Source organism: Schistocerca cancellata, chromosome 2 (assembly GCF_023864275.1).
Source record: "Schistocerca cancellata isolate TAMUIC-IGC-003103 chromosome 2, iqSchCanc2.1, whole genome shotgun sequence".
In the NCBI taxonomy this organism is placed as follows: Eukaryota; Metazoa; Arthropoda; class Insecta; order Orthoptera; family Acrididae; genus Schistocerca; species Schistocerca cancellata.
Window position 1 is genome coordinate 1,092,701,630 of NC_064627.1, and position 288,358 is coordinate 1,092,989,987.

General features: G+C 44.1%; 1 protein-coding gene across 1 annotated transcript; it reads left to right on the top strand.

The window, feature by feature from the left end:
• Positions 1 to 2,467: 2,467 nt before the first annotated feature.
• Positions 2,468 to 216,332, top strand: LOC126149825 (carcinine transporter-like). The gene is made up of 9 exons (XM_049915836.1): positions 2,468 to 2,590; positions 133,654 to 133,984; positions 145,203 to 145,472; positions 154,501 to 154,658; positions 159,417 to 159,585; positions 165,206 to 165,427; positions 179,751 to 179,965; positions 197,418 to 197,605; positions 216,106 to 216,332. The coding sequence occupies exons 2-9, from the start codon at positions 133,683 to 133,685 to the stop codon at positions 216,301 to 216,303; spliced, it is 1,722 nt and encodes a 573-aa protein (XP_049771793.1). The 5' UTR covers positions 2,468 to 2,590; positions 133,654 to 133,682; the 3' UTR covers positions 216,304 to 216,332.
• Positions 216,333 to 288,358: the final 72,026 nt, after the last annotated feature.

Below are 288,358 nucleotides of genomic sequence, written 5' to 3' on the forward strand. Positions count from 1 at the left end.
AGTACCACCTTACGTGTGTCAACCGTTAGCGAAAGCCAATCTCCATAGCACCAGTACTGTAACAATGTGGTCATGTAACATTAGAAAGACAGAAAAGACAAGGTGGACAATTAGTGTGCAAGATCCACAATATTAATTGTGGGGAAACCTTGAATTGTGTTACCTGTACAGGAAAGGAACTTCAAACAGGTCCATGACTCAAATACACTGAAGAGCGAAAGACACTGGTACACCTGCCTAATATCGTGTAGAGCCCCCGCGAGCATGCAGAAGTGCCACAACACGACGTGGCGTGGACTCGACTAATGTCTGAAGTAGTGCTGGCGAGAACTGACACCATGAATCCTGCAGGGCTGTCCATAAATCCGTAAGTGTACGATGGGATGGAGATCTCCTCTAAACAGCACGTAGCAAGGCATCCCAGATATGCTCAATAATGTTCATGTCTGGGGAGTTTGGTGGCCAGCGGAAGTGTTTAAACTCATAAAAGTGTTTAAGGGGACACTCTTTAGCAATTTTGGACGTGTAGGATGCCGCATTGTCCTGCTGGAATTACCCAAGTCCGTCGGAATGCACAGTGCACATGAATGGATGCAGATGATGAAGACAGGACGCTTACGTACGTGTCACCTGTCAGAATAGTATCTAGGCCTATCAGGGGTCCCACATTACTCCATCTGCGCACGCCCTACACCATTACAGAGCCTCCACCAGCTTGAACAGTCCTCTGCTGACATGCAGGGTCAACGGATTCATGAGGTTGTCTCCAAACCCGTACACGTCCATCGGCTCGATACAGTTTGAAACGAGACTCGTCCGACCAGGCAACATTTTTCCAGTCATCAACAGTCCGATGTCGGTGTTGACGGGCCCAGGCGAGACGCAGTGGGCCTTTGGCTCCGAAAGCCAATATCGATCATGTTTCGTTGAATGGTTCGCACAATGATACTTGTTGATGCCTCGGCATTGAAATCTGCAGCAATTTTCGGAAGGGCTGTATTTCTGTCACGTTGAAAGATTCTCTTCAGTCGCTGTTGGTCCCGTTCTTGCAGTATCTTTTTTCCGAATGCAGCGATGTCGGAGACTTGATGTTTTACCGGATTCCTGAAATTCACGGTACACGCTTGGTACATCTACAGCTACATTTATACTCCGGAAGCCACCCAACGGTGTGTGGCGGAGGGCACTTTACGTGCCACTGTCATCACCTCCCTTTTCTGTTCCAGTCGCGTATGGTTCGCGGGAAGAACGACTGTCTGAAAGCCTCCGTGCGCGCTCTAATCTCTCTAATTTTACATTCGTGATCTCCTCGGGAGGTATAAGTAGGGGGAAGCAATATATTCGATACCTCATCCAGAAACGCACCCTCTCGAAACCTGGTGAGCAAGCTACACCGCGATGCAGAGCGCCTCTCTTGCAGAGTCTGCCACTTGAGTTTGTTAAACATCTCCGTAACGCAGTCACGGTTACCAAACAACCCTGTGACGAAACGCGCCGCTCTTCTTTGGATCTTCTCTATCTCCTCCGTCAACCCGATCTGGTACGGATCCCACACTGATGCGCAATACTCAAGTATAGGTCGAACGAGTGTTTTGTAAGCCACCTCCTTTGTTGATGGTCTACATTTTCTAAGGACTCTCCCAATGAATCTCAACCTGGTACCCGCCTTACCAACAATTAATTTTATATGATCATTCCACTTCAAATCGTTCCGCACGCATACTCCCAAATATTTTACAGAAGTAACTGCTACCAGTGTTTGTTCTGCTATCATATAATCATACAATAAAGGATCCTTCTTTCTATGCATTCGCAATACATTACATTTGTCTATGTTAAGGGTCAGTTGCCACTCCCTGCACCAAGTGCCTATCACTTCATCGCTACCTTGGAGATGCTGTGTCCCATAACACCACTTTCAAACTCACTTAAATCTTGATAACCTGCCATTGTCGCAGCATTAACAACTGCGCCAGACACTTGTTGTCTTATATAGACGTTGTCGACCGCAGCGCCGTATCCTGCCTGTTTACATATCTCTATATTTGAATAAGCATGGCTATACCAATTTCTTCGGCGCTTCAGTGTATAACGAAAGGGACTGCAGTAGAGCAACAATGGCGTATTCACGTTTGCAGATTCGTTGTGATCAGGAGTGAATTTGCAACGCAATGCCGGAGACACGAGGTGTGGAACCGTTTATAAAGGCAGATCGGCTGCTAAGGGACACCGAATGCAGGTTGGCGGTAGAGCAGGATGCCCCACGGGAGCGCGTTGGAGGGTGCCTTCCCGGCAGGCGTGACTTGCTGTTTGTCCTGCCCTGTCCCTCCTTCGCTGCCCTACTCCCCTCACGTGACGGCCCCACGCCTTGTTGCGTTGTGCCGGCGTTCAAGTGGCCGCCGGCTGCGGAACGACTGCCCGTAGTTCGCTCAAGTGTTTAATGTGCAGCCCGGACCGTGCGAAGGTCGCGCGTGTCCTGCAAAGTGGCGGCAGTTATCCAATGAGGCTCCGCGCTGCGGCGGTCGCTGGACGCTCCAGTCCACTCCAGTCCAGCGCTCTGGGGGTTCGGCTGGCTACCTGCGCCGAGGCGGTGAGTTCCAGCTCAGACCACATAGGGCCCACATCACTGGTCGTCAAATTTCCGCTCGCCTCAAGTGTTCGTGCGGCCCGCGATTCTCAGCCACATTTTATGATAATACTAGCTGAACAAACTCGGCGTCACGGGGATATTCCGTTCGACAATTTTCTGTTAAAAACGAAAACAAAAAATGAGCTCTGTTTGTAACATAATGTCGAAAAAATTTCTTTTACATGCCTTCGTCAAAACACCTGTGAAATTATGAAACAGTTGCACAAATGTATAATAAAATAAAAGACGGTAACGCAGTATAATGCTGCTATAATTGTTACTTACTAAACGTTTTACATCAGCAATAGTCCTATTTCGGCCTTGTTGCGATCTTCAAGCTATCTGCAACCAAATACGCTTTGTTAAAAGTTATAACATTATAACTGACAACAATTTTGTTTTACTGTGTGCTAGTACTTACTTCCATATAGATCGTGGCGCTGTCGCTGTCTTATTATCTTGCTGTTGTATAGGTCGTTTTGTGGGGCGGCGGTTTAATAATAATAATATTCAAAAGTGGTTCAAATGGTTCTGAGCACTATGGGACTTAACATCGGAGGTCATCAGTCCCCTAGAACTTAGAACTACTTAAACCTAACTAACCTAAGGACATCACACACATCCATGCCCGAGGCAGGATTTGAACCTGCGACCGTAGCAGTCGCGCGGTTCCGGACTAGAGCGCCTAGAACCGCATGGCCACCGCGGCCGGCTATAATAATAATAATAATATAAATATATTATCATTCATAAGTAATAGCAGAAAATATTTGAAATATTGGAAGATTGTTGAATGGCTGAGTGCGAAGTAAAGACTAGACTTGCCTCTCGGGCTGTATTTACTCGTATATATACGGCGCAGCCGACGGCCAAGGGAACACCTTCTGCCGTCCGCCCTATACCGACGGTAGCAGCCTCCAAACAGCCGCTTTCTCGGACACAAAATATTCTGTAACACTGTTGTGTATTAATTTAGTATCTTCGTAATTTTTGTATGCATGTAGTTGAATTGGTTAAAATCACAGAAAAAGTATAAGCTCGCCTGCGTTTAAACTTTGCCGTCTAGAATTTTCAGAACGGATGTGACAGTAGAACCTGACCTCTGAACTACAACTTTAAGAGACATTGTATTTGATATTATTTACATCCAGGCCTTGAAACCTGTTATAGCTCTGTTATTTAATAGGTTTCATCACCTGCTGTAACCAAGACTTTCTAGCATTAGTATAACAGATACTTAACCTACTACAAATAAGGACGTTTTAGATCCAAATTTAATTTTCTGCAAATTACTCGAAAACTATTAGAGGTAGCTCAATGGGGTTACATAATTAATGTTTTTATGTTTAACTTAAGCTTCATACAAATTTTCATATTTCTACGCCTAATATTTACCGCTTTCAATATTTCTTATAAACGCTGATTCTGACCAAAATATTTGTTTAATCACGTTGAGACTTGTACCAGTAAATTTTGACATACGTCTGCGCATTATGAGCAATTTTTGGTTTTCTAGCTTTATTATTTAGCGCCACTTGTTTTTTTTCTTAAACGATGTATTTAGGGAAAAATATTGACCTGATAATTCTGAAATTTGACAGTTTACAAATTAATATACTAAAGGACATGCCGACAAAGTTTGGAAAAGCAACTACAACTTTTCATTTCATTCCTAAATTATGGCACAATATTTGTGTGCTACGCATAGACGCGTTGTGATGACGTGGCGCCACTAGCAATGAAAGCCCCGCCACACTCCCTCGCCTCTGTATCTCTCCAATGATACAGCGCTTGTTTCGCCACAGTTTCCAACTGCAGACAAGTTCTAAAATATTCCTCTTAATCTCTATTAATTGCCGTTGTTCGCAGATGTAAGCTAGGTCTTTTATCGCTTGTACATACTGTTGTGTGTTTGACAGCTACGATTGACAGCTAATCCAGCGATGCTATATGGTTACAATTTGTTTATTCATTTGTATGTGTATCGTAATTATGAATGTAGTGTGTAAGTACATTATACAAATTAAGGAGCAGTGTATGTCTATACGCTGGGCGCAGGTGCTTCGCATGTCTACAACGCAATTTTGTAAACGTCTCTATAGCAACGCCTCTTGATAGCTCTACAGATATCTATTCTCTTCGCCTACAGAAGTTTGCACAACGCAGTTGAAAGCTATCAAAAGCGCTGCCAGGTGTTAGGGGTTTCGTTAAGTTGAGGCGACTATAGGAGCATCTTAATGGTAAAGATAAATACACTACTGGCCATTAAAATTCTTACACCAATAAGAAATGCAGATGCTAAACGGGTATTCATTGGACAAATATATTATACTAGAACTGACATGTGATTACATTTTCACGCAGTTTGGATGCGTAGATCCTGAGAAATCAGTACCCAGAACAACCACCTCTGGCTGTAATAACGGCCTTGATACGCCTGGGCATTGAGTCAAACAGAGCTTGGAATGCGTGTACAGGTACAGCTGCCCATGCAGTTTCAAGACGATACCACAGTTCATCAAAAGTAGTGACTGGCGTATTGTGACGAGCCAGTTGCTCGGCCACCATTGACCAGGCGTTTTCAATTGGTGAGGGATCTAGAGAATGTGCTGGCCAGGGCATCAGTCGAACATTTTCTGTATCCAGAAATGCCCGTACAGGACCTGCAACATACGGTCGTGCATTATTCTGCTGAAATGTAGGGTTTCGCAGGGATCGAATGAAGGGTAGAGCCACGGGTCGTAAGACATCTGAAATCTAATGTTCACTGTTCAAAGTGTCGTCAATGCGAAGAAGAGGTGACCGAGACGTGTAACCAATGGCACCCCATGCCATCACGCCAGGCGATACGCCACTATGGCGATGACGAATACACGCTTCCAATGTGCGTTGACCGCGATGTCGCCAAACACGGATGCGACCATCATGATGCTGTAAACAGAACCTGGATTCATCCGAAAAAATGACGTTTTGCCAGTCGTGCACCCAGGTTCGTCGTTGAGTACACCATCGCAGGCGCTCCTGTCTGTGATGCAGCGTCAAGGGTAACCGCAGCCATGTCTCCAAGCTGATAGTCCATGCTGCTGCACACGTCGAACTGTTCGTGCAGATGGTTGTTGTCTTGCAAACGTCCCCATCTGTTGACTCAGGGATCGAGACGTGGCTGCACGATCCGTTACAGCCGTGCGGATGAGATGCTTGTCATCTCGACTGCTAGTGATACGAGGCCGTTGGGATCCAGCACGGCGTTCCATATTACCCTCCTGAACCCACCGATTCCATATTCTGCTAACAGTCATTGGATCTCGACCAACGCGAGCAGCAATGCCGCGATACGATAAACCGCAATCGTGATAGGCTACAATCCGACCTTTATCAAATTCGGAAACGGTACACATTTCTCCTCCTTACACGAGGCATCAAACAACGTTTCACCAGGCAACGCCGGGCAACTGCTGTTTAGTGTATGAGAAATCGGTTGTAAACTTTCCTCATGTCAGCACGTTGTAGGTGTCGTCACCGGCGCCAACCTTGTGTGAATGCTCTGAAAAGGTAATCATTTGCATATCACAGCATCTTCTTCCTGTCGGTTAAATTTCGCGTCTGTAGCACGTCATCTTCGTGGTGTAGCAATTTTAATGGCCAGTAGTGTATATCGGAACTTCATGCATGACACGGCACTTTTTCATGCCTCTCTGTATTTATGATGTCATATCTCTTAAAATGTGTCTCGTACATTGTCATATTTGTGTAGGTACTTCCAGCGGTATATGTGCGTACTGTCTGAGAAATATGTTGTGAATAGAGTCAGTAGCAAATATGTAATAACTTTAAATGTCTTGAATGATGCGACATTTTTTCACATATCTCAGATTTATGACGTCATATCTCCTCATATATGCTATGTGTGATATAAGGATATAATTTTGTAGGTACATTCAGCGGCGTAATTGAATATTGTCTGCAAAACGTGTTGCGAATAGAGTTACTAACACAAAAGTAATAAATTAAAAGGTCGTGCAGAATGAGACAGTATTTCAGTGTTAATGACGACGAAATCTGCTGAACTACCTCTGGTACCATGATATAATTTTGGAGGTGCGTTTAGTGACATATGTGGGTACTGTCTGCGAAATTTATTGCGAATAGAGTTACTAGCATAGAAGCAATAAATTTAAACGCCATGCACGACGCGGATGTTTTTTACGCATCGCATTCTTTATGACGTCATATTTCTTGAATTACGATAGGTTAGTGGTTCTTACCCCCGCAGAATCCGCCCCCGGTAGCTGATTGGTCACCGCGATAGAATGTCAATCCGAAGGGCTCGGGTTCGATTCTCGGCTGGGTCGGAGATTTTCTCCGCTCAGGGACTGGGTGTTGTGCTGTCCTAATCATCATCATTTCATCCCCACCGACCCCGAAGTGGCGTCAGATCGAAAGACTTGAACCCGCCGAACGGGAGGCCCGACGGGAGGCCCTAGTCACGCGACCTTCACAGAGATTGTTGCCTGACAGTAAGTGATATGTGTACCAAGTTCGGTTGCAATCGGTCCATTTATTTTGGAGGAGATGTCTAAATTACGCACACACATCCATATAGTCAGTTCCACAAGAAAGTGTACGCCGTTATCTGTATGAATTAAAAAAACACTACTATAAATATATGTTTACATGGAAATACATGTTATTACTAATTTCATAATTACATAATACTTAATCCAATCGACGCCATTATCGGTTATAACTTGGCGCCTTTTTGCCAAGCTTTTCACGAGATTTTCTGCATATTCTCTCATTAACGATCTCCATATCGTCCTGATTTTATATGACAGCTGCTTCAAAGTATATATTGTCTTTCCTTTAAACTTCATCTCAATTTACGACCAAAAATTCGATCGGATTTGCTTTCGGAGACATTGCAAGCCAATCGATCGTGGACACCCCATTGTCTTGTTTCCACGCTGTACAGAGACGGCTGCGGTGTTTCGGATCATTATCCTCGTGAAGCACCCAGTTTGCCTCGTTTGAACCAAATAGCTTCCTAACGCACCTCAGAAGGCACTTTTGATAAACATTACAGATTTTTTAGCGTTTAAACTGGCTGCAAATAAGTGAAAACAGCCAAAACTGCAACCGACAAAACAAAACATTTAACTCTCACGCTGTTTATGTGTACACTGTGCAAAAAGTGCATTGGTTACATATTCTAGACCAGTATCAGAGATGGCGCTGCGGACGTTACATTTGACATTATAGCGAACACTTTCTTGTGGAAGTGACTATACATACATTTTTATAATATTCATGGATGCATCTATCAACTAATAGTCGATTTCTGAAACATCAATAAATGTTAAGAGCTTCTTAAGAGTGTTGCCTCCCTCCTCAGTAACAAACGAAAATAATTACAGAGACAATAATATTTCAAATGTATGTGAATTCCTAAGGGACAAAACTGCTGAGGTGATCGGTCCCTAGACTTACACACTATTTAAACTAACTTAACGCTAAAGACAACTCTCACAGCCGGCCGAGGTGACCGAGCGGTTCTAGGCGCTACAGTCTGGAACCGCGCGACCGCTACGGTCGCAGGTTCGAATCCTGCCTCGGGCATGGATGTGTGTGATGTCCTTAGGTTAGTTACGTTTAAGTAGTTCTAAGTTCTAGGGGACTGATGACCTCAGCAGTTAAGGGGCTCCGGAACGCCCTATACTTGCAATGTTAAAATAACGCTTATAAATTACATCTTTCCTCACAAAGTATTTGAGGTAGGAAGTTGAACTTTTTACAGATTATTTATTGGAATATGGGCTACAACTTAACACAGGGATTTTACAAAATTTTAGTTTAGTTATTAAACATGATTTTTTTTCAATTGTAATGAAAATTCACAACGTTTTTTTGCAATTCTTTATTTATATATTCAAAAATATACAGTTTTTTGGAAAAAAGGCTGTGTTAAATTATGCAGAAGGTACTGTGTAACATTTACTGAAAGTTTGAAACAAATATGTTTAGAAGATCCTTAGAAAACATGTAATTAGTATGAGAAAATAAAAGTTTTGGGAATCGAGCGACAAAGATTGGATTAACTTTTTAGTGCATTCCAGGTCCATAGGATGGATTATCTTCATCCTCTGCAAACTCCTCCTCCAGCTTCCTCTTGTTCCTCCTCCTGTTTACTCTTGCTTGTATTTCTAGACTCTTTACAGCCCTGTCTGCAGTCCGAAGGCGTTCCTTGTCTAAAGCAAGCATCGCTCGTACCATGTTAGAACCTATCTTCATTCCCATATTTCTAAACACCTTGCACCTTACAATGTTGCCATCATTGAAAGTCGCAACAGCATCATACACACCAAAGTGAAGTGTTTCTATTCCAACAAATACAGTCTTGGGGATTCTCGACCATATAACACTATTTACACTTTCATTGGGGTTTTGAGTGAATACACTTTTTCAACATTCCGGTGCTGCTAAGTCTCTGAAAATAGGTTAGCCACAACACATACTTTATCTCACATCACTAAAATGTACCTGATGAACACGGACGTTAATAATAACTCCATTTGACAGCAGTTTAACAGCGCCACAGTGGGTCACGCCCATGTAGAACACATTTCAAAAAAAATTTAAAAATAGTTGTAGTCTTCGGAATTGAATAAATTATATATCTATTAAAAGGTAATAGCTGCAGATTCAGAAAACGCAAAAAAGTAAAAATTGAACTTTTCATGATTTTGAGCCTTTCCGGAGCCCCTTAAGTCCCATAGTGCTCAGAGCCATTGAAGCATTTTTGAACAACCCTCACACCCATGCCCGAGGAAGGACTCGAACCTCCGGCGTGAGGGGCCGCACGATTAGCGACGTGGCACCTCTAACCGCGCGGCCACTGAGCGCGGCAATAATATTTCAATATTGTTCCTGTTAGTGGAGTCGGCTATGATCTAAGTAACATTTGCCGCTTACGTCAGCGGCGGAGGAGTTAAATAGCACGGACACTGCGGGGGTAAAGGATGTGAGAGGCGGAATGTTTGTTTGTCGTCCAATGATGACAACTCACGAGCGAGAGAGACTAGCACGGATCAGCTGCTGTGGTATAAATTCTGACAAGGAAGTAACATGAATTCGCCGATGCGCATTGTAGAGACGGTCATCTTCAAATGACGTACATATTTCTAGCAAGGGATATGAAATTAAATTAAGACTGATGTAATACGACGCAATAGGTACAAGGTAAAAGACATTCAAAATATAAAGTTTTAACATTCGCAATCGTGTCTCATATTGCATAATTCATTTACATATAAGTTGACGGAAAATTGAATGTAGTCGAATTAAATCAAGTGCTGAGGGAAGTAGATTAGGAAACGAGACACTTAATGTAGTAGGTGAGCTTTGCTATTTGGGCAGCCATATAACTGATGATGGCCGAAGTGGAGAGGAAATAAAATTAAGACTGGCACTGGCAAGAAAAGCGTTTCTGAAGAAGAGAAGTTTATTAACATCGAATATAGATTTAAGTGTCAGGAAGCCTTTCCTGAAAATATTTGTCTGGAGTGTAGCCATATATGGAATGAAACATAGACGGTAGAGAACAGAAAATTTTGGAATGACGTGCCACAGAAGAATGCTGAAAATTAGGTAGGTAGATCACGTAACTAACGAGGAGCTACAGAAGAGAACTTGCGAGGAAAGAAATTTGTTGCACAGCCTGACTAGAAGAAGGGATAAATTGATAGGACATATTCTGAAACATCAAGCCATCATCAATTTAGTACTGCAGGGTAGTGAGGGGGGGGGAGGGGGTAAAAGTCGCAGAGGAAGACGAAGAGATGAATACAGCAAGAAGATTCAGAAGGATGTTCGTTGCGGTAGGTATTCGCATGGACTGAAGATTACAACAACAATAACATAGCCTAAATTACTGTTATTGATCACTTAATCATCCACTAACCGAATCAACACAACAACAGTTCGTCAGGCAACTACAGTGTCACAACTTTGAAGTCACTAAGGTTGGCAGCAATCTGAAACAGAGAACAGACGATATGAAGTTTTGCGAATGGTGCCGACTTTTAACGATGAGGGGAATGGGGGGACGGCCAACTAATCGTCCGCTTCCCTCTCGGTTACCAATTAAAAATAAGATCGGTACATAAGCAATTCCCCACAGCTAATTCGCTGCAAATAATAACCTGTAGTTGTGATCCTGCGTCAAATATCTATGCATTTGCTGGAACTGCGAGTTAATAAAATGCATTGAAATACAAAATGAAAATTAAGTGAATAATTGCATGACAAGGGTTTTATTCTGTCGTCTGTAATTGATGTAAGTAGTAGGGACATGGAGATACGGGTGCAATTTTGACATCAAATTGACATGCAAATTAATTAAACTCATCAATGAATCATCCCCACCCCTACCACACCCACCCCCACACCCCAGGATGATGTCATGTGATTTTCTAAGCCCACACGTGTACCCCAGCCCCCTGTCCTCTTCCCCCTCTCCAACCTCCACCTCCCCCAACATACCCTATTTGCGGGAATTTCGAATTTTGGCGGGAATTTGTTTGTCCCAGGGCTGAGCCGACATCTCACCCCACACCCCACCCAGAAATTGGCAGGAAATTAAAGTTGGCGATGACCTTTCTGGGACTTGAACCTTGGTCCTCCTGGACAGAAAAGCCAAGTGTACCCCCTTAACACAATTATACCACCAGACGCGCTTCCCATTGATGGGAAATTAAAATTGTTGGTACCCTTTCTAGGACTCGCACCCTGATTCTATGGGACGGAAAGCCCAAGTGCACACCCCCCCCCCCCCCCCCAACACATGGAAACTGTCCAGAGGAGCCTGTAACTGACGGGAAATTAAAAATGGTGGAGCCCTTTCCAGGAGTCGAATCCCGATTCTACTGGATGAAAAGACCAAGTGCATACCCCAACACATGGAAACTGTCCATATGCAGGAGAGGAAGGTTAAGTTAGTGTACTTTATTTATTTTGGTCGGGAAACAGACGCAAGGATGGCTCCATTATGTAATTAATCATAAAGACTGGGCCTAATTACACAACCATGTGCATAGTGCTACATAAGGACGGCATAAATTCGCAATACAAGTCAAAAACTGATGATGCCACACAACGGATTTATCCTGTTGGGAAAAAATTTCGCAATACCATCCAAAACTAATGACAGACACACTTAAGCTCTACTCTTCCCTGGCGGGAAAAATGCGGGGGTGTAAGCTACTATCTTCATTCTTTTTGGAGGGGAATTAGTTCAATTGATGAGATGCTGATGTTCGACGGAGAGGTGTTTAATAAGTGTATTACCTGTAAGCATACAGTATCTATCGTTGTTTGACGTCAGAGTTCGCTACAGCCGCCTACTCAAAAGCCACCCTGCAGCCCAGATAATCGAAGACAATACATACTATCACAACTGATGAAAAAAATGGTTCCCAGTTCTAATTACACTTCGAAAATGCTGTGAAAAAAAGAAAACCAGAACTCATAATGAATGGGTCTTAACGCCACACATGTACTGGGGAAAATTGTCGTCGTAAAAGACCGCAGAGGGGGCGGTAGTTGGACGTGCGTTCTCCTTGATGTAAAATCACAAACTGCCAAAAACCAGGGCCCTCTCACCTCCCCCCACGCCTCCCCCTCCACCTCAACCTTGCCTCCCTCCATCCACCTTCAGGGAGGACACATGCATCTTGAAACGGCCAGATGCTCCGCAGAACGTCTCGTTCACGCACTGCCCGCCCTCTGCTGTTTTTCTGCAGCTCAACTGCCGACCCATCTATGGCCACAGGCCCCACCAGGCACTCCGCGGTCACTCGCGATACGCGGCATGCCTTGAGGCGGCGGTCCTAGACGACACAAATGGAAAATTTACCAGCATAACCCCACCCATTCGGAGAATGTTCCAGATGGTCCGCAGCACTTGGCATTCCACCGTCTGGCCGCCACCTAAAGGCGACACACCTATGCCAACACAATAGCGTGCATAGTCAACAAAACAATAGGAGATAGAAGGACGGCTACCTCAAGTTCAGCTTGTTCTTCTAAAGTATAGTGACACAGCCGCTCCTAATGGTTAGGGAGTGCTCATGTGTCAGCGACCTGACGTAGACTAGGCAGGCCCCCAACGCCTCCAATAGGCCTCTCGTTCTGTGATGGAAAACACTTTTATTTGACGTCAATGCATGTATAATCAAGTGTGTATTAAAAAAAGAAAAACATAATCCCTACGATAATAATTGTCATCTTTCCATAAAAATAGGCAAAGTCCGTTTTCTTTTAATTTTATGAGCTAAATCGGTATAGTTTTTACGGTCGACTGCAGAATACAATTTGCATCTCATTATTTTGTGATGTCCAAGGAAGTGCACCGCCACCGATCATAAATGATCAGCAGAGACATCTCCACTGTGTGTAAAATCAGGAAAAAAACAAACTCTGACTATTTTTCTGCGAAAATTACCGATCACCACAGAATGTTTTCGTTATCTCGAAACCGTCATCAGAGTAAAGATAAAGCGAGAATATACACTCCAAAGGAAAAGAATCTATATTAAGCAATTTCTTTCAGCTTGTTGAACCAGCCGGCCGCAGAGGTCGTGCGGTTCTAGGCGCTACAGTCTGGAACCGAGCGACCGCTACGGTCGCAGGTTCGAATCCTGCCTCGGGCATGGATGTGTGTGATGTCCTTAGGTTAGTTAGGTTTAATTAGTTCTAAGTTCTGGCGGTTGATGACCTCCAAAGTTAAGTCGCATAGTGCTCAGAGCCATTTGAACCATTTTAACCTTGTTGAACAAATTACACGACCTGAGAGTGTCTCTCACGTTCTCACTCTCTTTCCAAGCATCAGTCCCGACTTGCAGGATCTGCTGTTATGGTTAAATGGGCGTGGCATGTTAATTTTAAGTGGTGGATGGATGCCCTTCCTGTCGCCACCCCGTACCCTCTGGGACAGAATCAGTGTACCCTAGCAGTCTGCGTCTAGTGTTAGCCATGGAATAGTGCAAACGTGTTTCAAATGTCTGTGAGTCGTGTCACTGAGACGGAACGTGGGGTCCAGCCCAGTATGCACCTATTGAGATGTGGAAAACCGCCTAAAAACCATATCCAGTCTGTCTGACACACCGGCCCTTGTCGTGAGCGACTGAAGCGAGCAACAGCACATGAATTCGGGATATGCGACACTCCAGCGACAAGCAGTAGCATCGGGCGAAAAGCTTGGGTGTCCTGCGTGCGAGAGACCATGTCGCGCTACAAGATGGCTGCTTAGAGGCAACCGGCTGTTTCTATAAAAGGGCGTCCCTAACTTGTACAGTACTGTAGCTGGAGAGTAAGGCTACAGAATTAGGTTTACTTAAGAAAATAAAGCGAAAAGGAATGCTGTCCATGAAATTTACAAAGGGAGGAATCTCCATGGAGAATTTCAAAAATATCATCAACTACGAAATCACCAGACAAATTCTTCGAATACACGTGAATGAGCAGAGGAGCATTCGACTAGCTCATCAATAAATTAAATACGGATGTTTTTTACATGATCAACAACTTTTAACAGCCAATAAATGCGGAGGAATGACTACCACATGACTAACTATGCTAAACACAAACACAAGTATACAGATTGGTACCAGTCAACAAAAGCTAGCTGTGGTGAAGGGGTAGCGTACGCTAATCATGATTATCTGATGAGAAAAGGTCGTGGGTTCGATTGCGGGCTGTTCTTGTATTTTTATTGACTCAGTTACAATCTGCATACTAAGTTTGATGTGTACTGTTGACACTGCATCGCTAAGTATATTTTGAAGGTCTTGCCAAAGAACTTGATCTTCACATCTATCCCAATATATCACACACGTTTAATTCCTAATAAATTACAACGAAAAGGGAAATTTTACGCATATTTGATGTTGCAAACGTAATTCATCAGCATTCAATGTTAAGGCCAAGCGTTTCAATTACTCTAAATAGTCTGTAAAACTCAAAAAAATTTTGAAAAGGAAGTCAAACGTTTTGTGTAATGATTTGTCTAAAAGTATGAAATAAAAAATATTAGGGAAACGTTTGGTGCACCTCATTTTCTGTTCATGATTTCGAGCGTCATTCAAAGGCACGTAGAACATTTCTCTGATTTTCATTTCGTAAAATATTAGACTGATTTCTTTCATTTTTTTAATTTCAAGTTTTATTCAGAAAGCATGATCTTACTGAGTTCTCGTTTGCCTTCCTAACGTACTTGATTCGAAGGAAGCCTTTTTGACATTTAAATACCCCCCAAATGTATATTTTTATGTGCAAAATGAGCAGATGAAATTTTTGACACTTAATTTACAGCAGCTTTTCGTGAAATACTTCAATTTTTCCTCAGCTTATTAATTAAGTTTTCGTTAATTACCCTGATTAGTTTCAAGCAGTTAAACATTTTCATGCCAAACTAGATCTCATGCTGGTCACTTTGATACCCCTTTTACCTGTTTCTCTCCCTTTGTTTGGCTATGAAAATTTGGACAAAATCTCATGGTGTAAGTTGTAGGGAGTCTTGTTTTCGCTCTGCTCACGCGTTTACAAAACTGTATTGAGTGTTAATCATATGATAAAATAGTCCATTCTGTGTACTGTCATTTCAAAAATTCGTCGTTTAGATATCTTGAACATTTTATGAGATACGACGATTTTTACGAACACTAGAATCCCGAAGTGCAGGAAAGGTTCGGACGCGCCGCGAGAGACCCGTCCGCGGACATAACAACCAATATCTCAAGAATGAAAAGAGATATCATTCTGGTCTCAACTTTAAATACAATTTAGATATGTTGGTTACATTTCATACGCAATAATTTATGGCCTTAAATGAACTATACGAAATTTACCTCTGCAATTTCTTAAAAATTTCGTGCAGCCATGTACTAAATTTCGTGCAGCACAGTAACTATGACGAATAACGAAAATAAATTCAGACCTTCATCGTTTAAAGATATCAAGCTATAGGTTGCGGAAGAATCAATTTTTTTCACTGAATAGTTTTATTAAAATCGGATGTTAAGTAATTCATAGCTGCCGGCGCGTCCGCTCCACTGCTTTGCCGAAAAGACACGAGGCTGTCGCTCTCTGACGCGCGTGCTGCAGCGACAAGATTCAAACACGTTTGAATTCAAACGCCGCCAGTTGCAGCGGGAGACAGGCAGCGACACAGATGTCGCTCATGTAGGGCAGTTCCGTAACTACACCTGCGGTTGTGTTTTGTCGCCTGAAGCAAGACCACCTACAATAAATCAGACCACAACACAGAAACCAAGATGGCGGCCGTCTTAGGCCAAGTATTTCAGCGCTACCCTAATACGAATAATTTACAGACTTCATAAATGGAAAGTAGATTCTAAATTGCGTAAGAAATGTATTGTTATGTATTTTTCTATCTTCAAACTTAAATAAAAAGTTGTCACTAAAGCCACAAATTACGTAATAAGAACTATGACGAAGTAAAATTATGAGATGCAACCCAAAATAAAATCCAAAAAACTACTACAAAACACATGTAAATGGCATATTTGGACACTAATAATAATTTGCACAATAGAAGCTACATAGCAATAATAAATGAAGTGTGTAACTAAAGCACAAAATTGTATTAAACAATATGCAGTTATTTATAGTCACTGTCATTACGTAATATGTTAGAAGCGTTTGATTTTGAGTACCTGTTGGACTTATTTGCTGCTCAGCTTGGCCACTTTGCGTTTTGTTATTTTTGCTGCAATGTCTTCATGAGTTCCTCTTTTTTGTTTGACTAGTGTTCGAGCAATTTCCTTTGAAGCACACTTTTCATTCAACAGTTTTGTGTAATTATTAATAAAAATATTTGAAAGCACTTTAATACTTTTCTTGATTATTGTCTTTAAAGGAATGCCACATTTGCACACATCACTGAGGTTACTAACGGCATTTTCACACAATTCAGTTCCTAAGGCAAGTACTACATCTCTCTGATTTTCAAGTTTTAGGAATTCTGGTTCATATGTGCTGCTAATCAGAACTTGAAAAAGTTTATATATATTACAACACAAGGAAATCATTATAGAAGGACACTTCAATCCCCCACGATTCAGTTGGTTGAAATAGGAAAGGAGTTCTTTGGTTTCACACTGCAACAAAATTTCATCCTGTGTCTGCAACATTTCTTCACAGCCTGAACATTTTCCACCTTTTTGCAGCTTCTCAAGCACTGTTTTGCTGGTGTAGCTAGCAATACAGACCAAGACTTTTAAGTCTTCATCCATCATGGGAATGTTTGCTAGTTCCTCTAGAGCAGGTTCTAATTTATCCAAATTTTCATACTTTTGGTTTTTTATGCTGTAATTTACTTTTGCTGCAAAATCATTTAATGTAAATTCACCATGTTTAGTAGATCTGAGCTTTAGTAGACTTATTACTTTCAGTTTCCTCTCAGATTCCAAGATTTGCTCAACTGAAACATTATATGTGCAGCCACTTAGCCTTCTATAAGCTCCAAATCTTGCTTCCAAAGCATCAGTTTGTAATTTTGCTGTAAGAATATAGGACCAGTTGTAAGTGTTAAAAATGTATCTGCATAACTGAACTGTTGCTGCAAGTGTGTGAGAGAAAGCAGTATATGTTTCATTGGTTAATTTTCCATGAGTAGGCAATGCATGCCAGATATCAAGAAATGTTTTCAAATTTTCAAGAAACACAAGTTTGGAGTCAGTAGGTCCAGTGATTGGGCTAGAATTATCATCTGATGTGTATTTGCCTTTCATGGGATGCTGTACATTAGAAACTGTCCACCATTTAATGATTAATTTCAAAAACTGAATAGTGCCATCAGAAATCTCAATCCCCTGACTTTTCAAAATTTCTAGTGCTGCCACATTTTTAGAATCAAAAACACTGAGAGCAAGAGTAACATTCTGTCTCTCAATAGAAGTTGGATACACTGCCTTTCTCACTAGCTTTGGGGCAAGTTTCAACAGTTTATTTTTCTCAGAATGAAACAGGTTCCTCAAATCTGAAAACAATGCTTCACTGACAGTATATTCACATACAGCATTCCCTTCATCACTGTGAAGAAAGGTATTGATGAAAGCAAATGTATCCTCAATATTTGGCATTATGAAGGATTCATTTTTTGCATTCAACCAGTTATTTCTGATACACTTAAGCAAGTGCACATTGTCAAACAGAAGAAAGAGAAATTTGCATGGAGCGACTGGATTTGTAATACACGGCTGTAAAGTGCCACCACACATAAGCTGATACATTTTTCTATTAGTGCTATGGTTATCTGTTACCAGGCATATAACATCACACTGCAGCTCATGCATTAACTTTAATACACCAATTGTCATTTTCAGTAGAGTATCAGAATTAACATTTTTTACAGGAAAGAGAGCTATCACTTCTTTATAATCAGAATGTAAAGATGATGCCGTGAAAACCTGCATTGTACCTGCTGTTGTAGTATCTGAAGTATTCTCAGCAACACCAAGTATCTTTCCTGCCTTATAAGAAAATTTTGAATTAACATAAACTTCATCTAGCATCACTGAAATTACCTTGTCACTTCCCTGAAGAAATTTATTTTTTTCCCTCAAAAAAGCAACCTGTGATGGACCAATACACGATTTATTTGGACCCATTTTGCATAGAAACTGCCTTAAATAGACAGGATGAGGTAATGTTAATACATTTGTTTTCCTCAAGTGATGGTAGGCACCAGGAAATGAAAAGCAAATGGTTGCTGCCCATATCAAAAGCTCAGGAGAATATCTGCTTTGCTTTGTTATTGCGAGTTGTAATTGCTCCAAAACAAATTCTATTTTAGGTGCTATTTCAGCGTCAAAATCACTAACAACTTTTAGTGCTTGTTTGAGACCATTGACTAAAATTATAATCTTGTCAATGGTGCCAGTAGAGTTATCTGTGAAACCATTTAGGTGACTCACCAGATTATCAAATTTCGTCCACTTGTCACATTTCAAGTTCTCTTCCTCCCCAGACTGTAGTATCCATTTCAAGGTTTCCGTAGGCAAACACACATTTTTGTGAAACACTTTTACTTCCAAGGAACTTGATATCTTGAAGCACACTGAAACTAATGGCACATCACTGACTGAATCATCCTTTAATTTAATGAAAGATATGTAGTCATCCTTTACTAAAATTGTAAATGGACAAACATTCCTTTTCTGCATTTCGCTTTTAAAATGCTGAAAGTCAGGTATATTGTCATTTTCGCACCACTTACTGAAACTGCATTCATCACGTTCCAGTAGCTGTTGAACACGATCTTCAGGATTCCTCCTTTGCTTAGGAACTGGTACTGTGTGATAAGAAGGTTGATTAGGAAAGATGGTTGGAATTGCATCATTTGTTAGTTTTGGTATTTTTCGTGGCACACGTATTGGTTCACTATTTTCCACAGGAAAAATGTCTTCCCTAACCACAAACTTAGGTTCAAAATGCTTAATGCACACCACAGCTTTATCGTTAACTTCAAAATTATCTCTCTGAATTAGTTTAATCCATTTGTTCCTCAATGCTGTTTCCTTGGGAAACTTAAATGTTGAGGTATCGTATGTTTTGCCGTAATTGGATTTACATCCTGGTACACAACAACTACGACCCATCGCAAGAACAGTTTACACTTTAAATTATGCCGAACTTACTACAGAATATAGAAAATAAATACTAGCGTAGCAGTTTTGACGACATTCACAGCATATAGCATAAATAACAGCTAGTAATAAATGCTTTCGCTTCTCTTGAACGTCACGTATACACACAAGCGTTATGGAAACACAAGCACGCTGGTTTGTTTCCCCCACGATTGCCGCCATATTGTCAACTATCGATGTCTGCCTTAAGGTCTGATTTATTGTAGGTGGTCTTGCCTGAAGCTGCCGCGCGCTGTCGCTCGCTTATGTCGCTCACGTAGGACAGGGCCTTAGTCCGCCGGGCGGATTCGATCCAGGGCCGGCGCGCCTACCCGAGTCCAGGAAGCAGCGCGTTAGCGCCCTCGGCTACCCTAGCGGGTCTGTCTCTCACGTTCAGTGTCTGTAAATAAACTCTCATGTACATGTGTATTACAAACATTTCAGACAATCTTTCACGCCATTGGTTCACATATCAGAAAAAAAACACATTCATTTTACATTTGAGAACAAGAAGCTATAATTCAAGACAACGTAGCTATTTTGTACACTATGACTTCCCTTTTACCAGTGCAATGCTATATCATACTAGCGTTTACGAAACAAATCGTGATAGCGTGTCTCGCCGTGTGTAGGTGGAAGATTTGAATTTAGCTAGAAGATATCGCCGCAACAAATGTAAATAGATGACTGTGCGGTACGTTCATTCATTGTTAATTCTCGCTCATACACACCAGAGTATAGCAGACAGCGACGTACATACCTCTAGCACTTCGATCACAGTGCATAATTTATTATCTTTCTCTGTGTGGATGGGAGTCACAGGGCATTCTCGCATTCTTAGGATAAAGTTAGAGAACGAAAGATCTCCTCACATTGTCTTTGACCAACGCTCCCTGCAGCAATGGTACAGATTTAATCTGCAGCTGACCAGAAGTAGACCACTACATTCCACGTTTCGTGAAGGAACAGTGCGAATAGAGGCTGTAACTGCTGTCCCACATCAATCCAAGAGCACAATATTTCTCCAGATGCGCGAGTGTCTACGAGGTTAGCACTCTTTATCAAAGTATAGTAGATATGAATCTGATGATATAACAGATGGTTAAGAACAAGAAACGGGTGGTTTTTATGCATGATGGAGCTCAAGACGGACGGAGTTCTACGTTTTATGTAAATCAACTGCGCTATCAATTCTGAAGTGTTGTTCTAGTGTCTGCTGTCATTACCAAGAAGGCATTGGTAGGAGAGAACATAAACACATGCACTCCTAAGGCTACAAGGTTCTGCACTTAAAACACACTGTAATGTTACATTGTTGCGGTTTCCGACCTGTTAGTAGTATGGAATGCAATGCTGTTACTATCCCAATGTAAAAAATATATTTCCAGGGCATCGTATACATTCTCCTTGCAGGTTTCTCTACGATAAACTATGGTGATAAACTGTAAAATGAAAAACTTTTTCCTTAAAACATCGATTCCTTGTGATACATGTACATATAGCTTTCCACAGGTTGAATTGCCCTCTCTGTTTATTGATTGGATAGGCACTGAATTGCTATTTATTTATTTAATGAGATAATAATAATTATTAAAAGGTGAGAATTTTATTTAAGCACTGTTTTTACTCTTTCGATTGTTGCGAGTCAGCGATAGTGCAATGCCGCTCGCTTTGGAGAATACACATTTTATAAGAATTATTTGGTCCAGGAAACACTTTTGCGATCACGGTTGCGATTTAGACGGTATTCGCGTAATTGTACTGATTAAAAGTTATCGTTTCCGAAAGACGCAGGTTCGATTAAAGCTGTGTGCACTTTTGCGCGTATAATGAAAATATTCATAACACGTCGCGTAACAAAAAGAAACATGCGAATCACAACCGTGATCAAACGAAGAAAATATATGATAACATAAATGTTCTTCGCTGTTATTCAGGACAGGCTCAGATTAGACCTTGCAATTTTTAGTTATAGGAAATCACAAGACGTTACACTTTAGAGATATTTGTTTTGAATAACTTGTTTTCACCTTTTCTCTCTCTCCTTTTTACAGCTTTTATACCTTCACCTCGATTAAGGAACTTTTCCTTCTCTACCGACCAGTACGAGAGCAAAATTCAGACTCAACAAAATGTCTTACATCGAATTATTACATGCTTAACCCTTAACAATCATATATAGTATCATAGTAGAAACAATGCTAATTTATTCCGTGCACAAGAAAGTCTTTGATACACTGAGCACAAAAATGAAAATAATAAAATTATAATTGCATTTTTAATATCATGAATACTTCTTTAAATCATGAAAATAAGGTTTGACATCGTCGTAATATTAATTTTCATCGTTGTAGCACTACAAGCTGTATAGCTCACACTGTTCATATCTGATCACGCTTCAGAAATTATACTATGCTCATATCAGTCCTAAATAAAATGATCGCTAGTAACGGGGAATGCCTCTTACAAAGAAAGACACAAACGCAAAGAAGTGGTGTTTGACGTGTGAAATTACACGTCATGTCGCCACTAATTCCATATAAACAGGACATCTGTCAAGCAGATATATATACACGGGGATTGTAGTACCTCACAAACACCTTTCGCTGACTTAGAATCACCGCAGTTATGAAGCTGAAGACTCGATTTTATGCCCAAGATGCGGCATGGGGATGAAGAATGTCGCATAAATCTTCATTCGTCTAGAGGAATGTGTCGACACAGGATGGAAGTCCTGTGGTGATCGAGAGGTTTGCTCTTAACGATCGCAAGTAGAGCTCCAAGTCACACACAGAATACGGAGTTGTATGCAAGTCGAACGCGGGTTATGTCACACAATTGACGCATCTCGACAGAACAAGGGAAAAAAATGAAAAATGCCCAACATGCGACACGTACCTCTCTCTCTCGAGTGCATCGTCAGTCTAGCATTAAATCCTACCTCATTACAACTCCATCTCAACCGATCTCTCCAACCACTCTCTGTCATCCTTTAAGGGGGGACGTTGATGAAATTAACCAAAAATGTAAATTTTCGATTTATTTTTTATTTGTTAGTACAACTCATGGACAATAAGTTTGCAAAGTTTCAATGTTGGAATCGCATCCGAAGTGCCTGAAAATTAATTAATGTGTGGCGCAGCCTTCGTGCCATGCCAAGCTCAGAGGGATAACAACCCCTACATTCGCAAGGAGAGGCTTCCAAATTGTATCCTGGTTCTTTGGCAAGCCCACTTACAGGTTTCTAGCCGATCCTGCACTTCTCAAAAAGTGTGTTCATGACAATATCCAAAATCCAAATGTGTCTCTAAATTCACCCATATGGAAACGATGCCCCTAAAAACACATGTGCATCTGATACAGTGGTCAGAATTGCAACTTATGGTACAGTTATTGTATTTAATGATGGGAACGTCGGGAGGATGAAGATATTAGAAAGATTGGGCTTCAAGATAGGAAATTTTACTCAAGACATCCTGAGAAAAATAGATTTACAGCGCGTCTCTGCAGCTGAAAAGTCAGTTGAAGACCGGATAAAGGAAAGAAGACAGACAACAAGAAACCAGAAGAGAAGCCTTGAAAGGAAAGACGACCCAGAGTACAAATGTGGTGCCTTCTGAAGAAGTGACATAAGGAAAAAAGTTAGGTTGAACTATAAACTGTGTTTCCTGAAAAGTTTGTTTTTTAAAGTTTATGTACCTTTTCCTGAGATTCTATGAATGCTAGAATCATGAAATTTTGTACACATATTTCTGTGTCCATGAACCATGGACCTTGCCGCTGGTGGGGAGGCTTGCGTGCCTCAGCGATACAGATGGCCGTACCGTAGGTGCAACCACAACGGAGGGGTATCTGTTGAGAGGCCAGACAAACATGTGGTTCCTGAAGAGGGGCAGCAGCCTTTTCAGTAGTTGCAGGGGCAACAGTCTGGATGATTGACTGATCTGGCCTTGTAACATTAACCAAAACGGCCTTGCTGTGCTGGTACTGCGAACGGCTGAAAGCAAGGGGAAACTACAGCCGTAATTTTTCCCGAGGACATGCAGCTCTACTGTATGATTAAATGATGATGGCGTCCTCTTGGGTAAAATATTCCGGAGGTAAAATAGTCCCCCATTCGGATCTCCGGGCGGGGACTACTCAGGAGGACATCGTTATCAGGAGAAAGAAAACTGGCGTTCTACGGATCGGAGCGTGGAATGTCAGATCCCTTAATCGGACAGGTAGGTTAGAAAATTTAAAAAGGGAAATGGATAGGTTAAAGTTAGATATAGTGGGAATTAGTGAAGTTCGGTGGCAGGAGGAACAAGACTTTTGGTCGGGTGATTACAGGGTTATAAATACAAAATCAAATAGGGGTAATGCAGGAGTAGGTTTAATAATGAATAAAAAAATAGGAGTGCGGGTTAGCTACTACAAACAGCATAGTGAACGCATTATTGTGGCCAAGATAGACACAAAGCCCATGCCTACTACAGTAGTACAAGTTTATATGCCAACTACCTCTGCAGATGATGAAGAAATAGATGAAATGTATGACGAGATAAAAGAAATTATTCAGGTAGTGAAAGGAGACGAAAATTTAATAGTCATGGGTGACTGGAATTCGTCAGTAGGAAAAGGGAGAGAAGGAAACATAGTAGGTGAATATGGATTGGGGGGAAGGAATGAAAGAGGAAGCCGCCTTGTAGAATTTTGCACAGAGCATAACTTAATCATAGCCAACACTTGGTTCAAGAATCATAATAGAAGGTTGTATACATGGAAGAATCCTGGAGATACTAGTAGGTATCAGATAGATTATATAATGGTAAGACAGAGATTTAGGAACCAGGTTTTAAATTGTAAGACATTTCCTGGGGCAGATGTGGATTCTGACCACAATCTATTGGTTGTGAACTGCAGACTGAAACTGAAGAAACTGCAAAAAGGTGGGAATTTAAGGAGATGGGACCTGGATAAACTGAAAGAGCCAGAGGTTGTAGAGAGTTTCAGGGAGAGCATAAGGGAACAATTGACAGGAATGGGGGAAAGAAATACAGTAGAAGAAGAATGGGTAGCTCTGAGGGATGAAGTAGTGAAGGCAGCAGAGGATCAAGTAGGTAAAAAGACGAGGGCTAATAGAAATCCTTGGGTAACAGAAGAAATATTGAATTTAATTGATGAAAGGAGAAAATACAAAAATGCAGTAAATGAAGCAGGCAAAAAGGAATACAGACGTCTCAAAAATGATATCGACAGGAAGTGCAAAATGGCTAAGCAGGGATGGCTAGAGGACAAATGTAAGGATGTAGAGGCTTGTCTCACTAGGGGTAAGATAGATACTGCCTACAGGAAAATTAAAGAGACCTTTGGAGAGAAGAGAACCACTTGTATGAATATCAAGAGCTCAGATGGCAACCCAGTTCTAAGCAAAGAAGGGAAGGCAGAAAGGTGGAAGGAGTATATAGAGGGTTTATACAAGGGCGATGTACTTGAGGACAATATTATGGAAATGGAAGAGGATGTAGATGAAGACGAAATGGGAGATAAGATACTGCGTGAAGAGTTTGACGGAGCACTGAAAGACCTGAGTCGAAACAAGGCCCCGGGAGTAGACAACATTCCATTTGAACTACTGATGGCCTCGGGAGAGCCAGTCATGACAAAACTCTACCATCTGGTGAGCACGATGTATGAGACAGGCGAAATACCCTCAGACTTCAAGAAGAATATAATAATTCCAATCCCAAAGAAAGCAGGTGTTGACAGATGTGGAAATTACCGTACTATCAGTTTAATAAGTCACAGCTGCAAAATACTAACGCGAATTCTTTACAGACGAATGGAAAAACTGGTAGAAGCCGACCTTGGGGAAGATCAGTTTGGATTCCGTAGAAATGTTGGAACACGTGAGGCAATACTGACCTTACGACTTATCTTAGAAGAAAGATTAAGAAAAGGCAAACCTACGTTTCTAGCATTTGTAGACTTAGAGAAAGCTTTTGACAATGTTAACTGGAATACTCTCTTTCAAATTCTGAAGGTGGCAGTTGTAAAATACAGGGAACGAAAGGCTATTTACAGTTTGTACAGAAACCAGATGGCAGTTATAAGAGTCGAGGGGCATGAAAGGGGAGCAGTGGTTGGGAAGGGAGTGAGACAGGGTTGTGCCTCTCCCCGATGCTATTCAATCTGTATATTGAGCAAGCAGTAAAGGAAACAAAAGAAAAATTCGGAGTAGGTATTAAAATTCATGGAGAAGAAGTAAAAACTTTGAGGTTCGCCGATGACATTGTAATTCTGTCAGAGACAGCAAAGGACTTGGAAGAGCAGTTGAACGGAATGGACAGTGTCTTGAAAGGAGGATATAAGATGAACATCAACAAAAGCAAAACGAGGATAATGGAATGTAGTCAAATTAAGTCGGGTGATGCTGAGGGAATTAGATTAGGAAATGAGACACTTAAAGTAGTAAAGGAGTTTTGCTATTTAGGGAGTAAAATAACCGATGATGGTCGAAGTAGAGAGGATATAAAATGTAGACTGGCAATGGCAAGGAAAGCGTTTCTCAAGAATAGGAATATGTTAACATCGAGTACAGATTTAAGTGTCAGGACGTCGTTTCTGAAAGTATTTGTATGGAGTGTAGCCATGTATGGAAGTGAAACATGGACGATAACTAGTTTGGACAAGAAGAGAATAGAAGCTTTCGAAATGTGGTGCTACAGAAGAATGCTGAAGATAAGGTGGGTAGATCACGTAACTAATGAGGAGGTATTGAATAGGATTGGGGAGAAGAGAAGTTTGTGGCAGAACTTGACTAGAAGAAGGGATCGGTTGGTAGGACATGTTTTGAGGCATCAAGGGATCACAAATTTAGCATTGGAGGGCAGTGTGGAGGGTAAAAATCGTAGAGGGAGACCAAGAGATGAATACACTAAGCAGATTCAGAAGGATGTAGGTTGCAGTAGATACTGGGAGATGAAGAAGCTTGCACAGGATAGAGTAGCATGGAGAGCTGCATCAAACCAGTCTCAGGACTGAAGACCACAACAACATTTCTGTAAACCTGATAAACTTTGTCCCAAGAGCAAATTTTGAAATTCTGGTTGCAAGCTGAGCTATGGGGCAAAGTGCTTGGAATTTTGATGAGTTTAAAATTGTACTTGTGGAATTATAATTAAAAAATTATGAATATTCTCATATTTGACCTATTCCAAAAACCTCATGAGAGAAGCTTACAACATATAAAGAGATGAAACAGTGAAATTTTTGTAAAAATCTCTTGAATACTTTCTGAGAAAAAGGAACATACATTATTTTTTGAAAATAAAACTTCAAATTTCATTCAAAAAAGTTGAATATATATAATCAAAGGATTTTATATGTAAATGTGTTACATTCACGTAAGGCGTGGTAAAAAATTTCATTGCCATGTCTCCAAAACTGTGGATTTGGTGCATTTTTGAAATAGTGTGTGTTTTTCATCAACGTCCCCCCTTAATACATATACAAATAAGTTTAGAGGCAGATGGTTCTCATTTTCCAGGAAAGCATCAAGACAGCAGTCAGCTCGTGTGTGTCACAATTACCTCAATAGACATACAGTAGAATGCTACCTCGACGGAAAATAAAAGATTGTTTCTCTGGTTCACGGTGCTTCCATCTCAACGTTTTTCCGTATTCCTCTTGCTGTCGTTCCCATGTACAAGAATTGTTCCGCATACATCAGAAGACATGCAAGTACTCCCTCAATTTCCCCGCACTTCGGTGTATTTTCCCTCGATTTATATGTATTTTTCTCATTTTATCGATTTATGTCACCCCCATCCATGCGATCACGACATCACTTCTCGTTCCCTGTTCTAAAACAGCTTGTAAATGTAGTACAGCTGTCAACACCTAGCGCAAATGGACTATTTTTCTGGTCGGGCGGCACTGTACTCGAATGCAGCCAGTCACCTCCAACCGCATATTCTACAGTTGCAGCACGTTTGCTCTGTTTTATGTGTGTGTGTCTGTGCATGTCTAGAGTTCCATCACGCATTAAAACTACCCGTTTCTTATTCTTAGTCGTCTGTTATATCATCACAACAGATTCATATCTACTATAAGTTGCGCTGGCCGTTGTGGCCAAGCGGTTCTAGGCGCTTCAGTCCGGAACCGCGCGACTGCTACGCTCGCAAGTTCGAATCCTGACTCGGGCATGAATGTGTGTGATGTCCTTAGGTTAGTTAAGTTTAAGTAGTTCTAAGTTCTAGGGGACTGATGACCTCAGATGTTAAGTCCCATAGTGCTCAGAGCCATTTGAACCATTTTTACTATAAGTTGATAAAGGGTGCTAACCTCGTCGACACTCTTGTCTCTTGGATTCATGTGGGACGGCAGTTACAGCCTCGATTCGCACTGTTCCTTAACGAAACGCGGAATGTAGAGGTCTACTTTGATCAGCTGCAGATTAAATCTGTGCCAATGCTGCAGGGAGCGTTGGTCAAATACAATGCGAGGAGATCTTTCTGTCTCTAACTTTATCCTAAGAATGCGAGAATGCCCTGTGACTCCCATCCACATAGAGAAAGATCATAAATTATGCTCTATGATCAAAGTGATAGAGGTATGTAGGTCGCTGTCTGGTATAATTTGGTGTGTATGTGCGAGAATTAACAATGAATGAACGTACTCCACAGTCATCTATTTACATTCGCGATGTTACTCGCAAAGTAGTGGAGGGGCTGTTTAGCGATGGTACAGAAACGGGCACACATGCTGCCGCGTCATTGTTCTGTGTTGAAATTACGATAAAATTGCTAAAACTGATCGCACTATCAACTAAGATGCTTATTATTACTGTACATCGACGGTGTCCTTTCCATCCCAACAGTCCACTGGTATGCTGTTGATTGCCACATAATGATTGACTGACATCCCTTGTTTGAGATGGAGAAAGAGTCTTGGTGGAGGAGGACACCTTCCGGGGATGGTTAACACCAACAGTGATCACATGCATGGCAGCAATTTGAGAAATTAATCAAATGGAACACAGCGCCATCAGTTATCCTGTCACTATCAATGTTGAGTTTAAATGTAGAGGTCGTCAATCACCTACGGATAGCACTTTGCAAATGCTCCAAAATGCCTCAAAATGGGTCCACTTTCCTTACGTTGTGACTGTCATTTATTTTAATCACCCAGTGAGGGTGTTTTGTGGGATCAGCAGGACCAACATGATTTACATTCATGTGATGTCTAGTTTTCTGGGGGAGCCAATGGACCAAAACATGTTAATATCAGTTAAGAATCTGACAAAGACGTCGAAGTGGAGAAAAAAAAACTAAATGTATGGCAGTGTACAAAGCGTGTTACAGGAGAAAAAGCGGTGTATCAAACAACGAAATAGGGACGCTCGCCTGCGACTGATAACCTGTAGGAGATGGTTCTCGTACAGTACAGGCAACGAAACTTTACACCGGTCTGTGCAAGCGACGTCGATCACTGGTCACCTGCCTGTATACTTAACAGGATCGCAACATATTCTCAATGCCAGCACGTAGACGGTATTCGTTTTCGAAATATCGGAAGAGAGAGATGCGGTAAAAGTCTATCGGATGAAGTTAGTGAAGCTTTAATAATTTTGTAATTTTTCTCTGTTGGATGGTACAGAATAACGACAATAGAATATTTGGGTGATAGACGTGAATGGATCCTCAGGGACACGGATCTGCTTCGGACTGCAACACCTGTATGATGTTGAGTCTTCCTAATTTACGCAATTGGAAACACCACCATAACTGTTCATACTGTCTTTTATACTATGTCGTGTTGCAGGAGCAGGCTTCGTTTGGCACTGACCGTACACATCGTGCACGGGTGGCGGAGCTACAGCAAGTTCACATTTCCACTGAGTGCTCAAAACACTGTCCTATAGCATCAACTCAGCTCACTCAGTTACTACATGGGTTCCAGAATGTGGCAGATATAGCTCTCTCCACTATCAACTGCGGTGTGTGTTACAGTACAACATTCCACGTCAACAATGACACCTGGTACTTAGGGAAAGGCAGGATTCGGCGTGGACGGGGCCGTAATCAGTTACTGCTGATTGCTCAGTGTTTTTTAAAATCACATACACTTTATGTGGAAACAAATGCAAATAAAGTTGACAATAAGGAACAATTATCAAATTTGACTGTTAAGACACAATGCCTAATAAAAACAATTCTTAAGCAAGTTGCACTCGTGGCTGAAGGGCTTATTGATCAGAAATTAAAATTATTTGTTGGCTGAAGGCCCCATTAGTAATAACTCAAAAACAATTTGACGGCTGAAGGTCTGGATAGCAAATTCTTAAGAACCAGTTAAACTTCTCCAAGAGATGCAAAAATATTTTTAAAAAAGACAATCATCAAAATTTCACTATTAACAGACAATATCTAATTAAAAATTCTTAGTACCAATTTCATTCACGGCTGAAGGCCTTATTGACAATCATCACAATCTGACCAAATCAAGAGAGAAGTGGACCTCAGACAGTGCTCCAAGAATCGACCCGGGAAAGTCGCTCAACTTTGTAAACGATGAGACAGGTAACCAAGAGTTGTATTCACTTAACCGGATGACAACTCAAACTAGTGACAGTTTAAACGCAGACTAACACTTTTGCAAAATCTACCTAATGTCTGACATCCAATAATGTGATGGAATAACCCAGGCAAGGGGGAACCGGCGGACAGCACTGCGTCTTCAGAATCCTGTGTTTAGAACATCCAGAAGCAGAAGGAACCAATACGACCAAAGTAGTCCAAAAGAAACAAAATATCCGAACCACGATCCAGGAGGGTGTCGAAATACCTGCCTTACCAGACGGCAGCGGCAAGGCGAGGAAAGCTACACTGCCACGAAAACATGCTAAGCGCCAGGGCAGGTAACTGGGGCGTTAGAGGCCAGTAGGCAGAAAAATACCACTGGGTTTTGTTCACTCAACTCAAACGTCCTGGGTCCGGTGGACAACGAGGTTGTGGCCCTCGCAACTACAGCCCCTCGATCTGGCAGTGCCGCCAGCGGTCCCAGCATGTCCGTGTGCTGCCAGACCTTATTTCTGCTCCATCCCAACCGAACTCCCCGACACACTCCGACCTGGAAAACACTTGACGTCCCTCCACGTACCACCGTACTAGATATACACTCCTGGAAATGGAAAAAAGAACACATTGACACCGCTGTGTCAGACCCACCATACTTGCTCCGGACACTGCGAGAGGGCTGTACAAGCAATGATCACACGCACGGCACAGCGGACACACCAGGAACCGCGGTGTTGGCCGTCGAATGGCGCTAGCTGCGCAGCATTTGTGCACCGCCGCCGTCAGTGTCAGCCAGTTTGCCGTGGCATACGGAGCTCCATCGCAGTCTTTAACACTGGTAGCATGCCGCGACAGCGTGGACGTGAACCGTATGTGCAGGTGACGGACTTTGAGCGAGGGCGTATAGTGGGCATGCGGGAGGCCGGGTGGACGTACCGCCGAATTGCTCAACACGTGGGTCGTGAGGTCTCCACAGTACATCGATGTTGTCGCCAGTGGTCGGCGGAAGGTGCACGTGCCCGTCGACCTGGGACCGGACCGCAGCAACGCACGGATGCACGCCAAGACCGTAGGATCCTACGCAGTGCCGTAGGGGACCGCACCGCCACTTCCCAGCAAATTAGGGACACTGTTGCTCCTGGGGTATCGGCGAGGACCATTCGCAACCGTCTCCATGAAGCTGGGCTACGGTCCCGCACACCGTTAGGCCGTCTTCCGCTCACGCCCCAACATCGTGCAGCCGCCCGCCTCCAGTGGTGTCGCCACAGGCGTGAATGGAGGGACGAATGGAGACGTGTCGTCTTCAGCGATGAGAGTCGCTTCTGCCTTGGTGCCAATGATGGTCGTATGCGTGTTTGGCGCCGTGCAGGTGAGCGCCACAATCAGGACTGCATACGACCGAGGCACACAGGGCCAACACCCGGCATCATGGTGTGGGGAGCGATCTCCTACACTGGCCATACACCACTGGTGATCGTCGAGGGGACACTGAATAGTGCACGGTACATCCAAACCGTCATCGAACCCATCGTTCTACCATTCCTAGACCGGCAAAGGAACTTGCTGTTCCAACAGGACAATGCACGTCCGCATGTATCCCGTGCCACCCAACGTGCTCTAGAAGGTGTAAGTCAACTACCCTGGCCAGCAAGATCTCCGGATCTGTCCCCCATTGAGCATGTTTGGGACTGGATGAAGCGTCGTCTCACGCGGTCTGCACGTCCAGCACGAACGCTGGTCCAACTGAGGCGCCAGGTGGAAATGGCATGGCAAGCCGTTCCACAGGACTACATCCAGCTTATCTACGATCGTCTCCATGGGAGAATAGCAGCCTGCATTGCTGCGAAAGGTAGATATACACTGTAATTGTGCCGACATTGTGCATGCTTTGTTGCCTGTGTCTATGTGCCTGTAGTTCTGTCAGTGTGATCATGTGATGTATCTGACCCCAGGAATGTGTCAATAAAGTTTCCCCTTCCTGGGACAATGAATTCACGGTGTTCTTATTTCAATTTCCAGGAGTGTAGATAACTGCTGCTGCTGTCACTCACGGACAGACAATGCTAGCAAACGTAGTGGCGCCAGTAAACACAAGAAGAAAACGAGACACCACTATCCCTATTAGATGATGCCAACCTACCAACGGCACCAACGTGAGCTGCAACATGGCTCAACAGTGTCTTTCTCATCCCAACCGTCCACTCTGTATGTTGATTATCACATAATGATTGACTGACACGACTCAGCTGAGATGGAGGGAGCCTTGGCGGAACACCGGATATCTGCTACTTTGTGGAGCATGGGATTACATGTGGAGGTCATCACCTCCACACATTTGTTCGGTAGCGTTCCTCAACGCTACGTACTGGTCATATTTCCATATGCTGTGATGCTCTCCACCTGTTTGTTTTTCACGAATAAGGTGACATTACCTCCTAATTTTTACTACCCCACACTTGTTGCGAACACCACCTTCCGGTGATGGTCAATACGGGAACAGTAATCACGTACACGATTGCAAAGTGAAGGAACAATGCTTTTTGGCATGAAACACTGAGACATCTGCTATCCTGTCGATGTGGAAGACGAAATTAACTGTACAGGTCATCACCTTCGAATAGCTGTTGGAAGTGCTCTACAATACCGCAAACTGTTCCAGTTTCCATATCTTGCAGTGTCTTCCACAATTTTGTCAATTATAAACATCGCCTGTTTGTTTTATTTCTACGTGCCTACCCTACAGTACAGTTGATGAAACTTTACACCGGTCTGTGAAAGTAAGTTCGATCACAACCAAGATGCAGAGAGGCTGTCTCAAAAACAGCGTTGGACGCTTTGCTGTATGGGATACTTAGCAGATAGGTTCGAAAACGATGACCTATTTAGAGATACGAGAGTGGCACAAATATGATTCACTAGTGGCTGTAATCATTAAAATACGTCTCTAAAAAATACAACGCAATTATGTGGTAGAATAGATATACTTTATTCCAAATTGCAGACAGCATTTCTACCCGAAAGCATAACACTATCAGCAACTCGTATGTGTGCCTGTAGACTCAAGACCGCTTTTTATGCAGGGTGACGGTAACATAGTCGCTACGATCGTGTTTTTAATAGCACAGTTCTTATGTGAAATGTATGGTATGGGCTGTAGAATCCCTCTGCGGTCAGCTTCAAATGGCGGTTCTAATAGTGTTCCTTGAAAGGAACATCGTCTTCTCTTTACGGATTCCCATTTGATCTACCTGGTGAGTGTAATCCGAATACTGCAAAAAAAAATAATTACTCGCCATGCAAACTTACTCTGCGACCAATTTAATGACTGAGCCTACCAAGTTGATACCAATGATGTGTGACCTGGTGTGTGAAGTAGATGTCTAGGGTACCACGGAATGATTCTTGACAAGGGTTTCTTTTTTTCGTTGCGGCGATATCTTTTAGCTAAATTTCGATCTCCCGCCTGCAGAGGGCAAGATATGCTCTCACGATTTGTTTCGTAAACGCTAGTATAATATAGTATTGCACTGCTAAAAGGGGACTTGTCATAGTGTACAAAACAGCTATGTTCTCTTGAATTATAGCCTGTTGTTCTCAAATGTAGCATGATTGCGTTATTTTTTTTTCTGACATGTGAACCAATGGCGTGAACGATTGTCCGTAATATTTGTAATACAAATGTGCATGAGAGTTTATTTACAGACTGAACGTGAGAAACACTCTCAGGTCGTGTAATTTGTTCAACAAGCTGAAAGAAATTGCTTAATATAGATTCTTTTCCTTTGGAGTTTATATTCTCACTTTATCTTTACTCTGATGATGATTTCGAGATAACGGAAACATTTTGTGGTGACCGGTAATTATTGCAGAAAAATGGTCAAAGTTTGTTTTTCCTGATTTTGCACATAGTGGACATGTCTCTGCTGATCATTTATGATTGGTGGTGGTGCACTTCCTTGGACATCACAAAATAATGAGATGCAAATTGTATCGTGCTGTCGAAAGTAAAAACTATACCGATTTAGCTCATAAAACTAAAAAAAAATTGGACAATTATTATCGTCGCAATTATGTTTTCCATTTTTTAAGACTCACTTGATTATAGATGCATTGACGTCAAATAAAAGTGTTTTCCATCACAGAACGAGAGGCCTGTTGAAGGTGCTGAGGCCTGCCTAGTCTGTGTCAGGTCGCTGACACATGTGCACTCCCTAACCATTAGGAGCGGCTGTGTCACTATACTTTAGAAGAACAAGTTGCACTTGAGGGGGCAGTCCTTTAATCTCCTATTGTTTTGTTGACTATGCACGCTATTGTGTTCGAGTAGGTGTGTCGCCTTAAGGTGGCGGCCAGACGGTGGATAGCTGAGTGCGGACCATCTGGAACGTTCTCCGGATGGGTGGGGTTATGCCGGTAAATTTCCCTTTTATGTTATCTAGGACCATCGCCTCAAGGCATGCTGTGTATCGCGAGTGATCGTGGAGGAACTGGTGGGGCCTGCGGCCATAGATGGGTCGGCAGTTGAGCTGCAGAAAAACAGCAGAGGGCGGGCAGTGGGTGAACGAGACGTTCTGCGGAGCATCTGGCCGTTTGAAGATGCACGTGTCCTCCCTGTAGGTGGATGGACGGAGGCAAGATTGAGGTGGAGGGGGAGGCGTGGGGGGAGGTGAGAGGGCCCTGGTTTCTGGCAGTTTGTGATTTTACATCGAGGAGAACGCACGTCCAACTACCGCCCCCTCTGCGGTCTTTTACGACGACAATTTTCCCCAGTACATGTGTGGCGTTATGACCCATTCATTATGAGTTCTGGTTTTCTTTTTTTCGCAGCATTTTCGAATTGTAATTAGAACTGTGATGCATTTTTTTCATCAGTTGTGATAGTATGTATTGTCTTCGATTATCTGGGCTGCAGGGTGGCTTTTGAGTAGGTGGCTGAAGTGAACTCTGACGTCAAACAGCGATGGATACTATATGCTTACAGGTAACACACTTATTAAACTCCTCCCCGTCCAACACCAGCATCTTGTCAGCTGAACGTATTTCCCACCAAAAAGAATAAAGACAGTACTGTACACCCCTCCCTTTTTCGCGCCAGCTTGTAGGTGAAGGGTAGAGTTTGAGTTCTCCTGCATTTGGGCAGTTTCCATGTGTTGGTGGTAGGGGGGGGGGGGTTGCGCTTGTGCTTTCCTTCCAGTAGAATCAAGGTTCGAGTCCCAGAGAGGGCACCACCATTTTTAATTTCCCGTTAATTCTAAGCTTCTCTGGACAGTTCCCATGTGTTAGGGGGCGCACGTGGGCTTTCTATCCAGTAGAATCAGGGTTCGAGCCCAAGAAAGTGTACCGCCAATTTTAATTTCCCATCAATGCCAAGTGCCTCTTGTGGCATAATTGTGTTAGGGGGATGAGCTTCGGCTTTCTGTCCTGGAGGACAAAGATTCAAGTCCCAGAAAGGGCAAAGTCAATTTTAATTTCCCGCCAATTCCTGGGTGGAGGGAGGGGTGGGACGTCAGTACAGCCCTGGGACAAAGAAATTCCGACCAAAATTCGAAATTCCCGCCAATTGGGTAGGTTAGGGGAGGGGGAGGGTGGAGAGGGGGAATAGTAGGAGGGACCTGGGGCTCACGTGCAGACTTAGAAAAGCACGTGACGTCAATTGGGGGGCGAGGTTGGGCGTGGTCGGGGGCGGGGGTGGGCGTGGTAGGGGGTGGGGGTGCTTGATTGATCAATTTAATTATTTTGCATATTAATTTGATATCAAAATTGCGCCCGTAACCCCATCACCTTTCTACTGATGTGGATGACAGAGAATTATGTTGAATAATGTTTATTCAAGAAATGACATCTCAGATTAACAGGTAGCTGTCCTACGATATTCAGTGAAAATACAGACAGAAAATACCCTTATCAAATGCAATGAAGCTACATTGAGAGCATTATGAGAATGGTAGCAAAACCTCGAAACTAAATAGTGATCAAAGATATAAAAAAGCTAACCCAATTTCGTAATCACAATACACAAAATATTCACCAGCTCAAAACAGTTCAGAGTTCGATATGATGATTTGCAAATTAACACATGCAACACGATGAGTAGAAACTCACATAATCTCTAACCTAAGCTCCGCAGTACAAGCAGAAAAAGTCAGAGTCTTCTCCAGGAGCACATTCAGACCTCGCGAAATATAAAATTCCTTCAAAAGGTAGAGTGTTGTAGCTGTCGCCCACCAACCAGAATCAATCACCTACACGGTTGAATATTTCTCATTGCCACAGGCAGGCCTACCTACTCCAGGCACAAACGTAAAAGTATCCAGAAACGCTCCCTTGAGCTCTTCAGTGGAAAGGTTCCAGTCTTTAGTTGTCTACCTTAGTGTTCTGCTACTGTCTGCTTTCCCATTGGCTGAAGGCCATCCCCACGAAAAAGCATTGTTCTTAAGTTCTATGGACATAATTTGGCTCGACAACTTCCCAGACTAGGCTAATGTATTGCAACAATATTTAAATAAAGAAATATTATAAATATTCAGTCACGCATAGATCATTCACAATAATTAGAGATAAATGTTTCTTCAGAAATTAATAAGCTAGTAATAATAATGAGCGTATTGGCATTGGTGGCCGGGAGACCCCTCGCGGGGCGGTTCGGCCGCCGCATCACTTCGGCGACTTGCGAGTGAATGAGGATAAAATGATGATGAAAGACACACAACACCCAGTCATCGCGAGGCAGAGAAAACCCCTGACCCCGCCGGGAATCGAACCCGGGACCGCGTGCGTGGGAAGCGAGAACGCTACCGTAAGACCACGAGCCGCGGACGATAAGCTAGTATTATTGCGCTAGTGCACTCATTGTAAATGACAACGAATTGTCGTTAAATATTGTTAAAACAATTATTGATATCTTCTTGACAGAAGCGTCTTTTGGGTCTCTTTTCAGTTGTGTTGTCCGGCAGCACATGCGATTGACCGCTTATAAATTAATAGTTTTTTAATAGCAATTGCAATGAACATTAAAAAAAGTTACTGGCAAAGTAGTAAACTGGTCATTAAATAAAGACACAAATATATCATAATATGAGGTGATTGTGGAGAATACAATGTCCTGACAAACATTTGAGTAATAAGAAAGATATAAATAGATGATAAGTCAGTAAATAAAATATATACAGATGAGTGGCTTTCCGAGATGATAGGTGTTGTTCAGTACTATCATATGAGACATCGTTTTTTGAAATCGCTTTAAGCGTTTAAAAGTTATTAATTTAGAGGTTCATCATGTAAAGTTTTACTCACTGTGAAATATTAACTTCTGTAGTTTTAAAGATATTGAAAATGTTGTGTCAGTGGATGCACCTCTTTTTTCTGAGTCGCAAATGTATTCAGATTTGCTTTAATACTTGACTGTAAATTATTATAGATTCTGTAAGAGCTGTAAGAAGCCAGCTTTCAGCTTGTTCTGACACTCCTCCGTTTTCGCCGCATCTGCTGCACAAACCCCATGAGAGCAACAGCCGTCAAGGTTCCCAGCTTTGGGACTGACCCATTTCCAGCGACGCTGCTCGTCTTTGTGCCTGGACCCACCCGCAAAAATGACGAAGCCGGACCTGTCTTTGCGCGCGTTGCTTCATTTCAGCAGTAAATGACAGAAACGGTAACTGTCAGTTAGTCAGTTAGTCAGTTAGAGTCTTTCGACCAACTTTGTTGTATGGGAGCAAAAGCTGGGTGGATTCAGGTTACCTTATCAACAAGGTTGAGGTTACGGATATGAAAGTAGCTAGGATGATTGCAGGTACTAGTAGATGGGAACAATGGCAGGAGGGTGTCCACAATGAGGAAATAAAAGAAAAACTGGGAATGAACTGTATAGATGTAGCAGTCAGGGCGAACAGGCTTAGATGGTGGGGTCATGTTACACGCATGGGAGAAGCAAGGTTACCCAAGAGACTCATGGATTCAGCAGTAGAGGGTAGGAGGAGTCGGGGCAGACCGAGGAGAAGGTACGTGGATTCGTTTAAGAATGATTTTGAAGTAATAGGTTTAACATCAGCAGAGGCACCAATGTTAGCACTGAATAGGGGATCATGGAGGAACTGTATAAGGGGGGCTATGCTCCAGACTGAACGCTGAAAGGCATAATCAGTCTTAAATGATGATGATGATGATGATGATGATGATGATGATGATGATGGTAACTGTCAATTCCGCTTCGCATAGAGCGTCTGTTTGTCTTCCGCTACATAACTTTGATGATGGTTTCAAACGTTAGCACAGAGGAAATTGAGTCGTGCACTCTCTGTACGTATGTGTGGTCTAACAATCCGAGCCGCCGTGTCTTTTATCTCTATCGCGGCAGCAGTAGCTTCTGGATAATGGCCCTTCCACACGGGAAGCCACGCACTCAGATGCAGAGATATGAAGCGATTTGCTCTACAGCAGTGGTTTCCAACCTTTCTTAGACCGTTACCCCTGAGTGCAGTCAGATATTAGCTAGTACCTCGACCCCTCCATCCACCATTATCAGTACCTAAACAAAATCTGTAATGAAAAAGAATTATTTTTTGAACAATTTCTTTTTTAAAACGATAAAAGGTAGATGATGTTTAGGTTTCATTTGGTGTTTTCTTACAACACGAGCCAATGAGTCAGAGAGACAACTGATGAGGCTTATTTCTCAAAAGACTCCTTTTATAGAAGGATGAAGCAGTTATCAGATTATTACAAGTGTTACGTAAAAACTGCTTCTCGGAAAAGGAAGCTAACTATCCCTAGTGAGGGAAGACACCAATCACAAAACATGTTTCCTCTGCAGCCTAGTGACACTTGGTTCACCCACAGCCTGCTCTGTAATTTAAAATCAACCAAATTAAAATGTGTGCACTACAAAGGATGTCTCACTATGAAAATACGAGTATTAAATCTTTGTAGCGTTTATTACATGCAACTTTAAAATGTAAATAATACATCAAATAATAGCGCAACTCGAACAGCTTTGTTTGTATACTTGTGCGAAGCTCCAAAGCCTGCAGACCACGGTTTACGTGGGAGCTGTGCAAACGAAATGTTGCTGCGTGAGGATGAAGATTATTACTCTAGACATGCTGATCAATATTTCAGAACAACTTCCTACTTCTGAACTGATAGAAACTGGAAGACCTCATTCCACTAACGCTTTGTGTCTGATCACTGCAACTACTGCTACCACTAATTAACATTAATAATAATAATAATAATAATAATAAAGCGGTGGCCCTACAGCAGTGTAGTCGCCATCACACAATTGCTGTTGTGCTGTGAATTAGTTCGTATATTGTAGCGAATTAAATAATGAAGCAATTTCTGTGGAAACTACAGAGGAATTCGGAGAATGATTTTCACGATACATTTTACCATATCTGATGTATGTGCTCAGTTTTACTGTTGCAGATGCATGGTACCAAGTATGTGTGTAGTTGGTGGACTATGTGAGGAAGATCTTCATACAGTCATGTAACAAGTTGTAACCCCAACAACACTTCATGAGTTGATGCTAGTGTTTGAAGAAAAATGTAATTATTTGTAACTTAAGTGCTCAGAAGTACAGTCTTACGGAACAGTGATAATATACTAATGTTTTAAAAATAATTTAGTTTTGTGACCTAAACACAATTGCACCCTTCTGTTTTTGTCCCTCAGTATTATTAAATTTTACCCCTCAGGGGTAATTACCCCCAGCTTGGGAGCCATTGCTCTACACTGAATGCTACGCTTCGTTTCACACGAGAAGCGCAGAGCTAGATCACGGATCCTCGTGCGGCCCTTTCAGGTGAATCGCCGCTACGGCGAGGCACCTTCCACGCGTTCGCGTCGTCTCTGCTTATCGCACTTGCAGCACAGATACGGTGTAAGTTACTTGCTATGTGTTTCTGTACGAAATTCAGCCCAAATTTATCTCACGCTCTATAAAGAGTCGATGTATTACCAAAAACTACGTACCCACAAATTATTATCTAACTTAGACTTGTATGCTAACCCTTGACTAAAGAGAACGTAATTTGAATTGAACTGTAAGTGGTGTGAATAAAGATTCTCTTTATGTTAAATGCGCAACATGATGCATGCATGCATGTCTCGCAAGCACATCAGCAAATAGCAAGCAGGCAGTGCCTAAGCTAGATTCGTATTTTTAAATAAAATTTCGAAACAGTATTCAGCCTGCTACATGCCACATGGTGCAATGTGGTAATATGTAATAATAAAAATTCTTTAAATAGTGGGATGAGGATAGTAACTGATCCTATGAAATGATATTCCAAGGCAACGGTTTTAGAATAAAGTATGTATCCAAAAAGACAAAATAAAATTTTGCGTGAGTTTCACACATAACATTGGTCAGAACAGTACTGTGCTTAAAAAAGTGAACAATGATTTAAAAAGGTTACAGCGTTAACAGAGAATTCTGTACAAACCAAACAGTTTAATCAGTTGATATGTTAATGCATGACTTTAGCTGACAATAATTATTCCGACAAAGTAGCTGCGCAGTGCTGCACTCTTACTCAAACTTTTTCTCTTCAAAAAAATAATATAGTCAAAATTTATTTTCTTTTCGCCTTTCAATATACACATCACATTCATCCTTGCTGTCCTTTACGATAAATCTTTCTGCATCCAACATATACAATCTCAAGTCAACACAGCACTACTGAATACGTCCATCACCTACTACACTTCAACTAAGAATGTTTAAGACTGTCCAGAGGCAAAAACTGTGCCACAACAAGACCAAAGATTATTTAACAGTGACATAACTTGCTATCTCTGTGACTTGCGCGTCGATAACTCACAAAAATCAAAATGACATGCCACCTTACAATGGTACCCACTGTCCAACCGGCATCCCTCTTCTTCCAGTACACTGTCGACCACTCATAACTAGTATACATTGTAGTGAAGAATTATTGTGTGTGACTGGCGACAGAGAAAACGCTGAACGTATTCGACAGAGTCAGTTTTATTGCGGGATACATATTAGGTCAGTACTGCGGAAGTGTTCCACACGTGATCGCTGACACGAATTAAACAAGGGCGAAGGGTGGAATGAAATACGTAGACTACATAGAGTAGGTCACGTAAGACGTTAATACATATTTTATTTCGTGAATAGTTCAAGAGATCGGAACGAGGTTTTAGGCAAATTAGAGCAAGCAGAGGATCGCGTAATTTTGTTTCAAGGTAAATACACTTAACTCTAGTGTCAGTCGAGATACATATATGGATTTCTTTAATGGAACTATATAGTTCAATGGCCTAGGAAAACACTTGAAAAGATGAGTACAGTAATACAACGTTCGTTGATATTGGAATTGAAACTTCTCCAAAATCATTTTCAAGAAATGTACTATAGTTGAAACGTAAATGGAGCTGCCATGTTAGGTTCTGTTGTAGTAAGTCGCTGGAAGATAGGCCTACGGTATGTATGTATGTATTAATCTGCGGACCTAGAAACGGCGGAGATGCTTCGTCCCGGCGTAGCCCTCAGTGGTTCACAACCCCACTACAGGCCACAGCAGTCCACCCACTCCACCGTCGCCCCACACCGAATCCAAGTTTATTGTGCGGTTCGGCCCCCAGTGCCCCCTCCCCCTTTTTACCCCCTGGGAACGTCTCATATCAGACGAGCGTAGAGTGTAACCCCAAATGTTTGCTCGGTAAAGTAATAATGATGTACACGTACGTGGAGACAGTATTTGCGTAGCAATTGCCGACACGGTGTAACTGAGGCGGAATGAGGTGGACCAGCCCGCATTCGCCGAGGCAGTTGGAAAACCGCCTTAAAAAGCATCCACAGGCTGGCCGGATTTTTGCCGGGAACCGGAACGTCTTCCCGGACGGGCAGGCCTATGGTACTAAGATAAAACTTATTTTCTCTTGACCCTGCTTTACACGACACAGATAAAGGGTGTTTCAAAAATGACCGGTATATTTGAAACGGTAATAAAAACTAAACGAGCAGCGATACAAATACACCGTTTGTTGCAATATGCTTGGGACAACAGTACATTTTCAGGCAGACAAACTTTCGAAATTACAGTAGTTACAATTGTCAACAACAGATGGCGCTGTGGTCTGGGAAACTCTATAGTACGATATTTTCCACATATCCACCATGCGTAGCAATAATATGGTGTAGTCTCTGAATGAAATTACCTGAAACCTTTGACAACGTGTCTGGCGGAATGGCTTCACATGCAGATGAGATGTACTGCTTCAGCTGTTCAATTGTTTCTGGATTCTGGCGGTACACCTGGTCTTTCAAGTGTCCCCACAGAAAGAAGTCACAGGGGTTCATGTCTGGCGAATAGGGAGGCCAATCCACGCCGCCTCCTGTATGTTTCGGATAGCCCAAAGCAATCACACGATCATCGAAATATTCATTCAGGAAATTAAAGACGTCGGCCGTGCGATGTGGCCGGGCACCATCTTGCATAAACCACGAGGTGTTCGCAGTGTCGTCTAAGGCAGTTCGTACCGCCACAAATTCACGAAGAATGTCCAGATAGCGTGATGCAGTAATCGTTTCGGATCGGAAAAATGGGCCAATGATTCCTTTGGAAGAAATGGCGGCCCAGACCAGTACTTTTTGACGATGCAGGGACGATGGGACTGCAACATGGGGCTTTTCGGTTCCCCATATGCGCCAGTTCTGTTCATTGACGAAGCCGTCCAGGTAAAAATAAGCTTCGTCAGTAAACCAAATGCTGCCCACATGCATATCGCCGTCATCAATCCTGTGCACTATATCGTTAGCGAATGTCTCTCGTGCAGCAATGGTAGCGGCGCTGAGGGGTTGCCGTGTTTGAATTTTGTATGGATAGAGGTGTAAACTCTGGCGCATGAGACGATACGTGGACGTTGGCGTCATTTGGACCGCAGCTGCAACACGGCGAACGGAAACCCGAGGCTGCTGTTGGATCACCTGCTGCACTAGCTGCGCGTTGCCCTCTGTGGTTGCCGTAGGTCGCCCTACCTTTCCAGCACGTTCATCCGTCATTTTCCCAGTCCGTTGAAATTTTTCAAACAGATCCTTTATTGTATCGCTTTTCGGTCCTTTGGTTACATTAAACCTCCGTTGAAAACTGCATCTTGTTGCAACAACACTGTGTTCTAGGCGGTGGAATTCCAACACCAGAAAAATCCTCTGTTCTAAGGAATAAACCATGTTGTCCACAGCACACTTGCACGTTGTGAACAGCACACGCTTACAGCAGAAAGACGACGTACAGAATGGCGCACCCACAGACTGCGTTGTCTTCTATATCTTTCACATCACTTGCAGCGCCATATGTTGTTGAAAATTGTAACTACTGTAATTTCGAAAGTTTGTCCGCCTGAAAATGTACTGTTGTCCTAAGCATATTGCAACAAACGGTGTATTTGTATCACTGCTCGTTTAGTTTTTATTGCCGTTTCAAATATACCGGTCATTTTTGAAACACCCTGTACATCGTCATTTATGACTGTCCGGAATGGAACTGGATGTTAATTTCAAGCGTATCAGAAGAGGCTCAAGAGAAGTGTGTCGAGTGTGTGTACGTACTCTTGTTTATTAAGTCTACGAGCTTTGTGCAAACAAATAAACAGTGGACAGGTAACGGCGGAGCCAGACACGAGAGCACCACTTGACAGTGTTTACACAGCAATAGCCGATTCCGTCCGCATGGCTTACATCAATACTGCGCAAGCCACCTGACGCTGTGTGATGGAGAGTACTTCTGGTACCGCTAACTGATCCCTCCTTGCCTCTTCCATTCGCGAACGGCGAGTGGGAAGACGAGTAGTCGGCAAGCCTCTGTATTAGCTATAATTTGTCAAATTTTCTCGTTGTCGTCATTTCATGAGGCTTATGTGGTAGGAAGGTATACGTTGTCCGACTCTTCTCGGAAACTACTCTCTCCGAACTTCAATAGAGAACCTCTTCGTGATACACAACGCGTCTCTAACAGCGTTTGCACTGGAGTTTGCACTCGCGCCGGTTAAACGTTGTCGTGACGAAGCGCGTCGCTCTTCCTTGGATCTTCTCTACGTCTTATATCACTCCTACCTGACAAGGGTCCAGGACTGATGAAGAATACTAAATAATCGGCCATACTAATGCTTTGTAAGCAATTCCTTTAGTGGATGATTTACATTTTCTTATGATTCTGTCTATCAATATGTCTGGTATGTGTATTTCCTAGTACTTGCTTGATGTGGCCGTTCCATTTAAGGTTGCTCCGGATAACTATTCCTATTTATTTTACCGTAGATACTGTTTCCAGAGATTTATCATCAATGGTGTCGTTATACAGTAGCGGATTTCTTTTCCTTTTTACGACCAAAATATGTTACATTTATTTACGTTCAGGATCAACTGCCAGAACCTGTACCATTCCTCAACCCGTGTAGGTCATTCTACAAGTCCATACTGTCTTCTGGCGTTGCTACGTTCTTACAGGCAACCCCGTCATCTGCGAACAGTCTTAAAAACCATCCGACGCTTTCTACTAGATCATTTGTATACACTCACGTTCACAAAAAACAGAACACCTTGAACGACTGGAGACAGGACGTTGATATTCAAGGGCTTGTACATTAATGTGTTCTGCAGAAATGATCAGCATTTCAGTCACCTCGGTTCAGCTTGTGTCCTGTTGCTAATAGACACAGAGTCCGCCATAGGCCATGATGGCATCGACGTATATAAGGCACGAATAGCGTCCTGTGGCGCAGCCATCCATGCTGCATTCACCTGGTTCCAAAGTTTATCTGTGGTGATTGGCATTAGGTCACAGTGCTGCACCCATACATACCATACATACCATATCCCATACATTGTCTATTGGCGATAAGTCTGGTGATCTGGTGGGTCAGGGCCAAAGGCTGACATCCTGTGACACCAGAAACGCATGTGTTGGTGCACCAACATGTGGTCGTGCGTTGTCTTGCTGAAAAATGCCATCTGGAGTATTGTGCAGAAAGGGTATGGCTATGGGTCACAGCATGTCATTCACGTAGGTCACAATGGTCACAGTGCCCTGGTCACACAGCGACTACGATATGTGGTTGTACCCAACAGCATCCCACACCATAAGACCTCGAGTTGACGCTTTATGTCGTGAACGCACTCACTGTGATGCCGCTCCCTCTGTCTGTAGCGAACCGAAACGTGGCCATAATTTTCAAACCAACATAACCTGAACTCGCTCGAAAACTATCTGACGCCATTCCTGTCCCCAGTGACGTCGTACTACACACCACTGCCGTCTAGCACGTTTCTGTACATTCGTCAAAGATAGGCGGAGAAGTGGACGACGCGCACGTAATCCGTGCCGTGATAAACGGCGACCGACTGCCACCACTGACAGCGTACGATGTGTGACACTGCTGTGCCAGAGCCGAGGAGGACGCATATTTGTCCTGCCATACCACTGAATGAGGTGTCGATCTTCTCGGGGGGTGGTCTGGGTGGTGCGACCTGACCCATCTCTTCGTCGTGTTCTACGGCCTTCCATTCTGCGCGCACCCGTTGCACTGCCGAAACACTTCATCGCAAACGAGCAGCAGTTTCCCGGATGGATGCATCACATTTTCTCACGTTAGTAATGCGCCCTCTTCGAAACTCACTGATTTGACGGCACAGTATGGGCGTATGTCTGCGAGGCATCCTGCACGTCTGCTCAAGTCACACGGATCCATTATCTTCGGTTTATAGCGAGAACGAGACCAGCAGACACATTTTACCGGTAGGCGCCTTTGTGCCGCGATATCGATATTGTCCTTGAACCCGCAGGCCGACACGGTTCAGATGATGATCATTTCTGCAGAACATAGTAATGTACAGGCTGTTTCAAAAATGACCGGTATATTTGAAACGGCAATAAAAACTAAACGAGCAGCGATAGAAATACACCGTTTGTTGCAATATGCTTGGGACAACAGTACATTTTCAGGCGGACAAACTTTCGAAATTACAGTAGTTACAATTTTCAACAACAGATGGCGCTGCAAGTGATGTGAACGATATAGAAGACAACGCAATCTGTGGGTGCGCCATTCTGTACGTCGTCTTTCTGCTGTAAGCGTGTGCTGTTCACAACGTGCAAGTGTGCTGTAGACAACATGGTTTATTCCTTAGAACAGAGGATTTTTCTGGTGTTGGAATTTCACCGCCTAGAACACAGTGTTGTTGCAACAAGACGAAGTTTTCAACGGAGGTTTAATGTAACCAAAGGACCGAAAAGCGATACAATAAAGGATCTGTTTGAAAAATTTCAACGGACTGGGAACGTGACGGATGAACGTGCTGGAAAGGTAGGGCGACCGCGTACGGCAACCACAGAGCGCAACGCGCAGCTAGTGCAGCAGGTGATCCGACAGCGGCCTCGGGTTTCCGTTCGCCGTGTTGCAGCTGCGGTCCAAATGACGCCAACGTCCACGTATCGTCTCATGCACCAGAGTTTACACCTCTATCCATACAAAATTCAAACGCGGCAACCCCTCAGCGCCGCTACCATTGCTGCACGAGAGACATTCGCTAACGATATAGTGCACAGGATTGATGACGGCGATATGCATATGGGCAGCATTTGGTTTACTGACGAAGCTTATTTTTACCTGGACGGCTTCGTCAATAAACAGAACTGGCGCATATGGGGAACCGAAAAGCCCCATGTTGCAGTCCCATCGTCCCTGCATCCTCAAAAAGTACTGGTCTGGGCCGCCATTTCTTCCAAAGGAATCATTGGTCCATTTTTCAGATCCGAAACGATTACTGCATAACGCTATCTGGACATTCTTCGTGAATTTGTGACGGTACAAACTGCCTTAGACGACACTGCGAACACCTCGTGGTTTATGCTAGATGGTGCCCGGCCACATCGCACAGCCGACGTCTTTAATTTCCTGAATGAATATTTCGATGATCGTGTGATTGCTTTGGGCTATCCGAAACATACAGGAGGCGGCGTGGATTGGCCTCCCTATTCACCAGACATGAACCCCTGTGACTTCTTTCTGTGGGGACACTTGAAAGACCAGGTTTACCGCCAGAATCCAGAAACAATTGAACAGCTGAAGCAGTACATCTCATCTGCATGTGAAGCCATTCCGCCAGACACGTTGTCAAAGGTTTTGGGTGATTTCGTTCAGAGACTACGCCATATTATTGCTACGCATGGTGGATATGTGGAAAATATCGTACTATAGAGTTTCCCAGACAGCAGCGCCATCTGTTGTTGACAATTGTAACTACTGTAATTTCGAAAGTTTGTCTGCCTGAAAATGTACTGTTGTCCCAAGCATATTGCAACAAACAGTGTATTTCTATCGCTGCTCGTTTAGTTTGTATTGCCATTTCAAATATACCGGTCATTTTTGAAACACCCAGTACATATACTGTGTGAGCCGTGAGTGGCTCCTGTTCCCGACATCTTGTATTTTACACCCTGTTTCCAATGTACTTCCACCTCACTACGTTAATTTAAATTACTACTGTCACTGAGTTTCTGCTGTGCCTGACCTTGAGCGGCGCCAGCAGCGCGTATCGATATATACCCTCTCGTAGTATCTTTGCTCGACTGCTATTATTTCCCGGTCGTTGTCTGCCGTAAGGAGGTTGGGTTGCGAGTTCTGGTCTGCCAGTCAGTTGGAACGTGTCTGGAGCGCAGTCCAGACCTTTCAGTCGGGGAGTTGTAATGCGGCACTAGTGCAGTCGGGTTGGAGCAGCAGTGAGGCCTGCGTCGACATGGCTCGCCCGACCATTGCCGCCCCGCATCACTTGAGCCGGGCCACAGTCTACGTGGATCGTCGGTCGGTCGTCTTACCGGACGACGCGTTTTGGCTCACCGATCGTTCACGAGTCGGCTGTGTGTGTGTGTGTGTGTGTGTGTGTGCATCGACTCCCGATTTGTCTTCATGTGTGCTTAGTTACTGTTGGGTATCTTTCAGGTCCTCGTGCAAGTGTTTGTCAGGTTGTGTGTGTAGTTGGTGTTGTTTCCACTAATGACTATTTGAGATGTTGTCGGCATTCTGAGAGGAGTCGGTCGGTTGGTGCGACCAGGGAGGATTTCTCCGTGCGGCGCGGTCGGCTGGGTCCTCCGCCGGTCCCTGTGCAGAGTCGGAGCGTGTGTGGAGCTGACCGATCGCTACGAGCTTTGTGGCTCACCGACCTAGGACGTCAAGGTTGAGCAGTGCTTTCAAGTACCCAAGGTTTTGATAGCTTAATGCATATACATATTTGATTGTGGATAATTGTGTCCGTAACATTTTGGTGTTTCACTTCTCATGTACCAGTCGGTGGCAAGGAAGTCGTTTTGTCGGTCGGTCCATGGCTGTCCCCTGGTTGGGTTCCGACGGATCAAGTGTAGTTGGGCTCACCACTTGTCTCGCCTAAGTGAACGAGGGCAGACTGACCTCCCTGGAGGCTTCTGAATGCCGTTGTCTTTATTGTATTTCCCACCTGTGTTTAATTATCCGCTTTCAGCTATTTAAAATTTAAGGCTTATGGGTTTTTTTTTTTAATTTGGAAAATTAACTGTGGGCTTTCAGCCTTGCAACTGTATTCTTAATATTATCTTTCAAGCTTAAACAGTGCGGCCTTCTGCCTTTAAAAGATTATGGTAATATATTTTAAAATTTTGAAAGTTAATTGTGGCCTTCAACAATTTGTATTGTACCTTGCATATGTATGTTCTATCTACCTTGCCTTGAGGCTTTCTGCCTAGCTGTCATAGATGTTGCTTTTTAATTATTTTATTGCTATTTTAATTAGATTTTATCTTGTTGATTTTTTTTAAGATTTCTTGTTTGGAAGCCTTCAGTCATGAAGGAGTTGCATCTGGTAAAGGTCGGCTATGTGCCGCTTTGGTTGTAAATGTGTTACTAAATTACAATAAATTACAATTAAAAGGTGAAACTGACCCCAACCTTATTTGGCTCTTTCCACAATCCTAATTACCTGTTCTGTCCAACGGGTTTAACGGGCAGTTTCACTGTGAATGTGAACATTCTATCTCTAGTCGTTCAAAGCGTTCTGCTTTTTCTGAACATGGGTATACATTGTAAACAGTAACGGTCTCGTCTTACTTCCTTGGGGTAGTCCTAAACTTACATTTACGTCTGTCGATTTCGTTCCATTAAGAGCGACGTGTTGAGTTCTGTCTGCAAGGAAGTCTTGAATCCAGTCGCAAATCTCCTCCGGTACTCGATAAACTACTATTATTTTTCACTAAACGACTTCCCGAAGTCAAGGAACTCGGCATCAACCGGAACGCCGTTGTCTACAGTGTTATGGATCTCGTGGAGGAACTGAGAGAGCCGAATTTAAACAAGAGTCCTGTTTGCGAAATCCTTGATTATTTTTAAGGAGAAGATTTCCATTTTCCAATACTTCATGATGCATAAAGCATATTCCATATTTTTACAAACAATGACGTCAGCGATATAGCCCTATAATTATCTGCATCTGTCTTTCGATTTTAGCACATTTCCCAAAAAAATTTTAGTAAAAGTTTCAACGCCAACGTTAACAAGCTTTATATCACTCTGCTCGTCTTTTCAGCGGCTTTGGTATGCCATCATTGCTATATAACCTTCAATATAAAATGATGACCGGTTTCGACATTTCAAGCAATCTTATTCATACAGTTCATTAAAATTTGGGTGCATCTAGTAACTTGTCACATGTATTACAGACACGTAGTGTGTCGTTTAAATGCCAGGATGAGTATTAGTGTCACAGGATCACAGGATATCTTTGGACCACACATGACGAGTTACTGACCGTACTGAAATTTGTTATAAACAAGACTGCTTCGGCAGTAATCACTTTATAAATGTGAAAGCTTGACAAACAAATGTCGTACCAAAAATTGAGATGGCATATTCCACAAAGGTGACCATGTCAAGTCTTACAAAAGTATGTCGGTCCATTAAAACCACACCTGCTTAAATATCTATTCTGATAGATCTAAGACGGCGCAACAAAATTATATGTCCCTCTCTGTACTGTCACTTGCAGAGAACCTAGGTTAAGTATCTTGAAACGTTCACGAAACAAAAGCTGCGTCACGCCTTAGACGACTCACTCTGTACGGCAGGAGTTATGATCACAGCGTAGGAAATTCACAGAAGAAGAAAGTCCCTCCTCGCCATTCATCCTGAGGCATGGGGAATACCACACCATGTTCCTCTAAACTACCTCGAGGAACCGAAAACACTTCTGACAATACATCAATTCAAAAACAGAGTCAAGCAAAGCTCTGTGTTCGACCGACCGCCATGTCATCCTCTGCCAATGGCGTCGTTTGGTTGCGATATGGAGGGACGTGTGGTAAGCACACGGCTCTCCTGTCCTTTGTCGGCTGTCTCGATATTGGAGCCGCTACTTCTCTCTCAAATAGCTCCTCAGTTGGCGTCATGGGACTGAGTGCACCAAGTTCCAGTCCTCCCAGCAAGGAAAAATCCGTGTACCGGGAATTGAACCTAGGTACTCCACATGGGAGACATGCCGACCACTGAATTCCAGAGGCGGAGCCTTCAGTTCTGAGCTCTTGAAAGAACTGAATTTGCTACATTGCTAACAGGTGCAACGCCTCTGTAATTATAAGAGCTAGAGGAACTCTCTTGACGTCAGACTTTTATTGATTGATATACTTGTATTTATAACAAATAATTTGTTACAATATTTGTAAAATTTCCCATGATTAACAGGTGCTGCTGTTGTGTGTACTTGCTGTCAGGACTCCAACTATACCGGCAGCGAGGGTTCTTAACAATACACCTGAAGTGGAGTGTGGTGCTGAAACATTAGCTCAGGCAGAAGATTCCCACTTGCCTCGTGTATTATTCTGTGTGGTTTCAGTCATTTAAACCTATAGTGTCAGAGCTCTTTTATCTCCACCTCCAAGTGGATGTACCTCTCTTAAAAAGCATCTCTGGCCATGTGTCCATATGACTTTTGTTCTCTGCAAGTTGTCCCCATGTAGCAAAATCACCCTGTACTTGTGCATCAGTGATCTCCCACTAAACATGGTAGATGTTGCTTTTTATCTACTTGTGGATACACAAGTGCCTTTGTGGAAGATTTACAGCTAGGGTAAGGAAAGTAGTTACCTCATGACCTATAGAAAAACATTTGATGCTTAATTGGAACAAAATGTAGAACAGACACTTTCTGAAATATAGACCCTAAGTCTTGCAGCACAGCAGTTGTGTTGTCACAATCTGATCAGATGACCAGTGAAGTCGAACATCTTTAATTCTTAGAACTAGAGGGTGATGAAAAGCTCTCCTGTAAATATCACATTCAGGATTTTGTACAGAAACTAAATGCTGCTGTCTACTATAAGAACAATGTAGAGCAACTTAGTTTACTTTCCATAGTTTCACTCCGTACCACACTGGAGTATCACATTTTGAAGCAACTAAGAACACTCTTAGAACAGGAAACGGAAGTCAGATAGATCTTCAGAGTAACTTCGTGACCTACATTCAGGCCAAAAGTGGAAATCTAATTTCCCATCCCTCTAGATAAATATTCCCGTGTTATTACGGTATATTGATAATTTTTACTTATGGACCGTCTGACAGCAACTGAATAAAACACAATTTTAGTGCCATACGCGTTTCGCCTTTATTTTCTGGCAACAGAAACCAAAACATTGCATTGAAACAAGCGTTCAGTTCATAGTGCTGTGTAATGTGAAAAAAACCGCAAATTGGCATTCATAAGAAGTAGAACAACACTAAAAATGCAACAGGAGCGTAATATATAAGAAATTGTCCACGCAACCTGCCACTGATGATGCCTTGCAGAAAATAAAGGCGAAACGCGTATGACACTAAAATTGTGTTTTATTCAGTTGCAGTCAGACGGTCCATAAGTAAAAATTATCAATATACCGTAATATTACACGCAACTGAGGAAGACAGGACTACAAAAGTTGAAGATGTCAATTCCCGTGGTATTTTTGATTAATAATATGCGCTCATTGAAACGGAACTGTTACATTAGCCCATGAACACAAAAGAGAGGAATAAGTTACACATGCATAACACTTTTTGAACTATTGTACAGAAATGTGCTCGTATTTCTGCGAGTATCATGCTCAATAGTCTTCCGACAGAAGTGAAAACTTAGAAAGTCAAAACCTTTATTTTCAAATACAAATTGAAGGGCGTCCGCTTGGCATAGTCCTTTTGTACTGTACAGAAGTCCCTCGAAGTTGTTTAGAACCTTGCACCTGTGACTTTACCTATCACTGGATGTCCGGACCTAGCTAAAGCATCAGCTCCCATAAGTTAAATAACGTCAAAGATACAGGTAATGGATAGGATCAGTTATAACGATGAAGTATTTTGACTGCAGACCAATCCAGGAGATTGGTTCCTGGGTTCGCTTGTTCCGAAGGTGGTAGGTTCCGTGTATTAATAAATAAGTAGAAATATTAATTCACAGTAAATGGTTTATTAGTTAACGTAGATCAGAATAATCGCGATTTACAAGATGCACCATGACGAACATCAGCCATATATTTTATTCATACCAATTTAATTTTGTCAGACAGCCACAAGAAACACCCCAATGTCATCTAACCCTGAACTGCCTGCGGCATCCATTAAAAATCTATATACAGACATGCTTCTCCCTACCACTTTAGGCGATATTATACCACAAAAAAAATAAAAGTAAAATATGTACTTGATAGCAGAAGTAAGCCGCCCGTTCGCGAGCAATATTTTAATTTGTATTACTTTCAACACAAAAAACATTGCCACTTGCATATTTAAAAATCAGTCAGAATATATAGAAATGTGGTCGCAACAATTTTTTAGTCATCTAGTCCTTCCACAAATCGTTCTGCCATCTTAGCGAGGTAAAATAAATGTAATTTTTACTAAATTTAAACCGACTCTAAAATGTTATGGGAAGTGTCTTGTCTTAAGCTATTTGCTATGCTGGTTAGATTTTGGGAGACAATCGTATTTCCAAAGTTATGAATAATTTGGTATTGATATCAATATTCTGTTAACATTAATTCATCTGATGCGTTTGGGATCCATTTGTAGGTGTAAAACGTTGTATTTTGACCGCTAACATTAGTTGAATGAATATATACTATGAGTCTATTTGAAAATATCGTTTAATTGGATTTTGATACGGAAGAGCATATCCCTTTATCTATACATGATGCAGTTAGGTAATTAGCCAGCAGAGTAGCTTCTTTTTAAAATGCAGACACCGCAAATACACTTTTACCCACTTCTCTACAAAGGTAGGGATGAGCATCACATGGAAACACAGTAACCATAATATTGACCCTTGTGGAACTCCATTATTGACTTTCCACAAAATCGCAAAACGACTCCCTGTCCGCGGTTAAAGAGTTACGTTGAACAACTTTCTAGAATCTTTGTGATGTGAATCATTTGTTGGTTTTTTGTTAATTGCAGACAACTCCAGTCATTCGAACAAAATCTTGTGATTACACTGTGAAAATTTCTTGAACAAGTAAAATGTCGGAGGTGGAGTTTTGTATTTTTTATTCCTTAATTTTGGGAAACAATTAAAGCAGATTATACTTATCCTGAGGGGCCATTAACTAATGGTTTTGCATTGTGATTTTGTTCAGTAGACTTATCAATAAAGACATTATTAATAGCTGGTTTTGAGCACTTAACTGCCCTAGTTGGCAAGTTTACAGTAATAGTTAAGATGAATGATAATGTTACTGACTGCAATGAATTCGTTCTGCAAGAAATTTTAAGAAAAACTGTATTGGAATCACCAGTAACCTTTGCTTCTTTGCTTTTTTTATTCTATCAAACAGGCCAACAGAGTTTTAAAATGATATACAAACAGATTAAAATCCATTGCTGCCACTTCGTATGCACTTCCTTATTTAAAAGAGTTGCAGTGATATTCTGTACCTTTTGCGGATCGCTTGAGATGATGCTCTAACGAAACTTTATTAATGTCTACGTTCACAACTATATACCAATTGCTGATGAACGTAGCAATTCCTCCTTGCTCATTTTGTGCTCTACAGAAATGTTGATGCTTACCTGAATGCGGTACAGCTAAATCATTGATCATATGATGCTTAGAAAGGCAGCTTACATCAACTAGGTTTGAGGCCTTCAACTCAACGATGCAGATGGGAGGTTCATTAATTTTATGCCGCAGTGCTTGTATAATGCGACAGAATAAGAACAGCCGACATTTTTCACAGACTGAGATACAATAGTGAGGGAAAAATTCTAGTGACTGCAGTTTTCATCAAACAGTCCTTTGTAGAGGTTCAACATTCACAATTTACGCTTTTCTTCTTCAAATTGAATGTTTACTCCAATTATACATATCTTAATACGTGGTTGCTTTCTCTTTCTTCCCGCCCGCTTTCTATCCCCCGAAGGTGCTGCTGTGACATTTTTAATCACTTTACCACTCTTGATAGTGCCTCCCTCCTTCGGTTTTCTGGCATTAGCCCAGCCAGTTTAGCCTCCCTTTTCCTGTTAAAGTGAACCTGTTGAGCTGAAGACCATGTGTAGTATAATTCCATCTACTGACAGAATAAACAGGAACGACAACAATGCGTCTCCCTCCACCCGACATAAGCAGCCATTCCAACCGCAAATTCACTCAACTGGCAAAAGAGTTCATTTGAGGTCAGTCGTGGAGTCTCGGAACACATACAAATTCAACACTGTCACGTCTCGATGTTGATGCTGTCTTTACCAGGTCATGTTCTGTATTGTATCCAGGATCTCCGTCAGTACTGTTGCCTGGCCCATCCCGCTATGACCACGGCGTCTTTGTTTGTTGAATCTTTACACAGCCATTCTAACTCAACTGTCGCCTTTTCTAGAACAGTACTGGGGCTTTTATAAAATTGGTGGCCCAGTAATCGCAATTCATTACAGAAAGATTCTTCCCGATGATTCCATTAAACTTGAGCCTACTCTGAACCATTATGGTATTGAGATGTGAATCTATATCTGCTCCAGGACACGCCTTCCAATCCTATATCTCACTTCAGAATCTTTGTCCACCGTGCTGTAATCCCTAGTGGCCTTTACATAGTATATATTTTCCTGTCGTGACTTTTTCGACTATGCATTCAGATATACATATAAATGAAATGTCTGAAACCGCCTCTTTGGCACCATAGACGAAGAATATCATTGGACAATTTCCTATTTGCATGCATTTTCTGAATATGTCATAATCTTTGTTCATATTATTATGTGAAATGTAATGTGTCCATATGCCACCATCCATACAGCTCCTCTAGCTTAGACTAACACTGTGGACAAAGCTCTTCTGTGCATTACTGATATGGGGACAAGATGCTAGTCATCGCATACTAAGCTCACCCCGAGTGAAGCACCACTTCACCACTTGTAACTGAGTATGATTCTCTTCTGTCCTTTGGTTCCACACATACAAGGGAACTTTTGGGTGAGCCATGCCAGATGCAACGACTGGCAGTTGACCCTCAGCTTGAATTTAATGTGATAGCCGTAAACGTACGAAAGCATCAGATATCGTTTGATTGCATGGTCGACGATCAGTCACCCTAATCAGTCAAGACTCTCAAGTATCTACGTGTTTCTTCAAAGGGTTCAAATGGCTCTGAGCACTATGGGACTCAACTGCTGAGGTCATTAGTCCCCTAGAACTTAGAACTAGTTAAACCTAACTAACCTAAGGACATCACAAACATCCATGCCCGAGGCAGGATTCGAACCTGCGACCGTAGCGTCCTCACGGTTCCAGACTGCAGCGCCTTTAACTGCACGGCCACTTCGGCCGGCCTACGTGTTTCTGTCCAGAGCGATTTAAAGTGGAATGACCACGATTACAGGGGTAGACTGGATAACGAATGAAATAGCACTGAATCGAATTGGCGAAAAAAGAAACTTCTGACATAACTTGGCTAAAAGAGGGGATGGGTTGGTAGTGCATGTGCTAAGGAGTCACGAAATGCTTAATTGGGTTGTGGAGAAAATCGTATGGAGGTAAAAGATGTAGAGGAGTACCAAGGCTTCTCTAGACTAAGTAACTGTAGGCTGCGGTGGATATGCAGAGATAAGCAGGTTTGCACAGAGTGTGTGAAGAGCTGCACCAAACCGATCTTCGGACTTAGGGGCAAGCTATCAAATTACAAAATGGTTCAAATGGCTCTGAGCACTATGGGACTTAAGTTCTGAGGTCATAAGTCCCCTAGAACTTAGAACTACTTAAAGCTAACTAAGCTAAGGACATCACACACATCCATGCCCGAGGCAGGACTCGAACCTGCAACCTTAGCGGTCGTTCGGCTCCAGACTGTAGCGCCTACTCCGGTCGGCATCAAATTACACACAAATATTTCAGACAAGGGAAAGGCAGACAACATGCTCAGATTTATCAGAAGAATAGTCGAGATGTGTAATACACGCAAGGAGATTGATTACAAAACTGTCGTTGTACCAATTTTTAGAGATCTTCGTCGGCGTCCGACCCTTACCAAATTGTGGGGCAGCGGGTTAAAAAATTTTCTTGTGTTTGTTCTCTATTTTATAAGTAGAAATGTTTGGTAGTCTTGTGTGATTTTTGAATGGCATAGATTTTTACAAGAACCATAAAAGTATTTGAGTGAACAGTCCGACAGTGATGGAGAATGTACTATCCACCTAGTCCTCATTCCACAGGTGTACTTCTCAGCTGCCTGAAAATGTATGCATATCGCACAGTAGACGGGAGCACTCTGAGGCGTGCAAAGGGTGTTAGACGGATCGCGTCTCGTGCGCTTACGGTCGAGGACTATTTGCAGTGCCTGTATGGTCGTAGCGTTGAAGGCGCTCGTCCACACATGGTTCAACAAACTAGCATTCGATCACGAGCTCACGAGGTGTACACTGTGCTGCAGTCTAAAGTCGGACTGTCCTCATGACGATAATGTCCGCCGCTCGTGGTCTCGCGGTAGCGTTCTCGCTTCCCGAGCACGGGGTCCCGGGTTCGATTCCCGGTGGGGTCAGGGATTTTCACCTGCCTCGAGATGACTGGGTGTTTGTGTTGTCCTCATCATTTCATCATCATCCAGGAAAGTGGCGAAATTGGACTGAGCAAAGATTGGGTAATTGTACGGGCGCTGAAACCACGCAGTTGAGCGCCCCACAAACCAAACATCATCATCATCATCATCATCATCATGATAAAAGAGTCATTTGTGAGGACAGGGTGGGAACCGTCCCATACTCACACTATTTACTTGAAACGAAAGTAGGGGGGGGGGGGGGGGCTCTGGTTGAGTGATAGAGAGGGAATGAGCGTCTGAATGTTACGAATGTGGGTTATGCGTGGAAATAGTACGGCTCTTATATCATAGTGTAAATAGTGGATGAGAGTGTTTTGTTGTGTGTATCAGTTTGCGTGCTTCCATGTATGTCTGAGTGTGGGAATGAGCGCGAACTTGCGTTAAGTGTGTGTGTATGTAAATATAATCATTATTTTTTCAAAGAAAATGATAATAAATAAAATTAAAAAACTTATTTAAACACTCTTTATATCTACATATTGTTGGCCATTATATATATATATATATATATATATATATATATATATATGTGTGTGTGTGTGTGTGTGTGTGTGTGGTTTATGGTGTGGGTTCCTGTAGTCATGTCCCAGTTCATGAACCACGGGCAACGTATGAGTGGCCAAGTAAGTGGTCCCGACAGTCGGGATACCAGTTACTTTGGAATAAGGCTGGGCATCTCGGACATATTCTGAGTCGTGGTCACTTTTGTGCTCATACGGCAAAGACTACCAAATCCACCGGTTAGTCCCTCAGCCGTTAGGGGTAAAACCCAATGGGACTCGGGGCAAGTAAGGCTAGCAACCTGCTTCCCTGGTACTTTAAATATGATGCCGGCAACAATCAGAGCAAAATGCCTCGGACCTTTGAAGGTGACGGAGTCCCACCTCTAACTGACAAACCAGGGACTCCTAAGATACGACTTGGCAAACAAAGGGTAATGAGATGGGGAGCTATTGATATCAATGGGGGCTACTCGGGGAAGAAGGTAGAGCTGGCAGAGGCTGCAAGTAAGATGGGGCTGGACGTTTTAGCTGTTAGTGACATTCGGGTAAGGTGTGAGAAAGAAGAGGAAGTGGGAGAATACAAGGTCTACCTGTCAGGAGTCAAAGCAGGAATAGCACAATGGGGTGTAGGGCTTTACATCAGGAAAGAAATGGAACCCAGCGTAGCTGCAATAAGGTATGTAAACGAACGACTGTTGTGGATAGATTTGACAGTGTCTAGCAAGAAAATTAGGATTGTGTCAGTATATTCGCATTGTGAAGGGACAGATCAAGATAAGATGGATAGTTTTTATGAGGCACTCAGTGATGTAGTTTTTAGAGTAAAGGACAAGGACAGTGTCCTGCTCATGGGTGATTTTAACGCCAGGAATGGAAATCGAACAGAAGGGTATGAAAAGGTTATGGGTAAATTTGGAGAGGATATGGAGGCCAACAGGAACGGGAAACAACTCTTGGATTTCTGTGCCAGTATGGGCTTAGTAATCACAAACTCCTTTTTTAAACATAAGAACATTCACCGGTATACTTGGGAAGGCAGGGGAACCAGATCTGTCATTGACTATATAATAACAGATCAGGAATTCAGGAAGGCTGTGAGGGACTCACGTGTATTCAGGGGATGCTTTGATGACACTGATCATTATTTAATCTGCAGTGAAATTGGGATTGTGAGGCGGAAGGTGAAGGAGGTCAGGTCCATATGTAGGAGGATAAGAGTGGAGAAACTTCAGGACAAGGAAATCAGGCACAAGTACATAACAGCGATCTCAGAAAGGTACCAGTTAGTTGAATGTAGTCAATTACAGTCATTGGAAAAGGAATGGACAAGGTACAGGGACACAGTACTAGAAGTGGCTAAAGAATGTCTTGGAACAGTAGTGTGTAAAAGTAGGATGAAGCAAACAGCTTGGTGGAATGATACAGTCAAGGCAGCCTGTAAAAGCAAAAAGAAGGCGTATCAAAAATGGCTACATACTAGAACCCTGGTAGACAGAGAAAGTTATGTTGAAGAAAGAAACAAAGCCAAACAGATAATTGCAGCATCCAAGAAGAAATCTTGGGAAGACTTTGGAAACAGGTTGGAGGCTTTGGGTCAAGCTGCTGGAAAACCATTCTGGAGTGTAATTAGCAGTCTTCGAAAGGGAGGTAAGAAGGAAATGACAAGTATTTTGGACAGGTCAGGAAAACTGGTGAATCCTGTGGATGCCTTGGGCAGATGGAGGGAATATTTTGAAGAGTTGCTCAATGTAGGTGAAAATGCGATCAGTAATGTTTCAGATTTCGAGGTAGAATGGGATAGGAATGATGATGGAAATAGGATCACATGTGAGGAAGTGGTAAAAATGGTCAATAGATTGCAGTGCAATAAAGCGGCTGGGGTGGATGAAATTAAGTCCGAACTCATCAAATACAGTGGAATGTCAGGTCTTAAATGGCTACACAGGATAATTGAAATGGCCTGGGAGTCGGGACAGATTCCATCAGACTGGACAAAAGCAGTAATCACACCAATCTTTAAACATGGAAACAGAAAAGATTGTAACAACTACAGAGGTATCTCTTTAATCAGCGTTGTGGGTAAAATCTTCTCAGGTATTGTTGAAAGGAAAGTGCGAGTATTAGTTTAGGACCAATTAGATGAAAATCAGTGTGGGTTTAGGCCTCTTAGAGGTTGTTAGGACCAGATCTTTAGCTTACGACAAATAATGGAGAAGTGTTATGAGCGGAACAGGGAATTGTATCTATGCTTTATAGATCTAGAAAAGGCATATGACCGGGTTCCTAGGAGGAAGTTATTGTCTGTTCTACAAGATTATGGAATAGGAGGCAAACTTTTGCAAGCAATTAAAGGTCTTTACATGGATAGTCAGGCAGTAGTTAGAGTTGACGGTAAATTGAGTTCATTGTTCAGAGTAGTTTCAGGGGTAAGACAAGGCTGCAACCTGTCTCCACTGTTGTTCATATTATTTATGGATCATATGTTGAAAACAATAGACTGTCTGGGTGAGATTAAGATATGTGAACACAAAATAAGCAGTCTTGCATATGCGGATGACTTAGTTGTGATGGCAGATTCGATTGAAAGTTTGCAAAGTAATATTTCAGAGCTAGATCAGAAATGTAAGGACTATGGTATGAAGATTAGCATCTCCAAACCGAAAGTAATGTCAGTGGGAAAGAAATATAAACGGATTGAGTGCCAAATAGGAGGAACAAAGTTAGAACAGGTGGACGGTTTCAAGTACTTAGGATGCATATTCTCACAGGATGGCAACATAGTGAAAGAACTGGAAGCGAGGTGTAGCAAAGCTAATGCAGTGAGCGCTCAGCTACGATCTACTCTCTTCTGCAAGAAGGAAGTCAGTACCAAGACTAAGTTATCTGTGCACCGTTCAATCTTTCGACCAACTTTGTTGTATGGGAGCGAAAGCTGGGTGGAGTCAGGTTATCTTATCAACAAGGTTGAGGTTACGGATATGAAAGTAGCTAGGATGATTGCAGGTACTGATGATGATGATGAGCGTTTGGCGTCATTGGCCGGGAGGCCCCTCGCGGGGCAGGTCCGGCCGCCTTGGCGCAGGTCTTATTACATTCGGCGCCACATTGGGCGACCTGCACGCCGGATGGGGATGAAATGATGATGAACACAACACAACACCCAGTCCCTGAGCGGAGAAAATCTCCGACCCAGCCGGGAATCGAACCCGGGCCCGGAGGACGGCAATCCGTCACGCTGACCACTCAGCTACTGGGGCGGACATTGCAGGTACTAGTAGATGGGAACAATGACAGAAGGGTGTCCACAATGAGGAAATCAAAGAAAAACTGGGAATGAACTCTATAGATGTAGCAGTCAGGGCGAACAGTCTTAGATGGTGGGGTCATGTAACACGCATGGGAGAAGCAAGGTTACCCAAGAGACTCATGGATTCAGCAGTAGAGGGTAGGAGGAGTCGGGGCAGACCGAGGAGAAGGTACCTGGATTCGGTTAAGAATGATTTTTAAGTAATAGGTTTAACATCAGAAGAGGCACCAATATTAGCACTGAATAGGGGATCATGGAGGAACTGTATAAGGGGGGCTATGCTCCAGACTGAACGCTGAAGGGCATAATCAGTCTTAAATGATGATATATATATATATATATATATATATATATATATATATATATGAAAAGGCTATAAATTTTGCCAAATAACTTCTGTATGAACAAAAAAAAATAATAAAAAAATTTTCTAACGTAATATATGCTTCACTTCTAGTCATTATATAGCTTAAATTTTAGTTTGTAAGTTTCACCTACCGCTAGCCATCCAGTCAGAACTAGTTTTAAGTGTATGAGTTCCACTAATTAAATTCTTTCTATATGTTCACTTGCTTGTTCTAGTGGAAAATGTTTGCAGGCAACCACTTCAAAGAAAAGTATATATACGTTCACATTGTTCTTGTAGTTGAAAATCTTTAAATCGACTTACTTGGAAAAAAAATATATTCAATTTTTTGTTCTTTTGGAAAATGTTTAGAGCCATTGACTTGAAACAAATAGGTTTGCCTTTAATTAAAAGTGTTTTCTTTTTCTTTTTCTGGTGGAACTTCACTAGCCATAATATTTACTTTGTAAGATAGAGTAGCACCTCTGCATTAGCTTTAAAATTATATATATATAATTTATCTGAAGAGAATGCTTATATATATATTTCTTAATTATGTAAAATTGTTTTAAAAAAATTATCTAGAAAGATGCGAACGTTCATATTTTTCGTCAAAAACCAATCTTATATCTGTAAACTTGTATTTATATATAATGTGAAAAATGTTAAACTCTGAATTCAATAATAAACTCAGTTATTTCATTCTAAAAAAATGTTATTATTATTTCATGCCCTAATAATGATTATTCTTTTTATTAAAAATATTATAAATTTATTTATGTGTGTATGTAGAATACGTACATACAGCCACATCGCACTGCATAAAGTTATAAGGTTTCCTGCTTTTAATGACAAGTGCCGGACTTGGGCTGGTTGTCAAGAACACACACGCAGCACTCTGCAGCGCTGTCTCTTACAGCCCTACGTCAGCAGCTACTTTCGAGATCGTAATCTGATTCATCGCTTTCCACAGCGGCCGCGAGGCCGGCAACTGGCGCAACCCCCTACCAAGCGTCAGCGGCTGCGAGTGTCTGTCGCTTTCGACGGCGGCCGCGAGATCGGCATCTGACGCATCCGCGCGTAACTATGACAGTAGGTTCATTCCACGTCAAAGGCCGGGGTATGTGTCTCTCTCGGACGGTTCCAGTGGACTCCCCTTCATATACAATACAAAAGAATAAACTTACAATGCTAGGGACGTTGGGTGTCATAGGAAGAAAAAACACTCAATCTTATAAATTATTATTTATTTCTAATAAAAGTGAAAAGTAATTTTACATTATCATATGCAGATACAAAAGCACTTTTTTGGTAAATGTTCTTCAGTCGATGGATGGATGGACATCCGTACCATTGAAGGTCTTGAATAGATGCAAATTTAAATATTCGACGCATCCAGGAGGTTTTGTCCTTTCCCTTCACGTAAACGATGGTGTCCTTGTGATCGAATAATTTAAGTGCGGTCACCACATCTTTATAGGGTATGCCGGGATCATCCCAGTGAATTCCATGATAAAAATTAGTTAACCACAATGCACTGGTCCGTGTTTTACAAGATTTCACTTGCGTGAACGGCCTCAGTGATCGCATATTTGCAGAGAAGGTTTCAATTATTCTTGCGTCTTGTGTGTAGGCTACAAAAGCAACTTCTTTAAATACGAACTGTCTTCGCTCTCCATCATGGAATCCTTGAACATCTGCAATGATCTGCACCGGCTGAGATGCCATCGTCAAATGATCAATGCACAGGACAGCACATATTCATTTATACAGCTCGTTGCACAACACCTGTGAGCGGACAGTAATTGATTATTCTGTCGTGTAGGACTAAGGCATATGCAGCGGTGCGTTCTGGGAAATTTGTCGATGATTCAAATTCAGTTCGAACGTCTATAGGTCCAGACTTAATTATCTCACTCTGTTTAGAGCAGTCTATTACAATGATCGGTGAAAGCTCTTTGAACTTACGAGGACTCAGTAGACACCCCCGTCCCTCTCCTTCAGCAATTTCATAGTAAGAAGGACGAAACCTTGCATACATGTCATACGCGAGGCTGTATACATTTTCATTCCATTGCAGATGTAGATTGTCATATGGGTAGAATTCTGAATTGAGGTAGACTTTGGCGTTAGTTAACTTGCAGTTATCGAACACGGTGGAATCGTTTGCTGTATTTGCTCTTCTATCAGTCTGAAACGCAAGTATAACGAATCTGGGTGTCTCGATATGACTGGAGGGCTTAATAGCCCATGTTTGTCTGCTCGCGGTCGGTAACACTGGATACTTTAAGATCTCCCATGAGCGGAATGTCAGTGACAGAAATGTACCTGAATTCAACACTTTTAAAAGCTTCAAACGTTCCTCGTCGGATACACTGATGTGTGGCATTTTCCATATTAATTTGTTGATTGTGATCCTATTCTCTTCTTGAGCTCCTTGAATGTACGAGTGATTGTCTGTCGCACTCCTCACGAGAATGAGTTCCTGTTTAGCGTTCATAATAATCTGTCTCATATCCTCAAAATATCCCATAAGTATTTTTAGAGGTATGCATGCAGTAAATCGCTTGTACTCCTGGGGTGTTCTATCCTCCGCCTCGTCTATGAACCACCCAGCATTTTCTAAACTGTGCAGATCTGCTGGTGATGCCGAGACGTATGTTTTAAGGGTCGATGTTAGGCCAACATTGCGTGTACGATCAATCTCAGAACCATTCAGTTCATAGCGAATCTCTTGGAAGAGGAATGCCAATGCGTTGCGTGTCAGCTTGGACCCCACTGTATCGGTGCCATCAGTTTTCTTGAATGACCCCTCGAGATATATGAAACTCTTGCACGGAAGAGTGAGTGCGTCCTGGTGCTGTATGACAATCCTGATTTCATCATTCTTGTTAAACGTGGTTGAAGCGTAAGATTTATGAGAGAAGTATTCCTGACGTATAATTCTGTCATCATACTCTACCGGATTGGTTATATTGAGTGATGACGTCATTGCGGGGTTTGAGACCAACTGATTTAAGAAATTCGTAGTTCGCATGTGTTATCAGTTTGCTGTTCAGTAGCGAAGTGGCGCGCTGTGTATTGCGTGCACTTGTTTTATACCGCACGCTCATCTTGTTTTAGATGTAATCGTATAATGATTTCCTCACCGCGAAAGTCGACAAGTTTATTATTCTGATCCACAATACGCAACTTCAAATAGCCCAATGTCTGAGCAGTCACTGGAAGGTATATTGCATTGGCAGGTGTCTCAACAATCTTATACCCCGTTGCAACTGAGGGGAAGAATCCGTAAATAGTGTGAATGAGAGTGTCGTTGAGACACATATTGTGCTGACTGGGAGTATATCCACAGACTGATTCGACTTGTAAAATGTAGTTGGATCTTTCTTCAAAATCTGCCCTTTATGTGAATCCAAGCTGGGGTCCTATTGAATGTTTCTGGTTAAAGTCAATCGTTGCATTTAGAGTTCTTATTTCAGATTTAAGTGTATTGATGTTTGCACGTAGTTCAATACCTTTTCCAGACTGTTTTAAGAGTTCGTTTAAATCGTCAATATCGTATGCACCAGATTCTATTTCAAGAATATCTTTTCCACCATTAATATCGAGATGCAGTTTATTGTTAGTGTTGGTGATATTCGGGATGCTGTTGTACGTCTCTAGTCCAATCAATGCAACACTCCATTGACCTGCACTCAAATCAATTGGTGGGAAGTAATTTGCACGCAATATAGATGACCGTCCTTTCAACGTCAAAGTGTACGACATTGCATCTGAACGTCAACTGATGAATGAATGTTTAAACATACTGCTTATATACGTTAGTTCTTGTTCTTATTCTTCTTCTTTGTGAACGTCAAGAGAAAGATGATGGAAAGATGTCCTGATACCGTTGATAATTGTATAGTACATGTCTTCTGTGAGTGAAATATTGCTGTAATTCTTCGGGTGGCTGCAGGTCACCAAAGGAGTCAAAATAGTAGACTGCCTCAGCGTCTTTCATATCGTACGCCACCCAATGGGTGCCAGGACCTCCGGCAACATCTAAATTCACAATACCGCATTCACCAGTTTTCCACATAGTCTTAGGTAATGTATCCCTCATAAACACGCCACGGAATCTTGGTATCTTGAATTTATGCCTAACAAACTTAAAAAGGTCTGTATTTGTGAGTGGTCGATCTGGTAGGACCACTAATGGTTTTTTTTTATTTATGAATAGCCCAAGACCCTTCCTGTACGGCTTCAAGTATAGGCCTTTTCCAATGGCTGCTGCTTCCATCATGCGGCTATGTCTTCTCGCCTCTTCTAACTGGGTTTGCGAGTTTTGCGCATTCTTGACTGTTCGAGCGATAGCTGCAGCCCCACCGGTGAGCGAACCTACCGCTGAGAGCGCGGATAGGACCGGGATGAGAAAAGGAATAAAACCGCCGGATGTCTTGGGTATTGGTAGTACGCGAGGTGCTTTAACGGATCTTCTTGTTCTTCTCGTTGGTGATTCTTTGTCCTTCATTGCGTTTTTAGCTGCATACATCGCTGTCAGGATACAGTTCTTCAAACAACCCTTCTTGTTCTTCATGTTTAGTGCGCGACGTGCAGCGTTCATAACTCGCTTGAAATTCATCACTCCTAATCCTAACTTGATTTTTCCGCGCATGGTTTTATCAACTGCGAATGCCGCGATGCGTTGACCTATACCAATATCTTTTCTTTTCCGTATCGCCTTAGCCTTATCAGCTAAAATCCTATCTGCAATGTGACGACTTGATAGATCTTTATTTGCTTCGTATGCAATGTCGTGTTCCATGCACGCTTCGTCAAGCAGATTCACTCCCTTATCGCCTCGCGCCAAGCGTTTCTGAAGCTTTGTCCCAGGTCCGCAGTAGTTATATCCCGGGATGTGTAATTCGACAGGTAGTTTGTCCAGAACACCACTGCCTCCTCTAATGTGCCTCCGATCGCGCATGTCAGGCTACTGTGGTGGTTGCGGGCGATGAATGTTCATTATATAGCAAATCCCTGGCAACAATCCAACTGTTTTGTGTAGCAGGAAAACCAAGCCATTTGACTAGGGCCTTATTTCCAAGTCGTCTTATGACTCTCTCGTGGAGAGATCTGGTTGTGAGCTCTTCTGCATCTCCTCAGTGTAGAAGGAGCCTGCAATTTCTTCACCTTTACTGTCTTTCAATAAATAAGTTCTAGGATTCGTTCGCTGCACATTTGAAACTGTAAATATCTCAGTTGACCAGTTCGGTAGGTATGATTTCTCAAATGCGGTCTTGTGTTTTGAGATACGCACCAAATCACCTACATTAAATTTCTGTTTGCGTGGATCCAGTATCTTAATGTGAAAGTATACCGTATCCATGAGTGTTTTATCACGAACATCAATTGGCCGCATTTTTATTGTGCTATGTTTGGTTCTATTATATTGAGCAATTATTTCTGGGAGGATATCTGTCCATTTGTATGAGCCGCGAAGGTTAAACCGCATCCACATTCGGCCTTTTATTGTTCTGTTCAAGCGCTCTACGATACTCGCCTTCAGGTGAGTGAATGTCGAGTAGTGATGTATTCCATACCGCTGCATCACTGTCTTGAAGTACCTATTGTAGAACTCACCACCATGATCGGTTTGGAGATTGTCCGGGCATCGATCGGTTCCTGTCTGTAGCAAGCGTTCAAAAGCATCAGCGACATTTGGACCGGTTTTTGTCTTGACTGGTACTGCCCATGCAAATTTGGAGTATGTATCAATAACAAATAAAATGTATTTGAAGCCGTTATTCTCATGTGAATATTGTAGCATATCTACAAGATCAGCTTGCCTTAAGTCATCCAACCCTTTAATCATGACATGCCTGCGCGGGTATGTTTTGCGTGCTGGTTTGTGTAGTTCTCGAACTACGGTCTCCATACTTATTCGATGATACCTCTCTCTCGAAGCTCAGAGATTATGGAGACAACTTCATTCGAATGAGCTGCATTACCTGCAGCAGCTGATGCCATGAGCAGACGTAGTCGATCTATTAGTTCGTTGGGGTCGTCATAATATATATACTGAGGGATTCGATTGTTCACTGCCTTAAGACCAATGTCAATACCATCTCCGCTGCTGGCACCGTTGTTGCTGTTTTGGTCTTCAAGTATTGGTTTTATAATGGTTTTATACTTCCTGTTGGTTAGGCTTTTGGTGATCTTGTGTACACCAGTCAAGTGTAGTATTTGACGGTACGTGTCCTTATCATTAACTGAATAATTTATAGGTTTTTTGGTTGGTCTTAGGAAGGTTCATTAAGCCTGGTGTTCGGTCAAACTGTCTATGACCTATTTGTATTTTGTCTTCTGTTACAGTTATGGGATGCGCGCCCAACATGTACGGTCTTCCCGGGCTAACGCCGAATGTTCTATCTATCTGACCTGCAGCGTGACTAAGAATGAATTCATCAATGGCAAGACTGTCGTTCTGGTTCGTTTTTGTTTTTGGTGAGAGCTGTCGGAGAGACTCAGTAACGGGCTTAAAGGTCTCTCTTAGTGTTTGTTGACGATCAATATGCCCTAACCTCAGCAGCCGTAATTTCTCTCGGACTGCTTTACGCGCTTGAATGACTTTCTGCTTGGTCGTCGACATCTCAGCTTATACTAATCAGACATCTCTGCGACGTGGGGCTTTATATATGCATTCGTGTTCTTCAGCTTCTTAGTATGATCGTGATCGCCCTTATTGACAACAATCAGGTCTACATCTATTTTTCCCTGAATACCATCGACCTTCTCAGTTAAGTCGGTTACTTTCTTACTGACTTGATTAACTAGCTCATTTAACGCATTCACCATTCTCAGAAGGGTTTGGTAATAGGTCTCTAGTTCCCTGCTCATACTTGCAACTTTATGAGCCATAGCCTGAATTTTCGCATCCAAGTACAAGCGAATGTTCTGTCTGTGTACAACGATCATCTCAGGTTGAGAGGTGGACATACGCGCGAATTTGTCCATGGTATGGCGTAGACTGATGTGCTAACATCTATTACCTTGTTATATATGCAAAAATTCTTGCAAGTTTCGTCTGTATCTACCATCATTCAGTGTTCTTGTTTTATCAATACCGAGAAACCCATACTGCGAATGGTTCCAGCAGTCTGCACATATTTTTAAGAAATCATTGAACGACATATCCGTCCCCACATGTGCTTGGTAAATGTGTCTTAAATTAAGATTGTCTTGCTTGAAGGCTATAATGAGGTTTGCGTTATCCCTAACAAGTTATTTGGGGATTCTGGAATATGTTTGACTTAGATAAAATATGTCAGCACCCATATGGCGACCGAAAGAGAAATATTTTCGAATTTGGTCTTGGTTTTCAACTGCAACATCGTCAAATATGAATACTGTGTTTGGTTTTGCTTCTTCAGGTGGGGGGATATCACAGCTTTCACTGAATGTTGTGTATGTAACACCATCTACACCTCTAAATATCTCATGCAATAGCTGATACCTGGGTTGAAAGAGTGTTTTTGAGAATAGACAGACATGTTCAAATCGGACACCTTGCACATGAGTTAGCAGAGTCATGAGGACATTAGTCTTGCCGCAGTTGGATGGGCCTACAATAATTGCTCTTATATTATCAGGAAGGAGAATTCCGTTTTTCTTGTTCTTCTGCTTCTGCTCTTCACTTGAATCTTCGCATGACCAATCACCGACAACAAAGTCCTTGTGGCGAGGGTGCTTCACCCAGCCAGCCATGATAGTAAATGAGCCATGTACAAACAAGTACTTGACATATGTAGAAAACATAACTGGGAGGATAATAATAATAATATTTGTGTGTAGCCAGTATAGTTCGATCACTTAACCGATTGAGCTATACTGTCTACACGAAGAAAACAAGTATGAAGAGTAAGATGATCATAATTTGATTATAATTTTAAAAAAATATTGGAACAATTTGATTATAATGGGAGTGGTGGTATGAAATAAAAGAGAAACAGGAGATAAGATTAGATATAAATTATTTATTTAAAAATCATACATTGGATGTACTATTTCTGGAGTATCATCATAATCTGTGCGTTTCTTCTTAGAACCTGTACAATATATACCAAATAATTCTTTTTGGTTGGCAATAAATTCTGCACGAATCTCACGCAGTCCAATAGGTGACTCTGAGTACTATGGTTTTTGACACACGCATTTCAATTGGAAGTCTGTAGATTTAATGGCCATATGCGAACGAAGATGCTGCTCAAAATCGTCAATATGTATATTATTAACACGTAGAGAGTTTCGAACATCACTATATGGTGCCTCTATGCTAGGGACCCAACGATTCAGTCTCTCGAGAGCAAACTGTATAGAGAAGTCTAGGTTGAATAATTTCATAACTGCCGGATGTCTTAGATAGACGCTGTCGACACCTGATTTAACGCATAAGGCGCAGTCATCATATACAGTAGTAATAGAAAGTGTAACATCGGCAAGACGAATGTCTGGTGGGGAATGAGTTGGATCATATTCGGTGGTCATTTGTTGATTGATGTAGCGCTCTGCATGGCACATCCCGGCCCAGTCGAACTCGGAAATCGGGACTTTAACACTTTTGGAAATATTTTCAATCTCCATTATAGCTTGGATACTCCAGACATGATGGACGTCTATAGCAATGTTCACACGTTTGGAGCCACTGGGGGTTAAATTATATGTCGTGGTGAATAGCGTAGCCGCACTAGACGTATTCTTTTTATTTACAGTATCTAAATTCGGTGGTTGCACTATCACGGGAGTGTTCGATTGGGATGAGTTATATGTCGGCATCCAGTACTGACCTCCATTTAGTTGATCTTTAACACCACCAGTGGTTGAAGTCGTTGTGTGGTGAGCATATCGAGCGTCTTCATCACACAAGTTGCTGAGTGGGACGGAGAGCAGCAACTCCTTGTCCTGTTCCAACATGTGAGCTAGGTGGGCTACAGGATCCCACGTGGTCGCTACTGGATCAGGTGAGCCGGCTGCCGCTGGTGTAGGTCCGGATGAGATGCTTGACAAAGCTAATGATGATGCAAGTTCTGACGCGTCTGTGGAGCTAAGCATGGTGGCGCTTGACTCTGTTGAGAAAAGAAGAGGAAGGATTAGATATTAGCGAATAAGTGAAAACATTGAATAATAATAAGGATAATGAACGAGATAGAATAATGTGAAATATGATACTTACTTTTCCGTTTGATCCTGTTCTGAGTGACTGCACTGGAGGTCGACTGGCGCTTCATGATTGTTTTTCTTAGTCTCCCGCTGACTGAGTGACCAAGACTGAGGTCCCAGAACTTAACCTATATATCTCCTACAATGATGTCATAGGATAGTTGAATCCTATTGGTAGAAGTCGAACATGTGACTCAATTAAGGGATCGTATTGGTTGCAGCCATTTCCACCACCCCACAACGCCATCAGCTGACGTGATGACAGATCACTCTGGTGGCGGCAATAGGGACTAGACACGCGCCACGTGGTGGATACACTGGGTGCGACCTTGTTGTTGTTGAATAACGGTGCTTTGGAATGGTGGCGGTGTTATGAAAACATTTCATGCCTAGCGCGTATATGTAGGCGGGAGGGTGTGTTTCTGACGTCATGGCCGCCAACATGGATAACGGTACTTTGGAATGGTACCGGCAATGGAATGGGACCAGCCTTGTTCGAATACTCATCTGTGACCACAAAATTATTTACATCGTCGTTATTTTAATACTAACATCGATCCTCATATTTCTGTAAGTACGTCTATTTATGTTTCTCAAAATTCGTAGCCAGGTAAATTTTAAATTGTTAATTACAAAATCTTCCAAACGGAAACAACGGTAGATGGTGGCCTCTGAACTGTCTCTGTTTTCATTTCGTACATTTTTAATATTTACAATATTATCATGAAACTTGGTACAGCTCCATTGTTACGTGAATACAGCGCTGCCATCTTGGTTTTGTAGCTTAATACCAAGGATTAGTTAATTTTACTCGTTTTACAAAATTTAGATAGGTTTTTTCCTTAATAATTCAAAAAGTAGATGAAGCATCTTCATAGAAGCTTCTAACATATTTTTTGTGATAAAATGAATTTTATTCGAAAAGTAGAACTTTCTAGCTTGAATATTAGATGTCTCTTCGCAATTTACAAAGATTGGGTTTCAGAAGTAACTAACTAGTGAACCATGTCAAGATTCACAACATTTAACCTTACATACTCTGACCAAGTTTTGGAACAATATTTAACTTTATAGAAGTATATGGTGCAATCTCTATGTTAGCGACTCACAGCTTATGGCACGTGCTCTGTGAGACCGCGCTTGGCGAAGCGACTGGGAAAAATACCAGTACTTTACTCGCCTCCCTAGACTCGGCTTGCTTCCCCACAAAATGAAAACAAAGATACAAAGAAGAGAAACACGGCTCATCATGGATTTATTTACACAGCGAGAGATAGTCACCTATATGCTCGAAAAACAGTAATGGGTGAGAGATTAGGTGAAAGACGTTGCGCATCACGGAGAGTCTTACAGAATTTCTAAATAACTCCTGAAACACGCTCCTTCATCCAAAATATACCTCGCTTAAGTACCACAATGACAATAGTAAGTAACGTTACAAAAGGGCCCCAATAATCTTTTTTCACGAAAGCCTATCAAACAGAAAAGAGGAAAACGATATTGAGTGTTCACTGAAAGGCTTAAGAAACTGGTACACCTGCCTAATATCGTGTAGGATCCCCGCGAGCACGTAGAAGTGTCGCAACACCACGTGGCGTGGACTCGACTAATGTCTGAAGTAGTGCTGGAAGGAACTGACACCACGAATCCTGCAGGGTTGTCCATAAATCCGTATGGGTACGAGGAGGTGGATATCTCTTCCGAACAGCACCTTGCAAGGTATCCCAGATACACACAATAAAGTTCATGTCGGGGGAGTTTTGTGGCCATCGGAAGCGTTAGAATAATGTTCCTGGAGCCACTCAGTAGGATTTCTGGACTTGTGGGCTGTCGCATTGTCCTGCAGGAACAGCCCAAGTCCGTCGGACATGAATGGACATGAATGGATGCAGGTGATCAGATAGTATGCTTACGTACGTGTCACCTGTCAGAGTCGTATCTAGACGTATCAGGGGTCTCATATCTCTCCAACTGCACGCACCCCACACAATTACAAAGGCTCTACTAGTTTCATCAGTCCCCTACTGCCATGCAGGGTCCATGGATTCACGAGGTTGTCTCCATACCCGTACACGCCCATTAAAAAAAAAATGGCTCTGAGCACTATGGGACTTAACATCTTAGGTCATCAGTCCCCTAGAACTTAGAACTACTTAAACCTAACTACCCTAAGGACATCACACACATCCATGCCCGAGGCAGGATTCGAACCTGCGACCGCAACGGTCGCGCGGTTCCAGACTGTAGCGCTTAGAAGCGCTCGGCCACTGCGGCCGGCCACACGTCCATTCGCTCGATACTATCTGAAACGAGACTCGTCCGAACAGGCTAGATGATTCCAGTCATCAACAGTCCAATGTCGGTGTTGACGGGCCTAGGAGAGGCTTAAAGCTTTGTGTCGTGCAGCCATCAAGGGTACACGAGAGGGCCTTCGCCTACGAAAGCCCATATCGATGAAGTTTCGTTGAATGGTTCGCACGCTGACACTTGTTGATGGCCCAGCACTGAAATCTGCAGCAATTTGAGGTAGGATTTGAGACCTGGTGGTCAGGGGAAGGCAGGATTCGGTTACTATTGTGGACGGGGCCGTAGTCAGTTACTATTGGTTGCCTTTTATAGTTATACACATTCATTTTAAAGCTGTAATTCCAGACTCAACAATAAATAAAAACCACACGTTATTAACGAAGGAATGAACAATAGTGTAAAATAATAGTGTTTTCATTGCGTAAAAATTCAGCAAAACACCATAAAATACGGATACAACAGATAATGATTTAAAAACAAGCCACTGTGATCACGGCTGAAGGCCTTACACGCCAAGAATGGCAATAAATTAAGAATTTTTGAGAACTCGCTGCAATTTACAACTTACAAATATTAAAATATTACAGATAAGTAGCGACAAACACAGCAAAAGGCATCAGGCGCCAGACAGGACCGTAAATAAGGTTTTAAGGCTTACTGCTGAAAATACCAATACCAAATTAGAATTTTAAGGCAAATAACCACAATTACAGCTGAAGGCCTTACACGTCATGAACGGCAATTATATAAAAAATTTAATATCCTGCCGTAAAACAGCAAATACAATAACGAAGGTTAATTTTAAAAGAACAAGCAACCGATCACCAAACGGGTGAAATAAAATGATGGTAAACCTTGTAAGACAACCCTTACACTGCTAGATTTATTCCAGAAGTCGACCAGAACTATTAAGTAAGCATACATAATCTTTAATGTATGCATTGCAAGGTATTATAATAAACAATACAATAATAAAACACAAGGACCAGTCACAGACGTTGCTCCAGGAATCGACCTCTGAGAACAAACACTTTCGCGAGCGATGATGGTTCAAATGGTTCAAATGGCTCAGAGCACTATGGGACTTAACTGCTGAGGTCATCAGTGCCCTAGAACTTAGAACTACTTAAACCTAACTAACCTAAGGACATCACACACATCCATGCCCGACGCAGGATTCGAACCTGCGACCATAGCGGTCGCGCAGTTCCAGACTGTAGCGCCCAGAACCGCTCGGCCACACCGGCCGGCTGCTGCGAGCGATGAGACAGGCAGCCAAGAGTTGTATTCACTTCACAAGATGGTAACTCAGACTAGTGGCAGTCCAACGAATGACTAATGACAACTTGCTGAAGCCGACAAACCAAATGCAATGATGGAACAATACGCCAAAGCCGGAACCGGTGGTCTGCACTACGTCCCCAGAATACAGTGTTTAGAGCGCCCGGAACGAGAAAGGAATCACTACCACCAGAGTAGAAAAAATCAACAACCGGCCTACAATCAAGAAAGCTGTCAAAACTACTCGCCTTACCGGACAGCAGCTGCAAGGCGAGGAAACGTACACAGCCGTTACATACACTAACCCCCAGGGCAGCCAACTGGGGCGTTAGCGGCCACGAGGCATGAAAAACACCGCTGGTTGAACTTAACAAATTGTAACAAGCTGAAAGCAGTAAATAGTAATAAGAAGTCGAGGAAAGCTAATCAGATCCGCCTTCCGCAAGCACTCCACTCGCTGCTCTTCGCCTCGGCGATACTACGAGCAGCAACACGACCCAAGTCACTGGAAAATCGCGAGTATCACAATGGTGGAGGTTTCTCTATTTGAATTCAAGCGCACTCATCTTAAAGCTTGGAGGATTCGGTTTACGACGAGGTCGTGCACCCGCGTGACCACAGCCCTTTGATCCAGCAGTCCATGCGTGCTGCTGGTAGTCCCGGCGTGTTCTCGCACTGCGCGGATCTGACTCCTCCTGAGTCCCCAACCGACTCCACACTCACATGACCCGGAAAAACAACGACGTCGCCCCAAAGATAGGGCAACAGCTACTGCATATCGATAACCACCGCTGCTGCCACTAGCGGACAGTTAACGCTTGCGAAACGCAGTGGCGCCAGTCAACACGGGAAGAAGAGAAACAACCGCAACCATGCCAACTAAACGATACCGTCTGGCCCCCAACACAAGCGGAAACCTACAAAGAGCTCCAACGCGAGCCGCAGCATGGCTCAGTATTGCACTTGTCACGTTGAACGATTCTTTTCAATCTTCGTTGGTTCCGTTCTTGCAGGATCGTTCTACGGGGGCAGCGATATTGGACATTTGATGTTTTAGGGATTCCTGATATTCACGCTACACTCGTGAAATGTTCGTATGGAAAAATCCCCTTTTCATCGCTACCTCAAAGATGCTGTGCCCCATCGCTCGTGTGCCGACAATAACATCAAATTCAAACTCACTTAAATCGTGTAACCTTCCATTGTAGCAGCAGTAAATGTAAATGTCGTGTCACTAGTGCCTCCCGTAGGGTAGACCGTTCGCTAAGTGCAAGTCTTTCGATTCGACGCCACATCGGCGACTTGTGCGTCGATGGGGATGAAATGATGATGATTAGGACAACACAACACCCAGTCCTTGAGCGGAGAAAATCTCTGACCCTGAAACGTCCCCTTAGAACAATTATACACGACTGTGCTTAAACTGACAGACTGTGCTTAACCTGACACACAATATTTTTAGCGCAACGCAATCTGACTTCCAATAATCCCTACAAAAGAATGGCCATGACTAACATTAAGCTATACCTTTCACAGATCACTTACCTCACAAAAATCTTCGTTACTGGAACTACTGCAATACAGCGAGCGCCACTACTGCCAGCTAAATAAAAGATTCAAACTACAGAAGGCACTAACTACTGATAGGGATAGTTAGCAAATGAAAGATATTAATAGAGAACAAACAATGTATTTACCTTAATAGTCATAATATATATATAGCAGTTCATGAGAAATTACAAAACTCCGCCATCTCTCTCCCCACATACACCACTGCTGGCGGCTCACCTCCAACTGCGCAACGCTACGCGCTGTTCACATCCAGCTGCAGCTGCCCAACACTACAATGGCAGACAACAATGCAAACTAGCCACAGACTGCACACAGCACAGCCAGTGATTTTCATATAGAGCGCTACGTAACGTTACCAATAAGAAAACATAAACAGCCTACTTACATAAAGAAAACATAAACAGCCTACTTACATAAAGAAAACATAAACAGCCTACTTACAACCCAGCCGGGAATCGAACCCGGGCCCTTAGTATTGACATTCTATCGCTCTGATCACTCAGCTACCGGGGGCGGATTGTGGCAGCAGTAACCGATCTAAGAACTTCACCAGACCTTTGTTGTGTTACACAGGCGTTGCCGACCTGTGTCGTATTCTGCTTCGTTGCATATCTCTGTATTTGAATACGTGTGCCTATACCGGTTTCTCTGACGCTTCAGTGCACATTCATTTCTGTCACAGCAACTAATCCTAAATAGGTCAGAGCCTCGCAATATGACAAAACCGTTTGCAAAGACCGATCTTCTGCCCCATTTGAATTTTTCACACTAAATATTGTGCCCCCGGGAAATTGCTCCATGTTTTTACTTCATTTGACAGCTGGTAAACTTCTTCGAAAATTAGACTGATACTGGATGTGCTTCCTAGGTGTTACAGTTTTCTCAAAAGTGTATTCAGCAGCAAATTCGACCTTTGTTCAACCGAGATGTGACTTGTTTGAACCCAAGAGACGGATCACGTTTTTATCGACGCTGTTTGGCCGGCAATGAGTGTTAACCATTTAGTTTACTTGCGCTTTTTGAGTGTTTCTTGGATCATACTTGCGGCAATTTCTTATGACATATAATGTGTCAGTAGCTTTGTAAACATTACACGTTGTCTCTGTACAAAGCTGACACATGCTAGCCATTTACATAACTGTATTTTTACTTCTGTCTTAATCTACAGTAATATTTAATAGAAGAAACGCAATCGTTAGGTGCTAACTCAACACGAGCGACCAGAAGAAAGCATTCGACGAGTATAGTTTCGTGACTGGATTTTGCACCAAGTGGAAGATAGCGAGCATTATTAGCTTCATTCAAGAAGGTATTTTTAAGCTTCATAACAGCTGTTATTGACCAGAACACAACCCACATGTCATCCGTGAAGGTGGCTTTCAGGCATGCTTTGGCATAGGGGCGCTGATGACCTCGATGTTGAGCGCCCATAAGCCCCAACACACACACACTTTGGCACAAACCTGTGGTTTGAATAGTGCGAAGACTCCAGAATGAGATTTTCACTCTGCAGCGGAGTGTGCGCTGATATGAAACTTCCTGGCAGATTAAAACTGTTTTAATCTGCCAGGAAGTTTCAAATCAGCGCACACTCCGCTGCAGAGTGAAAATCTCATTCTGGAAACATCCCCCAGGCTGTGGCTAAGCCATGTCTCCGCAGTATCCTTTCTTTCAGGAGTGCTAGTTCTGCAAGGTTCGCAGGAGAGCTTCTGTAAAGTTCACTGGCAGAAGTGAAGCTGTGAGGAAGGGGCGTGAGTCGTGCTTCGGTAGCTCAGATGGTAGAGCACTTGCCCGCGAAAGGCAAAGGTCCCGAGTTCGAGTCTCGGTCGGGCACACAGTTTTAATCTGCCAGGAAGTTTCAGTGGGAAGACTGATTTTGGGCCTTTAACTATGGTCGGAAAAGTTGAATACGCCCCTGTATCGGACTTTTCTTTGCTGTACTTTACCTGACGCATTCGAATACATTCCATTCGGTGTTCAGCGACAGCTACGGTTTCAGCAGGATGGCGCACCGCCACAACTTGAATGAATGTGCGTAACTGTTTAAATGGACCGTTTGAAGGGAAATTTATTCGTCTAGAGGCCCAATGTTCTGGTCCCGGCGTTCCCCAGACCTTAATCCACTAGATTTTTTTTATTTGTGGGACACTTAAAGGAATAAGTTTATGGTTTTCCACCCACGGACCTAATACCTCGCGTGCGTGCCTCTTCTACAGTGGTGGATGCAGATGTGTTGCGTAGGGCTCTACAAAGTACGATCCAGTGAGTGGCGAAGTGTTTGCAAATGCAAGATGGTCGCTCTCAACATCTTCTCTAAAGCGAACGTTGCTCGTGCGTGTACGTTCCGGCTCTGTGAAGATAAGCCTGGACGTCAAACATACGGAATATAATTAGCGTACGTAGCATAATGCGCAATCTACTGTAGCTTACCTGTTGTGTTTTTTGAACGTCACTAGATACAGACGATGTTACTGTATCCACCGCTATTTTCTATTGGGCTTATTTGTGACATGGACGAAACAAAACGGTCGTTAACGTCTGTAACAAGTTCACATTATGTATTAAGGTTTATAGAAAAGTAACAGTAAGAGAAAGAAATACTCAAAATACGACATTGTGCGAGTGTAGATTGAATGTTTCGGTGACTCTAGATCATCTTAAGACCTGAAACAGTTCATCAAGAGTAGTGACTGGCCTATTGTGACGAGCCAGTTGCTCAGCCACCATTGACCAAGACGTATTCAGTTGGTGATAGATCTGGAGAATGTGCTGGCCAGGGAAGCAGTCGAACATTTTCTGTATCCAGAAAGGCTCGTACAGGACCTGCAACATGCGATCGTGCATTATCTTGCTGAAATGTAGGGTTTCGCAGGGATCGAATGAAGGGTAGAGGCACGGGTCGTAACACATCTAAAATGTAACGTCCACTGTTCAAAGTGCCGTCAATGAAAACAAGAGGCGACAGAGACCTGTAACCAATGGTTCCCATACCATCACGCCCGGTGATACACCAGTATGGCGATAACGAACGCACGCTTACAATGTGCGTTCACCGCTATGTCGCCAAACACGGATGCGACCATCGTGATGCTGTAAACAGAATCTGGATTCATCCGAAAAAATGACGTTTTGCCATTCGTGCGCCCAGGTTCGTCGTTGAGTACACCATCGCAGGCGCTCCTGTCTGTGATGCAGCGTCAAGAGTAACCGCAGCCACGGTCTCCGAGCTGATAGTCCATGCTGCTACAAACGTCGTCGAACTGTTCGTGTAGATGGTTGTTGTCTTGCAAAGGTCCCCATCTGTTGACTGATGGATCGAGACGCGGCTGCACGATCCGTTACAGCCATGCGGATAAGATGCCTGTCATCTCGACTGCTAGTGATACGAGGCCGTTGGGATCTAGCACGGCATTCTATATTACCCTCCTGAACTCACCTATTCCATATTCTGCTAACAGTCATTAGATCTCGACCAACGCAATAGGCTACAATCCGACCTATATCAAAGTCGGAAACGTGATGGTACGCATTTCTCCTCCTTAGACGAGGCATCACAACAACGTTTCACCAGGCAACGCTGGTCAACTGCTGTTTGTGTATGAGAAATCGGTTTGAAACTTTCCTCATGTCAGCACGTTGTAGGTGTCGCCACCGGCGCCAACCTTGTGTGAATGCTCTGAAAAGCTAATCATTTGCATATCACAGCATCATTTTCATGTCGCTAAATTTCGCGTCTTTAGCACCTCATCTTCGTGGTGTAGCAATTTTAATGGCCAGTAGTGTATTTAGTTTTACTTTGTATTAGATCTTTACAAAATTCAGAGTGATCGAAACATGTAATGTATTTAAAAATGTGCAACTGAGACGGAACAATAAATAAGAATTATCTGAGAAAGAAGTTTGGCGCGAAGGTGACTCGAACATCAGCGAGTCTGCACACTGGTTTCTGATGGCATTACCTCGGCTGACGGAGCTAAGGGGACAGCTCTGGCACAGGGCAAAAGTTCACGCTGCTTGTTCTTGACCACGCTGCACACAGTTACGGCGTTGCCAGAGCCTTGCGTTTTTGCATTACATTTCTATTAAACCTTGCGGCCGGACTAGGATTAGCTAGATACTCTGGACGAGGAATCGCATGCTGACCAAGTGCATAGCAAAAAGAGGTGTAGTCACAATATTGAACCCTGTCGGACGTCAGTATTAATTTCTTTCCTTGTCAGAGGAAGGTTCTAAATGAAAATTGCATGAGCTATCGAACACGAGCCTTCGATTTCTATCAGGTAAATATGAAGTCAAGAAGTTACGCATTGTTCCTTGCAAACCACAAACTTTTTCTAGAAAGTAAGTTGTGATTTTAGCAGTCGAATGTCTTAGACCGATAGCAAAAATCGCAGTAGATGAACTCTCGTCTTTCAGATATTTTAATACACGGTCGATGATGCGACAGACGGCATGTTTTAATAAGACTGCTGTGAGGGAATATCTACAATCCTGGAAATGGAAAAAAGAACACATTGACACCGGTGTGTCAGACCCACCATACTTGCTCCGGACACTGCGAGAGGGCTGTACAAGCAATGATCACACGCACGGCACAGCGGACACACCAGGAACCGCGGTGTTGGCCGTCGAATGGCGCTAGCTGCGCAGCATTTGTGCACCGCCGCCGTCAGTGTCAGCCAGTTTGCCGTGGCATACGGAGCTCCATCGCAGTCTTTAACACTGGTAGCATGCCGCGACAGCGTGGACGTGAACCGTATGTGCAGTTGACGGACTTTGAGCGAGGGCGTATAGTGGGCATGCGGGAGGCCGGGTGGACGTACCGCCGAATTGCTCAACACGTGGGGCGTGAGGTCTCCACAGTACATCGATGTTGTCGCCAGTGGTCGGCGGAAGGTGCACGTGCCCGTCGACCTGGGACCGGACCGCAGCGACGCACGGATGCACGCCGAGACCGTAGGATCCTACGCAGTGCCGTAGGGGACCGCACCGCCACTTCCCACCAAATTAGGGACACTGTTGCTCCTGGGATATCGGCGAGGACCATTCGCAACCGTCTCCATGAAGCTGGGCTACGGTCCCGCACACCGTTAGGCCGTCTTCCGCTCACGCCCCAACATCGTGCAGCCCGCCTCCAGTGGTGTCGCGACAGGCGTGAATGGAGGGACGAATGGAGACGTGTCGTCTTCAGCGATGAGAGTCGCTTCTGCCTTGGTGCCAATGATGGTCGTATGCGTGTTTGGCGCCGTGCAGGTGAGCGCCACAATCAGGACTGCATACGACCGAGGCACACAGGGCCAACACCCGGCATCATGGTGTGGGGAGCGATCTCCTACACTGGCCGTACACCACTGGTGATCGTCGAGGGGACACTGAATAGTGCACGGTACATCCAAACCGTCATCGAACCCATCGTTCTACCATTCCTAGACCGGCAAGGGAACTTGCTGTTCCAACAGGACAATGCACGTCCGCATGTATCCCGTGCCACCCAACGTGCTCTAGAAGATGTAAGTCAACTACCCCGGCCAGCAAGATCTCCGGATCTGTCCCCCATTGAGCATGTTTGGGACTGGATGAAGCGTCGTCTCACGCGGTCTGCACGTCCAGCACGAACGCTGGTCCAACTGAGGCGCCAGGTGGAAATGGCATGGCAAGCCGTTCCACAGGACTACATCCAGCATCTCTACGATCGTCTCCATGGGAGAATAGCAGCCTGCATTGCTGCGAAAGGTGGATATACACTGTACTAGTGCCGACATTGTGCATGCTCTGTTGCCTGTGTCTTTGTGCCTGTGGTTCTGTCAGTGTGATCATGTGATGTATCTGACCCCAGGAATGTGTCAATAAAGTTTCCCCTTCCTGGACAATGAATTCACGGTGTTCATATTTCAATTTCCAGGAGTGTAGATACGCTGTAGAGGCTTTATTCGTTGCCTTGTCGACTGAAGACACGTGTCACCACAGGAACTTGTGCGCAGTCTCTAGACACGTCGTCGGCGCTGAGACTTTAATCCTCAACCTACACTTCCTTTCAAGCGAAAGTGCACGTGGTCGTCCGTCCGTCGTATGAGGGCATAAAACTGCCACTCTTTGTGCTATTCGAAATCATGATGTCATGAAAAAGCCACTGCGAATACTTATGCTGCTATCTAGTACTATTTCCTTTCTGGAAACTGTGATGTAACGCTATTTGGACACAAAATAACTCCAGAGGCCGAAGGCAGATCTGTGAATTGTATGACACGAGCATTATCTAGTTGCGTAAGGTGTCGAAAGAGATAAACACACCGACAGACCGGGGCTCAAAGCGTTCGCCGTGTTTGTACTCGTCACGACACAATTAGCATTCTAGCGCCGGCGAGATTTCGGGATCCGCTTATCAGTACAAGGCGGCAGAGCGATATTCACCCTTAAAACTGCGAGACTGCACACTACGACCGACATTGTCAGCTGCAGCGTGCTCCGTGAGTGTCCAGGGACAGCCACGGAGAAGCAGGAGCCAGGCAGAGGTCATTCAGGTATGGTAGCATCCGAGAGGAGGAGTCCGTGGGCGCTTGTCGGGGAATAAGGGCGTCATAGGAGTGGACGAACTACGAATGTGTGAACGTAGCGAAACGCGGGAAGGCCTGCAAAAGATCGAGGCTAGGTGCAGGGATTGGCAGTTGACTGTCAACATAAACCAACTTAACGCAATACTCTTAAATAGGCAGCAAGACCCAGTACCGTAGTTTACGGACTATAAGAAGCTAGGGTCAATAAAACGCACCTTAATTTTTAACCAGTTTTTTTAAAAAACCAGACAAAAAATTTTTTTTTTTATAAAACCAAACTTACCTGTAAAATTCCTGAAAATCGTCATCTGAACTTCTTCTATACCCTCTTCCTTTTCCTCTTCCTCTTCGTCGTCATCGCTGTTGTCTTCATATATAAGATGGTCTTCACTGCCGTCTGGAGAGTTACTTACGCCGCTCTTCATGAAAAGATTTAACAATAGTGTCTTCCCTCACTCTAGACCACGATTGTTTTATCCCCTGACTCACTTGTTTCATTGTAGGTCGTTTTAAAGCTCCTTTCTGCATAACTTCATGTTGGGTTTCATTCACTATCCATTTCTTCCATTCCTGTCTGATATACACTCCAAATGCTTTATTTATCGACACATCAAGAGGTTGCAATTGAGAAGTAAGTTCTCCCGGGATAACACAGGCTCTGTAATTTCCTCTCTCAGTTTCTCTCTCACAGAATTTTTAAATAACTACTAAACTGGTCTTGCACAAGAAGAGAACTCTTCTTCAATAATGCACCTTTCCTTTCCTCCTACATTCTGTTAATCCATAATGTCATACTAGCCTCGTCCATCCAACCCGTGTCATGTGCGTGAACAACAGGTTGGTTGGGTGGGGAAGGAGACCAGACAGCGTGGTCATCGGTCTCATCGGATTAGGGAAGGATGGGGAAGGAAGTCGGCCTTGCCCTTTTAGAGGAACCATCCCGAGATCTGCCTGGAACAGTTTAGGGAAATCACGGAAAACGTAAATCAGGATGGCCAGACGTGGGATTGAACCGTCGTCCTCCCGAATGCGAGTCCAGTGTGCTAACCACTGCGCCATCTCGCTCGGTCTCAAATGATGTCCTGAATACATATTGCCGTACCCTACTGAATGTTGCACTAATCTGTTCCGTAACAACCTTCATCTGTACTGCCTGAACTGTTGAAAACATACAGAGCGATGGGGCACAGGGTTGGCTGCAGTTAACACTTCCCACCCTCTGTATTTCCTTTTACTGCCATTGATTTGGTGTCCTGCAGCAACTGTCAGTTGTACCACAGCAAGTGTTAGTTGTTCCTTAGCAATTGTCAAGCAATGTATAATTCCGAGAGCGTACTTTTCTAGAAGAGTCAACCGATACATTGCTCCCTCCCATGTATATCTCGCGAAAAGACTGTGAAGGTACAATTAATGGGATTAGAGTTAGCTCGCAGGGATACGAACAATCGTTATTCCCGTGCACTATATGCACGGACACAAACGTATCCGATAGTGTTAGCAATCTAAAAGTGCCGTTGGAGATCCGAGAGCTTTTGTCGGCTGCAGTCTCATCGTTGGCTGCTTACGTAGCGTTCTTGCACCATGCTAGCAGTGGTAGTGGGAGACGTATTGGCAGGTGCAGAGACAGTTGAAGGGAGTGCAGTCGGTCATGTAAGGCTTTAAAACCTTCTGAGACAGCCAATGAAAAAATTACGTGCACTATAGCTCGCGCACTGGGCCGCTGCGGCAGCCTGCTGACTCAGCGCTGCCACTTGTGGGCAGGCTGCTGTGTCGTGGAGAACGCGTGTGGCTCTCTACAGTCTCTGGAAGCAGGCAGGCCTTGCTTGCATCCTGAAACAAAATCGGCGATGACTTCTGACAGCTTCTGCGACATGGGGGAATTTCCAGTTCTGGAGGAACATACACTCCTGGAAATGGAAAAAAGAACACATTGACACCGGTGTGTCAGACCCACCATACTTGCAGTCCACCCACCCCACCGCCGCCCCACAGCGAACCCAGGTTTACTGCGCGGTTCGTTTGTGTGGTAGAGTAATTATGGTGTACGCGTACGTGGAGGCAGTGTTTCGCAGCAATCGCCGACATAATGTAACTGGGACGGAATTAGGGGAACCAGCCCGCATTCGCCGAGGTAGGTGGAAAACCGCCTTAAAAACCATCCACAGACTGGTCGGCACACCGGACCTCGACACTAATCCGCCGGGCGGATTCAGGCCGGTGATTGCCACGCCTTCCAGCTCGGAAAGCAGTGCGTTAGACAGCGCGGCTAGTCGGGCGGGCCTATCGGATGTAATTGTCATTTAGTTTAATATGAATACATAACTAACTACACTCCTGGAAATGGAAAAAAGAACACATTGACACCGGTGTGTCAGACCCACCATACTTGCTCCGGACACTGCGAGAGGGCTGTACAAGCAATGATCACACCCACGGCACAGCGGACACACCAGGAACCGCGGTGTTGGCCGTCGAATGGCGCTAGCTGCGCAGCATTTGTGCACCGCCGCCGTCAGTGTCAGCCAGTTTGCCGTGGCATACGGAGCTCCATCGCAGTCTTTAACACTGGTAGCATGCCGCGACAGCGTGGACGTGAACCGTATGTGCAGTTGACGGACTTTGAGCGAGGGCGTATAGTGGGCATGCGGGAGGCCGGGTGGACGTACCGCCGAATTGCTCAACACGTGGGGCGTGAGGTCTCCACAGTACATCGATGTTGTCGCCAGTGGTCGGCGGAAGGTGCACGTGCCCGTCGACCTGGGACCGGACCGCAGCGACGCACGGATGCACGCCAAGACCGTAGGATCCTACGCAGTGCCGTAGGGGACCGCACCGCCACTTCCCAGCAAATTAGGGACACTGTTGCTCCTGGGGTATCGGCGAGGACCATTCGCAACCGTCTCCATGAAGCTGGGCTACGGTCCCGCACACCGTTAGGCCGTCTTCCGCTCACGCCCCAACATCGTGCAGCCCGCCTCCAGTGGTGTCGCGACAGGCGTGAATGGAGGGACGAATGGAGACGTGTCGTCTTCAGCGATGAGAGTCGCTTCTGCCTTGGTGCCAATGATGGTCGTATGCGTGTTTGGCGCCGTGCAGGTGAGCGCCACAATCAGGACTGCATACGACCGAGGCACACAGGGCCAACACCCAGAATCATGGTGTGGGGAGCGATCACCTACACTGGCCGTACACCACTGGTGATCGTCGAGGGGACACTGAATAGTGCACGGTACATCCAAACCGTCATCGAACCCATCATTCTACCATTCCTAGACCGGCAAGGGAACTTGCTGTTCCAACAGGACAATGCACGTCCGCATGTATCCCGTGCCACCCAACGTGCTCTAGAAGGTGTAAGTCAACTACCCTGGCCAGCAAGATCTCCGGATCTGTCCCCCATTGAGCATGTTTGGGACTGGATGAAGCGTCGTCTCACGCGGTCTGCACGTCCAGCACGAACGCCGGTCCAACTGAGGCGCCAGGTGGAAATGGCATGGCAAGCCGTTCCACAGGACTACATCCAGCATCTGTACGATCGTCTCCATGGGAGAATAGCAGCCTGCATTGCTGCGAAAGGTGGATATACACTGTACTAGTGCCGACATTGTGCATGCTCTGTTGCCTGTGTCTATGTGCCTGTGGTTCTGTCAGTGTGATCATGTGATGTATCTGACCCCAGGAATGTGTCAATAAAGTTTCCCCTTCCTGGGACAATGAATTCACGGTGTTCTTATTTCAATTTCCAGGAGTGTACAACATGACTTCAATTTTATAGTCAACTCTTTCTGGCACATTATTTTTGTAAAACATAGCATGCATTTACACTCGACCGCCAAAGAAACTGGTATAGACATGCGTATTCAAATACAGAGAAATGCAAACAGGCAGAATACGGCGCTGCGGTCGGCAACGCCTAAATAAGACAACAAGTTCAAATGGTTCAAATGGCTCTGAGCACTATGGGACTTAACATCTGAGATCATCAGCCCCCTAGAACGTAGAACTACCTAAACCTAACTAACCTAAGGACATCACACACATCCATGCCCGAGGCCGGATTCGAACCTGCGACCGTAGCGGTCACGCGGTTCCAGACTGAAGTTTCTAGAACCCCACGGCCACACAGGCCGGCGGTACGTGGTATCCTCAGACACATAATCCTTAGCAGAAATAATATGACCTTGCAAAGCAGCCATGCGACGCGTCGAATACCACGATACGGCTGCCAAAATCATCACAGAACCTCCCGCCATACTGCACTCCTCAGACGCACCCTCGACCAGAAGTTGGAATCAGTGTAAAAAAAGGACGCGTTCGACCAAATGACTTTCTCCTGTTGTTCCACAGTGCAGTTTATATGGTTTCGGCACCGCGTTTTCCTTTTACGGGCATTTGCATAACTGGTGAGTGGTTTTCGAATTCCAGCTCGGCGTGCTATTTCGTGCTGACAGGGATCGTGAGTGCGACATTCAGTTCTGCGATGAGGTTTTCAATTCTCGTGCCCTTATTTTTCGTCACAGTCTTCTTCATCAACCGTTTGTCACAGTCAATCAACACACATTTTCGTTTACGTTGTGACTTACCGTATAATGTTATTCCGCTTTCCCAGTATGGGGTATAAGTCTTCGATACGTTGCCTTTTGACACACAAAACACTTCAGCTCCATTGGTTTCGGAAGCACCCACCATATAAGCACCAACAAATTGGCTCGGTAGAATGCACTTCTCTCCGACGTAATGCGCTCACAACTACACGGAACACTGTTATGACCACGAATGAAACACTTGCAACGTATTGAGGACGTTGCGTAGATGCTGTTCGTGGTCATTTACAATAGTGCAACAATAAACTTGGCTAGCATCTGCATTTATGTTCAAGCGTGTATTTCTAGCGGTGTTTACATAATTTTGTACAACCCCTGTCTAAATAGTTCGTCAGTCAATTTTATAAACTGAAATAAGAACAGCAACAGCAAGCCGAACTGCTGTTTGAGTTCGAAAATCAACTAACGAAATATTTATAGCTTCTGGATATGTCTCCAGCACTGGCAGAGGAAACGTTGGCGACAGAAACATGGCTCAGTCGTCTTATTCCTTTTTTGAGTCATCAGTCTTGTGACTGGTTTGATGTCTTAACTGATGTCCTACCATCCCGTCCCTTTCTCTTGTCGGTGTTTTCTGTGTATTGCTTCCCTCACCGATTCTGCTGAGAACCTCCTCATTCCTTACCTTATCAGTCACCTAATTCTCAGAATTCTTCTGTAGCTCCGCATCTAAGATACTTCGAGTCTCTTCTTTTCTTGTTTTCCCACAGTCCACGTTTCACTAGCAGATAAAGCTGTACTCCAGACGTACATTCTCAGAAATTTCTTCCTCAAATTAAGGTCTATGTCCGATACTAGTAGACTTCTCTTGGCTAGTAACGCGCTGTTCGCCACTGCTAGTCTGCTTTTGATGTCCTCATTGCTCCGTCAGTCATGGGTTATTTTGCTGTCTAGGTAGTTGAATTCCTTAACTTCATGTACTTCATGGTCATCAATCCTAATGTTAAGTTTCTCACTGTTCTCTTTTTTGCTACTTCTCATTACTTTCGTCGTTCTTCGATTTACTCTCAGTCGATATTCTGTACTCTTTAGACTGATCATTCCATTCAGCACATCATTTAATTCTTCTCCACTTTCACTCAGCATAGCAATGTCATCAGCGAGTCGTCCGCCCAGGTAGCTGAGTGGTCAGCGCGACAGAATGTCAATCCTAAGAGCCCAGGTTCGATTCTCGGCTGGGTCGGAGAATTTCTCCGCTTAAGGACCGGGTGTTTTGTTGTCCTAACCATCATCATTTCATCCCCATCGACGCGCAAGTCGCCGAAGTGGCGTCAAACCTAAAGACTTGCACCCGGCTAACCGTCTACCTGACGGGAGGCTCTAGTCACACGACATTTTTTTTTATCAGCGAGTCGTGTCATTGATACACTTTCACCATGAATTTTAATCCCACTGCTGAACCTTTCTTTCATTTGCATCACTGCTTCTTCGATATACAGATTGAACAGTAGGGGCGAAAGACTACATCCCTGTTTTGCAGCCTATTTAATCCGAGCACTTCGTATTAGCTCTTCCACTCTTATTACTCTCTCTTGGTTGTTGTACATATTGTATATTTCCCCTGTTTTCTTATTGCTTACTCCTATTTTTCTCAGAATTTCGAACATCTTGCACCATTTTACATTGTCGAACGCTTTTTCCAAGGTCGACAAATCCTGCATTGATTTTTTTTTAGTTTACGATCATTAAATACTCGAATATCAGGGAATTTGGGCATCTGCATTCGCATATTCCTTTAATCTTATTCTACTATACTACAGTATTGATCTACGTCTGCCGGCCGTGGTGGCCGAGTGGTTCTAGGCGCTTCAGTCCGGAACCGCGCGACTGCTACGGTCGCAGGTTCGAATCCTATCACGGGCTTGGATGTGTGTGATGTCCTTAGGTTAGTTAGCTTTAAGTAGTTCTAAGTTCTAGGGGACTGATGACCTCAGCTGGTAAGTCCCATAGTACTCAGAGCCATTTGAACCATCTACATCTACGGGATTACACTGCTGTTCACAATAAAGTGCCTGGCAGAGGGTTCAATGAACCACTTTCAAGGTGTTCCTCTACCGTTCCACTCTCGTAGTAGAAACATTTTTACAGAAGTAAATAAGGAAACAATTATTTCGTCAATAGCGTGTGGTTTGTCACAGTAAAGTGTTTCACTATTCTCAACTAACGTAACTATCCACACATGAGGCGTACTTTTCGTGTTATAGTTATGCTAATTTTCGTATTAATGGGACCGTTGACTGTGCGAACACACGCGCAACTGATGTTACACCTTAAGAGCAAAAAAATGGTTCATATGGCTCTGAGCACTATGGGACCTAACAGCTATGGTCATCAGTCCCCTAGAACTTAGAACTACTTAAACCTAACTAACCTAAGGACATCGCACAACGCCCAGTCATCACGAGGCAGAGAAAATCCCTGACCCCGCCGGGAATCGAACCCGGGAATCCGGGCGCGGGAAGCGAGAACGCTCCTTAAGAGCACTTTATTTATGCTCGAGTCAGAAACACACAAATACGCACTATCAGTCAAATCGGGAAACAACTTAGTAAACTCGTTAGCGACGCTCAGTGCATATCTTTCACACACTCAATTGGTTTTCTTGGTTTCTACAGCCACTCCACTGGTCGAGAGGTATCGGATTTGTTCGAACACGTACTAGAGAATTTTGTGCGACGTTATCATGCCTGCATGCAGGGTGGGGGCCACCACATTGCACAACTGTTTTGAATGTGTCACCTCGAACTAGTTGTTAGTACAAAGATGCGTTTCCATCAATTTTTATCATTGCCAGATGATCAATAGTAAAACTGAATTTATTTTTCTTCGTTTTCGCTTATAACTTTGAGCTAAATTGCCTCCAGACAACGATTCCTCACCTCAAATTGACACATTTCCCCTTCTCTATCATTCTTGAGATTCTGTAATATGAACACAGAAACACCTTGTTACGAAGCTTGACTATATTTAACATTTCTTTATTCTTCTTCGAAAACTTGCATTGTTGTCCGTCTAAAGCAATTCGTATGTTAGCTACGTTCGGTATATTTTATATCCCCCACACAATTCTAGTTTTCTAAGCTCTTATCAATGTCGTGTGACGAGGGCCTCCCGTCGGGTAGACCGTTCGCCGGCTGCAAGTCTTTCGATTTGACGCCACTTCGGCGACTTGCGCGTCGATGGGGATGAAATGATGATGGTTAGGACAACACAACACCCAGTCCCAGCCGGGAATCGAACCCGGGCCCTTTGGATTGACAGTCTGTCGCGCTGACCACTCAGCTACCGGAGGCGGACAGCTCTTATCAATAATAATGATGTAATACTGGACGTGGCAGTTTATAAAAAGTAACTTAACAGTAATTACATAAATATCCAATTTACTTAGGAAGAGTTTGACATGACAATAACCAAGTAAAAAACAAAAATAAACGTATTAATTTTGCAGCTATCTGCAATTCTTTTGATGTACTTCAAATTGTAGCTACCTTAGTATGTCTTCGGCTTACACCTACACCGAGCTGAAAAATCTTGTGTAATCATATTAGTATTTCCCACAAATGTTATCTCCTAACAGACCATGCGTATTCTAGTATCTCTGGTAAGTGTGTGGCTTGGTAGATGTCCAGCCAGCACAGCTCCGTACGGGTTTCATATACACTGAAGAGCCAAAGAAACTGGTAGGACTGCTTAATATCGTGTAGGGCTCCCGCGAGCACGCAGTAGTGCCGCAACACGACGTGGCATGGACTCAACTAATGTCTGAAGTAGTGCTGGAGGGAACTGACACCACGAATCCTGCAAGGCTGTCCATAAATCCGTAAGAGTACGAGGGGGTTGAGTTCTCTTCTGAACAGCACATTGCAGGGCATCCCAGATATACAAAATAATGTTCATGTTTGGGGAGTTTGGTGGCCAACGGAAGTCTTTAAACTCAGAAGAGTGGTCCTGGAGACACTCTTTAACAATTCTGGACGTATAGGGTGCCGCATTGTCCTGCTGGAATTGCCCAAGTGCATCGGAGTGCACAAAGAACATGAATGGATGCAGGTGATCATACAGTATGCTTACATATGCGTCGTCTGTCAGAGTCGTATCTAGAAGTATCAGGGGTCCCATATCCAACAGCACACGCCCCACACCATTACAGAGCCTCCAGCAGCTTGAACAGTCCCCTGCTGACATACAGGGTCCACGGATTCATGAGGTTGTCTCCATACCCATACACGTCCATCCTCTCAATACAATCTGAAACGAGACTCGTCCGACCAGGCAACATGTTTCCATGCATCAACAGTCCAATGTCGGTGTTGACGGGAGCAGGCGAGGCGTAAAGCTTCGTATCGTGCAGTCATTAAGGGTGTACGAGTAGGCCTTCGGCTCCGAAAGCCCATTACGATGATGTTTCAGTGCGTGGTCCGCACGCTGACACTTGTTTTTGGCCCAAATTTGAAATCTGCAGCAATTTGTGGAAGGGTTGTTCGTCTGTCACGTTGAACGATTCTCTTCAGTCGTCGTTGGTCCCGTTCTTGCAGGATCTTTTTCCGGCCACAGCGATGTCGGAGATTTTACGTTTTATCGGATTTCTGATATGCAGGATCACTCGTGAAATGGTCGTACGGGAGAATCCCCTCTTCGTCGCTACCCCGGAGATGCTGTGTCCCATCGCTCGTGCGTCGACTATAACACCACGTTCAAAGCTGCCAATGTAGCAGCACTAACCGATCTAACAACTTCTAACAACTGCTCCGGACACTTGTCTTAGCCGGCCGGAGTGGCCGAGCGGTTCTAGGCGCTGCAGTCTGGAACCGCGCGACCGCTACGGTTGCAGATTCGAATCCTGCCTCGGCCATGGATGTGTGTGATGTCCTTAGGTTAGTTAGATTTAAGTAGTTCTAAGTTCTAGGGGACTTATGACCTCAGCAGTTGAGTCCCATAGTGCTCAGAGCCATTTGAACCATTTTGAACACTTGTCTTATATAGGCATTGCCTACCGCAGTGCCGTATTCTGCCTGTTTACATATCTCTGTATTTGAATATGCATGCCTATACCAGTTTCTTTGGCGCTTAGGTGTATTAAGTACTTGAGACTACTTACCTAAGTGACATTTAGCGCTGTAATTACACTCCTGGAAATTGAAATAAGAACACCGTGAATTCATTGTCCCAGGAAGGGGAAACTTTATTGACACATTCCTGGGGTCAGATACATCACATGATCACACTGACAGAACCACAGGCACATAGACACAGGCAACAGAGCATGCACAATGTCGGCACTAGTACAGTGTATATCCACCTTTCGCAGCAATGCAGGCTGCTATTCTCCCATGGAGACGATCGTAGAGATGCTGGATGTAGTCCTGTGGAACGGCTTGCCATGCCATTTCCACCTGGCGCCTCAGTTGGACCAGCGTTCGTGCTGGACGTGCAGACCGCGTGAGACTACGCTTCATCCAGTCCCAAACATGCTCAATGGGGGACAGATCCGGAGATCTTGCTGGCCAGGGTAGTTGACTTACACCTTCTAGAGCACGTTGGGTGGCACGGGATACATGCGGACGTGCATTGCCCTGTTGGAACAGCAAGTTCCCTTGCCGGTCTAGGAATGGTAGAACGATGGGTTCGATGACGGTTTGGATGTACCGTGCACTATTCAGTGTCCCCTCGACGATCACCAGTGGTGTACGGCCAGTGTAGGAGATCGCTCCCCACACCATGATGCCGGGTGTTGGCCCTGTGTGCCTCGGTCGTATGCAGTCCTGATTGTGGCGCTCACCTGCACGGCGCCAAACACGCATACGACCATCATTGGCACCAAGGCAGAAGCGACTCTCATCGCTGAAGACGACACGTCTCCACTCGTCCCTCCATTCACGCCTGTCGCGACACCACTGGAGACGGGCTGCACGATGTTGGGGTGTTAGCGGAAGACGGCCTAACGGTGTGCGGGACCGTAGCCCAGCTTCATGGAGACGGTTGCGAATGGTCCTCGCCGATACCCCAGGAGCAACAGTGTCCCTAATTTGCTGGGAAGTGGCGGTGCGGTCCCCTACGGCACTGCGTAGGATCCTACGGTCTTGGCGTGCATCCGTGCGTCGCTGCGGTCCGGTCCCAGGTCGACGGGCACGTGCACCTTCCGCCGACCACTGGCGACAACATCGATGTACTGTGGAGACCTCACGCCCCACGTGTTGAGCAATTCGGCGGTACGTCCACCCGGCCTCCCGCATGCCCACTATACGCCCTCGCTCAAAGTCCGTCAACTGCACATACGGTTCACGTCCACGCTGTCGCGGCATGCTACCAGTGTTAAAGACTGCGATGGAGCTCCGTATGCCACGGCAAACTGGCTGACACTGACGGCGGCGGTGCACAAATGCTGCGCAGCTAGCGCCATTCGACGGCCAACACCGCGCTTCCTGGTGTGTCCGCTGTGCCGTGCGTGTGATCATTGCTTGTACAGCCCTCTCGCAGTGTCCGGAGCAAGTATGGTGGGTCTGACACACCGGTGTCAATGTGTTCTTTTTTCCATTTCCAGGAGTGTAGTTAGTTATGTATTCATATTAAACTAAATGACAGTTACATCCGATAGGCCCGCCCGACTAGCCGCGCTGTCTAACGCACTGCTTTCCGAGCTGGAAGGCGTGGCAATCACCGGCCTGAATCCGCCCGGCGGATTAGTGTCGAGGTCCGGTGTGCCGACCAGTCTGTGGATGGTTTTTAAGGCGGTTTTCCACCGACCTCGGCGAAAGCGGGCTGGTTCCCCTAATTCCGTCCCAGTTACATTATGTCGGTGATTGCTGCGAAACACTGTCTCCACGTACGCGTACACCATAATTACTCTACCACGCAAACGAACCGCGCAGTAAACCTGGGTTCGGTGTGGGGCGGCGGTGGGGTGGGTGGACTGCTGTAACCTGTTGTGGGCTTGTGAAGCACTGAGGGCTGCGGCGGGTCGAAGCCTCTCCGTCGTTTCTAGGTCTCCGGTTTAATACGCACAGCACACAATAAACAAATCACAGTTACGTCCGACAGTATTGTGCACATAGTACATACAGTTGACGCACTTCGGCGTTTCTACTGAAGCATTTATTCGTGGTCATTCTCGCTTGTGCTTCGCGACAGAAACTCACTCACCATCGGCACTGCTGAGATGTGGTCAAGTCTCACACCCTTCATTGACGTGTTCAATGCGATTCTCCCCTTCTCTCCTGTTAAGACCTGCCAGACCCGCAATTCCGTCTCTATTATTAATGCCTATCCTCAGACTTTAAGAAGAATATAATAATTCCAATCCCAAAGAAAGCAGGTGTTGACAGATGTGAAAATTACCGAACTATCAGTTTAATAAGTCACAGCTGCAAAATACTAACGCGAATTCTTTACAGACGAATGGAAAAACTGGTAGAAGCCGACCTCGGGGAAGATCAGTTTGGATTCCGTAGAAATGTTGGAACACGTGAGGCAATACTGACCTTACGACTTATCTTGGAAGAAAGATTAAGAAAAGGCAAACCTACGTTTCTAGCATTTGTAGACTTAGAGAAAGCTTTTGACAATGTTGACTGGAATACTCTCTTTCAAATTCTGAAGGTGGCAGGGGTAATAGGTATTAAAATTCATGGAGAAGAAGTAAAAACTTTGAGGTTCGCCGATGACATTGTAATTCTGTCAGAGACAGCAAAGGACTTGGAAGAGCAGTTGAACGGAATGGACAGTGTCTTGAAAGGAGGATATAAGATGAACATCAACAAAAGCAAAACGAGGGTAATGGAATGTAGTCAAATTAAGTCGGGTGATGCTGAGGGAATTAGATTAGGAAATGAGACACTTAAAGTAGTAAAGGAGATTTGCTATTTAGGGAGTAAAATAACCGATGATGGTCGAAGTAGAGAGGATATAAAATGTAGACTGGCAATGGCAAGGAAAGCGTTTCTCAAGAAGAGAAATTTGTTAACATCGAATATAGATTTAGGTGTCAGGAAGTCGTTTCTGAAAGTATTTGTATGGAGTGTAGCCATGTATGGAAGTGAGACATGGACAATAACTAGTTTGGACAAGAAGAGAATAGAAGCTTTCGAAATGTGGTGCTACAGAAGAATGCTGAAGATAAGGTGGGTAGATCACGTAACTAATGAGGAGGTATTGAATAGGATTGGGGAGAAAAGAAGTTTGTGGCACAACTTGACTAGAAGAAGGGATCGGTTGGTAGGACATGTTCTGAGGCATCGAGGGATCACAAATTTAGCATTGGAGGGCAGCGTGGAGGGTAAAAATCATAGAGGGAGACCAAGAGATCAATACACTAAGCAGATTCAGAAGGATGTAGGTTGCAGTAGGTACTGGGAGATGAAGAAGCTTGCACAGGATAGAGTAGCATGGAGAGCTGCATCAAACCAGTCTCAGGACTGAAGACCACAACAACAACAACATCCTGAACTTATTTAGTTCATTTCTAGGTACGTTGTTTGGTACAAGATTTAGTAACACAGAGATATCGGTGCTTCTAACTAACAGCTTTCCGCCCTAAAGGAGCTTATTCCTCCCAGCTCGCCGTTGGAGGGGGCATACGAAAACAACATCAGGCGATCCTAAACCGCCACATCCACACGACGCTCCGGCCGCTATGGCCAAGCGGTTCTAGGCGCTTCACTCCGGAACCGCGCTGCTGCTGCGGCCGCAGTTTCGAATCCTGCCTCTGGCATGGCTATGTGTGATGTTCTTAGGTTAGTCAGGTTTAAGTAGTTCTAAGTCTAGGGGACTGATGACCTCAGATGTTAAGTCCCATAGTGCTTAGAGCCATTTGAATCATTTCGCACGACGCTGATTGCCTCTTTCCTCCTTTGTCTCTGCATTGGAACTATGGGCCGGATTCTGTCATAAACTGAACTGTACCTCCACTGGGGTAGTCTTTCTCTGTTTCTTGGAACAAGACTGTGTACCTGGCGTGTTGTATACCCACTGTCCCAATCCCGGTGCCATTTGTCAAATGTCCAGTTTCGAACATCTGTCTTTATTGTGGAGTCTGTCCTTTAATGTACTTTATCTGACTTATTTCGCAGTAACCAGTACGTTACGACAATATATCTCCTATCATTCTCAGGAGATACCTCTCCTGCACACCTCTTAGTATGACTGTGACGTAGCAGATGGAGCTGGGGATCCCAAAAGATTGCTGCTTGACTGTAGCCTTCATTGCTCAGATAAATCACGTATCAATCCTGACACGGAGATAGGAAATCGTGTTGCCACAGGTTGCTCATACCTTCTCTCAATCATCAACAGGTTAAAGCTATAACACACTTACAGTATAAATGATTTACCGCAGTACTATTGTTGAAAATATACGACAGTTCATTGACGTAATGTGACAGATAACATTTAAGCCACATGTTCATAACTGCAACACACGAGGCTTTACATATCATACAACGTAATAAACTACTCCGGTATATTGCGATGGGACTGAGATAAGACCTTTTCTTATCGCTTGGTGCCGCTTATCGTGTGTGCTATAGACAGAATGAAAATCGCGTTAGATCCTCCTGAGCCTCAGAATCCTGCGTAAACCGTTAATCGCTGCAATCATAAGAGGTTCATAGTAAACCGTACTATTGCAATGTCACTGTTGGCAAACAACTTACTAACAGCACCAGCCATTCTCATGCTCGAGAAGGAAATTAAATATCTTCGACAGAACTACACGCCTGCAGCGCTCACATCACTTCTGACATACATGTTGCTTCAAGTACGATCAGTTTCCTCGAGCGAATCTTCAGCCCATAAAGGCTTAACATTTGGTATCGATTATTACGTGAAACCAAGAAGATATGACAAGCAAGGGAGGAGAATATTCGATTTACTAAGGAGCTATTTGTCGCAGCGTAATCTCTCTTCGCTGCCGAGATCGCTAAAGCATGTCTGTGCAGTAGCGTCTGACTCGAGGATAAGTCGCTTCGAATTCGAATGGTGGAAGATATTTCCACATGTGTAGACTCCACATATAATTTAATTGGTTTCTTTTAAGCAATGAATATTTTCTGCCTAAGTGAAGAATTACCATAGAATATTATCCCGTAGTACATCAGTGAATGAAAATATTGCAAAAAATATTAAATTGTTGATTTCTATGCCCCTGACGTTGTTAATATCCTTGATACAAAAGTAGCCGAACGTAAACGTTTTAGCAGATCTACTACTTTTTTTGAATGTAGGTTTTCATCGATATGCACACCCTAGAAATTAGAACATTCTACCTGGTTTATTATAACCCTATAACATAAGGCTAAAGTATTAAGAATAACTAACAATAACTGTTATAGGCCTATTTTTTGGAGATCGTCATTTACATTTCACAGAGTGAAGAAAGAAAACCCACTGACTATGGCACAAAGTTAATGAAACCTATTTGGATCGATGTGAAAAAACAGAATTTTGCATAACAGGAACCTAATATCCACTAATTAAAATACCTTAATTCATCCTGTGATTGAAGCTCTCTTTTTGCTATATGGGTCAAATACCCTCTTCTGCGACTGTAATAAATTCATATTAAAACCAATGTCTTAGTATGACTTCATTAATGTTCAAAAGACTGTATTTAACCTGTGTAACTTGTATAACTGTGACTGGGGAAGAAAGACGCCGGAAAACAAAGAAGACAACATGTCTTTTTGTCCTTGTTTGCTTGCTAATATATTATTATGGAAACGTGGTTCTGCCTTGAGCAAACACAATTTTTTCTTGATTAACACCCAAACATGTTTCAGTGACACAATGCGTGCTAGGAAGAACAGTTTACATAACCCGTAGTGGCATGAAAAAAATCTTTAACAGAAAACCACTTCTATCACTTAGAATGGAAAATTTTACAATTTGTGAAGAAACAGACGGCCGGTGTGGCCGAGCGGTTCTAGGCACTACAGTCTGGAACCGCGCGACCGCTACGGTCGCAGGTTGGAATCCTGCCTCGGGCATGGATGTGTGTGATGTCCTTAGGTTAGTCAGGTTTAAGTAGTTCTAAGTTCTAGGGGACTGATGACCTCAGATGTTAAGTCCCATAGTGCTCAGAGCCATTTGAACCTTTTTTTTGTGAAGAAACGTAGAAAAATTACCCTGCTGGAAATACTGGAAATCAGCAAACATAACACACAGAATGTATTAAATGATCAAACGCAATTTCCTTTTTTCCCCTTTTCTAAATTAACTTTTAGTTACAGATAACAGAGTGAAATTGTAAAGTCAAGATTATTTTTCATTAGTTCATAAATGCACCTCCACAGAAAGAACTTCGTTGCCGTTTTTAGTCATGTAATTTTTTCTGCGTGGCAAAAAAACGTAATATTTTCTGTGTAAACACTCTACATGCTATCATTTTTTATCTTTTGTGTAAATAGTATCTGTGTAGGTCGCATGTCGTTGTATCAGTTGTCAGCTGAAGATGGCCTAAGAAGCCGAAAGCCATTTCGTGACCAAATAAATACATGTTGTATCATAATTAATGGCCTAAATCCTTGCAGATGACGGTAGACGTTGCTAGAGACAAAAAAGTCTCAGTAAGCATAGGTCCACAAACGAACCGTATGCGAGATAAATGCGACCTCGTGGTTACTAGTCACCACTGACTTGATTCTGTGTAAACATCACATGCCGGTCCCTGGTGCGGTCTTTATTTACATTTTCGAAACGTGGAGTTGTAAACAGAATCGGCACAACAATACAGCATATGGTCAGAGTGCCACTGATGTCAGTTGTTTGCGGATCGTCAGTAGTGTTGTACGAGTGTTGGTGGTAACGTGGAACATTACGGTAACGAGGAGTGTGAGGATATGCTTTTCATGCACAGTAGTGCTGACGTCACTGTACGGGAGGCTGCACGCTTGTACCAAGAAGCGTACCGTGTCCGAAGACACCCCGGGGGTCGAACGTTTACAAGGGTGCGTCAGTTCCTCCGAGAAACTGGGAGATTTAACAACCTGTGGGACCGAGTAGGCCTGCACGAATTACACCCGTGCACGAAGATGTTGTGCTGGAAACAGTCGAACACTCCCCACGAATCTCGACAAGGGGACGTGCCACACAAATTGACTTCCACAAGGCGTTTGATACAGTTCCCCACAGTCGTTTAGTGAACAAAAAGAGTATATGGACTATCACACCAATTGTGTGATTGGATTGAAGAGTTCCTAGATAACAGAACGCAGCATGTCATTCTCAATGGAGAGAAGTCTTTCGAAGTAAGAGTGATTTCAGGTGTGCCGCAGGGGAGTGTCGTAAGACCGTTGCTATTCACAATATATATAAATGACCTTGAGGATAACATCAGAAGTTCACTGAGGATTTTTGCGGATGATGCTGTAGTATATCGAGAGCTTGTAACAATGGAAAATTGTACTGAAATGCAGGAGGATCTGCAACGAATTGACGCATGGTGCAGGGAATGGCAATTGAATCTCAATGTAGACAAGTATAACGTGCTGCGAATACATAGAAAGAAAGATCCTTTATCATTTAGGTACAATATAGCAGGTCAGCAACTGGAATCAGTTAATTCCATAAATTATCTGGGAGTAGGCATTAGAAGTGATTTAAAATGGAATGATCGTCGGTAAAGCAGATGCCAGACTGATTCAAAATGGTTCAAATGGCTCTGAGCACTATGGGACTTAACTGCTGAGGTCATCAGTCCCCTAGAACTTAGAACTCCTTAAACTTAACTAACCTAAGGCCATCACACACATCATTGCCTGAGGCAGGATTCGAACCTGCGACCGCAGCGGTCGCGCGGTTCCAGACTGTAGCGCCTAGAACCGCTCGGCTACTCCGGCCGGCATGCCAGACTGAGATTCATTGGAAGAATCCTAAGGAAATGCAGTCCGAAAACAAAGGAAGTAGGTCACAGTAAACTTGTTCGCCCACTACTTGAATACTGCTCACCAGTGTGGGATCCGTACCAGATAGGGTTGATAGAAGAGTTAGAGAAGATCCAACGGAGAGCAGGGCGCTTCGTTACAGGATCATTTGGTAATCGCGAAAGCGTTACGGAGATGATAGATAGATTCCAGTGGAAGACTCTACAAGAGAGAAGCTTAGTAGCTCGGTATGGGCTTTTGTTGAAGTTTCGAGAACATACCTTCACCAAGGAGTCAAGCAGTATATTGCTCCCTCCTACGTATATCTCGCAAAGAGACCATGAGAATAAAATCAGAGAGATTAGAGCCCACACAGAGGCATACCGACAATCTTTCTTTCCACGAACAATACGAGACTGGAATAGAAGGGACAACCAATAGACGTACTCAAGGTACCCTCCGCCACGCACCTTCTGGTGGCTTGCGGAGTACAAATGTAGATGTACGTGTAGAATGAGCCACAGTTGTGTTTGCCGAGTAATGTATTACAGTGCAACGTATCTGTCCGCCTCCAACGAGTTCAGTGTCTCAGGCGGTCTTTGGTTCTATACCAACGTCCTGTTGGTGGATGCAACAACAATCTGTAGGCAGCGCTACGTTTGACCAAAAACATTTCTTTTTGTCATGTTTTCCGTTTTCCGTCGTTCTTTGCTGCTTCAAAATTCATGTGTGTGTGCTCCGTCTCTGCGACTAAATGAGTGCCGGCCGGAGTGGCCGTGCGGTCCTAGGCGCTACAGACTGGAACCGCGCGACCGCTACGGTCGCAGGTTCGAATCCTGTCTCGGGCATGGATGTGTGTGATGTTCTTAGGTTAGTTAGGTTTAAGTAGTTCTAAGTTCTAGGCGACTGATGACCTCAGAAGTTAAGTCGCATAGTGCTCAGAGCCATTTGAACCATTTGAACTAAATGAGAAGCAGCATATTTTTTCCCTGCGGGTTTCGCTTCTTTTACTTATGAGGCAACTTCAGTGGCGATTTCCAGTGTCGCTAGTAGACGAGTGTGTGTGGTGATAGAGAAAATACACCTCCAGGACCTATGTTTACTGAGCGTTACTGTTGGTTCTAGCGTTGTATGTTTCCAACCGTATACATTTCCGCCAGCAATTGTTATACACCGTGAACAATTTTGCAGAACATCAAGATGTTTGCAGTTTAATATTAAGAGAAATCACATTTCCGTAATTATAAACTACGAGAGACGTTTAGTAAGTAATGCAATACATTTTTTCTTGGCTAGTTTCATTGGAAAATGTGAAATACACTCCTGGAAATTGAAATAAGAACACCGTGAATTCATTGTCCCAGGAAGGGGAAACTTTATTGACACATTCCTGGGGTCAGATACATCACATGATCACACTGACAGAACCACAGGCACATAAACACAGGCAACAGAGCATGCACAATGTCAGCACTAGTACAGTGTATATCCACCTTTCGCAGCAATGCAGGCTGCTATTCCACCATGGAGACGATCGTAGAGATGCTGGATGTAGTCCTGTGGAACGGCTTGCCATGCCATTTCCACCTGGCGCCTCAGTTGGACCAGCGTTCGTGCTGGACGTGCAGACCGCGTGAGACGACGCTTCATCCAGTCCCAAACATGCTCAATGGGGGACAGATCCGGAGATCTTGCTGGCCAGAGTAGTTGAGTTACACCTTCTAGAGCACATTGGGTGGCACGGGATACATGCGGACGTGCATTGTCCTGTTGGAACAGCAAGTTCCCTCGCCGGTCTAGGGATGGTAGAACGATGGGTTCGATGACGGTTTGGATGTACCGTGCACTATTCAGTGTCCCCTCGACGATCACCAGTGGTGTACAGCCAGTGTAGGAGATCGCTCCCCACACCATGATACCGGGTGTTGGCCCTGTGTGCCTCGGTCGTATGCAGTCCTGATTGTGGCGCACACCTGCACGGCGCCAAACACGCATACGACCATCATTGGCACCAAGGCAGAAGCGACTCTCATCGCTGAAGACGACACGTCTCCATTCGTCCCTCCATTCACGCCTGTCGCGACACCACTGGAGGCGGGCTGCACGATGTTGGGGCGTGAGCGGAAGACGGCCTAACGGTGTGCGGGACCGTAGCCCAGCTTCATGGAGACGGTTGCGAATGGTCCTCGCCGATACCCCAGGAGCAACAGTGTCCCTAATTTGCTGGGAAGTGGCGATGCGGTCCCCTACGGCACTGCGTAGGATCCTACGGTCTTGGCGTGCATCCGTGCGTCGCTGCGGTCCGGTCCCAGGTCGACGGGCACGTGCACCTTCCGCCGACCACTGGCGACAACATCGATGTACTGTGGAGACGTCACGCCCCACGTGTCGAGCAATTCGGCGGTACGTCCACCCGGCCTCCCGCATGCCCACTATACGCCCTCGCTCAAAGTCTGTCAACTGCACATACGGTTCACGTCCACGCTGTCGCGGCATGCTACCAGTGTTAAAGACTGCGATGGAGCTCCGTATGCCACGGCAAACTGGCTGACACTGACGGCGGCGGTGCACAAATGCTGTGCAGCTAGCGCCATTCGACGGCCAACACCGCGGTTCCTGGTGTGTCCGCTGTGCCGTGCGTGTGATCATTGCTTGTACAGCCCTCTCGCAGTGTCCGGAGCAAGTATGGTGGGTCTGACACACCGGTGTCAATGTGTTCTTTTTTCCATTTCCAGGAGTGTATGTTTCGGGACATCGTGGAATATTTCCGCTTGGTAACGGTACTGTACGTTACGTTCAAAAAGTCATCTGTAATGGAGGTGCGTTCCAAGCAGAAAGCTGATACTGACTTTCTTTCGGCCGAAAAACAGAGCACCGCCGATATTCGTAGGCGCTTGGAGAATGTCTACGGGGACCTGGCAGTGAACAAAAGCACGATGACTCGTTGGGCGAGGCGTCTATCATTCTTTTTTTTTTTTTACTTCTTTAAAGTCAGTACCGCCATTAGACTGTTGTATATTTACAGTGCTACATTTACACTTACAGAGTCATAATTTCGGGTTCAAAGAGCCATTATCAAGTGTTTTAAGTGTTATACATTGCCTAAAATGGCATACTGTCGTATTAAAATACACTATTAGACACATAGTATTTTAATACGACAGTATGCCATCCTAGGCAATGTACAACAATTAAAACACTTGATAATGGCACTTTGAAGCCGAAATCATGATTGTGAAAGTGTGAATGTAACACTGTAACTAAACAACAGTCTCATGGCGGTACTGACTTTCAAGAAATATGACTGTGGCCCCGCATCATGAAAAAGGATTTCTGGACTTGTGGGCTGTCGCATTGTCCTGCTGGAACAGCCCAAGTCCGTCGGAATACACAATGGACATGAATGGATGCAGGTGATCAGACAGTATGCTTACGTACGTGTCACCTGTCAGAGTCGTATCTAGACATATCAGGGGTCTCATATCTCTCCAACTGCACGCACCCCACACAATTACAGAGGCTCTACTAGTTTCATCAGTCCCCTACTGCCATGCAGGGTCCATGGATTCACGAGGTTGTCTCCATACCCGTACATGTTCATTAAAAAAAAATGGCTCTGAGCACTATGGGACTTAACATCTTAGGTCATCAGTCCCCTAGAACGTAGAACTACTTAAACCCTAAGGACATCACACACATCCATGCCCGAGACAGGATTCGAACCTGCGACCGCAGCGCTCGCGCGGTTCCAGACTGTAGCGCCTAGAAGCGCTCGGCCACTCCGGCCGGCCACACGTCCATTCGCTCGATACTATCTGAAACGAGACTCGTCCGAACAGGCAAGATGTTTCCAGTCATCAACAGTCCAATGTCGGTGTTGACGGGCTCAGGAGAGGCTTAAAGCTTTGTGTCGTGCAGCCATCAAGGGTACACGATAGTGCCTTCGCCTACGAAAGCCCATATCGATGAGGTTTCGTTGAATGGTTCGCACGCTGACACTTGTTGATGGCCCAGCACTGAAATCTGCAGCAATTTGAGGTAGGATTTGAGACCTGGTGGTCAGGGGAAGGCAGGATTCGTTTACTATTGTGGACGGGGCCGTAGTCAGTTACTATTGGTTGCCTTTTATAGTTATACACATTCATTTTAAAGCTGTAATTCCAGACTCAACAATAAATAAAAACCACACGTTATTAACGAAGGAATGAACAATAGTGTAAAATAATAGTGTTTTCATTGCGTAAAAATTCAGCAAAACACCATAAAATACAGATACAACAGATAATGATTTAAAAACAAGCCCCTGTGATCACGGCTGAAGGCCTTACACGCCAAGAATGGCAATAAATTAAGAATTTTTGAGAACTCGCTGCAATTTACAACTTACAAATATTAAAATATTACAGATAAGTAGCTACAAACACAGCAAAAGACATCAGGCGCCAGACATGGCCGTAAATAAGGTTTTAAGGCATACTGCTGAAAATACCAATACCAAATTAGAATTTTAAGGCAAATAACCACAATTACAGCTGAAGGCCTTACACGTCATGAACGGCAATTATATAAAAAAATTTAACATCCTGCCGTAAAACAGCAAATACAATAACGAAGGTTAATTTTAAAAGAACAAGCAACCGATCACCAAACGGGTGAAATAAAATGATGGTAAACCTTGTAAGACAACCCTTACACTGCTAGATTTATTCCAGAAGTCGACCATAACTATTAAGTAAGCATACATAATCTTTAATGTAGGCATTGCAAGGTATTATAATAAATAATACAACAAGAAAACACAAGGACCAGTCACAGACGTTGCTCCAGGAATCGATCTCTGAGAACAAACACTTTCGCGAGCGATGATGGTTCAAATGGTTCAAATGGCTCTGAGCACTATGGGACTTAGCTGCTGAGGTCATCAGTCCCCTAGAACTTAGAACTACTTAAACCTAACTAACCTAAGGACATCACTTACATCCATGCCCGACACAGGATTCCAACCTGCGACGTAGCGGTCGCGCGGTTCCAGACTGTAGCGCCCAGAACCGCTCGGCCACACCGGCCGGCTGCGAGCGATGAGACAGGCAGCCAAGATGGTAACTCAGACTAGTGGCAGTCCAACGAATGACTAATGACAACTTGCTGAAGCCGACAAACCAAATGCAATGATGGAACAATACGCCAAAGCCGGAACCGGTGGTCTGCACTACGTCCCCAGAATACAGTGTTTAGAGCGCCCGGAACGAGAAAGGAATCACTACCACCAGAGTAGAAAAAATCAACAACCGGCCTACAATCAAGAAAGCTGTCAAAACTACTCGCCTTACCGGACAGCAGCGGCAAGGCGAGGAAATGTACACAGCCGTTACATACACTAACCCCCAGGGCAGCTAACTGGGGCGTTAGCGGCCACGAGGCATGAAAAATGGTTCAAAATGGCTCTGAGCACTATGGGACTCAACATCTTAGGTCATAAGTCCCCTAGAACTTAGAACTACTTAAACCTAACTAACCTAAGGACATCACACACACCCATGCCCGAGGCAGGATTCGAACCTGCGACCGTAGCAGTCCCGCGGTTCCGGACTGCAGCGCCAGAACCGCAAGACCACCGCGGCCGGCTGTCGTGATGAAAGCAGTAAATAGTAATAATAAGTCGAGGAAAGCTAATCAGATCCGCCTTCCGCAAGCACTCCACTCGCTGCTCTTCGCCTCGGCGATACTACGAGCAGCAACACGACCCAAGTCACTGGAAAATCGCGAGTATCACAATGGTGGAGGTTTCTCTATTTGAATTCAAGCGCACTCATCTTAAAGCTTGGAGGATTCGGTTTACGACGAGGTCGTGACCACAGCCCTTCGATCCAGCAGTCCATGAGCGCTGCTGGTAGTCCCGGCGTGTTTTCGCACTGCGCGGATCTGGCTCCTCCTGAGTCCCCAACCGACTCCACACTCACATGACCCGAAAAAACAACGACGTCGCCCCAAAGATAGGGCAACAGCTACTGCATATCGATAACCACCGCTGCTGCCACTAGCGGACAGTTAACGCTTGCGAAACGGAGTGGCGCCAGTCAGCACGGGAAGAAGAGAAACAACCGCAACCATGCCAACTAAACGATACCGTCTGGCTCCCAACAGAAGCGGAAACCTACAAAGCACCAACGCGAGCCTCAGCATGGCTCAGTATTGCACTTCTGTCACGTTGAACGATTCTTTTCAATCTTCGTTGGTTCCGTTCTTGCAGGATCTTTCTACGGGGGCAGCGATGCCGGACATTTGATGTTTTAGGGATTCCTGATATTCACGGTACACTCGTGAAATGTTCGTGTGCGAAAATACCCTTTTCATCGCTACCTCAAAGATGCTGTGCCCCATCGCTCGTGTGCCGACAATAACATCAAATTCAAACTCACGTAAATCGCATAACCTGCCATTGTAGCAGCAGTAAATGTAAATGTCGTGTGACTAGAGCCTCCCGTAGGGTAGACCGTTCGCTAAGCGCAAGTCTTTCGATTCGACGCCACTTCGGCGACTTGTGCGTCGATGGGTATGAAATGATGATGATTAGGACAGGGAAGCAGTGGTTGGGAAGGGAGTAAGACAGGGTTGTAGCCTCTCCCCGATGTTATTCAATCTGTATATTGAGCAAGCAGTAAAGGAAACAAAAGAAAAATTCGGAGTAGGTATTAAAATCCATGGAGAAGAAATAAAAACTTTGAGGTTCGCCGATGACATTGTAATTCTGTCAGAGACACCAAAGGACTTGGAAGAGCAGTTGAACGGAATGGATGGTGTCTTGAAGGGAGGATATAAGATGAACATCAACAAAAGCAAAATGAGGATAATGGAATGTAGTCGAATTAAGTCGGGTGATGTTGAGGGTATTAGATTAGGAAATGAGACACTTAAAGTAGTAAAGGAGTTTTGCTATTTGGGGAGCAAAATAACTGATGATGGTCGAAGTAGAAAGGATATAAAATGTAGACTGGCAATGGCAAGGAAAGCTTTTCTGAAGAAGAGAAATTTGTTAACATCGAGTATAGATTTAAGTGTCAGGAAGTCGTTTCTGAAAGTATTTGTATGGAGTGTAGCCATGTATGGAAGTGAAACATGGACGATAAATAGTTCGGACAAGAAGAGAATAGAAGCTTTCGAAATGTGGTGCTACAGAAGAATGCTGAAGATTAGATGGGTAGATCGCATAACTAATGAGGAGGTACTGAATAGGATTGGGGAGAAGAGGAGTTTGTGGCACAACTTGACCAGAAGAAGGGATCGTTTGGTAGGACATGTTCTGAGGCATCAAGGGATCACCAATTTAGTACTGGAGGGCAGCGTGGATGGTAAAAATCGTAGGGGGAGACCAAGAGATGAATACACTAAGCAGATTCAGAAGGATGTAGGTTGCAGTAGGTACTGGGAGATGAAGAAGCTTGCACAGGATAGAGTAGCATGGAGAGCTGCATCAAACCAGTCTCAGGACTGAAGACCACAACAACAACAACAGGACAACACAACACCCAGTCCTTGAGCGGAGAAAATCTCCGACCCAGCTGGGAATCGAACCCGGGCCCTTAGTATTGACATTCTATCGCTCTGACCACTCAGCTACCGGGGGCGGACTGTGGCAGCAGTAACCGATCTAAGAACTGCACCAGACCTCTGTTGTGTTACACAGGCGTTGCCGACCTCAGTGTCGTATTCTGCTTCGTTGCATATCTCTGTATTTGAATACGTGTGCCTATACTGGTTTCTCTGACGCTTGAGTGCATATTCATTTCTGTCACCGCAACTAATCCTAAATAGGTCTAAGCCTCGCAATATGACAAAACCATTTGCAAAGACCGATCTTCTGCCCCATTTGGATTTTTCATACTAAATATTGTGCCCCCGGGAAATTGCTCCATGTTTTTACTTCATTTGACAGCTGGTAAACTTCTTCGAAAATTAGACTGATACTGGATGTGCTTCCTAGGTGTTACAGTTTTCTCAAAAGTGTATTCAGCAGCAAATTCGACCTTTGTTCAACCGAGATGTGACTTGTTTGAACCCAAGAGACGGATCACGTTTTTATCGACGCTGTTTGGCCGGCAATGAGTGTTAACCATTTAGTTTACTTGCGCTTTTTGAGTGTTTCTTGGATCATACTTGCGGCAATTTCTTATGACATATAATGTGTCAGTAGGTTTATAAACATTACACGTTGTCTCTGTACAAAGCTGACACATGATAGCCATTTACGTAACTGTATTTTTACTTCTGTCTTAATCTACAGTAATATTTAATAGAAGAAACGCAATCGTTAGGTACTAACTCAACACGAGCGACCAGAAGAAAGCATTCGACGAGTATAGTTTTGTGACTGGATTTTGCACCAAGTGGAAGATAGCGAGCATTATAAGTCACGTCATATGTACTGACAAATCTAGCTTCATTCAAGAAGGTATTTTTAACCTTCATAACAGCTGTTATTGACCAGAACACAACCCACATGCCATCCGTGAACGTGGCTTTCAGGCATGCTTTGGCATAGGGGCGCTGATGACCTCGATGTTGACCGCCCATAAGCCCCAACACACACACACTTTGGCATAAACCTGTGGTCTGAATAGTGCGAAGACTCCAGAATGAGATTTTCACTCTGCAGCGGAGTGTGCGCTGATGTGAAACTTCCTGGCAGATTAAAACAGTTTTAATCTGCCAGGAAGTTTCAAATCAGCGCACACTCCGCTGCAGAGTGAAAATCTCATTCTGGAAACATCCCCCAGGCTGTGGCTAAGCCATGTCTCCGCAGTATCCTTTCTTTCAAAAGTGCTAGTTCTGCGAGGTTCGCAGGAGAGCTTCTGTAAAGTTCACTGGCAGAAGTGAAGCTGTGAGGAAGGGGCGTGAGTCGTGCTTCGGTAGCTCAGATGGTAGAGCACTTGCCCGCGAAAGGCAAAGGTCCCGAGTTCGAGTCTCGGTCGGGCACACAGTTTTAATCTGCCAGGAAGTTTCAGTGGGAAGACTGATTTTGGGCCTTTAACTATGGTCGGAAAAGTTGAATACGCCCCTGTATCGGACTTTTCTTTGCTGTACTTTACCTGACGCATTCGAATACATTCCATTCGGTGTTCAGCGACAGCTACGGTTTCAGCAGGATGGCGCACCGCCACAACTTGAATGAATGTGCGTAACTGTTTAAATGGACCGTTTGAAGGGAAATTTATTCGTCTAGAGGCCCAATGTTCTGGTCCCGGCGTTCCCCAGACCTTAATCCACTAGATTTTTTTTATTTGTGGGACACTTAAAGGAATAAGTTTATGGTTTTCCACCCACGGACCTAATACCTCGCGTGCGTGCCTCTTCTACAGTGGTGGATGCAGATGTGTTGCGTAGGGCTCTACAAAGTACGATCCAGTGAGTGGCGAAGTGTTTGCAAATGCAAGATGGTCGCTCTCAACATCTTCTCTAAAGCGAACGTTGCTCGTGCGTGTACGTTCCGGCTCTGTGAAGATAAGCCTGGACGTCAAACATACGGAATATAATTAGCGTACGTAGCATAATGCGCAATCTACTGTAGCTTACCTGTTGTGTTTTTTGAACGTCACTAGATACAGACGATGTTACTGTATCCACCGCTATTTTCTATTGGGCTTATTTGTGACATGGACGAAACAAAACGGTCGTTAACGTCTGTAAGAAGTTCACATTATGTATTAAGGTTTATAGAAAAGTAACAGTAAGAGAAAGAAATACTCAAAATACGACATTGTGCGAGTGTACATTGAATGTTTCGGTGACTCTAGATCATCTTAAGACCTGAAACAGTTCATCAAGAGTAGTGACTGGCCTATTGTGACGAGCCAGTTGCTCAGCCACTATTGACCAAGACGTATTCAGTTGGTGATAGATCTGGAGAATGTGCTGGCCAGGGAAGCAGTCGAACATTTTCTGTATCCAGAAAGGCTCGTACAGGACTTGCAACATGCGATCGTGCATTATCTTGCTGAAATGTAGGGTTTCGCAGGGATCGAATGAAGGGTAGAGGCACGGGTCGTAACACATCTGAAATGTAACGTCCACTGTTCAAAGTGCCGTCAATGAAAACAAGAGGCGACAGAGACGTGTAACCAATGGTTCCCATACCATCACGCCCGGTGATAACACCAGTATGGCGATGACGAACGCACGCTTACAATGTGCGTTCACCGCTATGTCGCCAAACACGGATGCGACCATCGTGATGCTGTAAACAGAATCTGGATTCATCCGAAAAAATGACGTTTTGCCATTCGTGCGCCCAGGTTCGTCGTTGAGTACACCATCGCAGGCGCTCCTGTCTGTGATGCAGCGTCAAGAGTAACCGCAGCCACGGTCTCCGAGCTGATAGTCCATGCTGCTACAAACGTCGTCGAACTGTTCGTGTAGATGGTTGTTGTCTTGCAAAGGTCCCCATCTGTTGACTGATGGATCGAGACGCGGCTGCACGATCCGTTACAGCCGTGCGGATAAGATGCCTGTCATCTCGACTGCTAGTAATACGAAGCCGTTAGGGTCCAGCACGGCGTTCCGTGTTACCCTCCTGAACCCACCGATTCCATATTCTGCTAACAGTCATTGGATCTCGACCAACGCGAGCAGCAATGTCGCGATACGATAAACCGCAATCGCGATAGGCTACAATCCGACCTCTATCGAAGTCGGAAACGTGATGGTACGCATTTCTCCTCCTTACACGAGGCATCACAACAACATTTCACCAGGCAACGCCGGTCAACTGCTGTTTGTGTATGAGAAATCGGTTGGAAACTTTCCTCATGTCAGCACGTTGTAGGTGTCGCCACCGGCGCCAACCTTGTGTGAATGCTCTGAAAAGCTAATCATTTGCATATCACAGCATCTTTTTCATGTCGCTAAATTTCGCGTCTTTAGCACCTCATCTTCGTGGTGTAGCAATTTTAATGGCCAGTAGTGTATTTAGTTTTACTTTGTATTAGATCTTTAGAAAATTCAGAGTGATCGAAACATGTAATGTATTTAAAAATGTGCAACTGAGACGGAACAATAAATAAGAATTATCTGAGAAAGAAGTTTGGCGCGAAGGTGACTCGAACATCAGCGAGTCTGCACACTGGTTTCTGATGGCATTACCTCGGCTGACGGAGCTAAGGGGACAGCTCTGGCACAGGGCAAAAGTTCACGCTGCTTGTTCTTGACCACGCTGCACACATTTACAGCGTTGCCAGAGCCTTGCGTTTTTGCATTACATTTTTATTAAACCTTGCGGCCGGACTAGGATTAGCTAGATACTCTGGACGAGGAATCGCATGACCAAGTGCATAGCAAAAAGAGGTGTAGTCACAATATTGAACCCTGTCGGACGTCAGTATTAATTTCTTTCCTTGTCAGAGGAAGGTTCTAAATGAAAATTGCATGAGCTATCGAACACGAGCCTTCGATTTCTATCAGGTAAATATGAAGTCAAGAAGTTACGCATTGTAACTTGCAAACCACAAACTTTTTCTAGAAAGTAAGTTGTGATTTTAGCTGTCGAATGTCTTAGACCGATAGCAAAAATCGCAGTAGATGAACTCTCGTCTTTCAGATATTTTAATACACGGTCGATGATGCGACAGACGCATGTTTTAATAAGACTGCTGTGAGGGAATATCTACACTCCTGGAAATTGAAATAAGAACACCGTGAATTCATTGTCCCAGGAAGGGGAAACTTTATTGACACATTCCTGGGGTCAGATACATCACATGATCACACTGACAGAACCACAGGCACATAGACGCAGGCAACAGAGCATGCACAATGTCGGCACTAGTACAGTGTATATCCACCGTGCACTATTCAGTGTCCCCTCGACGATCACCAGTGGTGTACGGCCAGTGTAGGAGATCGCTCCCCACACCATGATGCCGGGTGTTGGCCCTGTGTGCCTCGGTCGTATGCAGTCCTGATTGTGGCGCTCACCTGCACGGCGCCAAACACGCATACGACCATCATTGGCACCAAGGCAGAAGCGACTCTCATCGCTGAAGACGACACGTCTCCATTCGTCCCTCCATTCACGCCTGTCGCGACACCACTGGAGGCGGGCTGCACGATGTTGCGGCGTGAGCGGAAGACGGCCTAACGGTGTGCGGGACCGTAGCCCAGCTTCATGGAGACGGTTGCGAATGGTCCTCGCCGATACCCCAGGAGCAACAGTGTCCCTAATTTGCTGGGAAGTGGCGGTGCGGTCCCCTACGGCACTGCGTAGGATCCTACGGTCTTGGCGTGCATCCGTGCGTCGCTGCGGTCCGGTCCCAGGTCGACGGGCACGTGCACCTTCCGCCGACCACTGGCGACAACATCGATGTACTGTGGAGAGCTCACGCCCCACGTCTTGAGCAATTCGGCGGTACGTCGACCCGGCCTCCCGCATGCCCACTATACGCCCTCGCTCAAAGTCCGTCAACTGCACATACGGTTCACGTCCACGCTGTCGCGGCATGCTAACAGTGTTAAAGACTGCGATGGAGCTCCGTATGCCACGGCAAACTGGCTGACACTGACGGCGGCGGTGCACAAATGCTGCACAGCTAGCGCCATTCGACGGCCAACACCGCGGTTCCTGGTGTGTCCGCTGTGCCGTGCGTGTGATCACTGCTTGTACAGCCCTCTCGCAGTGTCCGGAGCAAGTATGGTGGGTCTGACACACCGGTGTCAATGTGTTCTTTTTTCCATTTCCAGGAGTGTAGATACTCTGTAGAGGTTTTATTCGTTGCCTTGTCGACTGAAGACACGTGTCACCACAGGAACTTGTGCGCAGTCTCTAGACACGTCGTCGGCGCTGAGACTTTAATCCTCAACCTACACTTCCTTTCAAGCGAAAGTGCACATGGTCGTCCGTCCGTCGTATGAGGGCATAAAACTGCCACTCTTTGTACTATTCGAAATCATGATGTCATGAAAAAGCCACTGCGAACACTTATGCTGCTATCTAGTACTATTTCCTTTCTGGAAACTGTGATGTAACGCTATTTGGACACAAAATAACTCCAGAGGCCGAAGGCAGATCTGTGAATTGTATGACACGAGCATTATCTAGTTGCGTAAGGTGTCGAAAGAGATAAACACACCGACAGACCGGGGCTCAAAGCGTTCGCCGTGTTTGTACTCGTCACGACACAATTAGCATTCTAGCGCCAGCGAGATTTCGGGATCCGCTTATCAGTACAAGGCGGCAGAGCGATATTCACCCTTAAAACTGCGAGACTGCACACTACGACCGACATTGTCAGCTACAGCGTGCGCCGTGAGTGTCCAGGGACAGCCACGGAGAAGCAGGAGCCAGGCAGAGGTCATTCAGGTATGGTAGCATCCGAGAGGAGGAGTCCGTGGGCGCTTGTCGGGGAATAAGGGCGTCATAGGAGTGGACGAACTACGAATGTGTGAACGTAGCGAAACGCGGGAAGGCCTGCAAAAGATCGAGGCTAGGTGCAGGGATTGGCAGTTGACTGTCAACATAAACCAACTTAACGCAATACTCTTAAATAGGCAGCAAGACCCAGTACCGTAGTTTACGGACTATAAGAAGCTAGGGTCAATAAAACGCACCTTAATTTTTAACCAGTTTTTTTAAAAAACCAGACAAAAAATTTTTTTTTTTATAAAACCAAACTTACCTGTAAAATTCCTGAAAATCGTCATCTGAACTTCTTCTATACCCTCTTCCTTTTCCTCTTCCTCTTCGTCGTCATCGCTGTTGTCTTCATATATAAGATGGTCTTCACTGCCGTCTGGAGAGTTACTTACGCCGCTCTTCATGAAAAGATTTAACAATAGTGTCTTCCCTCACTCTAGACCACGATTGTTTTATCCCCTGACTCACTTGTTTCATTGTAGGTCGTTTTAAAGCTCCTTTCTGCATAACTTCATGTTGGGTTTCATTCACTATCCATTTCTTCCATTCCTGTCTGATATACACTCCAAATGCTTTATTTATCGACACATCAAGAGGTTGCAATTGAGAAGTAAGTTCTCCCGGGATAACACAGGCTCTGTAATTTCCTCTCTCAGTTTCTCTCTCACAGAATTTTTAAATAACTACTAAACTGGTCTTGCACAAGAAGAGAACTCTTCTTCAATAATGCACCTTTCCTTTCCTCCTACATTCTGTTAATCCATAATGTCATACTAGCCTCGTCCATCCAACCCGTGTCATGTGCGTGAACAACAGGTTGGTTGGGTGGGGAAGGAGACCAGACAGCGTGGTCATCGGTCTCATCGGATTAGGGAAGGATGGGGAAGGAAGTCGGCCTTGCCCTTTTAGAGGAACCATCCCGAGATCTGCCTGGAACAGTTTAGGGAAATCACGGAAAACGTAAATCAGGATGGCCAGACGTGGGATTGAACCGTCGTCCTCCCGAATGCGAGTCCAGTGTGCTAACCACTGCGCCATCTCGCTCGGTCTCAAATGATGTCCTGAATACATATTGCCGTACCCTACTGAATGTTGCACTAATCTGTTCCGTAACAACCTTCATCTGTACTGCCTGAACTGTTGAAAACATACAGAGCGATGGGGCACAGGGTTGGCTGCAGTTAACACTTCCCACCCTCTGTATTTCCTTTTACTGCCATTGATTTGGTGTCCTGCAGCAACTGTCAGTTGTACCACAGCAAGTGTTAGTTGTTCCTTAGCAATTGTCAAGCAATGTATAATTCCGAGAGCGTACTTTTCTAGAAGAGTCAACCGATACATTGCTCCCTCCCATGTATATCTCGCGAAAAGACTGTGAAGGTACAATTAATGGGATTAGAGTTAGCTCGCAGGGATACGAACAATCGTTATTCCCGTGCACTATATGCACGGACACAAACGTATCCGATAGTGTTAGCAATCTAAAAGTGCCGTTGGAGATCCGAGAGCTTTTGTCGGCTGCAGTCTCATCGTTGGCTGCTTACGTAGCGTTCTTGCACCATGCTAGCAGTGGTAGTGGGAGACGTATTGGCAGGTGCAGAGACAGTTGAAGGGAGTGCAGTCGGTCATGTAAGGCTTTAAAACCTTCTGAGACAGCCAATGAAAAAATTACGTGCACTATAGCTCGCGCACTGGGCCGCTGCGGCAGCCTGCTGACTCAGCGCTGCCACTTGTGGGCAGGCTGCTGTGTCGTGGAGAACGCGTGTGGCTCTCTACAGTCTCTGGAAGCAGGCAGGCCTTGCTTGCATCCTGAAACAAAATCGGCGATGACTTCTGACAGCTTCTGCGACATGGGGGAATTTCCAGTTCTGGAGGAACATACACTCCTGGAAATGGAAAAAAGAACACATTGACACCGGTGTGTCAGACCCACCATACTTGCAGTCCACCCACCCCACCGCCGCCCCACAGCGAACCCAGGTTTACTGCGCGGTTCGTTTGTGTGGTAGAGTAATTATGGTGTACGCGTACGTGGAGGCAGTGTTTCGCAGCAATCGCCGACATAATGTAACTGGGACGGAATTAGGGGAACCAGCCCGCATTCGCCGAGGTAGGTGGAAAACCGCCTTAAAAACCATCCACAGACTGGTCGGCACACCGGACCTCGACACTAATCCGCCGGGCGGATTCAGGCCGGTGATTGCCACGCCTTCCAGCTCGGAAAGCAGTGCGTTAGACAGCGCGGCTAGTCGGGCGGGCCTATCGGATGTAATTGTCATTTAGTTTAATATGAATACATAACTAACTACACTCCTGGAAATGGAAAAAAGAACACATTGACACCGGTGTGTCAGACCCACCATACTTGCTCCGGACACTGCGAGAGGGCTGTACAAGCAATGATCACACCCACGGCACAGCGGACACACCAGGAACCGCGGTGTTGGCCGTCGAATGGCGCTAGCTGCGCAGCATTTGTGCACCGCCGCCGTCAGTGTCAGCCAGTTTGCCGTGGCATACGGAGCTCCATCGCAGTCTTTAACACTGGTAGCATGCCGCGACAGCGTGGACGTGAACCGTATGTGCAGTTGACGGACTTTGAGCGAGGGCGTATAGTGGGCATGCGGGAGGCCGGGTGGACGTACCGCCGAATTGCTCAACACGTGGGGCGTGAGGTCTCCACAGTACATCGATGTTGTCGCCAGTGGTCGGCGGAAGGTGCACGTGCCCGTCGACCTGGGACCGGACCGCAGCGACGCACGGATGCACGCCAAGACCGTAGGATCCTACGCAGTGCCGTAGGGGACCGCACCGCCACTTGCCAGCAAATTAGGGACACTGTTGCTCCTGGGGTATCGGCGAGGACCATTCGCAACCGTCTCCATGAAGCTGGGCTACGGTCCCGCACACCGTTAGGCCGTCTTCCGCTCACGCCCCAACATCGTGCAGCCCGCCTCCAGTGGTGTCGCGACAGGCGTGAATGGAGGGACGAATGGAGACGTGTCGTCTTCAGCGATGAGAGTCGCTTCTGCCTTGGTGCCAATGATGGTCGTATGCGTGTTTGGCGCCGTGCAGGTGAGCGCCACAATCAGGACTGCATACGACCGAGGCACACAGGGCCAACACCCAGAATCATGGTGTGGGGAGCGATCACCTACACTGGCCGTACACCACTGGTGATCGTCGAGGGGACACTGAATAGTGCACGGTACATCCAAACCGTCATCGAACCCATCATTCTACCATTCCTAGACCGGCAAGGGAACTTGCTGTTCCAACAGGACAATGCACGTCCGCATGTATCCCGTGCCACCCAACGTGCTCTAGAAGGTGTAAGTCAACTACCCTGGCCAGCAAGATCTCCGGATCTGTCCCCCATTGAGCATGTTTGGGACTGGATGAAGCGTCGTCTCACGCGGTCTGCACGTCCAGCACGAACGCCGGTCCAACTGAGGCGCCAGGTGGAAATGGCATGGCAAGCCGTTCCACAGGACTACATCCAGCATCTGTACGATCGTCTCCATGGGAGAATAGCAGCCTGCATTGCTGCGAAAGGTGGATATACACTGTACTAGTGCCGACATTGTGCATGCTCTGTTGCCTGTGTCTATGTGCCTGTGGTTCTGTCAGTGTGATCATGTGATGTATCTGACCCCAGGAATGTGTCAATAAAGTTTCCCCTTCCTGGGACAATGAATTCACGGTGTTCTTATTTCAATTTCCAGGAGTGTACAACATGACTTCAATTTTATAGTCAACTCTTTCTGGCACATTATTTTTGTAAAACATAGCATGCATTTACACTCGACCGCCAAAGAAACTGGTATAGACATGCGTATTCAAATACAGAGAAATGCAAACAGGCAGAATACGGCGCTGCGGTCGGCAACGCCTAAATAAGACAACAAGTTCAAATGGTTCAAATGGCTCTGAGCACTATGGGACTTAACATCTGAGATCATCAGCCCCCTAGAACGTAGAACTACCTAAACCTAACTAACCTAAGGACATCACACACATCCATGCCCGAGGCCGGATTCGAACCTGCGACCGTAGCGGTCACGCGGTTCCAGACTGAAGTTTCTAGAACCCCACGGCCACACAGGCCGGCGGTACGTGGTATCCTCAGACACATAATCCTTAGCAGAAATAATATGACCTTGCAAAGCAGCCATGCGACGCGTCGAATACCACGATACGGCTGCCAAAATCATCACAGAACCTCCCGCCATACTGCACTCCTCAGACGCACCCTCGACCAGAAGTTGGAATCAGTGTAAAAAAAGGACGCGTTCGACCAAATGACTTTCTCCTGTTGTTCCACAGTGCAGTTTATATGGTTTCGGCACCGCGTTTTCCTTTTACGGGCATTTGCATAACTGGTGAGTGGTTTTCGAATTCCAGCTCGGCGTGCTATTTCGTGCTGACAGGGATCGCGAGTGCGACATTCAGTTCTGCGATGAGGTTTTCAATTCTCGTGCCCTTATTTTTCGTCACAGTCTTCTTCATCAACCGTTTGTCACAGTCAATCAACACACATTTTCGTTTACGTTGTGACTTACCGTATAATGTTATTCCGCTTTCCCAGTATGGGGTATAAGTCTTCGATACGTTGCCTTTTGACACACAAAACACTTCAGCTCCATTGGTTTCGGAAGCACCCACCATATAAGCACCAACAAATTGGCTCGGTAGAATGCACTTCTCTCCGACGTAATGCGCTCACAACTACACGGAACACTGTTATGACCACGAATGAAACACTTGCAACGTATTGAGGACGTTGCGTAGATGCTGTTCGTGGTCATTTACAATAGTGCAACAATAAACTTGGCTAGCATCTGCATTTATGTTCAAGCGTGTATTTCTAGCGGTGTTTACATAATTTTGTACAACCCCTGTCTAAATAGTTCGTCAGTCAATTTTATAAACTGAAATAAGAACAGCAACAGCAAGCCGAACTGCTGTTTGAGTTCGAAAATCAACTAACGAAATATTTATAGCTTCTGGATATGTCTCCAGCACTGGCAGAGGAAACGTTGGCGACAGAAACATGGCTCAGTCGTCTTATTCCTTTTTTGAGTCATCAGTCTTGTGACTGGTTTGATGTCTTAACTGATGTCCTACCATCCCGTCCCTTTCTCTTGTCGGTGTTTTCTGTGTATTGCTTCCCTCACCGATTCTGCTGAGAACCTCCTCATTCCTTACCTTATCAGTCACCTAATTCTCAGAATTCTTCTGTAGCTCCGCATCTAAGATACTTCGAGTCTCTTCTTTTCTTGTTTTCCCACAGTCCACGTTTCACTAGCAGATAAAGCTGTACTCCAGACGTACATTCTCAGAAATTTCTTCCTCAAATTAAGGTCTATGTCCGATACTAGTAGACTTCTCTTGGCTAGTAACGCGCTGTTCGCCACTGCTAGTCTGCTTTTGATGTCCTCATTGCTCCGTCAGTCATGGGTTATTTTGCTGTCTAGGTAGTTGAATTCCTTAACTTCATGTACTTCATGGTCATCAATCCTAATGTTAAGTTTCTCACTGTTCTCTTTTTTGCTACTTCTCATTACTTTCGTCGTTCTTCGATTTACTCTCAGTCGATATTCTGTACTCTTTAGACTGATCATTCCATTCAGCACATCATTTAATTCTTCTCCACTTTCACTCAGCATAGCAATGTCATCAGCGAGTCGTCCGCCCAGGTAGCTGAGTGGTCAGCGCGACAGAATGTCAATCCTAAGAGCCCAGGTTCGATTCTCGGCTGGGTCGGAGAATTTCTCCGCTTAAGGACCGGGTGTTTTGTTGTCCTAACCATCATCATTTCATCCCCATCGACGCGCAAGTCGCCGAAGTGGCGTCAAACCTAAAGACTTGCACCCGGCTAACCGTCTACCTGACGGGAGGCTCTAGTCACACGACATTTTTTTTTATCAGCGAGTCGTGTCATTGATACACTTTCACCATGAATTTTAATCCCACTGCTGAACCTTTCTTTCATTTGCATCACTGCTTCTTCGATATACAGATTGAACAGTAGGGGCGAAAGACTACATCCCTGTTTTGCAGCCTATTTAATCCGAGCACTTCGTATTAGCTCTTCCACTCTTATTACTCTCTCTTGGTTGTTGTACATATTGTATATTTCCCCTGTTTTCTTATTGCTTACTCCTATTTTTCTCAGAATTTCGAACATCTTGCACCATTTTACATTGTCGAACGCTTTTTCCAAGGTCGACAAATCCTGCATTGATTTTTTTTTAGTTTACGATCATTAAATACTCGAATATCAGGGAATTTGGGCATCTGCATTCGCATATTCCTTTAATCTTATTCTACTATACTACAGTATTGATCTACGTCTGCCGGCCGTGGTGGCCGAGTGGTTCTAGGCGCTTCAGTCCGGAACCGCGCGACTGCTACGGTCGCAGGTTCGAATCCTATCACGGGCTTGGATGTGTGTGATGTCCTTAGGTTAGTTAGCTTTAAGTAGTTCTAAGTTCTAGGGGACTGATGACCTCAGCTGGTAAGTCCCATAGTACTCAGAGCCATTTGAACCATCTACATCTACGGGATTACACTGCTGTTCACAATAAAGTGCCTGGCAGAGGGTTCAATGAACCACTTTCAAGGTGTTCCTCTACCGTTCCACTCTCGTAGTAGAAACATTTTTACAGAAGTAAATAAGGAAACAATTATTTCGTCAATAGCGTGTGGTTTGTCACAGTAAAGTGTTTCACTATTCTCAACTAACGTAACTATCCACACATGAGGCGTACTTTTCGTGTTATAGTTATGCTAATTTTCGTATTAATGGGACCGTTGACTGTGCGAACACACGCGCAACTGATGTTACACCTTAAGAGCAAAAAAATGGTTCATATGGCTCTGAGCACTATGGGACCTAACAGCTATGGTCATCAGTCCCCTAGAACTTAGAACTACTTAAACCTAACTAACCTAAGGACATCGCACAACGCCCAGTCATCACGAGGCAGAGAAAATCCCTGACCCCGCCGGGAATCGAACCCGGGAATCCGGGCGCGGGAAGCGAGAACGCTCCTTAAGAGCACTTTATTTATGCTCGAGTCAGAAACACACAAATACGCACTATCAGTCAAATCGGGAAACAACTTAGTAAACTCGTTAGCGACGCTCAGTGCATATCTTTCACACACTCAATTGGTTTTCTTGGTTTCTACAGCCACTCCACTGGTCGAGAGGTATCGGAGTTGTTCGAACACGTACTAGAGAATTTTGTGCGACGTTATCATGCCTGCATGCAGGGTGGGGGCCACCACATTGCACAACTGTTTTGAATGTGTCACCTCGAACTAGTTGTTAGTACAAAGATGCGTTTCCATCAATTTTTATCATTGCCAGATGATCAATAGTAAAACTGAATTTATTTTTCTTCGTTTTCGCTTATAACTTTGAGCTAAATTGCCTCCAGACAACGATTCCTCACCTCAAATTGACACATTTCCCCTTCTCTATCATTCTTGAGATTCTGTAATATGAACACAGAAACACCTTGTTACGAAGCTTGACTATATTTAACATTTCTTTATTCTTCTTCGAAAACTTGCATTGTTGTCCGTCTAAAGCAATTCGTATGTTAGCTACGTTCGGTATATTTTATATCCCCCACACAATTCTAGTTTTCTAAGCTCTTATCAATGTCGTGTGACGAGGGCCTCCCGTCGGGTAGACCGTTCGCCGGCTGCAAGTCTTTCGATTTGACGCCACTTCGGCGACTTGCGCGTCGATGGGGATGAAATGATGATGGTTAGGACAACACAACACCCAGTCCCAGCCGGGAATCGAACCCGCGCCCTTTGGATTGACAGTCTGTCGCGTTGACCACTCAGCTACCGGAGGCGGACAGCTCTTATCAATAATAATTATGTAATACTGGACGTGGCAGTTTATAAAAAGTAACTTAACAGTAATTACATAAATATCCAATTTACTTAGGAAGAATTTGACATGACAATAACCAAGTAAAAAACAAAAATAAACGTATTTCTTTTGCAGCTATGTGCAATTCTTTTGATGTACTTAAAATTGTAGCTATCTTAGTATGTCTTCGGTTTACACCTACACCGGGCTGAAAAATCTTGTGTAATCATATTAGTACTTCCCACAAATATTATCTCCTAACTGACCATGTGTATTCTAGTATCTCTGGTAAGTGTGTGGCTTGGTAGATGTCCAGCCAGCACAGCTCCGTACGGGTTTCATATACACTGAAGAGCCAAAGAAACTGGTAGGCCTGCCTAATATCGTGTAGGGCCCCGCGAGCACGCAGTAGTGCCGCAACACGACGTGGCATGGACTCGACTAATGTCTGAAGTAGTGCTGGAGGGAACCGACACCACGAATCCTGCAAGGCTGTCCATAAATCCGTAAGAGTACGAGGGGGTGGAGTTCTCTTCTCAACAGCACATTGCAGGGCATCCCAGATATGCAAAATAATGTTCATGTTTGGGGAGTTTGGTGGCCAGCGGAAGTGTTTAAACTCAGAAGAGTGCTCCTGGAGACACTCTTTAGCAATTCTGGACGTATAGGGTGCCGCATTGTCCCGCTGGAATTGCCCAAGTGCATCGGAGTGCACAAAGGACATGAATGGATGCAGGTGATCATACAGTATGCTTACATATGCGTCGTCTGTCAGAGTCGTATCTAGAAGTATCAGGGGTCCCATATCCAACTGCACACGCCCCACACCATTACAGAGCCTCCAGCAGCTTGAACAGTCCCCTGCTGACATACAGGGTCCACGGATTCATGAGGTTGTCTCCATACCCATACACGTCCATCCTCTCAATACAATCTGAAACGAGACTCGTCCGACCAGGCAACATGTTTCCATGCATCAACAGTCCAATGTCGGTGTTGACGGGTCCAGGCGAGGCGTAAAGCTTCGTATCGTGCAGTCATCAAGGGTGTACGAGTAGGCCTTCGACTCCATTACGATGATGTTTCAGTGCGTGGTCCGCACGCTGACACTTGTTTTTGGCCCAACTTTGAAATCTGCAGCAATTTGTGGAAGGGTTGTTCTTCTGTCACGTTGAACGATTATCTTCAGTCGTCGTTGGTCCCGTTCTTGCAGGATCTTTTTCCGGCCACAGCGATGTCGGAGATTTTACGTTTTATCGGACTTCTGATATGCAGGATCACTCGTGAAATGGTCGTACGGGAGAATCCCCTCTTCGTCGCTACCCCGGAGATGCTGTGTCCCATCGCTCGTGCGTCGACAATAACACCACGTTCAAACCTGCCAATGTAGCAGCAGTAACCGATCTAACAACTTCTAACAACTGCTCTGGACAGTTGTCTTAGCCGGCCGAAGTGGCCGAGCGGTTCTAGGCGCTGCAGTCTGGAACCGCGCGACCGCTACGGTCGCGGGTTCGAATCCTGCCTCGGGCACGGATGTGTGTGATGTCCTTAGGTTAGTTAGGTTTAAGTAGTTCTAAGTTCTAGGGGACTTATGACCTCAGCAGTTGAGTCACATAGTGCTCAGGGCCATTTGAACCATTTTGAACACTTGTATTATATAGGCATTGCCTACCGCAGTGCCGTATTCTGCCTGTTTACATATCTCTGTATTTGAATATGCATGCCTATACCAGTTTCTTTGGCGCTTAGGTGTATTAACTACTTGAGACTACTTACCTAAGTGACATTTAGCGCTGTAATTACACTCCTGGAAATTGAAATAAGAACACCGTGAATTCATTGTCCCAGGAAGGGGAAACTTTATTGACACATTCCTGGGATCAGATACATCACATGATCACACTGACAGAACCACAGGCACATAGACACAGGCAACAGAGCATGCACAATGTCGGCACTAGTACAGTGTATATCCACCTTTCGCAGCAATGCAGGCTGCTATTCTCCCATGGAGACGATCGGAGAGATGCTGGATGTAGTCCTGTGGAACGGCTTGCCATGCCATTTCCACCTGGCGCCTCAGTTGGACCAGCGTTCGTGCTGGACGTGCAGACCGCGTGAGACGACGCTTCATCCAGTCCCAAACATGCTCAATGGGGGACAGATCCGGAGATCTTGCTGGCCAGGGTAGTTGACTTACACCTTCTAGAGCACGTTGGGTGGCACGGGATACATGCGGACGTGCATTGTCCTGTTGGAACAGCAAGTTCCCTTGCCGGTCTAGGAATGGTAGAACGATGGGTTCGATGACGGTTTGGATGTACCGTGCACTATTCAGTGTCCCCTCGACGATCACCAGTGGTGTACAGCCAGTGTAGGAGATCGCTCCCCACACCATGATACCGGGTGTTGGCCCTGTGTGCCTCGGTCGTATGCAGTCCTGATTGTGGCGCTCACCTGCACGGCGCCAAACACGCATACGACCATCTTTGGCACCAAGGCAGAAGCGACTCTCATCGCTGAAGACGACACGTCTCCATTCGTCCCTCCATTCACGCCTGTCGCGACACCACTGTAGGCGGGCTGCACGATGTTGGGGCGTGAGCGGAAGACGGCCTAACGGTGTGCGGGACCGTAGCCCAGCTTCATGGAGACGGTTGCGAATGGTCCTCGCCGATACCCCAGGAGAAACAGTGTCCCTAATTTGCTGGCAAGTGGCGGTGCGGTCCCCTACGGCACTGCGTAGGATCCTACGGTCTTGGCGTGCATCCGTGCGTCGCTGCGGTCCGGTCCCAGGTCGACGGGCACGTGCACCTTCCGCCGACCACTGGCGACAACATCGATGTACTGTGGAGACCTCACGCCCCACGTGTTGAGCAATTCGGCGGTACGTCCACCCGGCCTCCCGCATGCCCACTATACGCCCTCGCTCAAAGTCCGTCAACTGCACATACGGTTCACGTCCACGCTGTCGCGGCATGCTACCAGTGTTAAAGACTGCGATGGAGCTCCGTATGCCACGGCAAACTGGCTGACACTGACGGCGGCAGTGCACAAATGCTGCGCAGCTAGCGCCATTCGACGGCCAACACCGCGGTTCCTGGTGTGTCCGCTGTGCCGTGCGTGTGATCATTGCTTGTACAGCCCTCTCGCAGTGTCCGGAGCAAGTATGGTGGGTCTGACACACCGGTGTCAATGTGTTCTTTTTTCCATTTCCAGGAGTGTATAATTCACTGTTAGTTTATGGTGCGATTCGGTATAATATCGAAACATCACACTACGCTGCAGATAAGCGACCCATTACGTTACTAGTTAGTGATGTATTCATATTAAACTAAATGACAGTTACATCCGATAGGCCCGCCCGACTAGCCGCGCTGTCTAACGCACTGCTTTCCGAGCTGGAAGGCGTGGCAATCACCGGCCCGAATCCGCCCGGCGGATTAGTGTCGAGGTCCGGTGTGCCGACCAGTCTGTGGATGGTTTTTAAGACGATTTTCGACCTACCTCGCCGAATGCGGGCTGGTTCCCCTAATTCCGTCCCAGTTACACTATGTCGGCGATTGCTGCGAAAACACTGTCTCCACGTACGCCTACACCATAATTACTCTACCACACAAACATTTGGGGTACAATCGTCTGGTATGAGACTTTTCCGGGGGGGGGGGGGGGGGGGAGGGGAGGGTCCACTGGTCCACTGGGCGCCGAACCGCGCAGTAAACCTGGGTTCGGTGTGGGGCGGCGGTGGGGTGGGTGGACTGCTGTGGCCTGTTGTGGGCTTGTGAAGCACTGAGGGCCGCGGCGGGTCGAAGCCTCTCCGTCGTTTCTAGGTCTCCGGTTTAATACGCACAATACACAATAAACAAATCACAGTTGCATCCGACAGCATTGTGCACGTAGTACATACAGTTGACGCACTTCAGCGTTCCTACGTCACTTGTTAATTTACACTGAAGCATTTATTCGTGGTCATTCTCACTTGTACATCGCGACAGAAACTCACTCACCATCGGCACTGCTGAGATGTGGTCAAATCTCACACCCTTCATTGACGTGTTCAATGCGATTCTCCCCTTCTCTCCTGTTAAGACCTGCCAGACCCGCAATTCCGTCTCTATTATTAATTCTATCCTGAACTTATTTAGTTCATTTCTAGGTATGTTGTTTGGTACAATATTTAGTAACACAGAGATATCGGTGCTTCTTATTAAGAGCTTTCCGCCCTAAAGGAGCTTATTCCTCCCAGCTCGCCGTTGGAGAGGGCATACGAAAACAACATCAGACGATCGTAAACCGCCACATTCACACGACGCGCCGGCTGCTATGGCCAAGCGGTTCTAGGCGCTTCACTCCGGAACCGCGCTACTGCTGCGGCCGCAGTTTCGAATCATGCCTCTGGCATGGCTATGTGTGATCTTCTTAGGTTAGTTAGGTTTAAGTAGTTCTAAGTCTAGGGGACTGATGACCTCAGATGTTAAGTCCCATAGTGCTTAGAGCCATTTGAACCATTTCACACGACGCTTTCCTCCTTTGTCTCTGCATTGGAACTATGGGCCGGATTCTGTCATAAACTGAACTGTACCTCCACTGGGGTAGTCTTTCTCTGTTTCTTGGAACAAGACTGTGTACCTGGCGTGTTGTATTCCCTATGTCCCAATCCCGGTGTCATTTGTCAAATGTCCAGTTTCGAACATCTGTCTTTATTGTGGAGTCTGTCCTTTAATGTACTTTATCTGACTTATTTCACAGTAACCAGTACGTTCCGACAATATATCTCCTATCATTCTCAGGAGATACCTCTCCTGCACACCTCTTAGTATGACTGTGACGTAGCAGATGGAGCTGGGGATCCCAAAAGATTGCTGCTTGACTGTAGCCTTCATTGCTCAGATAAATCACGTATCAATCCTGACACGGAGATAGGAAATCGTGTTGCCACAGGTTGCTCATACCTTCTCTCAATCATCAACAGGTTAAAGCTATAACACACTTACAGTATAAATGATTTACCGCAGTACTATTGTTGAAAATATACGACAGTTCATTGACGTAATGTGACAGATAACATTTAAGCCACATGTTCATAACTGCAACACAGGAGGCTTTACATATCATATAATGTAATAAACTACTCCGGTATATTGCGATGGGACTGAGATAAGGCCTTTTCTTATCGCTTGGTGCCGCTTATCGTGTGTGCTATAGACAGAATGAAAATCGCGTTAGATCCTCCTGAGCCTCAGAATCCTGCGTAAACCGTTAATCGCTGCAATCACAAGAGGTTCATAGTAAACCGTACTATTGCAATGTCACTGTTGGCAAACAACTTACTAACAGCACCAGCCATTCTCATGCTCGAGAAGGAAATTAAATATCTTCGACAGAACAACACGCCTGCAGCGCTCACATCACTTCTGACATACATGTTGCTTCAAGTACGATCAGTTTCCTCGAGCGAATCTGCAGCCCATAAAGGCTTAACATTTGGTATCGATTATTACGTGAAACCAAGAAGATATGACAAGCAAGGGAGGAGAATATTCGATTTACTAAGGAGCTATTTGTCGCAGCGTAATCTCTCTTCGCTGCCGAGGTCGCTAAAGCATGTCTGTGCAGTAGCGTCTGACTCGAGGATAAGTCGCTTCGAATTCGAATGGTGGAAGATATTTCCACATGTGTAGACTCCACATATAATTTAATTGGTTTCTTTTAAGCAATGAATATTTTCTGCCTAAGTGAAGAATTACCATAGAATATTATCCCGTAGTACACCAGTGAATGAAAATATTGCAAAAAATATTAAATTGTTGATTTCTATGCCCCTGACGTTGTTAATATCCTTGATACAAAAGTAGCCGAACGTAAACGTTTTAGCAGATCTACTACTTTTTTTCAGTGTAGGTTTTCATTGATATGCACACCCTAGAAATTAGAACATTCTACCTGGTTTATTATAACCCTATAACATAAGGCTAAAGTATTAATAATAACTAACAATAACTGTTGTAGGCCTATTTTTTGGAGATCGTCATTTACATTTCACAGAGTGAAGAAAGAAAACCCACTGACTCTGGCACAAAGTTAATGAAACCTATTTGGATCGATGTGAAAAAACAGAATTTTGCATAACAGGAACCTAATACCCCCACTAATTAAAATACCTTAATTCATCCTGTGATTGAAGCTCTCTTTTTGCTATATGGGTCAAATACCCTCTTCTGCGACTGTAATAAATTCATATTAAAACCAATGTCTTAGTATGACTTCATTAATGTTCAAAAGACTGTATTTAACCTGTGTAACTTGTATAACTGTGACTGGGGAAGAAAGACGCCGGAAAACAAAGAAGACAACATGTCTTTTTGTCCTTGTTTGCTTGCTAATATATTATTATGGAAACGTAATTCTGCCTTGAGCAAACACAATTTTTTCTTGATTAACACCCAAACATGTTTCAGTGACACAAAGCGTACTAGGAAGAACAGTTTACATAACCCGTAGTGACATGAAAAAAATCTTTAACAGAAAACCACTTCTATCACTTGTTGTTGTTGTGGTCTTCAGTCCTGAGACTGGTTTGATGCAGCTCTCCATGCTACTCTATCCTGTGCAAGCTTCTTCATCTCCCAGTACCTACTGCAACCTACATCCTTCTGAATCTGCTTAGTGTATTGATCTTTTGGTCTCCCTCTACGATTTTTACCCTCAACGCTGCCCTCCAATGCTAAATTTGTGATCCCTCGATGCCTCAGAACATGTCCTGCCAACCGATCCCTTCTTCTAGTCAAGTTGTGCCACAAACTTCTCTTCTCCCCAATCCTATTCAATACCTCCTTATTAGTTACGTGATCTACCCACCTTATCTTCAGCATTCTTCTGTAGCACCACATTTCGAAAGCTTCTATTCTCTTCTTGTCCAAACTAGTTATCGTCCATGTCTCACTTCCATACATGGCTACACTCCATACAAATATTTTCAGAAACGACTTCCTGACACCTAAATCTATAGTCGATGTTAACAAATTTCTCTTCTTGAGAAACGCTTTCCTTGCCATTGCCAGTCTACATTTTATATCCTCTCTACTTCGACCATCATCGGTTATTTTACTCCCTAAATAGCAAAACTCCTTTACTACTTTAAGTGTCTCATTTCCTAATCTAATTCCCTCAACATCACCCGACTTAATTTGACTACATTCCATTATCCTCGTTTTGCTTTTGTTGATGTTCATCTTATATCCTCCTTTCAAGACACTGTCCATTCCGTTCAACTGCTCTTCCAAGTCCTTTGCTGTCTCTGACAGAATTACAATGTCATCGGCGAACCTCAAAGTTTTTACTTCTTCTCCATGAATTTTAATACCTACTCCGAATTTTTCTTTTGTTTCCTTTACTGCTTGCTCAATATACAGATTGAATAACATCGGGGAGAGGCTACAACCCTGTCTCACTCCTTTCCCAATCACTGCTTCCCTTTCATGCCCCTCGACTCTTATAACTGCCATCTGGTTTCTGTACAAATTGTAAATAGCCTTTCGCTCCCTGTATTTTACCCCTGCCACCTTCAGAATTTGAAAGAGAGTATTCCAGTCAACATTGTCAAAAGCTTTCTCTAAGTCTACAAATGCTAGAAACGTAGGTTTGCCTTTTCTTAATTTTTCTTCCAAGATAAGTCGTAAGGTCAGTATTGCCTCACGTGTTCCAACATTTCTACGGAATCCAAACTGATCTTCCCCGAGGTCGGCTTCTACCAGTTTTTCCATTCGTCTGTAAAGAATTCGCGTTAGTATTTTGCAGCTGTGACTTATTAAACTGATAGTTCGGTAACTTTCACATCTGTCAACACCTGCTTTCTTTGGGATTGGAATTATTATATTCTTCTTAAAGTCTGAGGGTATTTCGCCTGTCTCATACATCGTGCTCACCAGATGGTAGAGTTTTGTAATGACTGGCTCTCCTGAGGCCATCAGTAGTTCTAATGGAATGTTGTCTACTCCCGGGGCCTTGTTTTGACTCAGGTCTTTCAGTGCTCTGTCAAACTCTTCACGCAGTATCTTATCTCCCATTTCATCTTCATCTACATCCTCTTCCATTTCCATAATATTGTCCTCAAGTACATCGCCCTTGTATAAACCCTCTATATACTCCTTCCACCTTTCTGCTTTCCCTTCTTTGCTTAGAACTGGGTTGCCATCTGAGCTCTTGATGTTCATACAAGTGGTTCTCTTCTCTCCAAAGGTCTCTTTAATTTTCCTGTAGGCAGTATCTATCTTACCCCTAGTGAGACAAGCCTCTACTTCCTTACATTTGTCCTCTAGCCATCCCTGCTTAGCCATTTTGCACTTCCTGTCGATTTCATTTTTGAGACGTTTGTATTCCTTTTTGCCTGCTTCATTTACTGCATTTTTATATTTTCTCCTTTCATCAATTAAATTCAATATTTCTTCTGTTACCCAAGGATTTCTATTAGCCCACGTCTTTTTACCTACTTGATCGTCTGCTGCCTTCACCACTTCATCCCTCAGAGCTACCCATTCTTCTTCTACTGTATTTCTTTCCCCCATTCCTGTCAATTGTTCCCTAATGCTCTCCCTGAAACTCTCTACAACCTCTGGTTCTTTCAGTTTATCCAGGTCCCATCTCCTTAAATTCCCACCTTTTTGCAGTTTCTTCAGTTTAAATCTGCAGTTCATAACCAATAGATTGTGGTCAGAATCTACATCTGCCCCTGGAAATGTCTTACAATTTAAAACCTGGTTCTATCACTTAGAATGGAAAATTTTACAATTTGTGAAGAAACAGCCGGCCGGTGTGGCCGAGCGGTTCTAGGCACTACAGTCTGGAACCGCGGGACCGCTACGGTCGCAGGTTGGAATCCTGCCTCGGGCATGGATGTGTGTGATGTCCTTAGGTTAGTTAGGTTTAAGTAGTTCTAAGTTCTAGGGGACTGATGACCTCAGATGTTAAGTCCCATAGACTTCAGAGCCATTTGAACCTTTTTTTTGTGAATAAACGTAGAAAAATGACCCTGCTGGAAATTCTGGAAATCAGCAAACATAACACACAGAATGTATTAAATGATCAAACGCAATTTCCTTTTTTCCCCTTTTCTAAATTAACTTTTAGTTACAGATAAGAGAGTGAAATTGTAAAGTCCAGATTATTTTTCATTTGTTCATAAATGCACCTCCACAAAAAGAACTTCTTTGCTGTTTTTAGTCGTGTAATTTTTTCTGCGTGGCAAAAAAACGTAATATCTTCTGTGTAAACACTCTACATGCTATCATTTTTTATCTTTTGTGTAAATAGTGTCTGTGTAGGTCGCATGTCATTGTATCAGTTGTCAGCTGAAGATGGCCTAAGAAGCTGAAAGCCAGTTCGTGACCAAATAAATACATGTTGTATCATAATTAATGGCCTAAATCCTTGCAGATGACGGTAGACGTTGCTAGAGACAAAAAAGTCTCAGTAAGCATAGGTCCACAAACGAACCGTTTGCGAGATAAATGCGACTTCGTGGTTACTAGTCACCACTCACTTGATTGTGTGTAAACATCACATGCCGGTCCCTGGTGCGGTCTTTATTTACATTTTCGAAACGTGGAGATGTAAACAGAATCGGCACAACAATACAGCATATGGTCAGAGTGCCACTGATGTCAGTTGTTTGCGGATCGTCAGTAGTGTTGTACGAGTGTTAGTGGTAACGTGGAACATTACGGTAACGAGGAGTGTGAGGATATGCTTTTCATGCACGGTAGTGCTGACGTCACTGTACGGGAGGCTGCACGCTTGTACCAAGAAGCGTACCGTGTCCGAAGACACCCCGAGGGTCGAACGTTTACAAGGGTGCGTCAGTTCCTCCGAGAAACTGGGAGATTTAACAAGCTGTGGGACCGAGTAGGCCTGCACGAATTACACCCGTGCACGAAGATGTTGTGCTGTAAACAGTCGAACACTCCCCACGAATCTCGACAAGGGGACGTGCTACACAAATTGACTTCCGCAAGGCGTTTGATACAGTTCCCCACAGTCGTTTAATGAACAAAAAGAGCATATGGACTATCACACCAATTGTGTGATTGGATTGAAGAGTTCCTAGACAACAGAACGCAGCATGTCATTCTCAATGGAGAGAAGTCTTTCGAAGTAAGAGTGATTTCAGGTGTGCCGCAGGGGAGTGTCGTAAGACCGTTGCTATTCACAATATATATAAATGACCTTGAGGATAACATCAGAAGTTCACTGAGGCTTTTTGCGGATGATGCTGTAGTATATCGAGAGGTTGTAACAATGGAAAATTGTACTGAAATGCAGGAGGATCTGCAACGAATTGACGCATGGTGCAGGGAATGGCAATTGAATCTCAATGTAGACAAGTATAACGTGCTGCGAATACATAGAAAGAAAGATCCTTTATCATTTAGCTACAATATAGCAGGTCAGCAACTGGAATCAGTTAATTCCATAAATTATCTGGGAGTAGGCATTAGGAGTGATTTAAAATGGAATGATCATATAAAGTTGATCGTCGGTAAAGCAGATGCCAGACTGATTCAAAATGGCTCAAATGGCTCTGAGCACTATGGGACGTAACTTCTGAGGTCATCAGTCCCCTAGAACTTAGAACTGCTTAAACCTAACTAACCTAAAGACATCACACACATCCATGCCCGAGGCAGGATTCGAACATGCGACCGTAGCGGTCGTGCGGTTCCAGACTGAAGCGCCTAAGAACCGCTCGGCCACTCCGGCCGGCCATCACGTAAATCTGCACATCAGATAGGAGCTCACGAAACTTCATTGTACTGTCCTTCCACATTCATCCTACAGCCTGGATCTCGCACCTTCCAACTTCCAATCATTTGACCGAATGAAGGATGCACTCAGCGGGAAACAACACGTGATTGATGGTAACGTTATTGATGCAGCAAGAATTGGGCTCCGAAGTTGGCCATGTGGACATACCGGCCTTCCCTGTGGGGAGACTATTTTGAAAAATATTATTTTGTTGCGAAAAGATATGGGAATAATATGATGTATTGGAATCCTGAATAAAACCACTCTTCTTTCACAATAAAATGGATTGCTTTACTTACTGAATGCCCCTCTTACACTGAAAATATCATGTCCAAAATTATCTTTAAAAGTGAAAGTATCTAACCCAACATTGCTTCCTTTTTAGTTAGTGGAAGTATCAAAGATAAAATTGTTCCAAAATAATTATTCAACAAAGCTGCATCTGACTGCGTCTGAGAACTTGTTTCGTGCACTCCTCCATTTTGCCAGTAATGAAACATGTATTTGACTCAGCACTCAAGAGCCCGCATCTCGTGTTCGTGCGGTAGCGTTCTCGATTTCCACGCCCGGGTTCCCGGGTTCGATTCCCGGCGGGGTCAGGGATTTTCTCTGCCTCATGATGGCTGGGAGTTGTGTGCTGTCCTTAGGTTACTTAGGTTTAAGTAGTTCTAAGTTCTAGGGGACTGATGACCATAGATGTTAAGTCCCATAGTGCTCAGAGCCATTTGAACCATTTCAGCAATCAAGATTAAGAGAATAGTGACGTTTGTGCAATGGCATTAAGATGGTACTGAAAAATTAACTATTTGGCCCTGATGTTTACTTAATGAAATTATATCTTGACTTGAATAATGCCAGTTGTGCCATGGCATAAAATTTGTTATTTGAAATAACTTTGCTCTGATAACTTTAGTTATCGATTTCAAACTATGAACCGCACATATATATTTCATAAAGGCCTCATTTTCTTTACGTTCTTTCATTTGGTGGGTAACTTCACTTTGCTACTCATTTTGATATTCAATACAAGCAAAGGATGTTGATTATGATTCAGGTTGTTAGATTTAAACACAATGTTGATCTCTCTCTCTCTCTCTCTCTCTCTCTCTCTCTATATATATATATATATATATATATATATATATATATATATATATATATATATTGTTAAAAATTTAAGTCATATACAAAAGCTAACATTTCCAAAGTTTTTGTGGCACGAATCGCTCTTACGAAAACTTTTACAAAATGCTTACTGCGTTAAAACTTGGACATACAAATCCTAACTCTGAACATTATCTAACAAAAGCCATTTTGAAATCATTTTGTAGCTTCTCCCATTAATGTGCTAAAGTTTGCTCAGCGTTCAACCTGAAAACTGCAAAGGGCGAATCCTACCGTAAAGCTGTCACCAAACGTCTGCTTCCTCCGAGCACCTAACTGCGACCACCCAGTTTTTTACTGCGTGCGCCCTGCTCTCTTAACCGTCAAAGAACCTCCTACTCAAAGATATTATACTCATTCCACCTAGCGGTTGGCAACTATCGACTTTCTTTTCTGGATCTACCCTGATTAGATCTTAGCACATACCTTTCAAAATTAATATAAGTGCAGTATTTTTACAAGTACGAAATTGGTTGAGCTGTATTTCTTCAAGAATTGAAGCTAGTTAATTTTTTGAATAATTAGCTAATAACTTTAACGAAAACGTCGTTTACTATTTTCTCTTTGATATTGCTCTGTTTGCTGGACAATAAGGTATGATCTGCAAAAAGGATTAATTTTGGTTCCTTGTCAAATTTTCTCTGCCTCGTGATGGCTGGGTGTTGTGTGCTGTCCTTAGGTTAGTTAGGTTTAAGTAGTTCTAAGTTCTATGGGACTGATGACCATAGATGTTAAGTCCCATAGTGCTCAGAGCCATTTGAACCATTTTTGAACCTTGTCAAATAAGAGCAGTGAGCGACCCACTATCGAACCCTGCGGATGTGTCAGTGTTCCTCCAAGTCGCTGTAGCCTCCACTCTACCGCCTGCAGGTGGGAGCGCAGCGCGCTGAGAGGGCGCCATGGGGCTGAAGGTGCCCGAGCCAGACGTGGGCGCCGGCGACGCGCGGCGTCGGTCCAGCGCGACGCAGCGCCTCCAGGAGGCGGGCGCGCTGCTGGACGGGCTGATCGCCGCCATCGGCTCCAGGGGCCGCTTCCAGACGCGCTTCAACCTCATCTTCAACCTGTGCTTCCTGGTGCTGGCCGCCATGCCGCCGCTCAACTACATGATCGCCATGAGCGTGCCCGACCACTGGTGCCACGTGCCCGGCCGCGAACTCACCAACTACTCGCTCGACGAGTGGAAGGCGCTCACCATACCCAGGTCAGTGGCGCTCTCAGCTCGTCACTACAACCGACTATAGATCCAACTACTCACGTTGTAATATTTCCTCCTATCTACACTCCTGGAAATTGAAATAAGAACACCGTGAATTCATTGTCCCAGGAAGGGGAAACTTTATTGACACATTCCTGGGGTCAGATACATCACATGATCACACTGACAGAACCACAGGCACATAGACACAGGCAACAGAGCATGCACAATGTCGGCACTAGTACAGTGTATATCCACCTTTCGCAGCAATGCAGGCTGCTATTCTCCCATGGAGACGATCGTAGAGATGCTGGATGTAGTCCTGTGGAACGGCTTGCCATGCCATTTCCACCTGGCGCCTCAGTTGGACCAGCGTTCGTGCTGGACGTGCAGACCGCGTGAGACGACGCTTCATCCAGTCCCAAACATGCTCAATGGAGGACAGATCCGGAGATCTTGCTGGCCAGGGTAGTTGACTTACACCTTCTAGAGCACGTTGGGTGGCACGGGATACATGCGGACGTGCATTGTCCTGTTGGAACAGCAAGTTCCCTTGCCGGTCTAGGAATGGTAGAACGATGGGTTCGATGACGGTTTGGATGTACCGTGCACTATTCAGTGTCCCCTCGACGATCACCAGTGGTGTACGGCCAGCGTAGGAGATCGCTCCCCACACCATGATGCCGGGTGTAGGCCCTGTGTGCCTCGCTCGTATGCAGTCCTGATTGTGGCGCTCACCTGCACGGCGCCAAACACGCATACGACCATCATTGGCACCAAGGCAGAAGCGACTCTCATCGCTGAAGACGACACGTCTCCATTCGTCCCTCCATTCACGCCTGTCGCGACACCACTGGAGGCGGGCTGCACGATGTTGGGGCGTGAGCGGAAGACGGCCTAACGGTGTGCGGGACCGTAGCCCAGCTTCATGGAGACGGTTGCGAATGGTCCTCGCCGATACCCCAGGAGCAACAGTGTCCCTAATTTGCTGGGAAGTGGCGGTGCGGTCCCCTACGGCACTGCGTAGGATCCTACGGTCTTGGCGTGCATCCGTGCGTCGCTGCGGTCCGGTCCCAGGTCGACGGGCACGTGCACCTTCCGCCGACCACTGGCGACAACATCGATGTACTGTGGAGACCTCACGCCCCACGTGTTGAGCAATTCGGCGGTACGTCCACCCGGCCTCCCGCATGCGCACTATACGCCCTCGCTCAAAGTCCGTCAACTGCACATACGGTTCACGTCCACGCTGTCGCGGCATGCTACCAGTGTTAAAGACTGCGATGGAGCTCCGTATGCCACGGCAAACTGGCTGACACTGACGGCGGCGGTGCACAAATGCTGCGCAGCTAGCGCCATTCGACGGCCAACACCGCGGTTCCTGGTGTGTCCGCTGTGCCGTGCGTGTGATCATTGCTTGTACAGCCCTCTCGCAGTGTCCGGAGCAAGTATGAGGGGTCTGACACACCGGTGTCAATGTGTTCTTTTTTCCATTTCCAGGAGTGTACGTGATTATGTAGCTCTCAATTCGTTCGAGCAATCAATCATTCATGATAGGAAACACAGTCATAGCTCAGTCACTCAAAATGATTCTGAAATTTTACTTGTTAGAATGAAATCAGGCGATGATTCTTCTTCTCTGCAGGCTCGTGCTTTTCGGCAGTCTGCTAATCTGTACAAATAAAATGCCTCGTAATTTTGGGAGCGTTGTATAATCAGTCGGGAAACCTCAGATCAAGCGGATATTTGGCTTTGATGAAGTTTAACCTTCCGATGAAGTAATGGAGCTCTTGGATTATTAAATGCAGGTTCGTATCCAGTCTTTCGGAAGTCCCTTCTGATTAACAACTACGCAATATATCGATAAATATCATTAATTCCCAAATGTCACATACACACCTTTTTTTTTGAAGGAGCAATATATATATATATATTTCCTTTTTAATCGTACAGTTCGTATCAGTTATCTTCTGTGATAACTCTCAATAATCAGATTACAGTTCTTCCAAACCAAGCTCAGGCTAATCGGCACGAAGACAATCTCGGAAGCTCCCTTTCTTTTTTTTTTTCTAACAACCACCAGAGAGAGTACTACAAAGAATACTTATGTGCTCATGGCATAGCTATTGTATGAACTACTTTTCGCATGGATTCTGCGAGTATGAAGATAGAAAATTAGTAAACGTCATTCAAGTGTAGAATTGTATCAGAATAATTCATCGAATATAAAGAGATATTACAACGTCCTACACTGATCCGTAGAATCACCAGCTACGTGATGTGTCCAGACAATCTGTGGCCGTAACGGCATTGAAACAAAGGACGACACAGAAACAGTCGAAATGGTAGACGTCATTTTCCAAAACTGTTTCACACAGGAAGATCGCGCTGTAGTACGCCCTTTAAAGGGCGCTTCACACATGTCAGTGACGCGACAGTGCCATAGCCGACCCGATATACCGACCCGATATACCGCTGACTTGCTTCGAAGTACTGTTCTAGGAATTTAAAGAGCAGTGTTCACACTCGCCAGGGGCTTGTCCATAACAGTGCAAACCGTGCTTCCGTCGAGGCCGTATTTCTTGCGGCCAATATTTTCTCAGTTCGCGGCCGCGACACGGTCAGTTTGTTAGGTTGTCGTGCAGTTGTTTATCGTCATACTCATCAATGATGCGAAACTTATTGAATTAGTACTCAACTGCCCTGCGTTGCATGATCTGTCCAATCCCAAATACGTGGACACAGAACAGAAGAATACAATCTGCAATAAAATAGGTGCAGGAATAAAAACCATTACTAACAAGGGAACCTCCCCATCGCACCCCCCTCAGATTTAGTAATATGTTGGCACAGTGGATAGGCCTTGAAAAACTGAACACAGATCAATGGAGAAAACAGGAAGAAGTTGTGTGGAACTATGAAAAAAATAAGCAAAATATACAAACTGAGTAGTCCATGCGCAAGATAGGCAACATCAAGGATAGGGTGAGCTCAGGAGCGCCGTGGTATCGTGGTTAGCGTCAGCAGCTCTGGAACAAGAGGTGCTTGGTTCAAGTCTTCCCTCGAGTGAAAAGTTTACTTTCTTTATTTTCGCAAAGTTATGATCTGTCCGTTCGTTCATTGACGTCTCTGTTCACTGTGATAAGTTAAGTGTCTGTGTTTTGCGACGGCACCGCAAAACCGTTCGATTAGTAGACGAAAGGACGTACCTCTCCAATGGGAACCGAAAACATTTGATCGCAAGGTCATAGGTCAACCGATTCCTCCACAGGAAAACACGTCTGATATATTCTATACGACACTGGTGACGGCATGTGCGTCACATGACAGGAATATGTTGTCGACCCACCTAACTTGTACACTTGGCGAATGGGTAAAAAGATCCTTCTACGTTGGGCGATTCAGGTTTTCTCGTGGATGTGATAATCACTTCCAAAAAAGCGATGAAAACATAATAGTTTGTCACATAAACTTGCAACAAATGAATGCAACAGTTTCACAGTCGCACACTTTTCCTTGTACTATGTCAAAACATATGTTTTTAACGTTTTCATATTTTTCCGTTTAGGTGTAGCGTCCCCATACTACGACGCAGTTACCTCGCATCGGACGGACGGACGGACAGATAATAATTGTCTGAAAATAAAAAATTAAACTTTTCACTCGAGGGAAAACTTGAATTAAGGACCTCTCGTTCTGCAGCTGCCCACGCTAACCACGGGACCACGGCGCGCCTCAACTCACCCTTTCCTTGATGTTGCCTATCTTGCGCATGGACTTCTCAGTTTGTATATTTTGCTTATTTTTTTGATAGTTCCACACAACTTCTTCCTGTTTTCTCGATTGATCTGTGTTCAGTTTTTCAAAGCCTATCCACTGTGCCAACTTATAGCTAAATCTGAGGGGGGGTGCGATGGGGAGGTTCCCTTGTAAGTACATACGCGCCCGCCCGGTTAGCCGTACGGTCTAACGCACGGCTTTCCGAAGTGGGAAGGAGTGCCTGGTCCCCGGCACGAATCCTCCCGGCGCACTTGGGTCGATGTCCGGTGAGCCGGCCAGTCTGTGGATGGCTTTTAGGCGGTTTTTCCATCCGCCTCGGCGAATGCGGGCTGGCTCCCCTTATTCCGCCTCAGCTACACTAATGTCGGCGATTGCTGCGCAAACAAGTTCTCCACGTTCGCGTACACCACCATTACTCTACCACGCAAACATAGGGGTTACACTCATCTGGTGTGAGACGTTCCCGGGGGTGGGATCCACCAGGGCCGAATCGCACAATAACCCTGGATCGGTGTGGGGCGGCGGAGGGGTGAAGTGGACTGCGGTAGTCGTCGTGGGATTGTGGACCACTGAGGCGGGGACGGAGCCTCTCCGTCGTTTCTAGTCCCCCGGTTAACATACAAAACAATACAAGTACATACGCGTATATTTCTAATTTTACGTCAATGAATACCACCAGTTAGGTAAAATATTATTGTTTAAGAGTGGTGGCTAAGACTATAACATTTTCTTTCCATGTGCCCCGACATCAATACTAATAGAGCTACACTGAAACTTTACAAGAGGCAACAAAGTTATGGAGAATGTGTATCTGTAAGTAAAGAATAGTGTTCCGTTACTCGATGGAGCCTGAATAGAAACGTGTTTCCCATCCAAAGCTCCTTTAAAGTTAGGAAAAATGCTACATTTCATAAAAACCCTTAGCGATGTTCTTCCACATTCCTTCTGTTGTAGTACGCATCAATGCGTCCATCATATAACCTGCAATTATCTTGCGGGTTTCTGGTACAGTTATCTCAACCATACTATCCCCCATGCGATAACTAAATGAAATAGTTTTAGCGCATCTTCAGTAGCAAAATATCTGAAAAAGGTGGGTAGAGGGATATAACAACAAATGTAGTCTTAGCTGTAAGTAATCAGTATCGCGCGAATCAGAAGAAAACGCACAAGACTATACAACAGAAGGCAATAATGATGAATGTTGATTTCATATACTCAATTAACAATAAATTGTCCAACTGTGTGTTAATTATATTATATACTAACAAACCTCAAGCCAACAGCGAGCTGTTCTCTTGGTGCGAAGGCTTTTTCCCCGTATGTCTACCACTTCTTCAGATGAACTTCCAATTTGTTCACTAGAAAGATGAATAATTTTCGGACATTTGTAAACATTGGTAAAACTTTGCTCTACGTCCATCAATTCACGGTATAGAGTTGCTCATTTTTCCAGGCCTGATGAACCGACTTCCGATTTTCACTCGTTTTTCCTGTTCTGCATCCAAAATCACAGCAAGTAGTATGACACCATCGAGAACTTCACCACTCCAGCCGCTCAATTGGTCTTCCCACTAGGACTGTTGATATTTGTTAAAATATCGGGAATCCGATATATCGATAGTTAAAAAGATATCGTTAACAGCATCCTACACAAAAAGAAATCGATATATCGAAGGGAAAAGTATCGACGTACTGACCTATAAAAATATCAGCTGCACATTGCAAATACAATGCCGGTTTTAGAGCTATATTTTTATGTATTGATTTATTATTAGTTATTCTGTACATCAAGCCTATCCTCCTTCAGCAAGAATTGAAAGGAAAACGATGCACGCTCTCGCTCGGTGACAACCGCTTAACAATGGTAACTGTTTGTAAGTGGCACAATAAAAGGAGTCCCGCGTTCGGTTTCGTCACGTATCGGATTTGTCTTGAACACTTCATATCGACTTCCCCTTTTTTTGCGTTTCTGCAACGCCATCGACTTGGCAGTTGTAGTGGCAAAATTGCATGGTGGAGTTAAACGTTGTAGTTTCTGGGTGCCCCGATTACGTCAGCATTTCCCCTCACACGTCTCCGCCCACCGCCAAGACCAGTCTCGTCATTTAGATTTTTGTTCATCGGTTTCAGAAACTGTTTTTGAAGAACAGACAAGTCGCTTTAAGACAATTTTTAACGCAACTAGTGTGCTGTTTCTTCACATCGGGTGTCTTGTTATTCCGTTCACACCCCAGTGCAGTCAGACTTCTTTGTGCCATCTTTACTTGCTTTACACAGTCCATGAGAAAGACCAACCGTGATGAAAGCTCAAAAAGTAGTAAGATTCCTTGACACAGTGAAAGTAAAATGATGTTCTACTACAATTGCAAAAGGACAGCTTCAAATATTTATAGAAAATTGCGAAAGAATGTAACAAAATAGAAATATCGGCACTTGAAATTACCATTTCGATATCGATAGATCGGTGGGAAAAACATCCCCGATATATATCGATACTTGTTGGAAAACATAAGTATATATTGATATTTTATCAACAGCTCTGTCAAGGCAGTAGCAGTCACGGCAGCAAGGCAGACTCGCAAAGTCAGTTGAAGCAAATCAGCATATTTATTTGCTAAGCAAAATTGTCGTGTTCTGTATTTATATCCGTTATTCAGTAGACGAATTTTCCGGACAGCCGGAAATAGGGAAGTTAGCTAGGGTATTGGCAAACCAGGTCCCCGTTCATGTCGGATCAGCCCGCGTTTGCACAGGGCAAGGCGCAGAACAGGGCAAAGAATAATCCGCGAGTAGAACCAAACAGACATAGCATTTCAGCTCATGCTAGTATGACAAAGAAAACATACACGCAAAAACCAAAACGCAAACACAAGTTAGTTGAAAATGAGGCAACTAGTGAAGAAGCACCAACAAAACAGCCAACTGAAAATATACAGCAAGATCTAACTGTGTTAGATACTGACCAAAATGGAGAGCAACACCCAAATGTTACAGACTCCATTCAAGAGGACTCTCAACACACATATAAAATAGTTATTCAAGGTAGTGAAGAACAGGGCTACACTACCCAAATGAAACTGAAGAAAAAAGCCATTTAACAGACATTGAGCCTGACAACGAAGAGACAATCTCAAAAAATTATAGTGATCGTGAGAATGCAGTTCGCGTTTCAAATCTAGAAAAAGATGAAACAACAAAGACACTTTACACAAAATTAAAAAGGTAAATCTGGCACAATAAAGTCGAAATGGTAGTGTAATTCTCATTAGTAAAAGCATAAATATTAAGGAACTAATTGTCAAAAAACTAAAGGCAAATTGCCGACCAGAAGTGAAAGTTGAAGCAATGAGATCCTATTACAGTCCTAGACAACAACAGCAATGAAATTTCGGGAATTTTGTTCCAAGTTTGAGTGTAGTCGTAACAAAGGCTGACTTTGATGTTACAATTAATGGCGTTGAAGCAGTTCTCAAGAAACTAGACCTCAATTTTGTCAGGGTAGTTAGAATGAAATCCAAAGAAACGGATAAGGAAATTGAAAAAATGCGCGTGATAACGCGTGATCAACATATAGTAGATTATCTTATAAAAATCATTTGAAGATGTTTTGCAAAGTACATATAGTAGAAACTTCAGAGCTTCCTCCTCCACAGCCAGTACAATGTGTAAAATGTTATAGCTTCGAACGTTCTGCTAACAACTGCACAAAGCCACCAAAATGCGGTAAATGTGCAGGTAAACATTTTACAAGTAGCCGCACAGCTAAAAACGTAAAACCAAAATGTCAGACATGCGGAGAAGACCACCTAGCAACCGGTGTTAGATATCCCAAGAGACCAAAAGAGGCCGCATCGATTGACACAAATGCCAAAGTACACTGCATCAATACACCAGTTACAAAGGAAGCTGACATTGACGAAAAACATGTTCAAGTAGATGATCTGCTTAGAGCAATTATTACAGCTCTGATCAGTATACTACCTGATAGGAAGAATAAAATAGAAAAGCCACTGGAAATGTAGAAAAGAAATGTTTCATCAGGAAAATTGCTATTACACAGAGCTTAAACTCCATGCATTTCCACATAAACAATCTTGAGGACCGATTACGTACAATACAAGAACCACTACAGTTGGCACCAAAGCAATGGCCACCTTTAAAAAAGAATAGTTCACAGAGAAATATACAAGTAGAAGAAACACCTCCAAAAGCTGACAGTACTTAAAACAAATACCCTAAAGAATAGAAACCAGCCCTAATTTTGAAGATAGCATGCAAAATTGGATCCTCAAGTAAATAATGTAATTGCTAGAGAAACCATTATTGCCTTTGTCAATGCAAATGCTATACGATTGAAAATTAATTTAATAGAACATCGAATAGAGTCAGAAAACGTCAGTGTGCTTGGTATTGCAGAGACAAAGGCATCTGAGTATCCAATAAACATCAAGATTTTATATGCCATAGATATGATACTAATACCAGTGGAAGGAATGTTAGTGGAGGAGTAGCAATATTACATAGCAAAAACTTTCCAGCATTTAGGATTGATTTGCAAGAAAATTTGCAAAATGTACAACCTGTGGTATTAAAGACACAAACAAGAACTAAGAAATTCATCTTTTTAACAACAAAATATATCCCTCCAAAGGACAGATTACTTATAGAATTTTTTGAATATATGACAAGTCTGGGTCCTTTCATTGTTATGGGTGATCTAAACGCAAGATCTAATACTTTTGGAGATTCTGGAGCGAATACAAGTGGAAGAATACTAGAGTCTATCCTTACAAATTTTAATATTTGATGAGTCGACAACGGAGAGCCTACTTTTATAAACCACAGTGGTACATTAATACCCGACCATATTTTATACAGTAACAATATGCATCGACATTTCACTGCTCACTGGATAAGCAAAAGTATTGTTAGTGATCATCTACCACTATTAGTAAGAACTACAATGTACCATTCTACCAAAAGCCAACAAAGTGCAAAAGTAATATACGATTTAAAATACATGGATCAAGAAAAATATCAAACATTGCTTGATGCAAATATACCAGAAGTGACTGATATAACAACAACTGAAGAATTAAACCAATATAACGATGCCATTGTAGGAGTTATAAAACAAGCGAAATATGAAAGTGCCCCAATAAAAAGAATAAAAGAGAATCTAGAATAGATACCCGAAAATATTTTGGAAACTATAAAACAAAAACGTAGGATAAATCGACAGTTAAAAAGATTTCAATCTGGAGAATTGAGAATAGAATGGAACAGGTTGAATATGCTTGTTAAAAGACAATTAGCAGATTTTTCACTCACATAGATGGGCAAAAACGTGTGTATTATTAGATCACAATCAATGAAACAAGTTCTGGAAGACTTTTAAACGTATTACAAGAGATAAAATAAACATTGATCCTCCACTACAATATAATGGGAATATAATAACAGATAGTCAAGAAAAAGCACAAATTTTTAGAGAAGTTTTAATAGAAACTCATAAAATACCTAAGGATCCACTTTTTAATAATACACACAAAGAAAATGTCGAAGAAGAAATGGCAATCAATTAACATCCCCAGAGGTTTTAAATGAAGAACAGTTAGCACTGATTCAAGAAATTACAGAAGAGGAAATAGATAAAGCAATATATAATGGCAAAAACACCTCACCTGGAATGGATGGAATAAGCAGACTACATCTTAGAGCAGCACCAAGGGAGAAAATAATTAGAACTTTACACTGTCTGTACAACAATGTTTTAAAATTAAAAAAAAAATACCGAAACAATGGAAAACAGCGTTAGTAATTATGATACCAAAACCTGGAAAACCATTAAATATTCCAGCATCCTATCACCCTATAACACTATTATAAACTACTGGAAAATCTTTTGAGTCCATATTAAACAGAAGATTACATAAATTTGCAGAAGACATACAAGACAGAAAGACATACAAGCTGGTTTTAGACAGTAACATTCAACTATAGATCCGATTATTAGAATATATATTAGTATTACCAAGGCCTTAAATATCACAGATTGTGCATCAGCCTTATATCTGGATATAGAAAGAGCTTTTGATAGGGTATGGCGACCAGGATTATATTACAAGCTTATAACGAACGAAAGTGACCTTCTAGCACGTTTTTATGTAGGACTAGTAGTTTACAGGAAGTGAACGAGAGAAAATGAAAATCTCGCACATTGTTTTTGAAGACGTTGTGGGTTGCATAAAACCAATGGGTAGCAGCAAGTGAAACAGCCTGCATATTTTGAACTTTTCATTATACGCGCTCTGAATTGTATATATCCAGTCTATCCTTAAGAATTCCAATTCAAATCAAGATTCAATGTTATAAAAAGCGTGGCCTTGCACAACAGAAAAGTATTACGTCAGTCACCCAGTTGTGCAAGAACAAGACTGACGTTTTACATTTTTCACTTTCATACCTCGTTCAGCAGCAGTGGCTTACAGACTCCCTATGGCGGCTGGTGCACGGTCGCATTTTTCACCACACACGCAGTCCACCCCCACTTCATCTCCACCAGCGCTTCCGCATACTGCGTGGCGTCATTACAAATTCTCTTTCTAAAAAATGTTTTTGAAACATATCAGCACATGACAATAAGCCATACTTGCGGCTTTGTCCGGCCTCTCAGAAATGTCCTTTAACACAATCCCCTATTACTTATAAGAGGGGTAAAATAAACGTACAAATGGCCGTCCTAGATGAACCGTTACAAGTGTAGCCTCGTACAGCAGTGAAACGTGGACGATAAGCAGTTCAGACAAGAAAAAATGGAAGGTTCTGAAATGTGGTACTGCAAAAGAATGCTGAAGATTAAACGGGTAAATCGCGTAACTAGTGAGGAGGCGCTGAATAGAATTTGAGAGAACTAAATTTGTGGCATAACTTGATTAAAAAAAGGGATAGGTTGACAGGATGCATTCTGAGACATCAAGGGATCACCAGTTTAGTACTGGAGGGAAGTGTGGGGTGCAAAACTTGTAGAGGGAGACCAAGAGATGAATACTGTAAGCAGGTTATGAAGGATGCAGGTTGCAGTGGTTATTCGGGGACGAAGGCGAGCTGCAAAAACAGATCTTTGCACTGGAGACCACAACAACAACAGCCCCAGCAAGACACTTTTGCCCCACGCCCGGGTTCCCGGGTTCGATTCCCGGCGGGGTCAGGGATTTTCTCTGCCTCGTGATGGCTGGGTGTTGTGTGCTGTCCTTAGGTTAGTTAGGATTAAGTAGTTCTAAGTTCTAGGGGACTGATGACCATAGATGTTAAGTCCCATAGTGCTCAGAGCCATTTGAACCATTTTTGAAGACGCTTTCGCATTTGTTAGGAACTTGCTGACTGTGCGACCTCTTCCCAGCCTCCTGCCTTACGAAGGTCGCTGTTGCTTGGTTTAAAGGGTGAAGGGCGAGTCGGCGTTCGAGCACTGCCTACAGTACAACGTGAGCTGGGAGTACGTGGACGGCCTCGCGACGCCGGGCACGGGCAACGAGTCGGCGGTGGTGGAGTGCCAGCACGGGGTCCAATTCGACGACACGTGGTACACGCGCACGGTGCCCTCGCAGGAGCGCTGGGTCTGTGGCGAGCGCCTCAAGGTGGCCAACGCCTTCGCCGTCCACCAGGTCGGCCACGTCGTCGGCGGCTTCATGTTCTGCCAGCTGGGTGACTAGTGAGTACATCTTCATGTTCTGCCGGCTGGGCGACTAGTGAGTACATCTCCACGTTCTGCCAGATGGGCGACTAGTAAATACATCTTCATGTTCTGCCAGCTGGGCGACTAGTGAGTACATCTTCATGTTCTGCCGGCTGGGCGACTAGTGAATATATCTTCATGTTCTGCCAGCTGAGCGACTAGTGAGCACATCTTCATGTTCTGCCAGCTGGGCAGCTAATGAGTACATTTAGAACTGCATCTATGCAAGCCAGCATGTAGTTTAGGGTACTGTGTAGAGGAGATCGGGGCTAGTTGCATAAACTGGCATAAATTTTTCTGTTTTTATGCAGTACTTGGAGGCATTCTGGCGAATTTGTTGGATAACTAAACTTTTTGACTGCAAAACGAAGTATGCCCTATTAATTAAATATATATTTAGGTAACCCCAAAAACACCTTTGGTAAAAGCTTGCAACTACGCTAACTGCATGTGGGGGGTTAGTTGAGATGCCCTTAGAAGGAGATGGCAAAAGCTGATATAGATTGAAATACTTGCAGAACACAACAGTTCTGTAGGAAGAAACATTTTATTTTGTCAAGACTTCATGTAACTTCATTTACAAAGAGTAAAATATTCAGAAAATAAATTACTTGGGAAGAACTAATACTCGAATACAAATAATTTATGCTTAGATGTATAAACAGCAGTATTATCTTAAATGACCAATCAGTAAATTTTTTAAGAAAGTAAGTTCTTGTTTATCGTTATAGCTACCAGTACTTATTCAAAAAGAATTAGTACAATGTTTTAAGTTGACCACGAATGTTGGAGTTGGGTGCTCATTTATTTGAACTGAAGGGTTCAATATTCGCACATTTTTACTTTGGTAGTACCAAACTGAATCTACTTCATCTGGCAATCTCTAGTTTTCCTCCTTTTATTCCTGGTGGACACGCAAATTTCGGTTTCTGGAATATTCCCAGCATTCTGATAGGTCTGATATTTCACGAAAATAAAGTCATTTATGTGGTAGCGTGCAGAGATCGAGTTGCCATCTTACCACAGACATTAGCTAGGGCTCGCTCGAATCCGCAATGACGAATGAAAGGCGCTCCTAAAGACCACGCCTTCCCTATCAGTCCTGCAGAGCCTTCACACTGAAGTCAATATAGCGTCGAGACTGCCAGAGCTCGCCCATTTCGAGACATCTACAGCAGTCAATATGGTCGGGTAGGACAGTAACCGTTAAAGTTTCTGGTGAAATGTACTTCGTAAATGTTGCGTTTTGTGCCTCAAAAAAAAAAAAAAAAATGGTTCAAATGGCTCTGAGCACTATGGGACTTAACAGCTGTGGTCATCAGTCCCCTAGAACTTAGAACTACTTAAACCTAACTAACCTAAGGACATCACACACATCCATGCCCGAGGCAGGATTCGAACCTGCGACCGTAGCAGTCGCGCGGTTCCGGACTGTGAGCCTAGAACCGCGAGACCACCGCGGCCGGCTGTGCCTCAAAAGAATAGTTTTTTAATCAGTGCATCGAGTAATGCTTTACTAGTCCATGACAGTTGTAAATTATCAAGTACTCCTTTGGCAAAGAAGTATGTCAGAGTTAAGTAAATCTTCTATTCGTTTAAAAATGAACTAATATTTAATATGTTCTAGTGTGATGAGCTGTCTCCCAGAGTAACGAAAGAATCCACACTTACGGCCAGACAAAACTAGTTTCACCTGGTAGCAACAGTTTAAATATGTTCAGGGTTATCAAAAACCCCTGCAGAATGTGGGGCATTCGTTGTTGATTTTGTTCCATGTGACCTCTTCGTATTTTTTGAGGTTTGCCAGAGTTCTTGGGGACTGTCGAATGAGATACGTCGCCATTATCTTGGCAACAGGTTATAAGTGAAAGGTCTATGCCATAAAGAAGTTCTTCAGCCTCTGAACTATCATTAAGGAAGGCCACGCTGTCCTCACCTTCGACATTGCTTATGTCTTACACACTATCATGGGAATCCTATAAAAAAGTTGAAATTGGCCATCTTACAGGAAGTTTTTTCTTCTTCGATTTGTCAACCTTAGCCATGCCGCCCTTTTTGATTGTACGTGGCTTTTTCTTCTTATTAGGCCCAAGAAGCAGCGATTCTATCTTTGACGGGACCATGTAGAGCGAGTTGTGATACCTATGCCAACTGACCCCGTACCGAACTATGCTTGTTGGCCCAAAAGGGATATCAAAAACACAATGGAAAACACACAATTACATCAGACACAAAATCACACATGCATGCAACCGCAGCTAACCTCTCTGTCGAAAATTTCCATCGTGATCTACAGATTCACCAGATTAAAAAGAACTAAGATTAAAAAATTTACTCACCAGTCAAAAAAAAAAAAACGATGGAACAGGGGTCCTGTTTTAGTGACGTTTCCAGGCATATTGAAGTTACTAAAACAATTAACATATTAATAAGCCTATCTCAAAATAATTTGAGATAAAATAATAATAATATAATGTCAACCACCAAAATTTAATATTCAAGCAGTCGCAATGAAAATAACAACTTCACCAATTCGATTAGACAAAGCAGTCAAGACACGCGCACTAGAAGACTTTACATTTTGATAATAGCTAAACAATGAGAAACCAAACCCAAACCATATCAATAAAATTCTAATCAAATTTGGACTAGTAATTAAAACACTTATTTAAAGAATAAACATGCAACTTTACATATACTCCCCATTAGTGCGATGACAGCGCTCTAGCTCCACGGCGGCAGGAAATAGGTGTGTGCCAACCAGCTCCTTGTGCCAACGAACCTCGGTCTCCCCTACAAATGCTAGTCATTTCCTTTTCTATTTCAGTCCCAAATGAAGCGAGGAAAAAACCACCATCTTTTTGCCTCCCTCCGTCCGAGCCCTAATTTCTCTTATTTTGTCTTCGTTGTCCTTCCGCGAAATGTACGTTGGCGGCAGTAGGATCGTTCCGCAGTCAGCTGTAAACAACGATTCCCTCAACGGTTTCAATAGCGTTTCGGCCGCTCACCTTATCCGCCAGATCATGTATGTACACTCCTGGAAATTGAAATAAGAACACCGTGAATTCATTGTCCCAGGAAGGGGAAACTTTATTGACACATTCCTGGGGTCAGATACATCACATGATCACACTGACAGAACCACAGGCACATAGACACAGGCAACAGAGCATGCACAATGTCGGCACTAGTACAGTGTATATCCACCTTTCGCAGCAATGCAGGCTGCTATTCTCCCATGGAGACGATCGTAGGGATGCTGGATGTAGTCCTGTGGAACGGCTTGCCATGCCATTTCCACCTGGCGCCTCAGTTGGACCAGCGTTCGTGCTGGACGTGCAGACCGCGTGAGACGACGCTTCATCCAGTCCCAAACATGCTCAATGGGGGACAGATCCGGAGATCTTGCTGGCCAGGGTAGTTGACTTACACCTTCTAGAGCACGTTGGGTGGCACGGGATACATGCGGACGTGCATTGTCCTGTTGGAACAGCAAGTTCCCTTGCCGGTCTAGGAATGGTAGAACGATGGGTTCGATGACGGTTTGGATGTACCGTGCACTATTCAGTGTCCCCTCGACGATCACCAGTGGTGTACGGCCAGTGTAGGAGATCGCTCCCCACACGATGATGCCGGGTGTTGGCCCTGTTTGCCTCCGTCGTATGCAGTCCTGATTGTGGCGCTCACCTGCACGGCGCCAAACACGCATACGACTATCATTGGCACCAAGGCAGAAGCGACTCTCATCGCTGAAGACGACACGTCTCCATTCGTCCCTCCATTCACGCCTGTCGCGACACCACTGGAGGCGGGCTGCACGATGTTGGGGCGTGAGCGGAAGACGGCCTAACGGTGTGCGAGACCGTAGCCCAGCTTCATGGAGACGGTTGCGAATGGTCCTCGCCGATACCCCAGGAGCAACAGTGTCCCTAATTTGCTGGGAAGTGGCGGTGCGGTCCCCTACGGCACTGCGTAGGATCCTACGGTCTTGGCGTGCATCCGTGCGTCGCTGCGGTCCGGTCCCAGGTCGACGGGCACGTGCACCTTCCGCCGACCTCTGGCGACAACATCGATGTACTGTGGAGACCTCACGCCCCACGTGTTGAGCAATTCGGCAGTACGTCCACCCGACCTCCCGCATACCCACCATACGCCCTCGCTCAAAGTCCGTCAACTGCACATACGGTTCACGTCCACGCTGTCGCGGCATGCTACCAGTGTTAAAGACTGCGATGGAGCTCTGTATGCCACGGCAAACTGGCTGACACTGACGGCGGCGGTGCACAAATGCTGCGCAGCTAGCGCCATTCGACGGCCAACACCGCGGTTCCTGGTGTGTCCGCTGTGCCGTGCGTGTGATCATTGTTTGTACAGCCCTCTCGCAGTGTCCGGAGCAAGTATGGTGGGTCTGACACACCGGTGTCAATGTGTTCTTTTTTTCCATTTCCAGGAGTGTATAAGCAAAATGCCGGCCGTTGTAGCCGAGCGATTCTAGGCGCTTCAGTCCGGTACCGCGCTGCTGCTACAGTCGCAGGTTCGAATCCTGCATCGGGCATGGATGTGTGTGACATCCTTAGGTTAATTAGGCTTACGTAGTTCTAAGTCTAGGGGAGTGATGATCTCAGATGTTAAGTCCCACAGTGCTTAGAGCCATTTGAACCATTTTATAATCAAAATGCAGAAGCGTAAGTCAGAGCCAACATCACAATACGAACACCCAACCAACAATTTTTGCAACGGCGCACAACTTCTAGGCTTTCCCCATGAGTAATAGTGCAGCGGTCTTGTAATGAGTATGGAACTCACTTTTAATTGCAATAGACACCGTAATCAATAAGGTTCGCAGCAAATTTATTCATTTCCCTTCAGGTTGATGCTTATGTGGACGAAATTTTCCAATGTTGAACCGCAAATTCACTTTTTTTTCAGTGCCTCTCATGTCCACCTACATACGTCGAGTTAATTTAAAGTGATCATCCAGAGCATATGACGAACCACCAGTATTGCATCGACCAATATTAGCCATGTAGAATCTCCATGATTGGTCATTACATGAATTTTGCTAATTCTTCTTCCTTTACTGGCAGTAGACAGTTTCCTATACAAAGATTACACAGTTTTCAAGGGGTGGTTAACAAACTTTGTTATGGTCGATTACCATATTTGACATCCAGTGAATTTGCGGTTCAACGTATGAACTGTAATTCATCATCGTGATCTAGCTCGTGGAAGTGTTCACGACTAACGTCTAGTGCTGTTGGCAAATCTCATACTGATGAAGTTTATTTCTGACTCGGAAGACACCGAACGTGAATAGATGCAAATAATTGCAAATATTACTAATACTGTCACGTTTCTGCAGACTCAGAACATAAGGAACGACGCAGTTAGTTGCGAAAATTATGATCAGCACACCTTAATACCCAAATTGTACCTGCGGAAGAGCTCTGGAGATCATTCACTATGGGAACCAGAACACCGGATTATAGTTCCTAGTCAGCCGACGTGGACATGAAGGAATACTTGAGAATTTTGTAATGACAGGCCTAATCCCATATCGAAGGGCGTGGGTCTTGGGGAAACGTAACTGTGAAATGGATTGTAACGCAGAAGCTTCTTGACAGAGAATGTAGTGCGATGTTTGTGAGACTTCTTTCATATAATGTCGTTTCTAAGCTGCCTTTTGCTCTAACTTGGGACCAGTAATTTTGCATTCGTTTCTGGTAAGTCTCCTTTGCAGTCCATGCGCAGTCTCTTTTCAACTTCGACTCTACTTTTAAGAGCTGACGTGGCTGACGTTTCATTTTGATAACGTCACATTTCCGGATGTTTTCATTTGTTATCTCCACTTCTTGAAGAGCCTATTGAAATACAATGAATCGGGCTCTCCTGAGACTTTTGTCTTGATAATAGGTCCAAACCCCGTTGGTCACTCTTCTGGAACCCTTTGCTTCGTGGTATCTATCACCTTTCCGATAAGCGGATCCAGATTGTTATTATACTATTCACAACACTTTCCATTTCTCTTATTGGGTCTGAGAGCTTCCTCTTGTTGTCCTCTAACTTCTAGTTGAGAGAACATTTCCTGTTCATCGTGAATCATTCTGCTGCATACAGCGCCTCAGGTCCGATGTTTACACAGTAGTGTTTGAGCTGGCGTTAAGCGACCAGGGTCGTTTGTCGCAAAGAACTCAAAAAAATATTTGTGTTCTTATCAGAAATGACACAGGCATTCGTTTATATTCCATGACTTGTACTAATTCAGTACAGATACTAAAACATAATTGAATTAATATGGAGAAAATAATGGAAAAAGTTAATCGCTAAAACCAGATATACGTGCTTCACGAACAGAGAGCTATTTCTTAATTTATCGCTAACACTTCTCTCCCTCCAAAAGTGAATTATTTTTGGTCTTTCCGAGGCCGTTTTTTGCAGAAAGCAAGAAATTCGATGCATATTTGGAGTTAAAGTCGCTGCTGACTTTCTCTTTTTCCTTTGGTTGCTAAATGAGAAGCAAAATTAAAAATAGGTTGTCAGAATGTGACTTACACTACTGGCTATTAAAATTGCTACACCAAGAAGAAATGCAGATGATAAACGGGTATTCATTGGACAAATATATTATACTAGAACTGACATTTGACTACATTTTCACGCAATTTGGGTGCATAGATCCTGATAAATCAGTACCCAGAACAACCACCTCTGGCCGTAATAACGGCCTTGATACGCCTGGGCATTGAGTCAAACAGAGCTTGGATGCCATATAGAGGTAAAGCTGCTCATGCAGCTTCAACACGATACCACAGTTCATCAAGAGTAGTGACTGGCGTATTGTGACGAGCCAGTTGCTCGGCCACCATTGACCAGACGTTTCCAATTGGTGAGAGATCTGGACAATATGCTGGCCAGGGCAGCAGTCGAACATTTTCTGTATCCAGAAAAGCCCGTGCAGGACCTGCAACATGCGGTCGTGCGTTATCCTGCTGAAATGTAGGGTTTCGCAGGGATCGAATGAGGGGTAGAGCCACGGGTCGTAACACATCTGAAATGTAACGTCCACTGTTCAAAGTGCCGTCAATGCGAACAAGAGGTGACCGAGACGTGTAACCAATGGCACCCCATACCATCACGCCGGGTGATACGCCAATATGGCGATGACGAATACACGCTTCCAATGTGCGTTCGTCACGAAGTCGCCAAACACGGATGCGACCATCATGATGCTGTAAACAGAACCTGGATTCATCCGAAAAAATTACGTTTTGCCATTCGTGCACCCAGGTTCGTCGTTGAGTACACCATCGCAGGCGCTCCTGTCTGTGATGCAGCGTCAAGGATAACCGCAGCCATGGTCTCCGAGCTGATAGTCCATGCTGCTGCAAACGTCGTCGAACTGTTCGTGCAGATGGTTGTTGTCTGCAAACGTCCCCATATGTTGACTCAGGGATCGAGTTCGTGGTTGCACGAACCGTCACAGCCATGCGGATAAGATGCCTGTCATCTCGACTGCTAGTGATACAAGGCCGTTGGGATCCAGTATGGCGTTCCGTATTACCCTCCTGAACCCACTGATTCCATATTCTGCTAACAGTCATTGGATCTCGACCAACGCGAGTAGCAATGTCGCAATACGATAAACCGCATTCGCGATAGGCTACAATCCGACCTTTATCAAAGTCGGAAACGTGATGGTACGCATTTCTCCTCCTTACACGAGACACCACAACAACGTTTCACCAGACAACGCCGGTCAACTGCTGTTTGTGTATCAGAAATCGGTTGGAAAGTTTCCTCATGTCAGCACGTTGTAGGTGTCGCCACCGGCGCCAACCTTGTGTGAATGGTCTGAAAAGCTAATCATTTGCATATCACTGCATCTTATTCCTGTCGGTTAAATTTCGCGTCTGTAGCACGTCATCTTTGTGGTGTAGCAATTTTAATGGCCAGTAGTGTAATTTTTACCCCGGTACAAAAGACCTCAGTCTCGAAAAATTCCGGTAAAAAATCATTACTGCAGAAACTACTACCAGCACTGGGGATTATGTAAAAAGTTGTTACGAATGTTGTATCATGGATAGAAAAAGACAGCATAATTAGTGTTTTATAAATTTCTACATGTACTTTTATGGGTCATGTATACGGTATATTGGCCATCATCAAGTGAATTGCGTGGCCGAAAGTGACAGACTGGTGTGTGTGGTAATCACAGCATCACGTCGGAAGTTAACCGACTTTCTACGTCAGATCACTGCAAGATGCGTGGGGTCACTAGAAAAGTAGAGTTTCCGACATCAGCAACGGCTAGAGTGAAACTTCGCTACTGCAGTGATAATGTTTCCACGAAAATAAACCTCTGTACAGGACAACCACAAGTGTTTGATGTCTCATCGCCTCTGCAGAGCCCCACAGGGAGTCTGGAAGTCATTTTACCAGGATTTTTCGAACACAAATACAGCGCATAGCCTTCATAGTGGAGGAGTCGCTGACTATTAACCTCACATCCAGTGCCTTCCCACGACTTTTGGCCATTCAACGAAAATACTCCTGAATAGATCACCATGTGCATATCGGTCCTCTCTTTCAGTCTATAATTCAGTGACTCGATCTCGAAAAATGAGTCTTTTTAAAAGAATCTTACATTCCGTTACATTTTTTCCATGCAGCCAAATACTGCACAAGACTTACAACACTACAATATATAGAAATTGACCTTCACTCCATGAGTGGCCTGCAGCCCGTATCCACCTACCAAGTGATCGAGCTGTTGCTGCCCATACAATGACCTCTCGTGCTGTCATCTGTTCTTTATGCTTCCATACTTCCTCTTCGCTCATTGTTTCTCTCTCCTTCTGTCGCTCTCTCCTCTGAAGAGACGCATACTGTGATAATTGTGCTGGTGTCTGGTGGTGGCGCACTGGAGTCGTGCTCGAGTGCTCAGCACTGGCTGCCCTGCGTCCTGCGTGGAGGTTTTTGTCCAGTGTATGTTGTGTGCCCGCAGCCTGGGCCGGCGGCCGCAGTTCTTCCTGTCCATGGTGTTGGCCAGCCTGGCGCGCAGCCTGCTCGTCGTGACGTCATCCATCTACCCGCTCTTCCTCGTCGTCTCCATCCTGGGCGGCGCGCCCATCGGCGCTGTCTTCGAGGCGCCGTTAGCCCTCAGTAAGTATAAAACCTCGCACCACGCCAACAATACGCTGCACTGGCCGATACGAGCACGAGGAGTACTGTGCCCCACCAGTTTTTTGCAGGAAGTCGGGAAATAGTGCGCAGAAAGCCATACAAGGAAACTTCCATATACATTGTTTCCTGCTGCCAGATCTGCGCTTTAGCATTTAGAGGGTAACACTGGTACCAGTGGATACATCCGAGTGAGGTTCAATCTCCTAGTATCTCCCTCATACTTTCCAAAACTGCAGAAGATCTACTGAATACGTTTAAATTCATTCTTATGTCTATATTCCACAGGCTATACATGGTAAAGCAGCAGACCCATCGACTTCCCTCCAATGAGCTCACTCTCAGTTCTATTTCAGAATGATACAGGCCTAACAAAGTTGTCGGTACCTCTCTATAAAACATGTATACTTGTTCGCCCCATACTAGGCATAGTCCTATTGGATGTGATAAGCCCTTCTCTTCCTGTGAACTTTTGACTGACTCACTCAGCCACCCATAAGGGACCTACAGTTTGATGTGGACTCGAAACCACTCTCCAACTTGAAACATCCCCTTTGAACAATTTATACCGGACTGTGCTTAAACTGACACACAATTTTTTTAGCGCAACGCAATCTGACTTTCAGAAATCCCTACAAAGGAATGGCCCTGACTAACATTAACCTGTACCTTTCACAAATCACTTACCTCACAAAAATCTTCGTTACTCAAGCTACTGCAATACAGCGAGCGCCACTACTGCCAGCTAAATAAAAGATTCAAACTACAGAAGGCACTAACTACTGATAGGCATAGTTAGCAAATGAAAGGTTTTAATAGAGAACAAACAATGTATTTACCTTAATAGTGTTGAAAAAGCATAATATACATAGCAGTTCATAATATCCATTCTGTACTCAAAAATCCGCCATCTCATTTCCCACATCCACCACTGCTGGCGGCTCACCTCCAACTGCGCAACGCTACGCGCTGTTCACATCCAGCTGCCGCTGCCCAACACTACAATGGCAGACAACAATGCAAACTAGCCACAGACTGCACAAAGCACAGCCAGTGATTTTCATATAGAGCGCTACGTAACGTTGCCAATAAGAAAACATAAACAGCCTACTTACATAAAGAAAACATAAACAGCCTACTTACAAACTTGGCATTTTTCACTTTAACAACATAATTTCAGAGTTGAAATAAGGGAAAAATGCAGAACAAATCTTAGGACCGACTGAAGTTTGAACCTCAGGCTTCGGATTTGAGCTGCGCGGGGTAGTCGTGCGGTCTTGGGCGTCTTGCCACGGTTCGCGCGGCTCTCCCCGTCGAAGGTTTGAGTCCTCCCTCGGGCATCGGTGTGCGTGTTGTCCTTAGCGTAAATTAGTTTAAGTTAGATTAAGTAGTGCGTAAGCCTAGGGACCGATGGCCTCAGCAGTTTGGTCTCGTAGTCATTACCACTTCACCGTAGTCATTACCACTTCACCGTAGTCATTCAACCACTTCACTCCTTTAGTAGTGGCGTATTTCTGCAATTAACATGTGTGTGTGTGTGTGTGTGTGTGTGTGTGTGTGTGTGTGTGTGTTAAAGTTATTAAAAAGTAATTGCCATACTTATAGCTGTGAGTAGATTAACACTAGTCATAGTTTGTTAGTAGATTTTACACAAGTGCTGTACATTCGCTGCTTGCGCCTATTAATGTGTGTCTTGATTCGGTTCACATCCTGGAAAGCTGTCCCTTCATGATGTGATTTACGGAACACGATAAATAATGAACAGAATGGAATATAATGCAGGCAGAATCCCAACAAACTGGGAGCAGATTGTGTGTCTGACATTCCAATTCAACCATTGATGCAAATTTTTCAAGAAGCAAAAAAGCTGCACATGTGCATTCTCTGGCATACGTGAACGACACCTGAACCTTAAATGGAATATTCGAAAAATGTTGATATTGTAAACATTTTCTGGCTGTGATCTTAGCAACCATGTATGCAATTATATAAAATGTAATAGTCAGCTAACTGGTTACACACAATTGTTTTTAAAAAAACGCATTAACCAGGTTTCGACAGTTCTAAGACAGAATGTTAAAAGTTACATGAACTCACATAATGACTTTAAAATTTCAGTAACAATGCTCTGTGAGATGACATGTTTGTGTTCCACGAGTTGACTCATGGAATAGTGGTGTCTACCAGCAGGACAATGCAATGTCTCACACAGCTCGCATTGTACCTTTCCTGGCTCGAAGAGCATCAGGATAAGTTTACCGTTCTTCCCTGGCTACCAAACTCCACATATTTAAACCCACTTGAGAATTTGTGAGTCCAGCACGATAGGGCTGTCCGTACCATGGATAGTCAACTGAGAAACGTAGCGCATGTGGCCACGACCCTGGACTCCACATCCCTGTCGGTTCCTTCCAGGACCTCACTCACTCACCTCCTGCGCGTCTCACAGCAGGCCACAGTGCAAAAGGTGGTCATTTGGATTTTTGACAGATGGTCACATTAATGTGACTGGACAGTGTATAACGTTCCTTTTTAAGGAACAACTAACTGGCATATTGGAGGCTATTTGTTTGTAATACTCGTAAAACTAATGTGTGGTGTTGTTTAATGGTTTCATTATTGACCCATTTCTGTTTTTACGCTAAAGCTTTCTACCACAATTGGGTCGTGCATGGTATGACCGCACTTGGAAAAACGTTCTGAATCAGCCAGTCAATTTCTAAAGGTGACTCAAATGTTGCAAATCTGCCCTGTTGGCGGACTCGCAGAGGTAGCCCAAATTTTAGATTGGCGGAAGTGGCCTAATTCTTGAAATGCTAGACGCAGCCCGAATGCTGGGTTTGTCAGAGGTGACCAAATGATTGAATGCTTGGATTGTCAGAGGTGGATCTATTTTTGGAAAGGCAGTAGCGGTTTAGTTATGGGATTGGCAGACCAGACATTGTCTGGGCTTCTACATCACCTGACGTTATGCTCTTGGACTTTTCCTCCTGGGGTTTCTCAATGATTAAATTCTGTAAATGCACATAGATGACATCAATGATTTCAATACTCAGATCACTGACAGCAGCGCCAAAACCGACGAAGACGTGCTGCATCGAGTGTAGTTGGAGCTGGAATAACGATTAGACATAATACAGGATGTCCGAAAAGTCTTTCCCTGATTACATAAATTGATAACTCAGGCTAGAAGTAAGATACAAATATGAAACTGGTGTCTAATTGTTTACAAACTATCAAAGTTTTTTCATACATCAGTAAACTTCCACATGAGCACCCTTGGTAGCACGTAGCACATCTAGGCGATATCCAATTTCCGTCCACACATTAGCCAACATCACTGGAGGGATCGATTCAACGACTGTGGTTATCCGTTGCCGCAGGGTTTCAAGATCTGGTACACGTGTTCGATAGACCTCGTCCTTGACATAACCCCATAAAAAGAAGTCTAATGGATTTATGCCAGGAGAGCGTGGGGGCCAAACCGAATGGCTCTGAGCACTATGCGACTTAACTTCTGAGGTCATCAGGGGGCCAAACCGTTGGCCCATCACGACCAATCCATCGCCTAGGAAAGGTAATATCGAGATAGGCACGGACGTCCAAACCCCAATGAGGCGGTGCACCGTCTTGCTGAAACAAGACATCGGGGTGATACTGAAGCAGCTGAGGAACAGCATACAGTTGCAACATGTCCAGATACACTGCAGATGTGATGGTAGCCTCAGCGAAGGAGGCTGGCCCGATAATTCGATCGTGCAATAGCGCCCACCAAACATTCACCTTTGGACTGCCTCTGGTGCACTCCATGACCCCGCCAGGGGGTTGTGAACCCCAAATGCGCAAATTATGGTGATTCATTACTTCACTGACAAAAAGGGTCGCTCCGTCGGAAAAGGCAATTCGTCTGAGATAACCATCATCGTCCTCAATACGTGATACCATTTCGACCGCAAAGTCATATCGACGTGTACTGTCATTGGGCAACAAGGCCTGAACGATTTGCACTTTGTATGAACGAAACAATAAACGTTTGTGTAGAACGTCATGGAGAGAGCTTTTTGGCATCTGCAATTTACGTGAGGCCCTGCGCACCGATTTCTTCGGACTTCGCAGAAAAGACTGCCTTACAGCTTCCACCCTGTCTGCTGAGATTCTTCGTCGACCAGACCTCGGAAGGTCAGCAACCGATCCTGTGTTCTTGAACTTCTCATACCAGGCTTTATTGCTCTTGACATCAGGTGGATTCCTTCCAAATGTTGTCTGGAAATGTCTCTGCATTGTGGTTGGTGATCGTGTCTCATGGTACCACAGGACACACTGTGCCTTCTCCTGATTGGTTAACATGGCTTCTTGGGCACTGCACCTCATCCACTACTTACGTACTGCGAACCTGAAACAGAAAAAAACTTTGATAGTTGTAAACAATTCGACACAAGTTTCATATTTGTATCTTACATCTAGCCTGATTTATCAATTTATGTGATCAGGGAAAGTCTTTTCGGACATCCTGTATATTCCATTTAAGAACATATTGAAACTTAGTGAGTTAGTGAATTGCATAAGCCAAAACATATATGTTACTTAACTGCAAAGCTATAGTAGTCGGACACCATCCAGTCTGCGTGTCAAGCAGTTACTGAAGATAGTTGTGGGGGAGTAAAGAAGCAGTACAGCAGGAACGTGGAGCAGGCTCCTTCCGTGTGGACACTCGGCTGAGTGGGACGCTGTGTGCGGCAGGCATGGAGGTGTCGGACAGCGAGCGGCGCGGCCACATCGCCATGATGCAGCTGGTGGGCTGGTCCACGGGCATGTGCATCGTGCCGCTGGTGGCGTGGGCGTGCCGCGACTGGGTGCCCTTCATGCTCATCACCTCGCTGCCCTCGCTCGGCGTCGTCTTCTTCTTCAGGTACAGTACAGTAGCCGGCAGCACTGCGCACTACCGAGCGAGGTGGGGCAGTGGTCAGCACTCTGGACTCGCATTCGGGAGGACGACGGTTCAATCCCGCGTCCGGCCATCCTGATTTAGATTTTCCGTGATTTCCCTAAATCACTCCAGCCAAATGCCGGGATAGTTCCTCTGAAAGGGCACGGCCGCCTTCCTTCCCTAATCCGATGAGACCGATGACCACGCTGTCTGGTCTCCTTCCCCAAACCAACCAACCAACCAACCACTGCGCACTCCACTGCCGGGCGTCGACACATCCCGCAAGTCTCACCACGCTGGCGCTGTAGAATCCACTTGGTGGAAGTCTCCTCTCCCCTTTGCCTTTCTCCCGCTTCCCTTCCGAGGCCAAAATTACTAAGATGATAGCAACACCATTTACTTACAACTTAACTGGAGAGTTATCATAGAGAAAACTTTCGTCGTCGTAATTGGCTCGAAAAGATCCAAATATCGGCTTTCTTGAACATCAGACGGAAACAAATTGTCCTAAGTGAAACTGCAAATATCTCTACAACATTGTAACCTACCTTTTCGTTCCTGTTTCATATTGTCTCTCCACCACTTCCTCTCGCCGAGACACTATTTATGTAGGCCTCACCAGACATATAAATAATCAGACTGCGAATTCGCTTGCTCCACAGAAGACCCACCTCGTATTTAAAATCCTGCCAAGCGAAGGCAAGTAGCATCCAAGACAGTCTTGCGCTCTCAGAGTACTTCAGTCTAGAAGATCGGTGATTGTTTCCTGACCGGCCTGAGTGGCCGTGCGGTTCTACGTGCTGCAGTCTGGAACCGAGCGACCGCTACGGTCGCAGGTTCAAATCCTGCCTCGGGCATGGATGTGTAGGATTTCCTTAGGTTAGTTAGGTTTAATTAGTTCTTAGTTCTAGGTGACTGATGACCTCAGAAGTTAAGTCGCATAGTGCTCAGAGCCATTTGAACCATTGTTTCTTGTATTGGTGTAATTAAGAAAGATTATCAATTAGGCGAGATTGATCACAGCAAACTATATGCAAACATGCAAAGCAACCACAAGGATGAATTACCAACGAGGATGAAATCACATGAATTAAATTACATTATAAAACAATATTTATCCAAATTTAGTTTAACAGATTCATTGTCAAATTAACAACACCTGGTTAATGAGACTTCCATCAGGCTTATGAATGTTATCCAGGACTTCAACATGTGCTCTAGTCCCCAAAATCTTTCAATAGCTTTTCTAATACCACACAATGTTTATGACACTAGTCACATTACTTATACAACTGTGCTGATATTTTTAATAAATGTGTAAATACCAAATAATATACTGCATTTTAACACATAGAAATGTATTGTTTCTTGCCTTGTAAATAGAATGTTCAAATACTTACTTGGTTTGTTTTTATTTATCTTTACTACTTGTTGCTGTAGCTATTAACCACCAACATTAAATCTTCAAAATTATACATAATTTTGCGAAAAATAAAGTAATATCTACGACAAATTGCTCCATTCTATTCTGTCCTAGTGCACCAACAGTGGTTCCACGTTCGAAATAAAAGACAGTCTCTGTGGCAACATTTATTGGCCAATAACGCGGTTCGCGTTCTTAGCGCATCATCAGATTAACTAACTAGGATGTAGTAAAGGGTTATGACGGTGAAAACTTTCATCGTAATTGGCTCAAAAACAACTGAACGTGGACTTTCTTGAACATCAGATGGAAACTAAGATGGCTGCCGTCATGGCTTTTAATAATGACCAATGCTGTCTTTTCATGTTAACCTGATGTTGCGCTAAGAGCACAGAGACCGTCTTTTATTTGGAATAACATTTATGAATAATTACCGCTGTCTGAAGACTAACTTTTCTTCCGTTCAAATAAACTTTTGTAGTTCTGTGTTTATTCACGTTACATCTTTTTAATGTACCCAAACAATTGGAAAAGTTGAAGAATTTGACATTTAAAGATGACAGAAAACTTATACTGTCATTACCACTGATATCCTTAAATAGAGAATAGAATCCTCTGGCTACTAGCGATAGCAGCAGTGACGTCACAAGCGCCTCAACTACACTCCTGGAAATTGAAATAAGAACACCGTGAATTCATTGTCCCAGGAAGGGGAAACTTTATTGACACATTCCTGGGGTCAGATACATCACATGATCACACTGACAGAACCACAGGCACATAGACACAGGCAACAGATCATGCACAATGTCGGCACTAGTACAGTGTATATCCACCTTTCGCAGCAATGCAGGCTGCTATTCTCCCACGGAGACGATCGTAGAGATGCTGGATGTAGTCCTGTGGAACGGCTTGCCATGCCATTTCCACCTGGCGCCTCAGTTGGACCAGCGTTCGTGCTGGACGTGCAGACCGCGTGAGACGACGCTTCATCCAGACCCAAACATGCTCAATGGGGGACAGATCCGGAGATCTTGCTGGCCAGGGTAGTTGACTTACACCTTCTAGAGCACGTTGGGTGGCACGGGATACATGCGGACGTGCATTGACCTGTTGGAACAGCAAGTTCCCTTGCCGGTCTAGGAATGGTAGAACGATGGGTTCGATGACGGTTTGGATGTACCGTGCACTATTCAGTGTCCCCTCGACGATCACCAGTGGTGTACGGCCAGTGTAGGAGATCGCTCCCCACACCATGATGCCGGGTGTTGGCCCTGTGTGCCTCGGTCGTATGCAGTCCTGATTGTGGCGCTCACCTGCACGGCGCCAAACACGCATACGACCATCATTGGCACCAAGGCAGAAGCGACTCTCATCGCTGAAGACGACACGTCTCCGTTCGTCCCTCCATTCACGCCTGTCGCGACACCACTGGAGGCGGGCTGCACGATGTTGGGGCGTGAGCGGAAGACGGCCTAACGGTGTGCGGGACCGTAGCCCAGCTTCATGGAGACGGTTGCGAATGCTGCGATGGAGCTCCGTATGCCACGGCAAACTGGCTGACACTGACGGCGGCGGTGCACAAATGCTGCGCAGCTAGCGCCATTCGACGGCCAACACCGCGGTTCCTGGTGTGTCCGCTGTGCCGTGCGTGTGATCATTGCTTGTACAGCCCTCTCGCAGTGTCCGGAGCAAGTATGGTGGGTCTGACACACCGGTGTCAATGTGTTCTTTTTTCCATTTCCAGGAGTGTAGTTGCCCTAGGCTAGCGGTGGACGAAGATGCCCGCAACTGGGAGGTGCTAGTGTCGCTCGAAACTAACATTGAAGTGGCGTCAAAATGACGCATCTTCCACAGAACCCGAAGGAAACATGAAATTCAATATCAGTCGATAAATGAAGAACTTGTGAGACGCCATATTGGATTTCCTCGTTTTTCGTTGTTTTCGTGCTACGCTTGTGTGTTATGACACTACACCGTTTCAAGGCAATAAGACATTGAAGATTTATCACAAACACGTAAGTCTTGGCACAATGTACCATAATTAAATGTCAGTGAATGATTCATCAGCAGTTAAAGCTTTCAGAATACAAATGATGAAAGACACTGTTGTTGAATGTTGTATGAGTTCACCTCCGTGTAATAGTTAGAAACGTGTAGTTATGGCGCCGGAAGAAGTAGGTTTCTGTGCTGTTATGTCCGAATATTTCTTACACATCTTCGTGTTTGTAATAGATTATAGGACTTTCTTGTTAATGCAATAGAACAATATTCAGCAGTTTCGATGTTATTTACATGTAAAGACTCTCTCCCTCAGGCGCTTCACACGCCCGGGTTCCCGGGTTCGATTCCCGGCGGGGTCAGGGATTTTCTCTGCCTCGTGATGACTGGGTGTTGTGTGATGTCCTTAGGTTAGTTAGGTTTAAGTAGTTCTAAGTTCTAGGGGACTGATGACCATAGATGTTAAGTCCCATAGTGCTCAGAGCCATTTGAACCATTTGAACCATCTCTCCCTCAGGAGTGAGTTTTTTCGATTTCGTGACTTCCGTCTGATTAAAAAAATGTTGTCAGTGAAATGAGTAACGATGAAATTTGTATTCTCGCTTATTACAAATATTCGGCTGCTTATTTCGTAATATATCACGATTTCCGAGGATCCACTCACACACCTCACTCGATGTGATGTTCAGAAATGTGTGTGAAATCTTATGGGACTTAACTGCTAAGGTCAACAGTCCCTAAGCTTACACACTACTTAACCTAAATTATCCTAAGGACAAACACACACACACACACCCATGCCCGAGGGAGGACTCGAACCCCCGCCGGGATCAAGTGCACAGTCCATGACTGCAGCGCCCTAGACTGCTCGGCTAATCCCGCGCGGCTCGATGTGATGACAACACTCCGTAGCAGTCGACAAGACGCTGAACAAGTCACGTCATCGTGACGCCTGTGTCCAGTAAGCTTCGAGTTAAACTGTCTCCTCCCTCCACAGCCTCCCGACAACAATCGCTGCGCTAGCCTCTGAACGCCAACAATGAGTCGATAACAGCCGCGCAGAGATTGTGCTGTGCAGCTGTGAGCTATAGTAGCTAGAGATGGGTCGAACTCGTTCATTCCCGTGAAGTACTTCATTCATTTCACTCTTTGCCGTGAAGCGTTCAAATGAAGTAGTTCATTCGTTTTGTACGGAAGCCTGTCGAAGTTGCCCAGTTCGCCGCTCAGCCGCGGCTACGCTCGCTTCGCCTCGCTCGTACAATAAAGCTTCGTAATACTTCATAATTTTACCAACAGATGGCCGAACTATGAAGTAACGTCCACGCAACGTTTTGCGTCTTACAGAGCTGAGTTAACTTAAATACAGCATGGTCGAAGACGACAAAGGAAAGATAAATAGAGAAGCCTGTCACATATAAAGAAGGTATTACGTTTAACCTTGCTCGACATTTTCTCATGAAGCGCCAAAAAGAGTCTTTATCTGCCAAGTGAAACCTTATTTGTTGTATTTATGGACTGAAAACTAGGGCTACTAACGAAATTCAGTCCAATTTTATGTTCCTTTTAAAATTTAATCCAAAATAGAATGAGTATGTTTACCACTGTCACAAAGTCTATATACCTACGTTAAGTAATTATTCAGAATTTTTCCTGTAGGTTTTACTTTTGTTGAGAATAATAACCCTCTGCATTCAAAACGTAAACTGTCACCTGTAGTCATTGGTACAGTTTCAGGTAAAATCCCCCTTTATTTTATTCGGAAAGCAATTTTTGTGTCTGTTCACGCTTATACAATGGCTAGCAACTCGCGATCGCGTAGAAGTAGTGAAATTTAGGGTTTCTTCGCTGATTTAGGTGACGGGAAAGCAAAGTGCAACTGTTGTTGTCAGTGTATTTCACCGCGCGATTCGTCGACAGGCAGTAGAGGGAGGAATGAAGTGAAGGGAGAATGAGTGACGTAGCGCCAATGTAGTGGGAGAGGGAGAGGGGAAGAGAGTGAGTGAATGAACTAGAAAAAAAGTGTGGAGTGTGCTATCTGTGGAGAGTTTGAAGTACCAGCTCATTGAAATTGAGTGGTTAGTTCACACTTCACTGGAGTGAAGCGTTCATTTGAACGACTCATTCACGAGCTCCCCATCACTAATAGTAGCAGAGCAACGCGCTGACTGTTCTGTGCAGGATGTTCCCCGAGTCTCCGCGGTGGCTGGCGGCGAAGGGGCGCACGCACCAGTGCCTGTCGGTGCTGCGCCACATCGCCAAGGTGAACGGCCGGTCGGTACCGCACGGCGCCATGGACGTGCTGGAGCGCATCGCCGCCGCCAAGGAGCGACACTTCGGCATTGCGGGCCTCTTCAGCAGCGCCCGCATCATCCGCAACACCGTCATGATCTCACTCTGCAGGTACTGCCCCGGCTCTCTCTGCGTCGTTCAGTTTATTAACATCGACTGTAGGTGAAGATCTCGCGTCTTGTCGGCATTGAAAAATCGTAACATTCTTGCAGGTGTGCTGCTAGATTGTTGCATTTTCTTGGCACAATATTTCGACAGCATAGCTCGTCGTCATCATCAGGTGCTCCCTTCCATGCTGAAATGTCAAGGGGACTGTCTTCCCTCCACACACGCTCTTCACCTGTACCCACCGCCTTCCTGTGTTTGGTGTTCCATATGCCATCCACACCCAGCTCACCCATCCAACAGTATGCGATCTGCCCTAGAGATGTGCGATCAACTATTGAACTGATCCTTTCGTGGAGTGAGCGATTGGTGCCTAATAAAAAAGGAGTATTTTTTTTATTGTTATTTTGCACCTCATACAAGGTGGGCTGGCAGCGGAAAATTTTACTCCGCTCTTCAGCCACAAGCAGTACAATAAAAGAGAAAAGGAAGACAGAAAAGTAACAGACTGGTGGTTAAAAACAGTAGAGACAATAATAATTAAAAACATGAAGCCGTTCACACTCGACGAACAAACAAGAAAACTGTCGGCACTGTGCACAAACACTGACGATTTAGACGACACATGCGAACGAAAGAGCGTGGGCGGCGAAAAACACTGATTCACAAAAACGACGGCTCATACACTAAACCGAGGGCGATGATCTCCGGCGCGCGAATGTCCACTTAATGTGTGCGAGTCCAGGGACCTGCCAAGAGGGGAAGAAGGTGGGGGGGGAGGGAGAGGGGAGAGCAGAGATGCCAATGGGAGTGGAGAAGGGGGGAGGAATGAAGGTATGGGGAGTAGGGGAAGCCCATGGGAGGAAGGGAGGAGGGAGGGAAGGGAGAGAGGGTACCCTAAGGAAAAAACACAGGAGGTGGGGGGGAGGGTCAAAGTTGATAGGAGGGGTAAATGGATGGAAGGAGGACGTCATCAGGAAGAGGGAGCTGGCGGAAGCCACCTTGGGAGAGGGTAAGGAGGGTGGAGAGATGGAGACCGGGTGGGACGTGGGAATACAGGCGCGGCAGCGGGCGGGGCGGGAGAGGATCGGGGAGACGAGCGGGTGAGGAGGATCAAGTTTCCGGGAGGTGTACAGGATCTGCATCCTTTCAAGGAAAAGGAGGAGGTGGGGGAAGGGGATGAGATCATACAGGATCCGCGTGGGGGAGGGGAGACAGATGCGATAGGTAAGGCGGAGAGCATGGCGTTCAAGGATTTGGAGGGATTTATAAAAGGTAGGGGGGGGGGGGGGTGGAGATCCAGGCAGGATGGGTGTAACAAAGGATAGGGCGGATGAGGGATTTATAGGTGTGGAGGATTGTGGAGGGGTCCAGACCCCACGTACGGCCGGAAAGGAGCTTGAGGAGACGGAGTCGGGAACGTGCCTTGGCTTGGATTGTCCTGAGATGAGGAGTCCAGGAGAGGCGACGGTCGAGGGTGACGCCAAGGTACTTAAGGGTGGGAGTGAGGGCGATAGGGCGGCCATAGACGGTGAGATAGAAATCAAGGTGGCGGAAGGAAGGGGTGGTTTTGCCTACAATGATCGCCTGGGTTTTGGAGGGATTGACCTTTAGCAACCACTGGTTGCACCAAGCAGTGAACCGGTCAATATGGGATTGGAGAAGGTGTTGGGAGCGTTGCAGGGTGGGGGCAAGGGCAAGGAAGGCGGTGTCATCGGCAAACTGAAGAAGGTGGACGGGGGGTGACGGCGGCGGCATGTCCGCCGTGTACAAAAGGTACAGAAGGGGGGAGAGGACGGAGCCTTGGGGCACACCGGTGGAGGGGAAAAAGGTGTAGGAATCCGTGTTATGGATGGTGACATAGGAAGGACGGCGGGAGAGAAAGGAACCGATGAGACGGACGTAGTTAATGGGAAGGGCGAAGGTTTGGAGATTGAAGAGGAGACCGGAATGCCAGACGCGGTCATAAGCGCATTCGAGGTCCAGGGAGAGGAAGATTGCGGAGCGACGGGAAAAAAAGGAGTAATATCACTTTGATACTAAAGGCGTCTCCAGTGACATCAGCATGCGGAACACAGATCCTAGGACAGGGTGCCACAATGGCATCCCATCCAGTATGCTGAATTGGTCACTATGACATAGACTACACTGCAAAAAATACACTATACAGGGTGGTCCATTGATAGTGACCGGTCGAAATATCTCACGAAATAAGCATCAAACGAAAAAACTACAAAGAACGAAACTCGTCTAGCTTGAAGGGGGAAACCAGATGGCGCTATGGTTGGCCCGCTAGATGGAGGTCAAACGGATATCAACTGTGTTTTTTTTTTTAATAGGAACTCCCATTTTTATTACATATTCGAATAGTACGTAGAGAAGTATGAATATTTTAGTTCGACCACTTTTTTCCCTTTGTAATAGATGGCGCTGTAATAGTCACAAACACATGGATCACAATTTTACACCAACAGTTGGTAACAGATAGGTTTCTTAAATTAAAATACAGAACGCAAGTATGTTTGAACATTTTAGTTCGGTTGTTTCAATATGTTACATGTACCTTTCTGAACTTATCACTTCTGAGAACGCATGCTGTTACAGCGTGATTACCTGTAAATACCACATTACTGCAATAAATGCTCAAAATGATGTCCATCAACCTCAATGCATTTGGCAATACGTGTAACGACATTCCTCTCAACAGCGAGTAGTTCGCCTTCCGTAATGTTCGCACATGCATTGACAGTGCGCTGACGCATGTTGTCAGGCTTTGTCGGTGGATCACGATAGCAAATATCCTTCAACTTTCCCCACAGAAAGGAATCCAGGGACGTGCGGGCCATGGTAAGGTGCTTCGACGACCAATCCACCTGTCATGAAATATGCTATTCAATTCCACTTCAACCGCACGCGAGCTATGTGCCGGACATCCATCATGTTGGAAGTACGTCGTCATTCTGTCATGCAGTGAAACATCTTGTAGTAACATCGGTAGAACATTACGTAGGAAATCAGCATACATTGCACCATTTAGATTTCCATCTATAAAATGGGGGCCAATTATCCTTCCTCCCATAATGCCGCACCATACATTAGCCCGCAAAGGTCGCTCACGTTCCACTTGTCGCAGCCATCGTGAATTTTCCGCTGCCCAATAGTGCATATTATGGCGGCTTACGTTACCGCTGTTGGTGAATGACGCTTCGCCGCTAAATAGAACGCGTGCAAAAAATCTGTCATCGTCCCGTAATTTCTCTTGTGCTCAGTGGCAGAACTGTACATGACGTTCAAAGTCGTCTCCACGCAATTCCTGGTGCATAGAAATATGGTACGGGTGCAGTCGATGTTGGTGTAGCATTCTCAACACCGACGTTTTTGAGATTCCCGATTCTCTCGTCTGCTACTGATGTGCGGATTAGCCACTACAGCAGCTAAAACACCTACTTCCTGTTTCCTTAAATAACGTAACTATCCGCCGAACGGTCCGGACACTTGGATGATGTCGTCCAGGATACCGAGCAGCATACATAGCACACGCCCGTTGGACATTTTGATCACAATAGCCATACATCAACACGATACCGACGTTTTCCGCAATTGGTAAACGGTCCATTTTAACACGGGTAATGTATCACAAAGCAAATACCGTCCGCACTGGCGGAATGTTACGTGAAACCACGTATTTATACGTTTGTGACTATTACAGCGCCATCTATCACAAAGCGAAAAAAGTGGTCCAACTAAAACATTCATATTTCTTTACGTACTACACGAATATGTAATAAAAATGGGGGTTCCTATTTTTTAAAAAACGCGGTTGATATCCGTTTGACCTATGGAAGCGCCATCTAGCGGGACAACCATAGCGCCATCTGGTTTCCCCCTTCAAGCTAGACGAGTTTCGTTCTTTGTAGTTTTTTCGTTTGATGCTTATTTCGTGAGATATTTGGCCCAGTCACTATCAATGGACCACCCTGCATAATGCGTTCTACATGTGACTGTACATCTTACTGTTTTGAACAGCTTTATCAGCCACAAACATAATAGAAAGCAAAGAAACACTTCATTAATGCATAAAGCACTTTATCGCCTTTTTATTTCTGCTTTTGATTTGAAAAGACAGCTTCCAAAAAACTGCCATGGTAGCCCATTCAGTGCTTCACCACAAGATGTAATGATCTACAAAGTGGAAGCACTTGGCTCCCCTAGCACTCCTGACTCAGTGTGGAGCAGATTGCTGTTGACTCATGAGTCAGTGCACTCCTGGCTCACAGCTCCAAGCAGCCATTCACTGCCCCCGAGTTCGTGCAGAGTGGATCGCAAGGCGACTCAGGAGTCACCCTGCTTTTTGCGCTCTTGTCTTACTCACTGTTTCTCCTTGTGCTGTATTGGCTTGTTCGCTGATTAAGCTTGCAATTTGACTTGTATCTTTGTCTCATCACTCACCATTTAGAGTTCAGATTGATGTGGAAATTGTTCATTGTAACAACAATGCTATGTTTATTAGATTATTAAATTTTGCGTATACAGGGTGAGTTTTTCACCTTGAGAGAACAAAAATATCACAAAAATCTCAGATTAAAACACGAAAAATACAGGTTCGATATCTTTAAAAATGCTATCTGGCAACACCAATGTTGACCTGATGCCCCACCCCCAGGATTTTGGGTGTGAGGCAACTTCCAAATCTTAAATAGGAAAATACCATTTTTGTTGTAGACTTGGACTCAGTGGGAAAAAATACGTAACTTTGGCATGTAACATTCTTGTAGTTGTATGGTAGGTGGCGCTGTAAGCGCCAAATAACACAGTTGAGTTCCCGAATTATGTTATCTCGAAAAAAATGCTTTGAATAAAAAAAAAAGAAACGCAGATAAGTTCAGTAATAGTGAAAAAAGTTCGTTTGTCATGTGTTCTCTCGCCTCTCACCAACGGGGTGCTCTTCTTAGGTATGTCTTCTTGCATCTTGCTAACAGGATGCTTGTTTCTAAGAACTGTTTCACAGTAAGTGCTCATAAATGTGGCTGCCCACTTCGATGCAATAATTTATCTGCAGACGGAATCATTTGACATTATCGTATGCTAAAGTACGTTGTCGCGTATTGTTGGCACTTCACTGTTCAAGTAATCTACCATACAAAATGCAGGCAAAGTAAGATGTGACGATCTTGGAGGCCAAGATATTGGATTACCTCTTCTAACCCACCGACAATTGTACACCTAATCTAATACTTCTGAAGCTGTTACAAAATAATGTGATGGGCAACCATCATGTTGAAATTACATTGTTTCTTGCAAGTCCAAAGGAAGGTCTGTGGAAGGTTTGCATGTAATACTGAAAGTTTGTCCTCCGAGAATTTTCGATATTTGTCACCACTTAAGGTGCCACCGATAAGGAATGGACCAATGACTTTGACAAAAATTGTTCCATCCAAACATACGTCTTTCACAGGCGCTGACGATCAACTTGGCGTAATCAATGTGAGTTTTTCACATTCCAGTAATGCAGGTTGTGTCGATTAATCGTACCGTGTTTCATGGAGGTCACTCGTCAGAGAACAATACTCCCGAAAAACTTTGGATCTTTCTGTATTTACGGAAGCGACCAAGGGCAAAATGTTACTCGGTTCTGAAAATCATAGCCATGAAGTCCCTGATGAAGGGAAGTATTAGACGGATGATATTTTCTATGGTTCAAAATTCGGTAAACAGTAGTCCGACTAATGCCCAACTTACGACTTTGATGCCGAGTGCTAATATGGGGGTATTGATTCACTGTAGCTAATATCGCAGTTTCATTATTCTCTCCAGCAACAGTTCTACGACGATTCCTTTTTCGTGGTTGTACAGTACCCTCGATGGTAAACTGTCGAACAATTCGACATAAACAAGAGCATTATCGCATCCTGTTTGGGGTCATGATTAACAACATATGGAAATTTGGGTCTGGCCGTGAGTCCCGCTCGGACAGCCAAGTGGTAAGGCGGTCACTCGTGATAAGCAGATAATTCGAGTTCGAATCCCGATCCGGCACGAATTTTCATTGTCATCGTATCCTTATACAGCTAATGGTTGTCCATATTCGCAACTGCGAATATATTTCACGTATTTCATGGTGGCTGTAGCCGCCGCACCCCTGTTCCTTCGGACTTGCATGAATTTTTCCCTTCTATCATTGATGTATATCAGGATCAGTACTGGTCACAAAATGCTACCCTGAAGAACTTCAATAAAGAAAAGAAAATTTACTAAAACTTTAGACTTATTTGAGGTGTGTGTTATCTTTAATATTTGTACCCTATCTGCTATGTGTGATCAGAACCAGTCTTTATATATATCTCGCTACGGACGCAACAGCATTCTTTCCAGTATGTTCCAAAACGTCACGCATAAGAACGTGATTTTTCCGTGGTTCGTATCTCGGGTTCTGTTGGTGATAGAAAATTGCTGTCAAGTATTTTGGATGGCCTTGAGCTAGAGACCATTTATATACCAACAGAACGATCGTCTTAGTTTCACCGAGCTAGGTGCCCCAGTGGTCAGCACACTGCACTCGCTTCCGGGAGGACGACGGTTCAAACCCAAGCCATCCTGATTTAGGTTTAACGTGATTTCCCTAAATCGCTTCAAGCAAATTCCGGGATGGTTCCTTTGAAAGGGCGCGGCCCAGTTCCTTCTGCATCCTTGCCTACTCCGAGCTTTCGCTCCGTCTCAAATGATCTCTTTGTTGACGCTCATTAAACATTAATGTCCTCCTCCTCCCCCTCGTCTTAGTTTCACTATCGCACAGTACAGGCTCAAATTATGGTCGAATTACTTCCTCTAGCTTAGTCAACTTGAGCAAATCGTTTGGTTCTTTTTGCATTTGATGTGGTCGTCGCTGGGCCATACGGTGTTTATGGAGGCACCATTAGTTCATGGATGGTTCCTTAGAAAAACCGAGTCTCGGATTCCGAGGTGGCTATGCACAGAAAATGACTGAAATTGTTACGATATATTCCTAAGATCCCGATGTCGGACACCCTTGGACATTTTTTGATATCTTTATCCGTTTCCGAGATACCCTACTTGTACACATAAAATACGATACGAAGCGAAAACGTAGTTTATAAAGTGACGTAACACAGAGAAATATGCCCTAAGTGTGTTAGTTATCATCAGAATGGTTCTGGAAACCCCATGATGATGTAGTACTGAAGCAGATGCAAAATGTTTTTTGCACATTAAATCCGGTCTGAGGTGCAAAATTATAGTTCTGCGCTATTTCAATTTCACACAAGTAAAGTATGAAAAGTTTACTGGCCCATAAAGTTCTTTTCACAAGAGTGACATGCCCTGATGTGGTGTGGAAAAGAAGGGAATCCGCGGAAAAATGCTCCTGTCGGAACAAGAGGAAGGCGAATATGCTCCTGTTTCAAAGACTCTGACTGAAAAGTTGCGTACCAGGTGTCTCATTGTTCCTTCCTCAGCATCTTTAAAAGTTTTCACAAAAATTTCGGCATGCGAAATATTCGCACTTCTTTATGCCGAGAGAGAGAAGGAGACAGTGGCAGTCATAAAAGTAAAAAATACTGGAAGACAGCAGACAGTGGTTGTGTTACAGAAAGAGCGAAGGACACAAAGGTAGCGTGAGAGGAAGAGGGGAGACAGCGGTTGTGGAACATAACTGACAGTGACAAAACACTGCTAGGAAAAGAGTGAGGGAGAAATACAGAGAAAACAGAAGTGGGTTAGAGCCAGTGATAATGACAGACATAGTCTATGACGGTGATAACGAGAAAGAGAGGAATAGTGATAATGAGAAGAGACAGCGGCAGTGGGAAGGAATACATGAGATAGTAGCAGTAAGAGAGAGAAAGAGGGAGAGAGTGACAGTGAGAGGAAACAGTAGTAGTATGAGAGAACGAAGAAGACTGTGGCTGCGATACAGGGATAGAGACAGAGAAAGAGAATGACAATAATTTGAGCCGAATGAGTAAGTGAGAATGATCAGGTGGAAGTGGATGGGTGTGAGCTACTTACAGCGATGGATAAGTGAAACTGAGCGAGTTACTGAGCTTGTGCGAGTGAGAATTGAACTGCATATTACAAAGAGCTCTAATATGTTCGCATGCCAAAATTTTTAGGAATAGTTTTAAAGGTGCTGAGGGAGTTACAATGAGGCAGCTGGTACGCCACTTTTCAGTCAGAATCTTTTAAACAAACACGAACATATTTGCATTTTTTGTATTCTGATAGGAGCATTTTTTTCGCTGGTTCCTAATGCTTCCACGAAGTTTATTTGATAGAATCTTACGTTGAACCATATCAACAGCCATAGTAAGATCTCTAAATATGCCTGTGACATACTCATCTTCGTCAAGAACATCAAGAACCACTTTCGTGAATTGCGCTATGACTGATTCAGTACTTCTACCACTTCGAAATCCAAACTGTGATTCACTTAAAAGGTTGTATTTATCTAATTAACTCAATTACCTGTGTCTCATAACTGATTCTACTTTTTTTGAGAACGGTGACAGTGGGAAAATGAGCCAGTAGTTTTCTGTGTCCTCTGCTTGATCTTTCTTTAGCACAGGTACGACTCTTCCCTGTTTTAAATACTCTGGAAATTTTGCTGATGTGCAGGATTAGTTTATTGTGTTTGTTAAAGTAGCTTGTATACTCTCTATACATTGTTTCAATATAAACGCTCGTACTTCACCCAATCAAATGAAAACCGAACTCCCGCCACAACGGGACCATGGAATGGTTCCATTCAGAAGTTCTCACCACAAGCATCAACACATTTATCCCACTGGGAGACGAGACGATCAATTCCTGTTTCGTAGAACGCGGTCGGCCACTGAAGGACCCGCAACCGCACCCCGTCTTACACTTCCTGGTCCGACTGAAACCGACGTCCACGTATGTATTTCTTCAGGTCGGAAAGGGTGTTAAAATCAAATGGTGGAGGATCCGAGCGGTATGGACGATGTTGTGGTATTTCCCAACCATATCGCTGATGTGTAGCCTTCGTCTGATTGGCAGGGCGTTATCAGCCAGTAGGAAGATATCGTCCGACAGCTTTCCTGTGCGTTTTGACTTTATGGCACGTTGCAGTTTATGCGGAGTGTCTTGACAGCGCTACACACTGACTGTAGTTCCACGCTTGAGGATCTCGACGAGCAGAGAGCCCCAGCAGTCGAAGAAGAAGGTCATCATGGCTACTGGAACTTGTATGAACAGCTTTTGATTTCTTCGGTGGGGGAGATGTGAGATGTTTCCACTGTAGACTTTGCCGTTTGCCCTCGAGCTGCCGGAATGATATCGGACGGAATCATCCTGTTGCACCATAACACCCGCCCCCACACTGCCAATCGGACGAAGGCTACGCTTCAGCAATTTTATTGGGAAACTCTGCAGAATCGTCTGTACAGCCTGGACCTTTCACCGCGTGATTTTCACATCTTTGGCGACCCAAAGAAAGACATGCGTGGACGTCAGTTTCAGTCGGACGAGGAAGTGCAAAAGTGGTGGTCCGCCAGTGGCCGACCACGTTCTACGAACCATGAATTGGCCGTCTCCTCTCCCAGTGGGGTAAATGTGTTAATGTTTGTGGTGATTACTTCTGAATGGAGTCATTCGATGGTTCCACTGTGGTGGGTGTTCGGTTTTCATTTGGCTGCCTGTTATACATAGAAATATAGACCTATATCTCTAACGTCGATCAGTTGTAGAATTTTGGAACACGCATTGTGTTCGAGTATAATGACTTTTCTGGAGACTAGAAATCTACTCTGTAGGAATCAGCATGGGTTTCGAAAAAGACGGTCATGTGAAACCCAGCTCGCGCTATTCGTCCACGAGACTCAGAGGGCCATAGATACGGGTTCACAGGTAGATGCCGTGTTTCTTGACTTCCGCAAGGCGTTCGATACAGTTCCCCACAGTCGTTTAATGAACAAAGTAAGAGCATATGGACTATCAGACCAATTGTGTGATTGGGTTGAGAAGTTCCTAGATAACAGGACGCAGCATGTCATTCTCAATGGAGAGAAGTCCTCCGAAGTAAGAGTGATTTCAGGTGTGCCGCAGGGGAGTGTCATAGGACCGTTGCTATTCACAATATACATAAATGACCTGGTGGATGACATCGGAAGTTCACTGAGGCTTTTTGCAGATGATGCTGTGGTGTATCGAGAGGTTGTAACAATGGAAAATTGTACTGAAATGCAGGAGGATTTGCAACGAATTGACGCATGGTGCAGGGAATGGCAATTGAATCTCAATGTAGACAAGTGTAATGTGCTGCGAATACACAGAAAGATAGATCCTTTATCATTTAGCTACAAAATAGCAGGTCAGCAGCTGGAAGCAGTCAATACCATAAATTATCTGGGAGTACGCATTAGGAGTGATTTAAAATGGAATGATCATATAATGTTGAGCGTCGGTAAAGCAGATGCCAGACTGAGATTCATTGGAAGAATCCTAAGGAAATGCAATCCGAAAACAAAGGAAGTAGGTTACAGTACGCTTGTTCGCCCACTGCTTGAATACTGCTCAGCAGTGTGGGATCCGTACCAGATAGGGTTGATAGAAGATATAGAGAAGATCCAACGGAGAGCAGCGCGCTTCGTTACAGGATCATTCAGTAATCGCGAAAGCGTTACGGAGATGATAGATAAACTCCAGTGGAAGACTCTGCAGGAGAGACGCTCAGTAGCTCGGTACGGGCTTTTGTCAAAGTTTCAAGAACATACCTTCACCGAAGAGTCAAGCAGTATACTGCTCCCTCCTACGTATATCTCGCGAAGAGACCATGAGGATAAAATCAGAGAGATTAGAGCCCACACAGAGGCATACCGACAATCCTTCTTTCCACGAACAATACGAGACTGGAATAGAAGGGAGAACCGATAGAGGTACTCAAGGTACCCTCCGCCACACACCGTCAGGTGGCTTGCGGAGTATGGATGTAGATGTAGATGTAGATACATCAGTTGTTGGTATGACTATTTGAGTATAGTGTGTTTTTCCTAAATTTAGAGACAGACCATTTCTAGAGGACCGCTTCAGAATCCTTTAAAAATATCATTACAATTTCTTCTGAACCTTTATTTCTAAACTTATTTATTATAATGTTAGCATGGTCTGCAAAAAGTCCCAACTTTGCTTGTTGAATATTAGTGGAAAGTTACGTATCTAAGGAAAGGAATGGACCCAAACTTGAACCTTCATGATTCCTCTCCGGTCATTAAAATTTTCTCTCCTTGATGTCATGGTATTTCGGCAGCTTCTGCCATTTCCATTGCTTAATTTTTCATGTAGCTTCACATTTGACTTCACAATGCCGAGCTGACATTCCAGATGTTTCCAGTACAGTACAGTCTGAGTTGGTCTGGGGAATCCAGAAATCAAGCCTGGAACCTTTCCATTAGTATGCAATAACATTAACCACTATACCAGAGAGATGGAGAAGGGAATTACTAGGAGAAATAGGAACATGAATCAAGGAACAACATGAAGCAACACTGATGAAAATGGCTGAAGACTGTAACAGTTGGAAAAGAGAGAGACAGTCATTCCACAACTCTATATACAGGATGTTTAAGAAAAAGTATAACATATTACAACAGAAGGTAGTTTTGGTGAAGACAAGGAGAAAACTTCCATAGTTATATGTTAAGAAATCAATACATGTTGACATTTGGGACGTTTTACATGTGACGAGTAATGTATAGTAATCGGTCACATGGATGGCCACAATTGAGGGCATAGCAAATTGCTACAATACGCACATGTGGACGGACGCAAATCTTTGAGAGTCATGGACCTGAGACAGCAGGATCGTTTCACTATCAATGTATTTGCAGGAACTGCCAAAGAAAAACTCGCAAGGTCACAGACTTTACCAAAGAGATTAACAGGTGCTGTGTATCACCGATTTCTGCACGATGAATTACCTGCGGTATTGGAGAACGTCAACGACTGTGGTTTATGCAGGATGGGCAAACACACTGTTTTACGGATCGACGACAGTGCCTCACCACGTTTCACGGACGATGGATTGGCCGAGAAAGTCATGTGGCATGGCCTCCTCGTTTACCAGACCTACATCTGCTGTATTTCTGGCTAAGGGGATGTTTAAAAGCATTGATGTACCACCAACCCATTGACGATGTACAGACGTTACAGGAGCGTGTGACCAATGTATGTGACACAAAGGGAATGGAGCCAGATGTAGTTGAAAGAGCGTGTGATTCACTGCGAGAAAGGGCTGAAGGGTGGATCAGCATGCGTGGTATCTACTTCTACGTAACAGATGAGGCAGAGTGCGATTGGCCCAAACCTCAGCAGGTACTGATTTCCAGCCACAGTATTGTCCTTTACTTAAAATTATCAGTAATTATCCAAAGGAGTATCTTAATGTTTTACCATGTATTTCTCGACTGATGAAGTTACGGGAGTGCAACCGTAACCAAGTCTTATTTTCTTCCGATATTTCGGCTGCCAAACGTCCAAAAATCTCCTGAGGTAATCCTAAGACATGATCCAGTACTCCTACCAGCTTTATAAATGCGTCCCACATACCACGTCAACGCATATGAGGCCACAGACAGCAGTAGCTAATAAAACAATCGTATAGTATAACTGGTTGGGATCATCTCGGATATTTTGCAGCCTGGTGCAAGTCTTTCAGCTAGACACCATTACGGTTACTTGTGTGTCCCTGACCTACCTCAGTAAGCCAACGATGCAAAGGTGACCTACATTGTAAAGCGGAATCTGATCCACGTGTCATTTCTCGTGAATCTTGACATGATTTACAGACGATAGCGAGGTTAAAGCCAGACTAAAATATTCTGCAGTCCGATTTTCATTCGATCCTGGGACGTTTCGCTTTCCAGACACTCGCTTTACCACCAGACTCCCAGGCCTTGCTTCTTGAAGATGAAATTGACTTCCCCTCTTTTCTTACCGGATCACTGACTTCCAGCTGTTGCCGTTTTGTTTGTAGCGTGATGTGACGGATCCATGTCTGATCCACAGTCATTAATTACGGCATGAAAACGATCCATACAATCCTGAAAAATTCGATTTCTTATTTTTGAAACAGTTTTCAAAAAATTCTGCAGTTCTTTTGCACCTATGTTATTATATTTGCTATCTTCACGTAAAATGTAACACGGTGTTTTTTCTTACATACCTGTGGTGTAATCTAAACCACAAGTCCTACTTGCTTATCGTTAGATATTATGCAGTCCACTTTTTCATTGTTCTTGTAGTGTTGGCAGAAGAGCCAACACTGTGTTGCAAGAGGAGGCCGAAATGCACGCGTCAACTCACGCAGGTGGCGCTAGGTCTGAAACCGGATACGTAATGAATGCTATAAAGAAAAGTACGTAGCTGCTGGAATACTTAACTTTAATCCATCATTTGTATACAGCATTCTTGATGATACAAGTGAGACTCTCTCTAGAAATGGTTAATGGCGCCTTGCTAGGTCGTAGCCATGGACTTAGCTGAAGGCTATTCTAACTGTCTCTCGGCAAATGAGAGAAAGGCTTCGTCAGTGTAGTCGCTAGCAAAGTCGGCTGTACAACTGGGCCGAGTGCTAGTACGTCTCTCTAGACCTGCCGTGTGGTGGCGCTCGGTCTGCAATTACTGACAGTGGCGACACGCGGGTCCGACATGTACTAATGGACCGCGGCCGATTTAAAGCTACCACCTAGCAAGTGTGGTGTCTGGCGGTGACACCGCAGTTCTCATCTGTGTTTGCAAGTTCCACACGTCCTTCAAGTGGACCATCTTCAAGAGAAATACAGTCACATTTCAAACGAGCTCCCTATTTCTTAATAGTTGAAAGTTAATGAGCAGATTCTTAACTGACCATCTACATCTACACACCTTATGGTGTGTGGCAGAAGGTACTTTTTCTACCACTACCACTCCCTTCCCCCTTTCCTGTTCCAGTTTCGAATGGTGCGAGGGAAAAACGATTGTTGGTAACACCCTGTACGGGTGCGAATCTCCCAAATTTTACCTTCATAGTCTTTTCTCGTGATACGTTTATTTACAAACATTTGGTGACCTTCCATTGGTGATCAAGTGTCCTAAACAAAGAATCTCATCATAGGACAACTTTCGACTTCATCTGTTCGAGCGAATCCCACACAGTACAATAGCTTTAAAAGCCACAGAAACAAACTCATTCTTAGATCAAGTAGACCAACATGAAACAAGAGATTATTGAAATTTATAGCATCTCTTTACTAGAGCAAAGCAGCTACAACAGAAACTACGCCTCGGTCTGACCGTGTTTGCGTGTGCCCGCCTACAGGATCAGCGGCTTCCTGACGTTCTACGTGCTGGTGCTGAACGTGAGCAACATGTCGGGGAACCCGTACCTCAACTTCCTGTACCAGGCGCTGGTGGAGGTGCCCGGCTTCGTGATGGGGCGCTATCTGGGTGACTGGCTGGGTCGGCGCTGGACGCAGGCTGGCAGCCAGTGGGTGATGGCGCTCGCCAACTTCACCATCGTCATCATCCTCACCTGTGAGTTGCGTTACCCATCCATAGTCGTTTGGCTCCGTCATGAATCAATAAGTGGGAAGTGGTTGGGCTGATACTGTACGTAGGGCGGCACGTGTTACTGGCCCTCAACAACTACGCAAACATCATTATGGTCATCTGTCTCATTATTCATCTGTACTGCACTCAATGACAAGAAACGTTAAGCACTAAGAAAGAACTGTCCGCTATAGACAACTCCACTAACATACGAGGGCAGTTCAATAAGTAATGCAACACATTTTTTTTCTGAAACAGGGGTTGTTTTATTCAGCATTGAAATACACCAGGTTATTCCCCAATCTTTTAGCTACACAACACTATTTTTCAACGTAATCTCCATTCAATGCTACGGCCTTACGCCACCTTGAAATGAGGGCCTGTATGCCTGCACGGTACCATTCCACTGGTCGATGTCGGAGCCAACGTCGTACTGCATCAATAACTTCTTCATCATCCGCGTAGTGCCTCCCACGGATTGCGTCCTTCATTGGGCCAAACATATGGAAATCCGACGGTGCGAGATCGGGGCTGTAGGGTGCATGAGGAAGAACAGTCCACTGAAGTTTTGTGAGCTCCTCTCGGGTGCGAAGACTTGTGTGAGGTCTTGCGTTGTCATGAAGAAGGAGAAGTTCGTTCAGAGTTTTGTGCCTACGAACACGCTGAAGTCGTTTCTTCAATTTCTGAAGAGTAGCACAATACACTTCAGAGTAGATCGTTTGACCCTGGGGAAGGACATCGAACAGAATAACCCCTTCAGCGTTCCAGAAGACTGTAACCATGACTTTACCGGCTGAGGGTATGGCTTTAAACTTTTTCTTGGTAGGGGAGTGGGTGTGGCGCCACTCCATTGATTGCCGTTTTGTTTCAGGTTCGAAGTGATGAACCCATGTTTCATAGCCTGTAACAATCTTTGACAAGAAATTGTCACCCTCAGCCACATGACGAGCAAGCAATTCCGCACAGATGGTTCTCCTTTGCTCTTTATGGTGTTCGGTTAGACAACGAGGGACCCAGCGGGAACAAACCTATGAATATCCCAGCTGGTGAACAATTGTGACAGCACTACCAACAGAGATGTCAAGTTGAGTACTGAGTTGTTTGATGGTGATCCGTCGATCATCTCGAACGAGTGTGTTCGCACGCTCCGCCTTTGCAGGAGTCACAGCTGTGCACGGCCGGCCCGCACGCGGGAGATCAGACAGTCTCGCTTGACCTTGCGGCGATGATGACACACGCTTTGCCCAACGACTCACCGTGCTTTTGTCCACTGCCAGATCACCGTAGACATTCTGCAAGCGCCTATGAATATCTGAGATGCCCTGGTTTTCCGCCAAAAGAAACTCGATCAGTGCCCGTTGTTTGCAACGCACATCCGTTACAGACGCCATTTTAACAGCTCCGTACAGCGCTGCCACCAGTCAGAAGTCAATGAAACTATACGAGACGAAGCGGGAATGTTTGAAAATATTCCACAAGAAATTTCCGGTTTTTTCAACCAAAATTGGCTGAGAAAAAAAATGTGTTGCATTACTTATTGAACTGCCCTTGTACATACCATCCATGTCTATGTAAATGATTGGTGTTGCAGTCATATGTAGTGACTACATAGGCCATTGTACTGGGTTAGTGTTGTTAACACGTCTCCATATTACCAGGTCTAATGCGAGTGCAATGCATTAATGTAGTCAGCACCTGACAGAGTTGAAAAGGATCGCCATTGTGGGTCTGCGCGTGGTCGGCTGGACAATTCTTAGAATATCTGGGCATTTCAGGCGTCCAGATGTGACCACGGCCAGGTATTGGACTGTATCCAAATTTGAGGAGAACCATACACATCATTAAATTTCTAGTCGACCAAGTCTGATCACATCACATCCATTGTGCACCAAGTAACATCATAACCCCTTCACATCTGCACCTGGCGTCTGGTTACAGGTAACTGATTCACTACAACAGCTTTTGTCAACGCATACTGTTAGAAGACTAGCAGAAGACGTTTCTGTTATCACCACAACACAAAACAGAGAATTATTGTTTGTCTTAGAGCACGAAAAAAGCAGCACAAAGCAAGGCTCCACCATAGAAGGTTTTAAGAGCCATCAGATGATGTAGTTTAAAAATCCAAATCAAGTAATGATTAAACGTGAACAAACATTTTATGCTATGCTTGTGACTGGTTGCTAAACTTTATAATCCTCATAAATGTTGTCTTTGAGTGATGCCAGACCTGGAAAACGGGTTGTTGACGAGTAGCATAACATCATTTACAGTGATAAACTGGGTTCTACACTGCGTCAGGTAACCATCATATATAAGTATGGCGGCAACCAGGCCATAATATACATACTCCAAACGTTTTGGAGAGACATAATACTGTTACCAATAGCATCATGGTGTGTGGAACCGTCAGGTGTGAGTTTAGGTTATCCCTAGCAGTGATTCAAGGAACTCTCACACCACAGTGACAGGCCTCAAGGCATCCTGCGCCGTCATGTACTACTTCTCACGAGACAATCTCCTGATGTCACATTTTAACAGGACAAAACTCGTTCACAAACAGGACGCAGCTTGTCCACAGAAAAACCACAGACCAGCCAGCATGATCTCCTTGCTTCTCCCAGCTTAGACCCATTTTGGGAATGTTACCTTGTAGTTGCAGTAATCATTTGAAACCTGAAAAAAATGTCGAATTGAAAACGTAGACGAGATTGCAAGCCTTCTTTTTAAGGGAAATTTCACAACTTACTTCTTTTCCCTTTATCTGTGTTAAACAGTAATAGTTATTATCTCAGTCTGACTTTCATTGATCATAAGTTCTTTCTCAGTATAGGACGGTTGCCTGGAATGTGAAACCTCCGTTTAGGCTATATTTAAAATACTGGAATAATCAAAACCCTTGTGAGCCGTGTGCGGCTCGTGCTGGTGCCGTTGGTAGGTTGGCATCGTGTAATAGGGATCGTGGCGTCTCGTTTTCTTCTTCTGTTTACTGGTGCCACTACGTTTGTTGTGTCCGCGAGTGGCAGCAGCAGCGTTTATCGATATCTAGTACCCGTACTATCTTTGGAAGGACGTGAAGAATTTTCCGGGTCGGGTGTGTCGGTAGTTCGGTTGGGACGGAGCAGCAGAGAGGTCCGGCAGCACAAGGACAAGCCGGGACCGCTGGCGGCACGCAGGCATTGCCAGATCGAGGGGCTGTACGAGGTGAATTCAAGTTCTAAGGCCTCCGATTTTTTTTCTAATTAACTACTCACCGGAAATCGATGAAACTGGCGTTACTTCTCGACGTAATCGCCCTGCAGACGTACACATTTTTCACAACGCTGACGCCATGATTCCATGGCAGTGGCGAAGGCTTCTTGAGGAGTCTGTTTTGACCACTGGAAAATCGCTGAGGCAATAGCAGCACGGCTGCTGAATGTGCGGCCACGGAGAGTGTCTTTCATTGTTGGAAAAAGGAGCCAGGTCAGGTGAGTAGGGAGCATGAGGAATCAATTCAAAGTTGTTATCACGAAGAAACTGTTGTGTAACGTTAGCTCGACGTGCGGGTGCGTTGTCTTGGTGAAACAGCACACGCGCAGCCCTTCCCGGACGTTTTTGTTGCAGTGCAGGAAGGAATTTGTTCTTCAAAACATTTTCGTAGGATGCACCTGTTACCGTAGTGCCCTTTGGAACGCAATGGGTAAGGATTACGTCCTCGCTGTCCCAGAACATGGACACCATCATTTTTTCAGCACTGTCGGTTACCCGAAATTTTTTTGGTGGCTGTGAATCTGTGTGCTTCCATTGAACTGACTGGCGCTTTGTTTCTGGATTGAAAAATGGCATCCACGTCTCATCCATTGTCACAACTGACGAAAAGAAAGTCCCATTCGTGCTGTCGTTGTGCGTCAACATTGCTTGGCAACATGCCACACGGGCAGCCATGTGGTCGTCCGTCAGCATTCGTGGCACCCCCTGGATGACACTTTTCGCATTTTCAGGTCGTCATGCAGGATTGTGTGCACAGAACCCACAGAAATGCCAACTCTGGAGGCGATCTGTTCAACAGCCATTCGGCGATCCCCCAAAACAATTCTCTCCACTTTCTCGATCATATCGTCAGACCGGATTGTGCGAGCCTGAGGTTGTTTCGGTTTGTTGTCACACGATGTTCTGCCTTCATTAAACTGTTGCACCGACGAACACACTTTCGACACATCCATAACTCCATCACCACATGTCTCCTTCAACTGTCGATGAATTTCAATTGGTTTCACACCACAGAAATTCAGAAAACGAATGATTGCCCGCTGTTCAAGTAAGGAAAACGTCGCCATTTTAAGTATTTAAAACAGTTCTCATTCTCGCCGCTGGCGGTAAAATTCCATCTGCCGTACGGTGCTGCCATCTCTGGGACGTGTTGACAATGAACGCGGCCTCATTTTAAAACAATGCTCATGTTTTTATCTATTTCCAGTCCGGAGAAAAAAAAATCGGAGGCCTTAGAACTTGAATGCACCTTGTAGTTGCGAGGGCCACAACCTCGTTGTCCACCGGACCCAGGACGTTGAGTTGAATGAACATTAATCCAGTAGTGAAACTTCCACTATTTTGTGATCACGCCATTTGTCCGTGCATTGCTGCTCGCGAGGTCGCCGTGAGACGAATAGCAACAAGTGGAGCGAGTCAAGTTGGCGGAATCTATTAGCCATCTTCTACTGCCTGTTACTAGTTTTTGAATTCTGTATTATTATTGGTGAAGTGCAACCAGCGGTATTTTACTGCCTAGTGGCCGCTAATGCCTTGGAGGTTAGCGTATTTTTGTGGCAGTGTACTTTTCCTCGTCTTGCCGATGCTGTCCGGCATGACGTGTAGTTCGAGAGCCTTCTTGATTGCGGTGAAGGTTGTGGTTTTTTTTTTGTCTACCTTGGTTGTAGTGGTTCCTTCTGCCTTTCGATATTTTAAACACTGGATTCTGAAAACACAGTGCTGTCTGTCACATCATCCTCGGTTGAATTTTTCTGTTTTTGTACTGGTTATCACATGTTAGGTGGATTTGGTAAGAGCATTGATCAGTGTTTAAACTCTACCTAGTTTGAGTTGCCACACTGGTAGGTGAGCATAACTCTTGGCTACCTGTCTCACCGCTTACACAACTGTACGGACTTTTTCTCAGGGCGATCCTTGGAGCACCGTCTGTGGATCACTCCCTTCTTTATTTGGTCTGATTGTGTCAATTGCTTAAAAATAATATTTTGTTTAAATTATTCCTATTCCTTGAGGCCTTCAGCTGACAATAATTTGAATTCTTCTTAATAAGGCCTTCAGCCGTCAGTGTAGCTTGTGTTGCAGTCAATTTTTTTTAATGATTGTTTAAAAAATTATTTGCTATTTTTAACATGTAATTGTCTTCCTCATTTGTAATACAGGCCTTCAGCCGTTAGTTGTTCTGAAGTATATCTCGTGGCCTTCAGCCGACAAATAATTCGAATTCTTTCTTAATAAGGCCTTCAGCCGTCAGTGTAGCTTGTGTTACAGTCGATTTTTTTAATGATTGTTTTTAAAAAATTACTTCCTTAAATAAGGTGTACGTGTTTACTGTGCAACCAACGGTAACTGATTAGGCCCCGTTCACACCTTTTCTTGCTTTCCCTAAGTTCCACGTTTCACATTGTATTAGTCTGACGTTATGCTTCACCCTGCGAACATATTGCTTCATGCGTAACTTGATACACTACATCGGTAACAATGATACAAATTATCATTTCTGGACGCATGACCTGAGACGACCTGCCTGATGACTGTGGCATGAGAGTCCACAGAGGTTTTGCGGTGGAGGGGAAGATGAGTTGGCCAGTTTCAAGGCGTGTCATGTCATAAGACCTAAACGTTATAGGTGACACACTATTACATACACTCTACGATAGAAGAAAAAACGATGCACCACGAAATGATTATCCGAATGGGATGGAAAGCGGTAAATGTGGTGTTCACGTACAGTCAAACAAATGATTAAAATTTCATAAAAATTGGATGATGTAATCAAGGGAAAGAGATTCATAAAATGAGCATATCAATAACGCGTTGGTCCACCTCTGTCTCTCATACAAGCAGTTATTCGGATGGCATTGATTGATAGTGTTGTTGAATATCCTCCTGAGGGATACCGTGAGAAATTCTGTCCAACTTGTGCGTTAGATCGTCAAAATCCCAAGCTAGTTGGACGTCTCTGCCCATAATGTTCCAAACGGTTTAAATTTCGAAGAGATCCGGAGACCTCGCTGGCCAAGGCAGGATTTGGCAAGCACGATGTCAAGCGGTACAAATTGTCGCTGTGTGCGGGCGGGCGTTATCTTGCTGAAATGTAAGCCCAGGATGGCTCGCCTTGAAGCGCAACAGAACGGGGCCTAGAATATTGTGGACGTGCCGCTGTGCCGTAAAGGTGAGACGGATGAAAACCAAAGTGATGCTGTTATGAAAAGACACAAGACCCGAGACCACCACTCCCGGATGTCGGGTCGCATGGCTAGCGACAGGCAGGTTGGTATCCCACCACTGTCTGGGGCATCTCTAGGCGTGGCTGATCGTCGCGGCTCAGTTCGAAGTAAGACTCATTACTGAAGACAATTCTGCTACAGTCAGTGAGAGTCGGCTGGTGTGGCCGAGCGGTTCTACGCGCTTCAGTCTGGAACCGGGCGACTGCTACGGTCGCAGGTCCGAATCCTGCCTCGGGCACGGATGTGTCTGATGTCCTTAGGTTTGTTAGGTTTAAGTAGTTCTAAGTGTAGGGGACTGATGGCCTCAGATGTTAAGTCCCACAGTGGTCAGAGCTATTTGAACCATTTGAACAGTCAGTAAGGTCCCAGGTACGAGACGATATTCTGTACCCCGTTTTGTTGCCTTTCGTGGCATGCCATCCCGGGCTTATACAATGAGGTGACGAAAGTGGGAACATATGGCGGTAGTGTCATGTACAGAAGGTACGAAAGGACAGTACATTGGCGGAGCTATCGTTTGTACTCGGGTGATTCATGTGAAAAGGTTTCCGACGCGATTCTGGCCGCATGGCGGGAAATAAGACTTTGAAAGCGGAATAGTAGTTGGAGTAAGATGCATGGGACATCCCATTTTGAAAATTCTTAGGGGATTCATTTTTCCGAGATCCACAATGTGCAGAGAGTGCCGAGAATACCAGATTTCAGGCATTACCTCTCACCATGGACAACGCAGTGGCCGACAGCCTTCACTTAAAGACAGAGAGAGCGGTGTTTTGCTTCAAGTTGTGAGTGCTAACAAATGAGCAACGTGAAATAACCGCAGAAATCAACGGGGGACGTACAACGAACTTATCTGTTAGAACAGTGCGGTGAAATTTTGCATTAGTTAATGGGAAATGACAGCGGACGACTGGCGCGAGAGCCTCTGCTAACAGCACGATATCGCCTGCAGCGCTTCTCTTGGGCTCGTGACCATATTGGTTGGACCCTAGACGACTGAAAAACCGCGGCCTGGTCAGATGAGCCCCCATTTCAGTTGAGCTTTTCTTCGTACTTGCTAAACCTCACCTTGACCGGCAGGGTCCCCGGATCCCTCCCAGTTGAAAAAGTTTTGATCATTATGGAGACGGTCCTCCAACCATATCTGAATTTTTACGCTTGAACACGCCAGTCGGGCAGAATTTGGCACTATACCACTGAGGAGGCCATCCAGCTACACTATCAATTAACGCCAAGCCGAATAACTGCTTGCACAAGGGCCAGAGGTTGACCAACGCGTTATTTACTTGCTCAATTTGTGAAGTTCTTTCTCTTGGATCAATCATCCAATTTTTCTGAAATTGCAATTATTTGCTTGTCTGAATATGTGCACCACTTCCACCGATTTCCATTCCGTTCGAATAATTCCGTCGTAGTGCGTCTTTTGTTTACTTATATATTTAAGACTTATTATACCTGAGAGAATAGATGGTTCTCGACTCAGTGTATGAATATTAAAGACTTACTATACCTGAGAGATGGTTGTTGACTCACAACGGAACCTCCCCATCGCACCCCCCTCAGATTTAGTTATAAGTTGGCACAGTGGATAGGCTTTGAAAAACTGATCACAGATCAATCGAGAAAACAGAAAGAAGTTGTGTGGAACGATGAAAAAAATAATCAAAATATACAAACTGAGTAGTCCATGTGCAACATATGCCACGTCTAGGATAATGTGAGCTCAGGAGCGCCGTGTTCCCGTGGTTAGCATGAGCAACTGCTCTTGGTTCAAGTCTTCCCTTGAGTGAAAAGTTTATTTTTTTATTTTCGGACAATTATTAAATGTCCGTCCGATGCGATCACTTTTTTGGGAGTGATTATCACATCCACAAGAAAACCTAAATCGGGCAACGTAGAAGAATCTTTTTACCCATTCACCAAGTGTACAAGTCAGGTGGGTCGACAACATATTCCTGTCATGTGACACACATGCCGTCACTAGTGTCGTATAGAATATATCAGACGTGTTTTCCTGTAGAGGAATCGGTTGACCTATGACCTTGCGATCAAATTTTTTCGGTTCCCATTGGAGAGGCACGTCCTTTCATCTACTAATCGCACTGTTTTGTGGTGCGGTCGCAAAACACAGACACTAAACTTATTACAGTGAACAAAGACGTCAATGAAGGAACGGGCAGATCATAACTTTGCGAAAATAAAGAAAGTAAACTTTTCACTCGAGGGAAGACTTGAACCAAGGACCTCTCGTTCCACAGCTGCTCGCGCTAACCACGGGACCACGGCGCTCCTGAGCTCACACCCTCCTAGATGTTGCCTATCTTGCGCATGGACTACTCAGTTTGTATATTTTGCTTATTTTTTTCATAGTTCCAAACAACTTCTTCCTGTTTTCTCGATTGACCTGTGATCAGTTTTTCAAGGCCTATCCACTGTGCCAACTTATAACTAAATCTGAGGGGGGTGCGATGGGGAGGTTCCCTTGTCAGTACATGAATAAAAACTGTGTATTCCAGATCTGAGGGTTGGTGAACAAGTACCCCTTGTGGTCCCCGTTGCGGACACCTATGGCATGAGGATAGTCTGATGTTTAGCCGAAACTGACAGTGTTTCGATAAAGAGGTAAGATACCGCCCCTTTAAAAAAGTATTAGAAAAATTGTAAAACAACGCTCATGTACAGGGTTATTACAAATGATTGAAGCGATTTCACAGCTCTACAATAACTTTATTATTTCAGATATTTTCAAAATGCTTTGCACACACGTACAAAAACTCAAAAAGTTTTTTTAGGCCATCACAAATGTTCGATATGAGCCCCTTTAGTGATTCGGCAGACATCAAGCCGATAATCAAGTTCCTCCCACACTCGGCGCAGCATGTCCCCATCAATGAGTTCGAAAGCATCGTTGATGCGAGCTCGCAGTTCTGGCACGTTTCTTGGTAGAGGAGGTTTAAACACTGAATCTTTCACATAACCCCACAGAAAGAAATCGCATGGGGTTAAGTCGGGAGAGCGTGGAGGCCGTGACATGAATTGCTGATCATGATCTCCACCACGACCGATCCATCGGTTTTCCAATCTCCTGTTTAAGAAATGCCGAACATCATGATGGAAGTGCGGTGGAGCACCATCCTGTTGAAAGATGAAGTTGGCGCTGTCGGTCTCCAGTTGTGGCATGAGCCAGTTTTCCGCGGGCTACGCGTGAAACTTGCCCGCACGCGTTCAACCATTTCTTCGCTGACTGCCGGCCGACCCGTTGATTTCCCCTTACAGAGGCATCCAGAAGCTTTAAACTGCGCATACCATCGCCGAATGGAGTTAGCAGTTGGTGGATCTTTGTTGAACTTCGTCCTGAAGTGTCGTTGCACTGTTATGACTGACTGATGTGAGTGCATTTCAAGCACGACATACGCTTTCTCGGCTCCTGTCGCCATTTTGTCTCACTGCGCTCTCGAACGCTCTGACGGCAGGAACCTGAAGTGCGGCTTCAGCCGAACAAAACTTTATGAGTTTTCTACGTATCTGTAGTGTGTCGTGACCATATGTCAATGAATGGAGCTACAGTGAATTTATAAAATCGCTTCAATCTTTTGTAATAGCCCTGTATTATTCGTTTGAATAATCACCTTTCAGAATTTCGAGTTTGAGCATCGAGAATACCGCTGCATAAACGTGTGCCGCCTAACACTGCATCCAGACCATGAGAGCACGTTGAAGTTCTTGGCTAGAGACAAAAAGACTGGGAGCCAAGCCCCTAATCCATGAGCTTGGGGAGGCGGTAATCACTGCAGCCAAGTCTGCACTGTCGGGTGGACGTTCAGAAACGCCTCATTTCGACACCCTTAGCAGGTCCTATGTTTGCCAGGTTGAGTGAGGCCGAGTACCGTCGTGCATTGATTACAGTGTTTGACAGAATAGTTAAAAAGAGACTGCTAATACGAGCTACGATGACAGCTTGGAACGAAAGCAATCTCAACTTGTACGCGAATCGGTGTGAAACGCAGCAGTACAGCCGTTGCGACCAGCGGGATTACGAGTTGCCCTCCTGCTGATAACGACGGTGAACTAAACGTGACGCTGGCGACAGTGCTGCTGCCTCTCGGCTTGACTTCCATGATGTCAGATTACGCAGAGCTCCCTGTTATCCTTACTACGGATTACGCGGTGCACAGTTCAGCGTTTTTATTAAATAAATGAGAAACGAAACCTAAAGTATTGTTATATTTAGAAAAAAAGATATTTTACTTTGGAACACAAATGTCTGGTTGTTAAGGCAGATATGAGGAAAATAACCAGCTTATTAGTAAGTAATTGTGATGCAGAGGGCAACGCCATCAGCATCCTCACCGAGCTACTGAAATGCACTGATTTGTGATTAGGAGCTTCAGCGTACAATTCGTTTGATCCCCGGAAACGATAAACTTCGACAGGAAAAAGAATGGAATGGAAAGCAGAAACATGAACAGAATTTGATGGTAATTTTCTGAAAGTGAACTTAAAGTAAATGACATGAAATATAGTGCGTTTTAAGTGCAATTTTGTAAACAAGTTGCCAGTTTCCCGTAAATGATACATTAGGTAACTGAACCACTGGGTTTTCAAAGATGACATGAAGCGTATTTTGTAAACACAGTAAGTACAACATCGTGGCAGAAACATGTGTATTTGGGATTAGTCGTGTTTTATGACTTATCCAAGCAATCTTGCGTTCGTATTGACCCACATAATCGGGAGTTTGCTTCAGGTACCGTACACTGACGAGCCAAAACATTATGACCACCTGTTAATAGCTTGTTGGGTCAACTTTGCAACGTAGTGTATCACCGATTCTGCGTATCATCGATTCTGTTGTTCGCCGATAGATTTATGGAGTTATGTGGCACCAGGTGCGCATGCACAAGTCATGTGATACCCGTAAATAACTCGCGTCGATCTGTGTACACGGTGATGGTGCTCGATAGCGACCCAGACTGGAACCATCGGATTCACGTAAGGCGAATCTGGTAGCCAAGACATTAACGTGATTTCGCTATAATGCTCTTCAGACCACTGTAGCCCGACCCTGGCTTCGAGACAACGACAGTGACATTGCAGAAAGATCACATCGCCGTCAGGGAAGACATCAAACATGAAGGGATGCAGATGGCCCACAGCTGACATGATGTCTTCGATTACTACCACAAGTACACTCCTGGAAATTGAAATAAGAACACCGTGAATTCATTGTCCCAGGAAGGTGAAACTTTATTGACACATTCCTGGGGTCAGATACATCACATGATCACACTGACAGAACCACAGGCACATAGACACAGGCAACAGAGCATGCACAATGTCGGCACTAGTACAGTGTATATCCACCTTTCGCAGCAATGCAGGCTGCTATTCTCCCATGGAGACGATCGTAGAGATGCTGGATGTAGTCCTGTGGAACGGCTTGGCATGCCATTTCCACCTGGCGCCTCAGTTGGACCAGCGTTCGTGCTGGACGTGCAGACCGCGTGAGACGACGCTTCATCCAGTCCCAAACATGCTCAATGGGGGACAGATCCGGAGATCTTGCTGGCCAGGGTAGTTGACTTACACCTTCTAGAGCACGTTGGGTGGCACGGGATACATGCGGACGTGCATTGTCCTGTTGGAACAGCAAGTTCCCTTGCCGGTCTAGGAATGGTAGAACGATGGGTTCGATGACGGTTTGGATGTACCGTGCACTATTCAGTGTCCCCTCGACGATCACCAGTGGTGTACGGCCAGTGTAGGAGATCGCTCCCCACACCATGATGCCGGGTGTTGGCCCTGTGTGCCTCGGTCGTATGCAGTCCTGATTGTGGCGCTCACCTGCACGGCGCCAAACACGCATACGACCATCATTGGCACCAAGGCAGAAGCGACTCTCATCGCTGAAGACGACACGTCTCCATTCGTCCCTCCATTCACTCCTGTCGCGACACCACTGGAGGCGGGCTGCACGATGTTGGGGCGTGAGCGGAAGACGGCCTAACGGTGTGCGGGACCGTAGCCCAGCTTCATGGAGACGGTTGCGAATGGTCCTCGCCGATACCCCAGGAGCAACAGTGTCCCTAATTTGCTGGGAAGTGGCGGTGCGGTCCCCTACGGCACTGCGTAGGATCCTACGGTCTTGGCGTGCATCCGTGCGTCGCTGCGGTCCGGTCCCAGGTCGACGGGCACGTGCACCTTCCGCCGACCACTGGCGACAACATCGATGTACTGTGGAGACCTCACGCCCCACGTGTTGAGCAATTCGGCGGTACGTCCACCCGGCCTCCCGCATGCCCACTATACGCCCTCGCTCAAAGTCCGTCAACTGCACATACGGTTCACGTCCACGCTGTCGCGGCATGCTACCAGTGTTAAAGACTGCGATGGAGCTCCGTATGCCACGGCAAACTGGCTGACACTGACGGCGGCGGTGCACAAATGCTGCGCAGCTAGCGCCATTCGACGGCCAACACCGCGGTTCTTGGTGTGTCCGCTGTGCCGTGCGTGTGATCATTGCTTGTACAGCCCTCTCGCAGTGTCCGGAGCAAGTATGGTGGGTCTGACACACCGGTGTCAATGTGTTCTTTTTTTCCATTTCCAGGAGTGTAGTAACATAATACTGCTCCCAACAGCCTGCGTCCGTGGCGCAGTGCACGTTTCGAGCCGCCTCGAGGAAGGAGACGCCCATCGATCTGGCGCAGTAAGAACGTGATTTACCCGACGAGGCAACACGTTTCCAGTGATAAACGGCCCAATCTCGATGATCCCGAGCCCGCTACAATCGTAATTGACGATGTCGTTGGGCCAACCTGTGAAGAAGCAGGGGTCGTCTGCCGCCGAGCCCCTCGTTCAACAGTGTGCTCTGAATGGTAATGCCAAAACACATGTGCGCCCTCCAGGCTTTGTGCTCCTTCGCCTGAGGTGCCGCAGATGGCCAGTGTAGGATATTATCCTGAACTTGGAACGTCTACAAGTTTGTCCCCAATGGGTTTCACGTTTATTGATTGAAGTTCAGATAGTTTAGTGGAGAACCATCACCAATATTAGAAATGTCTCCACAGCAGAAGCCGTTGTCCATAACTTGCCCAGCTCATTGGAACTTAACACATTTCGAAAAGATGCACAAGAGTTTTCGACGAGTATTCTGATAAGCGACGGAAACTGGTTCCATCACTATGTGCCTGAGACAAAACGTTACAGCGTTGCCTCTGTCTCGAGTGAAAGGTGGCACCAAGGACTGAAAGAGATGAAGACCGAGAAAGTCGAGTTGATTCAGAACTACAGTATTGTCAATGAATGAGACGAGTTAATAATTCTTTATCATATCGATGAGAAAAATGCCGTCTCTTGCAAATACGTGTTTTATTCGTATGAAGCAAATATGTTCATGCCAAACTATTATTTCCGCTCCATATACTATCTTGACAAGATTCTAATTTGGTATCGTTGGATGGTATACAATGAAGGGCCGAAACATTATGACCACGTGCTTAACAGATTCTTTGTCAGTGTTTGGAACGAAGTACATCAATGATTCTGTGTATCAGGTATCCGACAGTTCTTTGGTAAGCTTGTGAAGGTACGTGGAATTAGATGTCTACGTACAGACCACGTAATTCGCGTAAATAGCGGGCCACTGATTTGCGCAGGCCGTGATGTTGCACCATAGCGATCCAAATGGGTTCCATACGATTTACATTAGGCGAATTTGGTCGCAGAGACATCAACGTGAGTTCACTATAATGCTCCTGAAACCACTGTAGCACGGTTCTGGCTCCGAGACAGGGGCAATTATACTGCTGAAAAATGGCGTCGCCGTCGGGGAAGACATTATAAGCACGAAGGGGTGCAGATGGTTCGCAGGTGTCAGCGTGTCTTCGATTATTACCACAGGCCCCTTGTAAGCGCAGGAGAATGTTTCCCATAGCATAATACTGCACCCACCGGGCTGCGTACTTGGCGCGCTGCACGTTTTGAGCTGACGTTCACCTCGACGACGGTTCTTTTTTTTCTTTTTTTTTTTTCTTTTTGTGGTTTTAGGGCGCACAACTTCAATGGTCATTAGCGCCCAGACTACGTTAGGAATGCACCGTGAGGCACAAGTTTAAAACAGCAACTAGAAGGGAAAACACGATAAAAGACAGATTGACAGGCAGAGGATTAAAAAAACAGCATAATCAAATGTCCTTAGACAGGTTTGTCAAGCTGATAAAACGAAGAACGCGAGCAGCTGATCCTGGGTCATCCGCTACAATGGCATCTAGAGTACATGGCAGGCCAAGATCAAGACGCAGTGTATTAAAATCCGGACAGGACGTTAAAATGTGGCGGACCGTCAGCAATTGCCCACATGGGCAGAACGGCGCCGGCGCAGCCGGCGGCAGATGGCGATGGCTGAACCGGCAGTGTCCAATTCGTAACCCGGCCAAAACCACCTCCTCCCGCCGAGAAGGGCGTGAGGAGGACGTCCAAGCCGCGGGAAGAGGTTTCAAGGCCCGAAGCTTGTTGTCCGTAAGTGCAGCCCAATCGGCATGCCACAGCGATAAAATGAGCCTACAAATGACCCTGCTACAATCTGATGAAGGGACACAACAAGAAGCTGTCCGAGGCTGGAGGACCGCAGCCTTGGCCACGGCATCTGCAGCTTCGTTCCCACCTCGACGACGGCGTTTGTGGAGAGGACCATCGACCTCGTGCAGCAAATATGTGATTCACAAGAAGAGCTGGCACATTCCCACTGGCCGACGGTCGAATCCCGAGGGTCCCGTGCCCACTGCAGTCGTAACTGACGAAATCGTTGGGTCAACATGTGAAAACACACGAGTAGTCTGCTGCTGAGCTCCTTATCCAGCAATGTACGATGAACGCTGTGCTCCGAAGCGGTTCTCCATTGTTCTCTTTCAGCAAATATACCATCTATCCTAGTTTACAGTGTAGAAAATCCTCTAAACCCGACGTTCTCTGAGTAGTCGTCGACGTCCAACTACTTAGTGAGTAGCGCTAGTTGCACTCCCTTTCTACGTCTTCCCATGGATGCTCTCGACAATAGCACGTGAACATTGGACCAGCTTCCCCGTTTTATAGATACTCGTCCACAGGCTCTGCGTAATGATGATCTGCCCTTTGTCAGTGTCGCTTATCTTATTGGATTTCTCCATTTGCAGCGCATATCTTCGCTAGGATAATGACCCATCCGTCTCTGCTCGGCTTACATATACATCCCTCAAACCCAGCAGGAGGTATCCAACCTTGCATTGGGCAGTGGTCATACTGGTTTGGCTGATCAGTGTGTAGGGAAGCAGCCTACTCACGTCGTATAAAATTCACATCAGTCTTTCAATTGTGTGCCAGCCAGTCCGCTGTAATTAGCTCTGACGTCATAAACGTTGCGCAATACTTTAAAAATCAAGTAAATAACCTGAAACATTTCTAGCATGGCAGGAGTAATACTAAATCAATATGTGTTGAATATCAGTTCAATAACTTTAACCATTTTCGAAATTTGGACATTTTTCTGTAAAAATCATTGACGCAACAGAAAAGAGCTAGAAACTTAAAAATTTATATTTAGATTCCTTTTGCATAATAATTTAGTAGAAACAGTATTCTGGATCTCACAAATTAAAATTTTAGTTGAAATTCATGATTTTCTGGTTTTTGTATTAAAAATTAAGGAAGCAAGATAGATTAAGTAGGCTAATAAATAAGACTAGGATGTTTAAATTTAGGTAGAAGGGAGATCCGCTATAATCATAAAGATGTGAGAAGTTTCAATTGAATAACTATAAAACCATAGCAATAACGTATCTCCAAAGAGCAAGTTCAGAGCTCGTCTACTGCGTGTAGTGTAATTAAATTAATTCTCTCGCCCAAAATATTTGACTTAGCCACGTCAGACTTTTATTATGGTTACTTACCTGTGTGCTGATTGCACATTTAAATTGAGAGCTTCATCGGCCATCAGCAAAGGAAGTGATGATTTATTCGATAAGTGGTGCATTACTAGCCCAGCGGCTAGTCGGGAGAGCGATTTTGATCAGGCGTTCCCTTAGCCGTCCGCACCGCGGCTTTATATATAAGAACGCTGCGCGAGAGAAGAAGGCCCCAGTTCTCTCCAGATGCTGAATAGCACACCACCTGTGCCGGGAGTCGCGTCGCGTCGGTATCATTGCTATAAACAGCCTCGGATGCCGCAATAAGTTACACAGGATACGCGTAACCATGAAATCGTTTTCGAGTGAAGTGTTAATTCTGGGATGACTTTAATAATCTATCTTCAGTTTGCGTATGTCGTATTTTCACGTGCCGTCGCGGGACAGACATTCTACCATTATTTAGCGTGGCGTTTGATGAACATTATCATCAAATTATGGCGAGCATTCACTTAAACATTTGGTTTGAACAGTTATAGTTGCAGCAGCGCATTAGACTATGAACTGCTCTGGTAATTGGATTGTGTGGATTCTTTTTGGTCTGTGACTTTCAGAATATAGTGAACATTTTAGACAGAATCGTTTTTGATTATGAATCCCAGACAATCTCCTAATTCCTCAGAGCTATAAGCTGTAGCTATAAGTGTATTTCTCAGATGAAGTGGGCACTAGGAATTCTAATTACAGGCTTCACGTTTTGCTAATCACTTTCTGGTTGTCAATATTGTAGTTAGAGAGCCAGTGTTGAGAACGGCAAAAGACTGCACAAATAATAGGAACATTTTTATAACAATTAATTCCACCCGCCGCCCCACATATGGTTAATCGGCCGGGAAATGCATTTTTCTACATTACATTCTACATTTAAATAACAACATATAATTCAACGCGCCGCCCCACAAGTGGGTATATGAAAATGAAGGTTACTTTCCAGACAGCCCTCATAATTTACACTGTTCAGTGAGTACGTTGTAACGAAACGCTAAACAGCACGTAGTACAGTTTTCGCCTCGTTTGCAGTCACGTCGGTGAGCTGGCCGACGACGGTGCTGGTGGTGTTCATCCGCTTCGGCACGACGATCGTCAACTACATCGCCTACTTGCAGAGCATGGAGCTGTACCCCACGTGCATCCGACAGACGGGCACTTCCTTCGGCATGCTGGCGGCTGGAGCTCTGGCCGCCGTCGCGCCGTACGTCGTCCACCTGGTGAGTGGCGACCTCCCCATCAGCTCTCCCAACGAGCTACCCGCTACTGTCGTGTTGCGGCGCCCTCTTACCACCAGGTGGAGGTCCAGGGCTCGGTTATCGAGGAGTCTCAGTTTGTTACTGTCTCTTTCCAAAATAGAACTTTCATCACCCCCGCGTTTAACGAGCACAGGTGTCTAAGGTGTTAATAACAATAACAATAAAATATATAGCACGTTTTAATATTGGAACAATAATACACTCCTGGAAATTGAAATAAGAACACCGTGAATTCATTGTCCCAGGAAGGGGAAACTTTATTGACACATTTCTGGGGTCAGATACATCACATGATCACACTGACACAACCACAGGCACATAGACACAGGCAACAGAGCATGCACAATGCCGGCACTAGTACAGTGTATATCCACCTTTCGCAGCAATGCAGGCTGCTATTCTCCCATGGAGACGATCGTAGAGATGCTGGATGTAGTCCTGTGGAACGGCTTGCCATGCCATTTCCACCTGGCGCCTCAGTTGGACCAGCGTTCGTGCTGGACGTGCCCACCGCGTGAGACGACGCTTCATCCAGTCCCAAACATGCTCAATGGGGGACAGATCCGGAGATCTTGCTGGCCAGGGTAGTTGACTTACACCTTCTAGAGCACGTTGGGTGGCACGGGATACATGCGGACGTGCATTGTCCTGTTTGAACAGCAAGTTCCCTTGCCGGTCTAGGAATGGTAGAATGATGGGTTCGATGACGGTTTGGATGTACCGTGCACTTTCAGTGTCCCCTCGACGATCACCAGTGGTGTACGGCCAGTGTAGGAGATCGCTCCCCACACCATGATGCCGGGTGTTGGCCCTGTGTGCCTCGGTCGTATGCAGTCCTGATTGTGGCGCTCACCTGCACGGCGCCAAACACGCATACGACCATCATTGGCATCAAGGCAGAAGTGACTCTCATCGCTGAAGACGACACGTCTCCATTCGTCCCTCCATTCACGCCTGTCGCGACACCACTGGAGGCGGGCTGCACGATGTTGGGGAGTGAGCGGAAGACGGCCTAACGTAGTGCGGGACCGTAGCCCAGCTTCATGGAGACGGTTGCGAATGGTCCTCGCCGATACCCCAGGAGCAACAGTGTCCCTAATTTGCTGGGAAGTGGCGGTGCGGTCCCCTACGGCACTGCGTAGGATCCTACGGTCTTGGCGTGCATCCGTGCGTCGCTGCGGTCCGGTCCCAGGTCGACGGGCACGTGCACCTTCCGCCGACCACTGGCGACAACATCGATGTACTGTGGAGACCTCACGCCCCACGTGTTGAGCAATTCGGCGGTACGTCCACCCGGCCTCCCGCATGCCCACTATACGCCCTCGCTCAAAGTCCGTCAACTGCACATACGGTTCACGTCCACGCTGTCGCGGCATGCTACCAGAGTTAAAGACTGCGATGGAGCTCCGTATGCCACGGCAAACTGGCTGACACTGACGGCGGCGGTGCACAAATGCTGCGCAGCTAGCGCCATTCGACGGCCAACACCGCGGTTCCTGGTGTGTCCGCTGTGCCGTGCGTGTGATCATTGCTTGTACAGCCCTCTCGCAGTGTCCGGAGCAAGTATGGTGGGTCTGACACACCGGTGTCAATGTGTTCTTTTTTCCATTTCCAGGAGTGTATTTGTAAAGAAATTAGAATTATATTAATACCTTCAGCTGTCGACGGGCGTTGATATACACTACTGGCCATTAAAATTGCTACACCAGAAAGATGACGAGCTACAGACGCGAAATTTAACCGACAGGAACAAGATGCTGTGATATGCAAATGATTACCTTTTCAGAGCATTCACACAAGGTTGGCGCCGGTGGCGACACCTACAACGTGCTGACATGAGGAAAGTTTCCCACCGATTTCTCATACACAAACAGCAGTTGACCGGCGTTGTCTGGTGAAACGTTGTTGTGATGCCTCGTGTAAGGAGGAGAAATGCGTACCATCGCGTTTCCGACTTTGATAAAGGTCGGATTGTAGCCTATCGCGATTGCGGTTTATCGTATCGCGACATTACTGCTCGCGTTGGTCGAGATCCAATGACTGTTAGCAGAATATGGAATCGGTGGGCTCAAGAGGGTAATACGGAACGTCGTGCTGGATCCCAACGGCCTCGTATCACTAGCAGTCGAGATGACAGCATCTTATCCGCATGGCTGTAACGGATCGTGCAGCCACGTCTCGATCCCTGAATCAACAGATGGGGACGTTTGTAAAACATCAACCATCTACACGAACAGTTCGACGACGTTTGCAGCGGTTACCCTTGACGCTGCATCACAGACAGGAGCGTCTGCGATGGTCTACTCAACAACGAACCTGGGTGCACGAGTGGCAAAACGTCATTTTTTCGGATGAATTCAGGTTCTGTTTACACCATCATGATGGTCGCAACCGTCTTTGGCGACATCGCGGTGAACGCACATTGGAAGCGTGTATTCGTCATCGCCATACTGCCGTATCACCCGGCGTGATGGTATGGGGTGCCACGTCTCGTTCACCTCTTGTTCGCATTGACGGCACTTTGAACAGTGGACGATACATTTCAGATGTGTCACGACCCGTGGCTCTACCCTTCATTCGATCGCTGCGAAACCCTACATTTCAGGAGGATAATGCACGAACGCATGTTGCAAGTCCTCTACGGGCGCTTCTGGATACAGAAAATGTTCGACTGCTGCCCTGGCCAGCACATTCTCCAGATCTCTCACTAACTGAAAACGTCTGGTCAATGGTGGCCGAGGAACTGGCTCGTCACAATACGCCACATGAACTGTGGTATCGTGTTGAAGCTGCATGGGCAGCTGTACTTGTACACGCCATCCAAGCTCTGTTTGTCTCAATGCCCAGGCGTATCAAGGCCGTTATTACGGCCAGAAGTGGTTGTTCTGGGTACTGACTTCTCGCGATCTATGCACCCAAATTGCGTGAAAATGTAATCACATGTCAGTTCTAGTATAATATATTTGTCTGATGAATACCCGTTTATCATCTGCATTTCTTCTTGGTGTAGCAATTTTAATGGCCAGTAGTGTATATCAACGGGGACAGGTGAAATTTTGTGCCCGACCGGGACTCCATCCCGGGATCTCCTGCTTACATGGCAGACACTCTATCCACCTGAGCCACCGAGGGCACAGACGATAGTGTGACTGCAGGGACTATCTTGCGCACGCCTCCCGCGAGACCCACATTCTCACTTTGTATGTCCACACACTACACTCGTAGTGTCCCATCCCAACACACTCATTACTCGTGGAAGACATCCTTCCCAAGTCCCGTAAGAGTTCGGGGAATATGTGTGCATCCGCACAGAAGAAGAAGGTTATGGACGGTATTGCCAGAACTATATACTTATATGGATGTGGTGTCTGTTCTTTCAGACATGTCCGAACTGTTAACATCAGTTCTTAGTACAGTCTACGCCAAAAATAGTACGCACCACGAAGGAATTATCCGGATGGGACGGAAATCGGTAGAGGTGGTGTACATGGACAGACAAACAAATGATTACAGTTTCGGAAAACTTGGATGAATAATTCAAGAGAAAAATCTTCACAAATTGAATAACTCAATAACGCGTTGGTCCATCTCTGGCCCTTATGCAAGCAGTTAATCAATCGCCTTATCATTGTGTGTGTGTGTGAAATCTTATGGGACTTAACTGCTAAGGTCATCAGTCCCTAAGCTTACACACTACTTAACCTAAATTATCCTAAGGACAAACACACACACCCATGCCAGAGGGAGGACTCGAACCCCCGCCGGGACCAGCCGCACAGTCCATGACTGCAGCGCCTTGGACCGCTCGGCTAATCCCGCGCGGCGTTGATAGTTGTCAATCCGACACGACACTCGATGTTGGAATTATCATTCTGAAATAAATAACCAATTTAGAACCATCAACAGTGATAAAAGTCCGTGGCATGAATATTAATTACATCGACAACAAACCGTAAACTGAGATCTGCAACCGTGGCACCGACACTGCAAGAAACACACTCTCACACACACACACACACACACACACACACACCACGGAAGCCTTGGCCACCTCTCCCTAAATAGCGCTCTGCACTCACCAGAGAGGTGATTATCGATATCGTCATGAGAGACAGGCAGCGATATTACCGTATGCGTACATGTTAAACGAAGCTAGTATTTTTTTCAATTCTTGTCATTTTTGGCACTCATTTTTCATGCATCTGTCTTCTGTGAAAGCTGAAAAAATTATAAATTAATATGTGTAAAACATTAAATACCTTCAGCAGAATGTTGTTTGGGAGGCGGTCTCGACTCACATCACAACAGCCCCTCCCCAGCCCTCAGCGCCAATCTGCTAGTCGACCTTTGATAATCCCCGTGTACCACTAAGGCTACAGTTGTGTCACTGAAAAGCCGAATGAGCTACGTTATCGCTTCTTTTACATTTACTTCTACATGTACGACCCGTGAACCACAGTGAAGTACTTGGCAGAGGGTACTTCCTATTGTACCTTATAGAAAAGTGTGGTCCCTGTTCCATCCATGGGCTGAGCGTGGGAAGTATGTCTGCTTGTACGCCCCTGGACGAGCTGCTATTTGTCCGGTTTCACCCGTTCGATCCCTACGGGGCAGAAACTAAAGGGGCTACACAATGCAGCTGTTTCTATCAGCTTCACAATTCTCTATTATTTCAATCTCGTACAGCGCGCGGAAGGAACGATCACATATATCTTTCCGTACAAGCTCAGATCTTCCTTACTTTATCATAGTGATAGTTTGTCCCTATGTAGGTCGACGTCAAAAAAATATTTTCACCTTCGGAGGAGAAAGTTGGTGGTTGGAATTTCGTGAGAAGATCACTCCGCAACGAAAAACGCCTTTGTTTTAATTGTGTCTATCCCGAATCTTGCATCATTTCAGTGACACACTCTCCCCTATTTCGCGATAATACAAAACGTGCTGCCCTTCTTTGAACTTTTTCGATGTACTCCGTCAATCCTATCTGGTAAGGATCCCACGCCGCCCAGCAGTATTCGAAAAGAGGACGGACAAGCGTAGTGTGGGCAGTCTCCTTAGTAGATCTGTTACATTTTCCAAATGTCCTGCCAATAAAGCGCAGTCTTTCGTTAGCCTTCCCCACAACATTTCATGTGTTCCTTCCAATTTAAGTTGTTCGTAATTGTAATTCCTAGGTATTTAGTTGAATTTACGGCCTTTAGATTTGACTGATTTATTTTGTAACCGAAGTTCAACGGATTCCTTTTAGCACTCTTGTGGATGACCTCACATTTTTCGTTATTTAGGATCAATCGCCAATTTTCGCACCGTACAGATATCTTTTCTAAATTTTGCAGTGAACACATAGTGCGTAGTGGGGCGATCACTCCGTTGTAGAAATAATTCAAAAGCCAAGATCGCTTAAATACTGTTTACTGGAAAGCCGGTTTCAACACACTAAAGATGCCATCATCGGATCTGAATGTAGATTAAGATTTATAAACCATCTGGATATGTGATGCTGACCGTTGTTAGTCGAGCAGCGGTCATGCACCAAATAATTTTATCTTGTGACTTCGGTTTTACATATTTTATGGAAAAGAATGACCATGAGAGGAGTTATTTTTTGATTTTTTGTGACGATGATTTTATATTAGCTGGTCTGCCTCATGTATCGTTATATCCAAATTGTTTATAAATGTTAATCTACATTCAGATCTGATTATGACACCTTTAATGTGTTGAAACCGGTTATCCAGTAAACAGCATTTAAGAGATCTTGGCTTTTGAGTTATTTCTCTTTTCTAAATCTTTTGATGACTTTTCTAGTCAATAAACGACAGCGCCATCTGCAAACAATCTAAGACGGCTGCTCAGATTGTCTCCCAAATCGTTTATATAGATAAGGAACAGGAAATTGCCTATAACACTACGTTGGGGAATGCCAGAAATCACATATGTTTTACTCTATGACTTTCCGTCAGTTACTACGAACTGGACCTCTGTGACAAGAAATCACTAATCCAGTCACATAACTGAGACGATATTCCATAAGCACGCAATTTCACTATAAGCCGCTTGTGAGGTACAGTGTCAAAAGCCTTCCGGAAATCCAGAAATACGGCATCAATTTGAAATTCCTTGTCAATAGCACTCAACACATCATGCGAATAAAGAGCTAATTGTGTTTCACAAGAACAATGTTTTCTAAATCCTTGTTAACTGTGCGCCAATAGACCGTTTTCTTCAACGTAATTCATGTTCGAAAACAAATATATGTTCCAAAATCCTACTGCATATGGACGTTAATGATATGGGCCTGTAATTTAGTGGATTACACCTACTATTTTTCTTGAACATTGATCTGACCTGTGCAACTTTCCAGTTTTTGGATACGGATCTTTCGTAGAGCGAACGGTTGTGTATGACTGTTAAGTATGGAGTTATTACACCAGCATACGCTGAAAGGAACCTAATTGGTATACAATCTGGACCAGAAGACTTGCTTTTATTAAGTGATTTAAGTTGCTTCACTACTCCGAGCATATCTCCTTCTACGTTGGCAGCTGTTCTTGATTCGAAATTTTGATATGAAGTTTTTTCACGAGGTGTACTGTATCTCTCTTCGAGTGCCCCCCATTACTGTTACGCTCTCTCACCAGTCAGAGAAGCGGAGAATTTTCACACCGCTGTATATGTACACGCTCCGTTTCCCCTGTTAGTCTGAACTCATATGGATGTCACATACCTGAGAACTATTCAGGTATGGGCCGAAAAATTGTTCTGTTTGCAATCTCATTTGTAGTCAAGCCGTAGTTTCCAAGTATGTAACCAATGAATTACAGGCTGCCATTTCCTTTGCCCTCAGCTGAGACTATACGCAGTGCGTCCCAGTTCCGTTAGCACTGCTTTGTTGGTTGGCTTTGGGAAAGGGGACCAAACAGCGAGGTCATCGGTCCCATTGGAAAGGAAGAAGGATGTTGGAAGGAAGTCGGCCGTGCCCTTTCAAAGGTACCATCCCGGCATTTGCCTGAAGCGATTTAGGGAAATCACGGAAAACATACTACATCAGGATGACCGGATGCGGGTTTGAACCGTCGTCCTCCCGAATGCGAGACCAGTGTGCTAACCACTGCACCGCCTCGCTCGGTAGGACTCCTTGTGAGAAATTCCAAACTGCAATGCTATCTCATGGCGAATTGCGGCGTTATGATCCTTGAAGTTTTAGCTGTGCAAGCGTCCCCTTTGAAAAATTAAGCACGACTGTGCTGGAAAATCTCTTACGTTATTTGTTTTTCAAACAGCTGAGCAAAACTGAACGTACTCAGACATTTCTCTCTTTACTTATTCTGATCATCACTAAACTGACACGCAATATTTTTAACGCAACGCAGTCTAACTTTCAATAATCCCCACGAAAGAATGGCCCGGACTAACAATAACCTATACTTTTCATGAATCACTTACCTCACAAAAATCTTCGTTACTCGAACTACTGCAATACAGCGAGCGCCAACACTGCCAGCTAAATAAAAGAATCTAACTACTGAAGGCACTAACTACTCATAGGCATAGTTAGCATATGAAAGATTTTGATGGATAACAAACAATGTATTTACCTTAATAGTGTTCAAAAGTCATCATACATATATCTACCAATTCATGACATCCATCTTTACAAATTTCTTATTTCTGGCTGACACACGTCCAGATCGTCCGTTCTCAAAACTCTGGCATCTCTCTCTCCACATCCACCACTGCTGGCGGCTCACTTCCAACTGCACAACGCTACGCGCTGTTCACATCCAACTGCCCAACACTACAATAGCGAATATTCCAACAATTCCAACCAGCCACAGACTGCACACAGCACAGTCAGTGATTTTCGTACAGAACGCTACGTGACGTTACCAACATAAAAACCTAAACAGCCTACTTACAACAGTACACGTGTGACACTCACAGGTAAACGGCAGTGCAGTAGTGAGGCAACGTCAAGGTTTCTGAGTCCTCCAACGTTTGTGGGTGAAAATCCGTTGAATTCGACCCGAATACCGAGAAGTAGGTTCCTGGATGCTACGCCATGACGACACCCCAGCCCACAAAGCGAAGATTTTGCACGAATTTTTGGCCAGAAAACTGACCACAGTCCTGGATCACCCACCGTATTCGCCGGATTTGGCTTCAGCAGACTTCTGGTTGTTCCCCAAATTAAAGCTGGCAGTGAAAGGACACCATTATGACAATAAAGGACATCCAAGAAAACTGTACTGCAGTACTAAATACAACACAAAAAAGACCGCAGCGATTGTTTCAAAACACTTTTAAAACGATTTCAGCTGTGTTTTCATTCGAGAGTAGATTATTTTGAATAAATACAGTGATTTTGTGATCATAATCCATCACTTTTAATTTTTCGTAGCTAGAGTCCTAACAGAACTGGGACACACTGTGTATACTCGTTGGATTTTATATTTCTTTATACTGTTGTTCCAAAGTACGGCACTCCACTGTAGCACACCAGACATTATTACAATGAGTGCCAACGTTGCCCTTAGCTTACTCTTCTTGATTTACCGACCATCGGTACAATGGCATAATAGTGTCCATGTCTCCCAGTACTTAAATTTATCCAAAGATGTTCCAAAGTAGGGAAAGATGCCACAGAAGTTAATATGTATGTAAACAGTCATTTATTTGACATAGCTAAGCTTTCGCGAAGGTTCTTACAAGTCCATTTTTGACATTTTAAAAGAGGTGCCCTATTGGAGACTATCACTGTAGGCTGTGGGCCAGGTGTGGGGTCAAGGGGTGTGTCCTACAAGTCGTGATCACTCTCCCCCCACTACCCAAAGAAGAGTTTATTTAAAATCTCTTCACATACATCAAATCTGACATTTTTCAGCCAATGGCAGAAAACAAAGTAGCATGACAACTAAGGCATCAAAAGTTGTGGGGAATTCTAGAAAATTAAGATCTATTGTAACGGAATACTTGCTGTAGGGTCGGTGGTGATAAAAGAAAGCAATTGATTTGTACAATGTCTCAGATCGAAAACCAACTTCCGCCAGACCAAAAATAACAAATATTCTTAGTCAACTGATAATGAAAACATGGCAACATACAACAAAATACATTTCATTCAGTTAAAACTATGTTTATAGCTCTCTAAAAATTGCTCATTGTAATACATGCAAACATAGCCAATGAGTGACACACATCATCAACTAATCAAAATCTTCCTAAGTTCCTTTATGTTTTTATTTTAGCGAGTTATTAATTTCTTTAGGACAGTGATGAAAATAGTAGGCGTTTTGTTACTTACAGCAGCCAGCTGGTCATGTCATCAGTATAGGTAATTATTAATTCTACTTTATAAGTAGTAGTTGTTGTTGTTGTTGTGGTCTTCAGTCCTGAGACTGGTTTGATGCAGCTCTCCATGCTACTCTATCCTGTGCAAGCTTCTTCATCTCCCAGTATCTACTGCAACCTACATCCTTCTGAATCTGCTTAGTGTATTCATCTCTTGGTCTCCCTCTACGATTTTTACCCTCCACACTGCCCTCCAATGCTAAATTTGTGATCCCTTGATGCCTCAAAACATGTCCTACCAACCGATCCCTTCTTCTAGTCAAGTTGTGCCACAAACTTCTCTTCTCCCCAATCCTATTCAATACCTCCTCATTAGTTACGTGATCTACCCACCTTATCTTCAGCATTCTTCTGTATTATAAGTAGTACTCAGGAAAATTATTTGGTTGTAAATGCTTGTCCTCTCGCGATAATGCGACCTCCTTGTCGACTTCTCGACAGCCATAAGCCGATCTCAATCTTCGGGTGTGGAAATGTTCCACAGACCCACCGCTGAAAGGGCGACACACCACTGGCACACTGTGCCCAACATGTGCAAACAATCCGTCGATACGTCCATCCAGCTTACCCTGATCCGCAATGCGACACCGTGTAAATGGCTGAAATTGTTCAATAGGAGTATGTAATCCTCTGTGGCGGCTCTTTGTACCGTCAGACTAATGTTACAAACTCTGTTCACCTCTAAACACAGCACAGTTACTGCCTGCAGACTCAGAACAGAGAGTTCACGGGCTGGGCTCCTAAGCTCCATCTGATCGCCGATCATAATCGTCTTCATAATCTTGAACCTTTTTCTAGCCCCTGGCTGGGTCTGTTTGGAACATTAGCTCCGTCATCTAGTCCTGTTTTCCCACCGTCTTTCTGTCCGCACCCGGTAGCTGAATGCTGCCGGCGCGGTAGCTCAGCGTGCTTGGTCAGAGGGTTAGCTACCCCCTGTAATAAAAAACTGAGTTCAACGAAGAACCTGAACGCGTGTCATCGGACGTCCGCCACGAACAAATTCAACGAACTATCTAGAACAAAACGAGATCAACAAAAAAAAGAAAAAAAAGGAAAGAAAATGGTCAGCGCGACAGAATGTCAATCCTCAGGGCCCGGGTTCGATTCCCGGCTGGGTCAGAGATTTTCTCTGTTCAGCGACTGGGTGTTGTCTTGTCCTAATCATCATCATTTCATCCTCATCCACGCTCCAGTCGCCAAAATGGTGTCAAATCGAAAGACTTGCACCCGGCGAACGGTATACCCGACGGCAGGCCCTAGTCACACATTTATTTTTTACCGTCTTTCTATGTCCACTCTGGTACAGTTCTTGCCTCTTTTTGCAACACACTCCTCCACACTTTTCAGCCATCGCCCTTGGTCTTCCTCTTGGTCGTTTCCTTCGCATCTCCATGTCAAGTTTTTTTAGTCTTGTTTCCGTCCTGCTCTGTAAGGGTTCCTCTTGCGCTAATTCACTTACCTGAAATGTATTCGCAGTTGCATTGTACAGTCAGCAACAAATTTAACATACTCACAAACACCTTTCCCTTTCATCCAGATAAATACAGATTCATTTACAGAAATTTTTCTTTTATTACGTGTATACAGGGATAGGGCAGAGGTAGACATATATGCGGATTTTCCAAAATCTTTATTAGCTAATTCTGCAATGTGATAGGTGCGGTAGGCGATGATGTCTCTGTCGACGAAACTTTCCAGGCCGGGAACATTGGGAACTCCAGTAGCACCACGTACAATTGCCACTGTAAGCCATCCGTTACCATGTGAAAAGGAATCGTGCAGATCAATGCTGAAGTTAAGTCTACAGCCACAGAAAACAGCAGGTCCGTCGAGAAGTGCAGTTGAAGCAGTGTTCTTCACAGCGTTCTTCTTCTTGTCAGCAGCAGACGTTGAGAATTCTATGTTCTCAATGGTAGACAAACAGTCTATAAAACCATTGAGAACATAGAATTCTCAACGTCTGCTGCTGACAAGAAGAAGAACGCTGTGAAGAACACTGCTTCAACTGCACTTCTCGACGGACCTGCTGTTTTCTGTGGCTGTAGACTTAACTTCAGCATTGATCTGCACGATTCCTTTTCACATGGTAACGGATGGCTTACAGTGGCAATTGTACGTGGTGGTACTGGAGTTCCCAATGTTCCCGGCCTGGAAAGTTTCGTCGACAGAGACATCATCGCCTACCGCACCTATCACATTGCAGAATTAGCTAATAAAGATTTTGGAAAATCCGCATATATGTCTACCTCTACCCTATCCCTGTATACACGTAATAAAAGAAAAATTTCTGTAAATGAATCTGTATTTATCTGGATGAAAGGGAAAGGTGTTTGTGAGTATGTTAAATTTGTTGCTGACTGTACAATGTATTTTCATAAATAAAATAATAATTTCCAGCTGTATAATGAAATGACAATGAAAATCTGTGCCCTGATTCCCCGCTCCCACTATGGAAAAAAAACTACGAGTTGTATTCTTTCGAGTTCGGCAGGTCTTGTGAAAGTGAAAGCGAATCTTAATTGTTTACATTAGTTCGTACAATTGTTAATGCAAATGTGAGCGTCTGTAGCGCAATAATCTGCAGCAACAAGAAGAAGACACCACATTCGGGTTCTTTGTTCTTCTTTTCCTAAGGAACCTGAGAGGTATGAAATGATACATCACAGGACATTTTATTTACGACTCTGCCGGCCGGTGTGGCCGAGCGGTTCTAAGCTCTTCAGTCTGGAACCGCGCGACCGCTACGATCGCAGGTTCGAATCCTGCCTTGGGCATGGATGTGTGTGATGTCCTTAGGTTAGTTAAGTTTAAGTAGTTCTAAGTTCTACGGGACTGATGACCTCAGGTGTTAAGTCCCATAGTGCTCAGACCCATTTGAGCCATTTACGACTCTCTTGCAGACAACAGACGTTTACTGAAGAATGTAGTTTTGTCTTAAGAATAGAAAATAGCTAATTAACATCAGAAGACATAATTTCTGCAGAAAGACATCGTATATTGGCTCAATAACGGGAAGTTTTCTTCACTACACTTCAGTCAAATCAGTGAACGTGGAACGTAGGAAACTTGTATGGAAAGCAGTACCTACGTTATTCGTACCAAATAAGCCCTCTCAACTGTAGCTCAAGGGAAAACCACTCACACGTGACAGTAAGGCGTTGAAAGCAATAAAACTTGTTCCCAACAGAGAAAAAATCATTTCCACATTTGTTGCTACATCTGAGCCAAAGCGGCAAGAACGTCCTTGTTGATGCACAAGAAATTACTTTTGCAAGAATATTCGAGCATTGGAAAGTCGAGTGAGGTGTGAAAATGTGTGAATTATTAGTTACTTCTCAAAACTGTTACTAAACAGAAATACATGCTTCTCGTGCATGATCAATGAGTTCATGTTCTATTGCTTTCAGCGTAGTTAGCTGCAATTATGCACATATTCGAAAGCAGTTCTTCGTGAATAACGTGTAGCTTATGCCACTGAATTAATGAGATTCGTCTGTTTTTGCATTTATTTCATGACTAGCTGAGAAACTCAGCATTGCCTGGGTATTTATTTGTAGCTGTAAATCTATCTATATCTATCTATATCCGAATCCCGCTCCAGCTACTGCCGGGTCTGGGTGCTGACGAGTCCTCTCCATTTGGCTCGGTCCTCCCACCACTTTTCTTCCTCCACTTGCTGCCAGGTCACACCTCTCCTTTCAACAGATATTCTCACTCCCATTTTCCACCGTGTTCTTGGGCGCCCTCTAGGTCGTTTCCCATCCATCTTTAGTTCTTCCATAATTTTGGGGAGTCTCTGCCCATGCATCCTCTTAACATGCCCATACCATCTTAATCTCTTTCTTTCAATTTCTTCTCTCATACTTTCTTGTTTGGGGTCCTTTCTAATGTCTACATTCCTTACTCTGTCCATTCTTGTTTTTCCCTTAACTGCTCTGAGAAATTTCATTTCCCCTGCTTGCAGTCTGCTCCAGTCCCTTTCTTTCATTGTCCATGTTTCTCCACCATAGGTGACAATAGGGAAGTAATAATTCTTATACATCAGGAGTTTTGCTCTTTCTGAAACTTCATTATTCCAAATCAGATGTTTTATTGTTTGGTAGAAATTGCCTCCCTTCTGTAACCTCCTATCAATTTCGTTAGTTATTCTGCCATCCCTAGATATTTCACTCCCTAAATAAGTGAAACTTTCTACCACTTTGAGGGGTTCTCCATTCAAGGTAATATTTCCATTGATTCCTTTCTCTCTTCCAAATACCATTACTTCACTCTTATCTTTATTTATTCTTAATCCATACCTTTTCATTATTTCCTTCCACGCATCAAGCTGTAACTGTACATCTACCTCTTTATCACCCCATATTACCATATCATCTGCAAAAATCATCTTTTTGTCTTTTTCTTTTACTATATCTTTAACTGCCCTATTCATTCCCTCCATCACAACATTAAAAAGCGCAGGAGATAGAATACTTCCTTGCTTAAGTCCTTGTCTTATTTCGAAGTATTCAGAGTTCCCCAATGGTGTTCTAATTCTACAATTGTGGCCTCTGTACATTGTCTTTATAACATTAATGTATCCATCTTCTATATCTATCTTCTTAAGTTCTTCCCAGAGTCTTTCCCTGACAACTGAGTCATATGCCTTTTCTATGTCTATAAAAACCATTATCACCCTTTTGTTATACTCCCAACTTTTTTCCATCAGTTGACGGATACAAAATATCAGGTCGACTGTGCTCCTTCCTTTCCTAAACCCATGCTGTTCTTCACTCAGCTCCTTTTCTATCTTTTCACTTATTCGATTTAGTAAAATTCTTTCAAAAATCTTGGCTGTATGACTCATGAGGGTTATTCCTCTGTAGTTTTTACAAAGTCTTTTATTACCTTTCTTGAAGATGGGAACAATGTCTCCTGTTCTCCAGTCGCCAGGTATTTTACTATTTCTCCACACGCTTGATAGTACTCTATACAGCCACTGCATTCCCACTGGACCTGCTGCTCTTATCATGTCCACTGATACTTCATCAGGTCCTGGGGCTTTCCCCCCATTCATCTTCTTCACAGCTTTTTCCATTTCTTCCTGTGTAATTTGTCCTAATTCTGCTTCCCAACTTCTCTCAATTTCTCCATTATTTGTTGTTTCCTCATGTACCTGGTCCTCAGCGTTTAACAGCTTCTTAAAATGTTCTTTCCAGAGATCTTTTATATTCCCTGGATCTTCAATAATGGTACCGTCCTCTGTTTCCATCTTTACTGGTACTTCAGAAGCCTTCCTTTTATTTTTCATCATTTTATAGAACATTTTCTTATTGCTCTTCACATCTTCTTCAAGTTTTTTTGTAAACTCTTCCCATGCCTTTTTCTTTGCTGTTTCCACTATTTCTTTGCACTTCTTCTTTTCCTCTATATATCTTTTATGGTCTTCGTCATTTTTAGTTTTCCACCATTTTCTCCATGCTTCATTTTTTCTTCTAACTGCTTGGATTGTGGTATCATCCCACCAACTTGTCTGTCTTATTTTTTCCTTTCCAGATGTTCTGCCACATACTTTTTGTGCTGCTTCGACTAAAGTGTCTTTGAATAAACTCCATTCTTTTTCTACATCGCAGAAGACTTCTTTTGGAAATTTTTGTGTTATTAATTCTCTGTACTTCTCAGCACATTCACTCTCCTTCAATTTCCAATCCCGTATCCTCGTCACTTTCTTCTGTTTTCTATTTTTCACACACTGATTCATTTTCCATTGTCCCACCAGTAACCTATGGTCTCCATCAGCACTCACACTTGGAATTACCTTCACATTTGTTACTTTCTCTCCCCATTCCCTATCTACTAGAATATAATCAATTACACTCTTCGTTCTTCCATCCCAACTGTATCTGGTGATAACATGACTTTCTCTCTTCATAAACCAGCTGTTTGCTATTTTCATTCCATTTCTCTGGCACAAATCCAGGAGTCTTTCCCCTTCTTCATTTCTACCTCCATATCCAAAACATCCCAATACTTGCTCAAATCCCTTTCTGTCTTTGCCTACCTGTGCATTAAAATCTCCCATCACTATATTAGCACTCTCTATATGGTTTTCTAACAAATTTTCAAAGTCCATCTTCTCTTCTTCGCTACATCCCACTTGAGGTGCATAAATCTGGATTACTTTTAGTGTTTCTTTTTGGAATCTCAGGTTTAAGATTATGATCCTGTCTGATATATATCTCACATTTTCAATACAGCTTTGTACATTCTTATTCACCATCACTGCCACACCATTTCTTCCAGACCTGTTATTCCCACTCCAGTACAGTTTTCCTCCTCCTCTCAAATTCTTCTCACCTTTTCCCTTCCACTTTGTTTCGCTTAATCCCAATATATCTAACTTCCTCTCTGTCAGTACATCTGTCATTTCTTCCATTTTTCCATTGAGGGTTAATATATTAAGGGTGCCAATATTTAGGTTATTTTTTTAGTCCAGTTGGTTTCTTCTTCTTGTACTGATGAGTAACATCAGGTCTCCCGTCATTTGCACCAGTACTTGAAGAAGCAGTGGGGTCAAATCCTGAGTGGTTCGTTCCGAGGCTCGTCTGTGTTTTGAAAGCAATATATGAACACTTTCCTACTGGCTTGCTAGGCCTAACGCAAGGAAGGATTTTCTGTTGGGGTTGTTGGTGTTGGGGTTGTCTCCCTTAGCTGTAAATATGGGATTTATTTTTGACTTATAAAGCTGCTTTGTATACACCGTTCGAAGTAGTATGATTGAGAGCATCACTGAAGAGCTTGTTTGCTTTGCTCACACGAAAGACAGCCAAGTAGAGCTGGCTATTTGAAAATCAACTAAGGTTCACGCCTACAAGACACAGTGTCTGGCCTTGTACTTTATTTACGATCATGGCGTAACAAACTCAGTGAGAATTGTGCGTGTTTAAAGTAAAAAGATAAATTGTTAGGAATAAACAGGGTTCAGGGTATAAAAACTCGCACCCTATGCCACTTCCCATCAGAATTTCTGCTTCCGTGATGTTAGCCGCGCGGAATTAGCGGAGCGGTCTTAAGTCGCTGCAGTCATGGACTGTGCGGCTGGTCTCGGCGGAGGTTCGAGTCCTCCCTCGGGCATGGGTGTGTGTGTTTGTCCTTAGGATACTTTAGGTTAAGTAGTGTGTAAGCTTAGGGACTGATGACCTTAGCAGTTAAGTCCCATAACATTGAACACATTTGAACATTTTTTTTATGTTACCTTGGAGAGAAGTAAGTTTAAGCTTCTGTGAGTAAAGGGTTCTGAGGGAGAGAGATAATGCAAGACGCTCTCGACCAGAGCTACATTATGCCTCGCTTTCGGACGGAGTTTCCAAGGAGTGAGTAAGAGACAGATGAGGTTGAGTCACAACTAATCTTCCCTCGTGATCTTCATTGAATTTTTGAGACTGTATTGTCCTAGTCTTTTAGCCATTGTAGGGTACTTAGAAAGCCCCTTCCATTTTACAGGCATTTTATTCATAAATCGAAATGTAATAAGTTAGACACACAAATTAAAAAGGAAACTCAAATTCATTTCTCCTAGCCAAGAGACCAAATACACATAAAATCTATCGCAAGACCGAAAGAAATTTCGTTAAGTTCTTTCCACACAAAGCGCAGTCAGTAAATCCATATACCCTAGCAAGTTAAATTCAATTTTAGTTTGTAGTTGTAAAGATAGCCAACGGCCTTGCCACAGTGGTAACACCGGCTCCCATCAGATCACCGAAGTGAAGCGCTGTCAGCCCGCATCTCGTGGTCGTGTGGTAGCGTTCCCGCTTCCCACGCCCGGGTTCCCGGGTTCGATTCCCGGCGGGGTAAGGGATTTTCTCTGCCTCGTGATGGCTGGGTGTTGTGTGCTGTCCTTAGGTTAGTTAGGTTTAAGTAGTTCTACGTTCTAGGGGACTGATGACCATAGATGTTAAGTCCCATAGTGCTCAGAGCCATTTGAACCATTTTTTAAGCGCTGTCGGGCTGGGCTAGCACTCAGATGGGTGACCATCCGGTCTGCCGAGCGCTGTTGGCAAGCGGGGTGCACTCAGCTCCTGTGAAGCAAACTGAGGAGCTACTTGATCGAGAAGTAGCGGCTCCGGTCTCGTAAACTGACGTAGGTCCGGGAGAGCGGTGTGGTGACCACATGCCCCTCCATATCCGCATCCAGTGACGCCTGTGGACTCAAAGCGACACGGCGGCCGGTCGGTACCGTTGGGCCTTCGAAGGCCTGTTCGGACGCAGTTTAATATAGTTTTAGTTGTAAAGATAAGATTGTGGCACTTTAGTCACTGATGTAAACTTCCGAATGTATATCTGTAACTGAGGTCTAAACACTTTGCGGAGAAACAAGTCGAACATTAAAAAAACGTGTTAAAAGAAGCAAAGCAATGTCGGTAAGTTATTAATATAGAAAGCAAATTCAATAAATCCATATATCCTAGCTAAGTAAATTCGCTGAAAATTTGTGAAGATAAGATTGCGGCACTTAAATATGTCACTGACATGTGTCAGTAAGTTAAAAAAGAGCTATTCATTCTTTGGTGACTATGAAAGTAACAGCGCCATATATTCGTTTTGTGGTGTACTACGTCATTATGACTAAACAACTGAATTACTAAGCTGAACAGACGATTGTAGATAAAAAAAATTTGCCTGTGAACCAATTTTGATGAAATAAAGCCTATACGTTGCCTCAGACTATGCCAAAGTTACCTGTGAACACTTGGTGAAAATTCGTTTGGTAGTTCTGGAGATTAGTGTGTTCAAACAGACACACACATCTGTTTTTATACTTTTATTATTGCTGTAGGTAATTCACCTCCCTTTGATATTTTACTGATGCTTGGAATGCAAAAATGTAGTAAGCATTATGTTAATTAAGTGAAAAAATAATTAAAAACAAACATTAATCTCACGGCTGCTTTCTAGCCGCTAGGGGTGCTAGTGTCGTTCCGACTATCGGACGTTAACAACTCACGCTGCGGGGAGTGTCTCGACTGTATGTGTTAGACTGTAGTAAAACTACGACCGAATGAGTCAATTGTGCTGCAAGATGCGACTGAGTCGGTTGATTTGAGTGAGTCGATTGTTGTCGCTTGCAGGGCTCGGCGTACGATCCGCGGCTGCCGTACGCGGTGCTGGGGGCGACGCTGGTGGTGGGGGGCCTGCTGGCGTCCTTCCTGCCCGAGACGCTGCACTGCCAGCTGCCCGAGACGCTGCGCGACGCCCAGGTGTTCGGCAGCGACGAGAAGTACTGGAGCTTCCGCCCGCACAAGCCGCCCGCCAAGGGGCCCGTCTAACTCTGTTTCCAATAAAACTGCTAAAACCACCCGCCGTCTGCTCTCCTCATTACCACAACCTGTCCCGTCCTCACACTTGAGACACATCACTGAGAAAGCGCACTGCTCGCTTTAAAGTTGGAGTTTCCGGTGATACCGTTAATTTTTTTTTCGTCTCCACTTCAACCTGACTTAAAAAAACTGTTCAGAATAACCGGCTTCCAAAATTACCTACTATAAGTTTTCAAATTCTTCATTTGTGTGGCCATGGTGTCCGTAGTTGCTTTATAATTCCTGAGGGTATTTTTGTTCTGTCGTTGCAACTACAAAAACGCGTGATTTTTTTTCACCAGACGCGTTTCGCTTTGCTGACGTAAATCATCATCAGTGGTCTGTAATTAAGTTATTTACACTTTCACTTGCTTTTAGATCGAAAAACAGTTCGTTAAGAATAAGTTAATTTGTACTTACGGTGAATTTCAGTTGACTTCTCGCTTACATCGGGAAATGCCATCTGCTAGCTCATCCTTGCCTACTCTTACACAGTACATAAACAGACAGAAACATAATTAAATATAATTACATATATACAATAATATAATTTTAAAAAAGTTGTAGGTCAAAAACAAAGTTGTGGAAAGGCTAAGTTGGCAACACTACAAACTACAAACCAAAACATATACTTAGATGTACAAAAACAAACAGAATACAGTGGTGTGCATACAAGTGTGTTGTGAAAAACGTAAGAAATGCATAGTGCTGCAGAAAAACTAACAATTAGACCAAAATTATCAGTGTCTAACGTAGATACAAAACGATGTGCTAGCAGACGGCATTTCCCGATGTAAGCGAGAAACCAACCGAAAATCAACTTATTCTTAACGAACTGTTTTACGATCTAAAATCTAATCAAAATGTAAATAACTTAAATACAGACCACTAATGATGCTTTACCTCGATACAGCATTTTTGTAGTTGCAACGACAGAACAAAAATATCCTCAAGAATTAGGTTTTTATGTTGCCGTTATTTCCAGCAATAAACCTAGTCTTCGAACAGACACTGAAAAATTCCAATGTACGAAAGCAGTGGGAGATCTCGACCGAAATGAGGTTGCAGCTGTGGCAGAATTCGATATCAGTGTTTTATAATATGCATTTTAACAATCTGCTGTTTATTTGTTCCATTAGTTGTCTATTTTTCGGTTATTGACAATCTTCAAGAATGTATGGTACAACAGATTAGTTAAAAGCATCCCAAATTCCTTTGAAGCTGGACAGTACCGAAATTATCCAGTGAAATTGTGCAAACAATTTCTCTTAGAACATTGACAGTCATATCTTATGTCAAAAAGACAGCTGTTTGCACAAACAATTTGTCTCAGAATACTGACACTCATATTATGTCACACAGACAGCTATCTGACATAAGATATGACTGTCAGTGTTCTAAGAAAAATTGTTGTTGTTGTTGTTGTTGTGGTCTTTAGTCCTGAGACTGGTTTGATGCAGCTCTCCATGCTACTCTATCCTGTGCAAACTGCTTCATCTCCCAGTACCTACTGCAACCTACATCCTTCTGAATCCGCTTAGTGTACTCATCTCTTGGTCTCCCTCTACGATTTTTACCCTCCACGCTGCCCTCCAATACTAAATTGGTGAACCCTTGATGCCTCAGAACATGTCCTACCAACCGATCCCTACTTTTAGTCAAGTTGAGACACAAACTTCTCTTCTCCCCAATCCCGTTCAATACTTCCTCATTAGTTATGTGATCTACCCATCTAATCTTCAGCATTCTTCTGTAGCACCACATTTCGAAAGCTTCTATTCTCTTCATGTCCAAATTATTTATCTCCATGTTTCAGTTCCATTCAAGGCTACACTCCATATAAATACTTTCAGAAACGACTTCCTGACACATAAATCTATACTCGATGTTAACAAATTTCTCTTCTTCAGAAACGCTTTCCTTGCCATTGCCAGCCTACATTTCATATCCCCTCTACTTTGACCATCATCAGTTATTTTGCTCCCCAAATAGCAAAACTCCTTTACTACTTCAAGTGTCTCATTTCCTAATCTAATTCCCTCAGTATCACCCGACCTAATTCGACTACATTCCATTATCCTCGATTTGCTTTTGTTGATGTTCATCTTATATCCTCCTTTCAAGACACTGTCCATTCCGTTCAACTGCTCTTCCAAGTCCTTTGCTGTCTCTGACAGAATTACAATGTCATCAGCGAACCTCCGGTTTTTATTTCTTCTCCATGGAATTTAATACCTACTCCCAATTTTTCTTTTCTTTCCTTCACTGCTTGCTCAATATAGAGATTGAATAACATCGGGGAGAGGCTACAACACTGTCTCACTCCCTTCCCAACCACTGCTTCCCTTTGATGTCCCTCAACTCTTGTAACTGCCATCTGGTTTCTGTACAAATTGTAAATGGCTTTTCGCTCCCTGTATTTTACCCCTGCCACCTTCAGAATTTGAAAGAGGCTCTTCCTGTCAACGCTGTCAAACACTGTCTAAGTCTACAAATGCTAGAAACGTAGGTTTGCCTTTCCTTGATCTAGCTTCTAATATAAGTCGTAGGGTCAGTATTGCCTCACGTGTTCCGATCTTTCTACGGAATCCAAACTGATCTTCCCCGAGGTCGGCTTCTACTAGTTTTTCCATTCGTTTGTAAAGAATTCGCGTTAGTGTTTTGCAGCCGTGACTTATTAAACTGATAGTTCGGTAATTTTCACATCTGTCAAAACCTGCATTCTTTGGGATTGGAATTATTATATTCTTCTTGAAGTCTGAGGGTATTTCGCCTGTCTCATACATTTTTCTCACCAGATAGTAGAGTTTTGTCAGGACTGGCTCTCCCAAGGCCGTCAGTAGTTCCAGTGGAATGTTGTCTACTCCCGGGGCCTTGTTTCGACTCAGGACTTTCAGTGCTCTATCAAACTCTTCACGCAGTATCTTATCTCCCATTTCATCTTCATCTACACCCTCTTCCATTTCCATAATATTGTCCTCAAGTACATCGCCCTTGTATAGACCCTCTATATACTCCTTCCACCTCTCTGCTTTCCCTTCTTTGCTTAGAACTGGGTTTCCATCTGAGCTCTTGATATTCATACAAATGGCTCTCTTTTCTCCAAAGGTCTCTTTAATTTTCCTGTACGCAGTATCTATCTTACCCCTAGTGAGATAAGCCTCTACATCCTTACATTTGTCCTCTGGCCATCCCTGCTTAGCCATTTTGCACTTCCTGTCGATCTCATTTTTGAGACGTTTGTATTCCCTTTTGCCTGCTTCATTTACTGCGTTTTTATATTTTCTCCTTTCATCAATTAAATTCAATATTTCTTCTGTTATCCAAGGATTTCTACTAGCCCTCGTCTTTTTACCTGCTTGATCCTCTGCTGCCTTCACTACTTCCCCGTCAAAGCTACCCATTCTTCTTCTGCTGTATTTCTTTCCCCCATTGCTGTCACTTGTTACCTTATGCTCTCCCTGAAACTCCGTACAACCTCTGGTTCTGTCAGTTTATCCAGGTCCCATTTCCTTAAATTCCCACTTCTTTGCAGTTTCTTCAGTTTTAATCTACAGTTCATAACCAATAGATTGTGGTCAGAGTCCACATCTGCCCCTGGAAATGTCTTACAATTTAAAACCTGGTTCCTAAATCTCTGTCTTACCATTATATACTCTATCTGAAACCTGTCAGTATCTCCAGGCTTCTTCCATGTATACAACCTTCTTTTATGATTCTTGAATCAAGTGTTAGCTATGATTAAGTTATGCACTGTGCAACTACCAGGTCCCTTCTTCTTTCAATTCTTACCCCCAATCCATATTCATCTACTACGTTTCCTTCTCTCCCTTTTCCTACTGACGAATTCCAGTCACCCATCACTATTAAATTTTCGTCTTCCTTCACTATCTGAATAATTTCTTTTATTTCATCATACAATTTCTTCGTCATCTGCAGAGCTAGTTGGCATATAAACTTGTACTGCTGTGGTAGGCGTGGGCTTCGTATCTATCTTGGCCACAATAATTCATTCACTATGCTGTTTGTAGTAGCTTACCCGCATTCCTATTTTCCTATTCATTATTAAACCTAATCCTGCATTACCCCTATTTGATTTTGTGTTTATAACCCTGTAGTCACCTGACCAGAAGTCTTGTTCCTCCTGCCACCGAACTTCACTAATTCCCACTATATCTAACTTTAACCTATCCATTTCCTTTTTTAAATTTTCCATCTTACCTGCCCGATTAAAGGATCTGACATTCCACGCTATGATCCGTAGAACGCCAGTTTTCTTTCTCCTAATAACGACATCCTCTTGAGTAGTCCCCGCCCGGAGATCCGAATGGGGTACTATTTTACCTCCGAAATATTTTACCCAAGAGGACGCCATCATCATTTAACCATACAGTAGAGCTGCATGCCCTCGGGAAAAATTACGGCTGTAGTTTCCCCTTGGTTTCAGCCGTTCTCTGTACCAGCACAGCTAGGCCGTTTTGGTTAGTGTTACAAGTCCAGATCAGTCAATCATCCAGACTGTTGCCCCCGCAACTACTGAAAAGGCTGCTGCCCCTCTTCAGGAACCACACGTTTGTCTGGCCTCTAGAGATACCCCTCCGTTGTGGTTGCACCCACGGTATGGCTATCTGTATCGCTGAGGCACGCAAGCCTCACCACCAACGGCAAGGTCCATGGTTCATGGGGAGGGGGGTGGGGGGAGACAAATTGTTTGCACAATTTCAATGGGTTATTTCGATATTGTTCAGCTTGAGAGGAATATGGGATGCTTGAAGCTGCTGTACCCTACTTCCCTGATGATGGTTAATAACCCAAACCGACAGATGAGTAATGGGACAAAAACAGCTGATGCTTAAAATGCTCTCTACAAAATAATTTACGGCTGTTGAACCTCATCTTATGGAAACATAAGGATTCCAGTGTCTCCAGTAAAGATGGCGGAGATGAGGGAGATGCACAGGGCTACGGCGAGAGCGAAAGGCCACGAGTTTATGACTTAACTGCAACATCACGTTGAATGGCATCAATTTTTCATCCTGTGGCAACCAAAAAATTAATTATCAGTTATTATCGCCAGTTCATAGCATATTCATAAAATTCTAGGTTTACAATCAAATTTACCCTCTCTTCCGAGTGACATAGTGGATGTTTTCTCCTCATATGACGTCGCAAGTTTCTCGTCCCTTCTCCTGTTTTTAATCTTTTAAAGAAAATGTAATATTGTACTTCATTGCTACCACATTTCGTAAAATACTTCCGAAGTGGGGACGATGACATTCTGCAATACAACCGATGTCAGGAGACGATGGCGAGAAACTACCGTATAGACCACGTGGGGGTTAAGTCTTTCACACTGCACGCTGACGTGTGCCGTCTCATGCGCCACGCCACACGGCAACAGGTACACTATAATTCGAACAATGTTGTACCGATTCTTACGTCATGCGTTGTTACAAGTTTCTAACTGCCAGCGATGTTGTTAAACTGGCACAGATACCCTCCCCTTTTTCTATAATAACCCATCACATCAAAAAAGGCAATGGAACATATATGAATAAACATTACACGCTAGTAAAGAAGTTTAATTTGAAAACAGACATTTTAGTAATGCTGCCATGGTAAATTGATATGACTAGGGTTACCAAATCGCCCGGTATATCCGGATTCCACCGGGTGTTTAACGCTTTATTTCAACCCCCGATTGCAAATTTACAAAACAGTAAAAAAAATCCTGTTTTTTGGACTTCAGTGTCAAGTTGTTGTCAAGTGTCGTCCGGCAGACTGAAATCTAAACTGAGCATGGACTGGAAGTGATAAAAGTTGGCAATACTGCAGGCGATCGTCGGCTGTCATGGCAGCGTACCGGGCATCGAGTCGGCAGTGGTCGTGGCGTCGTCATTGATATTAGGTGTTGGCATTGTAGGGAAAGTATCGAATACGCCTAAAGACTGATGAAGCAAGACGTTTAAAAATGTTTCCAAACGAACAGCTCAAATAGGAAATCAGACCAACATTTTTGGAAAAAACTGTATCTGATATACGGTGTGATTTTATGGAGAATCGTTCTGGAGATAAATATTCAGAACTTATGAAAATTGTGCAATACTGTTTTGCAATCCCTGCTCGCAGTACAGCTGTGGAAAGTGTATTTTCCTTATTACATATACGTTGGATTGATGAAACAAACAGACTTTGTGCACTATGAGTAAAAACTTTGTTGAGCATCGGTTATAGCTATTGTTCTCAATACTGTGATAACTTCAATTCCAAGAGAGAATGTTCGAGGAAGCGAGAAATGTACTTTTGTGGAAAAGTAAGCCGTTGTGGTTCACGGAACGACTGTTTGTAATACCTCCCGGTTTTTTCATGTTGAAATATGGCTACCCTAGATATGACATTTTTCTTCGTGAAGTTACTCGTAAAAAAAGAAGAAACCTGTTATACGCGAAACCAAACAAATACCGAAACCACCTTTAACCAGTCGGAACTCAGTCTCATGGCTCGATGCAGTCACGTTCAGATTATTATTCCGATTGCACGCTTTTGTGCAATGAATACTTTTTCTCTTAGAGATGAAGTACCCCAAAATATGATGCCACATAAAAGCAGTGAATGAAAATAGGCATAGTAGGCAAATTTACTGATATTTTTACCACCAAAATTTGCAATAACCTTAAGGCTATATTTGCAACAACTTCGTAGCTTATGTCACACTAAACTGGACTTCTGGGTTAGCAAAGAAACTGAGAAAAACTGAAAAACTGGTTGAGTTAGCCTCACCTTGGATCCATACACACTAGATTGTGACTAAATGTTGCAGAGTGCCAAAGGTATTATCAAAACAACAGCGCCAAGTGATGTTTCGTTGTTGTCAAGGTCACTTATACCCTATGACTAAACAGAAGAAGTTCGGGATATCATTTAGAATTAATTTAAAAAATTTAAACTACATAAACAAGGGAAGTCTCACTACCGGCATTACTCCTCGCGATACCAAGGGGTGGGGCGGAGCTGGGAGGGGGGGGCAGCTTTATCTCCACCTTCTGATTGTTTTTAATCAAGTCTTCTACCAGAGATGACAGATGTTTTAAATTTGCAGTTAAACTTAACCCGTAAACGTTAGTCTCAGCAGTAGACGTGACTTTTCGCAATGAATGTCATATTCACTATTTTCAGGTCCAGGACCTCACCTACACATCAGTATCTGTTTGAGAAGTATGTTGTGAGTAAAAGTCAACAATAATTAACGAAATTTGTAGTTTTTAAAAATTTTTCAGTGTGGTGACGAAGCAACTCCCCCCACCCACTTGGTAGTACGTGCTACCGAAATCACATTGGTATTTCTAAGGGTGCGCTACAACATATTTTCATGTTCTGGGTCCTACTTACATTTCAGTATCTCTTTAAAAAGTACATTGTTAATATAATCCAACAACAATTAAAATTTTTTGTTATTTTTTAATTTTTTAAGGTGGACTTAAAGTAACCCCCCGCCCCATACACACACACACACACACACACACACACACACCTTAGTAACACAGGTCACTGAAAATATGTTGGTATTGCGAACGTTAAAGAGTACGAACCTCCTCCTCTATAGTCCAGCAACAAAATTTTGCAAGAAAATTATTCTCTTCCTGCTGCCGCCATACCACCTACAGTTAAATCCTATAGAACTGGTCTGGAGTCTTATGAAGAATGTACTCTTAATACTTTAAGCATCTCGCACAATAACCCGAAAAAATAACAGCTGATGCTTTTGCTGCTGATAAAGTATACGTCGTGTGTCACATTTCGACGTAACATTACTCCGGCGATGTTCGAGTCCTTCCTCGGACATGGGCGTGTGTGTTGTTCTTAGAGTAAGTTAGTTTAAGCTAGTTTAAGTAGTGTGTAAGTCTAGGGAACGATGACCTCAGCAGTTTGGTCCCTTAGGAATTCACACACTTTAGAACATTTGAACTCCGGCGATGTACGCGTCAATTTCGCTACGTTTATATTCAAGCAGTTTTTCAGGTGGCGTCACTGGTCTCAGTACATCCCCATCCTGACCTTTGCACTAGGCAAATATTTGAGATGATCACCAGCAATCGATCCAGGACCGGTTCATTTAGCATAAGAAACGCTAACCACTAGAGCACATGGTCATTTTACAGACTATGCTGTGATATTAGCTTTTTGACATTAGAATCGTTTTAAGTTGTGTATTACGTCAAAAATGTGAGTTATGACTACTGTAGGAGAGATATTTTGACGCACGAGGAAACAAAGTATAATAAAACCAGCCGGCCTAGATTCGAACGAACAATGGGCGTTATAATCCACGACTGAAACAGTAGACGACCAGTCAACAGCGACATTAGCAGTAAACGTAGTTTTGCAGATACTGCGAGTAGCAACTGTAAGTGGCGTGAATATAAGTAGCGTGAATATAAGGACGCTATGTGCAAGAAGCATGAAGCGCCCTTTGAATGTATCCTGATAGCTAAAAGAGCCACGCGCACTTTGAATAAGAAAATGCTACTTGACACTGAAATCAATATAAAAGATAGGGTCGCCACCAACTCTAGCCACACGACAAAGAAGAAGTAGCACTGAGTCGGAAAATTACTTAATTTATTAATAAGAATAACTCACAAAAGAACATTCATTGTAAAGTCATTGATAAAGAATGGGATGTAGTTATTAATATGATCCAGGCATTCTTCCCGTGAATCAAATATTGAGTAAAGTAAAAAGGGCATAAACACCATGCGTAAGTGCAGCCTGCAGCAAGATTCGTGAAAACACGATCTATTCCAGAGCATTTGTTTCAGATAAAAAAAGGGACACTAATCACTACACCTGTGCACATGGAAACGCTATAGGTGGGCCAACAAGGAAAACTACGAGGTAAATGGCGAAGGTAACGGCGACGTAACATCGGTACACAAGATAAGATTGAAGGCAAAATTATTTATTCCTTAAAACATTGATGTAGTGCATCTATAGCCTGCTGTTGCATGCTAACTGTGTACAATTGCTTGTGAAATACTACACGTTTCATAACAGACTCGCGTATCCACTCGGTCCGCGGAGACAATTTCTATGGACCGTGGCCAAATTTTAATCACATGAGACAAAGAAAATTCACAAATACACAAAAATTACCAAGATCTGGAAAAGATTAGAAGCATACACACACAGTTGTAGGCACATAAACATTCACACTGAACCGAGGGCACTTCAACATATGCAACTCCCTTGTGCTGCGTTCCTCTCACGGATCAAAGTCAAGACTGCATTGGGAATCAAACTGAAAGTCTACAAAAGCCTTGCATTCCCTGCTGCAACCCAGCAAGTAAATCTGTATAAGACGAAATTCGTGACCAAAAGCTAAAAGCTCCCCTCTCTATGTGACAACGCGCCACGCGGTCAGTCCAACTCACCCTTCTTCAACTGGAGCACAGCTGTGTACGCTTCCCGTACCGGCGGCAGACTGCCCCCCGCTTCTCCAGCCTCTTCCACGCTCCGCGTGGACCGGAAAACCCCAGGATGCCATTTCCGCCACCAACCTAACGCAGGTGGATTTCTCCCAAGTAGCGGAAACCTCTTTGCCGACTTGACCACTACGAGAGTTGGCAATGAAAGGTGGCTACAGGACCCTTTCATCACCCCAAACGTCCCGGAGAAGACTGTGCCGCGAATTTTCTCGCCATGCTAGGAGATTCGCCAACAGTCTTCGAAACAAACATACCCTAACGAGTAACAAATGCAACAGTAAACAGCAGCACAAAGGAGTTGATTAATCTCTTATATCCAAGTGAGCTTTATCTGACCTTAGTCAATAATTGTGACCTCATGCGGTCCGCAAAGCAGACAGAACAAATTAAATTAAGCGTGATATACTACGCTAACATCATGTCATCTGACCTATTACGACCACAACCATGAGATATTATTTTAAAATTGCTTTAACCAACTATCAAAAGTTAACATAGAGGCATAGGTGAACATGTACATAATATATATAAATATATAAACAAATACAATGATGCAAAATCATTATCACGAACCAAAGCAGTATCATCTGGTGCTGACATATATAAAAACATGCAAGTGAAAGTGCAAAATACAATATTCACAACAAATACAGTGATACAAAATCATTAATGAACCCAGTGGTATGACAGCTGGTAAATAATCACCTATGGAAAATAAGACATAAGTACAAAAACATATCCAGAAATCAACTCGTTGACACGCTGTCATTTTTCAGTTTCGCCACATGGTTGTTTCACTGGGTATTCTCTTTAGGTGCTGGGGTGGGCGTCTCTTCTAAAGGCGACTTGGAGGATAAGCTACTAGGGGACCACAACACTGAACTGGGGAGTTCGCAGCGGCGTTGATTGTAACGTCCGTTGTAACCCAGGTCGTTCATCCTAGACAGCACCCCGCGACGTTGTCCGCCGCTCGTGGTCTCGCGGTAGCGTTCTCGCTTCCCGAGCACGGGGTCCCGGGTTCAATTCCCGGCGGGGTCAGGGATTTTCACCTGCCTCGAGATGACTGGGTGTTTGTGTTGTCCTCATCATTTCATGATCATCCCGGAAAATGGCGAAATTGGACTGAGCAAAGATTGGGTAATTGTACGGGCGCTGATAACCACGCAGTTGAGCGCCCCACAAACCAAACATCATCATCACACACACCCCGCGACGTTGCCTCGTGCCCGTTTCCACCCTCTGCGTCCATACTGTGGGATGGTTCGGCGTTGCAGATTTGCAGGACATCGCCACTTGTGGGCCCTGCCTCATCATCGAGAAGGCGGCTTGGCGGTCGTCGTCCGTGTGTTGTGGAGGAATGTGTTTTACCGACACACGCCCCCGTCTCCTGTCGTGTCAATGGGGAGACACGCGCTCTTCTGCGTCGCATCGAGGTCGACGTAAACTCGTGCGGGTGTCGGGCTTGAGACCCGCTTATCACCTCTTTGCACCGTCTCAGCTGATGCGTCATTGGTGGGACCCGCGTCCCTCCGGGCAGTGGGCGTTACCTCACCGCAGCAGCCGTCTGGACTAGCGGCGCTCAGGGATCGGCGGCCTCGCGTGGCGCGCGTCATACTTTCCCTTTCGCTTGTCAGATGACTAGCGCATGGGGTGGAACGCCGGCCATCAGCTGGCGCTGCCGTGGTGACACGCCTGCGGGCTCCGGTGTGAGCCTGCGCCTGGGGGAAGACCAGCGTCCCCTCCCCTCTGACGGGGAAACAGCTGTGACCGCTCGCCGCATCACTGCTTCGCCGTTGATACCAGGGTTCGGCAACGCCTGCCGGTGGACCAAGCCCTGTGCTTTCTGATGCGGAGGCTCCCTAGGCGGCCTTGCACCCACTTAAGAACTGCGCTCACAGGGATCGTTACAAAATATCATGTGTACAGATTACCACAAAATCTTCGGAGTTTCTCACTCCTGATCAATACATGGAATAGTGCCCAAAATTAACTTGACAAAAAGGGCCTTCTTAACATTACTAATAAAAAAAACAATGAAGAAAATTAAATAACCAATATTCAAACAAACAAAAAATCCTTTTTATAAAATATAGTTCCAGCATTACATCTGCTGTCAATCATTCAGGGTAGATCTTGTACAAGGTTTGGTCAGGATTTGGATAGGATTTGGCGCCGCTGCTAGCTACAGACACAAAACTCTACCTGCTCCTAACTACGCTCTCACACACAATCTACACATCTCGTACTAGTCACCATCACCATATAGCCCGACTACAATTCCCACATATAAACAAAATATTCCTTCCAACACCAATACCCATATCGTTGTTCATTGACTGCTCCTCCAAGGTTTGCAGAACATGTTTGCTGATCTGTGAAAAATTTCCGAGACTTCTTTTCTATGGACATTGTATAATAAAAGTTATGATTAATGAGACACAGAAGGTTCACTCAAGTCACATCTGGAATGGCAAATGTTTCAACATCTATTCATCAGACTAATGCAAAAGGTCAGTGGGCATAAAAATGAAAATAAAAATCATCCTATCCTATTAGCAAACACATAAACACTTCGTCCTATAAGTACATAAAAAAAGATACTGTCAAAAGAAATCCATTGTCCAGGGCCATGAGTACCCAACTTACTGCTATCATAAGATACTCATAATGATTACACACTTACTCACCACATGTCCCCAGGGGTCCTCACCTACCGTCATGTTATTTTAGCTTGGAGGTAGTCGCATTGATTCTCTATTAAATATCAAGCTGCTTGAGTTTATAAGCTGTTTCCATATACATCTTCTGGGGTTTCACATCCTGGTGCCCTCAATCGTACCTAGTAGTATGTGGCGGCAAGTTACACTTTCCAAATGTCTTATAAGATGGCAACTCTGAAAATCAAACCCTATTAATCTCCTTTCATACACAAATCCTTCACCTACAAGTCACCAAGTCGCTTCATTAACATCACAGTACATTTGAAAAAATCTCACTGAATCATGCTCACCTAAGGGGAATAAGAACACTACAACTGTAATTTCTCAACAAGAATTACCTTACGACCATTGACTCGCCACGGCAACACACCCGATACCCTTTTAGTCATCAAAGAACGAAAGCCATCTTACTGTAATAGGAAACGCTTCATATGAGCCTCATAATCATTCACATTCAGATGTTTTGAAACTGCACAACACTACTCCTTTCTGCTGACAAGAAGAAATAACTACACACATATTGGGGGACCCTTTACAATACACAGAAAATATACACTTTAATTTTAATCACACCAGAGTGAATCAAAACATTGGAAAATATACACCGTAATTTTACGAAACAGAGGCGACTGGGTTTACCTCGGGCACACCAATATTGTGGCCCTCCCTCAACAAATCTTCCCTAATATCGTCTTCCTTTATTCAAATGCACATCAATATCATCAATAGCACCGGTCCTCATTAAGTTTGACGCCAACCGAGCCAGCCAACAGTCATTGATCCCTTTGATTAGAGGCATTTGTCGGATTGTGCCGCGGGTTTGCGGGACGAATTTCAACACCCACTGGCGGACCACCCGTACTGTTTACGGCACCTCTGTTGTTTCTTGTTCGATAATTATTCTGGGGTCGGTCACGACTACCGTTCCTAGGTCCGCTGTAATTGCGCCTAAATCTCTGCTCATTACTATATCTTCTAAACTCCCAGGGGTGTCTTTGATTTCCTCTAGGCGAATGATGACCATTGGCATAGTTCGTTCTGCCCGCGTTCCATGAGGAGTCGCGACGCTGCCAACGCTCGCGCATTCTGTAACTCTCAGGCGACTCATTACGTCTGTATTGCCACCTCTGTCTACGGCTGCGGCTTCGCTTGCGCGGCCGATGCTCGTAGGCGCTCTGACCGTAATTCTGCGTGGTGCCATTCGCATCGCACTCAAGCTCTAAAAGGAAATTGCGAAACCCCTCTACGTCATCCTCACATCGTCCTGCAAGGATAACGTGCTGCAAATGCATTGGAAACTTTCCCAGGCAAATACGAATAATTTCTGCAGGTCCATAAGGATCGTCAAGATGTTCATTCGCCTGCACCATGTGCTCGAACATCTGCACAGGGCTGGAGAATTTTGACCTGTTTAACTCTGGTAGCGTAATGAGTCCGTGTTTTACACGACTTTGCGCTGCCACTGACCAATATATCGACAGGAAGTGTTGACGAAACTCCCCAACAGTGTAGCAATTGCGTGCAATTGACCTCATCCGCGCCGCTGGCTCACCTTCGAGGTAGCCGCACATATACTCTATTTTGTGCGCACTGGGCCACGTAGGAGGGAGGGAGAACTCGAACTGCTGTAACCACACCCGCGGGTGAATCCCCGTAGCCGAGTTACGGAAGACTTCAAACTTCCTCACGGTCAGAAAATGTTTAAAGTCAAATTCGTGAGTTTCTCTTGGCGAACGTTCCTGAGGGGATCCGTGCCGTTCCCACCTGGTACAAGATCCGTGATCATGACGATGATCAAATTCGCCATCGTTCCCGGAATCATCGTCGGAATAATGGCCCTTTCGTTCATTTCTTTCAACTTCATGGGCCTTTAACCCTTTTAGGTGAAGTTCTAAACGGGCAATGCGCTCACATATTCCCTCGGTAACCCCTCCTTGTTGTATGTTTATTTCACACTGTCCACGCCGACATTTCGTTATCGACCGTATTTCGTCTGCATCCGCTGATGACGAGGTAATCGTTTCCCTATTATTGTCAGACTTACGCGCCACTGCGTCTGAGATCCTGGCTATTTCTTCTCGCATCTCTCGGTGGGCCGTGTCTTGCTTTGTTTGCGTAAGCCCTTGCTCTCGCTCGAGAGCTATTATCGCCTGGCTGAGGATTTCTACCTGCGCGCTAAGGTGGACCGGGCACTTAGCCGCAGTGTCCTCTATTCGGGACACAAGAGCCGCGTGGTCACTCTGGCATTGTTCTGTTAACGCGCGGAGATCCCTGGCGGAATTTCGTCCTACTCGGGACTCAAGAGCCGCTTGTTCACTCTGGCATTGTTCTGCTAGTACACGTATATTCCCAGCGAACCTTTCTTCTTGCTCCATCACCCGCTTGCTAATGACTTGGTGCCCCTCTTCTAAGGCGGAGATGCGTTGGTCAATGATCGCCAGTTTCTCCCCAACACCCTGTACTATTTCACTAGTCAATCTTTTATTCGCTTCCTCGATATGCCTCCTAATTTCTTCTGCTTGTTTTTTATTACTGTCTAGTAATTGTCGTAGCATAGCCTGTAATGAATTTGCATCTGTCGAATGATTCGAAATCACTACAGCGGGCTCAGGATGGACAGCACTTGTATTTGCGTTTTCCGCGTTTCGTTCCTGGTCGGACTCGACGTTTTGACCTCGTCCTTGTTCAGGTTTATTGTCTGACAGGTTTTTCCGATCGCGGCTCCCTGAACAGCTACGCGTCTCCATCATAAGGATAGTTAATCCGTGCTCCAAAATACAACAAGAATAATGCCAAAGTCTCCTAATGGACTCACAGTCCCCACAAAGCACCCAAGATTTACTATATGACACCGATACACGCCACAGGACAAGAGTCAACCCACACTTGTAACACAATTGAATACTAAATCACAATATCTATACAGCAATACATATACAAGATAAAACATGTAAGAAAATGCACACCTATATCATAAATTCACGTAAATTCTGTGTCACAGAAAGACAATATACCAATTAGCACATCCAACCGAAAATAACTAATCCTCACTGCGCATCAGAAGATTCCAGGTTTACCGAAATACGTGAGCAGGGTAAGCCATGTGTAAGTAGCGTGAATATAAGTAGCGTGAATAAAAGGACGCTATGTGCAAGAAGCATGAAGCGCCCTTTGAATGTATCCTGATAGCTAAAAGAGCCACGCGCACTTTGAATAAGAAAATGCTACTTGACACTGAAATCAATATAAAAGATAGGGTCGCCACCAACTCTAGCCACACGACAAAGAAGAAGTAGCACTGAGTCGGAAAATTACTTAATTTATTAATAAGAATAACTCACAAAAGAACATTCATTGTAAAGTCATTGATAAAGAATGGGATGTAGTTATTAATATGATCCAGGCATTCTTCCCGTGAATCAAATATTGAGTAAAGTAAAAAGGGCATAAACACCATGCGTAAGTGCAGCCTGCAGCAAGATTCGTGAAAACACGATCTATTCCAGAGCATTTGTTTCAGATAAAAAAAGGGACACTAATCACTACACCTGTGCACATGGAAACGCTATAGGTGGGCCAACAAGGAAAACTACGAGGTAAATGGCGAAGGTAACGGCGACGTAACATCGGTACACAAGATAAGATTGAAGGCAAAATTATTTATTCCTTAAAACATTGATGTAGTGCATCTATAGCCTGCTGTTGCATGCTAACTGTGTACAATTGCTTGTGAAATACTACACGTTTCATAACAGACTCGCGTATCCACTCGGTCCGCGGAGACAATTTCTATGGACCGTGGCCAAATTTTAATCACATGAGACAAAGAAAATTCACAAATACACAAAAATTACCAAGATCTGGAAAAGATTAGAAGCATACACACACAGTTGTAGGCACATAAACATTCACACTGAACCGAGGGCACTTCAACATATGCAACTCCCTTGTGCTGCGTTCCTCTCACGGATCAAAGTCAAGACTGCATTGGGAATCAAACTGAAAGTCTACAAAAGCCTTGCATTCCCTGCTGCAACCCAGCAAGTAAATCTGTATAAGACGAAATTCGTGACCAAAAGCTAAAAGCTCCCCTCTCTATGTGACAACGCGCCACGCGGTCAGTCCAACTCACCCTTCTTCAACTGGAGCACAGCTGTGTACGCTTCCCGTACCGGCGGCAGACTGCCCCCCGCTTCTCCAGCCTCTTCCACGCTCCGCGTGGACCGGAAAACCCCAGGATGCCATTTCCGCCACCAACCTAACGCAGGTGGATTTCTCCCAAGTAGCGGAAACCTCTTTGCCGACTTGACCACTACGAGAGTTGGCAATGAAAGGTGGCTACAGGACCCTTTCACAACAAAAGTAAGATATACTGTACGCTCTGTCTCTGTTGTTGTTACTAATACATACTTCTGTCAGTGACACGTACAGCCACGTAGCATGTGACTACGCCCCACTAGCAAGTCTGTCGGAGTGTACGGTGCTGCCACCTCCCTCCCTGCTTCTCTGACAAAGACGACGGTGCTGCCACCTACGAAATTAGTTCGCCTTGTCGAGTAAATAAGCAAATCTTGACATGCAACGATTCAGAAAACTAGGCCTTCTCATATAAAACGTTTTGTCCTCTGCAATTAATTTAGAAATGAAGCCCGAATACAACACAACAAAATAAAGTTACATAGTTAACACTCACTTTCATAGTGCATCATGTAACAGCAGGCATAGCAACGAGGAAGTGAATTTCACTGAATACACAAAATCATTTCTAATATCTCAACAACAATAAATGTATTTGGCTTACAGCCCGCTGCTGTGCGATAGGGATGTGATCATCAGTCTGTAATTGGTTCAAATGGCTCTGAGCACTATGGGACTTAACTTCTGAGGTCATCAGTCCTCTAGAACTTAGAACTACTTAAACCTAACTAACCTAAGGACATCACACACATTCACGCCCGAGGCAGGATTCGAACCTGCGGTCGTAGCGGTCGCGCGGTTCCAGACTGTAGGGCCTAGAACCGCTCGGCCACTCCGGCCGGCTCAGTCTGTAATTATTATAGTCAGTTATGATGCAGTAAACATGTATACACTTTCGCGGAACCAAGTGCAGCGCCTCTACAAGTTACACCTGCGTCTGACGTAAAAAGACATGCAGTGGACGACATATAGGGTATCAGTCAGTATTCAGGGATGAGACAGCTACTGTCATCCGAAGCTAATCAGTGTAGTAAACATGGGCTCTAGAAAGAATACCATAAGAACAATGAGTACTTGTTGAGCAGATGAGGTTTTTTAGGGGTTTGTATCTCATTACAAACAATCTTATTTTTAAAGAGGAATTTTACGTGCTCATTCGATAGAGCACTCCGAAATTAGTCTAGCCCGATGTTCGTTTTATCGATATGTATCTACAGGGACATTAAAGCACGAAGAGTAAACAGCAAATACAGCAGCGCCTCAGCAGCGCTGCATGCTTGGGCCAAAGCGCTGCTGTCGCTGTTGGAGCACTGGTTATTCTTCGAATGTTCTTACTGATCCTGTTGATACATATCGATAAAACGAATATCGTACTTGAATAATTTGGATGAGCTCTATGGGGGAATGGGCACGTTAAATTCTACTTTAAAATGGTTTTGTTTGAAACGTGAAACAAACCGACGCTTTGCAGCAACACTGGGAGTTTATTTATTTACTTATTTAGCCATCTGTGGCCATTTTAAAATGTATGGATGTTGTCAGTTGTGTACATCCATATATTTATACAGTTTGTTGTTACATGTAGTTAAACATGGTGACATATAAGTTATTTACCATCATTTTTGCTCCTTATCAAAATATTGTGAAACAAAAGCTATTTACAATCATTTTGTACTAAGGAATTCACTTATAGTGTAAAAGCAGTAGTCCTGCAAAAACAATTTAAGATTTCTCCTAAAGCGGTACATGTTATCTGCTTCTTTTATTTTCTGTGGCAGTTTATTATACAGTTTTACACATTCATACAAGAAGCTATTTTAAGTCTTAAGTTTATTCTTCCTGTCTAGGTGAATACAGTGACTTGTTCTTGTACTATAGTTATGAAAACTCCTATTTGTGCTATAATTTTCTATATTTTTCTTGATGTACAATTTGGTTTGGAATATAAGTTCACAAGGAACAGATAGAATTTCTAACATTTTGAAAAGTTCTCTGCAGTGGGCCCGCTTACTGCTATTTGTTATAGTTCTTACTACTCTCTTTTGCATTTTAAATACTGTTTGTAAATTCTGAGCACTGTTTCCCCAGAAAATAACACCATAATTGACTACTGAACGAGCATAACTAAAGTATACAGTTCTCAAACATTCACTATTGCATGTGGATACAAGGACTCTAAGTGCATAACATGTTGTGGATATCTTTTTCGAGAGTTTCATAGCATGTTCATTCCACTTCATTTGGTGTTAATGTGCAACCCTAAGAATTTTGTTGTAGGTACATCATCTATTGAGTTGTTATCTAGTTTTAAATTTAAGGGACTCTGTTTTCTGTTCATTCTAAAGCATATTGTATTTGTTTTCTTTATGTTGAGAGTTACTTTGTTTTCCTGAGACCATTTGTGAACATCCCTCAGCACTTCAGTAGAATTTTCCAACATTTGTGCTGGTGTCTTACTGGTGATTACTATGTTGCTGTCATCCGCAAACAATATCTTCTCTCCATGGCTGATATGTTGTGGGAAATCATTTATATACACCAAAAATAATACAGGGCCTAGTACACTTCCTTGAGGGACCCCAATATTGATATATTGTTAATCAGATATATGTTTCTCAATGTACTTTGATCCACTGGAGACATGTGTGATCTTTAGAGACTGTACTCTGTTTCCTAGATATGAACGAAACCATTTGAGAACCACTCCAGTTACTCCTAACACCTCTAATTTATGGGACAGCTTCTGGTGGTCTAGGAAAAGGCCAGTTACGTAGCTGTTCTCATCTAGTGCTTCTAAAACTGTTGTTGTAAACTGTGCTATTGCAGATTCTGTACCTCTACCAGGCCTGAAACCATGCTGGTCATTGCAGAGGAGGTTGAATTTACTTAGATAGCTCAAAAGCCTGTTTTTCATTATTGTTTCTATCACTTTTGAAAAGCATGACAATAGGGCTATTGGTCTGTAGTTCTCAACGTTTTCTGCGTCACCTTTCTTGTGAACTGGTAAAATTTTGGCATGCTTCAGATAGTCGGGGAAGCTACCAGTTTTGAAGGATTCATTTATGATATCTGTTGGTGGAGCTTTGATATCGTTTATGCATTTTTTCAGCACGCACATTGGGATTTCATCTAAACCTGCCGAGTTTTTGTTCTTTAATTGCCTTACAACATTGCATACTTCCTCCTCAGTAGTTGGAAGCAATACCATTGAGTTTGCCATATGCTTCCGTATTGGTTGATTAGCACCTTTTGGAAAAAATTTCTGTAAGTTCGTTGCAATGCTGCTAAAGTAGGTATTCACATAATTTGCAAATTCTTTTGGGTTACTTTATAAGTTTTCCTTGTTCCTGATTTGCGTGTTTGTACCTCTCTGCTTCACAGTTCCTGTTTCTTGTTTCACTACAGCCCATGTAGCTTTTCTTTTATTAGTGGCTAAATTTATAAATCTATTCTTGGCTGATTTTTTTGCAGTGTTGAGTACCTTGCTGTAGATCCTTTTGTAGTTTTTGTAGTAGTGCAAAAAAACTGGATCACTATTGTCCTTTATAATGAAGTTTAGGTATTTACAAGTCTGAGCACTTTTTCTAATTTCTTTAGTAATCCATTTATTGTTGGTGGGTGTTCCAATGGGAATTAATGCTTGGGGGAATGTTTCTTCAAATTTGAAATTAAACTCAGACATAAAAATGGAGAACTTGCTATTCACTTTAGTTTCTATGTATACTCTTTCCCAACTTTCATGTGCTAACTTTAAGTAAAACTCTTGCAAAGCTGATGGGGAGTAGACTCTTTTATATACACGAAGTTTTGATTCTTTTTTTACACAAGCTTTTACTTTTATAATCTGACACAGATGGTCAGACAGTCCCGGATTTTTGACAGGTACATCACAGTTTTCTCCACCTACATCTGTAGCTACATGGTCAATGGTAGATGATAAATGTGTGGTTATTCTTGTTGCACAGTTGACTAGTGATGATAGACCAAAACTATGTAGGATATTCATAAATGTGTTACTGGTGTCATCTGTTTTAGTTGTATTCATGTTAAAGTCCCCACACAAAAGGATATTATGTTTCAGAGTCAACGCTAGTTCTAGGTTTTGTATAAGTTTTGAAAAGAATATCTCTAAATTACCACTGGGAGAACGATATACACATAATATAGCTAGTTGCTTGGGCATATTTATAGCAACTATCTCTATTGCTGACACTTCAAGGTCTTTGTCTACACTTAACATGATAATATCATTTCTGACTCTAAATTAAATGCCGTTCTCAACATAAATACATGATCCTCCACCTTTCATTGTGTTTCTGCAATAAGAACATGCTTGGACATATGAGGGTTAATTAATATATAACATTTCACTTTCTTCACACCAGTGCTCTGTAATACAGATCACAGTGCTGTCTAAGATTTGTAACTCGACTTCCAGATGTTGCACTTCGTTTTTTACACACTGAACATTCTGGTGGAGTAATGTTAGACATTTAAAGTTACTGTCTTGGTGGTTTCCTTTTCGCCATATCTGCAATTAAAAAATCGTTCAGATGGGAAGTAGGTGTCCTTTTCAGTCTACTTGCTGCCCCATGGATGGTTGTTTCCATATCTGCTGCTGCTCCTGCTGGGATTTCTGCTGTTACTGCTGTCTGTGATGCTGCTGTTGATGGTGATGCTTTTTTTGGCATTTCTGTTCCGATTATTGTTTGTACTGCTGCATTTTGTGTAACTGCTATTGGTTGTGTTTGTTCTGCTGCTTTTTTGTTGCTGGTATCAGCTGTGATGAGATGGCTTCTCCGTTTTGAGTTGATACAATAATAGGCATGTTGATGTTTTTTGTGTACATCATCTCAGCCATCTCATTTATTCTAGAACCTATGAACTTTTCCCCATGAGTATTTAAATGCATACCATGCCTGGTTAAGTGTTTCCTTTCCAAGAATTTCACATCTAGGAAGTTTGTATATGTTTTGCATATTTTGCAAAATTGCCTGTTGGCCTTAATAATTCCCTGGTTGACACATGACGTTTCTGTTAGGTCATATCTGTGTGGTATTCCAGTCACTATTACACTTTCATTTTTCACTGTATCTACGGTTTTACGGAGGTCACAGACGACATTTTTTATTTCATTGCAATAAACATCGTTTCCACCACCAATTATAATTAAAACCCGATTTTCTTGTGTAGTGTTATCACACTGTATGCTCCTTATAACTTTGTTCATAGGGGCTCCAGGTTTTACATAGCTGGTAGCTCTAAGATTGTGTTCGTTTTGCAAGATTTTTGTGAGATCGTGACCATGACTCTCTGAGTGAACAACTAACTTGGATTTCTTAAGATATGTATTTCTGCCATTACTACCTTTTGGGGCAATGCTGTTTCTATATTTTCGTATATCAGCAGCGTCTGTTAGATGGCAATCAGTATCATTAAAGTCTTCCTTGTTTTCAGAATGAGATTTTCACTCTGCAGCGGAGTGTGCGCTGATATGAAACTTCCTGGCAGATTAAAACTGTGTGCCCGACCGAGACTCGAACTCGGGACCTTTGCCTTTCGCGGGCAAGTGCTCTACCACTGAGCTACCGAAGCACGACTCACGCCCGGTCTCACAGCTTTACTTCTGCCAGTATCTCGTCTCCTACCTTCCAAACTTTACAGAAGCTCTCCTGCGAACCTTGCAGAACTAGCACTCCTGAAAGAAAGGATATTGCGGAGACATGGCTTAGCCACAGCCTGGGGGATGTTTCCAGAATGAGATTTTCACTCTGCAGCGGAGTGTGCGCTGATATGAAACTTCCTGGCAGATTAAAACTGTGTGCCCGACCGAGACTCGAACTCGGGACCTTTGCCTTTCGCGGGCAAGTGCTCTACCACTGAGCTACCGAAGCACGACTCACGCCCGGTCTCACAGCTTTACTTCTGCCAGTATCTCGTCTCCTACCTTCCAAACTTTACAGAAGCTCTCCTGCGAACCTTGCAGAACTAGCACTCCTGAAAGAAAGGATATTGCGGAGACATGGCTTAGCCACAGCCTGGGGGATGTTTCCAGAATGAGATTTTCACTCTGCAGCGGAGTGTGCGCTGATATGAAACTTCCTGGCAGATTAAAACTGTGTGCCCGACCGAGACTCGAACTCGGGACCTTTGCCTTTCGCGGGCAAGTGCTCTACCACTGAGCTACCGAAGCACGACTCACGCCCGGTCTCACAGCTTTACTTCTGCCAGTATCTCGTCTCCTACCTTCCAAACTTTACAGAAGCTCTCCTGCGAACCTTGCAGAACTAGCACTCCTGAAAGAAAGGATATTGCGGAGACATGGCTTAGCCACAGCCTGGGGGATGTTTCCAGAATGAGATTTTCACTCTGCAGCGGAGTGTGCGCTGATATGAAACTTCCTGGCAGATTAAAACTGTGTGCCCGACCGAGACTCGAACTCGGGACCTTTGCCTTTCGCGGGCAAGTGCTCTACCACTGAGCTACCGAAGCACGACTCACGCCCGGTCTCACAGCTTTACTTCTGCCAGTATCTCGTCTCCTACCTTCCAAACTTTACAGAAGCTCTCCTGCGAACCTTGCAGAACTAGCACTCCTGAAAGAAAGGATATTGCGGAGACATGGCTTAGCCACAGCCTGGGGGATGTTTCCAGAATGAGATTTTCACTCTGCAGCGGAGTGTGCGCTGATATGAAACTTCCTGGCAGATTAAAACTGTGTGCCCGACCGAGACTCGAACTCGGGACCTTTGCCTTTCGCGGGCAAGTGCTCTACCACTGAGCTACCGAAGCACGACTCACGCCCGGTCTCACAGCTTTACTTCTGCCAGTATCTCGTCTCCTACCTTCCAAACTTTACAGAAGCTCTCCTGCGAACCTTGCAGAACTAGCACTCCTGAAAGAAAGGATATTGCGGAGACATGGCTTAGCCACAGCCTGGGGGATGTTTCCAGAATGAGATTTTCACTCTGCAGCGGAGTGTGCGCTGATATGAAACTTCCTGGCAGATTAAAACTGTGTGCCCGACCGAGACTCGAACTCGGGACCTTTGCCTTTCGCGGGCAAGTGCTCTACCACTGAGCTACCGAAGCACGACTCACGCCCGGTCTCACAGCTTTACTTCTGCCAGTATCTCGTCTCCTACCTTCCAAACTTTACAGAAGCTCTCCTGCGAACCTTGCAGAACTAGCACTCCTGAAAGAAAAGATATTGCGGAGACATGGCTTAGCCACAGCCTGGGGGATGTTTCCAGAATGAGATTTTCACTCTGCAGCGGAGTGTGCGCTGATATGAAACTTCCTGGCAGATTAAAACTGTGTGCCCGACCGAGACTCGAACTCGGGACCTTTGCCTTTCGCGGGCAAGTGCTCTACCACTGAGCTACCGAAGCACGACTCACGCCCGGTCTCACAGCTTTACTTCTGCCAGTATCTCGTCTCCTACCTTCCAAGCTTTACAGAAGCTCTCCTGCGAACCTTGCAGAACTAGCACTCCTGAAAGAAAGGATATTGCGGAGACATGGCTTAGCCACAGTCTGGGGGATGTTTCCAGAATGAGATTTTCACTCTGCAGCGGAGTGTGCGCTGATATGAAACTTCCTGGCAGATTAAAACTGTGTGCCCGACCGAGACTCGAACTCGGGACCTTTGCCTTTCGCGGGCAAGTGCTCTACCACTGAGCTACCGAAGCACGACTCACGCCCGGTCTCACAGCTTTACTTCTGCCAGTATCTCGTCTCCTACCTTCCAAACTTTACAGAAGCTCTCCTGCGAACCTTGCAGAACTAGCACTCCTGAAAGAAAGGATATTGCGGAGACATGGCTTAGCCACAGCCTGGGGGATGTTTCCAGAATGAGATTTTCACTCTGCAGCGGAGTGTGCGCTGATATGAAACTTCCTGGCAGATTAAAACTGTGTGCCCGACCGAGACTCGAACTCGGGACTTTTGCCTTTCGCGGGCAAGTGCTCTACCACTGAGCTACCGAAGCACGACTCACGCCCGGTCTCACAGCTTTACTTCTGCCAGTATCTCGTCTCCTACCTTCCAAACTTTACAGAAGCTCTCCTGCGAACCTTGCAGAACTAGCACTCCTGAAAGAAAGGATATTGCGGAGACATGGCTTAGCCACAGCCTGGGGGATGTTTCCAGAATGAGATTTTCACTCTGCAGCGGAGTGTGCGCTGATATGAAACTTCCTGGCAGATTAAAACTGTGTGCCCGACCGAGACTCGAACTCGGGACCTTTGCCTTTCGCGGGCAAGTGCTCTACCACTGAGCTACCGAAGCACGACTCACGCCCGGTCTCACAGCTTTACTTCTGCCAGTATCTCGTCTCCTACCTTCCAAACTTTACAGAAGCTCTCCTGCGAACCTTGCAGAACTAGCACTCCTGAAAGAAAGGATATTGCGGAGACATGGCTTAGCCACAGCCTGGGGGATGTTTCCAGAATGAGATTTTCACTCTGCAGCGGAGTGTGCGCTGATATGAAACTTCCTGGCAGATTAAAACTGTGTGCCCGACCGAGACTCGAACTCGGGACCTTTGCCTTTCGCGGGCAAGTGCTCTACCACTGAGCTACCGAAGCACGACTCACGCCCGGTCTCACAGCTTTACTTCTGCCAGTATCTCGTCTCCTACCTTCCAAACTTTACAGAAGCTCTCCTGCGAACCTTGCAGAACTAGCACTCCTGAAAGAAAGGATATTGCGGAGACATGGCTTAGCCACAGCCTGGGGGATGTTTCCAGAATGAGATTTTCACTCTGCAGCGGAGTGTGCGCTGATATGAAACTTCCTGGCAGATTAAAACTGTGTGCCCGACCGAGACTCGAACTCGGGACCTTTGCCTTTCGCGGGCAAGTGCTCTACCACTGAGCTACCGAAGCACGACTCACGCCCGGTCTCACAGCTTTACTTCTGCCAGTATCTCGTCTCCTACCTTCCAAACTTTACAGAAGCTCTCCTGCGAACCTTGCAGAACTAGCACTCCTGAAAGAAAGGATATTGCGGAGACATGGCTTAGCCACAGCCTGGGGGATGTTTCCAGAATGAGATTTTCACTCTGCAGCGGAGTGTGCGCTGATATGAAACTTCCTGGCAGATTAAAACTGTGTGCCCGACCGAGACTCGAACTCGGGACCTTTGCCTTTCGCGGGCAAGTGCTCTACCACTGAGCTACCGAAGCACGACTCACGCCCGGTCTCACAGCTTTACTTCTGCCAGTATCTCGTCTCCTACCTTCCAAACTTTACAGAAGCTCTCCTGCGAACCTTGCAGAACTAGCACTCCTGAAAGAAAGGATATTGCGGAGACATGGCTTAGCCACAGCCTGGGGGATGTTTCCAGAATGAGATATTCACTCTGCAGCGGAGTGTGCGCTGATATGAAACTTCCTGGCAGATTAAAACTGTGTGCCCGACCGAGACTCGAACTCGGGACCTTTGCCTTTCGCGGGCAAGTGCTCTACCACTGAGCTACCGAAGCACGACTCACGCCCGGTCTCACAGCTTTACTTCTGCCAGTATCTCGTCTCCTACCTTCCAAACTTTACAGAAGCTCTCCTGCGAACCTTGCAGAACTAGCACTCCTGAAAGAAAGGATATTGCGGAGACATGGCTTAGCCACAGCCTGGGGGATGTTTCCAGAATGAGATTTTCACTCTGCAGCGGAGTGTGCGCTGATATGAAACTTCCTGGCAGATTAAAACTGTGTGCCCGACCGAGACTCGAACTCGGGACCTTTGCCTTTCGCGGGCAAGTGCTCTACCACTGAGCTACCGAAGCACGACTCACGCCCGGTCTCACAGCTTTACTTCTGCCAGTATCTCGTCTCCTACCTTCCAAACTTTACAGAAGCTCTCCTGCGAACCTTGCAGAACTAGCACTCCTGAAAGAAAGGATATTGCGGAGACATGGCTTAGCCACAGCCTGGGGGATGTTTCCAGAATGAGATTTTCACTCTGCAGCGGAGTGTGCGCTGATATGAAACTTCCTGGCAGATTAAAACTGTGTGCCCGACCGAGACTCGAACTCGGGACCTTTGCCTTTCGCGGGCAAGTGCTCTACCACTGAGCTACCGAAGCACGACTCACGCCCGGTCTCACAGCTTTACTTCTGCCAGTATCTCGTCTCCTACCTTCCAAACTTTACAGAAGCTCTCCTGCGAACCTTCGAGTCTCGGTCGGGCACACAGTTTTAATCTGCCAGGAAGTTTCATATCAGCGCACACTCCGCTGCAGAGTGAAAATCTCATTCTGGAAACATCCCCCAGGCTGTGGCTAAGCCATGTCTCCGCAATATCCTTTCTTTCAGGAGTGCTAGTTCTGCAAGGTTCGCAGGAGAGCTTCTGTAAAGTTTGGAAGGTAGGAGACGAGATACTGGCAGAAGTAAAGCTGTGAGACCGGGCGTGAGTCGTGCTTCGGTAGCTCAGTGGTAGAGCACTTGCCCGCGAAAGGCAAAGGTCCCGAGTTCGAGTCTCGGTCGGGCACACAGTTTTAATCTGCCAGGAAGTTTCATATCAGCGCACACTCCGCTGCAGAGTGAAAATCTCATTCTGGAAACATCCCCCAGGCTGTGGCTAAGCCATGTCTCCGCAATATCCTTTCTTTCAGGAGTGCTAGTTCTGCAAGGTTCGCAGGAGAGCTTCTGTAAAGTTTGGAAGGTAGGAGACGAGATACTGGCAGAAGTAAAGCTGTGAGACCGGGCGTGAGTCGTGCTTCGGTAGCTCAGTGGTAGAGCACTTGCCCGCGAAAGGCAAAGGTCCCGAGTTCGAGTCTCGGTCGGGCACACAGTTTTAATCTGCCAGGAAGTTTCATATCAGCGCACACTCCGCTGCAGAGTGAAAATCTCATTCTGGAAACATCCCCCAGGCCGTGGCTAAGCCATGTCTCCGCAATATCCTTTCTTTCAGGAGTGCTAGTTCTGCAAGGTTCGCAGGAGAGCTTCTGTAAAGTTTGGAAGGTAGGAGACGAGATACTGGCAGAAGTAAAGCTGTGAGACCGGGCGTGAGTCGTGCTTCGGTAGCTCAGTGGTAGAGCACTTGCCCGCGAAAGGCAAAGGTCCCGAGTTCGAGTCTCGGTCGGGCACACAGTTTTAATCTGCCAGGAAGTTTCATATCAGCGCACACTCCGCTGCAGAGTGAAAATCTCATTCTGGAAACATCCCCCAGGCTGTGGCTAAGCCATGTCTCCGCAATATCCTTTCTTTCAGGAGTGCTAGTTCTGCAAGGTTCGCAGGAGAGCTTCTGTAAAGTTTGGAAGATAGGAGACGATATACTGGCAGAAGTAAAGCTGTGAGACCGGGCGTGAGTCGTGCTTCGGTAGCTCAGTGGTAGAGCACTTGCCCGCGAAAGGCAAAGGTCCCGAGTTCGAGTCTCGGTCGGGCACACAGTTTTAATCTGCCAGGAAGTTTCATATCAGCGCACACTCCGCTGCAGAGTGAAAATCTCATTCTGGAAACATCCCCCAGGCTGTGGCTAAGCCATGTCTCCGCAATATCCTTTCTTTCAGGAGTGCTAGTTCTGCAAGGTTCGCAGGAGAGCTTCTGTAAAGTTTGGAAGGTAGGAGACGAGATACTGGCAGAAGTAAAGCTGTGAGACCGGGCGTGAGTCGTGCTTCGGTAGCTCAGTGGTAGAGCACTTGCCCGCGAAAGGCAAAGGTCCCGAGTTCGAGTCTCGGTCGGGCACACAGTTTTAATCTGCCAGGAAGTTTCATATCAGCGCACACTCCGCTGCAGAGTGAAAATCTCATTCTGGAAACATCCCCCAGGCTGTGGCTAAGCCATGTCTCCGCAATATCCTTTCTTTCAGGAGTGCTAGTTCTGCAAGGTTCGCAGGAGAGCTTCTGTAAAGTTTGGAAGGTAGGAGACGAGATACTGGCAGAAGTAAAGCTGTGAGACCGGGCGTGAGTCGTGCTTCGGTAGCTCAGTGGTAGAGCACTTGCCCGCGAAAGGCAAAGGTCCCGAGTTCGAGTCTCGGTCGGGCACACAGTTTTAATCTGCCAGGAAGTTTCATATCAGCGCACACTCCGCTGCAGAGTGAAAATCTCATTCTGGAAACATCCCCCAGGCTGTGGCTAAGCCATGTCTCCGCAATATCCTTTCTTTCAGGAGTGCTAGTTCTGCAAGGTTCGCAGGAGAGCTTCTGTAAAGTTTGGAAGGTAGGAGACGAGATACTGGCAGAAGTAAAGCTGTGAGACCGGGCGTGAGTCGTGCTTCGGTAGCTCAGTGGTAGAGCACTTGCCCGCGAAAGGCAAAGGTCCCGAGTTCGAGTCTCGGTCGGGCACACAGTTTTAATCTGCCAGGAAGTTTCATATCAGCGCACACTCCGCTGCAGAGTGAAAATCTCATTCTGGAAACATCCCCCAGGCTGTGGCTAAGCCATGTCTCCGCAATATCCTTTCTTTCAGGAGTGCTAGTTCTGCAAGGTTCGCAGGAGAGCTTCTGTAAAGTTTGGAAGGTAGGAGACGAGATACTGGCAGAAGTAAAGCTGTGAGACCGGGCGTGAGTCGTGCTTCGGTAGCTCAGTGGTAGAGCACTTGCCCGCGAAAGGCAAAGGTCCCGAGTTCGAGTCTCGGTCGGGCACACAGTTTTAATCTGCCAGGAAGTTTCATATCAGCGCACACTCCGCTGCAGAGTGAAAATCTCATTCTGGAAACATCCCCCAGGCTGTGGCTAAGCCATGTCTCCGCAATATCCTTTCTTTCAGGAGTGCTAGTTCTGCAAGGTTCGCAGGAGAGCTTCTGTAAAGTTTGGAAGGTAGGAGACGAGATACTGGCAGAAGTAAAGCTGTGAGACCGGGCGTGAGTCGTGCTTCGGTAGCTCAGTGGTAGAGCACTTGCCCGCGAAAGGCAAAGGTCCCGAGTTCGAGTCTCGGTCGGGCACACAGTTTTAATCTGCCAGGAAGTTTCATATCAGCGCACACTCCGCTGCAGAGTGAAAATCTCATTCTGGAAACATCCCCCAGGCTGTGGCTAAGCCATGTCTCCGCAATATCCTTTCTTTCAGGAGTGCTAGTTCTGCAAGGTTCGCAGGAGAGCTTCTGTAAAGTTTGGAAGGTAGGAGACGAGATACTGGCAGAAGTAAAGCTGTGAGACCGGGCGTGAGTCGTGCTTCGGTAGCTCAGTGGTAGAGCACTTGCCCGCGAAAGGCAAAGGTCCCGAGTTCGAGTCTCGGTCGGGCACACAGTTTTAATCTGCCAGGAAGTTTCATATCAGCGCACACTCCGCTGCAGAGTGAAAATCTCATTCTGGAAACATCCCCCAGGCTGTGGCTAAGCCATGTCTCCGCAATATCCTTTCTTTCAGGAGTGCTAGTTCTGCAAGGTTCGCAGGAGAGCTTCTGTAAAGTTTGGAAGGTAGGAGACGAGATACTGGCAGAAGTAAAGCTGTGAGACCGGGCGTGAGTCGTGCTTCGGTAGCTCAGTGGTAGAGCACTTGCCCGCGAAAGGCAAAGGTCCCGAGTTCGAGTCTCGGTCGGGCACACAGTTTTAATCTGCCAGGAAGTTTCATATCAGCGCACACTCCGCTGCAGAGTGAAAATCTCATTCTGGAAACATCCCCCAGGCTGTGGCTAAGCCATGTCTCCGCAATATCCTTTCTTTCAGGAGTGCTAGTTCTGCAAGGTTCGCAGGAGAGCTTCTGTAAAGTTTGGAAGGTAGGAGACGAGATACTGGCAGAAGTAAAGCTGTGAGACCGGGCGTGAGTCGTGCTTCGGTAGCTCAGTGGTAGAGCACTTGCCCGCGAAAGGCAAAGGTCCCGAGTTCGAGTCTCGGTCGGGCACACAGTTTTAATCTGCCAGGAAGTTTCATATCAGCGCACACTCCGCTGCAGAGTGAAAATCTCATTCTGGAAACATCCCCCAGGCTGTGGCTAAGCCATGTCTCCGCAATATCCTTTCTTTCAGGAGTGCTAGTTCTGCAAGGTTCGCAGGAGAGCTTCTGTAAAGTTTGGAAGGTAGGAGACGAGATACTGGCAGAAGTAAAGCTGTGAGACCGGGCGTGAGTCGTGCTTCGGTAGCTCAGTGGTAGAGCACTTGCCCGCGAAAGGCAAAGGTCCCGAGTTCGAGTCTCGGTCGGGCACACAGTTTTAATCTGCCAGGAAGTTTCATATCAGCGCACACTCCGCTGCAGAGTGAAAATCTCATTCTGGAAACATCCCCCAGGCTGTGGCTAAGCCATGTCTCCGCAATATCCTTTCTTTCAGGAGTGCTAGTTCTGCAAGGTTCGCAGGAGAGCTTCTGTAAAGTTTGGAAGGTAGGAGACGAGATACTGGCAGAAGTAAAGCTGTGAGACCGGGCGTGAGTCGTGCTTCGGTAGCTCAGTGGTAGAGCACTTGCCCGCGAAAGGCAAAGGTCCCGAGTTCGAGTCTCGGTCGGGCACACAGTTTTAATCTGCCAGGAAGTTTCATATCAGCGCACACTCCGCTGCAGAGTGAAAATCTCATTCTGGAAACATCCCCCAGGCTGTGGCTAAGCCATGTCTCCGCAATATCCTTTCTTTCAGGAGTGCTAGTTCTGCAGGGTTCGCAGGAGAGCTTCTGTAAAGTTTGGAAGGTAGGAGACGAGATACTGGCAGAAGTAAAGCTGTGAGACCGGGCGTGAGTCGTGCTTCGGTAGCTCAGTGGTAGAGCACTTGCCCGCGAAAAGCAAAGGTCCCGAGTTCGAGTCTCGGTCGGGCACACAGTTTTAATCTGCCAGGAAGTTTCATATCAGCGCACACTCCGCTGCAGAGTGAAAATCTCATTCTGGAAACATCCCCCAGGCTGTGGCTAAGCCATGTCTCCGCAATATCCTTTCTTTCAGGAGTGCTAGTTCTGCAAGGTTCGCAGGAGAGCTTCTGTAAAGTTTGGAAGGTAGGAGACGAGATACTGGCAGAAGTAAAGCTGTGAGACCGGGCGTGAGTCGTGCTTCGGTAGCTCAGTGGTAGAGCACTTGCCCGCGAAAGGCAAAGGTCCCGAGTTCGAGTCTCGGTCGGGCACACAGTTTTAATCTGCCAGGAAGTTTCATATCAGCGCACACTCCGCTGCAGAGTGAAAATCTCATTCTGGAAACATCCCCCAGGCTGTGGCTAAGCCATGTCTCCGCAATATCCTTTCTTTCAGGAGTGCTAGTTCTGCAAGGTTCGCAGGAGAGCTTCTGTAATGTTTGGAAGGTAGGAGACGAGATACTGGCAGAAGTAAAGCTGTGAGACCGGGCGTGAGTCGTGCTTCGGTAGCTCAGTGGTAGAGCACTTGCCCGCGAAAGGCAAAGGTCCCGAGTTCGAGTCTCGGTCGGGCACACAGTTTTAATCTGCCAGGAAGTTTCATATCAGCGCACACTCCGCTGCAGAGTGAAAATCTCATTCTGGAAACATCCCCCAGGCTGTGGCTAAGCCATGTCTCCGCAATATCCTTTCTTTCAGGAGTGCTAGTTCTGCAAGGTTCGCAGGGGAGCTTCTGTAAAGTTTGGAAGGTAGGAGACGAGATACTGGCAGAAGTAAAGCTGTGAGACCGGGCGTGCGTCGTGCTTCGGTAGCTCAGTGGTAGAGCACTTGCCCGCGAAAGGCAAAGGTCCCGAGTTCGAGTCTCGGTCGGGCACACAGTTTTAATCTGCCAGGAAGTTTCATATCAGCGCACACTCCGCTGCAGAGTGAAAATCTCATTCTGGAAACATCCCCCAGGCTGTGGCTAAGCCATGTCTCCGCAATATCCTTTCTTTCAGGAGTGCTAGTTCTGCAAGGTTCGCAGGGGAGCTTCTGTAAAGTTTGGAAGGTAGGAGACGAGATACTGGCAGAAGTAAAGCTGTGAGACCGGGCGTGCGTCGTGCTTCGGTAGCTCAGTGGTAGAGCACTTGCCCGCGAAAGGCAAAGGTCCCGAGTTCGAGTCTCGGTCGGGCACACAGTTTTAATCTGCCAGGAAGTTTCATATCAGCGCACACTCCGCTGCAGAGTGAAAATCTCATTCTGGAAACATCCCCCAGGCTGTGGCTAAGCCATGTCTCCGCAATATCCTTTCTTTCAGGAGTGCTAGTTCTGCAAGGTTCGCAGGAGAGCTTCTGTAAAGTTTGGAAGGTAGGAGACGAGATACTGGCAGAAGTAAAGCTGTGAGACCGGGCGTGAGTCGTGCTTCGGTAGCTCAGTGGTAGAGCACTTGCCCGCGAAAGGCAAAGGTCCCGAGTTCGAGTCTCGGTCGGGCACACAGTTTTAATCTGCCAGGAAGTTTCATATCAGCGCACACTCCGCTGCAGAGTGAAAATCTCATTCTGGAAACATCCCCCAGGCTGTGGCTAAGCCATGTCTCCGCAATATCCTTTCTTTCAGGAGTGCTAGTTCTGCAAGGTTCGCAGGAGAGCTTCTGTAAAGTTTGGAAGGTAGGAGACGAGATACTGGCAGAAGTAAAGCTGTGAGACCGGGCGTGAGTCGTGCTTCGGTAGCTCAGTGGTAGAGCACTTGCCCGCGAAAGGCAAAGGTCCCGAGTTCGAGTCTCGGTCGGGCACACAGTTTTAATCTGCCAGGAAGTTTCATATCAGCGCACACTCCGCTGCAGAGTGAAAATCTCATTCTGGAAACATCCCCCAGGCTGTGGCTAAGCCATGTCTCCGCAATATCCTTTCTTTCAGGAGTGCTAGTTCTGCAAGGTTCGCAGGAGAGCTTCTGTAAAGTTTGGAAGGTAGGAGACGAGATACTGGCAGAAGTAAAGCTGTGAGACCGGGCGTGAGTCGTGCTTCGGTAGCTCTTCCTTGTTTGCTTTTACACCGTCTAGAATGGCGAAATTGTTCTGTAGTTTTTTTAGACCTAGGGCTGCTGTAAGCACTTTCTGACTCACAGTTTTTATTTTCGAGAGGACTCCTCAATACTTGCTTTAGATTTTCCAGAAATTCTACGTATTTTCTAGCTGCATTTATATTACAATAAAGCTCATGTAACACATTTAGTTCAATTCCGGCACTGCACATTTCCGTTGCTACTTGGAGACCGTTACACAGTTGACCACAATCGCACGAGATTTTATCAGAGTTTAATTTCACAAAACAACTTTAGTGGTACCATTAATGCGTTAGTAAGCATGCTCTAATACCTTTTTCCACTATAATATCACATGAACAACACTTTACTGATGATAATAACTCAAAATTTCTGGAGAAATTTACCACAGTTTGTATATGCGCCGCCAACGTGAACCAAGATGCGTCGCATGGAAGATGCATTGAGTGGTATTTGCTGCGTCTGACTACAGGTACACATTGCAAAAACTGAAATAGCTAATGCGCCAGACAACTCTAAGGATATATATCAGCATTCGTGTGAGCTATCTGACAATATTGGGGACAAAGGTTGCATTATGTAACACATCATCGTATATTGGCTGAGGAAAGAAAGTCGTGCCAAAGCATTTAAATAAGTGACGAAGAAAACTGAAATAAGAGACAATGTTTACATACCAGTTCATATAATCGACTTTAGAAAACTAAATCAACATCATAATACATGTCCTATCTCCGTACATGCAACATGTGGCAACTGAAGCGCAAATACGTGGCCACTGCGTTAACAGAAATTCCAAATGAATCACGAACCATTTAGGGAGCTAAACTGAAGGGAAGAGTGACTTAACTGAGTATACAACTTTTCGGGGTGATTTGCAAGAATGATTGCCTGTCGAAGTTGGAGGGCTCCAAACGATACATATCGAACGTGAGATAGTAAATCGATTACGGAAGTCTCGTGGAACGCGTTACGAGTAGGTTTCAAGTTGTCACTACAGCAACGACAAAAGAAAAGCGTTAGAGAGGCACTTGTAAATTCAAAGGAGACGGCTTACCTTACACGTCGTCGGTGTTATCGTCTTGTGACAGCCTGCGTGATGTATAAGCTGCAGGGGCAATTCCTTTTTTCCCGTACCCAGGGTAAACTCTGCCAATATCGCGCAGGAATATCGGCAGAGTGTCGCATGCGTCGATTTTTCCCTGCAAATGCAAGTTGTGAAAGTGTAGGTACTGGAACAAATACAGGTCGTCCCTCTGTCCTGGACGCCCTTCTCTTTTTATGGTAGACTTGACAGACTTCCACATATTCTGGTTATGGACACTGTCGTCATCTGAAGAGACAAACTTTACAGAATGGTTCACGAATTCGTGCTCAAACCCTTCAGCTTTGAGAGTCTGGTACGACTGAAACCCGTCTGTGATGACTTTTTTTTCCAGGCAGTATGAAATGTTTTATGAGATCCACTAAAGTCACCTTGTCTCGGGTCAATACCCTCACAACAACACACTTGCGCGACTCCCTTTCTATCCCACCAAAAACCCAAATATGATCTACTTTTCTTTTAGAAGTTCGTCCTCTCTGATTCGTTCGTCTAGCAATATGAGATTCGTCTACTTCTACTATATTATTCGGTTCACCAATTGGCACACTGTCATTTGTCACTATCACGTAGCACACTTCTCAGCAAAACCCGTAGTAGTCACACAGGGTATTTGCCGATAACTCAGTCTCTGATGCTGTGGCTTGCAGCCGGTCGGTGTGGCCATGCGGTTCTAGGCGCTTCAGTGTGGAACCGCGCGACCGCTACAGTCGCAGGTTCGAATCTTGCCTCGGGCATGGATGGGTGTGATGTCCTTAGGTTAGTTAGGTTTAAGTAGTTCTAAGTTCTAGGGGACTGATGACCTCAGATGTTAAGTCCCATAGTGCTCAGAGCCATTTTTGTGGCTTGCAACGTATAATCTCGAAACCAGCACGACAGAAGAATTACGCTCGTCTGAAGTGATAATTCGGAGGACTCGAACCACGTATTTTTCCTGATGCTGGTTCGCTTTCCGCAAAGTCCGCAATGAAATTGCAACAAAATCTCAGTGTCCACACTCCTCTTACGGGGTTTCACAGACTTCGCAGCACGACAGTCAACACAGTCCCTCCTTTCTTCGCCGGCAGAAGTCCATATTTCCGGCAAAAAGTCAAACATTTGTCTATGCTGTAAATGCATGGTATTAGAGTTTTCCATGTGAGGCAATCGCCAAAAGAAACTTGAGAAGCAGCACACATTACACCGGCTATCAAGAGAAACCATGTCGATTTCACAATGGAATCACAAACAATTATGGCGGGAATGTAATGTACACCAACTGAAGAAACAACACAAAACTGATAAAAATGGCGATCACACATAATTTATCATAACGCGTGGCACGAGACTTCCATAATCGATTTACCATCGCACGTTCGATATGTACCGTTCGGAGCCCTCCAACTTCGACAGGCAATCATTCTTCGAAATTACCCTTTTCGGATTCATTGACTACGAACAGATTCTGTACCAAGCCTTGAAGCTACTACTCTCATATAGAAGAAGCCGCCGGTAACGACATACGGAATTCAGGTCCACTCGCACTAGCCAAACCAAGTTCGTAATGTGAAGTAATGATGATTTAACAACGTAATGAAATTAAGTCGTGAATGATTAACCGAACACTACTGCACATTAGCTTTGCCTATGCGCAACCTAATTACACGAAATCATAACAGCAATAACTCAGCTACGCGCCACATTCAGCACCAAGCCCTTCTTGTCTAGGCCGCCGAACACATCAGAACAGTATATATTAAAAACAAAGACCCATTATGCTCTGTGAACCGCACTCCCACTGACCCGTACTACTAGAAGTGTGACTTCTTTGAAACCTCTCAGAGTAAACCTCCAAAGATATCAATGTTTGCAGTTAATACTGGGCACAAAATCACCATTGCATCACTCAGCAATAAATGAAACATACAAATAATGAAATTAAGAATTGAAAGTTATTTAATGAACAAATTTGAAGTGTTGGTTACGAAGTGAGTCGAAGAAACCCGCTCTGTGTACGCAATGGAAGAAAGTACAACGGTACCTGCCTGAAAGGACAGATGGGTGCCAACTATCAAAAGTTTGGATTCTTACGAAGCATGGTTACTTAGAATAACGTCTGAGCGACCTTCTTAGTATTGGAATTACAACGAACAACACAGACAAACACTAACAAAAATTGTGCAATAACCTACGCAAACAAGCAGTGATATACCGGGTGATCAAAAAGTCATTATAAATTTGAAAACTGAATAAATCACGGAATAATGTAGATAGAGAGGTAGAAACTTACACACATGCTTGGAATGACATGGGGTTTTATTAGAACCAAAAAAATACTAATGTTCAAAAAATGTCCGATGTATGGCGCTTCATCTGATCAGAATTGCAATAATTAGCATAACAAAGTAAGACAAAACAAAGATGATGTTCTTTACAGGAAATGCTCAGTATGTCCACCATCATTCCTCAACAATAGCTGTAGTCTAGGAATAATGTTGTGAACAGCACTGTAAAGCATGTCTGGAGCTATGGTGACGCATTGGCGTCGGATGTTGTCTTTCAGCATCCCTATAGATGTCGGTCGATCACGATACACTTGCGACTTCAGGTAACCCCAAAGCCAATAATCACACGGACTGAGGTCTGGGGACCTGGGAGGCCAAGCATGACGAAAGTGGCGGCTGAGCACACGATCATCACCAAACGACGCGCGCAAGAGATCTTTCACGCGTCTAGCAATATGGTTTGTTTTTTTTTTTTGTTCTAATAAAACCCCATGTCATTCCAAGAATGTGTGTCAATTTTTACCTCTCTATCTACATTATTCCGTGGTTTATGAAGTTTTCAAATTTATACTGACTTTTTGATCACCCAGTAGATTACCGTTCCGTTACACTATATAAATAATATGAAACACAATCGTCATGCCTGAGACGCTAAATTATAACAAAGGCGTTTTTATTAGTAAACAAGCATATGTGGACACTGTAGACTTTTGACTCTGTAATACGCCTACGGACAGCGCCACAAATTAAGAAAAAAAACACATGTAACACAAAAAACGACATACAGGGTGTGGTAGATAAGTAATGAGACTGGCCGCCGCGCGGCGCCCCAGTCGCTCGCAGGGCGGTCTCCACCTGTACGTCACGTGGTGGGGGATCTGAGCTAACAATAGAACCGGTTCGCAGTCGCGTCGGAGCTCTGGTGCAGTGAGGGTCGAGCTTCGCGTATTACGTTGTTTGTGTGCCCGTGACACTTGTGAAAACGCTGAAGATGGATCGCTCGATAGAACAGCGGTATGCAGTCAAATTTTGCTTTCGCTTGGGCAAAACTGCTTCGGAAACTTTTGCTATGATTACGGAGGCCTACAAAGAAGACTCCCTATCAAGAGCTCAAGTGTTCCGGTGGTTTAATGAATTTAAAAACGGGAGGGAATCCGTTGAAGACATGGAACGATCTGGACGCCCTTCAACGAGTCGTGTGGATGAAACGGTGGCCAAAGTGAAAGAACTCCTGGACTCCGACCGTCGTTTAAGTCTCAAAATGATCGACGATGAGGTCTCCGTGAATAAATTTACGGTTCACCAAATTGTTACGCAAGATTTGATGATGAGGAAAGTTTGCGCAAAATTGGTTCCCGGAGTGCTCACCGCCGAACAAAAGCAACAACGAGTGGACGTTTGCCGTGAGATGTTGAATGATTTGGAAAATAATCCACACTTTTTAGACAACGTAGTAACAGGCGACGAATCGTGGACATTCCAGTACGACCCGGAGACGAAAGCCCAGAGCTCGGAGTGGCACACACTGGCATCCCCGCGGCCGAAGAAAGCAATAATGTCAAAGTCCCACATCAAGACAGTGCTGATTGTGTTTTTCGACAAGCAGGGGTTAATTCATAAAGAGTTTGTCCCTCAGGGGAAGACTGTCAATGCCGAATTCTACAAAGAAGTCCTTCAGCGATTGCACAGAGCCGTCAAACGGAAGCGACAGGACCTTGCTCAACGCTGGCGTCTCCACCACGACAACTCTCCAGCGCACACAGCGTTCCTCGTGACCTCCTACTTGACCCAAATTGGAGTTGAAGTTTTGCCACAGCCACCATACAGCCCTGACTTGAGTCCTCCTGATTTCTTCCTATTTCCGAAGGTCAAAAGATGCCTGAAGGGTCATCGTTTCGACGATATTCCGAAAATCCAACGTGCTGTCACGAAGGCACTAACTGGGATAACTCAAACGGACTACAGTGGGGCCTATGAAGCTTGGAAAACGCGCTGGCAACGTTGTGTCGACGCCCAAGGCGAGTACTTTGAAGAATATTAACGTTTTGTACAAATTGGATCAATAAATTTGTTTTTCTAGACTGAGTCTCATTACTTATCTACCACACCCTGTATCACGTAGGAGTTATCCGTCGGTATTAATGATGTACATGCACAGACCAACAAATGATTGCAATTTCAAAGATAACTGGGTGATTTATTCAAGAGAAACAGGCTCACAAATTGAGTAAGTCAATAACGCATTAGTCCACCTCTGGCCGTAATGCGGCTTGGATATCCGCCTCAGGGATATTCGTGCGAAATTCTGTCAAATTGCCCCGCTATATCGTCAGAATCCTGAGATGGTTGAGGGCCCAAACTTTCTCAATTGAGGAGAGATCTGGTGAACTTGCTGCCAAAGGCAAGCACAAAGACAAGCAGTAGAAACACTCGCCGTGTGCGGGCGTGTATTATCCTGCGAAATGTAAGCCCAAGTGGCTTGCAAAGAAGGGGAACATAACGAGGCGTAGAACATTGTCGACATACCGCCATGCTGTAGGGGTTCCGCGGATGACAACCAAAGGGTTCCTGCTGTGAAACGAAAGCGGGACCAATCACTCATCACTATAGACAGTATTTCTTCATAGACAATTCTTCTTCATTCCAAGACCAAATGTAAAGCGAAGATGTGTCGAGACACACCCTGGATAGCGAAGGAATACCAATCTGTCACCCTCCATACGGCCCCACTACCACGTGTGATGGTCTGGAATGCCATTTTATCGCCGACCGGTGTGGCCGAGCGGTTCTAGGCGCTTCAGCCTGGTACCACGCGGCTGCTACTGTCGCAGGTTCGAATCCTGCCTCGGGCATGAATGTGTGTGATGTCCTTAGGTTTAAGTAGTTCTAAGTTCTAGGGGACTGATAACCTCAGATGTTAAGTCCCATAGTGCTCAGAGCCATTTGAACCATTTTTTGCCATTTGGTCTCATCGCAGGACCCCTTTGGTTGTCGTCCATGGTACTTTTACAGCACAGCGGTACGTCGACGACATTCTACGCCCCGTTTCGTTTCCGTTCAATGCAAGCCATCCTGGCCTTAAATTTTAACAAGATAATGCCCTAACTCACACGGCGAGAGGTTCTATTGCTTGTCTTTGTGCTTGACAAGCCTTACCTTGGACAGTAAGATTGCCGGATGTCTCTCCAGTTGAGAACGTTTGGAGCATTGCGGGCAGGGCCTTCCAGCAAACTCGTCATTTTGACGATCCAACGAACCAGTCGGACAGAATTTGGCACGATAACCCTCAGGAGAACAACCAACAGCGCCGTCAGTCAATGTCAAGCCCAACAACTGCTTGCGTAAGTGTCAGATGTGGACCAACGCGTTACTGACTTGCCCAATTAGTAAAGGTCTTTCTCTTGAAAATACGTCCAATTTTTCTGAAATTTTAATCCCTCCCTTTTATTATGTAGGTCACGTCTACTGATTTGGATAATTCCTTCGTGGTGCGTCGTTTTCTTTTCTTTTTTTAGTGTGTATTTAATTACTACAATTGGCTTCAAACATTTGGAAAAAATAATAATGCCTAGTTTGAGTTCACAGTACGTGTTGGCCAGCCACATTCTCCAGTCCCAGACTTAACCTACTTGCAGAGATGCAGGGCTCATTGGTGTGCACGTCCGCACTTTTCTTGAAGCTCAGGTACAAGTGGTGATAAACGCTGGTGTACTTACCGTCAGACAGCACAGTTCAACTGGCCAATGAGCAATCGCCTATTATGAAACCACACTCATACACCTTAGCGTTTATTTACGGTTGTCCATGTCGTCTATCTTAGCATTGTATTGTTGGGTATGACAGCGACCCGTTTAAGGCGCAAGCGGCACAGAGGTTCGCTAGTATCCGGTGGGCCACGGTTCCCAATTGTTTCTTGTGTTTTCCCTACTGAATAGAGGTCATTGTTCCAGGGGGAGCCTGTGTCGTCGGGGTAGGCAGCTGTCAGCCACAGTCGCATCCAATCAGTGAGTGCAGGAAGCTGTGACGGGGAGGCTGGTGCTGCTGGCTGCGTGCAGTGGCATTGTTATCAATTAAGTTAATGCACTGTTTGTGTTGCACCACAGTGAAAAATCTGTCGGCCAATTTAAGTTTATCATCAGATGGTTCACACTCGTTCGTGTTCATGGCAACTTTACCTTGAGGTTGGAGTTCGGCTACCCACAATGTCCATAATGTATGGTCACGGATTAATTTCAGGTTGATTGAAGTTCATAATTGGTGCCATAGTTGATACAGTATCTTGTTCATCAAATGTTCATTGTACACTGAAGAGGCAAAGAAAATGGTACGCCAACCTAATAGCGTGTAGGACCCCTCAAGCACGCAGATTGCCGCAACACGACGTGGCATGGACTCGACTCATGTCTGAAGTAGTGCTGGAGGAAACTGACACCACGAATCCTGCAGGGCTGCCCATAAATGCCTAATAACGCTGCAAAGCATCCCAGATATGCTCAATAATGTTCATGTCTGGAGAGTGTTTAAACTCAGAGGAGTGTTCCTGGAACCACTCAGCAGCAATTCTAGACGTGTAGAGTATCGCATTGTCCTGTTGGAATTGCCCAAGTCCGTCGGAACGTACAATGGACGTGAATGGTTGAAGATGATCAGACAGGTTGCTTATGTACGTGTCAACTCTCAGAGTAGAAGCTAGACGTGTCAGGGGTGCCATATCGCTCCAACTGCACACGCCCCGCACCATTACAGAGCCTCCAGCAGCTCGAACAGTCCCCTGCTGACGTGCAGGGTCCATGGATTCATGATACCCGCACACGTCCATTCGCTCGATACAATTTGAAACGAGACTCGTCCGACCAGGCAACATGTTTCCAGTCATCAACAATCCAATGTCGGCGTTGACGGGCCCAGGCGAAGATTTTTCGTTGAATGGTTCGCACGCTGACACTTGTTGACGGCCCAGCACTGAAATCTGCAGCAATTTGCGGAAGGGTTGCACTTCTGTCGCGTTGAACGATTCTCTTCAATCGTCATTGGTCTTGTTCTTGCAGGATCTTTTTCCGACAGCAACGATGTCGGAGATTTGACATTTTACCGGATTCCTGATATTCACGGTACACTCGTGAAATGGTCGAACGGGAAAAACCCCACTTCATCTCTCCCTCGGATAAGCTGTGTCCCATGGCTCTTGCGCCGGCAGTAATACCACGTTCAAACCCACTTAAATCTTGATAACTTGCCTTAGTAGCTGCAGTAATCGATGTAACAACTGCGTCAAACACTTGTTGTCTTATACAGGGTGTAAATTTTAAGCTGCCTAACCAGAATAACTCGAAAAATAAGCTTCACACGAAAAAATGTGTAGAATCAAAAGTTTATTTTCGAGAAGGACAACTGCTGGTGCTAAAATTATCCTGCTACCCCAGCGCCTGGAGGTTGGGTTGGGAGGAAACTTTTAATTTCAAATGGGACCTCCCATTTCTTAGGTCAGAATCAGATTTTACATAAAAAACTACGTACATTTTGTTTCAAACATTTGTTTTTATTCTTAGTAGGTCGCGGTGTAATTCAAGGAAATCCATGTTCTCATTTTTGCGTGGAAAATGGTCACAAATAAATAAAAAAATACACTCCTGGAAATGGAAAAAAGAACACATTGACACCGGTGTGTCAGACCCACCATACTTGCTCCGGACACTGCGAGAGGGCTGTACAAGCAATGATCACACGCACGGCACAGCGGACACACCAGGAACCGCGGTGTTGGCCGTCGAATGGCGCTAGCTGCGCAGCATTTGTGCACCGCCGCCGTCAGTGTCAGCCAGTTTGCCGTGGCATACGGAGCTCCATCGCAGTCTTTAACACTGGTAGCATGCCGCGACAGCGTGGACGTGAACCGTATGTGCAGTTGACGGACTTTGAGCGAGGGCGTATAGTGGGCATGCGGGAGGCCGGGTGGACGTACCGCCGAATTGCTCAACACGTGGGGCGTGAGGTCTCCACAGTACATCGAATTTGTCGCCAGTGGTCGGCGGAAGGTGCACGTGCCCGTCGACCTGGGACCGGGCCGCAGCGACGCACGGATGCACGCCAAGACCGTAGGATCCTACGCAGTGCCGTAGGGGACCGCACCGCCACTTCCCAGCAAATTAGGGACACTGTTGCTCCTGGGGTATCGGCGAGGACCATTCGCAACCGTCTCCATGAAGCTGGGCTACGGTCCCGCACACCGTTAGGCCGTCTTCCGCTCACGCCCCAATATCGTGCAGCCCGCCTCCAGTGGTGTCGCGACAGGCGTGAATGGAGGGACGAATGGAGACGTGTCGTCTTCAGCGATGAGAGTCGCTTCTGCCTTGGTGCCAATGATGGTCGTGTGCGTGTTTGGCGCCGTGCAGGTGAGCGCCACAATCAGGACTGCATACGACCGAGGCACACAGGGCCAACACCCGGCATCATGGTGTGGGGAGCGATCTCCTACACTGGCCGTACACCACTGGTGATCGTCGAGGGGACACTGAATAGTGCACGGTACATCCAAACCGTCATCGAACCCATCGTTCTACCATTCCTAGACCGGCAAGGGAACTTGCTGTTCCAACAGGACAATGCACGTCCGCATGTATCCCATGCCACCCAACGTGCTCTAGAAGGTGTAAGTCAACTACCCTGGCCAGCAAGATCTCCGGATCTGTCCCCCATTGAGCATGTTTGGGACTGGATGAAGCGTCGTCTCACGCGGTCTGCACGTCCAGCACGAACGCTGGTCCAACTGAGGCGCCAGGTGGAAATGGCATGGCAAGCCGTTCCACAGGACTACATCCAGCATCTCTACGATCGTCTCCATGGGAGAATAGCAGCCTGCATTGCTGCGAAAGGTGGATATACACTGTACTAGTGCCGACATTGTGCATGCTCTGTTGCCTGTGCCTATGTGCCTGTGGTTCTGTCAGTGTGATCATGTGATGTATCTGACCCCAGGAATGTGTCAATAAAGTTTCCCCTTCCTGGGACAATGAATTCGCGGTGTTCTTATTTCAATTTCCAGGAGTGTACTTATTTACTTCGTAAATTTTGATTCGCTAAAACTATAACTGTCCCTTTCGTCCCATAGGGTGGGGTTTGAGAGAGAGGAATTAGAGTTTTACAAATGTTGACCCTAATATTATTTTTTCCGCAGTTTCGAATAAGTTTTGTTTGTTTTGTGGTCATGAGGCCACACAACTTTTAATTATCAAACAAATCATCTGACTAGCTAACTAACCAAACATCCTACTTAGTAGCGAGTGAACTCATTAACTCACAGAGTAAACGAAGTAAAAGACTAGCTGAGGAAAAGACTAACCTACTCGCTAGCTAAAGATGAACGTATTCCCGTTTAAGATTTTGTGGTCATGAAAAGGAACGATTGGTTTGGTTTTATTGTCGATTATTTGCAAATGCTTCCAAGTAAATGAATTTCGGGGTGCTTGTTTCCAGTGAGTCCCCTCGCCTCTCATTTTGCCTGCTTGTTGTCCGTAAATCCCTTGCATCTCACCGTTTTATGAAATCAAATGTTCAAAGTGAGGACCTCCAACTTCGATACGTTTATTGACTCGTTCTGTAAATCCCTGCACACATCTTGATAACATGTCTGGTGTAATTGCAGCGCAAGCATATCTTATTCTTTGGATCATGTTTTCGCGAGTGGCTCTGAGCACTATGGGACTTAACATCTATGGTCATCAGTCCCCTAGAACTTAGAACTGCTTAAACCTAACTAACCTAAGGACATCACACAACACAGTCATCACGAGGCAGAGAAAATCCCTGACCCCGCCGGGAATCGAACCCGGGCGCGGGAAGCGAGAACGCTACCGCACGACCACGAGCTGCGGACTTTCGTGAGTGGTAGGCGTTTCCTGATGAATGATATCTTTCAGATAACCCCATAAGAAAAAAATCTGGCGAGGTAAGGGCAGGCGATCTGACTGGCCAATTCACAGAACCTGCCCTACCGATCCAGCGACCATGGTAAAGTCGATCTAGTACATCGCGCGCTACTAATGAATAATGCGCTGGACAACCATCATGTTCAAACCACATGTTTTGTCCAAGTTCGATGCTCAGGTCCTCAAGTAGACTTGGCAGTTCATTTTCAAGTAGGTTCCAATATTTGTTGCCAGTCAAATTAACGTCGATAAAATATGGACCGATCACTTTATCGCCAATTATACCACACCAAACATTAACTGACCAAGGTCTGCGATGGATGACTTCTCGAATCCAGTGTGGGTTTTGTTCACTCCAGCAATGCATGTTATGGAGATTAGCGTCGCCGTGGTTTGTGAATGTTGCCTCATCGGAGAAAAGTACTCCGGCAGAAAAGTTTTGTTTTGTTTGCATCCGCTGAACTGACCAATGACAAAACGTTAGACTGTTTTGGAAGTCATCGCGATGTAGTTTCTGATGCATGGATACATGGTATGGATGAAATTTGTGGAGCTTCAGGATTTTCCAAACACTCATGTGTGAAATTCCTGATTGCCTTGATATGTCTCTTGTGCTCGCACGTGGATTATGCGCCACAGCTAGGACTGCCACTTGATTGTTTTCTCCACAAACAGTAGCTTTTTCTGGTTCACATTACCTTCCGCAGTAAATTGTTTAATAACTCGAACAAAAGAGGACCGTGATCGTACTTGGCCAGGAAAACGCTGCACATAGAGCACAACTGCATCGTCAAAATTTCTCCCACTTTCTCCACCATCTCAAGTTTTTCTTCCACAGGAAGATAACTCATAATGACATATGCCACCTATTAATCTCAAGAGAGGAAAGATAAGGGGCGTCGAGAAAGGCAGGGTTAGAATTTCTTTGAGCGAGAAGCGGCCCGCTCAGCGTAATTCCGCCTAGCAATACTAATAACTCCGCGTCAAACGCGACTGGCAGCGAGCAAAAGCCGCGAACGCCGTCACACAAATGTACGAGGGCAGTTCAATAAGTAATGCAACACATTTTTTTTTCTGAAACAGGGGTTGTTTTATTCAGCATTCAAATACACCAGGTTATTCCCCAATCTTTTAGCTACACAACACTATTTTTCAACGTAATCTCCATTCAATGCTACGGCCTTACGCCACCTTGAAATGAGGGCCTGTATGCCTGCACGGTACCATTCCACTGGTCGATGTCGGAGCCAACGTCGTACTGCATCAATAACTTCTTCATCATCCGCGTAGTGCCTCCCACGGATTGCGTCCTTCATTGGGCCAAACATATGGTAATCCGACGGTGCGAGATCGGGGCTGTAGGGTGCATGAGGAAGAACAGTCCACTGAAGTTTTGTGAGCTCCTCTCGGGTGCGAAGACTTGTGTGAGGTCTTGCATTGTCATGAAGAAGGAGAAGTTCGTTCAGATTTTTGTGCCTACGAACACGCTGAAGTCGTTTCTTCAATTTCTGAAGAGTAGCACAATACACTTCAGAGTTGATCGTTTGACCATGGGGAAGGACATCGAACAGAATAACCCCTTCAGCGTCCCAGAAGACTGTAACCGTGACTTTACCGGCTGAGGGTATGGCTTTAAACTTTTTCTTGGTAGGGGAGTGGGTGTGGCGCCACTCCATTGATTGCCGTTTTGTTTCAGGTTCGAAGTGATGAACCCATGTTTCATCGCCTGTAACAATCTTTGACAAGAAATTGTCACCCTCAGCCACATGACGAGCAAGCAATTCCGCACAGATGGTTCTCCTTTGCTCTTTATGGTGTTCGGTTAGACAACGAGGGACCCAGCGGGAACAAACCTATGAATATCCCAGCTGGTGAACAATTGTGACAGCACTACCAACAGAGATGTCAAGTTGAGTACTGAGTTGTTTGATGGTGATCCGTCGATCATCTCGAACGAGTGTGTTCGCACGCTCCGCCATTGCAGGAGTCACAGCTGTGCACGGCCGGCCCGCACGCGGGAGATCAGACAGTCTTGCTTGACCTTGCGGCGATGATGACACACGCTTTGCCCAACGACTGACCGTGCTTTTGTCCACTGCCAGATCACCGTAGACATTCTGCAAGCGCCTATGAATATCTGAGATGCCCTGGTTTTCCGCCAGAAGAAACTCGATCACTGCCCGTTGTTTGCAACGCACATCCGTTACAGACGCCATTTTAACAGCTCCGTACAGCGCTGCCACCTGTCGGAAGTAAATGAAACTATACGAGACGAAGCGGGAATGTTTGAAAATATTCCACAAGAAATTTCCGGTTTTTTCAACCAAAATAGGCCGAGAAAAAAAATGTGTTGCATTACTTCTTGAACTGCCCTCGTAATCAAACATAAGTCGCCCAAAAGACAATTGTTATAAATGATGTATTGCTGTCTGAATGCTCAGACGCGTAAAACATACAGTGTGTTTATTACATTAATAGTTTCAATTTCTGAAGCCCAGTCTTATTACGAGAAAGGGCGAATTTCTCGTCCCTGCGCTACCTATCGGCGGCATTCCGAAACATTACGCCGCTCATCAGCAAGGGCCGGATAAGAGCAGCGATTATCGATCAGGGCTGAGTGGGATACCGATTATCGTACATAATTCTAAAAATGTAAACGGCGTAACCGCCGCGATATTCCGAAATAAAATAAAGGTGTGAACAATGTGACTGAAGTCAATAAATTTATGAATATCATTTTCTACCTTTTTTCGCCCGAAACTAAAAGACTCAGATTAAGCAAGCACCCCACTTGCGAGACTTCTCGACAAACAAGAGTCATTACTCCGAATCTAATAAAAATTAGGTTCCCAAGTCAGTTAGTTTTTTAGTTGATGAGTTCACTCGTTAGTAAGTAGGATGTTTGGTTAGTTAGTTTGGTAGTCAGATGATTTGTTTGATAATTAAAAGTTGTATGGCCTCATGACCACAAAACAAACAAAACTTATCCGAATCTGTCGAAAAAAAATAACATTTGGGTCAACATTTGTAAAAATCTAATTCCTCTCTCTCAAACCCCACCCTATGAGGAAGGTGTGAGAGTTTTAGTTTTAGCGGATCGAAATTTACAAAGTAAATAAGTATTTTTTATTTATCCGTAACAATTTTCCAAGCTAAAATGAGAACATGGTTTTCCTTGCATTACAGCGCCAACTACCAAGAATCAAAACAAATAATTTAAGATAAAATGTACGTAGTTTTTTTTGTAAAATCTGATTCTGCAATAAAAAATGGGAGTTCCCATTTGAAATTCTAAGTGGCCTCCCGCCCCACCCCCAGGAGGCTAGGGTGGCGGGCTAATTTTAGCACTAGCAGATGTCCCCCTCGAAAATAATCAACTTTGGATTCTACACATTTTTTCGTGTGAAGCTTATTTTTCGATTTATCCTGGTTTGTCAACTTAAAATTTACACCCTGTATAGGCGCTGTCGACCGCAGCGCCGTATTCTGCTGTTTAGACATCTCTGTATTTGAATACGTATGCCTATACCTGTTTCTTTGACTTTTCGGAGTGTATTTCATGTTGTAATTGTTCTTCTATATTATAGTAGCTTTGATCTGTTGATGAATATGTATTTTCTGCAGGTGGTGCCAAATAATGTCGCTGATCACATCAGCATGTTCCCCCAGGTTCGTTACGAGCGTTACGAATTTGGCTGTATTATAGGCGACAAGGATGCTTTCCACTGTTGTGAACCACGCTATGGTCTGATCTAAGCGGAAAGCTGGAAGCTTTGGTGGAAAGTTTGACTGTGGAGCACTGTACGATGTAGCGTTGCACTCATGGCCGGTCATTGCGGTGTAGTCCCGTACAGTATTGGGAACAATACAATACAGACACGAAACGGTGTAGCGGAATAATGGCACTTTATTCAAAGAAGGCATAGACTTTAATGTCTCCTACGCAGCAGTGTCTGAGAGTGTCCTCTCTAAAGAGAGATCAGTTCTCAGTGGCGTTACTTTGCATTTAGTTCCCACAAATGTATAACAGCGCTTGCCAGGCACAATTACAAATATATGACTACTAAGAGAGTAGCAGTAATTGTGCTTTAGTTCTGAGTGCTAATATTCAATATGACAGTAACACCCAACTTATGTGGTGGCTGTTGGCATTGGGTAAGCTTCTTATTCGTTGCAGGCTGTTAACTGAATAATCTGAATCTTTAAAATTGACAGTAGGTTTGGCATTGGGTAAGCTTCTTATTCGTTGCAGGCTGTTAACTGAATAATCTGAATCTTTAAAATTGACAGTAGGTTGACTGAACTACAAAATAAAATAATCTGAACATTAACTCTGAAATTGGGGCACCCCAGATAAGATTATGAAAACCTGTACCCCATATTTGAAGTGAATCATAGTTTTAGATTACAATCTTTTTCGTTCTTAAACAATTCCGTGATGAGGAGCTGTAAACTGATGTTAATATCACAGTATCTCTTCTTCTTTTTTTTTACTGGGAAGTTACACGCATTCTGCATTGATTCACAATGAAATGATAAATTAAATTTTTGTTCTGAAATTCTTTTTACAGTATACTCCAACCGGTCGGCTCAGTAAGGTCCTCAGCTGAAGTAAGGCCTAAGCAGAATCTGTCGCAGAAGTGAGGATCTTTTATAATTTTTTGATAGTCAATTGGGACGGAGTCTTCTATGTCGAAAAACATTTACTGATCGTACAACTTTTCTATTATTTACAATGTTCATTTCAGTTACAAGTGATTTTGTTGACATAAAAATTACATTAAATGTAAGTTACCAGTTTTTAAAACAATCCACAGTTCTTAGAGTTCCTTAAACATCAGTTCTCTTGTGAAAAATGCAGTAATATTTTCTGTTACAATGCGTTTTAGACAAGTCTATTTCTAAAAGTTATTGCTTGTTCATTAGTTAGTCATTAGTTAACAATATTTTTGTGTGTAGTTGCTGTGATGCAAGCACATTGCACTTATATGTATGTTGCTTAACAAATGTGATCAGCAGTTATGAAGCCGAGAGGTGGCTCGTCAGTGGAGCAGATTTCGCCCCAGGCAAGGATGCAACCCATGTACTCGTATTCAGCAATCAAACACTCAGTGTGGTCAGAGGTTCAGGTTGTAGAACCGCCTCTCAGGAAGGTATGCTAGGGGCACGTGACACAATCGTACAAAAGTCTAAGAAATATATAAATGTGCTAATTACTTCTCCAGGAAAAATATATAAATGATTACACAAACAGAGACAGGTATGCATCTCAACAGAACATAACATCAAAAGATCTAAAATCGCGCGGGTTTGGAAGAGTTGTCAATGTTAAAGTTTATTTAACAGTCCCATCTATAACTTTTCGTCTGGATGAACCAATCATTTGTCCATTATGCACGGAGAAAGAGAGAGAGAGGACTTCATTGCCTCTACATCAGTATTGCTGTCTGACAGTAAGTGTTCTACACAGTTCAGCATTTACCTACACCGAAGCATTCATTCTCCCTTGACCACAATGTCAGTTCACAAACTCGTGAACCGTTTATTTAACGTTTTAAATGTCGGTGTAGTGCATCTTACGTCATATTCTCACAATACAACATATTTGACTGCTATCCCAGACTCCTCAAGGTCTGCGAGTTTACATGAATACTGCTGAATAAAAAATAAAAAAATCTGTTTCTTTTCGTTTTACCTATGTAAAAGCCAAAGCTTTCCGTAACACACTGATGTTATATCAATCTTTGTTCTCCGATAATTGTTCTGTCTGAAAAATATACGCCACTAGATTGTCTTTTTGCTCTTCTACTGGTATCGACACAATACAGATGTAAGTTGTACAAGATCTACATTTTTGCCAATAAGAATGTAATGTTGAATTTTAAACCGATATTATTCTGCAACACAACAAATCGCTCAGTTTTCTGCTTTAATTACATAAGGCAATCAATTTCTGGCCTTTATATTAAACTGGAACCAACTTGTTTGGTGATGCATTGATCAAGCGTCTTAAGCGCTCTATCGTTTGTTATTTTATTGTAATAAAATCAAGACTGTGTCTTCAATCAAAGTCCGATTAACTTTTAGAGAATAATTTCTTTCGTATGAACATTAACTACTTACACAGTCACTTGCCACCAAGTATTCCATTAACCGATACTGACCATTTGGCCTGAAGCTAATTTTCATTTGGTCTATTAAAGTTAATGAATATGATTTAACCTGAAGTAAAAATAATCAGTGTTCACAATAATTTTAATTACAAATGACAATAGTCACACTCCTATTTTTTATCACCTTTGTACTGAATCCCTCTGCTTGACGCTTTAAGATATCTTACAAATTGGAAAACTGATCAGTTTATACGAAAGGAACCACTTCAAGTGTCGACTACTTATCAAGACCTAAATGTAATTTTGTTGAGTTTCCTGTACATACAAATTTTGTCATCATACAACTATAACTTTTATTCTTTTTCATGTTTCATATATGTTCCAACTAGAAAACCTGAAGTCAAGAAAGAAAATAAATAATCAATATATATAAAAGGAAAGTTAATAATAAAAAATTCATAAAACAGTCCAAATAAAATATTATGATACCAATATTTGAGAATGATCTAAAATACACCATTGCACATAGGATAAGGACATCATTGTCCATCCCTCTCAGCATTTGTTATAAAATTATGTCAATTGGGTAGATACTTCACGGCCCATTAACTGTCAATTAATTATAATATTCATGAAATTAACATCAAAAATATGGCTGACTTTGCACATGGTGTGAGCAACATGAAATAGCGCTACTATCTTGTTTTCTCAGATTGGTAATCTCTTGTTGAAAATTCATGCTTTGAGTCTTGGTTTGCTGCTAAAACGGACATACAAATTTCATTAAAACAATATCAGACATCTGTGGTGCGTTAAAAATAGGTATAAATATTGAATCTACAGAAGATAGTGATAACGAATCTCATGACAATGGTAATGAACTTGCTGATCTGTCAACTGATAATGCAGAACCTTCAACTGGCGAAGCAGAAGCTGAGTGTGAGGAGTTCATTCCACAAATTATAATCCGTTCATCATAAGAATAAACCTGATGTAAACAAACACAAACGCGATGATTGGCCAGAAGCCATAGCACACATTCACTGGTGTTGTTACGCACTTGGAAAAAGGTACTACTTACACTGTTGGGCATTAAAATTGCTACACCAGGAAGAAATGCAGATGATAAATGGGTATTCATTGGACAAATATATTATACTAGAAATGACATGTGATTACATTTTCATGCAGTTTGGGTGCATTGATCCTGAGAAATCAGTACCCAGAACAATAATAATAACGGCCTTGATACGCCTGGTCATTGAGTCAAACAGAGCTTGGATGGCGTGTACAGGTACAGCTGCCCATGCAGCTTCAACACGATACCACAGTTCATCAAGAGTAGTGACTGGCGTATTGTGACGAGCCAGTTGCTCGGCCACCATTGACCAGACGTTTTCAATTGGTCAGAGATCTGGAGAATGTGCTGGCCAGGGCAGCAGTCGAACATTTTCTGTATCCAGAAGCGCCCGTAGAGGACTTGCAACATGCGTTCGTGCATTATCCTGCTGAAATGTAGGGTTTCGCAGGGATCGAATGAAGGGTAGAGCCACGGGTCGTGACACATCTGAAATTTAACGTCTACTGTTCAAAGTGCCGTCAATGCGAACAAGAGGTGACCGAGACGTGTAACCAATAGCACCCCATACCACCACGCCGGATGATACGCCAATATGGCGAGGACGAATACACGCTTCCAATGTGCGTTCACCGCGATGACGCCAAACACGGATGCGACCATAATGATGCCGTAAACAGAACCAGGATTCACCCGATAAAAAGGTTTGCCATTCTTGCACCCAGGTTCGTCGTTGAGTACACTATCACAGGCGCTCCTGTCTGTGATGCAGCGTCAAGGGTAACCGCAGCCATGGTCTCCGAGCTGACAGACCATGCTGCTGCAAACGTCGTCGAACTGTTCGTGCAGATGGTTGTTTGTCTTTCAAACGTCCCCATCTGTTGACCCAGGGATCGAGACGTGGCTGCACGAACCGTTACAGCCATGCGGATAAGATGCCTGTCATCTCGACTGCTAGTGATACGAAGCCGTTGGGCTCTAGCAAGGCGTTCCGTATTACCCTCCTGAACCCACCGATTCCATATTCTGCTAACAGTCATTGGATCTCGACCAACGCGAGCAGCAATGTCGCGATACGATAAACCGCAATCGCGATAGGCTACAATCCGACCTTTATCAAAGTCGGAAACGTGATGGCACGAATTTTTCCTCCTTACACGAGGCATCACAACAACGTTTCACCAGGAAACGCCGGTCAACTGCTGTTTGTGTATGAGAAATCGGTTGGAAACTTTCCTCATGTCAGCACGTTGTAGGTGTCGGCAACGGCGCCAACCTTGTGTGAATGATCTGAAAAGCTAATCATTTGCGTATCACAGCATCTTCCCTCTGTCGGTTAAATTTCGCGTCTGTAGCACGTCATCTTCGTGGTGTAGCAATTTTAACGGCCAGTAGTGTATGTATTAGATATCTTATTACTGAGTTACTTTATATGAAACTTTAAGATATTCAAATCTATTAAAAGCCATGAGCGTTTTTCTTAATCACGCTTTAGCTGTGTAGCTTTCATTTCAAAAATCGTGTACAGTCACAGTCTCTGCAGCGTTGTGCTCTGATTGTCGCGCCATTAATGTGCGGTTCTAAAACGGCTGAGGCTGCTTTCCATTCTGTGGTGAAACATGCGCGTGGAACACTGTTAAAAAGACCCGAGAAATAGTCTGTTCTTAATGTTTTTCACAAATTTACGGAGATAATCGCCTTTGAAGTTTTCCCAGCGATGTATATACTACAGTTGATAAAGTAACTTAAAAGAAACGTATAGCGCAGTCGGTAGCGTAATGAAATATGAACTTCATTCTGTTACTCGTGCGTTGGTTCAAAACTCCTCAGCATTACTACTTTGTCGTTAAATCTGAAATACCTAAATCTCGTATTTATAAAACTCATCATCAATTTTATGAATAATGCACGTCTTCTTGTTTCGAGTTACATATTGAACTCGAAATTCCTGCATCCTTTTCAAATACAAATTCTTAATTATCGATGTTTTATGGAAGACTGTTCATAAAAATTGTTTAAATTAAGAAAACAAAACAATTTAATTTTTAAGGCAAAAATGAAAAACCAAATCCTCGTTATTTGGACTATATCCATCGTTTTATACCACAGAGGTAGATAAGCATCGTAGAAACATGAAAGATAATCATTTTCACAGCACCGAGCACATCATGCAAATGCTGCATTTTTACATTTGAGCCGCCCGCTGGCGGCCGAGCGGTTCTAGGCGCTACAGTCTGGAACCGTTCGACCGCTACGGTCGTAGATTCGAATCCTGCCTCGGGCATGGATGTGTGTGTTGTCCTTAGGTTAGTTAGGTTTAAGTAGTTCTAAGTTCTAGGGGACTTATGACCTCAGCAGTTGAGTCCCATCGTGCTCAGAGCCATTTGAACCATTTTTTTTTCTTTACATTTGATATTGTACCATTACAATAAGAACCCAACAGATCTGATCTGGGGCCAAGCTGTGGGATTTGGCCCGAGAAGTGACAAGACTGTTACGCTGCCAGACGTACTGGAACTAACGCACACAGCTTTTTCACACGTCACTGCCGACCGCTGGCGGGATATAGAACGGCTCGTCATAAAAGAAGACGAGAAAATGCGGTGCCTGGCTGGCTTCGTGGATTCTGTTGTTGATAGGTTCGTTATCAGCGTAGCAGGTCACACTTTCAGAACCGAAATGTTTCCTCGGATTCGGATGAGGAAGGAGCTAAGAGATTATCAGACGGCTGATACCTTCAATGGCTTCAACATTTAGGTGTCCGTCCCCGGTAGCTGTGTAATTAATTTTAGTTTGTTTTACTACTTTTAAATGTCAATTGAAAATTATGTACTACTGTAGAATGTTATGACCAATAAATTGGGGAAAAAAGTGGTCAGCGCGACTGAATGTCAATCCTAAGCGCCCGCGTTCGATTCTCGGCTGGGTCGGAGATTTTTCTCCGCTTAGGGACTGGGTGTTGTGTTGTCCTAGTCATCATCACTTCGTCCCAATCGAGGCGCAAGTAGCCGAAGTGGCGTCAAAACGACAGTCTTGCACCCGGCGAACGGTCTACCCCACGGGAGGCCCTAGTCACACGACATTTTTACATTTTTAATATTTAGCTATACGGTGTAATACTTCAGTACTCTCTTACGTTACTTTACGCAGAAAAATTACCCTGTGGTTAAGTCAGGAATTTTCATCGTTCTTGTTTTTAATTACAATAGCATGTTAGCTAAAATCAATAACGTGTTGTGATTTTCGTCTAGTCGTCTAAGGAGCGTATTGTGGGAGATTTGCAGCGTATTATTTCATTCTGCTTAAAAATTAAATGACATTAGAAGCTGTATTGCTCCTCCGCTCGTCTCTTTTTAAGTGTGATCTGCAGCTGGTCGCGTTCTGCAGGCTAGCTATATCAGCTGACCGGCCAGCGCTGTCGAAGTTAAATGCGCAGGTAAAGCTGTTGTCCCGTATTATCGCTTAAGTCGATGTGCGCGGAAAGCACAGCACAAAACGTACCCCTAGTATCGTACTTGACAGTACTCGAGAGAGCTTGGCTGCAGTCCCATGTGAAATGGAAATCCAATGAGGTTCCAGCAAACGCGGAATAACACACAGTGCAATGTTTACATCAGTTTTATTCTTGTGATGAACGGATTATAGCCACACTGTAAACCCGTTCGAGGAATTGTGTAGATAATTAGAAGCAATGATGAACATAAATTTCGATTCCTTACGTTAAAGCAGGATGCCTTTCGGTCCATCAGGATGCCCTAAGATAAGAAATCTCCAAATTAAAAGGTGCTTACCAGGATATTTCTGCTGATATAAAAAAAAATTAACAGATGATATGGGTTCAATACAGTCAAAACAATCCAACCTAAAAGCAACTGTCAACAGCTTAGCTGCTGAACGAGAGGTAAAATTGAAAGACAAAAATAGTTCAAATGGCTCTGAGCACTATGGGACTTAACATCTGAAGTCATCAGTCCCCTAGGCTTAGAACTACTTAACCCTAACTAACCTAAGGACATCACACACATCCATGCCCGAGGCAGGATTCGAACCCGCGACCGTAGCAGCAGTGCGGTTCCGGACTGAAGCCCCTAGAACCGCTCGGTCACAATGGCCGGCAATTGAAAGAAAAGCTTGATGCATAAAACTGGAATTTTTCTCATGCAATTACGAAACGGATGTCTGAGAAAAACGCACATATTAATGAAAAGCTGGACTCTGAGTTAAATGTTGTTATACAACAGTTTGGTGCTGGAGTGTCAATGGAACAAGATGCTTCAAGGTAACTGATTAAATGCGAGTTATGTCGAATTAAAACTACAGAATCCCCCCACCCCCAATATGCGTAACAATGTTGCTACACAAATTAATGATATGAGGAAGGAGTTGTCCACTGTTAAAGAAATTGTGCATGACATACTATCCCCTGTAACAGAGGCAGATAAACACAGTTTTTTGCAACCCCCCACAAGAAATAATCACATACAGTCAGGTCTGGTGGCCTTGCAGCCAGTAATGTAAGGCTGCATCATTTGGTCCAGTGCGAGTCATCCACCGTCCAGTAATCCTTAGATTTAAAAGTTCCTGCACTTCCAGATGGTGTTGTGGCGGTGCCCCATCCTGTTGGCAACTGAAGTCTTTCGAACCTGTCTCTAACTGTGGGAAAAAAAATTTCTGAAGCATATCGAGATATGTGCTTCCTGGTCTTGGCAAAGAAAGATGAACCATACACCTTTCCCGGTGAAACTGCACAAAACACACTAAATTTTCGAGAAACCATCTCATGTTGTATAACTTTATGTGGTTGTTCCGTACCCCACATTCTCACATTATGACGGTTCACGTTTCTTTCCACTTTAATGCCCTGTCACTAAATACTGAGAGTGGAAGAAAACTGTCATCCTCCATTTGTCAAGAACGAAGTTATAGAACTCCACACATTGTTGTTTGTCACCTTCACGAAGAGCTTGCAGTTGTTGAATTTTGTATGATTTCATGTGTTAACGTCGACGCAGCACGCGCCAGACAGACATCGGGGAAATGCTGAGCTGTCGAGCTGCACGGCGAACAGATTTCTACAGACTACTTGTGAAACTACGGCGGATGCGTTCGACTTCTGTTTCAGACACCCGGGGAAGTCCCGACAATTTGCTTTTACACAAACAACCTGTTTCTCGGAATTGTTCATGCCATTATCTAACGCTCTGTGCTGTAGGACGATCCACACCATATCTAGTACGAAAGTCACGCTGAATAATTATTACTGACCTGCACTGCGCAAAACGTAGAACACAAAACGCTTTCTACTGTCACGACACCATTTTTATTAGAATTGAAGCGGGCGCAAACTGCTGCTACTGCTGCTACCTAGCGGGAACCATGTAAAACTCGAGAGTTTGCTCTTTCCAACAGTACGTTGTTCACAAACATATCTCAAGTAACATAATGGTTACGATTTTTTTTAAATCGAAAGATGCTTTTTGATACACCCCGTATAATATCATTCTGCTGCTGTGCTGCCACTAGTTTATACTACACTACAAAGTCGGCTCACACACTCAGCTAAGTACTAAAATTCACGCAAAATCTTAAGACTTGTTAAACACTTCTAGTCCACAGAGTAAAATACACAAAAGTACGTGAAAATAAAAACTGAATAAAATTACTGCATGTAAATCAAAGATTACCAGTGTCTCAGGGACTTCCGCTCAGCTATGTGACACCCAATACACGTGTCACATGAGTGTCGATTGAAACTCACATTTAGCACCTTCTACAACGTGCTATATGGTATGAGCTACATATTACTATTATCAATATACTCCAAAATGACGCGCTCGATAGTCGACTTGTAATAGCACCATTAGTTCATGAAAGATTTCTGAAAAAAAACAACAAAACACCATGATTTTTGGGTACGAATAGTACCAGTTGTGGGGATTGCCGCTTTTGTAATTTCTATTCATGGCAAATCGTCGAAATTTTGCCCAATGTGCTTAACATAATGTTCTCAGAGAATGTCAAATCTTTTTTTCGATATTATTATCCATTACCGGAACCCAGGGATTCAAACTTACCGTATCTATGCAGAAAACAAAAAAAAAAAAAAAAAAAAAAAAAGAACGCGATGTTAATCGGTTTTGCACAGTTGGACGCCGTTATCTAAATAACTAACCGTAGAAAATGGCTCAAATTTTAACTGTACACTCTTCAGGCATTTCTTGAGAAAAGTCATTCTTTCGTTTTCGAAAATACTTGTCCGTTATTAAGGTATACCCGGAAAGCCTTGAGTTTTGGGTACCAAAAATACTAATTGTGCGGATCGACACTTCCATAATTTCTAGTCATATCAGATAGATGAACTTTATACTATATTTTCTTAAACTAATGTTCTCTAGGAACCTTGAAACTTTTTTCGATATCATAATCCATTACCGAGATCCGAAGGTTCAAATTTACCGTACTTATGCTCGTAATATGTGGTCTGAGTAGTAAATGAAGTTTTAACTGACGCATTGAACACATTGCAAAGGTTCTAGGGTCATTGCAAGCGTTCTGAGGCCATCAAGCTGTGTTTTTATTCTTTCTTTTTTCACCAATAAAACTGACACGCTGTCTTTTCATAAATGGCACTTCATGCCTAGACAGGCTTTAGTGACCTGGAAATTATTCCATGGTGTTATATGGCAGTGTAAAAATCTTACAAAAAATTATTTTATCGTACGAAATTCTTTGCATTTGTGTATCAAACACGCATTTTTTGCTATAGATCTACTGTAAGTGTAGCCCAAAAATGATGTACATTTTTATGTACAGTAGTGCAAAGTGAACTTGCATTGGATGGGAGACGATTTTGTGTTAATTTTATGTTGGGCATACTTATTTGTTGTTTGTTGATTATACGTGTCAAAGTATGTAAATTTGTTGAGGTATATAAACAAACTGTCAAATCTTAACTGACCTACAGACTTCGAAAAAAGATGGCGCCGAGTGTAAGTTGCGAGTTTAGTAGGTCGTTAAGTATAGTAAATAATTCCTGAGAAAAGTGTCTGAAATGCAAAAGATTTTTGTCTTCAGTGGAACAGAGTGTATTTCGTGTTATATAATAACGAAAGTGTCGGAAATAACGACGCGTAAACTGAAAAAATATGTAAGTGAATTCCGAGTGCTGCGACCACGTCGTCTTGTGACTTAAGGTCACGGCAATGAACGTAATAACTACGACATTTATACGCATAGCACTTTACTTTTATATATGACAAGATAAATACATTGATTTTTGGAGAACTTTGTTTATGAACGACGATAAATACGACACTTGGGACATTTTTATCGTTAAGCAATGACAGAAATTTTCTTACAGCAAGAAGTACAGCAATTTAGCGCTACATGATACGCATTTGAATGATTACCTTTTGTAACTGAAAAATCATTAGAAATATTTTTGAACTTTAATGATATAGAGAAGGTTTTCGGTGATACATTTCATTCTGCAGTTTTAATCTGTAAACTCAAGGTATAATTACATTATCCCTCATGGGGGTACGCATACCTTGTGTACCATGTATGTGGCAAGTGCAAGGAGCCCTAGCTAACATGGTATTTGCTTATACAGTTTTATACATCGGTACCATATTTCTCTAACACAGAATTACACATCAACCTGGTCATTTAACAGAGAGAAATGAACATTTTTACTATGTCTCTCACACACGTCTAGGTAATTACACAGTTGGATTACTTCGCATTTATGAAATTGTACTTTGTCTGCATTTTGTGAACTGTTCACATATATTTTTGGTACCATTGTGATACTGCGAGAGCTTTGTATATTGTATGTGATCATGACTTTTGAAGCACGTTTGAGGTAGATGACACTATTGAAACGAGCAGAGAGCATTTTTTTAGAAGTTTTGATATTTATTGAAGGAGGCTACGACGATTTTGGGATTTGATTGATGTGTTATGATAATATTATTACGACGACGATGTGTATTATGACGTCGAGATATAGTTATGATCAATATGAAAAGTGAGTATATATGTGAATGTGAGTACCAGAATGGATATTATTGATGAGATTTCACTTATATACACTTCTCCTGCCGTTTTTCAACCTTTAAATTTTTTTTTTTGTATGTCATTGCACCTGAAACTGTTGTAAATATTTTGGTAAAAGAGTATATGTGACCTTGACGTAATGCTCTGCTGTGCTGGGCTGCGCGCAAGTCTCCTTGAAATATACCCATTGTTGTGTTGCCTTTTAACTTTACTGGTGCTGCTTAAGCCGCTTTGAAGTCCGCCGCACTCCTGCAAGCACTCGTGTAGCTGTAGAAAAGAGACGCCGTTGACATTGCTATTGCTATTTCTTTGCAAAACACACCATAAACATGACATACACTAATACTTGTAAACATATGATTACACTTTCGAGTTTGAACTTCGAGCTACTTACTGTAATGCTTATGAACTGATGAGAAATATTCCTACGTTTACACACCTGATTATGACAAGTGTCTCTCTACGAGAGTTCAGAGAATTTCTACTGACTTATGAAATGCAACATGGCTATTGAACGATGTTCTTATGTTTTGCTTTATACATATTTGCTTATTTTGATATCTGGTTTCTGGCAGCATTGGTTTTATAAAATAAAATTCAATACATATGCTAATGTCAACACTTTCTGTCAACAAAGCCATTAAATAATAATTTTATGAGCCACATTCTTAAAAAAAAGAGCACTTTGAAAGGAAAGAACAATAAGAAGGAGAAGGGACTAGTAACAAGAACTGCATGCATAATTTTCTTTTCAAGAACTTCGTAATTATTTTGGTAGAATACGTTGTTGTGGTGCACCACTTAAGTGTTGAAATGTGACGTAGAATCATTACGTTTCACATGAGAGATAGCATAGATCTTGTTCCTTGTGCTAGCACTTTGCGTAGTTTTGATGATCACAGATGCACACGTGCTATTGTAAGCTTACACATATATTTCCCTTATCTGCATTGCTGTCTTTAAGGTAATATGTTTTCTACATGTGCTTTATGATGTTTAGGTATAAGTTATTGCAATTGCTGCTCCTATTTGTCAGGCGGTGTCCTAGTGAATTTTACATTGTATTACTGTGCTAATCCAGTTTTATTTTTCTTTTTAGCTGCATATTGCCTTATACTAGTTGTAATGTTGCATTTGCTTTGCTAATTTAGATGTGCTCCTGTTTGCTTATCCACTTTGCATTTATGTCTTTGTTGTTTGTGTTAATTTCTTTTGTGCTGCTCGCATTACCTCGTTCTCTAGCTTATGTATCTGACCTCAGTAGATTTAAGTTAGCTTAAGAGGGGGTATGCTACGTAAGAAAACGAGTTGTGATAAGTTGGGAAGATATGCATTGAGAAGCTAAAGAGTATTGTATAATGAGGAACATTTTCTTTTGAAAGAGAAAATGAATAGAAATAAGTAGGGTATAGTGACAACAGGGTTAGGTAGGATCTTCTTGGAAACGAATGATGAGCTAAGAAAAATATGGAAGTCTAAGCACTGATTGAAAGTATAAATACAGATAGCAAGCTTAGGTAGGATTTTTGTGGAAACAAATGTAGAAGTAAGAAAGGTCTGCGAGAATTAAAAGAAGTTTTGGTTGGAAATGAAATAGTTTTGGTTGGAAGTAAATATATTAGGTATAAAATGCACACACAAATACTGCAGTATCAAATGTAACACATACACTTTGACAGATTTACACTTGAAAACAGGTCCTGTCCTTTCCTTTCTGTTGTTCTGATATATTTATGTGTACCCTTGGGTCTTTGTGTACTTCCTATCTCTTTGTGTTCCAGCAATACTCATGATGTTGTTGTTGTTGCTGTTTTTTCCTTCAGTCCACAGACTGGTTTCATGCAGCTCTGCATGCTACTCTACAATGTGCAAGCCTCTTCGTCTCCAAGTAACTGCTGCAATCTACATCCTTCTGAATCTGCTTAGTGTATTCACCTCTTTGTCTCCCTCTACGATTTTTACCCTCTACACTGCCGTCCAATACTAAACTGGTGATTCTCTCTCTCTTCTTCAGAAATGCTTTCCTTGCCAATGTCAGTCTACACTTTATATCCTGTCTACTTCAATCATCATCAGTTATTTTGTTCCTCAAGTAGCAAAACTCATCTTCTACTTTAAGTGTCTCATTTCCTAACCTAATTCCCTCAGCATCACCTGGTTTAATTCCACCATACTCAATTATCCTTGTTTTGCTTTTGTTGATGTTTTTCCTATATTCTCCTTTCAAGACACTGTCCATTCCGTTCAGCTGCTCTTCCAGGTCCTTTGCTGTCTCTGACAGAATTACAATACCATCGACAAACCTCAAGGTTTTTATTTCTTCTCCATGGATTTTAATTCCTACTCCAAATTTTTCTTTTGTTTCCTTTACTTCCTACTCAATATACAGATTCAATAACATTTTGGATAGGCTACAACCGTGTCTCAGTCCCTTCCCAACCACTGATTCCCTTTCATGCAACCCAACTGCCATCTGGTTTCTGAACAAATTGTAAATAGCCTTTCGCTCCCTGTATTGGACCCCTGCCACCTTCAGAATTTGAAAGAGAGTGTTTCAGTCAACATTGTCAAAAGCCTTCTCTAAGTCTACAAATGCTAGAGATGTAGATTTACGTTTCCTTAATCTATTTCCTAAGTTAAGTCATAGGGTCAGTATTGCCTCATGTGTTCCAAAATTTCTGAGGGATCCACACTGATCTTCTCTGAGGTCGGCTTCTACCACTTTTTTCATTCATCTGTAAAGAGTTCGTGTTAATCTTTGCAGCCATGACTTATTAACCTGATAGTTTGGTAATTTTCACACCTGTCAACACCTCACTCCCTTCCCAACCACTGCTTCCCTTTGATGTCCCTCAACTCTTATAACTGCCATCTGGTTTCTGTACAAATTGTAAATGGCTTTTCGCTCCCTGTATTTTACCCCTGCCACCTTTAGAATTTTAAATACAGTATTCCAGTCAACATTGTCAAAAGCTTTCTCTAAGTCTACAAATGCTAGAAACGTAGGTTTGCCTTTCCTTAATTTTTCTTCTAAGATAAGTCGTAAGGTCAGTATTGCCTCACGTGTTCCAACATTTCTACGGAATCCAAACTGATCTTCCCCGAGGTCGGCTTCTACCAGTTTTTCCATTCGTCTGTAAAGAATTCGTGTTAGTATTTTGCAGCTGTGGCTTATTAAACTGATTGCTCGGTAATTTTCACATCTGTCAACACCTGCTTTCTTTGGGATTGGAATTATTACATTCTTCTTGAAGTCTGAGGGTATTTCGCCTGTCTCATACATCTTGCTCACCAGATGGTAGAGTTTTGTCAGGACTGGCTCTCCCAAGGCCGTCAGTAGTTCCAATGGAATGTTGTCTACTCCCGGGGCCTTGGTTCGACTTAGGTCTTTCAGTGCGCTGTCAAATTCTTCACACAGTATCATGTCTCCCATTTCATCTTCATCTACGTCCTCTGCCATTTCCATAATATTGCCCTCAAGTACATCACCCTTGTATAGACCCTCTATGTACTCCTTCCACTTTTCTGATTTCCCTTCTTTGCTTAGAACTGGTTTTCCATCTGAGCTCTTGATATTCATACGAGTGGTTCTCTTTTCTCCAAAGGTCTCTTTAATTTTCCTGTATGCAGTATCTATCCTACCTATAGTGATATATACCTCTACATCCTAGCCATCTCTGCTTAGCCATTTTGCACTTCCTGTCAATCTCATTTCTGAGATGTTTGTATTCCTTTTTGTCTACTGCATTTACCGTATTTTTATATTTCTCCTTTCATCAATTAAATTCAATATCTCGTCTTTTACCCGAGGATTTCTACTTCTCATTGTCTTTTTACCTACTTGATCCCCTGCTGTCTTCACTAATTCATCTCCCAAAGCTACCCATTCTACTTCTACTGTATTTCTTTCCCCCATTATTTTTAATCGCTCACTAATGGTCTCCCTGAAACTCTGTACAACCTCTGGTTCCCTCAGTGTATCCAGGTCCCATCTCCATAAATTCCCACCTTTTTGCAGTTTCTTCAGTTTTAATCTACAGTTCATAACCAATAGATTGTGGTCAGAGTCCACATCTGCCCCTGGATATAACTTACAGTTTAAAACCTGGTTCCTAAATCTCTATCTTACCATTATATATTCTATCTGAAACCTTCCAGTGACTCCAGGTCTCTTCCACGTATACAAACTTCTTCCGTGATTCTTAAGCCAAGTGTTAGCTATGATTAAGTTATGCTCTGTGCAAAATTCTACCAGACAGCTTCCTCTTTCATTCCATATCGCCATTGCATATTTACCTACTACATTTCTGTCCGCCTCCATAGCGTAGCGGTAGCTTTTCTGCCTACCATGCAAGTGGCCTGGGTTTGATTTCCGGCAGGGGACTGGATGTTGTGTGTCCTTCATCATCATTTTCATCATAATTGCCCTGCAACCTGCTGCAGTGGCAGGACTTGCAATACTGTGGCCGAACGTCCCCACGTGGGGCCTCCCAGCCAACAATGCCATATGATCATTTCCATTTTTTACTTCCTTCTCTTCCTTTTCCAACTATCGAATTCCAGTCCTCCATGATTATTAAATTTTTGTCTAACTTCACCATCTGAATAATTTCTTTTACCTCATCATACATTTCTTCACACTCTTCATCATCTGCAGAGCTAGTTGGCATATAAATTTGTGCTACTGTGGTAGGCGTGGGCTCCATGTCTATCTTGGCTACATTAATGTGTTCACTATGCTGTTTGTAGTAGCTTACCTGTGCTCCTATTTTTTATTCATTATTAAGCCTACTCCTGCGTTACCCTTATTTGATTTTGTATTTATAACCCTATATTCACCTGACCAGAAGTCTTGTTCCTCCTGTCACCGAACCACTAATTCCCACTATACCTAACTGTAACCTATCCATTTTCCTTTTTAAATTTTCTAACCTACCTGCCCGATTAAGGGATCTGAGATTCCACACTCCGATCCATAGAACGCCAGTTTTGTTTCTCCTGATAATGACGTCCTCCTGGGTAGTCCCCAGCCAGAGATCCAAATGGGAGACTATTTTATGTCTGGAATGTTTTACCCAAGAGCACGCCATCATCATTTAACCATACAGTAAAGCTGCATGCCCTCAGGAAAAATTATGGCTGTAGTTTCCCCTTGCTTTTATCAGTTTGCAGTACCAGCACAGCAAGGCCATTTTGGTTAATGTTACAAGGCCAGATCAGTCAATCATCCAGACCGTTGCCCATGCAACTACTGAAATGGCAACTGCCCCTCTTCAGGAACCAGACGTTTGTCAGACCTCTCAATAGATACCCCTCTGTTGTGGTTAAACCTATGGTGTGGCTATCTGTATCACTGTGGCACGCAAGCCTCCCCACCAACAGCAAGGTTCATGGTTCATATATATGCTTATTTCCATTCTTTTTATGAAGCCCGTATTACTACAAATGTATTTGTATTTTCATGATCTTTACTATGATGATGTATTCTTTATATTTGTAATTGTATTCATATGCTGTAAAATTGTAATTGTATAGACACCTAGTTCTTCAAGTTAACTAAATAGTAGGGATTCCTTCTACTGTACACATTTGTCTGTTAGTAATACTATATGTATCAAAACCCAGAGATTATACGACGTCGTTAGTGCTTGCTCACGTGTTGATAATTCAGCAAGGAACTGGTTAAAAGCATTGTTGATTGTAAGGACATTGCAAAAAAAATAGTGAGTGCACAATTGGTGGCTCAGGGACTTCTAATATGCATCAATACTGACTACACAATGGTGGTTCATAGACTTGCTATATTATCCTCAAGACTCTTCAATTGTGAGTGTGCACTCACACTGTGGCAACGGATGGCTGCTGGCCATCTCTACAAGGATTACAGTGGGTCTGCACCTTTGGTGGCCCATTACTATCATAATCTCTACTAAAACTGTAGTGGTTCTGCTCTGTGATGGCCCACCAATTCTACTAATATTCTTCAAGACTTTGACTGATACTGCTGTGGGTCTGCTCTGTTGTGGCCCATTACTGTGTTTCCATGGGGAGGACAACACCACTTCTTCAGACAGCATGGTTGTCCACTACTTACTTGTGCATTTTCATATACTCCTCAGCCTTTGTGCGTAAAACTGGCTTAGACTTCTCTTCTGATGAGTTATTAGGACTGTCCTTAGGGACTGTGAGGAGAATTTTTACTCTATTGTATTGACCAACAGAATATTACTTAACTTTTGTGTACATCTGCTCTATTTGATATTGTTAATATAAAATTTTTTAACAACTTAGTCTTGCCCACTGCCCAAAACCTATTGTAATTTTTTTAAGGGAGCAGGGAGGTTATGTAAGTAGCCTTTTTGTGTGTTGGCAGCGCTATAGACTTTGTTAATATCGCTGACAGCAGCAAGAGATTCTGTGGTTGGACGGACTAGATGTTAGCGAGTGGATAGAGAATTGTATGGACATGTTTTTTTCTTAGTGAAGACACTGTGTTGGTAAGACATGCATTGCAAAGTGAGACGCAAGGAAATGTAAGATGACATATGTTTGATTGGTAATGTTTGGACATTGGAATTATTGACAACCATATAATTTTTGGAGTGTATGTCACATGAATAAGGTAAAATTTTCTAAATACATTGTTTGCTCATCAACAAAATCTTTCTTTTGCCTACCATATGCCTCCTATTTGTTAGAGTCTATAGTAGTTAGAATCTTTTTATTTACTTGGCTGTAGTTTCTGCTTGCTGTAATTGCTGTAGTTCATGTTATGAAGATTTTCTCTGAGGTAAGTGAATTATAAAATAAAAAATGGGGGTTTCCACTATTGGGATTCGTGATTGAAATGATTTTAGGCAATTAACAGAGTTGGAGGTAATTTCATATTTATTTAATTTCATATTTTTTATTATTGTTAGGATTTCTTGCAATTCACATAATTCTTATATGTTAATTATAATAAGTCATGTTGTCACTGTGTAGCAGTCAGATTGCATTGGGCTTATACCGTATATTGTGGGTAATGAATGAATATGAAAATATCAGATTCTCAGATCAAAAAGAGGTAGTTGGTAAGTTTAATGTGTATTTTACTTATATAGCAAACAAGTTAATCTAAAATTATTATGAAGACAGATCTATGTGCCTGTCAAATTATTTAAATGCGAGTCTTAACTTTATATTCCTCCAAGCAATCACAGAGACATAGATGATGCGAAAAATAAGACCACTCAAAACCAGATATTCATGTGGGCTGGATGGTGTACCAGATTATGTATTTAACGAGTATTCTGGGTGAGAGCCAGTTATCCTAGCCACTAGACCACACCGGACAACACCAAATGAGCTACCCAAGCACGACTCACACCCCGTCCTCACAGCTTTACTTCTGCCAGTAATTTGTCTCCTACCTTCCAAACTTTGCAGAAGCTCTCCTGCGAACCTTGCAGAACTAGCAGTCCTGAAAGAAAAGATATTGCGGAGACATGGCTTAGCCACAGCCTGGGGGATGTTTCCAGAATGAGATTTTCACTCTGCAGCGGAGTGTGTGCTGATATGAAACTTCCTGGCAGATTAAAACTGTGTGCCGGACCAAGACTCGAACTCGAGACCTTTGCCTTTCGCGGGCAAGTGCCCTTCCAACTGGGCTACCCAAGCACGACTCACGCCCTGTCCTCACAGCTATACTTCTGCCATTCAGTATTCTATTATTTGACTATGTAATAAAACCTCTAATGTATGCGATAAACATATCCTTTTCAAATGGAACGCTTCCCAATACTCAAAAACAGCTATAGTAACTCCTCTATTCAAAAACTGAGCCATTTGTAATGTAAGTAATTATCATCTAGTTTCCCATCTCATTGTTTGCTCCAAAATATTTGGAAAAGTTTTCCACAATAGCCTTCAAGGCTGCATTACGAAGAACTTATTACTCTCACCAAATCAGCATAGATTCAGCAAATCCAAGTCTACTTTAATAGCTATGTCTGAGTATTTAGAAACTCTTCTTAATGCACTGGATGACAGAGAACATGATACTGGTATTTTCCTAGATCTCTCAAAAGCATTTGACAGAATTGACCATAACCTTCTTATTCACAAATTAGCTCAAAAAGTTGTCAGAGAGATATCAAATTAGTGGATAAGATCTTACCTAGAAGAGAGATAGCAAATAGTGATTTAAACCCTTTGTTGCCTGACGGTAATTAAAAGTACCATTAATTTTTGACTCATTATTTTCTCATGGTGCAGTTTCGAGATCTGAGAGCCTGACGGTACTTAACAGTAACTCTACTCTACTGTTTCATAGATGTTATTGTGCAATAAATAGGCCTCTCTGGCGGTCAGAGCTTGACATTGTTTTTCGCGCGCTGTTGTGAAAACGGAAGATTGTATGTGCTTGTTTCCATAGTGTTGCCTGAATTTGTGAGAAATTTATTGAAACTTCCGTTGAGTTTTCCATTGGAAGCACTTACCTTCTTTGTTTTATAATAGTTTGAAGCATTATGTTACGAGTGAATGAGATAAAGTGGAAAATATAAAGCAGACTTATTAGTTCCGTCAGGTTGTGCGAACACTTTATTATAGCAACAATGTGTTACCACTCACTAGTTGTTTTGTCCACTTTTTCCCACACAGATGGACGAAAATCGTAAAACTGGTGGCTACTTTCGACCTTTGAGTGATGCGGAGATTGAAGCAATTTTGTATGAGGACATTCTCTCTGATATTCCAGAGGATACTGACAGCGAAGATGATGACGATAATGTTAATAATTTTGACAAAGCTTTTTCGTGCAATTGGCAAGAGGCAGATTGTGAAACAAACTCCACTTGTTCGGTAATGATGCCTCAGAGAGTTCTTTGCCGTTTACACCTTCACCTCGATGTGAATATCAGAAACAAGGGACTGTGAATACAGATATAGTGAAGGTATCTTCTTACAATTAGATCATCATAAATTCTTTTTCAGCATTAGCCAATTTCTTCTTTTTCATTTCACGAATTGTCTGTCTGTGACAACTGCAGTACTATATCCATTCATGTATTCGTTTTGCAGGGCCTATGGAAGAATTATTTCAGGATTGCCACACTGCTACTGATGTTTTTATTTTCATTTCAAAGCCAATTGTAGAAGACATAATTTTCCAGAGCAATCTTTACGCAACACAGAACGGAAAAATTTTAAATCCGAAGGAACATGAGCTGTTTGTTTTTTTGGTAATTAATTTATTTATGGGTTACCACAAGCTGTCATCATGGAAACACTACTGATCTGCATGTGATGACCTTGGTATTTCTATTGTAAGACGATGCATGAGTAGGGACAGGTTTGGTTTTATTTTGAGTAATTTATATATTAATGATAACACAAAAATTCCAGAAAGAAACACTGATAAATTGTATAAAATACGACCGCTTCTGACTGCTTTGAATAAGCAATTTATGTCCATATACAGGGGCACTAGAGAACTCAGGATTATTATTATTATTCTGGATTTACAATGTGAGTACATTTTTCCAGCACCTGTTCTAGATTACAGTAAGTCACTAATTATTGTTCTCCACTCTTCTCTATTTGTCCATAAATCTTCAGGAATGTTGTTCTTCCTCATTGCTGACTGAACTCCCTGTTTCCATGTATCAGGTGGTCGTCCCCTTTTTCTTCTTCCAATTGGTACCCAGTCGATTATGCATTTTGGTAGCCTTTCCTGTTCCATTCGTCTGATGTGTCCATACCATTTAAGTTGTTTGTGCTCGATGAAATCAATAATTGAATTTTTACATTTCATCTTGTCTCTGATTACTTCATTTCTTATTCTTTCTCGTCTTGATATTCTTGCTGAACGTCTCCAGAAATCCATTTCTGTGGCTAATAATTTTGATTTCAGTTGCCATTTTGTTGTCCACACTTCTGAACCATATGTAATAATGCTCCTAACTATTGTTTTAAAAATCCTTATTTTGTTATCAGTTGTTATGTGTTTGTCCCAGAGAATTCCATTCAATAAAGAGATTGTCGTCTTTCCAGAATTTATTCTTGATCTAATTTCTTTGTCCTGTTTCCCATCATTTGTAATTTTCACACCTAAATATTTATATTCCTCAGTAGCTGTTATTGTTCCCATCCCTTCTTCTAATATTAAGTCTCCATTCACTCCACCAATTACCATGTACTTTGTTTTATTCATGTTTACATTTAGACCTGATTTTTTATATTCTTGAATCAAGTATATTCTTGAATCAGTATTGATGAATCAATTATTGTCTTCAAAGGAAGAAGTAGCATAAAGCAACATAATCCATTAAAACCAATCAAAAGAGGCTATAAACTATGGAAACTATTTGTAATAAAGAAGGATACACACTCAATTTTGAAGTGTATCAAGGTAGAAATGAGACACTGGAGAAGGACTTTGAAGGTTACGGTTTAGAGGAGAGAGTAGTACTGAAATTGTCTAAACCGTATTGGGGTCAGTACAGAAAATTGTACTTTGACAATTTTTTTACTTCTATTCCACTTTTGCAGAAATTAAAATCCGTAAATACATTTGCCTGTGGAATAATTAGAACAAACAGGAAAGGTTTGGAAAGGTTTGCCAGTGAATTTACCTAAAGAAAAATGTCTAAAGCTTGGGGAATCAGATCACAGAGTGTCATCTTTAGACCTAACAGTATTTCAATGGAGGGACAACTAAGTCATCCGCAAAAATTCTAAAAAATAAAATAAAATTTTACAAAAAATCCTACCATCATTTAAGGCCACAATAGCATAAATTCTGCAAAGAAAATGTTAAAAAGTAAAGTAACAAAGGGTTAAGGCATGATAATATCAAAGAAAATACCATTAAAGCAACAACACATCTATCTCCTAAATCTCTAATGAATTATGGAGTGCTATAAGGCTCTGTCCTAGGACCTCTATTGTTCCCCCTTTACATAGATGTTTTAAATGACTTTATTATGGTGAAGAAATAACTCTTACTTTCTGATGACACCTGCATTTTAATAACAGCTGCTGACAAAATCTCTATGGAAGTAGCAATCGATACTTCAATGTCCCTAGTTACTAGCTATTTTTAAAAACTAAGATAACAACACCTCAAGAAAGAACTGTCTTTTTGAATTTCCACTCTTCTCCACTTGTGCAAGAATTTGATACAATACCATATCTTGACAACACATTACTGAAATCAGTTACCGAAACTGAAGCTCTAGGGATGTGGCTAAGTGATAATTTAAATTCGAATTGTCATGTGAAAGAACTCAGAAAAAATTTTCAAAAGCTTGCTATGTTCTTCATGTGTTAATCCAAAGTGCAAGCAGGTCAACAGTCAATGAGGCATATTATGAATATTTTCATTCATTATTCTAATAAGGGCTAATATTCTGGGGAAACTCTGCCATCGACATACAAATCTTAATGACGCAGAAAAGAGTATTCAGAGCTACCTGCAATGTAAGCAAACTGGAAACATGTACAGTAGATTTCATACAGCCGTAAATAATGAGCCTGCCAAGCCCTTACACATATGGATGTATCCTGCTTGCAAATGATATCTTTTAAACAGTACTGGACATTTACAACAAAATAAGTATATGCATTGCCTCAACACAAGAAACATCAGTAATATCCACATGCCTCAAGGTAGACCAGTATTTTATCAGGAAAGTATTGCATGGATATCAGTTAAATTATTCAACAGCATACCTAATGATTAAAAGTGCAGTGACATACAAATACGATTAAATACAACCTTACATCATTTATGATGGAACAGTGTTTTTACACAGTAAAATAATTTCAAATCATAAAAAACAGCATTGTAAGTTGAGTAAGTAATTATGGCCAAATTCAAATTATGTTTTTTTTGTTATTTGTAAACTGAATTTTGTCTTGCTCTCTCTCTCTTTCTCTTTCTCTTTCTCTCTCTCTCTCTCTCTCTCTCTCTCTGTGTGTGTGTGTGTGTGTGTGTGTGTGTGTGTGTTCTGCTTCCTCAAATTTGACTTCTTCTATACTCAACAAGCTATTTAAGGATGTAAGGAATCAAAATGATCAAAAGAAATTAAATGAAATTGGTTTGTGTAGCTACAAAAATAATTGTTTACGACTTTAGTGGCAAATACATTTTGTGGCAGCCATGCCGCAAAAATGCGTGAATATACCAGAGCCGCTCACGAACGGAACAAGTTAGCTGCGTCAGATATCCGTTGGCGTATATACCTGTCGATAGGTGCGGATCAACAAAAAAAGCAACGGAATTGCGAACTGAGCCGCCATACGGTACAGACGCGTATTTCGTGAGTCTATAATTTCAGTCTGCGAACACATGGGCCGAGCTTAAC

Excerpts from the sequence above, each read along its gene's own strand:
- LOC126149825 (XM_049915836.1), top strand. The coding sequence starts at position 133,683 with ATGGGGCTGAAGGTGCCCGAGCCAGACGTGGGCGCCGGCGACGCGCGG. Across the intron at positions 145,473-154,500 it reads TTCTGCCAGCTGGGTGACTA|CCTGGGCCGGCGGCCGCAGT; the intron begins GTGAGTACATCT and ends GTGTGCCCGCAG. Across the intron at positions 159,586-165,205 it reads GGCGTCGTCTTCTTCTTCAG|GATGTTCCCCGAGTCTCCGC; the intron begins GTACAGTACAGT and ends TGTTCTGTGCAG.